General features: G+C 40.9%; 4 protein-coding genes and 1 pseudogene across 19 annotated transcripts; 2 read left to right on the top strand and 3 right to left on the bottom strand.

Moving 5' to 3' along the window:
• Positions 1 to 15,931: 15,931 nt before the first annotated feature.
• SPATA7 (spermatogenesis associated 7) lies at positions 15,932 to 45,502 on the top strand. 3 transcript variants are annotated; one of them, XM_008148401.3, is made up of 12 exons: positions 15,932 to 16,080; positions 20,227 to 20,301; positions 23,332 to 23,427; positions 26,280 to 26,327; positions 28,692 to 28,825; positions 36,276 to 36,742; positions 37,841 to 37,907; positions 38,982 to 39,097; positions 39,582 to 39,638; positions 40,824 to 40,901; positions 44,612 to 44,669; positions 44,895 to 45,502. In XM_008148401.3, exons 1-12 carry the CDS (start codon positions 16,062 to 16,064, stop codon positions 45,462 to 45,464), a joined length of 1,785 nt encoding a protein of 594 aa, XP_008146623.2. In that variant the 5' UTR covers positions 15,932 to 16,061; the 3' UTR covers positions 45,465 to 45,502. The 3 variants fall into 3 exon arrangements, with proteins under 3 accessions (XP_008146623.2, XP_008146625.2, XP_028011652.2); XM_008148403.3 differs by lacking the exon at positions 23,332 to 23,427 and having other exon boundaries at positions 15,933 to 16,080; XM_028155851.2 differs by lacking the exons at positions 20,227 to 20,301; positions 23,332 to 23,427 and having other exon boundaries at positions 15,934 to 16,080.
• An 8,339-nt stretch (positions 45,503 to 53,841) lies between these two features.
• PTPN21 (protein tyrosine phosphatase non-receptor type 21) lies at positions 53,842 to 121,613 on the bottom strand. The gene is made up of 19 exons (XM_054715845.1): positions 121,280 to 121,613; positions 116,427 to 116,819; positions 95,089 to 95,258; positions 91,479 to 91,576; positions 90,207 to 90,274; positions 89,356 to 89,426; positions 87,229 to 87,316; positions 86,516 to 86,604; positions 85,500 to 85,587; positions 84,750 to 84,829; positions 76,946 to 77,006; positions 76,234 to 76,318; positions 68,379 to 69,832; positions 63,282 to 63,419; positions 62,200 to 62,421; positions 59,105 to 59,233; positions 58,668 to 58,902; positions 57,868 to 58,028; positions 53,842 to 56,342 (listed from the first exon to the last, which is right to left on the bottom strand). The coding sequence occupies exons 2-19, from the start codon at positions 116,604 to 116,606 to the stop codon at positions 56,214 to 56,216; spliced, it is 3,546 nt and encodes a 1,181-aa protein (XP_054571820.1). The 5' UTR covers positions 116,607 to 116,819; positions 121,280 to 121,613; the 3' UTR covers positions 53,842 to 56,213.
• A 6,410-nt stretch (positions 121,614 to 128,023) lies between these two features.
• ZC3H14 (zinc finger CCCH-type containing 14) lies at positions 128,024 to 168,519 on the top strand. Of its 9 annotated transcripts, none has more exons than XM_028155862.2 (17): positions 128,024 to 128,190; positions 128,701 to 128,743; positions 133,723 to 133,837; positions 135,989 to 136,029; positions 136,483 to 136,678; positions 136,991 to 137,420; positions 137,953 to 138,113; positions 138,698 to 138,798; positions 140,733 to 140,888; positions 154,770 to 154,844; positions 160,533 to 160,659; positions 161,412 to 161,644; positions 165,285 to 165,405; positions 166,316 to 166,452; positions 166,741 to 166,832; positions 167,803 to 167,909; positions 168,393 to 168,519. In XM_028155862.2, the coding sequence occupies exons 1-17, from the start codon at positions 128,155 to 128,157 to the stop codon at positions 168,397 to 168,399; spliced, it is 2,178 nt and encodes a 725-aa protein (XP_028011663.2). In that variant the 5' UTR covers positions 128,024 to 128,154; the 3' UTR covers positions 168,400 to 168,519. The 9 variants fall into 9 exon arrangements, with proteins under 9 accessions (XP_028011663.2, XP_028011662.2, XP_008146627.2 ...); XM_028155861.2 differs by having other exon boundaries at positions 160,500 to 160,659; positions 166,744 to 166,832; XM_008148405.3 differs by having other exon boundaries at positions 160,500 to 160,659.
• Positions 168,520 to 171,748: 3,229 nt separating this feature from the next.
• EML5 (EMAP like 5) lies at positions 171,749 to 279,021 on the bottom strand. 6 transcript variants are annotated; one of them, XM_008148408.3, is made up of 44 exons: positions 278,825 to 279,021; positions 271,862 to 272,021; positions 265,307 to 265,405; positions 263,184 to 263,252; positions 259,532 to 259,717; positions 259,087 to 259,222; positions 258,160 to 258,361; positions 253,129 to 253,266; positions 251,555 to 251,811; positions 249,935 to 250,147; positions 246,099 to 246,266; positions 245,328 to 245,434; positions 244,729 to 244,847; positions 243,090 to 243,276; positions 241,284 to 241,389; positions 235,706 to 235,799; positions 235,041 to 235,141; positions 232,111 to 232,313; positions 231,371 to 231,482; positions 229,524 to 229,651; positions 225,213 to 225,354; positions 210,868 to 211,020; positions 209,605 to 209,736; positions 207,803 to 207,891; positions 205,216 to 205,392; positions 202,239 to 202,440; positions 201,443 to 201,569; positions 198,871 to 198,885; positions 197,924 to 197,932; positions 195,805 to 195,883; positions 194,953 to 195,082; positions 193,644 to 193,742; positions 189,642 to 189,662; positions 186,129 to 186,302; positions 185,114 to 185,322; positions 182,696 to 182,853; positions 180,270 to 180,384; positions 178,530 to 178,718; positions 178,229 to 178,401; positions 174,642 to 174,804; positions 174,248 to 174,351; positions 173,237 to 173,390; positions 172,624 to 172,724; positions 171,749 to 172,343 (listed from the first exon to the last, which is right to left on the bottom strand). In XM_008148408.3, exons 1-44 carry the CDS (start codon positions 279,019 to 279,021, stop codon positions 172,307 to 172,309), a joined length of 5,934 nt encoding a protein of 1,977 aa, XP_008146630.2. In that variant the 3' UTR covers positions 171,749 to 172,306. The 6 variants fall into 6 exon arrangements, with proteins under 6 accessions (XP_008146630.2, XP_054571819.1, XP_054571816.1 ...); XM_054715844.1 differs by lacking the exon at positions 189,642 to 189,662; XM_054715841.1 differs by lacking the exon at positions 197,924 to 197,932.
• Positions 240,508 to 241,031, bottom strand: LOC129149103 (selenoprotein K-like; annotated as a pseudogene).
• Positions 279,022 to 288,358: the final 9,337 nt, after the last annotated feature.

Below are 288,358 nucleotides of genomic sequence, written 5' to 3'. Positions count from 1 at the left end.
GGACCCATGCCAGGATGATCTTCACCAAAAAGGAGAAACTTGAGCATCACAACATCAAGCCCTTTATATGCAAGCCAAGATGCTGCTTCTTTGTAATCAAGAGACCGGTCAAGGTCAACAGTTGGTGGCTGCAAACCTGGACGCATGGTAGCATAGAGAGTGTTTAATCTTCTTGTTATCTGTGACAGTGGATTTTGTTGAAGCTTTCTGATTACATGGTAGAGAAGTGCTAATGCACCCTTGATGATCTTGTCAATTAAATCAGATGTTAGATCATAACCATCAGGACTCCATGGAAGGAGTTAGCCTTGAGTATTTCTTTTTCCACGGTCGTCATGTACATATGGATCAAAGGGCTGGCCTGGAATGCTGTAAAGCATAGGGAAGGATGCCAGAACAAACCCTGTTAGAATCAAGGTGTTTCCTCCCGTGGTAAACTGCCGAACGGCACCCATACTTCCTAGGGCTGCAACTGCCGCTCCGTGAGCATGCTCTTTAGGAGGTAGATAAACTGTCTTGTCATCAGGCCACCGATCTCTAAGCTGAGCTCCATTGTGTCCAGCACATTTTCTCAATGACTAGTGCTGCTGAACGGATCGTGGTCTTACGCTGGCAGCCCTAAGGAACATGAGGAATAGATAGCACATCTGTATTTAAAGTATATGTAGGGTATATTTAGCCTGTAATAGAGACACACTTGAAGAAGAGTTTTCCCTGAGATTAATTACTAGCTGGTGTTGGTGATACTTTGGGCTCCCAAACACCTCTAGGGGTGGGCTTTTGTTTCCAGGAAATGGCTGGTGTCTTAATATGACTTCTTATTTTGCCTGCTAAAATATAATTTATATTTGGGGACCTTTGACGTGGTTTCTCTCTCTGATGCCAATCTGTCTAGCTTATTTGGAGAGGGGTAAACCCGTTGGCACAATCCCATTGGGGCGGTAGAAGGACAATCTGCGAGGACCAGTGTAGTTCTCCCTGATCCCTGAATGCAGGAGAAGCCGCAGTTCAGAGTGACGGGTCTCCGTGGAACTTCTGAGTAGTTAGTGCTGTGATGGCAACATGGAAAGGTTTGTCCTTTGGAAGGAAAGTTGTTTCAGAAAACAAACAATTGATGGCATTTCAAGGGTGGAGATGTTTATTTGTGGAAAGATATTACCTAAATGTCAAAAATAATCAACAACCCCAAAACCTCCCCCCAAAATAAAAATAAAAAATATAAGCAGGACATGTCCTGCTCCCACATAGAGAAGGCTGTCCATTCAGTCAAGCGAGCTCCTACCAAAGACAGCTTGGGGCTTTTGAAGAACACCAGGCTAACGATGGAAGAAAAGCCACTGGTCAACACAGATCTGTGTTTCCTCATGCTTGCTTTGGGGCCCATGTTCAGTGGGGGTGCGTTAGCCTTTCAGTAAAGACTGTTTACTGTTGGTATCTGTTCTGATTGGTTGGTACCCGTATCGTAAACCTGTTGCTAAATATTTTGAACATCAGCTGCACCTAGCTTAGAAGAGAGTTGGGAAAGGAATAGCATTTTAACAGATGTGGATCCGTGAGGGGTGACACTCTCAGACGGGAACAATCCCAGTTCTGATAGCACTCAATGGGAGGAGGATAGGATGGTGAGGGAGGAATTGACCAGACCACCCAAACTTTGGGGGAGGGGAGACAGGGAATCCTCTCAAAATTTGAGCCTTTAAAAGCCCTTCTTAAATGGTCTGAAAACAGATTGACACATGTAACCCAGGGAACAAGAGTGGGGTGGAAGGCGGAGACAAGGCTAGGGTTCCAAAGCTCATTGGAACAGTGAGGCCCGGAGGGTGTCGGAGTGAACAGGATGAACAGGGTTGGAATATAGATGGTGTTGGGTCCAAGTTCCTCTGCCAGGGACTTGACCCCTTTGGACGCCGGGAATTGGAAGACCACACGAGGGCAGTGGGGAGGGGCGGGTCATGCTTTATTGCAAACAAAGCAGCCCACAACCACTGGTCAGTGGCACCTTATATGCTCGCTCAAACAAAAGAGGCCTCATGCCCATTAGTGACATTGGTGCTACATTCACATAGTTATATAAGGGTGTGCCTGCGCAGTATGTATAGCGCTACTGCTGAGTCATTGCCCTCACACATGTATGTGGCAAATGGGCTTTAAACACAGTAACACTACGGTGTTATTGCCCTGGCGCATGTGTATGGCAAATGGGCCTTTAATATCCAGGGTAGTCTGGTCAGGGCCCCCACAGATGGTTATCCCTTCTTGATCTCTAGTCAGCTGGCATGTGGAGCTGGCCACCCTCAGGGTGCTGCGTGATGGTGGGCAAGCACAGCTGTTTAGCTTCCTCTTTTCTTGCATTAATAGCAGGGAGCTGACCCAGACTGGAAAGTGTCCTGGGGGGAGCCCTGAGTGAGGCTCAGGTCTTCCCCCTCCTCCTACTCAACCACATCCTTCTCATGGTCTCCATTACTTTTCTGAGTGTTCAGAATGGACCCCAGTTGAGAAAAGGCCAGAGTTGCCTTATACTGTGGTTATGGTATGCATCCCCATCACGGACTGCCAAAAGCTTTGATGTGTAAGAAAATTCAAGCATGTGCAGTGCTTTGTTTTTCCTACCAGATTCACTATGCTACCCAGGGACAATTTAATATAACAATTTCATTGTTTCTGGAAACAATCTGTATTTTGCTTAAGATGAAGAATGTGGCTTTTTTTCTTGAGCATATTAGCTGTCTACTTCTCTTTTGGGGAGTGATATTAAGCTAGATTTTATTCCTTGATGTCATTCCAACACAAGGGGCAGGTGAGGCAGGCACAACCTGAGCCTGGAGAAGATGAACACTTTCCTCTCAATTGCAAGAGGGTAACTGAGAGTGGACATTATTCATAAAGTTCCATGGCTTTCTTGTCTGTATGGTTGCCTTAGATTCATTAATTCTGAGGATGTTCTTTGAGGCTAGAAGAAACATTTCATTCTAATGAGCTAACATATGTTACTGGTTGAGGATTTTCTATTTCTCGTATGAATGTATGTGATGTTTCAGTGCCTTACGGAAGTAAAGGCTTGAAGACTCATCCAAGTATCTAAAACACTCTTGAAAATTGGCTGGTGTTTCTTTGGGGGGAAGGATACCTATCCACTTGTGGAAGGATCAAAGCACATAAAGCTGGGGCCAAAGCACATAAGGCTGGGGCCAGACACATGACTGTGAGTGGAGGGAGGGTCAGTGTTAAGGATTTCTTGGCATTAGTCAAAGGAAGTCCAGTAGAGATGGGGAGATAAAACTGAAGCAGATTTTATTCACTCAGTCACCTCCTCTCATGACTTTTTATCCTGGTAGAGGTAGGCCTCGTTCCCAAAGAAGCGGAATCTGTGTGATGGCTTATGAGAAAAGAGTTTTTTCTCTACACTGGACTTTTAGTTAAAGCCTTGCATTTGAAAAGAATGGAGTCAAATAACTCCGCATTCATTCAGAACTTGCCAAAGAACAGGGTATTCCTTGAAATACCTGTACTCATCATCTAAGTTTTGCCTTATATATTGGAAGATTGGGGTTTATTGGGTGAATTATTTTGAAGGGAATTTGTGTGAGTCAAGGTAGTTATGGGTCTCCTTCTGGGGGAAAATAACAGAGGAGAAGAGGTTGTGCTGTGATTTTTGCTCCCATTCATTAGCTAAACTAAGAAGACCCAATAAAATAATTTCTCCCACCAGCAGTGTACTAGGGGTTTTTTTCCTCCACATTTTTTTTTCTTTTTTTTTTTTTTTTTCCTCCACATTTTTGTCGACACTTGTTGACTTATTGAAGGTAGCCATTCTGGCAGGTGTGAGGTGCTACCTCATTGTGGTTTTAATTTGCATCTCTCTGATGATTAGTGGTGTTGAGCATTTTTTTTTTTCATATGTCTCTTGGCCATTTGCATGTCTTCTTTAGAGAAGTGTCTAGTCAGGTCCTCTGCCCATTTTTTTTATTGGGTTGTTTGTTTTCCTTTTGTTGAGTTGTATGAATACTTTATATACTTTGGAAATTAACCCTTATTAGATGTAACGTTGGCAAATATGTTCTCCCATACAGTGGGTTCCCCTTTCAATTTGTTGCTAGGTTCTTTTCCTGTGCAGCCTCTATGGAAAACAATGTGGAGTTTCCTCAAAAAATTAAAATGGAACTGCCATTTGACCCAGTGATGCCACTTCTAGGAATATATCCTAAGAATCCTGAAGCACCAACCAGAAAAAAATATATGCACCCCTATGTTCATAGCAGCATTATTCACAATAGCTAAGATCTGGTAACAGTCCAAGGGCCTATCAGTAGATGAGTGGATTAAAAAAACTGTGATATATTTATACCATGGAATACTATGCAGCTGTAAAAAAAAAAAAGAAGGATCTCTTACCTTTTGAGACAGCGTGGAGTGACCTGGAGATTATTATGCTAAGCAAAATAAGCCAGTCAGAGAAAGACAAATATCACATGATCTCATTTATATGTGAAATCTAAGCCGCGACGGGGGGGGGGGGGGGGGGGGGGAATAAGCTGAAGAATGAAATAGAACCAGAAGCATGGAAACATGGAAGAGACTGATGAATCTCAGAAAGAAGGGGGCAGAGGGGGTGGGAAAAGATTTACCAAAGAACTTATATGCATATATGCATTGCCCATGGACACAGACAATAGGGTGGTGAAGGCCAGGAGCGGGGCAGGAACCAGATGGAGGGGAGCAATGTGGGGAGAAGAGGGGAAACATCTGTAATACTCTCAACAATAAAGATTAAAATAAGAACTTCTCATAGACTTTGGTGTTGTCTGCCACAAGGGGCGACCATAGCACATTTTTTCTGAATGCCAACTGGGATTCAGAAACACATTAGCTTGCCTATGAACACAGAGCTTTCTGGAGAGGTTGATTGATGTCCCCTGGAGAAATCTTAAAGGTGGGAGGTTGGCTGGGGCAGTATATAGTAAGAGGGAAAGAAGAGCAAGTTGGCTGAGCAGGCTGCTCTTGACCTGCTTTGAGGAGCAAGTATGTACCCTCAAGGCAACAGGCAAACATGTCAAAGAATCTGGGCTTGAGGTTTTTTTTGGAAGGATTCTGTCCAAGAATGTTATCTACTGAAAGTGAGGGTACCCCAGAGAGATGCTGCTAGGACAGGAGCTGGTGGAGCCTGGGTCCTAGGAGCTCAGGCAGAGAAGAATTGTTTGGGTTCGGAGATGATACTACAAGGAGGTCCCCTAGGTGGTCTTCAACACGCCCATAACTGCCACCCACCAAATGAAGCCAGTATTTATATGACAGAGGTACTTTAAGAGCCAAGAGAGCACAGCAAACAGCACCAAGTAAGTGAAAATTCCTTTGCTATTTCTCCACCTCATCCCCCTTGCATCTGGAGAACCCTGAGGTGGGCACTGGGGTTGGGGGAGTGAAGTGGGGTAGGAGGTATTGCAAGAAGAGGACAGAGAATGACACCTCTCAATACGCTGATTCCCAAACCTAGCATCGAGCCTGAGCCAGATGTATAAAGAAGTTTTAATTGCATGCAAGTTTAAAGTTTTGGTTGAGAATGGTCTGCCCTGGATTTTGAAATTCTTGAAGACGGGACTGTTTTTAATGGCCGACATTGACTTGAAAGTGGTGGAGTCTTTCTTCCCCAGGCATTGGTAGGAGAAAACAAAACCATTTCCTGATTATATCAAATCCAGTTAACCTCTGTACAAATCTGATAAAAATCTGCATTCCAAAATACCGACTCAGCTTGCTTACTTTACTTTCCTTAGCATCGGCTTCATTCTGCAGACCTACCAAGACCGTGGTAGTATCACCATCAGAGGAGAACACAAGTGGGATTCCTCGTTGCTAATGGGGTTCTTGGGGCACCACTGAAATGAGCACTTTCAGAAGCCCCTATGGGAGCATGAGATGTGGTAGAAGACTTTATTTGCGTGGAGTTACATTCCTCATGTCGTCAAGTTCCATGTCCCTTAAACCTTAAGTCCTGGAAAAGGTGCATCTGGGATTCCAGTAAAGCCAAAGCAAGCCAGTGTCCAGAGCTTCCGTTCCATGCTGCAGCCGGGTCCAGTCCAGCGTCCGGTTAATTAAAGTCTATTAGTCCATTGCGTAGCATCCAGATGGCCCTGGGTGTCCCCACAGGTGCCCCAAGAGGGCCGGGAGCCAAGAGAGCTCCATCTTCCTTTTTTTGAGAAGTTTAGATATTTGGACCCTTGCAGTGGTCATGCCTATTCTGGCCAATTACCTGTTCCCAGGTGTGATGGACAGACAGGAAAGCATTTTCCCATGTCACTCAGTCCTTATTGCCTTTGTCAAGTCCCTATTAGCAGGGAACAGACTTGAAGAGTGTTCAATTAGCAAGCTGAATAAATGGCATATCTATATTATCTGGTCTTCTCTTTACTCCTTTCCAGTTAAATAATAACCAGATTATAATAACAGCATCAGTTTCTGACACAAAATGTCTGTTTCTGCTCTGGATATGTAAGGGTAGACAAGCATTCACCTGAGGGGAACAGAGCAGAATGCTTTCCAAGGCAAGAGTATTGTAAGACCCATTTTACTCCAACTGGTCAAGGAGGTACCAGGTAGAACAATGGACTTCCTCACTCTGACGCTCAATTTTTACAAATGGTAATATCAACAATCCAGGCGTTTGAATGTGATTTAAGACCATGAGTAATTTTTTAAGAACAAAACATCAGTGAAATCACACTAAATCTGTCATCTTCCATACACACCTTGATACCATGGGTCCAAAAATAACTTCAAAGTTATTAGAAATTTGGCCTTTGTCAGAACACTAGGAAAAAACTACCTTTAAAAATACCCAGTTTTCACAGAACAAGGACTGAAAGCAACATTTATTGTATTTTAACTTTTTAAAAATGGGTTAGAAACTGAGGCTCAGAGAGGTGTATTCAAGGCCATGCAACCCAAGGATCCAATTTAAAAGACTTCATTCTATAATGTTTCCATTCTATCATAAGCCAGATCTGAGTGGATCCCTGTCTACCTAGTCCCTCTTTTTTCCCTATGGAAGGAGGAAAACCATTATCATAAGCAAGTGATTCCCAAACTTTAGTCTTTTCAATGCCACCTAGATGACATTTGCCATATTGCTACACCACCCACACTATTATTTTATGATTTTCCTTTCAATTTAGTCACTTTTAAAATTAAGCATTTTCAATTACAATTGGAAAAAACGGTAGTAAATGCCTTAAATAAGCACAACAAAGACAAAATAATGCCCTCAGATACTATGGCCTGGGCTTCAGTATTTGTTAGGAAGGAGATTAGCAAAAGGGAGAGGCACTAAAGCCAAACCAGTATCGAACTGGAGGCTTACTTTCTGATGTAATTGGGACTGAAAGAATTGCAAAGGGGAAAACTTTCTCATGGGGTAATTCGAAGCTATTTAATGCTGTGACTGGTCAATAACATGAAATGCCAAAACTTCAAACCAGAGGAAGGATATTCTGGAATATAAAGATACTGCCAATACATACTTGTCTCCAACATCAGACTAGCAGATTTTACAACTACTGAGAATTTATATTGGAAGGTGAAGTGTTCAAAGATAAGTCTTTCATGCTACAAATGTATCAGGGCTCTTGCAAGTAAAAGCAAATTTATTGGCTCATATAACTGGAAGATCCAGTTCAAAAACCAGAGCTGTATTTGGAGACTCAAATAACATCTTCCAGATGCCTCCTCTCTCTCTCTCTCTCTCTCTCTCTCTCTCTCTCTCTCTCTCTCTCCCCTCTCTCTCTCTCCCCCCGCCTCTCTTTCTTTGTGCATGTGCTTTCCACAGAAAGCAAGGTAGCTGTCAGCAGCCCAGAATTCCTATCTCCCAGCTTAGCAAACCCTAGCAGCTAAGACGCTGATAGGATGTGATGCTGACAATGGTCCCTGCACCCACCTTTGAATCAATCCCTATAGCCAGCTGACTGGACATGTTCTGGCCTGAGTCACATTCCCCACTCCTGTGATAAATGGAGGGGCAGGAGAAGCGAGAGGGGTGGGGAGTGGGAAGGAGGGAAGATTGAGACAATACCACCCAAAGGACAAAGGATGCAGTGCCTGCCCTACAGGAAGAGAAGGAAAGGATGCTGGGCCAACAAAACAAGTGTTCACAACAGATGCCCTCTCTGTGCCAGGCATCTTCAATTTGAAAATAACCTAAAAGGTCACTTACTAATAACATTTAAAAGTACAAAGAACAAATGTGTGTTGGACAACTACTATGTCCAGGGAAGCAGAGCCCATCAGTGCTTAGCCCTTGCCACCACCTTGCATGCCAATCCCAACTTCAATGTCAATATCTGCTCCTTATTGCCTAGAGCTTCCTCTGAACACGGAAGCTCCCTTTACCTGCCCATGGGGAAGTAAACACCCTCCCCAGCAGCCCTTACACAAGAACTGATGGTAGATGGGGGGTAAATCCCCCAGCGCCCCAACCTTGGGTAGGATCACCATGGGGTATCCTGCACTGTTTCCCAGAGTTCCCTGGAGGGATTGAGATCCTGTTGTCCATTTGCATGAGAGCACCCCTGGGTGGCTTTCTTTCCTTCTCTTTCTCACTTATGGACCCCCCTACTGGTATACACTGGGTTGATCTCCTAAATAAACTACTTGTGTGTGTGTTTTCTTAATGTTCTTCACATGTTTGTGAAGATGACAATATGAATCACATCATTAAAGGCATCTTTATTAAAAATAAATTTGTGAATACAAATAAAAGGAAAAGGAAAATATAAAAATACTAAACTACTGATAATGATCTAGAGAGTCTCATTTGAACCGATCATGAACAAAATGTAATTATGTGTCGAATCGTGTACAGTGAGATGCATGACACGATTGGGAAGATTATCCCTGAGTACCCAATACTGGAGTAGAAATTTGGTAGAGGTAGGTAGATCATGGTTTACAGAGTCTGCAGGATTTCTGCATAATCCAAGCATCAGACGAATCCTGAAAATAGAGACATCATTCATCAGTCCAGAAAGAAAGGCAGCCACCACAAACGCTGGTTGTCTAATGGGCGCAGAGATGAGGTAGTTTAGTTTTAGCCAGTGTGCAATTGGGAGTGTGTTTACTCTTGTGTCCCTGAGATATCTTGTCCTAATCCTATATAATAAAAGGGTAATATGCAAATTGTCCCCTCCACTGGGAGTTCAATGGGAATTCGAGCAGGGGGCCTGGCCCCTTGGCTGGCCCCACCCCCATCAGCCCCCCACATCCTGATGAGTGCAGGACCAACCAGTCAACCTCCGGCATCCCCGCCCCCTCCCCACCCCCTCATCCCCCCGACCCCCCCTGCCAGACCCCACCCATGCACAAATTCGTGCACCAGGCCTCTAGTAATAACATATTAACATTGCGAAGAGATGTTCACAGGTGTCATCGACACTGATACTGACCTCATAGCACTCTATTATTTGGCTGACCCTTGTCTCAAGTCCTTTCCCATCAAGGATTTTTATGCTTTTGATACAAGATGGAATAAACTGCACCGAGTCTATTGGCCCTAATGCGGCATTAAGAATGGAATGCATCATTCACAACAACTAGGTAATTAACCCTTTGCACTCGCTTGCATTTTTCTCGATTCCTTTATTCTACTCGGGATTTAATTTTTTAAATACTCCAGATTTTACAAAGCGCGGCAGTAGAATAAAAAACTGGAGCTTCTTTTCATAAAAACTTATTTATTTGGATTTTTTTATATTTCAAATTATTGATACATTCAAGGAGTAATTTTAATCTCGACATCTGAGTGCAAAAGGTTAATACCTTAATGCTCTTCCTAAACTACTTGTATTTGAACCCTTGTCCCAGGGTCTGCTTCTCGGGGAATCCCAATGATGGCAGCCAGGCACTGTGGTAAGCCATTTATTTGTCTTAACCTCCTACCATTCTCACAACAATCACGTGAAGTAGACACTAATATGCTATTTTACAAACAAAGAAATGCGATCCTTGGTCAAGGTCACATAGCTAGGAAACTGTAGCGCCAAGATTCAAAAGTAAACGGACGCCAACACGATTGACTTCTATGTTACCTGACACTTTATCGTATCCCTGTAGAGGTCTGGCTTCCAGTGATTCTGTTTTAAGCAGGTAAAAGCTAGAGAATCATTGAAGGGTTTGTAGGGAAACCAGAAGAGGTATGGTGGTGTCCTGCGGAACCAGAGGGGGAAAACTGAGCTGAATAGTCACAGGCCTTACACGTAGTCCGTGCTTATTAATACTGGGGGTAATAAGATGACAGTGTTTAGTTAACAGGAAGTTACGAATATTGTTCTTTTCATCCTTGAAAAAGAGAGGCTGCCCCACCCGAGGGATAGCTTTTCAGTGTAAAATGTTCCTAAACTCGATGGGAATGACAGTCTCCCTGGAATACAGTACAGTAACCATCTCCAGGGTAGGAGAAAAAAATGAGCTCAGCTGGGCTCTATTTCATTTTGGAAGAATAATATATGTTGGTCTTTTAGAAAAACCATATGACTTTAAAATACACATACTCGCCTTTATCTCGGACAGCGTGGAGTAAGGTTTTCTGAAGACAAAGGACTTGAGCAGTCCCATTTACCCTTGCCGCTGTGTATGTTCACGAGTGCACATGAAAAGGTGGTTCCATTATTTTAGGTAGCACATGCATAAAAGAGCACACACGCATCATGAGATGTCACTGGGATCGTTGTGTGGCTGCACAAGTCCCGATGTAGAGGCATGAGCACTGCACCGGAGTCAGAAAACTGACTTGTGTGGGCTAGTTATCTTCTCTGGGCTCCAGTTGTATCTCTCTCCTCCTCCCCTCTCTCAAGTCAATGTTTTTTTTAAAGGAAGAAAAAGAAACAGCTAATGCAGCCTAAATCTAAAGCTAAGTTTCCAACGGTGCTCTCCAAAACACTCTATTATTAGGTCAAACCAAATGATATTGTCGGTGGTATGTGACCACTTTGATCTTTAAAATAGCAATTTTGTGTCATTCAGCCTAATTGACTCATTTGCAGGCAGACATCCTAAAGGACAAAGAATAAAATGTGACTGGAGGAGAAATTGAATCCCTTAAAAAAGCTTGGAAGGGCATCAATAAAGGATGGTCTACATTGGTGGCTTAAAAAAAGCTGTTGGGTTTTTTTAAATTGATTTGAATATGGCAGTTTTTGAATCATGGATGCACTCACAAGAGCTTTATTACAACTTCCCAGAAATCCATTGTTAAAATTCCCAACTCTACTTTTTAAGGGAAAAGAACATTACCAGAACAGACTAACAGCTTAGTTATATGCTTGTTGTTTTGCTGTATTTTTAATAGTGAAGCCACTCGTAAATGGAAACGTTAGGTGGAGATTATCATCCCTGATGTTCTGTGGCGGCTGATTGGCAGTGAAAGACCAAGAAAATGCCTTTCTTCAGCTACAGGGACAGGTTACCTAGTAACCACTGAATGATTAAATTCTGTTTGCAGGGACTTGTTTTCTTAATTGGACAAAAAGATTGAAAGGACACAGCTGGGGAGAAACAGGAGTGATGGAGGACTAGGACAGTTCTTACTGGGCCTACTATCTGCGATTCCGGCAGCCTTCACTAAAGAGTCACAACATGAGTGAATCTTTTGTAACAAGAAGCCAGCTAAGCCCTAACCGGTTTGGCTGTGTGGATGGAGCGTCAGCCTGTGGACTGAGGGGTCCCGGGTTCGATTCCAGTCAAGGGCATGTACCTTGGTTGCGGGCACATCCCCAGTGGGGAGCGTGCAGGGAGCAGCTGATCGATGTTTCTCTCTCATCGATATTTCTAACTCTCTATCCGTCTCCCTTCCTTTCTGTAAAAAATCAATAAAAATATATTTAAAAGAAGAAGAAGCCAGCTAAGCTACCTACAGCATCACAATTTTGTGCTCTTTTCAACGGTAGGGAAAATGAAACTAAAATGTGGAATGGAGCATGTTAAAAAGTGCAGTGCAAACTCAGTGTGGTGTTAGAGTTCCGAGAATGATCATTTTCCATGGATTGTATTTGTGTTCAGATATCAGAGTTCTATTCCTTAAGAGAACTCAAAATGGTCATTTGCAGGTCAGTGTATCCTATTATCACTCTCTTTTTTCTGCCTGTACTTTTTGTCTATCCGTTAGGGACATACTGCTTTATAGGGAATTATGGACATTCCTGTTCTCTCCTGCTTTAACAACAAAATTAAGAAAAATCAACTTATAGGTTGACAATGATTTTTTTTTTTAATCCATGAAGGGCCTTTAGATAATTCAGTAATTTCTTCCTGTGCTACAAAAAAAAAAAAATGTATATGTCACCAACTATAATTGGAGAAGCTTTACCTTGGCGTGACTTTTCAAAGTGTTTCTCATTCTTTACATCCCTGGAGTAAGATGTGTAGGTTTATATTGCCTTGGCAGTCTCCCTCACAGGGATACAGCTTAAAACTTTCCTAAAGCCCCCTCTAGTGACAAACAGCAAATTAATCCATTACTTCATATCATACTAATACCTCCAAGCTCTAACGTTCCATGTCCTCAGTGATTAGATGAATCAATAGCTATAGTCTTTTTGACTGGAGAATAAGATAGTCAATAGCTTGACTTCTCAAGCATTCCTCAGGCAGTCATAAAACCTGAGGGATTTTGTTTTGACACTGAGTCACTACAAAGTGCACACACACTATTTGTTTCTCTTATTCTGCCCTAGTATGTAGTCCTTAAAAAATATTTCCTGGCCCTAACCTGTTTGGCTCAGTGGGTAGATCGTCGGCCTGCGGACTGAAGGGTTCCAGGTTCGATTCTGGTCAAGGGCACATACCTTGGTTGCAGGCACATCCCCAGCAGGGGGTGTGCAGGAGGCAGCTGATCGATGTTTCTCTCTCTCATTGATATTTCTAACTCTCTATCCCTCTCCCTTTCTTTCTGTAAAAAAATCAATAAAATATAAAAAAAATTTCCTGAATGTTCTTCGTTTTTGTCCTTCGGGGACTTTAAAGATTGGCTATGAATAGTTATTGCAACTGAGCACAAATATTAGGTTTTTTTGTTTTGTTTTGTTTTTTAATATATTTTATTTGATTTTTTACAGAGAGGAAGGGAGAGGGATAGAGAGCTAGAAACATCAATGAGAGAGAAACATCAACCAGCTGCCTCCTGCACACCCCCCACCGGGGATGTGCCCGCAACCAATGCACATGCCCTTGACTGGAATCGAACCTGGGACCCTTCAGTCCGCAGGCTGACGCTCTATCCACTGAGCCAAACCGGTTTCGGCACAAATATTAGTTTTGACCTTCCTGTCACTAAAACAAAAAGAGAAACCCAATAATAAAAGGACTCATGCCAACTTATAAGGAGAGTAAGAGGTTTTCCTTCTAAAATACAGATATCCAAATTTCTAGACATCAGTAACAAAAATATACCATTGGGATAATTTCTCAATGATGAGAAGTTCATATTTAAATATTCAACCAAAGGTCTTCAGGAACACTTCCCCTCCAAGACCACTGCGCTGGTGGCCATTCTCCCAATGGAGGGTGTTCCTGAGAGCTACCTACAATGAGCACATCTAGCGGCAGGCATCTGCCCATGGATTACCTCTTGGGAGTAGCAACCCGGAAGGAAGTTCTCTGTCTTGTTTATACACACAGAGTGGAGGCCAAGGACAAATTAAATTGCACTTAGAACCTGTTCACTGCTAACATTGGAGAGAGAGAAAATCCCAGGGTGCACTTCTTGAAATAATTGAAACAAAATACAAATAATGAAGTGATGACTTCAGTGGACGTCGGATACCAAGCAATATTGTCGTCAGAATCCTTTCCCATTTTGCTGTTCTCTCCCAACCATTTCCTATTTCAAAGAAAAATCTACTTTTCATCCCCAAAATCTACTTTCCAAAGGAGGAGCTGGCATCACCTTTGTGTGAATCAAGTCACTGTGTTGCCTCTCCCAGGGGTGTTTGCCCTTTAAGCTTTGGCTCTAACTTAACAAACGTTTGCTGAATGCCTATTATATGCAAGGTACTTTCCGGATGCTAGTAGTAGAATAAAAGGCTTTATGTTCTTTTTATATAAGTTGTTTTAAATTGATTTCAGAGAGAGGAAGGGAGAGGGAGAAAGAGAAACATCAATGATGAGAAGCATTGATTGGCTGCCTCCTGCACACTCCTCCCCCCCCCTCCCCCTCCTGGGGATTGAGCCTAAAACCTGGGCATGTGCCCTGACCTCCTGGTTCACAGGCCCATGCTCAACCACTGAGCCATACTGGCGAGGCAAGGCTTTATATGCTTAAGTAGGGATATCAAGCATTAGTGAGTAGGTAGGCAAAAGAGTTTGTTTAATTGAGAGAGAGAGAGAGAGAGAGATCAATTTGTTGTTCCCCCTATCCATGCACTCATTGGCTGATTCTTGTATGTGTCCTGACCAGGATGGAACCCGAAACCTTGGCGTATCAGGATGACACTCTTAACTGAGCTGCACCGCCAGGGCTGTGAGAGTTTTTGTTCTCTAAGAAATACTTTTCTGCCCCGGGACCACTTAGGCCCTTGTTGTTTGGGCCGCACACACACTTCCACCCTCCTGGGTTTTGAACCTACTTTTCTCCTTTCCCTAGAGTCTTCGAGAACCAGAACTTCAGGTGTCACTATAACAGGTTTTCTGGCTTACTCCCTTGTCATAGGGTCCTGACTTACTAGCTTATGCCTGAATCCCCTGATACTCCAGTTCTTCTGAGACAGAAGTCTTAGAAGAGAGAAAACCGTTATTTGTTGAGTAGCTTGCTTCATTTGCCAGGCACTGCATATATTAATGCTTGCAACTACGAAGTTGTATCTTTTACGCTTTAGAAAAGAGGCACCTGAGGCTCAAAAGGGTTTAGAAACTAATTCAAGGTGTAGTTGGCAAGTGGCAGAAAACTCACAAACTCGACATACCTGGCTCCAAAGACAGTACATTACCCATCGCAGCAGTGGTTCTCAACCGAGGTGGAGATGTGTGCAAATTCTGTCCCCCTCCTACCCACGAGACATTTTGCACCTGCACTGGCTGGACACATTTTTGTCACCACCAGGATGAAGTGGCTGGGTTGCTCCTGGAGAAGCCAGGGATGCTGTTGAACGTTCTACAGTGCGCAGGACAACCCTCCCCTCTCCCGGCCCCCAACAACAAAAAATTATGCATCCAGCCCCAAATGTCAATAGAGCAGCTGTGGTGTGGCGCTCCATTCCAGAATGCTCCCTGCCCTGTTCTGACCCTATTTCCAAGCAGGATTCAAGGGTAACTGCTTCAAAATTAAATTGTAAAAAGCCACGGATAGATCAACTCCTTGTTGATGTAGCAAATCTCTTCCATCATAAAGGAAAACAGATTGGAGCTTTAAGATAAAAAGGGCAAACTTGGGAGGGTGAGGGGGGAGGTGGAGAGCACAGTGAGCAGAAAGGAAATGCAGCCGGATTATCGTGGTTACGAACTAAGATGTACACATGCAGATGTTTTTTTCATCCCCAGGATTTTCACTAATCCAAACGTTCACGGGCTGCTTCGAAATGTAGTTCCTTGGAACTGGTTAAATGGAACCCTAACCTAAACCAACGTTTGCATTTAACTTTTTCCGGGACCCAGGGGGTCTTGGGCGCTGGATGAGACCTTCTCTCCCCGCTCTCACGCAGGGACGAGGCCTGCCCGGTGCTGGGGGCTCGGCCCCGGCCAGGAGGCCGCTCTGCGGGGGGACCCGCTGGACGGATGACTGCCAAGGGTCCCCACAACCACAGGCTGGCCGCCGCTCCACCCTCCCCGGCTCTCCTCCTCTCCCCGGGTCCCCCCCCCCCCGCCCCCGGGGGGTGGGGCTGCGGGAGCGCGCGTCCTGCGCCGTGACGTCATAATCCCGACGCCGTGGAACCGGCTCTTAGCAACCGGCCGCGCGACGGTCTCCCGCCAGCGCCGCCCGCCGCCGGCTCCTCCGCGACAGTCCTCTGCCGCCGGGGCTGGCTCAGCCGGGGACGGACCCAGGGGGGACCCCGCGCGTCTCCACGGCGGCTGAGGCGGATCTCAGCATGAATGGCAGCCGAAGAGGTAAAGGGCGCGTCTCGCGCTCCGGGCCTCGGGTCCGGGGTCCGCGTTCCAGGGTCCGGAGATCCGGGGCCCGCGTCGGGGCCGCGCTAGAGGAGAGGCCGCGCCCCCGGCGCTCTCCGCCCGTTCCCTGCTTGTCTTCCTTGTGGACCTGAGTGTTGCCCGGGACCCTGGAGTAGACCCTGCCCTTGGGCTTCGCCGGTCCGCCTTCTGGCTCGGAGCTTGTCGCCCTCAGTGCAGGAGGCTCGATGGCCCCTGTCTTTTGGGATCAGACCTCCCTGGGCCCCCGCCGCACCCCACAGAGGTGGCCCTCGGTTTCCTCGTCCCTGGTACCAGAGGTAGAACCCATGCCCTAGAGTTCTTGAGGATTACACGCCGGTAATACACATAAAGCCCCTGGCACGTTGTAAGTACTCAGTAAATACGAGCTCTTCCATTCTGTAACCAGCTCCCAGGAGTCGAGTAACCCGGGGTTCTCTAACTTTAAAGCGGATAGGAATCACCAGGAATCGGGTAAACATGCAGATTATGATTCAGCACGTCTGTTGGGGGGCGTAGGGAGCTGATATTTTGCTTTTCTGATAAGTTTTCAAATGATGCTGTGTTACTGGCTACAGTTTTAGTGGCAAAGAACTAATCCATAATTACTGTACATCTTGTCCTTGACTGAACACGCTCAGGGTCAAGTGGACCTCACCGTGGACCAGTTGGGGCCCTGTGACAGAATCTCCACCAATCGTCGGCCCAATCGAAATAATTTGCCTCTTCACTGTCTCTCTAACAAAGTAGCATTCTTTTTTTCAAACCCAATAAGGCAATCTCTAGACCCTTGCCTCCCCATTCCGTGTTCTTATCTATTTAAGAAAGTACCTTTAAACCAGGCTGCTAGATGGTTCGTGTAATGTCTTGCTTTGAATATGATTGTGCCTTTATTACATAGTCATTACTCGAAATAAGTGCTGTTCTGAATGTAGGGGATAACTCTCCATTAGCCCAAGTTCCAGAAATCACAAACCAACATGCTTTTCCCCCCCCCTTTTATTTTTCTTAAGTTTTATTTTATTTTTCCCATCACCATTTATCCCCTTGATGCCCTTTTCCACCGAGCCCCCCCACACACACACACCACCCCCATCACCCCTGCAGTCACCACATAGTTTTTGTGGTTTTCAGAAATTTTCTAACCTTAAGCTCTATTTCCAAGTTATCTCATTATTTGATCCACAAAAACATACTGTTAGGTATTATCCTCATTTCACGGTGAATAAACACTGGAGACTAGTAAACTAAGAGTTCATAATGGACACAGTAAGTGTCAGACCGGGCTTGGAATTCAGGTGGGGAATTGAAACCCTAGAGCCATTGTCCTTACTAACCATCTCATGCTAGTGTTACAGAATTTACCAGGCAACCGAAAAATATGCAGGAGTTCCCGGAGATACAGGAAAAATTCATCTATTTTCAGATGTTTCTCATGTACTAGTACAGTGACTCTGGTCAGTTCTCCAAATTCTGAGTAAGCCAATACGGAGGAAGCTTTGTCTTTATACCCTTTGGTTTTTTTGTCCCCCAAATAAGGATCAGACTTCGGGACCTCTCACGGGCTTTTCCGTGTGCTGGGATGGGGGCCATGAGACCACACCTAAAGGCCTGGCCTGACGCCAGCACTGATAACTCCCTCCGGGGGTTGTGTATGGTTCATGGTTTATGGTCTCTGTAAAATGGGAGTATTTAGGTAAACAGGTCTTGCAAGACCAGATAATTAAGGAAGGGGCAGTGACTAGACTATAGGCTCAGAGGAATGTGCATCAGGGATACAGAGTCAGGCTGCTAGCATACACACACCCCTCCCCCCCACCCCCCGCCAAATGTCTTATTTTCCTCATCACTAGAGGTGGGGGCATGGGAAAGGATATATGTAAAATTTAGAATATAATAGACTTAGTAAGTTCTCAGTATTTATTGAATTATTTTTTAAAATGTGTTCCTGTCAAAATGTAAAAAGCTTATATTTTTATAACTTACCCAATTTAATTAGCTTCATTTTTAGGATATTTTATAATATATATAGCAAACATTGTTATTGATTTTGAATTTTTAAAACAAATATAATATTCAACAACTATCTGGGGTAGTCCGTTCTCTTAGATCAGTGGTTGGCAAACTCATTAGTCAATAGAGCCAAATATCAACAGTACAACGATTGAAATTTCTTTTGAGCTGAAAACCGACTTCTGCGCATGGGCCATGAAGTTTCAATCGCACTGTACGTGCACGCCCACATGTGGTATTTTGTGGAAGAGCCACACTCAAGGGGCCAAAGAGCCGCATGTGGCTCGCGAGCTGCAGTTTGCTGACCACTGTCTTAGATCATAATTATTATTACTGATAAGAAACCATAAATAATTTTAGCCAAAGACAAAATACTTAATTTTACTTGAAAAGATTGCACTTTCTAAATTTCTTAGGTATCATTAAGATTACCTTTGGTGATTTCGGAGTGCAAAATATTAAGACACCACCTAAAGTAAAAAAAAAAAAAATCATTGTTGTTTTGTCATTTTCTTTTTGGTATCACGTTTTTTTGACGTTCTTTTGTAAGGCAAACTTTCTGTATGGTGATGTAGTAGAAAGAGTACCACCTACAAAACAGTATATCTTGTTGGCAATCTTTGTGTGCTATTTACTAGGTAATCTTCAGCAAATCACTTTCACTCCCTGGGCCTTAGGTATTTGTAAATGGTGGACTAGATCATCTATCAAGTCTTCTTTCCAGCTTCTCCAAGGGGGATTGGGGAGAAATGATTGAGGGTTACAAACTGCCATTCACTCTGTTATCAATGACTTAGGAAGGAGCGAAGAAAAAACAACCTATGAGGATAGATAACTGAAAGCAGCTTGATAAATAAAAATTATTTTTTAATCTGTTGGTCCAAAAGAGACATTTATCAGTGGCATCAGATCCCCAAGCTCCTGGCATTCCTGGAAATTCTGCCACAAGAAACACCTTCACCTTTCCTCACTAGAGTTCCTTCTGGCTGTCTTAGTGGTGTCACATTGTGGGGGAACTGGGCTGCTCGCACATACTGATGAATTTCATTACTCTAGCAAGACCTTTGACCTCATGGACAGGATTTTACTCCTAATCTACTTAGAGGGTGATGTTTTTTTCCTGGCATTAGGTTTGAGACTACTTTTTCATGCCCCTTTGTATCAGTCTGGGTCCAATCAGGAGATGGGAACCATAAAATGATTTAAACAAGGACGTTTAAAGCATTGTTAAACTAGCCCTAGCCCATGTGGCTCCGTTGGTTGAGCGTCGTCTTGTGTACTGAAGGGTTGCCAGGTTCAATTCCTGGGTATGTGGGTTGGATCCCCGGGTTGGGGCTCATATGGAAGGCAACCAATCACTGCTTCTCTCTCTCTCCCTCTCCTTCCACACTCTCTAAAATCAATTTTTAAAAATTTAAAAGAATTGTTAAACTATCATAAAAGAGTAACTATAAGGCATAAGAAATCTCTATATGGTATCCAAGAGCCAAGGGAGAGTGCTCAAGGAAGACAAATTTGGAAGCAGGACTTCTAAATAAAGACTGTTTAGAGAGGATCCAAGCAAGAGGAGGAGGGTGAGTTAGACTAGATGAACTTTAAGACATCCTTTAAACATTAAGTTCTGATTCTTTCTTACATATGTATTTACACATAGTAACATAATTTCTAATTTATTCAATTACTTTGTAAGAGGATTATTTCCTTTAAATTAATTGTAGGACAGACTATGATTAACTGAAAAAGTTTTATTATACCTCAAAGTCATTTAAAGCTCCAATAGGTCAGTAGTGTATAGGATGAAATCAGTATATATCAAATAACATAATAATTGATGTATTTATCATTTTACTCGGTGAAACTAAAGTCTCAAGATACAGCTGTTTTGAAAATAACTTATTTTCTTAAAAGAGAAAACTTTTGATCAATGGCTGCAGAATTTTTGTCTGATATATCATTTCTGGTTAGTAACATGATAGAATACAATTTTAAACAACTCTAGTATTACCAATAAGTTTATTATTTCTTAAATGTTCAATATTGTTTTCTTTATGAAAGTTGTGTTTTGTTTATCCTAATTCATGTTTTTTTGGTTAAAAGTCAGAGCAAGCTCTGTCCTTCCCAGATCTGTTCCACCGTGCCTATTTAAAGGACACTTGAGCACCAAAAGTAACGGTAAGTGAGGTAAATGGTGAAAGGTTATTTGGTAAAGATTGACTGTTTATTTGTAAATTATGACATGATGAAAAATTATGTAATCAATATTTGAACTTTATATTATTAATTATATATTTTAGGAACTCTTGAGGTTAACTTAGGAGTCCCTCATTTCAAACTAGTACTGAGCGCTGGAAGTGGACTTGGCTTCCCCCTTCTCCTTGCTGCAGCTCCAGCTCAGCTCTGCTCCTTGCTGGCAGACTGACTCCCTGCTCTGAGTTATGCCGGCCTTGATGAAAAGGTGCTTTTCAGGTTGTTATAGACACAAGCACTGAAAAGGAAAAGCTGTGCAGAAAAGATGCACTTCGCATCAGGAACAAGCCCAGGCTTCTTCATTCAAGTGGATTTCTAGGTCCTGTGAAAGGACAATATTTTAAAGCCTTTAAATTTTTAATGTAAACTTAAAATACATTTTAATAATTACAGTTTACAAGTTTTAAGTCTGGGTTATTATGCAAAATAATTTAAAAGGTGTTTTTTTTTTCTTTATTTACATGAAAAATCTTTGATACTCATTCCTCCAAATGTGAAGGGAAGATCACGTTTTCACTTATTTCTTTGTAACAAGCTATATATACACATAGGGCCAGAATAAAACTTTGAAAAATAATTTTAACTAAGAATTTAAAACTAGATTTAAAATATACTTACATAGAAGACCAGGATGAAGAATCCTGTATAATAAAAGCCTGATATGCTAAGTGTCTGATCATCCAGTCATACGTTCAAAAATCAAAGCGTAATATGCTAATGATATGCTAAGGCTGCTCAACTGCTCACTATGACATGCACTGACCACCAGGGGGCAGACACTCTGGTAGGTTAGCTTGCTGCTGGGGTTTGGCCCATCAGGACTGAGCAAGACAGACCAGACACACCCTAGAGCCCTGCCACAGTCCCACCCTGGCTGGCCAACCTCTTGCGTCCCTCTCCGGCCCTGAATGTGCACTGGTGGGGTCCCTTGGCCTGGCCTACACCCTCTCGCAATCTGGGCTGAGGATTGAATTTTGTGCACTGGGCCTCTAGTAATATATAGTAATATATAGTTTGCTAACTTTTTTTTATTGATTTTTTTTAGAGAAAGAGGAAGGGAGAGGGATAAAAAGATAGAAACATCAGTGAGAGAACATTGATCAGCTGCCTCCTGCATGCCCCCTACTGGAGATCAAGCCTGAGACCTGGGCATGTGTCCTGACAGGGAATCGAACCAGTGATCTCTTGGTTCATAGATCAATGCTCAACCCCTGAGTCACACCAGCCAGGCTGCTAAGTTTTTTTAAGGACTATATGTGCAGTTATATAGTAGCTGTAAATATGAGGCTGCCTTAGTTAACAGCTAAACTGCATCCTTTATCAAGCTGTGTGATCTTAAAGACCTTATAACTCTGTGGCCATGTCTATTAAATAGTGATAAGAATAAATGAGTTTGTACATGTAAAGAACAATGCATACATGGTACCTATTCAGTAAATGTTTATAGTAGTGGTAGGTAGTATCAAGCTCATCATTATTGTATATTCTTTTTTTAAAATATGTTTTTATTGAATTTTAGAGAGAGAGGAAGGGAAAGGAAAGAAGGAGAGAGAGAGAAAGAGAGAAACATTGATTGGCTGCCTTCTGCATGCCCCCCTACTGGGGATCCAGCTCGCAACCCAGGCATATTTCCTGACCGGGAATCAAACTGGTGACCTCTCGGTGCATGGGATGACGCTCAGCCAACTGAGCCACACTAGCCAGGGCTCGTATGTTCTTATACCATGTGTAGAATTTCCTTGCAAGGATGCATAAAAAATGTAAGAGTTTTCTTCTAGGATGGGAAGCAGAGGTCAGGAAAGTCACTTACTTTTCAATCTCTGCCACCGTTTTAGCTGTTGATTATGTTTTTTTAACCACATACACGTTTAACCACATACAGTTTTTTTAACCACAAAAACTGTTTATCATGTTTAAGAAAGTTATGCCTACATATACATTTGATATTTGTATATACATGCTAATTATTTTTAAGATTTTTTTAAACAGTTTAGATGACATCAAGAAGTTTAATATCACAAATTTCTATGTGATGTACTTGTCTTAGCTCTAATACTTCAAAAAAATGCATAAGCTGATTTGTAGATCTTATTAAAGTTAGAAGTTTGCCTCTTAGAATAGAATCTTTGCGTAGACTTTTGGAGTTTGGGCTTTGCTTGATTTCCCAGACTCCATGTAATCAAGTATAAAAAAAGTTTATTGTTAATTACAGTTGACATTCAATATTATTTTATATTAGTTTCATGTGTACAGCATAGTGGTTAGACAATTAGAAAATTAGGAAGTGAGCCCCCAGAATATTCTAGTACCCACTTGGCACTACGTAGTTATTACGATATTACTGACGATGTTCCCTAGGCTGTACTTTACATTCCTGTGCCATTTTTGCGACTACCAATTTGTACTTCTTAATCCCTTCACCTTTTCACCCACTCCCTCCTATCGGGCAATCCTCAGTTTGTTCTCTGTATCTGTGAATCTGTTTCTGTTTTGTTTATTCATTTATTTTGTTCTTACATTCCACATATACTGGTAAGTGAAGTTAAATGGCATTTGTCTTTCTCTTGCTTACTTATTTCACTTAACATAATACCTTTAGATCCATCCATGTTGTCACAAATGGTGAGATTTCATTCTTTTTTATGACCTAGTAATACTCCATTTTACTCATTATTTTATAATCAGTCAAGTGGCTATACATTTTGAGTTATATGCTAGAATTTCTTCTCAAAACTCTCCGGCTTGTAAAACTTATTCTTAGAAAGTTTGATAGCTCATCAGTTATCAGTGCAAGGTTAAGGCTTGCACATATTCAGCATCACAAAGTTATGTCAGTATCATCCTGGTTGAATTTCAGAGTATTTTATAAAAATGAGCTTAATAATCAGTAATTTGTTTATCTTGTGATGATTTTATATTAACTAAGTATATAATTAAATATGTTTTAATTTTTAGCTTTTTGCACTGACTCCTCCTCTCTCAGACTAAGTACTCTCCACATGGTCAAGAATCACATGGCTGTGCACTATAATAAAATCCTTTCAGCCAAAGGTAAAAATGTGCAAATGTGAACTTTCTGTACCCAATTTAAACCCTTGACTTCACTTCTAATTAGAGTATACTCATAGCAAAAATGAATACATTTCATATATATATGTATATATATGTGTGTATATATATGTGTATATATATCAGAATCTGTGTTTGGTATAGAGATATCAGCTACTGTCCATTTTTGTCAACTGAATTTGAAATCTATATAGTGCCTGTGTAATTTCCTTTTACCTGTGTTATTCCTAATATTATGGTTAGATATTGTTTTTAATATAATAAAATTAATAATTACTTTTTTGTTTTCAAATATACTAAAGAAGTTTCACAAAGAAGATGCTAATTAATCTCTTTTTCAGACAGCTTTTTGAGATATAACATACATCCAGAAAATACACTAATTTTAAGTGTACAGTTAAATATGTTGAATAATACATACATTGTATAGCTACCATCACAGTTATGCTGTTAAAACAGAAATTGACTAACTGCAGCTCACAGGCCAAATCCTTTTGCCACTGTTTTTTTGTGCAGCTTGTGAACTAAGAATGGCACTTGTATTTTTAAATGGTTGGAAAAAATAAAAATAATATTTTATAACATGGAAGTTATATGAAATTCAAATCTCATTGTCCATAAATAAATAAATCACATCCATTCTTTCACATTTTGTCTATTGTGGCTTTTACACTCACTGACAGGCAGCATTGACTAGTTGTGGCACAGACCATATCTCCCCGCAAAGCCTGAACATTTTCTATTTGACCCTTTACAGAAAAAGTTTGCTGATCCCTGATATAAAGCATCCCATCACCCCAAAAAGTTCCCCCGAGTCTTTTGCAAGCAGTCTCCTCCCTGCCATCCCTGGCAACCACTCATCTGCTTTCTAACTATAGTTTTGTCTTCTCCAGAATGTTATATAAATGGAATCATACAGTGTGTATTGTTACGAGTCTGACTTCTTTCACTTAGCTAACACTTGTGAGACTAATACATGTTCTTGTGTGTAACAGTATTCCTTTTTATTGCTAAGGTAGTAGTCCATATAATGAAATGTACCACAGTTTATTCATTTACCAGTTGGTGGACATTTGGATTATTTTGACTCCATTTGGCTATTAGGAATAAAGCTGCTATAAACATTCACATGTAATCTTTGAACATATGCTTCTGTTTCACTGGATAAATTAATTTACTAGGAGTGGAACTGTGGGGTAATAAGGTAATACATTTTAACTTTATAAGAAATGGCCAAACTGTTTTCCCAGAGGGACTAGACCATTTTACATTTCGATCACTCCCATATCCTCACCAGCATTTCCAATTGGCGACCCATTATTGACTATTCTAGTGTATATTAGGTAGGGCTTTAGTTTGTATTTCTCCAGTGCCTACTAATGTTGAACAACTTTTTCTTGTGCTTATTTTCCAACTGTATATCTTCTTTGGTGAAATATCTGTTCAAATCTTTTGCCCATTTTTAAAAATATGTTATTTGTCTTCTTAGTATTAAGTTGTGAGAGTTCTTTATATCTTAAACACAGGTCCTATATCAGATACATGTTTTGCAAATATTTTAGTCTATAACTTGTCTTTTCATTTTGTTTTTAAAATCTTTATTTGAAATAATTTTAGACTTACAGAAAAATTGCAAAAATAGTACGGAGTCACAGAAACTCTTCATCCAGCTTTCCCCATGTTAAAATCTTACATAATCATATTACAATTATTAAAACCAGGAAATTAATATTGATATAATAATATTAACTACAAACCTTATTTGAATTTCACCAGTTTTTCACTAAATGTATTTTTTAAATTTTAGTTCATATCTTATGACATTTATATTTTAAATGATTGAAAATCTAAAGAATATTTTGTGACGTGAAGTCAAGATCAGCTTTTCAGAGAGAAGAAAGGAGAGAGAGAGAGAGAGAGAGAGAGAAACAATTGGCTGCTTCCTGCATCCCCATTACTAAGGATCGAGCCTGCAACCCTGGGCATGTGCCCTGACTGGGAATCAAACTGGAGACTTCTTGGTGTATGGGTGGACACTCAACCACTGAGCCACACTGACTGGGCGCTTACGTTTTTTATATCCTGTTTAAGAAATCTTTGCCTAATCTTAAGTCACTAAGATTTTCTTATGTGTTTTCTTCTAGAAGTATAAGTTTTAGCTCCTACATTTAAGTTTGTGACCTATTTTGAGTTAATTTTCTTAGTATGATATAAGGATCAATTTTTTTTTTTTACCTATGAGTATCCAAATATAACTAGGACTGTTTGTTGAAGAGATCATTCTTTCTCTGTTGAATTACCTTAGCACTATTTGAAAGAGTTGACCATACAGAACTGGACTTATTCTTCAGTTCTGTATGTTTTACATGTGTGTCTTTATTACAATACCACACTGCCACATTTCTATAGCATTACAGTAAGTCTCGGGATCAGATAGTGTAGGTCCTGCAGTTGTGCTCTTTGTTCTTTCCAAACTTGTTATGGGTTCCAATTACAAGTATGTTACCAGTAAGTGCATGCTACAGGTGGATTAGGTCTGTGATGCTCTCTGTGTTTGTGTCCAGCCTTTCTTCGCTTTGTTTTGTTTTGAATAGTATATATTGCTATGCTTTTAAGTTCACTCATGTTTTCTTTTGTAGTATCTAGTGAGCTGTTAATCCCAGCCAGTGTACTTTTTTATCAAGGATATTATATTTGTTCATTTCTAAAAGTATCATAAAAGCCAAAATAAAAAACTACAAGTTCTGGAACTTTTTGTGATTTCCACACATGACATTTTGTTATCATTTGTAAATATTAAGAATATTATTAAATAACTGATTTCCTTCTTTCAGCTGTGGTAGACTGCTCAGCTCCACTCAGCATAGGTGCCTGCATCAAATGTAAGTAATTTTTGATAAATTGCCTTTAAAAAATGTATGGTAAACTACAAATAACGTAACTTACTATCTTTACCATTTTTAAGTCTATAGTTCAATGGCATTAAGTACAGTCATATTGTGGTACAACCATCGCCACTGTCAATTTTCCGTACTCCTTTTATCTGCAAAACTGAAGCTCCATACCTATTAAACAATAACTCTCCCCACAACCACCACTCTGTTTTCTGTCTTATGAACTTGCCTACTCTTAAGTATCTTGTGTAGGTGGAATCATCCAGTGTTTTTCCTTTTGTGACTGGCTTATTTCACTTAGCAAAATGCCCTCAAGGTTCATCCATGTTGTTAATTATGTCAGAATTTCCTTCATTTTTAAGATTGAATAATATTCCAGTGTATGCATAATACCATATTTTCTTTACACATTCAAGACACTTGGATTGTTTCCACCTTTTGTCTGTCATAAATAATCTTTTATGGATGTGAATGTACAAATATCTCTTTAGGACCCTGCTTTCATTTCTTTTGGGTGTATACCCAGAAGTGGAATTGCTGGGTCATATAGTAATTCTCTTTTTAAGTTTTTGAGAAACCACCATACCGTTGTCTATAGCAGTGCTATCATTTTACATTCCCACCAACAGTGTGCAAGGGTTGCAGTTTCTCACATCCTTCCAACACTTGTTCTTTTTCTGGGGTTCAGGATGGAGGTAAGGCTTTGGGAGTTGACAGTATAGAGTATATTTTAAAAATTGCTCCTCTTTTTTGTTTTTAGAATTCAGACTTAGCTAGTGCTTATTTATCCCCCAGCATTTTCTGCCCTCAGTTGAGGCAGGAGTTTTTCTCTGTTGCCATGTAAATAAAGAAAATTGTGGTGAGTAGAAGTGTGAAGATTGCAATCACCAAACTAAAGTATAACTAATAGTCATTATTACTTCTTGTGTTATAGAGTTGATGTTCATTATAGTCAGTATAACTTAGAAGCAGGTTTTATAGACATTTTGAGCCATCTCTTTTTTTTTAACTATGAAAATTCTTGGGTTTGTATTTTTTTTAAGATTTTTAAAATTGATTTTTTTAGAGAGAAAGGAAGGGAGAGAGAGAGAAACGTGGATGTGAGAGCAAAACATCCATCTGCTGCCTGTTGCAGGCCCCCCACTGGGGACCGAGCCCCCAAACTGGACATGCACCCTGACTGTGAATCAAACCCAAAACCTTCTGGTGCACAGAATGACGTTCCAACCAACTGCCCACCTGACCAGGGCAAATATGTTTACTTTAGCATTTACTAATTTTTCGTAATTATAATGGAAACTTAAAATATACATATAAATTACCTTAGTTTGTTATTTTAGCAAGTAAAACTTTTTATAAATTCTAATTCAAATTAGGGTGATTTAAAACTTAAAATTTTCTTGTCCATTAAAGTGAGATAGATTCCTATGAAGTATGTTAAATTTTTAATGTTATATGAAAATACAAGTTATTCTACTTCTATTCAACTCTGAAATTTGACTAGCTTGATTTTGCCATTTTCAGTCTGTACAATGACAAGTCTTTAATAATGACTTAGTACCTGACTTATGGCACACTAAAGTGTGAAACCATTTTTCTTGTTTTTTTTCAAATGAATAGCAATTAAGAGAAATAGAATTCAGATATCCTGATGAAAATGTTTTAAAATTTAATGTAATTTTAAAGTCATATAAAACTTAAAAAGTTTTAGCATAGCATTTATGGTATTGACAATATTTTATTTGGGGGAGAGCCTAATGGACTCATTCAGACTCTGCAGTTGATGATTACAGAGTCACGAATAACACAGTAGAGCATTTCTGACCTTCACATCTCTATGAATACCTGCAAGGAATTGCTTTCTTGACCTCTTGGGTTTGGCCAATTTGTTACAACTTGTTTGTGCTCTTTAACTTTTTTTCTTTTTATATTTTTTAGTTTATTTCAGAGAGGAAGGGAGAGGTATAGAGAGATAGAAACATCAATGATGAGAAAGAATCATTGATTGGCTGCCTCCTGCACACCCCCTACTGGGTATCGAGCCCACAACCTGTACATGTGCCCTGACTGGGAGTCAAACCATGACTTCCTGGTTCATAGGTTGATGCTTAACCACTGAGATATGCCGGCCAAGCTGTTTGTGCTCTTTAAATAATCCATTTAAAGTTTCTCTAAATTCAATATTTACTATCTTAACTTTTCTTTATATGGAAAAATATAGAGATTTTTCTTTACAGATCAGTTATGTAAACATTTAGCAAGGAAAAAAAATGTATGCTTTATTAGTCTTCCAAGACCAAAAAATTAAGTTTTCTATTTTCTGTATGTCAAAAGATTTGTTTTCCCCATCAGATGCAGATCAACAACGAAGAGAGAAACTCAAAAAGGAATTAGCACAATGTGAAAGGGAGTTGAAAGTAACCAAAACTACAGTGCAGGCCAATCCTAAAAATAATTCAAAGTCATTACTTAACACTCTACAAAAGGTAAGATGGCATTTTTTCACCTTTTACAAGTAGATATTTCTAAGCTATTTCATCAGTGGTACAACCTGACTTTTTGGTAACATGTTTCCTATGGGTCAGAAACAAACTTTTCCTGTAAAGAACCAAATAGTAAATATTTTAGGCTTTTCAGGCCACACAGTCTCTGTCACAACTATTTGTGGACTTTAACAAAGTCCTACTAAAATACAATAGAAATGATTAACTAAGTAAAAAGATTAATAAAACTGACAAATCTCTGATGAAAATACTTAAGATTGAAGGAAGAAATAAAATGGGGAAATAACACATATTCAAAAGAGAGTAAGATAATATTATGAATAAGTCTATGCCCAAAATTTGAAAATTTATATGACATGGACAACTTCATATATATATATGTGTGTGTGTGTGTGTGTGTGTGTGTGTGTGTGTGTGTATGTACACCTAGATATAGATATAGATATAGATACAGATATATAGATATATATATACTAGAGGTCTGGTGCACAGATTCGTGTACTAGTTGGTTCCCTCGGCCTGGTCTGCGGGGATCGGGCTGAAACCGGCTCTCCGACATCTTCCAAGGGGTCGCAGATTAGCAAGAGGACAGTTCTCAAGTGACACATCCCAGAATCGGGCTCCCTCCTCTCTGGTTCTGGGTGCGTCACCCGAGAACCGCAGCTGCTAAGTCACTGCAGCTCGGCAGCTCCTGCATTGAGTGTCTGCCCCCTGGTGGTCAGTGTGCATCATAGGTACTGGTCGGACGATCGCTTAGGCCAGTGATGGCGAACCTATGACACGCGTGTCAGCACTGACACGCGTAGCCATTTTTGATGACACGCGGCCGCTAAGGCAGCCGCATGCCGAGGATAAAACATTTGCTGCTCCTGAGGATGAAACATTTGCGAAATAATGTTTTTTCCTCAAAGTGACACACTACCTGAGTTATGCTCAGTTTTTTGGCGAAGTTTGACACACCAAGCTCAAAAGGTTGCCCATCACTGGCTTAGGCTTTTATTTTATTTTATTTTTTTATTTATTTTTTTTAAAATATATTTTATTAATTTTTCACAGAGAGGAAGGGAGAGGGGTAGAGAGCTAGAAACATCGATGAGAGAGAGACATCGACCAGCCGCCTCCTGCACACCCCCCACCGGGAGATGTGCCCACAACCAATGTACATGCCCTTGACCGGAATCGAACCTGGGACCCTCCAGTCCGCAGACCGACGCTCTATCCACCGAGCCAAACCGGTCTCGGCTGGCTTAGGCTTTTATATATAGACTAGAGGCCCGGTGCACGAAATTCGTGCACGGGGGGGCGGGTCCCTCAGCCCAGCCTGCACCCTCTCCAATCTGGGACCCCTCTAGGGATGTCCGACTGCCCCAGGATCGGGCCTAAACGGGCAGTCAGACATCCCTCTCACAATCCAGGACTGCTGGCTCCCAACCACTCACCTGCCTACCTTCCTGATTGCCCCTAACTGCTTCTGCCTGCCAGCCTGATCACCCCCTAACCACTCTCCTGCCAGCCTGATTGATATCTAACTGCTCCCCTGCCAGCTTGTTTGCCCCCAACTTCCCTCCTCTGCCAGCTTGGTCACCCCTAACTGCCCTCCCCTGCAGGCTTGATCACCCCCATCTGCCCTCCCTTGCAGGCCTGGTCCCTCCCAACTGCCCTCCCCTACTGGCCTGATCACCCACAACTACCCTCCCTTGCAGGCCTGGTCCCTCCCAACTGCCCTCCCCTGCTGGCCATCTTGTGGTGGCCATCTTGTGTCCACATGGGGGCAGGATCTTTGACCACATGGGGGCAGCCATCTTGTGTGTTGGAGTGATGGTTAATCTGCATATTACTCTTTTATTAGATAGGATAGAGGCCTGGTGCATGGGTGGGGGCCAGCTGGTTTGCCCTGAAGGATGTCCCGGATCAGGGTGGGGGTTCCCTTGGGGCGTGGGGCGGCCTGGGCCAGGGGCCTGTGGTGGTTTGCAGGCCAGCCACGCCCCCCAGCAACCCAAGTGGAGGCCCTGGTATCTGGAATTTATTTATCTTCTACAATTGAAACTTTGTAGCCTGGAGCGGAGCCGAGCCTTCTGCTCGCTCCATGGAGGCAGCCATTTCTGTTCGAATTTATTTACCTTCTATAATTGAAACTTTGTAGCCTGGAGTGAAGGCCTGGGCTGGCCAGGGCTGCAGAAGCTTGGCTTCCTCTATTGCCGGGGGCAACCCTGGGCTCCTGCTCTCTCCAGCTCCGTGGCAGCCGCCATTTCTGTTGTGATTTATTTAACTTCTATAATTGAAACTTTGTAGCCTTAAGTGAAGGCCTGGGCCGGCCAGGGTATGCAGAAAGCTTGGCTTCCTCCATTGCCGGGGAAACCCAAGCCTCTTTCCTGCTCTCTTTGTGGCTGCAGCCATCTTGGTTATTTGCATATTTGCTCCTGATTGGCTGGTGGGCATGGCTTGTGGGTGTACGGAGTGGTTAATTTGCATATTACTCTTTTATTAGATAGGATTCCCCTACAGTTTATGTATTGGGAAAAAAACGAGTTATTTGTCTTGACTTAAGGTTTTTGTGGACCATCTGGGCAATACACATTTAGGCTGCAAGTTTGTATGGGGGCAGCATATGATTACAGAGTCTCGAAGGCTAGTGTGCCCTTTTCACTCTGTTCCAGTGTTCAAGATGGGCAAATTTCTTTGCAAGTCACCTAGTTGAGGTGTGGCCATCTAGAGGATCCCAGAGTTATGAGCATGGTCTCCTAGATCATCCAGATCAGTTCCTGAGCTTTGTGTTTTGTCCCCCAACTCCCTTGAAGTGATAAAAACTATTGCCTGTTAATAAAAGCCAGTTTCACTGCTCTGCTTACTAGATAACATATGTCATATCTGACTCCAGCGCTTCCCACCCTACATAATAAAAGGGTAATATGTAAATTACCATCACTCTGCTACGCCCACGATTGGGCCAGCAGGAGGCGCAGGGGGCAGGACTCGGGGTGGCCGGGGTGGCCGATTGGGCCGGCGGGACGCTGAGCTCGCGTCGCAGCGTCTGCGCCATGGCTGTGCTGCGGCACAGAGGGGCCTCTGGGGCAGCGAGCCCACGTCCTGCTGCAGACCATCAAAAGCGGGGAGCGAAAGCGGGGGAGCTGGCTGTCTATCCGCTCTGGCACCAGCGGACAGACAGCTCCCCCGCGATCAAAAGCGGGGAGCTGTGTGTCTGCTCCAGCACCAGCAGACCCCCTGCCATCAAAAGCAGGGAGCAGGCTGCTAGCAGTGTCCGCGGAGCGTGCTAGGCTTTGCGGGGCAGTGGATATGGCCTGGATGGCAGGTTAGGCCTAGGGGACCCTACACATGCATGATTTAATCATGCACTGGGCCTCTAGTTGTATATATCAGTAAACGGGAACAACTAAGGACATTTGTGCCACAATAATGAATCCAATTGCTTTTCTTTGATGGGTATGGGAACCATAGATCAGTTTTTAGTTGGGATGTTATGTCATCATACTTTACAAAAACTACACTGGCAGGAGGGAAAGACAGACTAGTTATGAGACAGTTGCGATAATCTGGGGAAGAAATGATTAAGACCTGATCTAAGACAGCAGAAGGGAACACAAGGAAAATATTTAGAAAATACTTACAAAGGAGAATTCCCCAGGACTTGGTGCCTGATTCAATGATGTGAAGAGCAAGAGGCCAAAATTAAGGAGGTTCCCAGGCTTCTGGTGTGGGCAGCTGGGAAGATGGTGAAGGAATGATAACAAGACAAAGTGCACGTTTTCTTTGGAGAAGGGGATAACGTAGGGTTTGAGTTTGCTGGTTTGGACATGCTTCATTTGAGGTGCCTTTGGGACTTCTCATATAGTCAGAGAGTTGATATACGCATTTCTCTCAGACTGAAAATAAATTTGGGAGTCACCAGGGAAGCTATAATGCTTAAGAGTCCCCAGGGCTGTTGCATAGATAAAAGGGCCAGGAATAGAGTTGCTTCCTTCAGAATAAGTCTGCCAGACGCTGTGCTATAATTTGCCATCTGGGAATCTGTTCATCAATATTTGATTCACATGTGCATTTTCATTTTTAGTGATTGGACTTTTTAACTGACAATTTTAAATTATTTTTCCATTATCCAGCATTTTGATTACACTAATAAGAGGGTAATATGCTAATTAGGGTGGACGTCTTCCAGATGACCTTCCAACGTCCTTCCGGACAAAGCCACAGTGGCTGTGAGGGCCAAGACATGGCTGCGAAGGGCCCAGGCTCAGGCTGGCAGTGGCAGCAGCAGCGGGGTAATGGGGGCAGCGTGTCGGAATCCCTTTCACATCCCTCATGGTCCAGGGTTCCAGTTCAGAGTTCGAGTTCTGGAGAAGGGCCGCACACAAATGAATGGAGACTTGAAGAAATTCAATTTGGCGAAATGGGGGGCCAGGCGGTAGTCCACCTCTAGTGGGAGAACTACTGACTGCTCTGGCCCTGCCATCCCTTTTATTGAGGCTTTGGGGAAAAACATCTTAGGCAAGATAAACAGAAACTTACTTGGGACAAACAAAGGTGGAGGCTGCTTCAGCTAACAATGTAAACAACTAAAGGGTGAGTGGTTAGAGCAATTAAGGTTGTTGACCAGCCTTCCTGGCTTCCTGTCAACATCTCTCTTTTAGTGAAACTGATTTGTTTCCGGCAGCAGCGCCTTCCCCTGATCTGCCAGGTCACCTCCCGCAGAGGGAGGCCAGACTGCAGCTTAGGCTTGGGGCCAAGGCAGAGACAGTTAGGAGCGATCTGGCCGGCAGGGGGGGGCAAAGTAGGGGTAATTAGACAGGCAGGCAGAAGGGTTAGGGGCCATCAGGCGGGCAGGCAGAGGCAGTTAGGGGTGATCATGCAGGCAGGCAGAGAGGTTAGGGGCAATCAGGCAGGCAGATAGGCGAGTGGTTAGGAACCAGCAGTCCCAGATTGAGAGAGGGATGTCCGACTGCCAGTTTAGGCCCGATCCCTGTGGAGAGGGTGCAGGCGGGGCTGAGGGACCCCCGCTCCCGTAAACAAATTCCGTGCACCAGCCTCTAATAAATTAATAATTGTATTTTGAGCCCTGGCCAGTTTTTCTCAGTGGTTAGGGCATCAGCCCACAGACTGAATGGTCACATGTTCAATTACAGTCAAGAGCATGTACCTCGGTTGCAGGCTTGATCTCTGGCCCTGTTCGGGACACATGTAGGAGGCAACCAACTGATGTGTCTCTCTCACATCTATGTTTCTCTCTCTCTTTCTCCTCCTCCCTCCTTTCTACTTTCTCTAAAAATCAATGGGGGTGGGAGGGAGAATTCTCGGGTAAGGATTGGTTTTTTTTTTTATTGTATTTTGAGATAAGAATGGGTTTTGTTGAAAATAAAATATATAATTTAATCTGTAAATGTAAGATATTTTCTATTCATTTTTCTATTAGCCACTGTAACCCTATACATTTGCCTCCATAAAATATTTCATTTATGCTTCCATATGGGTATTTTTTTAAAAATATTTTTAGTGATTTTGAGAGAGAGAGAGAGAGAGAGAGAGAGAGAGAGAAACATCAATATGAGAGCAGAATATCAATTGGCTGCCTCCTGCACACCCCTACTAGGGACTGAGCCTGCAACCCGGGTACATGCCCCAACCGGGAATCAAACCAAGACCTCTTAGTGCATAGACCAATGCTCAACGAACAGCCACACCGGCTGGGTAAATGAGTCTTTAAAATAGATAATATGATATAATGGTGAAGCACATAGGCCTAGCCTGGGTTCAGATCTATGAGACCCTTGCCTGAGTTTCTTCTCCTATAAAATAGAGTTAATAACTGTATCACGACTCAGAAGTTGTTTTGACGATTGAGTTGTACATGTAAATCAGTTAGAACAGTACCTTACACATAGTAAACACTCTATACTTATTAGCAGCAGTGATAGAAGTTCTTATTATTCCTCTCTTATTCTACTCACTGGTAAGAACAGTACTTTGCACAAAGGAAGCACTGGCTTTTCCCATACTCCTCTTGTTTTTCACCCCAGGAGCTTATAGGACACACATAGCTGGCTAAATCCTAACCATTTTCACCTCAGCCCCATCCCTAACTCAGGTTCTGTAAAGGATACACAGGTGTCCATGACGTCTAGAATCATAGACGGAGCTTTAGCGGCATCTAGTCTGTAAAAGAATAAATATTATGTGTTTTTAGACTTTATAGATATCCCATAGAAATGGTTCTTCCAAGGATAAACCAAAAGTAAAATGGAGCAGTCAAAAATACCTTCCCTTTTATATATATATATATATTTATATATATATTGATTTCAGAGAGGAAGGAAGAGGGAGAGATAGATAGAAACATCAATGATGAGAGAGAATCATTGATTAGCTGCCTCTTGCACAACTCCCACTGGGGATCGAGCCCGGAACCCGGGCATGTGCCCTTGACCAGAATCGGACCTGGGACCCTTCAGTCCGCAGGCTGATGCTCTATCCACCAAGCCAAACTGGATAGGGCAATACCTTCCCTTTCAAAGCTTTCCCCACTCATGAGGAAAAGTTGAGAAAACATGTGAACTTTTTATGGAATAAGTAGTTCTTTTTTAAAATATATTTTTATTGATTTCAAGAGAGGAAGGGAGAGGGAGAGAGAGATAGAAACATCAATAATGAGAGAGACTCATTGATCAGTTGCCTCCTGCATGCCCCACACTGGGGATAGAACTTGCAACCCAGGCATATGCCCTGACAGGGAATCAAACTGTGACCTCCTAGTTCATAGGTCGACGCTCAACCACTGAGCCACACCAGCCAGATAGAATAAGTAGTTCTTAATGACATTTAAAATATCAGTCACTTAAATCAGGGCTCCATACATTGTGAGGAAAAGATTTTCATTCTTCAAAGCCTTAAAGTTGCAGAGCAACTGCTGGCACTGGAAATTGCCTTAGTGACCAGAGGGAAGGGAAGGGTGCCAACAACTGGTTGACAAGGGGGTTGGGGCTCACAATTGATTTGGGAACTTACAGATAAAACTGAGATCTCAGTACACAAGTCAAGATCGAAAATATGGGCATATGTTATTAATCATTTTTTAGCTTCAGAAAGAAAAATGATTGCTATTAACATATGTAGAATTATATTTTCATGTTAATCGTTAAAAAAAGAATAGAACTTCATATACAGTGCTAACATCTTTAGGGACATATAAGTTAATTTTATAAGCCCCTGAGGCAGCCATTTATGATGTTTATGAATTTGCAAATCTATAATAATAAAAGCATAATATGCTAAATAGACCAGACAGCTAAATGACCTTCCAGACAAAACTGGGGCTGCGAGGGCCAAGGCAAGCTGCTGCAGCTGCGAGGGCTGAACCCCTTGCATGAATTTTGTGCATCTGGCCTCTAGTGTAATTAATAACTACCAAACCCAATGTTCTTAGCCTGCAGAAGAACCACGAAATGAAGACAACATGTTAGTTGAAGTGAATGAATATTCGTCCTTTGCAAGGTCACCAGGGACTTCTTCAGAGAGACTGCACCTCAGTCTACCCAAATCCAGTGACAGCCTCACGGATGGTACTGAGAAGAACTTCGCTTCCTTCCTGTCCAGCATAGAGTGCACCACCTCCAGGCCCAGGAAAGCACACTCTGCAACCTCCTACAGCCGAAGGCCCAAGAGCACAAATTCCCACAGGTCTCAGTTAGTCGTTAAAAAAACATCCAGTGGGGACCTTTTGGATAAACATTCTAAACTCTTTTCTAATGGACATTTGCCATTCACTCCACGAACTTTGAAAACAGAAGCAAAATCTTTCCTGTCACAGTATCGGTATTATACACCTGCCAAAAGAAAAAAGGATTTTACAGATCAGCGGGTAGAAGCTGAAACCCAGACTGAATTAAGCAGGTATGGCACATCAGCAGCCACTAGTAAAAACTTTGGGATGTTGTGGAAACTAATATTTCTTCTTTTATATCATGTAGTTTATGTGCCTTCTGAATGGAATGTCATTATTGTGACTTTTCCTTTTACATGTATCACTTAGAGCTATCAGAGTAATTGTTGAAAAACCAGTAGCTGTTACATTTGTCAAACTTTATATACATGAATTTTACATATTTCAATTTTTTTGTTTTTGACATGATACTAGAACTTTTGTGTTTTAAAATGTTATACTTTCAGAGTTTTTAAAATATCTCATCAAACAGCATTTGTGCAAATACGTCTGTTGCTTTATGATAAAAATGACAAAACAGTGGGTCAAAGAAGGGGGAAAAACACCTACTCCTGTGCTCGCTTTCCTGAAAATATTCAGCCCCAGTCTGTGTAGCAGCAATGCCCCCGGTGTAAGTTAGACAATTGGAATCATTTCTGGAAGTTCAGTATACTTTGCCTCAATAATGTCTTCATATACAATAGTGCCTGGCACATAATGAATATTCAGTGAAAGTTTGCCAAGTGCTTGGAGAAACAAACAGATCTTGTAAAGTATTAAGTGTAAGCTGATTTTTTATTGTTTATCCTAGGTTATATAAACAAATATTTATCAGGTACTAGGTTTTAGTTATTTTAGAAAGTAAAAAGCAATTTGTGACTAATATTCTTTCCTCTGGATAAAATACAAGAAGTACAGTAATATCAGATGTGTCTGCATCCATTTCATCAAATAATTAAGGAATTGAATATATGACAGAATTTGTCAAGTGAGGAAGAAATGAGGAAAGTATGATTATATTTATGACAGCTTTTGAACATAAAAGTTCTCATTTCCCTAGTCCCACTCTGGCCAACTGGAATGTTGCTGCTATTCAGAAAAAGGAAAAGAAGTACAAGTAATCCAAACCACATCTATTTCCTGATTAAATAACTAGAAATAATACATTTTATAAGAACAGATGGATTTTCTCTCCCATGTTTGAGTTTATTTTTTCTAGACTATAAAGCTCATTATCTCACAGTCTTTGTATTTTGAAAGCTTAACCGTGTATTTTTTAAATATTACAGCTTTGAGTCTGATTTTGAGACAGTTGAGACTAAGGACTTCACAGAGTCAGAAGTGACCATAAAGCAGGTAACAGAAATGAGACCCCTGTGCTTCCCATTGGAGTTACAGCTCTCTAACCTAACAGACCGTGTGTAGCTATTTGGACATGAAGAGTGATCTCTTGGTGGTACTTCTTGCACACGATCTAGCCAGTGTACAGAAGGTTTGCCTCTTCATTCTCTGGGAATGGTCAGATGGAACCTGCCAATTTTGGAAATTGTGTTATTAGCATATCTTCTAGATGGTTGGCTGGCTGGCTGGCTGGATAGAAGAGTGGATGAATAAAATGCCTTAAATGTGGTTTTCAAAGATGGAAAGTACTGTACATAAATTTGCAGTGTAAAGATGAAATTTTAAGATGCAAGTAAATGGCTGGCAGAGTACGTGGCCCAAAGCAAGGATTCTATAAAAGTGAGCTGCCAGTAGTTTGTTAATATTATTGTTCATACAGCCATGGCCACTACTTCTTCTATGTGTTTGATAAGTTGGCATTGGTTTCTTGAATTTCTAAGTAAGGTATTTTTTCTCAAGTTTACCAAACCTTCATATTTGTATCATTTTCTCCATATGTTTATTTGTGGTGATTTCTTAACATCATTTAAAATGTCCCTCATTAAAATATAAGAAATAAGTTGTTTTATCTTACTTTATTTTATATATATGTATATTATATATATGTTTCTTATTGATTTCAGAGAGGAAGGGAGAGGGAGAGAGAGATAGAAACATCAGTGAAGAGAAAGAATCATCCATTGCCTGCCTCCTGCACACCCCACACTGGGGATTGAGCCCTCAACCCGGGCATGTGACCTAACCAGGAATCATACTGTCACATCCTGGTTCATAGGTCGATGCTCAACCACTGAGCAACACCAGCGGGGCTGTTTTATCTTACTTGAAATAAATTTAAGGAAAATGTCCTGATTGAATGGAAAATGTATTCTAAAACATCCTTTGTCATAATATATCTGTTGCTCTTCTACTGGATATCTCTACTCTCTTACCTCAGCTGTTTTTGAAATGTGCTGTTTGCTTTATTTGTGCTTTTACATTGTATTTTTCAAGCGAAATAAGGATATATTCTTGTCATTGCATCCCCAGGCATCTGGTTGTATGACCTATGGAACCAAAGAAAACATAACTCCTTCACCTTCCCAAGAGAAGGGCTTATTGTGGGACGAGGTTAAGGATGGCGTTCTGCAGTGCTCCCCAGCCAGGTAACAGCTTCAGGGGAAATCGGTCCAACTCTCTCCCCCTGTAATTAGAAGAATGGGTTAAAAAAAATCTGTCTTGGCTATTTACTTGGCCTTTCTGCCCCGTGGTGAACTCACTAGTGAGAAAAATAATACCTACCGAATATACCTGACAGGGTTTTTCTGAAGATTGGATTAGATCATGGATATGCAACTATTATTATTAATATATGGTATTATTGAACACTTACTATATGCCCACCAGTGTTTTTTTAATCCTCACCCAAGGACATGTTTTTTATTGATTTTTAGAGAGAGAGAAAACAAAACATTGGTTGGTTGCCTCCTATATGAGCCCTGACCAGGGACCCAACCCACAACCTAGATATGTGCCCTGACCGAGAATCAAACCCAAAACCTTTTGGTGTACAGGATGACGCTCTGACCAAGTGAACCACCCGGCCAAGGCGCCAACCATTGTTCAAATATTTTAATTTTCTCTTTTCAGGGCATTATGTCAGTATTCCGTGCAGCCTCCTCCTTCAAGGAGAAAAATCTACTCAGAGTAAGATCTTTCTCATCTTTTCATTTTGCTTAGTGGAAATCAAGAATTAAGAATCATACAAACCATTATTCAGTAAGTTAGGATTGAACACTAATTTGTCTCACAGAAAGCTTTGGGGTTCAACTGTCTAACACGTCTCTTTAAGAAAATGACCAAAATTTTCTGAAATAATTATCAATTACTTCATCTTTATTTCTAGTGGAAATTTGTCCCTAAGTTAATAGTACCTATTTTTTATAATTAGTAACCATAATTCTTATATATTTTTGTAAGTAAAAATAATAGTTTCTGAAAAATTCAGACTTTAGAAGCTCAGGTCAACTTTCCTGGAGGTTTCCAGCCTCAAAACACAATGCTCTCCGAGGAGCAGGAGATGAAGTCCCTGCGTCTCGGGATGACTGTGCTCTTTCTCTTCCTGCCAGTGCCTGCAGAGCTCAGCCTCTGCTGCTGGACAGGGTCTGGAGCCCAAGGACATGGAAAACCCCATCAGGAACACGTGCCACCAAGGGTGACATTTGGTTGCCCTCACCCTTGACCATTGGTTGGCCTCTGCCTTGTTCTGTTTAATCCCTGCTTTCTCTCTCTTCTCTTCTCTTCTCTTCTCTTCTCTTCTCTTCTCTTCTCTTCTCTTCTCTTCTCTTCTCTTCTCTTCTCTCTTCTCTCTCTCTCTCTCTCCTCTCTCTCTCTCTCTCTCTCTTCTCTTCTCTCTCTTCTCTCTCTCTCTCTCTCTCTTTCTTTCTTTTTTGTTTTGTTTTTTGGTAATCCTCACCTTGAGGATATTTTTTCCATTGATTTTTAGAGAGTGGAAGGGAGGTGAGGAGACAGAAACATCGATGTGAGAGAGAGACATCGATTGATTGCCTCCCACAACTCTTCAGTCCTGGGGCCAACACTCAACCACTGAGCCAAACCAGCTAGGGCTCCCTGCTTGTTGTTTATTGCTGGATGTATGTCTCAGACATCTATGAAATTTTACTCTTATCAGGGAATATTTTCTCCAGTATTTATCCTTGCATAATTTCAGAAAGTTGACATGTTTGTTTTATAATATTCCTCTTTAATAATATGAGCCAGAAGTATATTTCTAATAAGTAGTAGAGATTTTTAATTAAGTATTTATATTTCCTATAGTTTTAGAGTGAGTAATGAATAATTTTTATGCTTTATATTGCTTTGCCTTCGCAGTGAAGAAGAACTGTTGTATCTGAGTTTCATTGAAGATGTAACAGATGAAATTTTGAAACTTGGTTTATTTTCAAACAGGTTAGATTTTTTCTTTTTTTAGTAATACATGGTAGTTGAGTACTTTAAATACTCTTCATTTGGTATTAGTTTTTTAAGTTATTTTCACCTATTAGGAAATGAAAAATTATATTGCTTTCTTAGGGGACCATATTCTTATAGCTGATAGCAAATTGTAAAGAATGATTTAATTCACGCTATAGGTGGACTCACAGTTCGGAGGAGTTATAGAAAAAAATAGAGATCTTATTCCTTTAAAAACCATTATGTTTCTTGGCTATAAAATAAAATTTTTGCTATTTATTAGCAAAGATCCATAATCCAATTTTGCTACTTGAAATTATGATGAGAATCAAAAGTAAATATTTTGGTTACATCTGCTACTAATAAAGTGAGAAATAATTAAAAGCTAGGTTTGCATACTATAAATGAAATGGCAAATTTGCAGATTAGTTCTTACATGTTGAATAAAACTGTGTGGTCCTGAATCAGCCAGTGGTTCTCAACCTTTTTAATGCCACGACCCTTTAATACTGTTCCTCATCCGGGTGAGGCCACACGCCCCTGGGTCCGGGTGAGGCCACGCTCCTCTGGCTCCGGGTGAAGCCGGATCCCGGGTCCGGGTGAGGCCGTGTGCCCCTGGATCCGGGTGAGGCTGGGTCCCGGGCCCGGGTGAGGCCACGCGCCCCTGGGTCCGGGTGAGGCCATGCGCCCCTGGGTCTGGGTGAAGCTGGATCCCGGGTCCAGGTGAGGCCATGTGCCCCTGGATCTGGGTGAGGCTGGGTCCCGGGTTCGTGTGAGGCCGCGCGCACCTAGGTCCGGGTGAGGCCATGCGCCCCTGGGTCTGGGAGAGGCCACACACCCCTGGGTCCGGGGGAGGCCACGCGCCCCTGGGTCCGGGTGAAGCCGGATCCCGGGTTCAGGTGAGGCCGTGTGCCCCTGGATCCGGGTGAGGCTGGGTCCCGGGCCCGGGTGAGGTCACGCGCCCCCTGGGTCTGGGTGAGGCCACGTGCCCCTGAGTCCGGGTGAAGCCGTGCCCCTGGGTCCGGCCGAAACCAAACCAGAGGGTGTCGGACTTCTGTTACCACCATTTGTCCACCATCCAGAGCTAAGGGGTCAGTGCTGACATGTACACATAAGGAACTGGTGGACATTGAAATTGGGTCTCTAAAGAACTGTTGGTCCAGAAAGAAACTCACTACAGACTGATTCATTTGCCTGTCAGCATAACTATTATTGCTCGTCTCACATTCAGTTCTTATAAGTATATCTCTAGTGACACATGATCTCGCTCATCTAGGGGAAATGATGAACAACATAGACTGATGAACAAGAACAGAACCAGAAACAAGGAGGCATCGATCGGACTATCGGGCCTCAGAGGGAGGATAGGGGAGAGTGGTGGGAGGGGGGAGAGATCAACCAAAGGACTTGTGTGCATGCATACGAGCCTATCCAATGGCTAAGTTCAGCAGGGGGTTGGGGCATCCGTGGGGAGGGGTGTGGGATGGGAATGGGGGGATGAGGACAAATATGTGACACCTTAATCAAGAAATTTTAAAAAATAATAAAAATTAAAAATAAATAAATAAATAAAACAGCACGTGTTTAAATATTAAAAAAAAAAAAAATACTGTTCCTCATGTTGTGGTGACCCCCCCAACCATAAAATTACTTTCGTTGCTACTTCATAACTGTAATTTTGCTACTTTTATGAATCGTAATGTAAATATCTGTGTTTTCCGATGGTCTTAGGCGACCCACGGGTTGAGAACCGCTGCTGTAGAGCCTAAGACCATCGGAAAACACAGATATTTACATTACGATTCATTAACAGTAGCAAAATTACAGTTATGAAGTGGCAACGAAAATAATTTTATGGAAAAAAACCCCTGCCCGAAGCTAGGGGGAAGGCACCCCAGACTGTCTCTGAAACCGGTTCCGACTCCCAGCATCCCCGCACCAGCGCACCAGCGCTGGCCCACGGACGGAACCGAGGGACGGACAGGCAAAGGGGACGGGCGGTGCCGGGTTGGGGGGATCTTTGGACAGAAGGTCCGCCCTGGAGCCTGCAAACAGAGAGCGAAGATGGGCCTTTGGAGGCAGGATCTGGGCGCACCGGGCGGGGTTGGGAGGGGGTTGTCTCCAGGGCACGCGGCCTCGCCCCTGGAAATCGAAGCTGAGGAGGGAGATTGGAGCCTGCTCGCGGCCCCCACGGCTAAGGAAGGGGAACAGACACAGGCACTGGGGTGAAGGGTGTCTCCCCCATATCCATGTCCACCCAGGACCTCAGAGTGGGGACCTCATTTGGGCACAGGGTCTTTGCAGACGGGATCGGATTCAGGAGCTGAGACCAGGTTGTCCTGGGTCGGGGTCCTTATAGGAGACAGAAGAGCAGCCCTCGTCAGTGTGGCTCAGTGGATAGAGCCTGGGCCTGCGGACAGAAGGGTCCCGGGTTCGATTCCCTTCTAGGGCACATGCCTGGATTGCAGGGTTAATCCCCAGTGGGGGGCCTGCAGGAGGCAGCCGGTCCATGGTTCTGTCTCATCATGAATGTTTCTATCTCTCTCCCTTTCCCTTCCTCTCTGAAATCAATGAAAACCTATGTATAGCCGAAACCGGTTTGGCTCAGTGGATAGAGCGTCGGCCTGTGGACTCAAGGGTCCCGGGTTCGATTCCGGTCAAGGGCATGTTCCTTGGTTGCGGGCACATCCCCAGTAGGGGGTGTGCAAGAGGCAGCTGATTGATGTTTCTCTCTCATCCATGTTTCTAACTCTCTATCCCTCTCTCTCCCTCTCTGTAAAAAATCAATAAAATATATTTTAAAAAAATAAAATAAAAAAAAATAATAATTTTATGGTTGGAGGTCACCACAACATGAGGAGCTGTATTAAAGGGTCACGGCATTAGAAAGGTTGAGAACCACTGGAAACAGTGGTTACTTGTGTAAAATTCATGGGACATTGAGACAAACTTTGTTATGTAGCATAAGAGCCCATTACGTACACCACATGCACAGAAAATTGCCTAGGAGGAAATAATATTCCAAAACATAAACGCCATTGTAAAATGTAGAGTATAGATTTCTTGGGTTTTTTAAAAAATTATTAAATTATTTATAACTACTGACTATAAAGTTGGCTCATAACTTCATTGTAATAACAAATGGTAACAAAGGAAATGAGTCGTGTAATTATTATTATGTTCCTAGCACTTAGTGGTGCTTAGTAAATGATAAACTTTTAGGTTATTATATGGATTTACCATCAGTGGAATTTTTTTCAAGTATACTGTAGAAAGCATTTTAAAATACCTCACAAAAGAATTTTCTTTAGGGTTTGGTTTATGGGGGTAGTGTGTATGTGAGAAAGAGAAGGGAGGCTTATGGTGTTTGCGTATGTGTATGAGAGGAAAACAGAGCTTTTTAGTGGGGGGGGGGTGAAAGAGAGAGAGGAAGAATTTTTGGACCTCATTTAAAATATTTTATTCACAGAAATGTAAGTAGCATGCAGTCTTTCTGAATCATTGGCATCCATTACCTTGACTTAAATGCATGGAGGGAACCGAACTAGCTTTCAGGGTGGAGAACTTGACAGAACAGGGTAGTGTGGAAAGAAAAAGAGCCATCTAAAAAATGTGTACAATCATTAGTAGTTTAGTTATTGCATTGCTGCTTTACATTCAGTTGATTTCCTGATTGAGATATTAACATTCTTATTTCTCTTTTGTAGTTCTTTAGAACGACTGTTTGAGCGACATATAAGACAAAATAAACACCATTTGGAAGAGGTTTGTTTCCTTAGAACTCCATTATAGAAAGAATTTTAAAGTGTTTCTATACCCTCAGAGAATGCCTTAAAAGCAAGTGCTTTTTTCCCTTGTACTTTGTATACATTTGGGGTGGGTGGAAAGAGAAGTATTGGTCCTGCAGAAATTAGCAGCACTGCAGACAAAAGCAATTCAATTTAACTAGCTTAATTAGTGTCCTTATTCTTGCCTTTTTCTTAATCCAAGGGGAAAATGCGCCACCTGCTGCATATCCTAAAGGTGAATTTAGGCTGTATATCCAAGGAAAGCTCGGTGAAGCAAGATGACTTTGATTTGTTGGATTTACTTGATTTTGAAAAGGCTGAGAATTCAACACAAAATGAACAAGAGGTCACAATTCAACAGGAGCGTCAGGAATACCGACAAGCTTTGGATATGTTGCTGTCTGAGCCAAAGGATGAGAATGAGATATTCTCACCAAATGATTTTTTCCTACCAGTCTATAAATTCAAGAATTCAGAAGGGGTTATAATTGAACAGGTGAACGAGGAAACAAATCTTAGACCTTCAAGTCGGGATGAAAAAAATCCAAATGTTCCTGACAGCTCAGTAGACCAAGAGACCTCTGTGACAATCATTGAAGGTGACAGTGACACTGAAAAGGCTGAGACTCCAAGTGAGCTGTACCGTCCCCGCTCAGCCCTGTCCCCGTCTGTCCAGCTTTGCAAGGTCACGGGTGACAGCGATCGGGACCTGGAGGAGCCAGCTCTGCAAATCATGGCACTGAGCATTGAGGACAGCCCTGCGGATGTTTGATCTTCGTTAATAAATGTCCCAAATGGCCAGTAATTCAATATTCCTTTTCCTCTTTTTTTCCTTTTATATATTAAGATTTTTTGTATTTTCTATGATGTATAATAAATTACCATAAATTTAGCAGCTTAAAACAAAACACATGTATTCTTTACCCGAGTTTCTGTGGATCAAGAATCTGAACACAGCTTGGCTGGGTCCTGCGCTCTGGGTGTCACAAGGCTGCACCCCAGCTGTGAGTCCGGGAAGAACCTGATTCCAAACTTTTTTCAGGTTGTTGGCCTAATTCCTTTCCTTGCAACAACAGATCTGAAAAACTTTGATTTCTTGCTGACCATTGGCCATCGGCTGCCCTCAGCTCTCAGAAGCTGCCCACCGTTCCCTGCTGCGCTGCCCTCCACAGGCAGTTCACAGCATGGCTTTCCAGCATCTCTGACATAAGAAGCAAGCCACAGCCCCCACCTACTCTTACTATAGAAGGATGTGGATGCGGAGGTAGGAATCATTGGGGTCACCTTAGGATCTGTCGGCCACAATTTCTAAAGTTGTTTTTCAGAACGTAATTTATCCGGACATAAGAGGTTTTGTAGGCAATGGGAAATGGTTTATGATCTGGCACGGATCCTGAAACATTAAGCCTGGCCTACAGTATCGTCCTTTTTTTATTTTTTATTTTTCGCAACTGTAATATCTAAAGCCTCAAGTCCTTTCTAGTTGCCAGTGAGCTAGAGCAGTCTGTCACTGCCTGGAAAATCATCCCTTCTTGTGAGGGCAGGTTTGCTGTCAGACACCCTCCCCTTATCATTGTAGCTCATGAACGGGATCCTTAATGCTGTGTCTCAGGAGACTCCTCTCTAGTTATGTCTTTCAACCACTTACAATAATGTAATTGACTGAGTGCCTAGGCACTGGCAGATAAAAAGATGGAACAGAATAATGACCCAAATGTCCTAGAAACTTAGCAATGGCCTCCAAGTATCCCATTCTTTAACTTGGTCTTTTTATGACCCTTTGCCCACACAAGCATTTCCCAAAAGGTGGTGCATACCACTGGACATATTAGAGTCGATTCTGGTGATACATGGATGACGGGTCCGTCTTGGGAAGCTGACCATCTCCACTGTGTTCAGGACTCAGGCTCAGGGACAAACTGCAAATTACAATATGATGGGGCTGTGCACTCAACCCTCTACTCCAACATCTGTGCCCCAGTCACCCTGCTACAGGCCTTCCTCGGTCCCCACCGATCCCCAGGTCTTACGTCTGGAATTCTTCCCCTTAGCCCTCTATGGAACCCCTCCCCATCTTGCAATCCTCTTAAACCTCCTAAAATATCCCCAACCCTATTCTTGGCTCCCAGCCTGAGTGTCCCTGTCAATCATTCTTCACCCCTCTATTCACTACTTGGACTTCATCCTTCTCTCAGACCACAGGCTCCTTCTACAGTCCCAGCCTCATCCTTTGACAAACCCCTCACCGCATTAGCCATTAACTAACTCCCACTCACTGCCTTGGCTCACAGTTCCTCCCGTGGCTGGAGCTGCCACCCTGTGTAAGACATTCCCAGAAACCATCTTCCTGCTTCCCTATCTTTGTTTGGGCCCAGCCCCAGACCTCTGCTGCCCTGCTTTGACATGTCCACCTTCTTTGGCCTCTAACTCTGGGCACAGCTTTTTATCTGTGGGACCGTGGCCCTTCCTGACTTTTGTAGCTGTTAGGGTATTTTTTGTTGTTGTTGTTCTCAAGTTTTCTCTTAAAAAAATAAGTTCAGAAAAGATGAGTTGGTTGAAAGAAATACCTAAAGTGGCTCTTGGATATAGCAAAGCTGTGTAAAGGTAGAAAGTGATTGGTAAGTTTGAGAAACACTGGATTAAACTCTTCAAACAGCATCTTTAAAAAAAAATTATTGATTTCAGAAAGGAGAGAGAGAGAGAGAGAGAGAAACATCAAGGATGTGAGAGAATCATTGATCGGCTGCCTCCTGCACACCCCACACTGGGGATCCAGCCTGCAACTTGGGCATGTGCCCTGATTGGGAATCGAACTGTGACCTCCTGGTTTGTAGGTCGACACTCAACCACTGAGCCACGCCAGCTGGACTTTAAGCAGCATCTTAATTTATATTTCTCCCTCTACTTCACCCACAGCCCATTTCAACTCTGATTTGTAGAGGCCTGATGAGTGAGCCTTGCAAGCCAATTCACCTGGGTTTGATTGACTCTTATGAGCTGTGACCTTAATAAGCTGGGTGCTTCCCGATTGGTTGAAGGGGAGTAATTACAGAGCCTTCATCACAGGGCTGCAACAATCAAAAATCAGTTGTATGAGAATTAAGTACAGGCTGCTGCTATTATTATAAAGCAGACCATGCCAAACCCATCTTTAAAAATAAACCTTTAGGGTTTCCTCTTGCTAAAAAGATAAAGTACAGGGCCTTTGCTTTTTTTTACGTCGTGTTTTCCTTCCCAGCATACCTGTTGCCATCCTCTCCCAGGCATCCTGAGTGTCTGTCACATCTAATTGTTCGACCCCTAAACATGCAGAGGGCCTCTCTCCAAGCCTTTGTATTTCCTGTCTGCTCAGAATATCATTTCCCCTCTGCTGCTCTTGTTTTTTTTAATAGGTGCTTTATTTTTCAATTACACTTTGCATTCAATATTGTGTATTAGTTTCAGGTGTGTAGCATAATGTTTAAACAATCATATACTTGACAAAGTGTTCCCCCTGATATTTCCAGTGCCCACCTGGCCCCATATATGGTTATTACAACATTATTGACTCTATTCCTTATGCTGTACTTTATACCCACGTGACTGTATTGTAACTACCAATCTGTATTTCTCAGTCTCTTCACCTTTCACCCAGTCCTTCAACACCCCCTCATTCACTCACATTTAAATGATGTAAAATATAAATTAGCATCTTCCTGAGAAGCCTTATATTTAAAAGCCACTTTTTTTTTCCAGTAAAGCTAATCAGAAAAAGATCCAACTTTGATGGGGCAAGATGACAACCTGCCAAGTATGGTTGCCTGGGCTCGGTTTAAGAGTGTGGACTAGGTGATGCCAAGATTTAGTTAATTTTTAGGGTCTTTTGAAATTAAAATGGAAATAATTTGCATCCAGAAGTAGAAACGCCTCTCCACCTTTCCCCTCATGTGCTAGTATTGTCCTGGAAAGCAGTCTGCCACATTGATTCACACTTCACATTCACCTCCTTCTTCCAAGATCTTAAAACCAGCAGAGTTTACCGTCAAGATTTTCCTGAGAGGAAGTATACAGTTTTATTGCTGCTGTAACATTATCACAAACATAGAGGCTTGGGGAAAAAGAAGTTTGTTTCCTTACCGTTCTAGAAGTCGGAAATCCCCAAATCAAGATGTTGCCAGGGCTGCTTGGAGGCTCTAGGGGAGAATCTTCCGTGCCTTGTCCAGCTTCTAGGGGCTGCCTGCATCCCTCACTGTGGCCCCTCCCTCTATTTTCAAGGCCAGCTGTGTAGCATCTTCAGCTCTCTCACCTCTGCTTCCATCATCACATCTCATCTCACTGGTCCTTACAGAGATCCTTGTGATGACAGTGGGCCCACCTGGATAATCCAGGACGATCTCCCCACCTCAAGAACCTTAATCACACCTGCAAAGTCCCTTTTGCCATGTAAGGTAACACTCCCAACCTCAGGGACATGGGCATCTTTGGAGGCCCATTATCTAGCCTACCGCAACTGTAAATATCATTAACCTAATAAAAATTCCCTAAATAAACTTTAGTGCCCCAAAATTATAGCTTGGCTATGTAATGAACCCCAATTTAAGATCTATAGTGAACATCAACTGTTATTAATTACTAAAGGAGTGGTTCTCACACTTTAATGTACCAGAATCACCTGGAAAACTTGTTCAGGTAGATTGCGGGGCCCATCCCATAGTTTCTGATTCAGAATTCCCAGATCAGGGATGGGCCTCAAAAATTTGCATTTCTAACAAGTTTCCAGCTGCTGTTGCTGGGTGAGAAACAACCCCACCAAAACACAAAGTGGACTTTACAGATAGTAATAAGTTCCCCTAAAGAATGGTAGTAAGGAGCTCAGGCGACCTATTGGGAAGTTGATGCATGGAAGTGCATAATTTATTCTTCAAATATATTCATTGTTCCACAAAGTCCTTCGTGAAGCTGGCTATTTTGGTACAATGCATTCTACTCTTAAGTGATTAATTTCTGTGGAGATGTGTGATGACAGATTGGCAACTAATTAAACATCTATTATTAGCACATTATTTAAAAAAAAAAACAATGGGGAATTAGTAATTATATATATGCCTCTTTGCAATAAGATCTAGAATGAAAAAAAAGAGGCAAATTAGCTTTAATTGCACTATTATATTCACACAAATCATATCTTGCTTCAATATTTATTTTATGGCAAAATAGACTATTATATATATTTTTCACATATATTCAGTTGTTTAAACTCATTTGCCCATTAAATAAATGTACACACGTTTACAAACCAATGACAGTTTAGAAGAATTAAGCTCAGATTATAAAGTTTTACATTATCACCAGACAGTACACCACATAAAATTGCTTTTTGAACTATAAAATAATACAACAATTTATAGAACCATTTCAAAAAGGTGGAATTTTCAGTGCATTGCTTGAATTACAGGGCGACATTCTAAGAAAATGTACTCAGATAAATTTTCTCCAAATTTTGGGTTTCTTAAAGGCCCATTAAGTCATATTAACCTCTGTTTGAATTTTTATTTAAGTAGACTTGCTAGTATCTAAATGTTTATTTTTAAATTATGCTTTGCTAAATTTACTGTGGGTTGGGGCTGGATCGCTTCAGCTACTAACAACTCAGAAACATACAACAAATTTCTGGTTTGTTACAGAGTAATTCTTCATTTGAACTAAACAGCATCAATTATATTCAGAATATCTCCCTCTAGTGCATGATAAAAATCTAAATGTTTTATATTTTGATATAAAAATTACATGAGAATACAGTATAAAGGAAAAATCTATTTCAGTGGCCCAATAACTATCAATCTTTTGAGTAAGGTTTGACTGTGTATCCAAGTTTCTTAAAAGTCTTAATATATTAACAAATATTTTCCCTCATTTTCAGTGTGTTAGAATGTGAGTATACTGATAATTATATAATAGCTCAATTCTACAAGAAATTAAGTTGCTTACTTTCAATATAGAACTAAAAAAATATAATATGGAGAGGGTCTAACTGACATTAACAGAAATTTTTCAAAAACGTTAAGAAACATACCTATACAATAACTACTTCAATTTCTCTATTGTGCCATAAAACCAAACTATGCAAACACACCCATTAGAAGTCTACCAGTCTAAAAGTTGTTACAAATTATCTTATTTTTTCCTTTCACCTTTTTGTTTAACTCATGTGGATTTAAGAGTTTTGTATTATTTTTCATCTTGTGTTTATTAAATCTGGTCTGGAAGTATGTTTTCTCTTCTGGAGAACATTCGCTTTTTTTTTCAGGCTCTTTGTTGGACTGAACCATTATGGAACTGGTATTACTCCAGTAAAACTACAAAACCATCAGATCCTTTCAGGAGACTTACCTCTATGATTATATTACTACATTTCAATAACTATCACTGTAAAATAAGTAACCCAAGATCTGTCTCATTCAATGGTCCAATCATTTAAGTGATTTCTAATAAACTTCTAGGATAAAAAGTCTGGACAGTCTCTTAGCATTTATGACAGCAGCGTGACCTGCAATGTTTGCACTCTTAGGAAAAATGAGTGACCGAGCTTCCATTCCCCACTTATTTGTTCACTTTTTCTCAGCTGATACATGAGCAAATAGAAATGGAAAGCCAGTTATCATTAACTCTGTATTAGTTTCATCAACAACCTACCCCAAAAATTGAACACTGGCAGACTCATGTTAGGACTAACCCCGGTAATCCAACCCTCTGAATTTCTCTGGTAGTATAGACCTGTTCATAAAGGTGAGGACTGTAGTGTTATTTTTTTTTCCTCCAAACTTTTAAAGTGTGAATTTAAAATACACATAGACGCTTAAAATGTCAATAGTGACCACTGGAATAAAGTTCTGGTCTTTCTACACAGTTTAAAACCACCTATCAGTCCAGTTAAAATTGCATATTTATTGCAGATTTCATGCATGGCTATAGCATATTACATATAATCCAATATTACATCAGATTCAGAGCCAATGGGTCTTAGAGATTTCAAATGGCTTTTATCTGGCACACCACAAAGTTATTTAACAAAAATTAAAGGATAATGATCATAAAATTCACCTAATAAGTAATTGTCAAAAACTTGGAACCGTATGCCACCCATACTGTTCTACTGTCAGTTCAAACACAATTATTCCTTTTTTATCATTTATTTGTACTTATTTATAATATGAAAACATAATTTAAAATCAGTATGTATATGGTTATTCTTTCCTAACCTATCAACATATTGGAGACAATTTAGATTTACTCTAGTTTTTTTTAAAACTAAGTATTTTAATTTCTCAAATATATTGAGGTGACTCAAACATCTTTGGAAATAAGATGTGCAGCCAGACCCTAATTTACATACACGTGACCTGGATTTGCCCTTTACATGGGAATACTGCCTTGGAACTGCTGCTTCCTCAGCTGGGTGCTGTACCGTAAGCTTCCTCCTTGGTCCATCTCTACTTCCAATTTCATGCTAGTGGCAATCCAAAGACTATGTGAGTGGAAACAGGAAAGGTAGGGCCTGCATTGCCAATTCATCCACCTTCACCCCTGCCCCACCTCACAGCCAGTCACCTGGTGGCATCCCTGCTCGCCTCATCTTATGTCCCATTCTGTTCCTTACCCTTCATGCGCCACTCAAGGTTCTGAACAAACAATGGGATATTCACTTATGAGTATCTTAGGTCCCTCATGAGACATTGATCAGTCTGCCTTGGATTGCTTGCTGAGGCTCAGTCCCACTACCAAGCAGACACAGAGAACCCTTTCTCTGTTTTCACCACCAGGGAGCAGCAGGAGGAAACTGCTGTATATTTTCCTCGGAGTACCGATTGTGGCCACGGGATTCTGTCCCACTGCTTCCCATTCAGAGCCCCTGTAGTTAAAATTCGCTTAGAGAGGACAAACCAAGAAAGTTAACACTCACTTCGAGTATTGTTCATACGGGGAAATATTACTACATCTCAGTAATTCAACATACATCTGAACTTCGAGAGCATAATCTTTATTTGGGAACTGCCTGAGGTGATGTACAGAAAATGACGCCACTTCAGCAATCCAAGGACCTCTTCGCAAGTTCTCTAAAATTCTCTCTCTATCCACCCTCCCCAAACACACACCAACTTTAAACAACCGGACTTTCTGATCTTGCCTCATTTTTCTCCCATTGTAGACACGAGGGTAAATAGAACACTTATCTCTAGGAATTTGAAAAACTCGTGTTCTTTTGAGGAACATTTTCCCAGGCAAATTCCTAATGTACCATTTCTTCTATTTTCAAAATGTACTCCTCAGCTCAAAGAAGAGCCCCCTCCAATTTGGATTTTTTAAAAATAAACTTTAAACTGGGAAGAGATCATTTTAGCTTGTTCCACATGAAATCTTGATGGAAGCAAATCCCCTAAATTTATAGCCAGAGTTCCTTTTGAAAAACACCTTCTAGTCTGATTTTTAAAATGATTTACAGTAAACACTAAGTCTTATTTCCATCTGTTCATGCAAATCTCCATTAAATCTGCGCTTACACTGCAGCTGACCTCCAGCTTTAGATTTTAATACGTATAAAGTTTTTTATATAATATATATTTAAATTTTCTTAAAATTACAAACATTAACACATGAACCCATTTGAAATGACTTTTCTCCCAATGATGAAAGCTTGGCCATGCCGTCATCTCTCTGTCCTACAACCCGACACAGTCCTCCGTGTTTCTGCCCAGACCCTGCTCCTTCTGGAAGATTCTACAGAAGCACAGGTACAGCTTCTGTTTTAATCCTACCAAAAGGTTTGAAAGGCTAAATCCTAGGGCTTTCTGACTGCTTCACAGTAGATGTTCCAGAAAAAAAGTAATGATAATGACTGCAATGAACATTCCAAGTGATATTCTAACCAGGAAAAGTGATGCCAGATGCCAAAACGGACCACTGAGAAGCACTCATTTGTAACCTACTTTTGTAGAAATGTACACTTTGGTAATTTTGATTTGAAATTAACAATATCAAAAAACTAAAAGACATGAAGCTACTGAAGCAATGCCTACTTTTGGCAGACAATAACACCCTCAATTCAGACGGGGTAAGCTATGAAACCTCCATGTTTTAGAGTTCGCTCTTGAAAATCACATTGTATCAGAGTCTATAATTTAGATTTATTTTTATTCAGAAATACTTTCATATTCACTAATTATAATGAAAAATTTAAAAATTCAAAAGGGACAAAAGGTTACATGGTCTTAGAAGCTATGTCAAACATGCAACATCGTAAGCGTGACATTCAAACTGCAATTCGGCCCTCATACTTCCTTATACTCAAATTATGACAACAGGAACACAAACATACCATATATTACTCTTCAGATTTTGTCTTACGTTATGTTCTTGTCAGTGGGACACATCAAAATGTTTCAACCTGACAGAAAAAAGAATTTTTTAAAAACCTACCATGGAAGAAAAAACATCATCAGAAATATTCCTGTCTTTTACATAGTGTGGAGATGGGAAATATCACCATAAAAAAAGGTTTCATCCATTCTTCTGCAGAGCTCATTCTGAATGTTTACACTTAGGTCTACTGCTCTTTAAACAGGACTCTCAAAAATAATGTCAGATTTAACATTAATATTTTCTTCCTACGTGACAAATGTGCTCACTTCCAATATTCCTTTTCACTAACATCTTCGGAATTTTCCTCTCACATGGCTGCTTTCTGGGTAACTCGGAGTTAGGCCGGTCCATGCTGTATGAAGGAAACCTGTCCCACAGCTGATAATACATCCTCAGCGGTCACAACAGTAAGTTAAACTGCTTTAGGAGTTAACACGGGGACTGGAAACGCCCCGAGGATATTGAAATCTGGGGGAACAGCCCCGGATTGAACAACGTGGAAACTGTGTTTTGGAGAAGCAGCCTCGGAAGGAAGAACGGGATGGCTTCTCCGCTAAACGTACCAATGAGTCCTAACCTAAACCCCCCCTGTGACCGGCCGCCCCAGCCTGGGCCAAAGGTGACACTCTCCCCTCCCCCTCGCCAGCCTTGTTCTGCCCACTGCGGTGGGAGAGGGGCAACTAAGAGGCTAAAATTGCCCTCAGGGGTGAAGTCAGGGGATAGGGAAGCTAAATCTCAAGCACCCCTTGAACACCGAGTGACCTCTGCTAGCCCAAGTTTGGGCTGTGGTCGTGGGAGATGAGGTAAAACTATCACTAACTCTTCTTTCAACCAAAAGAAAAGGAGGCTTCTTTAAGGCTCCTCTCCATGGTAACATTACTTGGTTGTATTTGTTAAAAAAGAATAGAGGTTAGGGTGGAAGAACTCCGAGGGAGCCCAAGTGATCTCTGACACCGACAGGCCTGGAGTTTCCTGGGGACACCCATCTCTGGGGGGTCAGCCCCACACTCCCAGGCTCCCCCGTCTCCACCCCAGCACCTCTGTCTGAGGAGAGATAATACTGCGTTTTTGTAAAAACAAAGGCATCTTGCATTTGCCATCCTGCGCTGACACTACACGTCCTCGTGTCCCAGGCACCCTACATGCTCTTACTCCTGACCTCTTCCAAAGCTCCTTCGGAACAACGTGCCCTGCCCGTGTTAGCGTTTCATCGGTAAAGCAGCACACGTATTCTCTAACCCAGGTTTATTGTTTTAAACCAAGAAAAAGAGCTTAAACCCAACCTGCACAATTTCACTTCATCTTCAACCAACAAAATCAAACTCATTTAGGTTTATGAATAATACTGAAAAAAAAAAAAAAGTGAATCTGATTATTCTCTTCCATTTTAAAATGATGTGCCTTCATTCACAGCTTTCCCTTAACTGATTCGTTTCCGTACCTTAATGAGTCAAACTCTGATTTGGAAAATATAGAAGGTAAAAAATATATGCATTTTTAGGATAAAAAATGTTTCTGAATATAATAATGCTTTCTACATATTTCAAAATAACACTTGTAGATCCTTCTTGTAGTTTGGATTTGGTAACTAAACTGTTAAGTACCCAAGGTTTTTTTTAAAAAATATCAAAAGATAATAACATGGTTTTAAATACAAAGTTACAAAGGAACCACTCATATTTGTGGATTATCTCCATGGAAAAAGTTCAGTTTCTCAACAAGAAAACCCCAAAATATTTTAGTAATGAAATAAAATTCCATTAGCAAAAACTTGTTTAAGATAGAAATCTATGCCTGTTAATGATTGCCAGAGTTGCCCAGCATAGCTTCAGTAAAATATAGAATTGTCTAGAAAACACAGTCTCCAAAAAATGTGTGCAAGTGCTGCAAATCGGACAGGCCGGGGCAGGGCCACTTCCTGGGCACCAAGGCCTCCATCGCTGGCATCGTCCCAGGTGGTCCCCCGCAGCCTTCACGCTCCCTCGGTGCCGGCACCCACACCGCCCTTACTTCCCAGGGAGCCTTCTGCGTGGACGAGTGGCGAGGGGTAAAGGTGAGTCAGGCCGGCCCTCTTCTGACCGTAAACGCTTCACCTGGGCGGGTCCCCTTCGGCAGCTGCGGGAGCTTATATGAGCCTGGAGCTTTTCAGGAACTGGATGAGGACTCTGTACACGAACGTGTACTGGATCAGGGTCTGCACCAGCATCATTCTCTGCTGCCTCAGCTTGTCCAGCACCCGTGGGATGTCGAGCACCTAGATTGAGAGATGCAGCGGTGAGGGGAAGGCACTCCCCCAGAGAGAGAAGGGGGCCGGGAGAGTTGGGGTCCTAGCACAAACCTGGTTAGGAGATGGTCAACCTCCTAACTCGTCTACCTGGGCATCTTCTACCAAAATAACACACAAATAAACAAGAGAACCCAAGGACCATTCGGCTCTCTAAGAAGCACACCATGGCGGTCGGCAAGAATAAATGCCCTATGGAAGGCGGCAACAAGGGGGGCCAAGGAGAAAGGGGTTGATCCGTTTTCTACGGAAGATGGGTGTGAAAGCACCAGCCTTGTTCAATATGGGAAATACTGGTAAAAACTAGTCACAAGAACTCAAGGAACCAAAATCACATCGGATGGCCTCAAGGGTCGTGTTGTTGAAGCGGACAACAGAATCATGAAGCTGCACTTCGAACATCCAAGCTAATTCCCGAGGATGTGCAGGGCAAACCCTGTCTAATTCCCATGGCATGGATCTTACATGGAGACAAAATGTGCTGCCGGTCAAACCATGGCAGACCATGGCTGAAGCTCGTATTTTGTCAAGACTACCGACTGTTATCTGCTTCGTCCATTCTGTGTTGTTTTTACTAAAAAAAAATGCAACAATCAGATTCGGACGACCTCTTACTCTCAGCAGCAACAGGTCCGCCAAATCCGGAAGGTGATGGAAATCATGACCCGAGAGGTGCAGACAGATGACAGGAAGAAGTGGTCCATAAACTGATTCCATTGGAAAAGACACAGAAAAGCTGGCCAATCTACTCATCTGCTCCCCGATGTCTGTGTTAGAAAAGTCAACATGCAAGAAGCCCACGCCCGATCTGCGAGAACTCAGGGAGCTGCGCGGGGAAGGCCGCAGCTCTGGAAGAGCGACTGGAGCTCGGACAGGTGCTCAAGGAGCACGAGCTGATGCATGAGCGCCCCCAGGCCAAGGATCCCACTTGTGCCCAGCCCAGCGTGACTCAGGTTGAGCATCGACCTATGAACCAGGAGGTCACAGTTTGATTCCCGGGAGGCAGCTGATGGATGATTCTTTCTCATCACTTTTTTTTTCTTATATTTTTCATTGATTTTAGAGAGGAAAAGAAAGGGAGAGAGAGAGAGAATCATCGATCGGCTGCCTCCTGCATGCCCCCTACTGAGGATCAAGCCTACAACCCAGGCATGTGCCCTTGACCGGAATCGAACCCGGGACCCTTCAGTCCGCAGGCCACTGATGCTCTATCCACTGAGCCAAACCAGCTAGGGCTCTCTCATCATTGATGTTTCTATCTCTCTCTCCCTCTCCCTTTCTCTCTGAAATCAATAAAAATATTTTTTAAATAAATCAATCAATAAAAATAAAATTCAGACTTTTATCTGTGACAAATAAAAACAATTCCTGCTTGTGGGGAAAAACACACACCAAGAAACCTCGTTCCGAAAGAGCTGTTAGATGACGAGGTCCCTCTTCCCGGACTTGCACCGAGCCCACCTCTCCCCACGCCCAAAAGAAAGGAAATGAGCACCTCGTTGTGCTCCAGGCAGGCGATCATGATCTCGGACAAAATGACGACGCCGGTCCTCCCCACCCCCGCACTGCAGTGGACCAGCAGCGGGGGGCTGGGGCCTTTCGGTTCACTCGTACTGTTGGTGTGGCGCCGGACAGACTGGATCTCCTCAAGGTATGCTGTGAAGTATCAATGAGAGAGAAAAACACCAGGGTTTAAGGCACGTCACATCGACAGTCTGCAGATCATCTCCGCCGACGGGGAGGACTCCGGACAACCAGCACAGGGCGCCAGTTAGCGGGCACAACCACTGACGGACAGGGCGGTCTTGGTGAGCTCGGACTCCGCCTGGCCTCCCGTTTGCTCACCCACAAAACCAAAGGGAGGAAAAACGCCCCGAGACTCATTCACCGCATTTCACTCACCACCACGTTATACGTAAAAAACTTCTTTTGGCCGATGGCGTGGCTCAGTGGTTGAGGTCATGGTTCAATTCCCAGGCAGGGCATATGCCCAGCATGCGGGCTCGAGCCCCAGTGGGGGACATGCAGGAGGCAGCCAATCACTGATGCTCTCTCATCACTGATATTTCTATCTCTCTCCCCCTCTCCCTTCCTCTCTGAAATCAATAAACGTAAACAAAATAAATAATAAAAACTTGTGCCATGCCTCCCCTAAACACTTAAAATCTTTATTTTAAAACAAGCCCAGAGTTAATACGAGACGACATAAGGAAATATTTCGGGAACATAAGCCTTCCTCTCCGTGGCTGATGTAAGAGCCCCAGCAGGGGCGGTGCTGGGAGCGGGGACACTCACATAGAAACCCCTTGAGGTCCTCGGGGCAGCCGTGCTCCGGCCAGTCCGTGTACTGCAGGTGCCAGACGGTCCTCTCCTGCCCCGTGAGCAGGTGCTTCATCTTCAGGCCGGTGGTGGCGTAGCAGCCCGAGTCTGTGCGGAACCGGGTGGTGATCTTGAACCTTCCGTAGGTGACGGTGTTGTGCCGGGAACCAAGGCGTGGCCAGTACCTGAAGCTCTTCTCCCTTCCGCCCTCCTGTTAGAGACGCACGCACGGACAGTCAAAACACCACGCAAGGCCCAGCAATACAAGCCCTTTTACACACAGACAGCACGCCGAGACGCAGAATCGCTCTCCCAACCTGCCCCTCTCTCTCTGAGCGTCAGGATCCCCACAGGATCGACAATAACGTCTCATCTGAGACGGAGAAAACCGATGGAGAGGAATGAGCACTCACCTCTTCCGCTGTCACCATCGCTATAATGGCAATTCCCTGTTCCCACACCATCTGCCAGAAGTCCTGACAGGTGTTCTGCAGCGGGCCCTGCGTGGCAATATAGTCCCATTCGATTCCACTGACAGAGACCTGAGACGAGGAGAGGTTAAAAAATGAATGTGTGTGTGTCACGTATGTACACAGGCATGGATATACATTTGTTTGTGGTAATACTAAAAAGTGAACTAAATTATTCAGAATAAAGAAAGGCTTTCATCTTATTCTTTTTCCTTGTTAGTTCAATTTCCACTACTGACATCTTTATAAACTTACTATGAGTTCACGTAATATCTATGCGACCCGGGGCAATTTGCTGAACCTCTCTGAATCTTAGTTCTCAAGTTAAAATAAAAATATTGCCTGCCACCCAGCTGGTGTGGCTCAGTGGTTGAGCATCGACCTATAAACCAGGAGATGATTCAATTCCTGGTCAGGGCACATGCCTGGGTTGCAGGCCCGATACCCCGTAGGGAGCATACAGGAGGCAGTTGATCAATGCTTCTCTTCATCATTGATGTTTCTACCTCTCTCTCCCTCTCTCTTCCTCTCTGACATCAATAAAAATATATTAAAAATATATATGTATATGTACATGCATATGTATTGCCTGCCCTTGTAGGGTTGTTGTCAGAACTGAGTGAAGGGGACTCTTTCCCCCTCCCCACGTAGGAGTCTGTACTTGTTCTTCAATAAATTTCCACCTTTACTATATATTAAAAAAAAAAAAAAGGCACTGAGTCCATGCACACACATGGTGCCTTGAACGTGATGGTGCTCAAAGAGTAGTTGTTATTGCCGCTGCTGCTATGGCTCTTCTCGTAAAAGTAATTATCAGCATCCCAGTACCCCAGCTTTCAAACACAATTTCCCCTCATGAAGAACTAAACACACTGAGAAAAGTATTCGCAACTAAGCCCAAGCCCGAGTTAAATGTCCGATTTCTGGGGGAAAATACTCTTCCTGCTTAAGGAAGACTCGCCTCTGACCTTCTGAGCCAAATCACCCTCCATCATGACACTAAGCTATGTATGCCCTCCCGGAGAAAGGTCTAAATAATAATCACTGTGGTCGGGATCTGGAGTCAGGAGACCCGGGTTAAATCTCAGCGGCACTGATTCTTAGAGACCACTCAGCGTAAAACCCTGTGCCAAGCACTGATCCGCCCACGCTCTCGCTAAGGCCACCCGTCCCCACTCATCGAGCGCCCACTCAGGGGCAGGCACTTTGGGCAAGGGGGTTTGTGGGGGGGCCACAGTTACACAGTGAACAAGAACTAATGAGGAAGAGTCTGCTGGGGAACCTCGGGGGAAGGTGCCAGCATTTCTTTATCCAGGTAAGTACCACGAGGTCCCACACGGGAGAGTCTGTCCCGTAATTCGGAGCTCAGCCTTTTCCCCCTCTTCCTCAGGGTGCCTTTGGAGAGTCTGAAATGTCACTATAGAACTACGACATCATTCCGCTCTTATCCACCCCAACAGGAGAGGCTGGGTGAGTTATTCCAAAGAAAGGCTCGCTTCTTTTTTTTTCTTTTTCTTTTTTTAACATATTTTATTGATTTTTACAGAGAGGAAGGGAGAGGGATAGAAACATTGATGAGAGAGAAACATCGATCAGCTGCCTCCTGCACACCCGCTACTGGGAATGTGCCCGAAACCAAGGTACATGCCTTGACCGGAATCGAACCTGGGACCCTTCAGTCTGCAGGCCGACACTCTATCCACTGAGCCAAACCGGTTAGGGCAAGGCTTGCTTCTTAAGCAGACTGTGCCCACATATTAAGAAGCACATGCGCAGATCCCCAACCAAGGGTGTGCCGCTCACAGGCAGACCGCCAGGTCGCTGGAAAGCTGCACATGGGGAACTGGTCTCCCCAAATGTCACTTGCAAACTAAACAGAAGGTGGGAGGAAGGAAACAGCACCTGACCACAGATCCTGACTCATTCACGCACTGAGAGGAAGTCTCTCCCTCCCGCAAAGGGGGCTTACCCTCGCTGGCAGGAACGAGGGTGCGAGTGACACGGAGAAGACAGAGCAGCTGGCTCTCCTCACTCCCTCCTGTGAACCATCACTGTTTCCATTTTAATGGGTGCAACGGGCTACCCCAGTTAAATGACATTTTACTATTTCCAGGGAAAAGGTGGCACTGCCTCTTCAAAGAACAAAACAGTGTTTAAGAGTGATTACGGGGAGTGTGCAAAGAGAGCAGACGGCACCACTGCAGGTAAAAGCTTTGGTGAAAACACTAAAACACCCGGACGCTTTTGTTACATAAAAATGCACGTAGGTTGGTCATGAGGAAAGACCAGGTCCAGCTTATAGATTCTCTCAGGAGCAGCTGATGAAGTCTTCAGATTTAGAAAGACCAAGTTCTGAAGTTGGGCAAGTCAGCGCTTCGAGTCCCGATTACACTGCTGGGGGCAGAGGGTTTCAGCGCGTGGCCAGAGCGAAGGTGACTCTGTGGATAAACACTTTCTACCCAGCCTGGGTGCCTGGATTTCCCAGTTTACCGCATAACACAGTTCTCCCAATGCAGTGGTCGGCAAACTCATTCGTCAACAGAGGCAAATATCAACAGTACAACGACTGAAATTTCTCTTGAGAGCCAAATTTCTTAAACTTCTTCTAACACCACTTCTTCAAAATAGACTCGCCCAGGCCGTGGTATTTTGTGGAAGAGCCACACTCAAGGGGCCAAAGAGCCGCATGTGGCTCGCGAGCCACAGTTTGCCGACCACGGCCCCAATGGATCAAAACCAGGGTGTTTTCTCAGGGAAGGTAGGGGAGGGTGGGGGTAAGGGGGAGAGATCAACCAAAGGACTTATGTGCATGCATATAAGCCTAATCAATGGACACAGACAACAGGGGGGTGGGGGCATGAATGGGAGGTGGGGGGTAATGGGGGAATAAGGACACATATGTAATACCTTAATCAATAAAGAAATTTAAAAAAAAAACAACAGGGTGTTTTCAGAATACAAGCGTGAATGTCATTCTAAGTCCTGTACTTGAACTCGGAGCCTCGCGTCTTGGTCATCACTGTAAATGCTCCTCTCACCTTAATGTGGGATGCGTTGATGTACCCGGTGTTGTTCTCTTTCGTTGGGACCAACTCCACTCTGGCATCGTCATAGGGAAGCACGTCCTGGAATCGGTTTCTTTCTGCATTTTCGGGGAGTCGTGCCGTTGAGCACTCCCCATCGACTAGCCGTTTTTTCAGGATTCTTTCATATTCTGTGAACACCATCCCCTGTTCCAACCGTTGTTCCAGAATTTTACACTGTCAACAGAATGCGGGGGGCGACAAGAATAAAGTCACAGGCACAGCTATGCGTCGGCTGTACAGCTGCTTCAAGTCTAGCATTACCTACTAGTGAAAATTCTAGGTGAAACCAGAGCTAAATTTTTACCAAGCCATTACAATAGCAAACGCAATAATCTTATTGGTGAGAAATAAAGGCAAAAACGTTCCGCTTAAAGGTGAAAAACTGGCCTAAAGCAATTTGCTGGATTCATTTTCCCTAATTTATGGTCAGTTTTGTGATCCCTATGACACAGGAAAGTCCCCGTGGAAGTCAGTAAATCCTAGAGTAGGAACATTGATTCCAATATCAATGAACGCATGCTTCAATCTTATAATGTATAATCATATGAAAAACTACAAACAGCGGTAAATGCTGGAAACCATCTCCAGGACCCAGTGGTAAGCACATTAATTTTTGCTTAGCGTGCTTCATTCTGTCGTGGTCGCCAAGGAAGTTTTGAAAGCTTCCGTAATCCTTTACCATGGAGATCATTTTCAGTGAAATAAAAGCAACATCTGCCTTCTTCCCTGTGTGTTCTCATAGGCATTTGCAGATCTCCTCTCTAACCTTAAAGCCATCAAAAACCAAGACTACCACAGATGGCTGGAAGAAGGTAAAGAACAACATGCAGAAAAGAAAAAGAGAAACAAACATTCTAGCCTGAACTTAAGACATTAGCTATAAATTTGCCCCAAGTTTGAGGTCCAGATCACAAATTCCTTAACACTCACTTATGATCACTGAGTGGGTTAGAAAATGCTCGGGGATCTCAGGAAGCAGACATGCAGCACTTGACCATCCAGCCCGGGGAGGGGACCAGCCCGCCTGTACGTACCCTCTCATCATTGGTGGCTCTGGCTGACATGTCCTTCCCCTCGTCGGGCAGAGGCAGGCGAGACAGCGAGAGTCCATTCAGGGCAGCCAGTTTGAGAGGACCCATTTTTTTTGCATCTACTCGGCTCTTTTTCATTCCCTATAAAAATATTTATATGTATATATGAAATATACACAAGCACAGTCCCTTTGAAGAGAAACTGGGCTGAAGACTGGCAGCAAACAGGAGAAATTGCGCTCCCTCACACACGCGCGCACACACTGGTTTAACAATATTAGGAGGGTGACATTCCTTTCAAGGCCAAAGCCCTGATAAGTCGCCCAGATAGGAGGTTTTGAAATGCAGCCGGTTTCGGGGTTCTGTTGTAATGAAAGGTGAGGCTCCCAGCAGTCAGCATTCCTGCGCAGAACTCCCCAATTTCAACTCGGCACACCAAAAAATCAGCTGCTGTCCATAAGAATGGTTTTAAATACAACCACCTGATTGCAATAAGCTTTGATGTGTGTGTGTTTTTTTAAATATAAATTAGTTCTTTTGCCCTGGCCGGTTTGGCTCAGTGGATAGAGCATAGGCCTGCAGACTCAAGGGTCCCGGGTTCGATTCCGGTCAGGGGCATGTACCTTGGTTGCGGGCACATACCCAGTGGGGAGTGTGCAGGAGGCAGCTGATCGATGTTTCTCTCTCATCGATGTTTCTAACTCTCTATCCCTCTCTTTTCCTCTCTGTAAAAAAAATCAATAAAATTTATTTAAAATAAATAAATAAATAAAATAAAATATAAATTAGTTCTTTAAATCATTCTGGAAGAAAAATGTAACGTTTGCTGTGGTAGCTTGCTGTTCTGTCCTGCGTTATGTTTCAGACTTGTGTGACCTGAGTTGGATCGCCACACCTCTCAGAACCGCCACGTTTTTAAACCAGGAAAATCAAACAGGGCTGAAATCTTCATTCACGACACCAGAAAGATCAGATGTAAGAGAAGCACATCATCATATCCTACTGATGTGGCTCAGTGGTTGAGCATCAACCCACACACGAAGAGGTCACCTCCCGGTCGGGGCACGTGCCCAGGGTTGCGAGCTCGATCCCCAGTAGGGGCCGTGCAGGAGGCAGCCCATCGATGTTGATGTTTCGCTCTCATTGATGTTTCTCTCTCTCCCTCTCCCTTCCTCTCTCCAAAATCAATAAAAACATATTTATTTTAAAAAAGAGAGAGAGAGAGTGCATCAACAGAAGCTCTCTCCTGAGATCAGGTGTTCCTAACCTTACTGTTAAAGTGAGTGACTGTCTCTAAGGCAAATGAGCCTAAGAATGCTGTTTCCTTAGCTATTCTACACCCCTTGGAAGTCATAATTATCCTAACAGCAGTAGCCCCAATTTTTAAAAAATGGTTTTCTCAGTTCTGTCTCATGAATGAAACCAGCCTGGGAAGTAGGGAGGAGGAGGGAGACGGGAACAGAGGGAGAGAGGGAGACTAAAAGGTCCCTGAACAGGTGAAAATTTCATGATTCTAACGTGTGCAAAACACAGTGGTAGGCTGATACATGTTCAACAACTGGCTCTCGGGTGGGGGAAAGTTCTGATTTGTCAAGTTTGCCAATTTCCATGGTGCAAATACTCCCACCATGGCCTATTCAAACTGTCAATGTAACATCCACTGAATCACAAGAGTCCTGAAGATTTAACGGTCAGTTCTCACCGGCCAGGATGGGGTGGGTCAAGATGCCCTGGCTGGGATCAGCTGGAGGAAGCTGATTGGCTGTCAGGCCAGTGCTAAGGCCAGTGTTTGAAGAAAGGGGCATAGAGTCAAAAGCTCTACCCAGGGCCGGCGTGGCTCCACGGTTGAGTGCCGACCTATGAACCAGGAAGTCAAATACCCCTTACTTAGCCCTGAGAGCACAAGCACGCGTTGCTTTAAACACCTGCAAGTGATTTCTTACGAGAGAACCACCACACAACACTAAGATTGTACAATGAAAAGAAAATGCATGAGCACTCAAACCAGTCCACCTTTTCAGATAGCGATCAAGTCCCTGAGGTGGAGATGGGTGGAGAGTTCTAAAGTGATCCTGCTTGTCTGCAATTTACATCACTGTTTTTAATCCTAAACCTCTATAACCTCAATTCACATTGGTCTGTGAGGTGAGTTTCTTGGTTGTCACAGTTAAATGATACAATGGCAACAGGGCTGAGCTATTCAATTCTTGGGAAGCTGGTAAGTTAAATGTATGGTGCCACATCACGGTAACATGTTAAATCTGAGCACTGCCTGGGTGTCAGGAGCTCACTTTATCCCCCCAACAACTCTCTGGGCTCATCTTCCTTGACGAAAGAGAAAACTGAGTCAGAGAGATTAAAAAGCTTGCCCAAGGTCACACAGCTGCCTCTTTAATAGAGAAATAGTAATCGGTGTCAAAACAATAAATAGTACCTTTCAATAAAATCAGTTATGCTGCATATAGAATTCAGAAGCAATTTTCATGCCTATCCTTACGGAGAACTTCATGCCACAGCAGGCAGAGCAGAGATGACTGCCCCTGTGTGACAGACAGGGAAGCTGAGGTTCTGGTACATGAGGGTCCAGCCCACTGACCAGAGAACTAATAAAAAAATAAAAAGGCAGGCTCTACCCAGGGCCGGTGTGGCTCAGTGGTTGAGTGCTGACCTATGAACCAGGAAGTCATGGTTTGATTCCCAGTCAGGGCACATGCCCAGGTTGCAGGTTAGATCCCCAGTGTGGGGCGTGCAAGAGGCAGCCGATGAATGATTCTCTCTCATCATTGATGTTTCTATCTCTCTCTCCCTCTCTGAAATCAATAAAAATATACTTTAAAAAAAAAAGGCAGGGTCCAGACTCAGATCAGGGTCCCCACTATCTGGTCCTGTACCTGTCCCCTGGCCCCAGCTCCCAGGCACGTTTTTCAAGTAAAGAGAATCCCTTATGGGAAAAGAAGGGGAGCAAAAGCACAAGCCAATCACATAGTCTTATTAAATTAATCCTGTAGGTCTTAAAAGTCAGTGAGAGAGAAAATCTGTGTTTTTAGGGAACCAAATTGGTCAAAATACTCAGATTTAACAGGACTTGCTAGGCCCACTCAAATCGCACAGTGACAAGAGGCCTGACTACGGGACCACACTCAAAACAAGTATTGTCTGGGGAAAAGACTCGGGTCACATGAAAATGCTGGACAGGTCTTGATGTACTTAGGGGAGAGTAGTAACTATGAAAGGGGCTGTGCAGCTGGCTCAGGGGTTCCAGCAGGGTCGCTGTGGAATCACATCCACCCCCTGCCCCACCCTGAGCCACCGATTATGAGCCCACACCTTCAGCCAGCCTGAGGCAGGGGCCTGACGGCACAGGTAGGGAAGTAAGAATGTGCCCTCCCCCAAAATTAAACTTAAATTACTCAAACCCAAAATTCATTAAAAGAAAACAGTTAAATCCACAGCACTATTATAAGTAGTTTTAATTTACGGGTACTTATCTATTTCATAAGCACAATAACATTGTGGGAATTTTTTCCTATTTATGAAGATGCTTACAGCATCTCAGAGGATCTAAAATACAAGGCCGGAACCACACTTGCGATGGGCCCATGTCTGAGTTTGCCATCTGGTAGAGCTGAGGAATCCTAGCTGCCAGGACATGGGGAGCAAAGTGAGACAGAATGGACAGGTCAGGGCATGGCTTCTGGCTGAGGCCCAGGCAATGAGGAGCGGAAGCCTGAGCAATGCAGTGAGACGTCTCCGAGTGGACACCCTGGCAGGCCAAGGCCACACAGGCCTGGCCAAAGCGTGGGGACTCAAAGTTAGAAGGTTTCGGTGGAAAGGCAGAGAACAGCGAGGCTTAGATAAGCAATTATTACTTAACAAAACATTATATACAGTATAACTCGCCGGAGAACAGTGTAGCAGATAAGAGAACACGTTGCAGAGATAAATACCAGTTTAAAATTCCAGTTGGTCCCTCACTCGCTCTGCGACCTTGGAAAGCTACTGAATATCTGAGTCTGCTTCCTCACCCGCAGGAACAATGGGCCTGTTGTAGACTGGACGCGGTAAAGCGCACGGTAGATGCTACGGAAAAGGCAGCTCGAGATGATGCTACGCTCTTTTATATTTTCCTTCCAATGGGTAAGACGTGCTTAACCAGGTCATGGTTACTTATTATCCTGACTATTTTACTAGTAACCCTGCATTTTCTACAAAGGACCTTCCTTGAGTTCTCAGGTCATCTTTCTTTCAAAGAGACCTGGAGCTTTCCTGACCAAGGGCCACCTTCCCAACCCCAGGTTCACGCTGCAGCCCTCAGGGATCACGGCCAACATCGGAAGCTGCACCCACACGTCCAGCACAGGACGCGATAGGAACAGTCCTGGGTGCGGACGCTGCTCTCAGACATCCCAGGAGAAACCAGCGAGCGGAACTAACGCGGCCCTGGCTGCCGCGCCAGCACGGGGGCTGCTAGCAGGCGGCGGACAAAGCAACCTGGGCTCAGGTCACGAAACCTCAGCTCCCTTTCCGTTCACACTGCACGGCTGAAACGTTTCATTCATTCTTTCTACTCCATCCCACAGAGCTCCCAACGTTTACATTTAATCTAACGATCTCCAAAAACCCACTAACAGCCGAAACCGGTTTGGCTCAGTGGATGGAGCGTCGGCCTGCGGACTCAAGGGTCCCAGGTTCGATTCCGGTCAGGGGCATGTGCCTTGGTTGCTGGCACGTCCCCAGTGGGGGGTGTGCAGGAGGCAGCTGATCGATGTTTCTCTCTCGTCGATGTTTCTGGCTCTCTATCCCTCTCTCTTCCTCTCTGTGAAAAATCAATAAAATATATTAAAAAAAAAAACCCACTAACATTTCATCGACCTCTATCACTTCCATAGATAATCGAACTCAACTGTGTTCCAAATAAGTCAAAGACACAGTAAAGGGCAGAAGAGGGATAAAAAAAATGTTAGAAGAAAAAGAGCTGGAAACATCAAAAGTGCTGAGCCAGAGACGAGACCCCGGAGCGCAGAAGGTGCTGAGAAGCCTCAGGCTGAAGGGCGCCGGGCGGGTGGGTGGCCGCGGCTCCCCTGCACACCCAACACTTACCCCTAGCGGCGGGAGCCCTTCCACAACGTTCTTCTTTCCCGAGAGGAGGTCGGACACCGGCCTCTTCTTCAGAGAATCCCTCCTGGCCCGGTACTTCCCCGACGTGGTGAGGTCGGACTCGGACATGGAGGGCGTCAGCAGCCCGTCCCTCCGGGGCCGCTGGGCCTCTGCCGGCACGTGCACGGGGCTGCCCTCCCTGGCCCTCCTCTCGGCCTCGGGGACATGGGCCTTGGGCTCGTGGATGTGCAGAGGGGAGGCCGCGGCGCAGGAGCAGCCCGCTGGCGTCGGCTCTTGGGAGTAACTGCCCCGGGACTCCCGTGCGCGTGGGGCGAGCACAGCCCGTGCCTTGCCGTCCTCCTCCAGCTCCTCCTCCTCCTCCTCCTCCTCCTCGCTGCTGTGTATCAGCATGGTGGCCTCGGACAGGGACTTGTTGTGACCATATCTCAGGCCTTCCTGCTCGGCCGTCTCTCCCCGCCTCGTCCTGTCGGGGAAGACATTTGGCTGGGAGCCCCCCGCGGAGCCGGCCCGCGGGGCCACGTCTGCGGCCGAGGCCGACATGGTCCTGTCCTTGAGCCTCATGCCTTCGAAGCCGTGCGTCAGCCCCGCCAGCTCGAGGCTGTTCCTCTTGTGCAGGTGCGCGTGGCGCGCGGCGGTGAGGGGCTCGCTGACCTCCTGCAGGGAGTGGGCCACGGGCAGGCTGTCCTCCTGGAAGGTCTGCACCGAGTGGTGGACGCGCCGGGTGATGAGGTCGGGGTTGCTGCTGCTGATGTACAGGTGGCGGGACAGGTCGGGGGTGCTGTTGGCGGGCCGCGGGTGCGGGTACGGGTACGGTGGGGGCGGGCGGTACACCTGAGTCCGCATGATGTTGGGGGCCGGGTAGTCCTGGGCCTGCAGCTGCACGTTGGTCAGCTCGGGCACGCTGACGGCGCCCACCACGGGCCGCCGCTCGGCGGCGTAGGGGTGCGGGGACTGGCTGTGGAAGCTGTAACTCAGGCTGAACGGGTAGTGGGCGGACTGCGGGGACGGGAAGGGGGCGTGCTCCCGGATCTCGGGCTGGCTGTAGACCAGCGCGTCGGGCCTGCTGTAGGCGAACGAGTGGCCGATGTTGAGGTTTCTCAGCGAGTGGCTCTGCCGCTCCGCGTGCGCCATCCCTCGGTTGAGCTGCTTCATCACCGTCTCGTAGTCGGGGGTCGGGCGGTAGGACGGGGGAATCAGCGCGCTGTGCCGGTGGGACGGGACGTAGTCGGGCCGCATGACGTCGCTCCCGGTGATGCTGGGGTTGGAGGACATGGGTGAGGGCTGCGGGTAGGGCTGCGGGTTGTTTAAGGAGCTGGTGCTGTGTGCGCTGTAGACACTGCCGTTCCGGATGCGGCCGTTGAGGTCGATCTGGGCTCGATCCAGGCTGGTCTGAGAGTGACAGTAGTATCCATTCTGGTTGGTGACAAAGAGGTTATCTGGGGGGAAATAGTAAAAGATAGTTTAAAATGAGGTTTTTTAAAAAATGTACTAGATTGGACTAATTACTCTAGACAAGTACTGAGAGAGGTCTTGAATGTTGATGATGTAGTTTATGGAAATGGTACTGAAGTGACCTGGCTTCCCCCACACACGCTGAGTGACCCTGGGTGGGTCATTTCCTCGTCTATAGGATGGGATGGCTCTGCCAACTCCGAAGATGAAGTTCAGGACGTGGCACACAATAAAGATGAGGCAAATCTAAGTCCAATATTAAGAGTACAATTGCGAGAAACCAAGATGGTGGCATAGGTAAACACCTAAACTGCTGCCTTGCACAATAATTTCAAAACTACAACTAAAAGACAAAACGGACATCATCCAGAACCACAGGAAGGCTGGCTGAGTGGAAATTCTACAACTAGAAGGAAAGAGAAAAGCACACTGAGACTCAGAGGAGCTGCAGAAGGCAGAGGTACGGAGGCGTGTGCGTGCGCGAGAGGGCTGGCAACTGAGTATGCGGCTGGCTTTCTCAACTGAGAGGGAGACAAAAGCTCCCGAATGCTCTGAACTCCAGTTCCGGGCAAGACACTGGGGACCCAGACTCATTCGGGGAGAAACTGGACTGTCTGGCAGCGGGCGGAACTCAAGGGCGGCTTTCTCTCAGAGGTGCTTGCAGTGATTACCGAGGGACACTGAGACACAGGGGCCTTTTAGAGCAGGGCTGACGGGAAGCCATTGCTGTCTGCTCCACCCCGAGACTCCGCCCCATCCAAGCTGAGCACAGAGGCTTTTGCAAGGCTTGTCTCATAAGGGTGTCTCCAGAACAGAAGTTCTCCCAGTGTAGACACAGCTGGTCATCACAGCCAATTGGCCTGGAGGTCAATTCCTCCCAGTGATACCAACAACAATCAAGGCTTAACTACAACAAGACTGTGCACACAGCCCACAAAGGGGTGCTCCAAGAGTGTCCACCTCAGGTAACTGGGGAGGCTGAGCCATTGGGCCCTATAGGACACCTAGCACACAAAGCCACTCTATCAACACAGGGAAGCAGCCAAAATGCAGAGACAAAGAAACAGGTCACAAATGAAAGAAATGGAGGAAAGCAAACAACTGGATATAGAGTTCAAAACCATGATTATAAGGTTTTTCAAGAATTTTCTAGAAAAGGCCGATAAATTTAGCAAGACCTCGAGGATATGAAAAAGGACCAACTAGAAATTAAGCATACACTGACTGAAATAAAAAATAATATACAGCGACCCAACAGCAGACTAGAGGATCGCAAGAATCAAGTCAAAGATTTGAAATACAAAGAGTACAATTGCAACACAACACATTGTCTTTTTCTGAAAGTCAAAAACACGTTTGACTGGAGTGATGAAACAGCCCTTCTGGAGCCCCGGAAGCTGCAGGCTGGGCACCGGGGGCGCAGGGCCCTGGCTCTGCCTCCCCCTGGTGGGCAGGCCCTGCTGATCGGAGCTGGTTCAGGCACCAGCTGCCCACAAGTGCACCCTTACGTGGCGCTGCAGCTTGTTTGTGTAGGTGCTTCCAGATGAAAAAAAAAAAGGGCAACATCTGGGCAGAATCTGAGCTTCTCCAGGTCCAACAGTGTCAGCAGTAGCCACGCCTCACCAGGGGGCCGGAGCCGAGAACAGCCGTGCTGAGAGAGCCACGCCTGCGCCGGCGCCAGCCCCCACACTTCCGCAGCCGTGAGCCACACTCAGAACCGGGGCTCCCTCTCATTGCACGAACCTGCCGGGGCTGGGAAGAGGCATGCTTCCTGCAGCCCATCTGTGGTTCACCTGAAACACTACGAGATGGTCTCCCACCCTCAGGAAGAGCAGCCGTCCAGGCCCTCGGGGAGCAGCCTGTGAAAAGCTGAGACTCTGTGATTCTAAAGCCCCACGACCGTGTAAGTAGCACCTGATCATAAAGTGAATGCACCACGGGCTGACGTCTGGACTTGGATCTGGTGGCACACAGCCACGAAGGGACAGGACTCAAATGCATCCCCGTGTGCTCACTGCTGAGGCACGGTGCTTCTTGCCCCTGGCTCTTCCCGTACCTGGACGCACACAGGCTCTGAGTCAGGAACCCCCAACCCACCTTTGCTCCCTGCAGGACAGCCCAGGCCCTCACTGCGGCCTGTCTGGACCAGCACAACCGCTGCCGATGCGGAGCTGGTTCAAGCACCAACTGTCTGCTCTCCCAGCCTCCAGCTCCTCTGTGCACCCCACAGACCACCCATTTGTGAGCCCATCGGCGTAAAACACCGTGCTGAGATCTTACAGGGGAAATGACTGGAACCCCGTCAAATAAAAAGGTCTGGGTTGATGGGGACAGAGAAGGGAAGATCAAGAACCGCCTCATAGAAGTGATGGCATTGGAGGGGCCTTGAGGGTCAGGAGGATGGGGCAGGCATGCCCAGCTTTCATTAGCAGCCGGTCTGCCGCCAAGTGCCCGCGGGATCACGCCTCCTCCCCTCTGGAGGTCGGGCACCACCGTGGGACTAGTAATGGTCATGGGAACGGGAGCAGAGGCCCACAGCCCGTTTCCACGCTCCCTTCCCTGCCATTCTGACCAGCAACATTGCAGAGGGAAGCAGGGGCCTCCTGCCCGTGCACGGAGGTCAGGTAACTGAGCAAGAAGTGGCTTCTCCTGAGTAAGCCACAGAGGGTTTGGAACTGTGTTTTCCCACAGCACAGCACAGCCTACCGGACTGGACAAGAGGCCTGTGGGCAAGAGGGTGCGTGCAGGTGCGTGGGACAAGGGCATTCTGGGTGACAGAGCAGCAGAGACTCCCCACCCTGGAGGCCATGCTCAGCGAGGCTGAGCATCAGGCAGCCAGAGAGGAGTGAAAGGACAGCAGAAATAAGGCTGGAAAAGCAGTGAGGGAGGAGCGCGGAGTGCTGAGCCCAGGCCGGGGATGGTCACCAGGGAGCCGCGATGAGCCTGGGAGGTGGACACGGAAGGTGTCAGCTCCTGTGACACAGCAGCTCATGAGAGGTTTAAACAGGAGAAACTGACCTGGTCAGTCACAGAGGGACAGGGAGAAGGGAGATGTTATATGAAGTTCGAGGCCGTATAATCCCATAGATTTGTAACTGACTGGCTGCTGAGGGCAAAAACGAAAAAGAAGATGAGAAAAATTACATGCAGTTTGGAATCCAAGGAACCAGGGGAGTGACTTCATCATGAGGATGAAGGAACGTGGGGAAAGGGACAGGCCGGTCAAGTGAAGAGATCAGATTGAACATTTCAATCAATGCTCAGCAAGGTGGAATAGCTGGTGAGATTTACTGAGTGCTCATCACAGCCTGGCGCTGCCCCAAGGGCTGTGCACGCCGCACGCAGCCCCCTGAACCGCACGACCACCTAGCAGACCTGGAAGCGTGGGCTGAGCACCTGAGTGAGGAAGGGGTGGGAAGTGCAGACCTGACACTCGTCCTTGGTGAAATCTGGATGGTGGCGGAGCCTGCACGAGGTGGGGAGGGAAGCAGGCATAAGAGCCGTGAGCAACACTGTCCGTGCAGGAGGAGGAGGGAGAACCCACACACTGAGATTTGCAAGGCGGAGAGCAGGCTGGACTCTGATGGTAAGGAGGGTGTGCGGGTGCCGGGGACCCAGGAGAGGGCAGCTTGAACAGAAGAGCAAAGGCAGGAGGAATGAACGGGGGACCAACCAGGGGCAGCACACAGATGTCCCTCTCAGCAGAAGGGGGTGAAAGAGGAAAAAGAGGAAAAACACCACGCTGCAGTTGGAAGAGAGAGGAGACAAAAGATAGTACGATGTGTGTAGACCCAGGGGAAGAAACGAGGCGGAAGGAAACACCAGCAATGGGAAGAGAGAGCCTTCTCCCAGGAGTAGGAGGGCTGGGGTCGGAAACCAGACCAGGGCAGGGTGCAAGGCGGAGAGGACAGTGATGATGGAAAGCACCTGAGTCCACACCCCAGCACTGCCCCCCTGCTGCCCACCTCGCGGCACAGAAATTCCCATCTTCACCACAGGCCCGGCACAAACCACACAGTCCACCCACAGTCCCTTCCGGCATCATTCCTACCGGTTCCCTGGGTGAGCCCACTGGACCACTCTCCTCCAAACACCCTTCTCCTCATTCTGCACCACAGCATTCAGTCCCCCAAAACCAGCAGCAGGATCCCAGTCAGGCACCCACCCCCTCTCTACCTGCTGAAACCCACCCACCCATCGTCTGAGGCCCGAAATCCCTTCTCAATCTCCCCAACATGAGGAGACTCATCCTTCCACTGAACGGAAGGAATTGCTTGCTCTCGCTCATCGAAACAATCATGTTCTCTTTGTATTTAAGTTATTTGTGTACTTATCCTACCCCCGACTATTAGATTCTAAGCTTCCTAAGGTGTGGAATGACTTCTCTGCATAAAGCTCCTTGGCCTCAAGTAGGTCCTTGTAAACAAAGGAGAGAGCAGATATTAAATGAACACTGAGATTCAGCTTTGGAAGCATTTAAAAAAATTTTTTTTTTTCAGAGAGGAAGGGAGACGGAGAGAGAGAGAGAAACATCAATGATGAGAGAGAATCATTGATCGGCTGCCTCCTGCATGCCCCCTAATGGTGATCAAGCCCACAACCAGGGCATGTGCCCTGACCAGGAATAGAACCGTGACTTCCTGGTTCACAGGTCAATGTTCAACGATTGAACACCACCAGCCAGGCTAGAAGCACTCTCTTAAATACAGCTCCCTATACTAATCAAGTGAAAAGTAAAAATACATTTTAAAAATAAAATGGCTAAACCTCTATAGTAGGAAGGGCTCAGGCAGGGGAAAGACAGAATGAGCCTGGGATGTCTTGTGCCAGAAAGCCGGGAAGCACTGAAAGCTAACGGCGGGAATAACAGGACACACGGGAACCAGCTGGAAGAAGAGCCAATGGGACAAATTAGGGATCGTGTGAGCATCCAAATGTCATACATATGACCCAGCAATTCCTCTTCTGGGTATTCACCAAAGAAACATGAAAACACGAATTCATAAAGATATACCTGCACCCGTATGCTCACTGCAGCACTGTTTACAATAGCCAAGGCATGGAAACAACCTCAGTGTCCACTGATGGATGAACGGATAAAGATGTGATGCCTATAAATACAGGAATACTACTCAGCCATAAAAAGGATGAAACACTGCCTTTTGTGGCAACATGAATGAATCCTGAGGGTATTATGTTAAGTGAAGTAAGACATACAGAAAAAGACAAAACTGTATGATTTCACTCATCTGTGGAATATAAAACAAAAAAGTAACAAATGAACTAAAAAAAACAAAAACAAGAGACAGACAACAGAATGGTGGTTACCAGAGGGGATGTGGGGTGGGGAGGGCAAAGTAGGTAAAATGGGTCAAATATATGGCAACATAAGGAAACTAGACTTTGGGTGGTAGGCACGCATTTGATTATACAGATGTCAAATTATAATGTTATACACCTGAAACTTACATAATATTAAACAATGTTACCTCGATAAATTTAATTATTTAAAAAACTTAATACAGTAGTCCCCCCATATCTGTGGTTTTGCTTTCCGCAGCTGCATTTACCCATGGCCAACCATGGCCTGAAAATATTAAATGAAAAATTCCAGATCTTTTGAGAAAGAGAGAGAGCACATTCACATAACTTTTATTAGAGTATATTATTACTATACTCTAACTGTAAAATGAACTATTGTTGTCCTGTTTTTTATTAGTTATTGTTAATCTCTTACAGTGCCTAATTTATAAGTTAAATTGTACCCTTGGTATGTATGTTTAAGAAAAAGCACAGTACCACCCTACCTAGCTGGTTTGGCTCAGTGGATAGAGCGTTGGCCTGCAGACTGAAGGGTCCCAGATTCAATTCCAGTCAAGAGCACATGCCCAGGCTACAGGCTCGATTTCCAATGAGGGGCGTGCAGGAGGCAGCCAATCAATGATTCTCTCTAATCATTGATGTTTTCTACCTCTCTCTCCCTCTCCCTCTCCCTTACTCTGTGAAATCAATAAAAACATATAAAAAAATAAAAAGACTAGATCAATAGTCTCTGAAATATACCAAATTAACACTATTTAAAAAAAAAAGAAAAAGCATAGTACATATAAGGTTCAGTACTATCCCCGGTTTCAGGCATCCACTGGGGGTCCGGGAACGTATGCCCGCGGATAAGGGGGAATAATGTACTGCATATTTTCTACACATGTCCAAGAAACAGAATATAATGGCGGCCTATCCTATGAATCTAGCATGGCTACAATCATCACACTAATTTTGCATGTCACTTCAGTCAAAAATTATACTGGCTTCAAGGTTTCCAAATCTCATGATGTATTCAAATTGTAATCATGCGGCCAGGCCCCCGAGAGCCAGCGCCCCTTACCTTGAGAAGAAGTGTAGGGTTCTGTGTAATGTCCATTGTAATGCAGCGGGGGTGGGGCGGGCATCACATAGGGCTGCGGCTTAGGCTGAAAAATGGGAAGTTGGAGGCGGGGTCAGAACACACTGCCTAGGTAACATGCAAAGGCGTTGTCTGCTGGCTTCTTCCTCTCCACTAAAACACTCCCAAAGGAGGCACAAACATGCATGAAAAGCGAACATAAAAATCCGTAGCTCTTATCTGCCACTCTCACTGCTTCCCCGAGTGGCGATGCCAAGCCCCGTGCACTGAGGGCAGACATCACACAGCACAAGAAAACGTGCTGCGTCCGAAAAGTTCAGGGCAAGGAGGGATAGGCAAAAATGTCCTGAATCCTCATGTAAACATACGAATGTAAGAAGCTTATAGGGAGTATATTTCATTTTAGTAGGCAATATGGTCCAGTACTTTAAATATCTACAAACTCCTGATTACTCTTGGCTCATAGTCAAAATTTTAAACATTAGATTCGACCTGGTATTTCAATGTATAATCTAATAAATGTTATATCAATACTGGGCTTACCCTATGGAGGAAAACATCACCATTTCTTTGGTCAAAAAACAATAGAATATCGACACACTTTTGTGTTCACACTAAAAATCAGCACTGCCATAAGCCTGAAGATGACATCACTAAGGGAAACGCAGCCAGCGTGGCTGTCCTTCTTTCTTACCAGAGACATCCTTGAAGAAGACCTCCTCCTAATCAGGTTCACGGTGACGGTCGGCGTTTGCCTGTAAAATAAGGCGTGTCCTTAGAAGAGCATACATACCTTCTCTCTCTCGCTCGTTCTCTCATACATACACGCCATCTTCCTAATTCTACCAGAACAAATGAATAAGACGGTAACATAATAAAGGTTCCCATGCAAAAGACAAAGTAATCCAATCTCAAATCTGAGACAAGGAAGGAGGGGCCCTGTCCCTGGCGTGGCCTCGGCCCTGTCCCGCTGCCCAGGCCCCTCTGACCACGCCAGGGGCTGAGCCTCCTCCCGCAGCATCCGCTGCCTGGACTACCAGAGGGGCCGACAGGGGGAACCTTCCCTGGTCCATCCAGGAAAAGCAGACGGGGAAGGAGGTGAGGCCAGGCCCCCCACAAACTCACCCCAGAGGCAGCAAGACAGTGCAAACGCATCGCTCCGTGGGCCTGGCTCAGCACTGACCACCCCACTAACACACCTGAGGGGTGGCCTCCGGCTGCCAGTCCCAAAGCCGGAAGCACCTGCCTTTAGTTCAAGTCTGTTAACCACATACTCCAAACATAATGAAGAGATAAGCTTGTAACTTTGGTAACTTAAGAATCTGTATTTCTTCTAAGGAATTAAGTTAGGGAAAGCCAAACAGTAAGAAAATTGTTTTAGTGGGCCTGTGGCAAACCCATTTATTTACCTTTCTTTCAAGAAACTTCTCTCTGGTTTTAAATGTACTTTTTAAAAAGCAATGAGAATGGGTGGAGGTGGGAGAGGGCATAGAAGGGATAAATGGTGATGGGAAAAATTAAATGTTTTTAAAAAGCAATGAGAATATTAAGAAGGGCCAAAGAACATTTACCAGATAATCTGAGAGTTTAAACTAGTCACGACAAGCCCCATCTCTGAATAAAATTAGAAACAAGAAACAGAAAAACCCACTTGTAATTCTATAGTCTTTAAACAGAGGCAAGCATTTTTTGTTTTTTTTGTGTGGTCAGTTTTGTCGAAAGTAAGATCTAGGAACCTAAGCACTAAGGATTCTTGGCTTTGTTGATGACTTACATAATTTTGTCAAAGCACTTAAAAAAAAAACCTTTCGCCCTCTGTTCCCGGCTCGTGAGCTTGCGTGACACGTAATTACTGATTCCAGAAATACGCTGTGACCTTTGGTTGCACTGCTCCAAGGACTAATGACTGCAAATCCACAGCACAAAGTGAACACTCAGGCCCCATGACACCGAGCCTCGGGTCTCCCAGTCCACATTCCTAGCGCTCTAACAACGAACATCACATTCAAACCCTGTCCATTAGCTTAACACCAGACGACTACAATCGCTTTAACTAGATGACTCTTTTTAAATTAAACGCTTTAATAATTTCTTTCATTATCTTTGGAATGTAATAACCTTGTTGGTGAACAGATGTCTCTTTCCCAAGGACGCTCCGTTCTGCCAGCATTTATGTTACTCAACAACACAGTGGACGCGACTTCCGTTAGACGACAAAAATACCACACATGCCGGTAGAGAAGGAGGCCTCCTTGGTGAAGCTGGTAAGAAGGCTGTGTCTAGGCTTTGTTTTTTTATTTTTTAATAGTCCTTAACGGCGTGTTCGTATATTCCTAAAACCTGTGTCCAGAATTTGAAGACACTGCACTTTGAGGCCTTGAAATTCACTCTGCCTTTGCTCATTCTCCAAGGTCAGGGGTAGGTTTAGGCAAACTGGTCTTCTGAAGTTTCTATTTAGCCCAGAGACTCACTGAAGTGGACTGAACTTTAAAAGCACTACAAATGTGAAACGGAGACTTGGGAGGAAAGGATTGCTGACAGAATCCTCCAAAGACATGTCCAGAGTTGCCCAGCCTGCAGCAAACGTCAACCGCAGCGTGTCAAACACAAAACCCCAGGATCAGAGCCTAGGACGCAGGCAGCAGCTCCCCCACGCGCTGTCTATGCTGCACCCTGGCCGGCAGCACCCAGCATGCGGGCGCCACTGCCCGCTGCACACACACAAGCGAGGACCTCTTCCTCCGGCCACACTGTTGGGCGGAGCCAGCCCGCCCTCGTTCTAATTTTCTAACCTCCCCTTTCCTCCTGCCGGCGTCCTTGTCCATGCAGTTTACTGCGGGACCAGCTACCCCGCACTCAGCACACGACAGAAAGTGGGGGAACTGCTGGCTGTGTTTTCCAGACTTTGGGGGCCGTTCACAATGCTGATGGGTGCTGCTGACATGAGACCGGGGAAGAACTCAGGAAGAAAATCACCGGAAGGCGTGCGCTGGGGAAGACAAAACAAGAAAAGGCTGCCAGCCCCGAGGAGAATAAATGGCAGGACTTGTTGAAACAGGGCTGAAGACTCACCCCATGGAGCCCACACCAAACACCGTGCGGGAGGAGGGCTGTTACCCTGACTTCACAGATGAAGAAACTGATACTTAGATTAAGTCAGTTACTGCTGGTCACGTGGAAATAAGTAGCAGAACCGGCATTTGAACAGGCAGGTCTGTCGGCTTCCTGGGCACAGGCTCCTGAAAATTGATTATACGCCTAGAACCTCCCCCCGCTCCCCTCCCACACACACCACCACACACACACACACACACGCACAACCCCACCTGCTTTGTAAGGCCCGTGGGGGGCAGGAGCACACGCCATGGTACCGTGGTGCCTGGCTCACAGGAAGCCCTCAATGTTTGCTGAACCAAAGACACAGTGAGTGAGGAGGGAAGTGATGCTCACTGCTAAGCACGGGCAGCTGAGCTGTACTTCTAAGAGTTGTCTGAATTTTGCTTTGTCAGCTTCTTTTTTATAGATTTATGGCTAATGCAGAGGAATGAGATTTTTTTAAAAATATATTTTTATTGATTTCAGAGAGGAAGGGAGAGGTAGAGAAAGAAACATCAATGATGAGAGAGACTCATTGACTGACTGCCTCCTGCACGCCCCCTACTGGGGATCGAGCCCACAACCCGGGCATGTGCCCTGACTGGGAATCGAACCATGACCTCAGGAAAAGCCTGGGGGAGAAAAGGAATCCTGAGAGGCCAATTCTAGGCCCGCTGCAGTCTCATTAAATGCTCACCACGCTTGAGTTGACCCAGTTGGACCGTGAGAACAAGTCTACCAATACTTTAGTCTAGGTTTAGAGCCTTAGAAGACATGGCCATAAAATTAAAGTTATTTTCCATTTTATTACCTACCAAAAAGCTAAGCATTGATTTACTTCATCTGGGGAACAAGTGCTCACAATGAAACATACTCGTTTTCCACAGAGCGACGCGGATATCAACCGTCATGAATAATTACATAGGACTACCTCATGCAAATGGACTTCCACGATCTACTGGATGTACAGAGATTGGAAACAAAATGTGGCACCAGCTAATACGGATGCCTGCGGGAAAGGGATTATATTGGTGGCTTATTCAAAACCATTGATTCTTCATTATTTTCCAGAAAAAGAATAAACTGAAGTAATGATGGGTCAGTAATACAGATATCTTCAATGTATGAAAAGCTTTATCCTTGTGAAAAGGCTGTGGACCAGAAGGCTGCATATCTACTCCCGGAATCTCAGACACACTTCTGCATAAAAATAATGTCACACGTGGCTGGGTAGATGGGCCAGTCCGGAGGAGCCCCAAATGCAACTATCCTGGACTAGCAGCACCCCCAAATCTAGCAGCAGGAGAACATTTCCATCCACAAATGCACCCCAAAGTCCCAGCCAGGCAGCAAGCAGAGGCTCCCACATCCACAGGGAAGCAGGGGTGCTCCTCCCCGCCAGCTGGTGCTTTCGGAAAGCCCATCACCAGACCAGCAGGAGGACTCGGCTAAAAGCACGCATGCAGGGATGCAGGGATGCAGGGAGGGGGGGGACGGGGACCTAAGTGCTAATCGTCAGGTGGTTCTGCACGTTTGCTCCTGACGGAGGTTTTCTTCACACCCAGGTCCCTGTAAAACACAAGCACTCCCGCAGCCTTTCCTCTTCCTTCCTGGCCCTTTTTTTTTTTTTTTCCAATTGACAATCAGTAGTAAAAGGAAAGCAACAAGGAGCGAAAAGGCTCTTCTCCCCACGGATCCATCACTGTGTCATCCAGGCTCCCACCAGGTGCGAAGCCTGAACACGAGGCCCCCTGCCAGGCTCCAGGGCACGAAGATGGATGGGAGGAGCCTGCCCGCAGGGAGCACCAGCGGACACGGCAGACAAATCGCATCACAACGCAGACGCGGACCCTCCAACAGTCTGCACAGGGGCTGACAGCGCAAGCTCAGCCTCGCTGCTCCCCGTTAGCAGGGGAACAACACTTCTCTAAGTCTCCATGCCGTCGCCCACAAAAGGGCAATAATAACTACCAAACAGGCGACTGTTAAGATGAAAGGAGATAAAAGCTCTCAGCATAATGCTCGATATGGAGAAAGCAGTTGCTGCATCAGAATTATTGTTATGAAAGTGATAGGACAAAACGGGACTTGGAGAGTGAAACCGAGGACTGACTAACAGAATGCATGGTGGTCTGAAGGCGGCTGCATGTAAACCAGATCTTGAAGAATGACTGGGTCTGCGAGAGAAGAGGAGGACGGAGCGAGGCCTGGGGCTGCGAGAAGCATCTGCATTGGAAGGACTGAGGGCTCCAGAACCGGGATCAAGGGTGAGTGGGGCAGGGGAACCTGGGGGAGGAACACTGGAATCTACACGTAATCCCATAGCTGAGGAAGAGTGGAGAGGAACAGGCTCAGATTTGGTCCTGGGCTGTAACTCTGAGAGCAGTGCTACGTCTTTTGCTCATCCAACCAGAACCCTGGCTGGAGCCAGGTGCGATGGGGCCGGTGAGGCCAGGAGGGATGGGGCAGGTGAGACCAGGAGGGATGGGGCAGGTGAGGCCAGGAGGGATGGGGCAGGTGAGACCAGGAGGGATGGGGCAGGTGAGGCCAGGTGCAATGAGGCCGGTGAGGCCAGAAGGGATGGGGCAGGTGAGACCAGGAGGGATGGGGCAGGTGAGACCAGGAGGGATGGGGCAGGTGAGACCAGGAGGGATGGAGCAGGTGAGGCCAGGAGGGATGGGGCAGGTGAGGCCAGGAGGGATGGGGCAGGTGAGGTCAGGAGGGAGGCGGCTGCACTAGGCCAAAGGAGGGATGGAGTGAAACTAGGTCGCAGTTTAGCTGTCACTTGGCTAGGATGCCTTTCCTAACTGGAGGCTTCTGGGTTAGGTACCCTTCTCCTAGGGCAGTGGTCGGCAAACTCATTAGTCAACAGAGCCAACGATTGAAATTTATCAACAGTACAACGATTGAAATTTCTTTTGAGAGCCAAATTTTTTAAACTTAAACTTCTTCTAACGCCACTTCTTCAAAATAGACTCGCCCAGGCCATGGTATTTTGTGGAAGAGCCACACTCAAAGGGCCAAAGAGCCGCATGTGGCTTGAGAGCCGCAGTTTGCTGACCAAGGTCCTAGGGTACCATACACACCCCAAATCAGAGCTCCTTACAATTGTTTCTATAGACTCATTCAACAAACTCATCAAGGCCTGCCGTGGGCCAGGCCCTTGTTCAGCGCTGAGAATACAGGGGTTAACAAGACAGGGAGAGTGTCGGCCATGAGCACGGCTGGGAGCTGACCTGCTGGGAGGAGACACAGACAGTAAACAAGTAAACAAACAAACATAGATATTCAAGTGGTGCTAATTGCACGGGGATAGAGAGGGACAGGTTGTAGGGGGAAGGGACACGGGTGGGAGGGGACAGCCTGGCTGAGGAGGGCCCCCTCTGATCAACGATGACATGTGAGGACATGGGAGAAGAAGGGGCAAGTAGAGCGTCCCCAGGGGTGTAACATGTTCACAGACCAGAAAGCTTCCTAGTGTGGCTGGGACAGGGGAAGCGAGGGGGAGGGTGAAGGAAACAAGGCTGGAACCAGGCAAAGGCCCGATGACACGAGCTTGTACTTTTAAGTGATGGAATGAAGGCCAGTGTAGGGTGTTCAGAAGAGTGATGGGACCTGACTCACGTTAAGGTCATTCTGGCTGGTCAGGAGAGAAGCGATAGGCAGGGCGGGCACAGAAAGGGAGTCTGGAGGCCACCGCCGTATTCCAGGTGGGAGACCGGCAGCTGGCACTTCGGTTGTTAGCAGAGGAGGTGGTAACAATGTCAGATTTCAGGTACATTTTCAAGGCAGAGTAGGCAGAGCTTGCTGATGAATTGGATGTGGATGAGAGAGAAACAGGAATCAGGTAGGTTTGGGGCCGGTGAATTTGGGGTTGCCATCTGCCAACATGGGGAAGAGGGAAAAGCAGGCCTGGGGGCAGGAAGCAGAAGAGCAAATCAAGAGTTTGGTTTTAGCCCTCACCGGTTTGGCTCAGCGGATAGAGTGTCAGCCTGCAGACTGAATGGTCCTAGGTTCGATTCCGGTCAAGGGCATGTACCTTGGTTGTGGGCACATCCCCAGTAGGTGTGCAGGAGGCAGCTGATCAATGTTTCTACCTATCTATCCCTCTCCCTTCCTCTCTGTAAAAAATCAATAAAATATATATTTTTTTAATTAGAGAGTTTGGTTTCAGACATATCAAATGTGAGATGCCTCTTAGGTAGCAAGTGGAGATGTCAGCGAGGCGGTGGGATGTGTGAATCAGGTGCTCGGGGAGAAGACGGAGCTGGATGGGAAACCAGACGCACTTTCAGCCTAAAGATGCTGTTTGTAAGCCCGAGGCAAGGTGAAGCCCCTAGGAAACGAGCGGACGGAGATGAGGTCTGAGGATCAAACCTCAAAGGTGAGTGAGAAGAAACAGCCTAGAAAGAGGAGAAGCAGGAGAGGTGGGGTCCTGGCAGCCAGGGAAGAGCAGGTGCAGGAAGGAAGGGTGGTCAGAGGGCAAGCGCTGCTGAAGGGTCAAGTGAACGCGCAGAAATGACGACTGGATGAGGGTCACTGTCACTGGGACAGGCAGAGTCAACGGTGCGGCAGCTTCGTGGAAACAGGCTGGACGGAAGGAGAGAAAGCAGGTGCGCACAACTCTTTTGAAGAAACTTGCTATAGCCCTAGCCGGTTTGGCTCAGTGGATAGAGCGTCGGCCTGTGGACTGAAGGGTCCCAGGTTCAATTCCAGTCAAGGGCACATGCCTGGGTTGTGGGCTCAATCCCCATAGGGGGGGTGCAGGAGGCAGCCAAACAATGATTCTCTCTCATCATTGAAGTTTCCATCTCACTCTCCCTCTCCTTTCCTCTCTGAAATCAATAAAATATATATATTAAAAAAAAAAAAAAACAGAAAGAAATTTGCTATAAAGGAGAGCAGAGACACGACGCCATGGCTAGGGAGCGTGTGGCATAAAGGAAAAGTGTTGTAAGATGTGAAATATTACATCATGTTTATATGCTGCTCCCAGTAGGGGGCAGTGCATGTAGGTTAAAAAAACTGCGTTAAGAAGAAGGGCCATAAATTCTTCACATGGCTTGAAAGCAATAATCCTTATTTACACAAAGTGCTGATTTAAAAAAATGAAAGATATTCACTTTCTTTTATCATTCAAAAATTAGAATGATTCTAGTAAATGGTTAAAAGAAATCTTAGAGGCATATCTGTAGTTGTAAGAAGTTGGTCCAAAGCAAAATAAATTTTAAAAATTTGAGAAATATCATTTTAACATGCAAAAGCCAAGAGTTTATCATAAAAACGCCATTTGAAATATCATATTTCATAAAACTGGCTCTTCTAGATGATACAATACAACTCAAGATGAAAATGTCTAAACTTATTCTTTTCTCCAATTTCCATGAGCAGGATATACTTACAGGCTGCACTGATTTAGTCTGTAAAATTTGTGCCTCGCCACACAGAGTCTCCACATGTATTTTGCTGTTTCCATGTCTTCCTAGTAAGTAAAATATGCATAAAAGAAATGAAAGCACATTTACAACGTGATACAGAGTTTATCTGGGGACAAGGCGTAATTATGTCAAGTCACTTTTAACACACTGGGACTCTTTCATTTTCCAATACTGTGTCTTCACAGGAATGCTATAATTAGGATTTAAATTACAAAGACAAAAAAATCTATTCGAACAGTGTGATTCTTATATTAAACAGCTTCAAAAATTATGAAAATATAAACTTTCATCTTGACAAATAGGTAACTCAGAGACGTTTTTAAACAAAACATTTGACTCAGTGACTCAATACTGCCATGTGTCAAGGGAGCAAAAGCAAATAACTGTGAAATAATCTTTCTACAGAGCCATTCACTTAATGGAAATTGAGATACCGGTGCTTACTTTCTCCCCTATTTAGTTGCTTACATTTAGTAGTTATCTAAGGATTCATTCAACAATATTTACTGAGCAATTGCTTTTTATAATATTTACTGAGCAAGTGCACTATTATGACAAAACTACCATTATGTAAAATGTTATAGAATTTTATAAAACTGTAAAATATTATCATTTTAATGCCACCCACCCCCACCCCCGCAAACACACACACAGAAACGCTAACGTGTTAACTTTCAGGAAAAACATTCCATGCTCTTCCTACCGCCCACTCACCGTTTGAAACTGGATGGTCTCCTCTTTACTTGCCAGCTCTAAGGCAAAGAAGGACTTATTGTGGGACATGTTAGCAATATCGTGCCACCTAGAGAACAACAAACAGAGAACGGCGATGTGAGTGCTCATGCGCACACCAGGAGGTGGAACGTGTGATTCCCATGTTTGAGCTTGATACATAAATCAATATTTGATCATCTTGGAAATAAAACAGTTGTTTTAATCCTCTAGCATGCATTTTCTAATTGAAGTGATAACACAGAGCCGCAAAAAAGTAAGTGCATGTATACTAAACAAGGCCAAAGAATGCTTGAAAATGTAAAATCTATTTATCCCCATTTGTCAGACGAGTTAGATCGAAGATCCCTACATTAGCTGGTTGCCAATGACCCCTTCCTTCATTCGACAAACATCTTACCAAGATGTGCGAAAGGGTATGCGTTATGACAAGGTCAGAAACTAGGTTAGGTCCCAGGGACACCAAGGTCAGTGAGGCCCAGTGCTTCCCTAGAGAGGCCCACACCTGGGTTGCAGGTTCGCTTCCCGTTCCGCGTGCGGGAAGCAACCAGTAGATGTGTCTCTCTCACATCGATGTTTCTTTCTCTCTCTCTCCTCCCTCCACTCCCTCCCTCCCTTTCACTCTCTCTGAAATGCAATGGAAAAAATATCCTCAGGTGAGGATTAACAAAAAAGAAAGAAAGAGCCCTAGAAATCAGAGCTCATATGAAATTACACATCAAAAGAACGCCTCCATGTGGGAAGCAAAGGGGCGCATTTTTAAGTATGTCCTAAGTCGACCCCCATCACAAGCACTATTTTCTGCACATCTGGTTTTGAAGAAAGCAGCTTACAGAAAGAAGCCAGCAGTGAGGTGGTATTCTTTCCTAGGAAGAGCGTATTTCCATTTCCTAATGAGACCTTGGGGGATACTTATGAGCAATATAACTAACATCGGAACTAAAACGTGGCACCAACAGGAGCCACAGAAACTGCATGGAAAGAGGTAAGAAAAATACCGAAATATCACGGGAGGCCTTCCGTTCTTGTGCTTCACAAAGATGCCCTCCAGGCAGGCTCCGATGGAAATGTCGCTGCCTTGGCTATCCTGAAAGGAGAAAGACACACTCAGGCGGCAGGTGCACGGCAGCCACAACTGCACCCCGTCCCCTGAACCTGCTTCCCAGGCGTGAAATGCGCGGAAGACTCACAGGATAACTATTCTGAAGGGGGAAAGTCTGAAAGTTACGAATGTGTCGTCTTGTAAGCATGTGTGAATATAAGAAGAGCCTAACCAGTTTGGCTCGGTGGATGGAGCGTCGGCCTGCGGACTGAAGGGTCCCAGGTTCAATTCCGGTCAAAGGCATGTACCTTGGTTGTGGGCACATCCCCAGTCGGGGGTGTGCAGGAGGCAGCTGATCGATGTTTCTCTCTCATCGATGTTTCTAACTCTCTATCCCTCTCCCTTCCTCTCTGTAAAAAATCAATTTTTTTAAAAAAAGAGAGAGAGATGGACCCCTTAAGGAACTCCCTCAAGAGCATTCGGAGAACAAACTGCAAATCAGGAATATGTTCGCTGCGTCACTTTGGCCACAAGGACCTCCCCTTTGAAATGTCCAGAACTTTGCACGACATCGGCCTTTGCACAGCAGGGCGCCCTGGGCTTCCCCACGATCCTCCGGGAACCGCTGAGACCCATTTTGGAGAGCCCCGGCCTCCGTGTCCCGCTGACCTTCGCAGGGTAGCTCTCTTCTCCGTAGCCTTCCATCCTCTCCACCTCCTGCATGTACAGCATTTCCGCCTCAGGAGCTGCGAGCCCTCTGCAACCCAAAGATGTCAGTGAGATTAGCCACAAAACTACAAACAAACAAACACACAAAACCACAAAGCTTTTCTAAAACACTACACAGGAGTTTGGCCTAAAACATGATCAACATTGCAAGTGTCTAAGCATCAGCCATCGGTTATATCAACCCAACATTTACTGAAAATTGACTACATGCAAAGCACGGTGCTGCACACTGAGGTTAGTTAGGGAAGATCCTCTCCCTGCGCTGTAGACAGGCGAGGGGGACGCAGGCAATAAGACAGCCCCTGGAACATCTTTGGGAAAGGCTAGGATTCTTTCTAAACCACTGAGTAACTGCTTACTATCCAAACTATCAGGTGATACTAAGCATCACGTGCTCAATGCCAAGTGATCCAAGTGTGGAAATAAGAGTTAGGAGGATGGAAATCCTTTTTAGCTCTGGTGACACAATTAATTACAAGGATGGGTAGGTAGGAAGGTGGCGTGGACAGAGAAAGTGCTCAGCTGCATGGAAACTTGCCTCTCCAGCCTCACCTCTGCTGCTCCCCCTCACCCACAGGGCACCCCACACCTCAGCCATCCCAAACTCTGCCTTTCTTTGAATACACCACGTTCCCTCCGGCCTCTGGGCCTTTGCACACACTAATCCCTCTTCCTAGTATACCTGTCACTCACCTGTGCACCCATCCCTCAAGGCTTGGCCTATGTATCCATCACTCCTTCTCTGTCACCTGCTGTGATCCCCGAGTCTAGGTCAGACATCCCAGCTCTACGCAAACCCACCGCGTTCTGTGCACATTTCCCACTGCTCCCGTATTCCGTTCTGACTATTCTAACTGCCTCCTCAGTGGGTTGTCCTGCCCACCCCTTAGACTGCAAGGCAGGGAACGCATCCTCTGATGGCAGGGGACTGTTCAACTTATCTCCGTGCCACTACATCTTTAAGCAGATGCACAAATGAATGAATGAATGAATGAATGAATGAATGAATGAAAGGAACAAAAGACAAGGCGATGTAAGCCTGAGGGATTAATTATGCTGGGGAGGGGGGGGAGAACATGGTTCATTTGGGACAGCAGAAGGTAAAGCTGGAAAGGCAGGATTTAATCAATTCATAGGAGGCCTTTAATCCCAGGGGCAATGAACTCAGGCTAGTGAAGAGCAAGGACAAATTCATGAGCATCTGACAAAGGGCGTGTGGGGAGGGGGAATAAGAGAGAGGAAAGTGATGTTTTAGGAAGATTAATCCTTTGTGAGCGATTGTATGGATTTCAGTGAGGAGAGACTAAAGGCAAAAGGTTATGTTTAATGGGAGGGGATGAACAATAGGTTATAATTAGACAGACCTGGGTCCAAATCCCACCTCTACCACATGTAACTTTGGGCAAGTTATTTAGTCTTTCTGAGCTTGGCTTCCCCAATCTGTAAGGAGATAATAACATTTACTTAAAGAGCGGTTATAAGAATGTAATGATCTATCACATACTTGGAACTGTGTATTTGCTTTAGAATGGAGACCTAGCATTCTCCAGCTGAGGGTTTTTCTTACAGCAACGCGTACAGATTCACAATCAAAGAAAGTCATTGTCTACCCAGGACGGTAGGTCGGCGCAATAAGCACCGTAGCTCTCAGCACAGCTTCCCCGGAGGACAGAGATACAGCTTCCAAAGGTGCAGAGGAGGAGAAAACCCTGTGCCTGCCGCATCGCATAGGAAAAGAAGTCTCTCCGGCCTTGAACTGACCTACACAGGACTCGGTTAGCACCAAAGCCTTTCATACTCGGGGTGGAGGATGGGCACCCTCTCTACGTTCTCAGGCTCCTCACGGGGGCAACATGGATAATAGATGAGGTAACATGGTAAGTGCTTGGACCAGCACTCGGCACAGAGTGAGTGCTCTGAAAATGCGGGGACGCTCAGAAGGGGGAGTGGTTTGCAGCAGCAGCAGCAGCAGCGTTAAGTGCCGAATTTCACTGGGTCGATGCACATTTCAAGTTCAAACAGGCACTGGTTCCATACGATTGCCGTGTCTTACTCTCTCAGCGTTACCTGTATTTCTGATGCAGTAAGGCCACCTTTTGGGTTGCTTCTTCCAATACCTTTTCATCTTGTAACCACCCCTGAAGAAAACACACGGCAGTTAAGTATGTACACAAGTCACCCCAATTTCCCAGGAAGATTAGCTGCTGCTGACGCTACCCAGCTCTCGTCACCATCAGGCAGAAGCAGGACTGGTAGGAATGCGGGGGAGCTTGGCTCCAGCGCGTCATCATGGTCTGCCTAAGGAATTTAGTGGCTTCTGCTCAGGGGCCAAACACTCGCCCTGCCTTTTCCATTCAACCTCAGAGGAAGTTCCCACTGGGTCACGTCAGGGTGGTAACATCCACGGCCAGTTGCTATCCCGGCCCTGGGACACCTGTGCACTCCCGCTGGCAGTGCAGACGACGCTCGGAAGAGCATCCCTCCCTGGGTTGCTCCACTGCAGTTTTCCTGCGAAGGCGACCAGTAACAGAGCAGAAGGCAGTGTCCTCCCATCATCTACTTTTTAAGCTGCTGCTGAGAAGCCACATTTATTTCGACATAATTTTGGGAGGTTTCAAGCCTTCGGTTGAAAGCAAAACCTCTGTGTGGCTCCTCAGAAGCGAGAAACGAATCCCTCTCTTTAGACTCAACATCCAAACATAAAACAGATGTTTCTGGCGACGGCCCGGTGACTGCAGACCCTCCCGTTCCCGTGGCTTTCCCACAACCAAGAAAGGTGTTACAGGAAAAATACTTGTATTTTTGTTCATCAGAGGGAACTGATTTTTTAACACTATTCCTGGACTTCATTTCAGGGAGTATTAAAGGCATGGAAATAAACTGTTTCTACAAAGGCCCAATGTCAAAAGGAGTCTTACCACAGGAAATAAGGCAAATTTCTGAAGGAAGTCCTGGGATTCATACTGATCAAAGTCACCAAAATCAGCTATATAAAATGACAAATATTCACATGTCAGTTATGTTTAATTTGCATAGCAACACATGCTCAACTATACTCGATATGTCGTATGTAGATGGTGTGCTTTTGATTCAGAAGTCAAATCTGCATTACAGCTATAAAGTGTATATTTTAAAAATATCGTTCTTAAAGCATTAGTTAGGTGGACTCATGTGTCTTGACTTGGAAAATGCCTATTAATAAAGTGAAAAATAAATTACAAACTGTATGTAATGTGATCTCATCTTTATAATTAAAAAACAAAACTGGCCTATAATCATCTGGGCTTACTCATGCACAGAAAAATGTCAGGAAGAAACCAAAGTGTTCATAGTAGTGATTATACCTCTCAAGAATGGAATCAGATCATCTGAATATGTTACAGCAAGATGTATTGGTTTAGAAAATTTTAGCTGTTAAAAATAAATCATAGTTTGGCAAAAAGTTTATGAAAATCCAGCTCTTAAAGCCAAAGATGACATGTAGGAAGATTCAAAGGACCTTGAAAAGGAATGTGGTTCCACGTGTCAGACAATTGTTTGTCTAGAAATAATAAGGTCTCCACGTCTGCTAATATCTGAAGAATTTTATTAATAATTCTTCTGACTAAATTTCAATTCCCAAGATTAAATGCCAGTTATCATATGAAACAATGGCCCATCAGAAGGTATATACTGTATATCCGTGTACATGCATATCAATTGGGCACAGGAAAAATGACAGAATTAAGCAATCCAAAAAACTACCCGTGAAATGCAAACTTGACCTGTTATGACTGACGATGCTCTGTAATCCAGGAACACTGTTTAGGAAACCAAACAAGTGACGTATGCGTAAGGTAGAAGTGGTCATAACCTCATCCACCTCCCTGTTTGGCTGATCTTTCTTCCTAAAATATTAGCTGGCAGCAAATCAAGAGGAATACATAGCATGCAAATGCTCTGTGTGTGTATTTTTTTCCTCTGTTTCTCTGTTGACATATGAGAACATGTTTATCCTTCCAGAAGTCTCCTTTCATTAGAGAACCCACATTCATTCTTCCCACAGGGAAGCCCCTTCGGTAACAGAGTAACATTTCACCAACATACTTACACTACTATAGAAAGCCCGTTACTTTAAGAAGTCATTGCTGTTTTCGTTATAACAGTTTTAATCTGACAGGTCAGGTACAGTATCAGTTGTCATCATTTACCTTGAACAGCCAAGCCTGCTAGTTGAATTGCTTGTTCTAATGTACACGGAATGTTTCCTTCCAAGATATCTTTCTTCAGCTGCAGATAATACTGATACCTACAAAAAAAAAAAAAAGTCAATTTTAAAAAGTTAACACCAACATTAGCTCCAATTGAGACAATGCATTTTACCATAATTTATTAGAGGAGCATAAACTAGTCAACTAAAACCTTAACCCGGATGGTTTCAAAGAAAGACAAGAGCATCCTGGACCGTACGTGTACACACACACACACACACACACACACACACACACACACAATGTAATCAATTTATTGAGTTACTTCTCCTTAACTGCAGTTATTTCGAAGCCGTAACCATGTAGAAGACAACTGGTCATCTATCTTATGCCCCATTGGACAGTCCCTACATACTAGTATTGTCCTTGTTAGCTGGAGAGAGACACCATCGGCAATCTTTACTTTAAACACTCTGACTAGTACCTTGGTGACACAAGACTTTGCTTACTCTGGCGGAAGTTCCCGAGCCCTGGAAAATAAACCCAGAAGAAAACGGTTCCTGATATTTCAGACCAGGTTTATATTGAAACTTTTTTTGGATGAAATCCCTAAGAGCATAGCTGCTAAATGCTTTCTTAATATTCTTGTAAAATGAGTTTACTTATTATTACACTTTCAATATTCGGGGCACTGGTTACCAGCGCAAGCTTCAGTGTGTGTGTGTGTGTGTGTGTGTGTGTGTGTGTGTGTGTGTGCAGACCTAGGCTGCATTCCAGCTCTCCGATCTAGCATTCTGCAGGAATCTGAGCAAGTCATAATCTACGAGTTAAATTGTCACTGGCCAAATGGGAATGCTATCATCCCTTCACAAGGTTGAACGTATTCAAGGAATAGAATTTAAAGCTTTTAGCACAGTACTAGAACACAGCTGGCACTCAAGAAACCGTAACTATTAAGATTGTTATCAGTAATCCATCTACTTTAAGCCAGTCACCAACAGTATGTTATCACTTCTCCATTTTGGTAAAGCTCTACAGTGCAGATTTGTTCTGCCTCCCGTTGATTTACCCTCTTTAACCGGTGATTACTAGGACCTACTCTGCATCATGCACTGTTCGAGATGCTGGGGACCTGATGTGAAATGAAGATCCACTCTCTGCCAACACGGTCTAGAGAAGTAATGCCTTGGTAAAATGTAGCATGCAAACCTGAATTCAAAACTGTCTAAACCAAGCCATGAAAAAGACTGCACATGTTAATTCTAAAGCAAGCATTCCATAAACTTGCCCAAAAGCCAAATATGCTGATCAAATAAAAATATTACCTAAAGCCTTATCAACTTGTCAACTTTCCAATATAAAGTATTTTTACACAAAAATATTACATTAAATAATTATAATAGATCAGGTGCCTCATCTTGCACAACAGAAATTTTAAATAATATGCAGTGAGGTAGTCTTCACCTGTTTTTCTTAGGTTAGTAATAGAAGGCTAATGTACAGACATTTTAAGTTTATATATTTAAGTTTTATTATAGAAATTTTAAAAGATATACAGACAATAAGTACAAAAACTCCCATAGCCTTCCCATGCAGCCTCACCAGTCGCCAACTTTATGCCTGCCATGTCTCCTCTATGCTCTCCCCTCTCTGACCCTGAGTGTTTTATAGCAAATCCCAGATGTATCATAGCAAATACTTCAGTATATATCCCTAAAAGGTCAGCTTAAACACACACACACTTTTAACATACCCAACAAAATAAATGACTAATAATGCCTTAACACTAGCCAATAGCCAGTCCATGTACAATTTTTGTGATTCCGTCAACAGTCTTTTCACAGTTGTTGTTTTTTAAATCAGGATCCCAACAAAGTCCACAGATTACATTTGATTATTTCTAAATTTCTCTTAATTTTAGAAAAAAAAATGCCTCCTCTTTATTTTCATGTTACTTATAGACAAAATGATGTGATTGATTGCGTAGCATTTTCCACATTCTCGGTTTGCCTGACTGTACTCTCATGGGGACATGTGATATGTTCATCTCTTCTCCTGTGAGCTAACTGCTAGATGTAGAGAGCAGTGCTGTCTAACAGAACGTTCTTCGGTGGTGAAAATGGTATATATCTGTGCTGTCCCAGAGGGTAGCCATTAGCCACACTTAAAATGTGGCGAGAGCCCTAACCGGTTTGGCTCAGTGGATAGAGCGTCTGCCTGTGGACTGAAAGGTCCCAGGTTCGATTCCTGCCAAGGGCATGTACCTTGGTTGCGGGCACATCCCCAGAAGGAGGTGTGCAGGAGGCAGCTGATGGACGTTTCTCTCTCATCGTTGTTTCTAACTCTCTATCTCTTCCCCTTCCTCTCTGTAAGAAATCAATAAAATATATATATATTTATTTTTTTTTTTAATGTGGCGAGTGTGGCTGAGGAACTGGGAAAGGCCCCTTAAAGCAGCATGACTTGCTGAGAGGAGAGCCAGGTTTACGCTTCTGCTCCCTGGAATGTGAATGCAACAGCTCGGTGGTCTCCAGGATCCTTTGGCTCCGAGGTTACGTAGTGAATGGGAAGAACACCAACACGCTGAGGATGGTGGGACAGTGAGAGACAGAGCATCGGTCCTTGCAGACTTGGTGGAGCTGTCCTAGAAGCTCTGCAGGGCCGACCTCTGGACTTCTTCCACGGGAGAAGGCAAAGGTATTAAGGGCTTTTGTTATATATAGCCATATTTAATCCTTACTGCTGCAACTTACTAGTATCTATCGGGTTCTGCTACACCCAATTAATGTGTAATCATACTGGTTGAATCTACAGGACCTGTTCTCTCTCAGCCCTTCCCACAGCTAATGCCTTTGTTCAGGTCCACATTCTACACTAATGCCCAGATTATGGCGTCTACATTACCAACTGGTCTCCTGCCTACAGTCTTGCCACCTCTAATCTACCTTCTATGATGGGTGACCTTTGTAATATACAAATGTCATCATTTCCATTCTGTTAAAATGAAAAAATGTCCTCATTGTACCATGATTTTATGACTAAAATACTCCTATTTTTTTAAACATGTTTTTATTGCTTTAGAAAGAGGGAGAGCGGAGAGGGGAAGGAAGAAGGAGAGGGGGAGGGGGAAGGGCACATATTAGCCAACATTTTTGGACCTTCAACACCTCCCGCCTCTCCCTCTCCCCCTCCCACGTCTCTACCCCACACAGCCACTGGAGTCAAAGAATTGTGAGAACCCTGCTGTACACTTTCTTGAAGAAGGAACACAGATTCTGTGACTAATTTTTTCCCCTCCCTCCTTTCATTGTTAGAAAGGTCGGAAACAAATCAACAAACACACTAAAAGTGACATCACTACGAGAAGAGTTCACAGCCAGGGTAACAATGTTTTCCCCTTAATCACTCCTTTGTGCCTAGTGAAGCCATAACTCATGCAAAGGCAGTAAGGCATTCTGACACACCGCATACCAGAACCTCCACGTAACACTGTGGCTGAAAATGTGGGGCGGGAGGGCAAAGGTCAGCCTGATCTCCTGACTGCAACCTTCCTTTCACTTTTCCAATCACACAGGATCCTTTCCTGAAAAACAGAGCATGGACTCCTCACCTGGTGACCTCCTGCTGCAGCTGGGACACGGAAGGCACATAGAACACCACTCCGAAGGAGACGGTGGGCTCCAAGGCGTATTTATCCAGCTGCTTCTTCAGCGGCTTTTCCAAATCCACCCACCGGCGCTGGTTCTGCTTGTTGTAGTACCAGAGGCTGAAGTACGTGATCTGGAAAGAGGGAAGGTCACTGAAGGAGGCAGAAATGTACCACAGGGTCTCTATACTTTAACTGCTCTAACCCATGACCTGGGACCAAGTGACAGCAATCTCCTAGTGTTTCACTTCTCAGAAAGGGACAAGAGCAAAACCTGAAGGGGGGGAAAAAAAAAAAGAGTCAGGACCTACCTATAGCTAGGTACTTGTATTCAGGGGAAAAAGGTGAGAAGTCAATTACTCTTGCAGACTATTGCTTCAACCCTGCACTAAAAAAGTGCCTTCCTGGCCTAGACAGCAGAAGGTAGTGGGTGCTATGAAGTTTTACATACAGTTTTTAACCAAAATCCATATGCTAAAAAATATAGAAATACTAAATTTATTATAATTAATATTTTATAATAAACATAACTGGGGCTCTACCTAGTAAAATTCTTTATATATACATACATACATATATATATATACACACATACATACATATATATATATATATATTTTTTTTTTTTTTTTTTTTTTAGTTCAGAGAGAGGAAGGGAAAGGAAGAGAGAGATAGGAACATCGATACCCGGGCTTGTGCCCTGACTGGGAATCAAACTGACAACCTTGTAGTGCATGGGAGGATGCTCAACCAACTAAGCCACACACCGGCTAGGCTACCTTGTAGAATTCTGAAGAGACAACGCTCATCCAACCTTTCGCTACTCTCCCATTTGGCTTCTATAAATAAATAAGTCTCTGTAGATATTCTAAATTCTAATAATACTAATGCAATTGCATAACTGCAACTCCTCTTTGCCTCCAGAAGTTTATTAGATACAAACTTAAAGCAACTGTAGGCCATGGAGGTTCTCTCTCTCTCTCTCTCTTCTCTCTCTCTCTCTCTCTCTCTCACACACACACACACACACACACACACACACACACGAAAAGTTATACCTAAAGCAGTAAAATAACTTGTAATTTTAAGTTATTTAAGTTACCCACAGGTGTTTTTTTTTTAATGCCCAGACATTTAGATCTCACTTGCTGTGTAAGGAAACTGTTCAGGTAAATCAATACTAGCCCTGGGCATGGTCAACCTGAAAGGGCATTAATGCACTTAAGCGTTGAAAGGACAGCCTCTGGCCACTGCTAATATTTACCTCTTCCCAATCAATTTACGGTCAAGGTCATTACAAAACTCGCTCCTTGTCCTAGGCTCTACAGAAACACTACCGAATAGAGCCTTCTACGATGAGGAAAATATTCTCTGCCTGCACTCTCCAATGCAGCAGCCACTAGCCACATGTGGCTGCTGAGCGCTGGGAATGTGGCTCGTGCAGCTGAGGAACTGAATTTTTTAATGCTATTTAATTTTTTATGCAAAAGGTACTTTATTAAATTTTATTTTTCAAGAGCATTTAAGAAACCCCACATCTAACATCAAACTCAACAGTGAAAAACTGAAGCCTTTTCCCCTAAGATCAGGAACAAGACAAGTATGCTTATGTTCACCACTGTACCGAGAATTCTCTCCAGGTAAGAAAATGAAATAAAGGCATCCAAACTGGGAAGAAGTAAAACTATCTCTATACACTGGAGACATGATCCTGTATTATTAAATATATATATATTATATATCACCCTGGCCTGTGTGGCTCAGTTGGTGGTAGCCAGTTCGATTCCTGGGTAGGGCAGGTGCCTGGATTGGAGGTTCAATACAGGAGGCAGCCGATCGATGTTTCCCTCTCTCCATCTGCCTTCTCTTTCTCTAAAAAAAAAAAAACACACCAATAAAAACATATTTTTTTTAAATCCCAAAGATGCCCTCACCAAAACAATACTACCAGAGCTAATAAATTCAGCAAAATTGCAGGGTATAAGATCTCCAAGTAAAGATCAGTATAGATTCTATACAGCAGGGATGAAAAATTCAAAAAGAAAATGAAGTATAAACATCTAGAAATAAATTTAACCATAGAGGTGAAAAGGCTTCTGTACTGAACAATATAAAACAATGCTGAAAGAAATTAAATTGAAAGACATACCATGTAAATGGATTGAACATTTAATACTGCTAAGATGGCAAGACTCTCCAAAGTGATCTACAGATTCAAATGCAATCCCTATCAAAATGCCCAACAGCCATTTTCACAGAAATGGGAAAGCCAATTCTCAAATGCATATGAAATAGCCCAAACAATATTAAAAAAAGAACAAAGTTGGAGGACTCACACTTTCTGATTTGAAAACTGACTACAAAGCTACCTGAATCAGAACAGTAAGGTATTGGTATAAGAAGAGACTTATTACAGAATGGAGTCCAGAAATGAAGCCACACATCTATGGTCAACTGATTTTCGACAAGAGTGCCAAGACCCTTCAGTGGAGAAAGAACAGTCTCTTCAACAAGCAGTCTAGATTTAAACAGTGGTCAGCAAACTCATTAGTCAATAGAGCCAAATAGCAACAGTACAACGATGGAAATTTCTTTTGAGAGCCAAATTTTTTAAACTTAAACTTCTTCTAACGCCACTTCTTCAAAATAGACTCGCCCAGGCCGTGGTATTTTGTGGAAGAGCCACACTCGAGGGGCCAAAGAGCCGCATGTGGCTCGCGAGCCGCAGTTTGCCGACCTCGGGTCTAGGAAAACTAAAGTCAGGCCCCTACACTTCTCACCATGTATTAAAAGTAACTCAAACTGGTTCAACAACCTAAATATAAGAACTATAAACTCTTTAGCAGGAAACATAGAGGTAAATCTTCATGACTTGAAAATAGATTCTTAGATAAAGACACAAAAAGCTTGAGCAACAAAGGAAAAAACAGATACATTTCACTTCATCAAAATTAAAAACTATGTGCATCAAAGGACCAAATCAAGAAAGTAAAAAAGGCAAACTATATAGAATGGGAGAAGATATCTGCAAATCACATATCTAGTATCTAGAATATATAAAAAAAACTTTTAAACAACAACAAAAAGACAACTCAATTTTAAAAAGGGCAAAGGACTTGAATAGATATTTTCCCAAAGAACATATACAAATGGCCAAGCGCATATGAAACAAGCTTCCCATCATTAGTCATTAGGCAAATATAACTCAGAACCACAGTGAGGTACTGGATGTGAAGAAACTGAAATCTTTATACATTGCCAGTGGGAATGTAAAATAGTTCAGCCACAATGGAAAATAGTTTGGTGGTTCCTCAAAAGTTAAACATATTAATCATCATATGAACCAGCAATTCCACTCCTAGATATATAACCAAAAGAACTGAAAACAGGAACTCAAATACATGTACAAGCATGCTCATAGAAGGACTATTTGCAATAGCCAGCAGATGGAAACAACTTAAATGTCTATCAGTCGAAGAAAGGATCAATAGATTTTGGAATATACAAAGAATGGGACATTATTCAGCCATAAAAAAGCAGCACTGATACATACTACAGTATGGATGATTTGCAAAAACATTATACTAAGAGAAAGAAGCCAGATACAAAAGGTCACATATTGTATGATTCCATTTAAACAAAATATTCAGAATAGATAAATCCTGAGCAACAGAAACAGAAAGTAGACTGAAGGTTTGAGGGGGCGGGGGTGTGGAAGAAAGGAAAGTAATTGATTAACGGGTACAGGGTTTCCATTCAGGGTAACGAAATGTTTTGAAACTAGATAGAGGAGGTATTGTGAATGTACTAAATCACTACATGGTTTATTTTTTAAATGGTTAATTTTTTATGTGAATTTCATCTCAAAAAAGATTTTTTTAAAGAACAGAAACACTGCCCTGGCTGATTTGGCTCAGTGGATAGAGCATCAGCCTGCGGATTAAAGGGTCCCGGGTTTGATTCCAGTCAAGGGCACATGCCCAGGTTGCAGGCTCGATCCCTGGTGGGGGGCCTGAGGGAGGCAGCCGATCAATGATTCTCTCTCATCATTGATGTTTGTATGTCTCTCCCTCTCCCTTCCTCTCTGAAATCAAGAAAATACCTTAAAAAAAAAAAAGAACAGAAACACTAAAACAAAACAAAACAAAAAAAAAAAAACACTAACAACTAAAATAAAGTACAGACTTTTTAAAATTTTTAAATACGTCAAATTCAGTGCATTTGAAACAGTCTAAGGAAAAAAATGAGCCAGAAATAGATGAGGCTAGCCATGAGTTAATTGGATTTTTCTGCTTCCTCATATCTATACTTAGGTCTTCCTTTATTTAAAGTTAAGATATACCAGGAACTTTTTTTTTTTCCATACAAAAACCTGAGTACAGACAGGCCCACTATGTGCCTTAAATGTTGGCTCTTCCCAGTCATTACTTGGTCTAGGATAGTTTCCCAGAATCATGTGTCTTCTCTTCCTTGAATCCGAATCTCCTGGGCTATGCATGTCCTGTAGAGTTTATGGGCTTGGTTTTAGCTGTAGTTAAAATGTTCCCAGGAAACAGCCTGTAATTACTGGCTTTCAGGTGATGCCTCCCATCACTCCTTTACTCCCCAGGACCTTTCCTAGTAAGAATCCACGGGGCTTCCCTTGCCCCACAGCCCTGTCTGCTCTCACTGATGACCAAAGCAAGCTGACTAGGCCTGTGGGGAATCTCACTCCAAGAGAAGCCTCTAAATCACTGAATCTCCCAGCATCCTCGGAATCTTCCAGCATCCTTCTCCATTATCACTCAACAGGTGTTTGTGAAATTTCTTCACGGTGGGATACTTTTCTTTCCTATTTTGTTCTAAACAAACATATCAGTAGTCTTCCTAAAGTTGCTCAAGGATTTCTTCATAAGCTGTTTAAAATTTTACTAGCTACTCTCCTAAAATTGTATGGATAATTGTGCCTGCTGTGTAAACAACAGTAAAAACAAAAGTGATGCGGTTAAAAAAGTTGGCTTCTTTACAGGCACGATAAATAGGGTTTAAATGAACCCACATATTTACTCAGGGAACAAAGTGATTCGGTAACTAAGCTTTTTTGTTCAGAAGAAAACATAGCTACAACAAATTTTGGGGCTCAGGTCGAAGAATGTGTCCCAAATCACAGTCGTCTAAAGACACACCATTGTTATAAGCAGGTCCAAACCCTGCCAGAATGTGAACCCTTTCCTAAGCCCCAAGTCCTTTCTTGTCTAATTATTTTAAGAGCCTTGTTAGTTGTACTATTTTTAAGGCAGAGCAGAAGGACACACAAATTAGCGGGAGGGTTTTTTAAGCCACTGATGCACTGAGTTTGATACAGGTTAATCCCACATAAAATGGCAACTATAATTTTATCCTGATGCTTTTCTTAGACGAGGCAGAAGTCAGCAGACGTTTCATCAGGAGCGAGATGAGAGGAGATAGCACCCGATAAAGCCTTTCCCAGGCAGAGATCATCTAACAAGGGTGGTTAACAAGTATTAACCTAATTCAAGCCCAGCTCTTAGCTCTACACTGAGGCTGCCATAAATAATGGAGCATTGTACTTCTTCCTTTCAACAGTGAGTATGGTGGTCACACTGCCTCAAAGCAGACAACATATTGTCCTTTTCTGTTTAATTTTAATCCACTTTCTTGTGTCCTTGGCCAGGCAGTGAAGGTGATTAATATGCAATATCACTATACCCTAGCACATATGAGGACTCAGAAATATAACAATCAAAAGTGTATCTTCATCTTCTAATTACACTGAAACTTTTATTAAACTGAAGCCCAAGTAACTGATGGCCTCAAATAACCAGATTTTGTTGCTGTTGTAACATTTCACTTCCAGGAAAAAGAGTCCAATAACAAGCCAACTTCAGGGATTTATTTTTAAAAAGTCCAAGGCACGAATTGGGATCATTATCTACCTAGATGACTGCTCATATCGTCTCTATTTATTATCTTGAACAGTAAGATGCTATGAAGAATCCAATGATCCCAAAACACAGTGCGAACGTCCTTCAAAAAATATATATTGTACTTCCTAAGAAAAATGGACTTAGAAAAATTCATCTATTCATTCAATGAATACTGATTGAACACCTACTATGTGTCAAACCCTTATAGGGACACAACACTGAGGAAAACAACACAACCCATGTCACTTACATTCCAGTAGGGAAAGAAAGACAAGCAAAATATATGGGAGGTCAGATACCACTAAGTGCTACACAGAAATATATTCAATTATAAAGTTAAAATGATATTGACATGTTTTTAAAGACTAAGCTAGGATTAAATGCAAAATGTTATTACATACATTTTACTGCCCCAAAAATGATAGAAATAACTGAGATGTTCCTGCACAGTTTCCATACAAAGGCTGACATGCTCCATCTTGTACCAACCACATAAAAGGTCAATTTGTTTAGGACCCACATACCTGAGGGTAAGCCAAGCCTCCCATGCTTTAATTATTTTAGCTGTCTAGTTTGTTATACTACAGGGCCATTTCTTATATCCCATTCCAACAGAATCAGACAGATTTCTCTTTGTTCAGATCTCTAAACTTGGGCCTCTTCAGGTTTGCTTATTAGCTTAATTCACAAATGTCAATGTTTTAGATCATTCATCACTGTTCCCTTTTTATTGATAAGAGAGTGAAGAGAGAGATAACCTCAGTCTAATTTGGCCCATACTCCAGTTTTAAAATTTCAATTAATTCACAGGAAAAATCTGTTTCATGTTTTCCTGAATTCAAGTCTTAGTTACGTATTCTTTTTATCTTGGTTTATCATAGGTATTGAGCAGTGTGAGCAGTATGCTTAGAAGTGGTAACTACACAATGTAAAAATGAAAAGAAGAGCTGAAATGAGTATATTTAGTAATAGCTGCTTATTTTTCTGACATTCACTTTTGTCAGGTCAAAATTACAGCTGTTTCATGTGACTCAGAAAGTGGTAACCATGAAGGACCACAAAGAGATAAAGGGAATTAGAAAGAGGATAAATCCATTTTAAATGAATATGGGCCTTAATTCATTTTAAGAAAGAATCTAGTCAAAGTTAATTTCTATCGCCTGAAAGAATATTACCCAACATATTTTCCATTGCCCTAAAAAAAAAAAAAAATACAGTCACTTCACTGTTCTTAAATTAGTATTGCCATGAAAGATCTCAAGGTTACAAAATCAAGTAAATTATTTTTGTGGTTAAAATACTAAACAGATACACATGAAGAAACTCCTAGATTTCTGTTACTAAAAGCTATGCTGTTTTCTTCATTAATCAACACTTGCAGATCATGGTTTCATCGTACATGAAGTAACACTTCTCTCCACATATTTACAAAGTGGTTTTTCAGTTACAGTAAACACTTCTTCCATGTACACAAATGTTCCAAGAAAACAGTAAAATTATTTCCTTTTTTAATACAAAAAGGCTATTATCCCCTTTTTTATTGACGATATAAAGTCCCATTTAACAAAGGGCACACTTACAGCTTTAATGAATTTCCTTTTAAACTATGTTCTCACTGACGAATAAGTCATGGATGGTACATAACTCAGAAATATACACTCAATATTTTTTAATTGTTTAGGTACCATAATACCAGTCACATTTTATTCCAAGAGGTGCTATTTAAAAAAAAATACATAAGACTAGCTATTTTCATTATATTTAAAAGTAGAATAGTTGAACTGACCATAAATATGTATTGCTATTAAGGATAATATGAGTTACCCACTATTCATTATCCTATAGCCAACCATCCTATATTCAAGGAATATCATAATAAAAGTCATACTGGGAGGAGTGGGGGAGAAGAGGCAGACAATAAAGGTTATATGATAGAATCATGACCTGCAAAAGAGGAATTAAAAATGGGACAATGTATAGTCGCCTGGTCCCCATGCCAGGAATTCCCAGGTGGCAGCATGGAAACTCTTTGGTGTGAACTGCTGTAACAGGTGGGAATACACCCGTGGGCACAGCAGCTGAATCCCAGTGACCCAGCTCATCAGGAGCGGCAGCAAGAATCACAATGGGCTCGCTAGTTCTCCCAGGTTTCCTTGTTTGGATGCACGTTGAGGCCCTAGAAGCCCCCAAGTCCATCCGACAGCAGTGCAACCAGACACTGCTTTGGAAAATCTCTCGGAAGGGAACTCTCCTGGGGTGTATTTCATCAGCCCGATGCTTCGACTCCACCAGGGAACAAGCTTACAAAAGGCTTCCTACCAACCAGCTCTGCCCCCGGCACGTCAGGCATTCATTCCCAACCTCGTCTTGCTGGCTAATCACGATTCATGTCCCTTCTCAGAAATGGTTCTGATGTGGTCACCGTGGAGGGCCATAAAGAGATAAAGGTGCTGAAACCGGTTTGGCTCAGTGGATAGAGCGTCGGCCTGCGGACTCAAGGGTCCTGGGTTCGATTCCGGTCAGGGGCATGTACCTTGGTTGCGGGCACATCCCCAGTAGGGGGTGTGCAGGAGGCGGCTGATCGATGTTTCTCTCTCATCGATGTTTCTAACTCTCTATCCCTCTCTCTTCCTCTCTGTAAAAAATCAATAAAATATATCAAAAAAAAAAAAAAAAGAGAGAGAGATAAAGGGACTTAGAAAGAGGATTTGGGTATAAATGAATATGAGTCTTAATTCATTTTAAGAAAGAATCTAGTCTTAGCCTGATGTGACTTTAAAAGCATACTATAAGCAAGATAATAAACTGAACCAATTAAAATAAATGACAACAGATATCTCAAGGGTACTTAAAACAATCTCCATCAGCTTTGGGAGGCTGCAATGTGCCAGGCTGTGCTTAAGGCCCCAGCTCCATGGCAGAACACCCGTCACTTGCCCCAGGCTACATGTCAGGAAGAAAGATGCCCATCAAGGAGCCAGAGCTACTCCTCCAGTTGTGATTCCTGCCATGTAAACCATGAGCAAGTGACTTAACACCTCTGCGTCTCAGTCTACCCATCTGTAAAATAGAGAAGAATATAATAGTGCCTCCCTCACAGGAACCTTGAGGATCAAAATAAGTGAAAACATTTAAAGCACTTGGAAGAGTGTCTCATACATGGTAAGTACTCAAGTAATATTAGCTCTCACTATCATAGTTTTCAAATCCCCTTAACCAGTATAAAGTTTCATATTCCATCTTCTTTCATATAGGAACTTCTACACCTAAATACTTCCTTTATGAACAGGGTTTTGTCTTTGGTAACTTTTCCTTTTAAAATAAATTATTAGAAAATACCAACACTTGGATTGTTGGTTGTTGCTTTTTTAAGGAAAATGGCAAAGGCTCGAAGGAAAAGTAGTGTGCTGTTGAGGTAAAGTGCCAAACCTGGAGCTGGAGGACCTGCATCCTGGTTGGGGGCTGTCACTGACTACGTGCACAGCCAGGCAGAGGGCGCGCAGTCGTGTACAGTGAAGTCTATGTTTCAATAGTGGGCGACAGATGTTCTACGTATAATAATATATAATTTTAGATATAGTCTTTATTATTAAACATGCTTCATTTCTTCCTGTTATCGTGCTGTAACACAGAATCTATAAGTGTTCTTTTCATTAAGTAACCATTCAAACATAAATTTGACTTCAAATTAGGTGCCAGTAATAAAAATACAGACAAGTCAAATATGCGCTTGTCTAAATATTATGTGTAAGTGCAAAATATGGGTGGATGGGGGTATTCTCTAGATAATTCATACCAAACTCTGGGACAAAGAGAGAGGATGTTACAGTGAATATCTTAATTCTCAGTGGTGTAACTGATTTAATTGGCTAACAATAATAACACCACGGAAGGAGACGAGACTTCGGGGTGGTATACAAATGTTGTATTATAAAGTTGTATACCTGAAATTTACATAATGTTATTAACCAATGTTATCCCAATAAATGTAATAAAAAATTTTAATAATAACACTGTCACTTTTCTTCAATCCATTTTTTCTCAGTAAATTATTCTAACTAAAGAACAAATGTACATGATGTAAAAGAAAAGGGAAATAGCTAAAGAAAATTAACTTTGCGCACACACACACACAAACAAAAACACAACAACAACAAAAAACCAGAAAAACAAAACACAGAGCTGACAGTTAACAAGTGTCTTTGGTGTGGACACTGCCCCTTTGGTCCACTCCATCACCGAGATGGAGGGAGGAGGAAGGAGTCGATCACACTCAGGGTTAAATTAAACATCTAGCAAAGCATCTAGTCCAGCGCTTGGCATACGGTCAGTACCCAATAATTAGCTATCATTCTGACTACCACATGTAACCATCCTACCTAATAAAATGGTAATATGTAAATTACCATCACTCCGCTACGCCCATGATTGGGCCAGTGGGAGGTGCAGGGGGCGGGACTTGGGGTGGCCGGGGTAGCTGATTGTGGAGTGGGCGCAAGCTCAGCGTCTGCGCCATGGCTGTGCTGTGGCACAGAAGGGGCCTCTGGGGCAGCGAGCTCACTTCCCACCGTGGACCATCAAAAGCGGCGGAGCTGGGTGCCTGTATGCTCCGGCACCAGGCCTTTCGGAAGCCTCCGCCCAGCCGGAGGCTTCCGAAAGGCCTGGTGCACCAGCGGACAGGCACCCAGCTCCACCGCAATCGAAAGCAAAAGTGTGTAGGGGACCCTACACACGCATGATTCAATCATGCACTGGGCCTCTAGTATCACAAATGAAAGAAACAAAATCCATGGTTTCCTTGGTCACACAGGTAGTGCAGGGATTTGAATCCAAGTTCATCTGGCACCCAAACTCTACCTTGCTGCCTACAAAACCCCGCTTTGTCAATCAGTTAAATTCAATCTGCTGACAATTCACTTGACATTAAAAGTAATTTGTCAAGCCAAAGTCTGATCCATCTAAACAATTATAACAGCACTGAGCAAAGACAAGTTATTTTATATTCACAAATAAAATGAGTTGCTGCCACCAAGCACGAAGTTACATGTATATTTTCTTACCCCGCTCAGTTTAAGCTTGCTCAAAATGCACAATTACTGAGTCCTATTCATAAATCTAAATACTGCACACCTTTTAGCAAGCTTACACAAAGTACCACAAACCCTCAATAGAAAAGTTATTTCCACTACATGCTGCTACTACTCATATATAAAATCTGTGACATGCATAGTTTCTTCTAGTGAAATTAGCATTTTAAGCTAATCCTTAAAATTTTTAAATTGACTCTAGATATCCTACCAGTTTATTAAATGCTAAATCTAAGTGGCATTTACTTATGAACAAACTGCTTAGAAAATCAAATGGGAATATATTTGCTAAACCAGCTGTTCTGTATCAGTTTGATATGATTTCAAATCCACTTGCTTATGACGAAAGCTGAAGTTGTTTTTAAGAGCGAAGTTGTTTTGATCTAAGAATGAAGTTGTTTTTATAAGTAAAGTTGTTTTGATATACGAGTGAGGTGCCCTGGCCATGGGTTGTGGGTTCAATCGCCGGTCAGGGCACATACAAGAACCAACCAATAAATGTATAAATAAGTGGAGCAACAAATCAATGCTTCTCTCTCTCTCTCTCTCTCTCTCTCTCTCTCTCTCTCTCTCTCTCAAATCAATGTAAAAAATTTTTTAAAGAAAGTGAGGTGAGCTGTGAGGATGCCATATCTCACTTGTATGGTTGATAAGCTCTCAGCAGCTCAGCTGCTGAGGGACTCCACTGGGGCTTATCGATAGAATATATGAAGAAACAACTATGGCAGGAGACATTTAGATGATAAATACCCAGACTTTGTGAGGGCTGTTTGAGAATGTTTGGTCTGGGCAAGGCTACCCTTTGCTGATCTAAATAGCTCTCCAAAGACCTTTGGGGGTATTAACTCCTGCCCTGGCAAAGGTGCCTCCTACCAGCAGTGGCAAAAGCTGTTCAGGGGCCCACGAAGAAGAGCATCATGCCGGTCAAACCCACGCCTTCGTTCCCCAGCAACGTGCTCTGGCAACAACAAGTTTTTACTGCTGTGCTGGCAACTGCGCATCAGCTCTCAGTGGGCCAAGCTGAGTGCCAACTTGTAAAAGGTGCACCTCAACTAAATTCAAACTTTATTCCTTTCACCCCCCCTTACCTTGAACAATAGTGTCATTAATCTATCACTGCTTTGGAGTATGTTATGGTATTTTTTTTAAATATATATATACATTTTTATTGATTTCAGAGAGGAAGGGAGAGGGAGAGAGTGATAGAAACATCAATGATGAGAGAATCGTTGATTGGCTGCCTCCTGCACACCCCACACTGGGGGGGTCGAGGCCAAAACCCAAGCGTATGTCTTGACCCGGAATCAAACCATGACCTCCTGGTTCATAGGTCGATGCTAAACAACTGAGCCATGCCAGGCGGGCTACGGTATTTCTTTATCGACTTATTAAGAGGCATCATCCCACATGCTACTAGCCTGTGACATTCCCACAGTGAACCTGTGTTAAATAAATTGCTGACAAAGACAAACTCAGTATTGGAGCATAATTTTGCGCGCACACACACACACACACACCAAAACTAGACACCAGCATATTATGAAGACAGTAATATGAGCAAAGGCCTTGTTCATAGGAAAGAAAGTGTCATGTTATAAGGTAGGTGTGTATCTGACAAGAAGAATGAAGCATAAGTCTCAAAAACTGGCCTGGAATTTGGTTAATGCATAAGGGAAGCATGAGTCATCCATTCATTCACTGAAGAATTATCACACACCTACTGCTTGACCTCTTGGTGGGCACAAAGGTGCTATCTGGTAGGGAAGACAGACATGGATCTACCGCCAGAACTGCAATGAAGGAACCCCACTCATAGCCTCCTCCCTTTCCTCCTTGAAAGGAGTTTTGTTTTGTTTTTCCATTAAATAGTAAGTTGTCCCAGGGAGGAAAGGAATAACCCAAATGGCCTTTCCTGAGATCTGAAGATGAAGGCCATTCAAAAAGAGCATTTGAGCCTGGCCAGCATAGCTAAGTGGTTGAGCATCAACCTTCAAACCAGGAGGTCGTGATTCGATTCCCGGTCAGGGCACATGCCAGGGTTGCTGGCTCGATCCCCAATGTGGTGCATGCAAGAGGCAGCCCATCATTGATGTTTCTATCTCTCTCTCTCTCCCTTCCTCTCTGAAATCAATAAAAATATATTTTTTAAAAACAACACAAACGAACAAAAAGGGCATTTGTGGGAGAAGGGGGTGAGGAGTATACTTCCGAGGCAAGTTATTTTCTTAAAATTATGAAGGTCTTGAATTATTCACAAAGATTCTATCCTATCCGCACTTTCACTCTGGAGAAAGATTAGGGAAGAATCTGTTAAATCAAAAAAAGGGGGAAAACCGCTTCATCCAAGAGGCTTCTAGGCCCCCAGTCATTCCATATTTACTTCACAGGAAATATGAGCTCACAGATGGACTGAGAGAGGGGGCATCCATGAACCACCTGACACTATGTGCAAACTTCTCCATTTTCATCACATTCTCCAAGGGGTCCATGACCCCTCTAACTTTAACAAAGTTCAAGCAGAAGTCTTACAGGTATACACTCAAATTCTGGTTCTTTTGCTCATTAGCTATAAGACCACCCAGATTAGTGGAACAAATTACCCAGTTTTTCAGGGCTTCGTTTTCTTCATTTTAAAATAGAAAAGATAAGGCCTAACTCATTGTGCGGATTAAACCAGATAAGGCATGTTAAGCTTCCAGCATAATAATGTCCATCCACCCAGAAGAAGGATAGCAGAAAGCTATTAAAGCTTCTACTATTATAAGGAATGAAATCTGAAACACACAAAGTACAACGACAGAACTTAGAGCCCCCCAAACGCCATCAGTTCCCCACATCTGCCATTTTGTAACTGAACTTACAAACCTCCCCACAGGAGCAGACCACACTTAATTCCATGTGATCATGGGACTACATTATCATGACAGATGGTTGGTGAGAGAGACTCAAGGAATAATAAGAGAATAACATCTCAGACTGTTAGCCTCTACATTTACTAGAAAGGTGGATTTTTTTAAAAAAGGAATGAGGTGAAGGTTGAATAATACTCCATTTCTGTAAGTAAACACATTTCCAAATTAATTCTGTATTAACTTGTGTGATAATATATTATTTATTCTAAAGTGCATACTATCTCCATATCCGTATGTATAATCCCTCTACTTATTTCTATGGCTGGTTCATAATTATCTGGACCCAATGAAAAAAGTAACAGATAATCTAAAAATCAGGAAAAATCCTTGCTCACTTATAATCATCTTTGGACTTTGAAAAGCTTTCTTTAGCTGATAGGGCAGGGGTGGGGAACCTTCTTCCTGCCAAGGGTCACTTGGATATTTATAATATCATCCATGGGCCATACCAAATTACCAACTTAAAAATTAGCCTGCTAGACTTGGTCAAATATTTCATTAACTCACCCCTCCTGCCTTGGCAGGGCCAGGCCAAGTGATTGCTCAGGCCTTATACGGCCCGCAGGCTGGATGTTCCCCACCCTGATCTAAGGGGAGAGATCAATTTAAGATTTATATTTGCTTCATATGGCTCAATAGATCTAACGAAAAATATGTACTGACCCATGCCTATTTGTCGGTCTTATCGGTTTCATAACATACATAGCTGATTTAATAACTACCAGCCCAAAAGTTCAAAAAGTCTGCAGGTGATTACACTTTTACCTTACACATATTTCAGCTATTTTTAGAGCCCAAATGAAAACAGCTAGTACAGAAGGAAATGCGCTTGAAATTCTTGAGCTCTACTCAGGTAACAGTCAAGATAAGGTCAGTGGATATTTGGAATACCTGAGACACTAATTTAAAATAAAACACTCTGGAGGCCAAGAGCACTTTCTAAAGTTGCACTTGAGAGGAATGGCTTGCATTATATGCTTGGTTCCTCTCCCTTCCAACAACTCCCTTAGCCAAAAATGTTCCCAGCGGCCAGGAAATACTATGAGACGCATTTGTTCAAAGTCCAGCCAAATGGACACTCCCTCCATACAGCAATCTTATCTTAGGGGGTTGTTAAAACTAGATCATTTTCTAAGTGTTTCAAAAAAAAAAAAAAAAATCCCCAAAGTGAAAAATAAAAGGCTAAAGAAAAAGGTGCTTTTCAAGTTGTATTCAAAACTTTGTAGTAAATGTTCAACTTTCTCTAGGAGATAAAATCATGTAGTAAAATAAAGCTGACTAAACTGAATTGCTGTCCATGCTTATCAATCTAAATTTTAAAAAAAAAGACTCTTAGTTTAAAAATAAGTAGACATTTATTCAGCAACTATGTACTGTAAGCACAAGGCACTATTCCAGACAGTGGTGACAGAACAGTCCTACTCTGAGGAAGCTTATGTTCTAACAGGAAAAAACAAAACAAAACAAAAAACCTGATTTATGTGTGATGCACTTCAAATACAATTGAGAAAACATTTTCTGAAGACCTGTGATAAACCACAACAGAGTAACCAAATATCAAAGCCTATCATTACAATTTTAAAATGAGAGGCCATAGTAAGAACGTCTAAATGTTGCCAGACTTTTCCCCTTATTCAACAAAATACTTTGGAGGTCATTTTAGGAATGATTGAGTATTGATCTCAACCTCAAAAATGTAGTTATGTATATATGCCATATAAGTAGACAACAATGAGGAAACTTACCCTCTACAGACACAAAACTCAGAAATAGCTGAAAGAAAATGCCCTCTAAGATTTAAGTTCTAAAACTAACACATAAAAATCATAGCAAAAAATTATGAAAAAGTTGTCTTTAAAAAGGCTTTCAGGGTTTTATAACTTTCCTGTTTCCTAACCAGAAACTTAAAAACTCCAACGGCATGTAAATCCTAGCTGAATAAGGACTTTAAGACCCAGAAAGGCTCCTGTAAATAAGAGACTGCAATGAATCTAATTAAAGCGTGATAAAAATGTGATTATTAAACATAAGATTTTTAAAGAATTCTTGAGAAATACACACATTAAAGAAAAAATATATAAATCTTAATCCACCCTGTGCATGAATTTTGTGCACCGGGCCACTAGAAAGAAGTGGGGGGAAAATCTTAATCCAAAATTTCCTTCAACCTTTTTTTTTAATCCTAGTAGTTAAGTGAGGGCAAGAGGGAAGAAATAGGCCAGGCATCCTCAAACTACAGCCCATGGGCCACATGCGGGTGTTTTTGCCGTTTTGTTTTTTTACTTCAAAATAAGATATGTGCAGTGTGCATAGGAATTTGTTCCTAGTTTTTTTAAAACTATAGTCCAGCCCTCCAACGGTCTGAGGGACAGTGAACTGGCCCCCTGTTTAAAAAGTTTGAGGACCCCTGAAATAGGCTAACAGAGAAGTAAAAACCTACCGAAGCTCTAGTTGTTCAGGGCAATGAGGCAGTGAGAGTGTACAAATTAATTTCAGTTGGCATGAAACAGAGGCTCAAATATGACTGCTAAATTACAGCGGTCTACTGAAAAGTTAGCCCTTTAGTAATGTAAGAAGTGTGATTACCAACGACCGCTCTACTTGTTTGCACTATAAGAACATTTTATAAACCAGCTTGTGTTCTCTTCGTAAATGGAAGAAACAAAGACATGCACAAAAGGAAAGAGTTCATTAGAAGCAGAGTGGGTCAGCCACCACCACATGGAAATGGGAGTCACAAATAATAACAGTAATGAGGAGTAACACTTACTCAGACTTCCCTAAATACCAGGTCCTCTGCTAAACGTCTTACATTTGACATTGAATCTTCACAAGGACCATCAAGCAGATACTGTTATTCTCAATGTAGAAATAACAAACAGTGGACTTGGGAAATTACGTAATTTCACACAACTTATCAGTGGCAGCACTGGGGTCCAAACCCAGTGCTTTGGATTCTGCTGGCAAAGGTGTTCATCGCCCTGTTAGGCAGTCTTCTCAAGAGGCAAACAGAGCCAGTGCCCACCTTCAGCCCTGCCCAGAAGAACCACCCAGACTCAGAGGAACTGGTCTGGTGCGGGAGGCAGTCCGTGATGAAGATATGTAAGCTTTTCAGGGCAACCTCCATTCTCTCATTTCTTGCTCACCAAGCTGCTCTGGCTCCCAAGTGGCCTGCCTACAGGAAGATAGTGGCACACTTCCTCAGGGGCCCCTGGTGGTTCCACAGCTGGGCGTTCATTACTGAACCTGCATCCTGGTTATACACCCTTCTCAGTGAGCTGGGGTGACACCGGTCTCCCGCCCTGAGACATTCGGCTTTTAAGTCTGACCACTTCACTCTAGAATGTGCCGATTCCCATGGGAGTGGCTGGGCCCAGATGAAGTGTTTCCCCCTTTTCCCCCACTTCCCCGTCTCACCACCTCCATCAAACCACTATAATTTACAGTTTCAATACTGGAGGCAAGATGTCCTAATTCGCTTAAATTCTATAAAGCCTTTCACAGCTTCTCTTGAAAGTGTTATGAAACTCTGAATGATAGGCAGAGAATTCCAACAGCTCTGAGAGGCTGTTGCTATAATAAACAGCAATATTTTCCTATGAGGATGATTGTTTTCCCCTTTTTAAAAGTCACTTTCCCTAGCTCAACTATGGTGAATTTAGAAAACAGTTAACAACCCTAAGTCAACTAAATTGAATATAAGTATATCAACCTTTGTTAGGTTCTTAATGTATTATAAAATACCTCAGACAAAAAAAAAAAAAAAAAAAAAAAAAAGACCAAAAAGCAAACATCATATACCCACACATCCAGCTTAAGAAATAAAATACTATTGCCCTAGCCGGTTTTGCTCAGTGGATAGAGCGTCGGCCTGCAGACTGAGGGGTCACGGGTTCGATTCCGGTCAAGGGCATGTGCCTTGGTTGCAGGCACATCCCCAGTGGGGGGCGTGCAGGAGGCGGCTGATCAATGTTTCTCTCTCATCGATGTTTCTAGCTCTCTATCCCTCTCCCTTCCTCTCTGTAAAAAAATCAATAAAATAAAAAATAAAAAAAAAAGAAATAAAATACTATCAATATAGTTGAAGCCCCTGGATACAGCGTTATAACGGTATTATTGTGGAGCCCTTGTGTCATAATAGTGAAATGGTATGCAATTAGGCAAGACAAGGAAAGAATTATTTCTCCCCCAATTTAACTGTGGGCGGTAGCGAAGTTTATCAGCCAAATCTATATACTACGATGATTCTGAGTTTGCTTGATGGGTGAATAGTGCGAGACAACAACATACCAATATCACTTGGTATGAATCTTACTAATGATGTATGGACACAAACTCAGAACAGGTGTTGCTGAACCAGGTTATTTCCGAGCAGTCACTCAGTACAATTAGGCCTGGGGCTTGAGCCATCTGTTCACTGAAACTCGGTAAGGAAAAAATTTGCTCTACAAACTGAGTTCCGAACCACGGCTGCCATGAAGTGTTGGGAATGGTCGGACAGCCTGTGCAGGGGCAAGACATTTTCCAGGGATCCCATCGGTTCCCTCTCAAAGCATTCCACACCCTTCTGTTAAAAAAAAAAAAAAAAAAAAATCATTAAATTCCCACAGCTGTATGAAGTTGCTTGTTCCTGAGTCTGATCACCTTAAACAAGGGATAGCAAGCTCCCTGGACTTCTCGGCTAACAGAATGAAAGCAAGGCCTGTGGGTTCAGCTCAACCTGTATTTACTGACACATTCCATGCCTGGTACTCTGGGCACAAAAATAAGTTAACCACAGTTCCTCAAGACGTTCACTCTGTAGGGGTTGTAGGCAGATCTGGGGCATGAGGAAGAATTACAGAAAAAAGAAACCAAAGTGGAGAAAAAATGGGTGAAGGAAGCAAAAAACGATGGAATAAATGCAAGTAAACAGGAGCGGTCGCTGAGGCCAACTCTTCTGGTTTACTCTCTCCTCCTAGGACTGCTCCATCTCCACTTCCTTCCGAGGCTCCCCTCCTCTATTCAACCCTGAGGGTCTGCTGCATCTTGTTTCCTCCCGGACAGCCTCCCACCTTCTCACAGCTCTGATTCATTAACTGATCTCGGCTGATTATTCCAAAATCTCTTCTCTCCAGCCTGGATCTCACCTGCGCTCCAGACCCACAATTGCCTCTGCCTGCTCAACATCTCAATTGGCATCTCAACGTCAATCCTTTCAGATCTGAGCTCACCACACCTCTCCTTTCCCCCTCAAACCTTCTCTCCCTTTTATGTTTCTTCTCTCAGTTATAGCTCCCACCATTTACTGGAAACCTAAGTATCAACCTAGACCTTCCCCAACACTCCGGAGGCAGGTCCTGAATATTTCAATTCCACCCACTATGTCCATCCCATCCAAATCCAAGGGACCACCATCTGTACCCCAACTACTCCTTTCTAATGATTCCTCAGAGGGCCCACTCTTCGAAAAAACCATCATCCCACACCCCTGTTTAAAAACCCTTCACTAACTTCCCTATTACTTTCAGGATAAGCCCAAACCCTTTAACAAAAACCCCTGTATTATAGGGCCCCTCCCTCTCCCCACTCTCCTCTCCCCACTTCAGGTTCCAGGTAGATCTCCTGCTTCCTGTCTTTGGCCCTGTCCAGTTCCTTTGTTGGAATAGTCTTTCTCAACCCCTGACAGGACCACCCTGCCCCATTCTTCAGGTGCCAGTTCAGACATCCCTTGCCCTGGGAAACTCTCCCTTTACTGCCGAACCCTATTGTCTATAGCACCCTCCAATTCCCCTATCATAGCATGGACCTGGACTGTTTTCTTACTGGTATCAACACTAGGGTAAGCTCCTCAACCAAAGGACTTGTATGCATGCATATAAGCACAACCAATGGACACAAGATACTGGGGGAGTGGGATGAGGACATGCGATAGGGGGTAGGGGAGGCTGGGGTAAGGTCAATGGCGGGGGGGAAGGAGATATATGTACTACTATATGTAATACTTTAAACAATAAAAAAAATCAATAAAAAAAAAACCACTAGGGTAAGCTCCTAATATATATGTGCTTGGCATTTAAGTCTTTTTTTTAAATATATTTTATTGATTTTTTTATAGATAGGAAGGGAGAGGGATAGAAAGCCAGAAACATCGATCAGCTGCCTCCTGCACACCTCCCACCGGGGATGTGCCCGCAACCAATGTACGCGCCCCTGACCGGAATCGAACCCGGGACCCCTCAGTCCGCAGGCCGACGCTCTACCCACTGAGCCAAACCAGTTTCGGCGACATTTAAGGCTTCAATACTGAATCATCAAATGATTGGATGGTCACCAGACGCACAGTTTATCTATTGCTGACTATGAAGTACAGCATCAGTGGGATTTCCAGTTAGGAAGATAGACGTTTATCTGGAATAACCAGTTTCTCCATCTTTCTCTTATCCTAATACCAGGTGGCCAAAGGGTGGAAGGATCCTAGGTTTAATTAGAGCCCTTTTCATCAAAGGCCTTACATAGCATTTTAAATTGAAGCCACTAGGTGGATACTTGAGGACTCTACAATTTCCTATTGCCTAGATGAGGGGGTTTCCAGGGCAAACCTCCCTATGGTTACTATAGCAGACTAGTGATTAGAGCTTGGCCTTACGAAGCACAGCAAATCACACAACCCCTCTGAGGATAACCCTTGTGATCCCCATGGTTCAGATGAGGAAACCGGGGCCCAGAGAGGTCACAGAGCTTGCCCAAGGTTAAACAACCAGAATTCAAACTCAAGCAATAATCTTGGCCTGGCCCGGGGAAAACAATGAATGTTGAATGAATGAAGTCAGTACACTTATAGATCAAGATGACCCCCATCTGGGATTATATTAGGAAAAAGAAACTTGATCATCCAAAATGCATTCATATTTGATTTTTAATTACATATGGGGGAACATATAAACATTTTTAAAAACTCAGGCACTGTAGCCCTGGCCAGTTTGGCTCAGTGGATAGAGCATTGGTCTGCGGACTAAAGGGTCCCGGGTTTGATTCTGGTCGGGGGCACATGCATGGGTTGCGGGCTCGGTCCAACGTGCAGGAGGCAGCCAATCAATGGTTCCCTCTCATCATCGATGTTTCCATCTCTCTCTTTCTCTTCCTTCCTCTCTGAAATCAATAAAAATATTTAAAATAATTAAAAAAAAAACCTCAGGCACTGTGCATTCTCTTTTCTCTCTTACCCCCAAGGGAAGACCTCTTGTTCTGTATCTACTCGGTCCTCGTGGGACTGTGGGCTTGCAGACTAATTCAGGTATCATGGCCAGGGACATGCTTTTGAGAACGCACAGCCAGCATCCATTCAAGTGGCTGGGAAGTAAGGAGAGAAGCCAGCAGGCTCGTTTGTGGCTTACCTCCCGCAGCTCCAGCCTTTGGGCCACAGCCTCCAGGCTCTCCTGACCAGTGCTCTCCACAGACAGCGTGAACTCCACAAACTCATTATTGAGCAGCTGGATCCGGGCGACCAGGCAGCTCTTGCTGGACACCGTGTAGCGCCGGGTGCGTTTTAGTTTCAATCCGAATGGCAGTGGCATCTTCTCTCTTCAAGAGTGGAGGGGTCAAGAGGGAAAAGCACGGCCACCAAGGCAGTGGTGGTGCCCGAGGAGGAGGGCGATCTCTCCTCTCCTCTCCTGCCCTCCTGCCGGGAGGGTGCGCACAGTCACCGGCTGCTCACCCAGCAGCTGCTGCCGCCATTAAAACGCAACGGAGTCTCCGCAGGCCAGGCGAAGGGGGCATCCACGCCAGCGCTGAGGAAAGGAACGCACTGGTTACACGGGCAATGGCAACTCTGGACTTGGCTTTTTAAAAATCAACATCAATAAAGCTATATGCAAAGAATAAGCTTCCTCTCTCCTTTGGAAAAGGAAGGCGTTAGCAGGGTTGGGGAGGCAGTGGGGGGAGCTGACATCAGAGCTGTGTCAGCGCCTGGGTCAGACTCCACCCCTCACTCACTCCTGCAAAGAGTGACAACCACCTGCGGCTGCTTCAGGATTAAATGAGATAGTTGGCTGGCAGTACTATCAACCCAAATGGAGTAGCTAGCATTAGTGGTTCCGTTTCTATTTTAGATAAGGTGTGTGTGTGTGTGTGTGTGTGTGTGTGTGTGTGTGTTTTCACAGTTAACTCTTTTTGGCTCCCCAATACTCCACACATGAGGGTCTTTTTAGTCTTTAGGTGAGTTAACTACAAAACACCTCCAAAAGAGCTACGCCCAAGCCTCAGTCCCCAAAGGCAAATGAACCCTGAACCCAAATGAGAGGAATAATCCCCTTTAACCTGGGGCAGCTGTCAGTTCAAAGGAGGTGAAGCGCTTAAGCATTTGGAGAAGCCTTTCTGGTTTCTACGTCGTGACGTCACCACGTTGATTGCTTTGTAAACAAATCATAAAAGACCCTACACTCGCTTGTTATCAGGTCACCACGCGGGGCCTGCACGTGGCCCCGGCTGCTCTGCGGAGCCCGGCCCAGAGGAGGCGGGCGAGGACTTCAATGCCATCTGGCTTCACGAGGAGCGGACCGGGTTCGGCCGGCCCACGTGGCTAAGAACACGGCGGAGCGCCCAGGCTCCGGCTCCTCCCGGGAAAGCGGGCGGCGTTGCCATGCCAACGCGCAGCCTCGGCGGCCCCGGAACCCTCCGCCCGGGGCAGCGTTTTCCGGACGGACGCGCTAGAGCGGGGCCGGGCCGGCGGCTCCCGGAGGGAACTTTTAAAGGACCCAGCTCGAGCCGCCACAGGTGCTGGGAACGTTTGAGTCCCGGTTTGGAGCCTCGAGACTCCAAAATACGCGACTTCAAACAACGTTTGTAATCACACCTGTGGATGGTAACGCACGGGCTGAAGCAAACTGGGCGTGAGCGGCAAGCGCGGACTCTTACATTAGCTGGATGTCCTTCCCCCTCGAGGAGTGGACAGAATCCCGGGATAGTGCCCACCCTCCGCTTTCGTCTGGGCAGAGGAAGGTGAATCGTTCAGCAAGGCTCGGGGGGTGGCTGGTGGCCCAGAACTTGGGTCCGGAACCGCGCGGAGGGGCGGGGTGCGCCCCCAGCCTCCTCTCAGCAGGCAGACACGGAACCCAGGCCTCGCAGCTTCACCCCAGGATGGAAAGAGCTGGGGTCGGGCCCAGACGCCTCATTCCGCTCTCCTGACGGCGTCCCAGCCCCAGAGGTGATGGGCCCTCAGCACGGGGGATGGCGCCGAGCTTTGCCAGCCAACATTTTGTAATTCCATTCCGCAAAAGTGCACTGCGCCTCTGGGTCCCAGGCAGTGCGGTGGGCATCGGGAGACGTCGAAGACGAAGCCTAAGCCGTCGCTGTCCTTAAGGAGATTAAAAGCATCTATATTTACCTACAGGGATGGACCTCTGATAAGGACCCAATCTGTGCGGCTTTTTGTTTGTGTTGCTTGTGTTTTGGTTTTTGGATTCTGGTTATTTTCAGAGAGCCAAAAAAAAGAAAGAAAAGTTTAAAACAAGGACTAGATAGAGGAGGAAGGCCAGAGGGGGAAAAAACAGGAACTACCTAGAGCACTGTATTAACAGCATTTCCTGAGTGACTTTTGTAGGTAAAAGCACCATACTTCTATAGGTAAGGAGGGAAGTAGAAAATAAATATTATAAAAATATCTGATCTCGCCCTGGCCAGGCAGCTTAGTTAGGGTGGCATCCTGATACACCCATGTGCCAGTGTGATCCTCCATCAGGGCACATACAAGAAGCAATCAATGAATAAGTGGAACAACAAACTGATGTTTCGCTCTCTCTCTCTTTCCTCTCTAAAATCAATAAATAAAAATTAAAAAATAAGAAGATATGCCCTAGCCGGTTTGGCTCAGTGGATAGAGCGTCGGCCTGCGGACTGAAGGGTCCCAGGTTCGATTCAGGTCAAGAGCATGTGCCTTGGTTGCAGGCACATCCCCGGTGGGGGGGGGGGGGGGGGGGTGCAGGAGGCAGCTGATGGATGTTTCTCTCTCACCGATGTTTCTAACTCTCTATCCCTCTCCCTTCCTCTCTGTAAAAAATCAATAAATATATTTTAAAAAAAGAACAAGAAGATATGCTTCTCCACCTGCAGTTTGTAATGCTCTTTGTTATGTCAAGGTATAAACTAAATAGTTCAGGCAAAATGTAAAAAAATCAAGAATGAGAACCTTGCTCTACCCCCTGGACAGAGCATACGCCTGGAACTGAAGGGTCCCAGGTTTGATTCTGGTCAAGGGCACATGCAGGCGATCCCCAGGAGGGGGCGTGCAGGAGGCAGCTGATCAATGTTTCTCTCATCATTGATGTTTCTCTCTCTCCCTTCCTCTCTGAAATCAATAAAAATACTTTTTTTTAAAAAAAGGAAAGACATGAGAACCTTAATACTTTTAAACTGGAAAATTTCCTGATGAGTCAGTAGTGTTTGTATAAATTTTAAAAGATTGTATATACCTAACATATACTAAATACCCTTTCATGAGATGAGGTAATGTATTTCAGCTTAATACACAAATGATGGTAACTGAAGAAGGATTAAGTAGTGTACAGGCAGGACAAGATATTGCATATATGCAGAGGAAAGATGAATATTTTTATTAAGGGTGTTCAAATATGGTAGTCAGTCTCTTCATTACAAAGTAGAGCTATACATTGAAGGCAATAGATAGGACACAATGTAATTATTAACTTATGCTCTGATTAAGCAAATGCAGAGTCAAACTTTGCCACTATCCCTGAGATTTGAAATACTTTACAGCATCAGGGATAAAGAAAAGGCAATGTGTTCTCTTTTTTTATTTTGGTAGATGTTAATGTAATCTTAAAAGTTGAGGGGGTGTGTATCAGGTGCATTTCCCACTCCTCCCCCCAAGATCTAACCATAAGATAGCTTGCTTTTTGCTCATATATATAAAACCTGTTAAAATGTTTTGCTTAACCACAAATTTATTAATTTACACATTTTTTAACTTCCATTTATGTACAATATTTGCTACCAAATGATGTCATAGAGTTATAAATGAGTAGAGGAGTAGAAATTTAGGATGCTTTTTGGAGAGTCTCAGGTGTAAAATAATATGTAATAATTTGAAAGGTAGTTGGGTCTGGAGTTATAAATTACCTAACTACTAAAGTTAACAATTCATAATTAGCTTTTGAAGGAAAAAAACTACAAAACCATTCTGTTATATAACAAGAAAACAAATATATATTCTGCTCAAGTTTTCAAAAGACAGAGATATTTGTAAATTCATTTTAATGTTTTCTCTTCACATCCCCTCTCAAACTTTCTCAAATGCACTTTAACTCTGAATCCTGTACTTTCCTGCCTTGCTGATAAGGTCCCCACCATATATATGTTACCAATGATGCTTTAAAATAATCACTAAAAGAAAGTACACGATGGGGGGGGGGGGGGGCTAATGGTAAGATATGTACACATATAATACCTTAATAAAAAAATTGGAAAAAAAAGAAAGTACACGATATTTTTAGAGTAATATCTATAGCATTCAAACTTGTTTCTCATGGGCCAACCATTTACACGTAGATACACGAGACTAAAATGCCCTAGAAACAGAACAAACAACTATTTTCAGAGTAAAATTGCTGTCATATCCGACACTTTAAAAAAAAAAAAAACTGTCGGCAACTATTAGGCATACAGCGGTTGTCACTTGGAGCACACCGAGTATTTTGAATGTTTGAGAGCATACGCTATTCTTATAAGGCTTTCTCAGCAAAAATGAAAATAAGACGAGCATGCCAACAACTTCCAATCAGGATGTGCAGAAATCACAAGTCGGAATTTGCAGACCCAAGAATTCTCTTTTCCAGAGTAAACACTCCTGACTCCAAAAGCAAAACCAGCCCTCGCCACACCGTCCTCCCCTGCTCCCCTTCGCCGCCAAGCGATCGGGTAAGTTCCGCACTTCAGACTCCGAGGGGCACCGACATGCCTAAGGCTGAACCCCCTGCTCCAGGATCGGGCCGCCACAATCTGGGGAGGAGTTCAGAACAGACCTGCGAGCCCCTCTGGCAATGACGCCAGGAGATCCCCGAGAACCTGGGGAAGGAAGACTTTTCTCTTTGTTACGCTCCTGCCAGCCGTCCGCAGCCGGGACCCGTCCTCCGGGGCTGCCCGGCGCGCTCCGGGGTCCCCGCTGGCGGACACACCCCACCGATCCGCCGCCGCGCCCGCCCTCCGCCCGCCGGCCGGGGCCCCGCGCCCTCACCTGCTCCGGCTCCCGCATCCTTGGGGCCGCGCGCCCCGCTCAGCGGCCCGCCTCCCGGGGCCCCGCCGCGCGGCCGCCGCAGCCGCGCCCGCACCGCGGCGCGCTCATGGGGCTCGCGAGCCTCACTTCCTGTCTCCCCAAACTCGGCCCGCGGACCATTCCCGGGGGCCAGTCCCGCGGCGGCCGAGGCCAGGGGAGCCGCCTGGAGGGGGGGGGGACCCGCCGGCGAGGAGCGGCGCACAAAGAAAGCGCGCGGGGCCGGGGAGGCAGGGAGACCGACCGACGGGCTCGGGACGCGCGGCCGGAGCAGCAGGCAGCGCCGCGGAGCGGCGGGGGCCGGCGGCCCTCCCCCTGGGCCGGGCGGATCCGGGGAGGCGGCGGCGGCCGTGACCTCAGAGAGTTGGAATGCGGGCGGCGGGGCGCGGGGGAGGCGCGGACAGCTGCGCCCGGCCGCCGGGGAGGGGGCGCGCCGCTGCTTTTTTTAATCATATGACCACTTATTTTAGGAGTTTCCAAATAAAGCAGGGCTTTTAATACAAATGAGGGGAAGGGGGATATTAGTTCTGTTCCAGGTATAGGGTCTTATTCCAGGGTGGTGATTAGGTGGTCTGTAAAAGGCCATTGTTGCTAGAGTTTTTCGATTGCTCTTGTGCATTTCTGAAAACCATTTGAACGCTCTGTTTCGTCCATCCAAGGATGTATCCCATAAATAAGGAAAAACACGAGTCCTGAGTGGGAAAGTCCTCTCTCTCATAAAGGGTTGATACGACCCAAATAACCTGTGAGCCTCAACAAGAATTAAAAAGCTGTATGCATATGCAAGACAAAGTTAGAGCTATTAAGGATGCAGACTCCAGGGTCAAAGTGTCCAGGTTCAAATCCCCGCACCAACACGGGTTAGATGGTGTGACTTCGTGCGGTCTCTTTCATAAGGTGGGAATAAAATGACCACTATCCAGGAACTTGTGTAAAGTATAAATTAAGTGTTTCATTTAGTTCTAGACCCTACTAGCCAATGTGTATTATTACAGAGTATTATTACAGGAATTAGTAGCCAAGGAATAAAACTGTGACCCTTACACCATCACAGTGGGGTGTTTGATATTTACTTGGCATGTGGTTTGAATGTTTGGAGCAGAGAAGCTTTTATGTACATTTTAACTTACATTTGCTTTTTCTAAAAGACTGCAGTTTCTGGATAGCTTTTTTATGTTACATCTCTTTTCAATCTCATTTTCTTCTTCAACAATTAACAGACACTTAATTGAGTACCTGCTATATATATGTTATGGCCCCTGCACACAAAGGACTTGTGGTCTGGCGGGTGAGAAAACGCATACACACCACACATACCCAGTACAAGCAAGGCGAGCGCCATCGTACAGGGATGAGTGCCATGGAGAACAAAGCCTGGGCAAGATGCAGGTTGGGCCACGGAGCTAAAGGCATCTAAGATTCCATGTGTTTCTAATGGAAAAAAAATAAATCACTTCTGTTTATAATTGATATTTCAACCGGACACTATAAGGGAGTCAATTTGTGTGTGAAGGAAAAAAAAAAAAAAAAAGACGTGAAAATTAGTCACTTTTCTGATCTCCCAAGCTAGAAAATTTGAAATTCTGTGTGATGCTGGCCTGTCATTCAGACCTAATAGTTCCTCCTTCCAAATATCTCACGAATTTTCTTTCCTCTCTGTTCCTCATCGCCTCATCGTCCCCTCCCCCATACTAATCCAAACCCTCATCATTTGACATCCGGATTACCAAGGGTGGTCTCCTTGCTTCTGGTTTCTCAGCTCTCTCTTGTTTCCGTGCTAATACCAGGCTTACCTCTCTCTCTTGAGACAATCCTCCCTCTCCGCCCCCCCCCCCCCCCCCAGGCTAATTCAGCTTTTCTGCCTGCCCTTTAGGGCCTTTCTAACCCGGTCTCAGCCTCTCAAACCATCCTTATTTCTCTTCCTAGTGCCCCCATCAAACTTTCTCCTGACCCGGAGCACCTGCTGCCCCCTTCCACAAGCCCTCTGCTTCTCGCCAAGCCTCAATTCAAGGCTCTCTGCTTCCATGACAACTATCTAGCCGCCTCATTCCGCAGTGATGGCCACACTTGGCAAGAACTTTAAAAAAAACTTTCCTGAAGGCTTGTTTTATAACTGCTAAAATTCCTGGGACACTGCTGGGCAGAGAGGAGGCACTAAATAAAAACGTGTTAATTGAATCGGGAAGAAAATGAAAGAATTTTAAAAATAGAAAATGATCATAAAACCCAAGGATGTTAGATAACTGAGTTGAACTTCCTCCCTCATAATCCGCAAGTGTTGTTCGCTGACCGAGCACTTAAGCTCTGTTTTCCCTCAACCATGTTCATGGGACAGTAACAGCCCCATGAGAAGCCACTTGAACAACCCCTTCCAAGTGTTACACACGGAATTATTATTGGCTTATGATTATGAAGGAAATGAAGTAATTTATATGGTTCAGCCCTGAAGGTACAAAAGGATGTAAGTGGAAAGTCTTCCCACCCGGCCTGCTAGACACCTCCCTCTCCTCCTGGGGGTAACCAGGGTTACCCTAATCCCATGTATCCATCTAGAGAGATTCGGTAAATAAGTAAGCAATTGCATATCTGTATCTTTTCTCCTCTTGCTACCTGGAAAGTGGCATATTATAGCCCTAACTGGTTTGGCTCAGTGGATAGAGTGTTGGCCTGCAGACTCAAGGGTCCCAGGTTCGATTCCGGCCAAGGGCATGTACCTTGGTTGCGGGCACATCCCCAGTGTGGGGTGTGCAGGAGGCAGCTGATTGATGTTTCTCTCTCATCAGTGTTTCTAACTCTCTCTCCCTCTCCCTTCCTCTCTGTAAAAAAAATCAATAAAATATAATTTAAAAAAAAGTGGCATATTATAAATACTTTTTCTTCTGAAGGCAATTCTTGTTAAAATACATAAATTAAAATTTACAAAAGAAAGTTCTGTACTGAAAAGATGCTCCATTACACGGAAGGAAATTGTGATTTTCGTGGTGCAGTGACTACAATTTTGGTGGAGTTAAGAAATTAATCTGCTTTGACAGCTTGGTGAGTATCCACTGTAGCTCCCTATGTAAGTTACCATCCTCTGCAAGAATCTAAATTGAGTGACTGTCCGGCCCTATAGAGATAATGATGCCTGGGTGCAGGGAGCAGTGGGAGCCAGAGCCAGAAAGGTGAAATCTCCTCACCAGGTGTGAACCCTCACCAGGTGCTCTGCCTACCACACGCAACCCCTCCTCAGGTACAGTACAGCACTTTTTCAGCTGCAAAAGAGTGAGAATTTAGAGGCCAAATTCCCCCCAGACAACAGAGGAATAATGGTGTTGGCAATATACTTACTCAAATGGACATGAAAATGGAGAAAAGTCTTCAGACTCAGTAGCATAAGTGACTGCTATGAGTGTAATTCCCAGCACTTAGGGTTTCTCATCCAAGGGCAGACATGCCATGTGATACCCACTATTGGAAAGACTTGCCCAGCCCTAGCCGGTTTGACTCAGTGGATAGAGTGTCGACCTGTGAACTGAAAGGTCCCAGGTTCGATCCCAGTCAATTCCTGGGTTGTGAGCTCGATCTCCAGTGGGGGGCTTGCAGGAGGCAGCCAGTCAATGATCATCTCTCATCATTGATGTTTTTATCTCTCTCTTTCTTCCTCTCTGAAATCAATAATAATTTATTTTTTTTTAAAGAAAGACTTGTCCATTCACCCCATATTTATTGGAATACAGATGCTGCAAAGAGAAAGGCAAATCAGATACATAGCCTGGTCCTCAAAGACTCACCATGGGAGAAACAGGTGAATCTCTAACTCTAGCCGAGTTACTAGTATATTCACTAGTGGGTATATATTCTACGTGGAGTGGAAACGCCTGGCTTAACACCGAGATCAGCTTCTAGCTGAGTCTGGAAGGACAAATACAAGTTCCCTAAGCATCCAAAGAAAATAAGAGAAAAGCATTCCAGGCTGAAGGAGCCACGCCCAACGCATACTTCCAGAGGATGTGCAACCTCCAGCGGGAATGCTGCCTGAGAGGAGGCTGGAGGTGCCAGGGGCCCGTGTTAGAGGACACAGGCTCCACGGAGCGGGGATTAGCACTCAGACCTCCATGTCTTCAGAACCTATGCTCTTTCTTTTCAGTCATTTCTCTTGGAAGACAGCCCGGAGCTCTCCTAGACGGCACTGTGGTTTGTTGCAATCTAGTCTTCACTCTATCCCCTGAGCAAACTATGTCATTCCTCCTGAACCCGAGCGCCCTTCCATGTTGGAAAATAATTCTCATGGGTCAGCTTAGTCTTTTTCTGGCCGAAGACCCCTTTAATGGTTTCTCTCAGGACACCATCATGATCATCTTCCTCTTGATGAGATACAGCTGTGAAGCTGCAGCTTCCGAAGACGCCCGGGACCACCAGCTGCTCCTCTGTGATCCAGACACGTAACTCCTGAGATCTAAATAGGTGAGTTCTTTAGCAGCCTGCAAGTCCCTTTCCCAATAGTTTTAAATGGACTGTATCCAAAGCTAACGCTTTCTTGAATACACTTTAATACAAATTCCCCCATTCCAAATACATTTTATTCTTTATTATTTTTATTTTTTTATAAATATATGTCTTTATCGATATCAGAGAGGAAGGGAGAGAGAGAAACATCAATGATGAGAGAGAATCGTGGATCAGCTGCCTCCTGCATGCCCCCCCACTGGGGATCGAGCCCGCAACCTGGGCATGTGACCTGATCAGGAATGGAACGGAGACCTCCTGGTTCATAGGTCAATGCTCAATCACTGAGCCACGCCGGCCAGGCTACATTTTATTTTTTAAATTTATCTTTATTGTTGAAGGTATTACAGATGTCTCCCTTTTTTTTCCCCATTGACCCCCTCCTCCTCGCACCTGCCCCTCCCAGGCCTTCACCACACTATTGTCTGTGTCCTGGCTATGCATATATGCATATAAATTCCCAAATTAATCTCTCCCCCTCCCCCCCAGCCTTCCCTCTGAGAGTCTTCTAATCCATGCTTCTATGTCTCTGGATCTATTTTGTTTATCAGTTTATTTTGAATACATTTTAATGAAAATCTCTATTATTTTAACACGTTCTTTCAATATTATCTAAATATTGGTTAAGAATTTTGTACCTAGGCATGGAAAAACATGTGTTTTTTGGTTCTTAGTTCTGAAATGGTGCATAAATAAATAGAAACAATGTACCTGTCTTTTTTAAAAATTGATTTTAGAGAGAGAGAAAAGGAAAGGGATAGAAACATCAATGAGAGAGAAACATTGATTGGTTGCAGGCATGTGTGGAGTAGAACTGGTGACCTCTTGGTTCATGGGTCAACACTCAGCCTCTGAGCAACACCGGCTGGGCTGTACCGTCTTTGGATTGTGTCATGAATGTAGTCTTGCTCATCTTTGTGCTCGGGCTTCTAGCACAGTATCTGGCTCAGGGCAGGCATTTAATTTTTAATCAACAAACGTAGTGCTGCTATGAGTCAAGCACAGTTTGAAATGTTTCCAAAATATTAACATTTCATCCTTATAATAACCCCAATGAAGGAGAAACTGGTGTCGTACTTATGTCATAGGTGAATAAACTGAGGCACAGAGAAATAGACAACATGCCTCAGGCCTCACAGGGAGCAGGGGAGCTGGGATCCAACCTAGACAGCCTGGCTCTGGTGTCCCTGTTCTCAGTCACTCTGCTCCACTGCCTCTCATCAATGTTGAATGAAGACATGATCACTGAATTTATCCATAATTTAGTCATCAATTTCTTTTATCCTACAATATTCAATAAATGCTTACTATGTGTTTAGTATTCTGAAAGACACTTTGGAGAAATACAGACCTACAAGGAATTTATAATTTTGTTAGAACACACCCACAAATAAAATAAACATTACAGAGTATATTTTGTCCTAGTAGCAGCTCCCAAATAGATGTTAAAGGAATTCAGAAGGGGAAAAAAAAGGTATATGAGATGAAGGGCCACATGGCAGACAGACCCTAGGTGGCCTCAGGATTTCTACTCCTGCTGTTCACACCCTGTATAATCAATCTCCTCCCTTGAGGGTGGGCAGCACCTGTGACTTGGTAGTAGCTACCCTCTACCCCACTCAGGGTAGTTGTGGAGTCAAACACAGGACTATGTTTCATGTCCTAGCCCTGTTGCACTGCATATTCCATTTTCCCTCCAAGTGTAATTATAATGCAACCGCTAGGAGGCAGTAGAAAACCAGGACTCAAGAGTTTAGATATCTATTGGGGGACCACTTTGTAAACCATATGATCGTTTAACCACTATTCTGTATACCTGATACTAATACAAAATAATGTTGACTGTAAACTGAAATTGAAAAAAAAATGTTTTAAAGTTTAAATATCTAAACCAATATCATACTACCAGTAAGTGAAGGCTGGACTCGAATACGGATATCCCATCAAAGCCAGAGATTTTCTCGCTGCATATTTAACTCATACGTATTTTCCAGAGGAGAGTAAAATTAATAACTAGGGGCGAGAACAGGGACGAACGACCAGCCAAGCTCTGCAGGTGCCTAAAGAGGAAGAGAATCCCAGGCCATGCGCAAGCCCCTGCTCTCCCTGCCTCCAGCAGAGGGCGCCAGAGCGCAGGTTCGGTGGGCCCAGGTGTGCGCAGGCGCATACGCAGGCGCAGGCGCGCTCCACCCGGCTCGCTCCGGGCGCTGGGACGGTGTGGGCGGGTCACGCAGACCGCGCAGCCCGAAGCGGCGGTGGCTGTGGCCCGGGGGCTGCGTGCTGGAGCCGGCTCCGGGCTCTGGCTAAGCGAAGCGCCACGCCGTGCTGAGCTCGCCGCCCGCCGCGGAGCCATGGAGATTGGCACCGAGATCAGCCGCAAGATCCGGGTGAGGCCCGCGGGGGGCGGCGGGGGCGGGAAGCCGGGCCTCGGCGGGCGCGCGGTTGTCAGGAGTAACGGGGTGGTGGGCCCGGCCTGGACGCCGCGGCCTGGTCGCCGGCTGGCGGCGCCTCCTGGGGCCTGGGGGCTGACTCGGCCTCGGGCGCGCGGCGGCGGGCAGACGTGCCGCGGCTGAAAAAGTAGCTGCGGGGAAGCGGAAGGAGGCGGAGGTGGCCGGTGCGAGCCGTGCTCCGCCGCACTGGGAGCCTCTCTCGGGTGGTTGCTGGAGGGATCGCGGGGAAGGGGGAGGGGACGGAGAAGGGGGTCGGAAGAACGTGGGAGGCGGCCACGACAGGGGGTCGGGGGGATGGGTCGGGGGCCCCGGCGCCTCCCGCCTCCCCGGGCGCCCAGGAGGGCTGGCGGTGCGTGCACCCGCACCGTTGCGTCTGCGTTGCAAGTCGCTTTTCCTAGGGCCGCCGTTCTCACGTACGTTTGTCTTTTTTTTCCTCCCCCTTCTCAGAGTGCCATTAAGGGGAAATTGCAAGAATTAGGAGCTTATGTTGGTAAGTTACGTTGCTTTTGTTAGCCTAATGCAATTTAGAATTTGCAGCTAATTGAGTTGTAGTGAGTGCATTTTCCCCAGCGTACTTTTTTGACTTTGAAGAAACCCTTTTCTGCTATCAAAATCTGACAATCCCTGGTTACTTCTTTTCCTTACCGTTTTATTTTTAATGGAAAGCTCTATATACAACCTTGTGTGTGTGTGTGTGTGTGTGTGTGTGTTTACCCTCTTCTGTGGTGTTTTGAAATTGTTTAGCTTCCTCTGTTGAGGCATTGTCGTGTTTTTATTGTTTTTCCTATTTTGTTTGCTTTTCTTGATCTTAATTTTTCACAATTATTTTGCATTTGGGATGCTTGATGCTTTCTGGCATTTGCCTCTGCCATGGTTCAGTGACTTTTATTTTCAGGTCTCTCATTATTGTTGTTGTTGTTTTTTTCTGTTCCTCTCGCTTTTACCTCCTAGCAGTAATGTATCCTCTTCGTTCTTTTGTGATTTTTATAATTTGAGCATTTACTTTGGGCCAGGCACTGTGCTTAACCTCTATGTATATGCATTAGGTCATGGTAATCCTCAGGAGGACACTGGAAGGTAAGTGGTAATATCCCCAACTGTACAAGCAAGGAAATTGAGGCTTTGAGTGCTTACTTGAGCAAGATTGAGATTTGTTGCCTCCTATACAAATAATAGCTATCACTTATGAAAGTGGTTCTCAAGGTGTGGAAGACTCCAAGGGTGTCTGAAGTCAAAATTGTTTTTATGTTAATACTGACATTTGGCTTGTGCAAAAGCAATAGTGGGTAAAACTTCCGATACTTGACCCCAAATCAAGAAATCAAGGTCTCACACCAAACTTTAGGGGAAAGCATCATATTCTTTACTTGAAATTCTCTACTTGCAATTTTTTAAAAAGCCCTTTTCACTTAAGAATGTAATTGATGAAGCAGTAAAAAATATATTTTTTAAGTCCTGGCCCTTGATTACATTATTTAATATGCAGTGAGGAAGAAGGAAATACTTATATGCTTATAAAGTTCTGTACAAACATATAAAGTATTTCTGGCGTACACTGAAGCATGATGGGTTGTCTTTTAAGAAAAAGGATTTGTGTAATTGAGTTGAGAACTGAACTAGCCACCTTTTTCATGGAACATCATTTTTAAATTATAAGGACTGACAAGCTAGTTACATACACTTGAGTAGTTGCCAGACATTTTCTTGAAAGTGAGCAGAGGAAAAGAACTGATGGATTTTGCTGCCAATGACAAAACAAAAGTTGGTTTGGGGGGGCGGGGCAGGGCATGCTGGAGGCAGCGGATTGATGTTCTCTCTCCTCATTGATGTTTCTATCTTTTTGTCCCTCTTCCTCTGAAAATCAGTAAAAATATTTTTTTTTAAAAAAGGCTAGGATGGATTAATGTATTTTCATGTAACAATACAAAAAAAAGGTTATTGATACAGTTTTTGTTTCCATATTGCTACTAACACTTAAGAAACTATCACTTGTTGAATTTTGGTGTAGTATCACAAAATAATCACATTATCTGCAAAGGCTATTAAAATACCTGTTTTTCAAACTACACATGTGAAAGACCAAATTTTCTTCACATTCTTCAATTATAACAGCATATTACAACAGGTGAAATGCAGAAACAGAAATTAGAATCCAGCTGTCTTTTAAACCATATGTTAGAGTAATAAAAATATAACTTATTTTATATTTTTGTACTAATTTTTAAAAATAAAAATATCTGTTAATGTAAGTGGATTTATTGTTGGAGGATTGCTAATTTACTACATGCTGGGCACATTTCATAAATTACCTGTTGTTGGGACTTTAACAGATAAAAAAATGAGGCTTAAAGGTTAAAGATGAAGCTGAACCGGGATTTATTTATTTATTTTATTCATTCATCAATTGATGGATGCCAGTTATATGCCAGGAACATGTTTTGGGTTAAAAAGAATACCACAAAAAATGTACATTGAGAACTTTTTTAAAAATTAAATTTATTGATTGTTGAGAGAGAGGGAGAGGGAGGAAGAGAGAGAAAGAAATATTGACCCATTGTTGTACTCACCTATGCATTCCTTGGTAGTTCTTGTATGTGCCCTGTGATCAAACCTGAAAGCTTGGTGTATTGGATGAGCTCTAACCAACTAGCTCCCCAGCTACCCATCCAGGGACAGAACTTTCTTAATTCTAGTATATGAAAACATAGGCATGTTAATTCAGTCTTATTGGTGATTCCTATCATTTATGAAAAGTCTCAAACCAAGAATTTTGAGCCTATTAAAAACCTCACACGCTTGGGCAAAGTTCAGTATGAAATGTAATTGTAAAAATACCATATATTTTATTTATAGCTTTCAAAATGTAATAATAATAAAAGTATAATATGCTAATTAGACCGGACAGCTGAACGACCTTCCGGATGTCCTTCCGGATGAAGCCGCAGCGCCGGGGGCCAAGTCAGAGGCCATTAGGGGCGATGAGGCAGGCAGGCAGGCAGAGTAGTTAGGGGCAATGAGGCAGGCAGGTGAGCAGTTAAAGGCGATGAGGTCGACAGGCAAGTGGTTAGGGGCCAGTGGTCCTGGATTGCGTGAGGGATGTCCGACTGCTGGCTTAGGCCCAATTCCACAGTGGGATTGGGCCTAAACCTGCAGTCAGACATCCCCCGAGGGGACCCCTATTGAGAGAGGCTATAGGCCGGGCTGAAGCTGCGCCCTCCGCCCTGCCCCCCCTTGCACAAATTTCATGCACCGGGCCTCTAGTGTATGTATATAGCTCCATTTCTTTTAAACATGCTGGAATGGGATGGCAGGTAGTATTACTCCTTTCACAAATAAAGAAATGCTCTACTACAACTCCACTGAAATAAATCTGACTTGGCAATTAACATAATACAGCTTCTCAATTTGTTTCTGCTTGACGGGAAGTTTCTTTGAGGGTAGAGACTTCATATTTGTTTTGTCTCAGTGGCCTACCGAGAACCTGATTTTTTCATAAGTGTTGATGAAGTGGGTAAACTGTTCACCATGAGATTCTATTTGAGATAAAAGTGCATTATTTGTTTACAATTAGCTACCAAATTGTTTGTGCATCATTACCCTTCTGAAATGGGTGACTTTAGAATCCCTTTCTTTTTGCTAGAGAAAGTTCTTGAAACCTCTTAGGTTATTAAAACTATCTAATAAACATTTGACAGAATAGTCATAGGGATGTCACACACAGCTTAGGGAATATAGTCAATATTATGATAACTATGGTGTCAGATGGGTACTAAATTTATTGGAGTGATCACTTGTAAGTTACATAAATGTCTAATCATGAGGTTGTAAATGGGCAATTACCATTTAAAAATAAAAAGTTCTTTAAAAAAATAAACATTTGACTACCTATTTTCAAGACATTGTGCAGGATACAAAGGTGAACAGCCCTTTTGGTTAAGAACGATAAGGTCTCCTTTGTTTAAAATGGAGCACTTCAGTGAGATCACCACTATAATTTAGAACAGTATTTCATTCACATTTTAAAGATATAAGCTTACAGAAACATTCAGCATTTTTAGTTTTTTATTCAGTATGTAGATTTCAAATGAACTTGTGAAATTCTGTAAAAATATGAACATTAAATTTTCATTAGATTCTTACTTTCCATTTGTATCTAAGAAAATATAAATTTCTAATAGTTATGTTGAGATATAGTTGCTATACATTAAACTGAGCATATGTACAGTTGGGTAAGTCGTAGCCTATGTGCACCATAATCAAGCGAATGAGCATATCCATCACTCCCAAAAGTTCTTGGGGCAGCTCTGTATCCCTCCCTCCACATTTCCCTGCTCACACCCGGTACTCTCCCAGGCAACTATTGATTACATTTCTATAAAACTTTAGAAAATGTAATGTCATATTGTGACAGGAAGCAGTCTACTCGTTTTCATCACCGACATGAGGGAGAGAAACAAACTGCCAAAGCATTCCAGTTTCTTTACCTTGCCTGGGTTACCAGTGGCAGCACATAGTAGGTACACTTCGTATAAATAAGCTACCAGGGTTATTTACTAAAATTTTGAGGAAGCAGTGGGGCCTTTCGTTACTCTACAAAGAAAATAACAAGTGGCTGGCTACTTGTCCTTGTATCTCCTCAGATGTATGATTCCAACAAACCTGATTTCGCTCCATTTGTAGATTGGGCTTTCTCAATATAGTTGTGCTTTTCTTGAACTGGATTTTTTATATTTCTCCTTTTAACAAATGTCTGATAGTACTTCTGAAAGGAACTTTTCTGCCTACATAGAAATATTATGACTATTTAAGGTATATTAAATACTTTTTTTTTTTTTTTGGTTGGGATTAGAGTTCCTGATGAATGACTTGCTTCCATACCTTCTCATTATGGTGGTTTTTGTTTTTGTTGATTTTGGTTCTTGATCTCACCCTCATAATCACTGTGTAGGAGGGTATTAGTATAAAACAATGAGTTGAAATTATTTAATCTTAAGATGGAATTTTAAAATGATACAGGGTTTTTTGGTGGTTTTAGTTTATTTGATGTTGCTGCATGGTTGTTACCCTGAGTAATTGAAACCTGACTTTACGAAGGATAAAGGTGTTCTCTTGAGAAATGAGTGTCATTTTGAAACAGACACTAAACAAAACTCAGTTTGGTGGATGTCCATATGCTTTCTGGAAACTTCTCTGAAATTAGCATTTTTAGAACGATGATGGGTATGTGTGTACTCTCAAGTTTGTAATTTAAAATACCTACTTTTGTAAGTATTCATTATTCCAAATCCCATCCTTCTAGTAATTGAAATACCTATAGAATGAAGAGAAAAAAAGCTATACCTTTTTTAAACATAATTCCTGTAGAGCTGAAATATTAAATCTTAGAGCTACATCTATGTTTTCAAGCACGTCAACTTTAAATAGAGGGAAACATTAAAAAAGTTTTTATATACTTTTCCTTTTAAATAGATGAAGAACTTCCTGATTACATTATGGTGATGGTGGCCAACAAGAAAAGTCAGGACCAAATGACAGAGGACCTGTCCCTGTTTCTAGGGAACAACACAATTCGATTCACCGTATGGTATGTTTCTGAATATTTACCCCTTAGACCAAAGTTTGGCACAAGTCAGAGTAGGTGTTCTCTCTGAAAAGAGGCTCCTGACAGGAGAGTCCGATTCAGCGTGGAGAGGCAGGTTGTGAGAACTGAGCATAGCCTCTGGAGCCAGACTGCCAAGGTGGAATCCTGATCTGCCTCTTGCCTCGGTTTCTCCATTTGTAAAATGTGAATAGTAAATCCCCTTTATAGGGCCCTTGTGAGAGCGTTAAGTGAGCTAACACATGTAATGTGCTCACACTGTAGTTACTGTTTTTCTCTTGTAAATGTCTACATCTTATCATTTTCATCTAGCCTAAACCAGCTGCAGGTGTTCTTTTGGACTGGGTTTGACTTCCTAAATTGCTTTCTCTGAGTTAATTCTGAGGGGGCAAGGATTTTGACAGAATTTCAAATTAATTTTTTAAAAGTTGAGAACTTTTTGGAATTTTAAGATAGGCAACTTGGTGTTCAAATATAAGTCAATATTATAATCTTCAATGTCCTTTTTCAAACCACATAGGCCTTTAGTTAAAACTACTTACTAGAAGCATAAGATTAAAATTAAGAAGTCAGGTTCTGGTACCAGGTTTGAGGTAGACACAGTGATGATGGGGATGAGAATAGAGCAGGAAGTACTCATAGGGCTCCTCACACTGGAGACCACCAGTTACAGCACAAGTGGGTGATGGAGCAGAAAGTGAGTGAGCAGACTGGCCTGCTTAATTTGAAAGGCAAGAGACTGGGACAGGAAATAGGAGGCACTAAGGAGGAATATGAAGAAGCTGGTTAACTTTCTGCCTTTAAACCAAAAGTTTGTCTTGAAGGTGATTTTGCCCCAGCAGGTAAATGAATGCTTTACAACTCTTTTGAAACTTTCTTGAAATTCCACACAGAATTCTCTAGTTTGTATTACAGTTTTGAAGAACATGGAGTACAGTGGTTGATTCTCAAATGTTTTGGTACATAGTGTATGTGACCTAACCCACTTGTTTACAGTTTGTCCCCAAAATGTACCCTCCCTATCTCCCAAAAAAGATCAAGATGTTTTGCCTGGGGAAATTACCATTATTGTGAGTGGTTTATTTAAAGTCTTCAGCAGTCCATGTACTTGTTTCATGTACATTTTTATGACCTGACTTCTGGTTTAACCTTTGGATCACTTTAGTTTTGAGTCCCTCTAAAATTAATATAGGAGATTGACCTAGTGGATTATTTCTCAGATAACTTGATGGAATGTGTTAGACAAATTTCTTACATAAACATACTGCTAATTGAATTTGAATTTAAAATCAAATTAATTCAACTTTTCCACCTTGCCATAAGTTCAGTTCTTTAACATGTACTGACACAAGTGATAATGTCTATCATTTGGCACTTTGCTTTCCTAAGTTAAATGGTTCATTGACAACGGTCCCAAGTTATCCTTTGGAGACCTGCTGTAGTTGTGTCCTAGGCAACAGTGGCATAAGACTGGGTTCTGGGTGAAACATACTGAGCTATTTCTGGTGTTTCAGGAGGCATGGCCTCTTGGAAGGATTGTAAGGCAAATTTGCCTTGTACATAACTACTAAAATAAAATAGGTAATATTATAAGCAAGGTTATGGTCTGTGCTTGTTTACAGCATTCGTTTTGTAAATAACAGATACAGTGAAATGTGATAATATATTTTGAGATTAAGTTTTCTTACCTCAGAATTAAGTTTTTCCCCAAAAACCATATGAGTAGATAAAAATAATTTAAATAATGCCTAAACAATTGTAATAGTAAGCTGTAATACATGTGTGTGATATTTTATCTTTTACCGTCAGTTACATTGCATCTTTAGTCCTTAGGAAACAAAATGCATCCTTTTAGATAAGACTTTGTGCTCAGGTCATATTCTGGCACTTATTTTTGCAGAGGTTGGATGTTTAAAATAGTGATGAAAAAAATGATTTTTAATTGGCTCTTGTAGTATTCATGTAAAGCCTTTTTAAAATGTGAAACTTAATACCATTTATCCATTAAATACCATTTAGTATCATTTATCAATATTTATCTGAAGATTGATTCCATAATGTCATCAAATTTAGAGTGGCAGTTGAAATCTTTCTTGATTAAAGGAAACTTAATTTTTTTTTGTTTTTTTCTTTTAGGCTTCATGGTGTATTAGATAAACTTCGTTCTGTTACAACAGGTAAGATTCATAAAAATGGGCTTTTTTGGGGGATTTGCTATAGCATATGATTGCTTTCTTTCTAAAGCCATTTAAACTGCTTTGAGGAAAGAACACATAAATTTGGAAACAGTTCATTTGAACATTTTTAGGAAGCACATATTGTTACGAATTTAAGAGCAATACATTTAATATAATTCAAAGATAATTTAAATAAGGGTAGGGAACTATGCAGTTTATCCTAAGGAAGTAATTATAGAAGTGTGCAACAGTTCAGTTTCAAGGACATTTAAATATTTTATAATTGAAAATTAGTTAAAAGTTCAGTAATAGTAAATTACAATATTACTATGTATGGAATAATCTTGAGCCATTAAAAATGTTATGAACATGTATAACTTTTAAATTGGTGATGAACAAGGGGAAGGATCAGAGTAATAAAATAGTATAAAAGGATTATGTTTTTCTTTCCAGACCCCTCTAGTCTAAAGTCTTCTGATACCAACATATTCGATAGTAACGTGCCTTCCAACAAGAGCAGCTTCAGTAGGGGCGATGAGAGAAGGCACGAAGCTGCAGTGCCACCCCTTGCAGTTTCTAGCACCAGACCTGAGAAAAGAGATTCCAGAGTTTCTTCAAGTTCACAGGAGCAGAAAGCCACTAATGTCAGGTAAGAGTTCTGTGTAGACCACCTGTGGACAGATGGGGGTATATGTGACATTTACATTAGTTTCCGTATCTTTGAATTGCTCCTTTCAGAAAATTTTGGAAATAGTGAGGTAGGTGGTCATGAGCAATTTTTTAAATGAAGAGTGGATGAGACCAAAGTATGATTATCTGAAATATAGTAAATCAAAGTTTAAAACAAAAAAGCCATTTCAAAGTAGTTTTTAATGGACCACATTACAATTTAAATATTCTTTGACTATTTGATCATATTCCTCTAAATTGGTTGTAATATGTTTGAGTGTGTGTTTAATAGGCAGAGTTATGATGATGGAGCTGCAACCCGATTAATGTCAACAGTGAAACCTCTGAGGGAGCCAGCACCCTCTGAAGATGTGATTGATATTAAGCCGGAACCAGATGACCTCATTGATGAAGACCTCAATTTTGTGCAGGAGAATCCCTTATCTCAGAAAAAACCCACAGTGACACTCACATACGGTTCTTCTCGCCCTTCTATTGAAATTTATCGACCACCTGCAAGTCGAACTGCAGATGGTGGTGTTCATTTAAACAGGTTGCAATTTCAACAGCAGCAAAACAGTATTCATGCTGCCAAGCAACTCGATGTACAGAACAGCCGGGTATATGAAACAGGACGTTTGTGTGAACCAGAAGTGCTTAACAGCTTAGAAGAGACTTACAGTCCTTTCTTCAGAAACAACGCAGAAAAAATGAGTATTGAGGTTTGTGTGTACTTGCGAATCTTGCCTTGTTAGGCTGAAAATTGGCAGTTCTTTATACTAAATAGTATGTGAAATAACTAAATACATATTGCAAGTTTATTTTAAGCTGATTTCTGTATGCTCAGCATATTATACCAATCAGATTTTCTTCTCCATGACTGACTTCTACAGGTGTATATTACACCTCGTTTACTCTCTTGGGATGCCAACATGTGAGATAGTTTTAACAATAACTTATAATTTTGGTGGGATTTTAGGTCAATTTTAGATTTTCATGGCATTTACTGGTAAAGAAGTAACTATTTTGTTAGTTTTCCAACAGCGCTATTTGCTGCTGCTTATAAATGAGTGTAAAGCACTAGTTGTTTTTGTTAAAGGTTGGCTATTAGAGGGGTAATATTCATATTTTTATAAGAAACCAGGAAATAGCCCATGAATTATTAATATGATTGGCTTTTTCTTAAAAAGAAAAAATTCTTTGTTAGAACTTTATTTTCTGAGACTAGGTAAGCATGAATTTATCTGTTTACAGGAAGAAAACTTTCGAAAGAGAAAGTTGCCTGTGGTAAGCTCAGTTGTTAAAGTAAAAAAGTTTAATCACGATGGAGAAGAGGAGGAGGAAGATGATGATTGTGGGTCCCGTACAGGAAGCATCTCCAGCAGTGTGTCAGTGCCTGCAAAGCCCGAACGGAGGTACCTGAATATGACTGTAACTTAATCTTGAATTGCTTGGCGGCGCCTTCTGTGTTTCTTGAAGAGGATAGCCTAAAAATAAAAATTTAATAGCATATAAGACTTTTCTATTGGTTTTTGAATAAACCATATTAATGAAAGGAAAACTGCTTAAAATTGGAGAAATTGCTGAGAATATTAAAAACTAATATGGGTGGGAAAGTTTATTAGATTCATTATTTTAAATAGTTACAAGGTTTCAGTCTAGTTGGCATTTTCTAAAAACTACAGCTAGTTCAAAACCTAAGAGAAGGTCCTGGGCCGGTGGATCGTCCTGTACACTAAAAAGGTTATGGCTTTGATTACTAGTCAGGGCACATATCTAGGTTGTGGGTTCGATCCCCAGTTAGGGTGCATGTGGGAGGCAACAGATTGATCTTTCTCTCCCCCTCCCTTTAACCCTTCCTCCCTCTCTCTCTAAAATCAGTAAAAACATATCCTCAGGTAAGGTTGTAAAAAAAACACTTAAGGCTGTAGTAAAGGCATAATGGCTAGCACATAAAGAATTCAAATCTATAATTAAAATGTTTTGTTAACTTTTTTAGACCCTCACTTCCTCCTTCTAAACAAGCTAATAAGAATCTAATTTTGAAGGCAATATCTGAAGCTCAAGAATCTGTAACAAAAACAACTAACTATTCTACAGGTAATTTAAATGAATTATGTTTTCATTAAGTGAGATTTCTATAATTCTTGAGTAAGCTAGAAATGATGATCACCAAGTTGTGGTGAAATAAAGAACCCTACCCAATGTCAAGACCAAGGTGTGTGGTTCAGAAGAATGGTTTAAAAAGGAGATTAGGCCAGTTTGAGAAACTTTCCCAATTGTCAGTGGAATTTATTTCTTTGAGCAACTGTCATGTCTTTTACTCCCTCTTTCCAGTGTGTGTGAAATAGATAATATAAATTATTACATGTTTTAAAGCAAAGGAGATGAGGCAGCTATAATCTGATCATACAAAAAAAAGCTCATTCTGAAATGCAAACCATATCATGGATGTCATGTCATTAAATTCTGTACTCTGTGTCCCATATGCTAGAGCTGGGTGTGAAATTTCATTAATAAGTTGTAATGATTACTCACTTTAAATTTTATTTTATTTTTGCTGCCTATTTGATGATTGTTCTTTTAGAGCTGTTCTGCTTTTTCATATTTCTTTTTGCTACCCCTTCCTAGAGTGAAGGAAACTATAAGCTTACTTTTGATCCTGATAGTCATCTGTCTCCCTGCTTCTCCTCTTTTAACCTCTAAACATGAAATTGAACAGGTTTTCGCATATAGGATAAGGATTCTCAGGCAAACTGAACAATTCTTTAATTTACATTCCCATTTTGTTACAATATTGTTTAAAGTGATGATAAGTGTAGAGAATTTTACTCATTTGTGAACTTGAAATTTTTTGCTTTTATAATAGTTGGATATTGCCCAAGTTTTGTTTTGTTTTTCTTGAGAAATAGCATTGAAATTCTTTTTTTTTTTAAATTCTTTATTTACTTAGTTTATCTAAATTACAATTGGAGGTGGTTAATGGGATCATGAAGTAGAACCTAAATTGCATTTGGTTAAAATGAATATATATGTGCTTCAATGTATATATGGCATGTGGTTTAAAATGTATAGATGCTGTTTATACATATAGAGCACATAGAGTTATTGTAAGTCAGATTATCTTATCCCTTGAGAATATTGTAAGAAAAAAATGAGGTGATATCTATGAACTGTTTAAAGCTCCTCATGTTCTAAAATAAAGGAGCATTTATGTTTAATACTAGAGGCCTGGTGCACGAATTTCATGCACGGTGGTGGTGGGGGGAGGGGCGGTGTTCCCCCTCAGCCCAGCCTGTACCTTCTCCAATCTGGGACCCCTTGGGGGATCGGGCCTAAACCGGCAGTCAGACATCCCTCTCACAATCCTGGACTGCTGGCTCCTAATCGCTTACCTGCCTGCCTGGTCACCCCTAACTGCCCCCCACCCTCCCACTGGCCTGATTGCCCCTCACTGCCTCTGTGTACCGGCCTGATTGCCCCTAACTGCCCCCTGCTGCCAGCCAGGTCTTCCCCCACTGCCCTCTCCCTGCCCGCCTGGTTGCTCCTAACTGCCCCCCACCCCCCGCCTGCCTGGTCACTACTGCTTCCCCTGCTGGTCTGGTCGCCCCCAACTGCCCCCCTTTGCTGGCCTGGTCGCCCCTCACTACCCCCCCACCCTGCTGGTCTAGTGGCCCCTCACTGCTCTCCTGCTGGCCTAATCGCCCCCAACTGCCCCTGCCTCCCCCCTCCCCCCGCCAGCCTGGTCGCCCCCAACTGCCTCACCCCCCGCCGGCCTGGTCACCCCATGCAGCCTGTTGTTCAGTCGTTTGGTCATCCCTCACTAACCCCACTGCCGACCTGGTCGTCCCACACAGCCTGCTTGTTCAGTGTTTGGTCGTCCCTCATTAACCCCCCTGCTGGCCTGGTCATAGGCAGTCATCTTGTAAGAGTGTGAGGGTCAATTTGCATATTACCTCTTTATATAGGATGATGGTTGAGTTTGATGTATTACTACATTTGCATTTCCATCTTTTTTGCTTTTTATATAAAAGTCTCGCAGAAACAGACGCTTCCAGTTGCTCCCAGAACTCGAACTTCTCAAGAAGAATTGCTGGCAGAAATGGTCCAGGGGCAAAGCAGGACCTCTAGAATAAGTCCCCCCATTAAAGAAGATGAAGCAAAAGGAGATAATATAGAAAAAGGTCAAGGTAATAATTTAAATGATATTTCATCCTCTATTACACTTTTTTCATGAGCCATTAAATATTTTCCAGTGAGTGTTTATGAAATGTTATATTATGAGAAAAGTGCTCACTAGCCCAAAAATAGAATAAGAAGGGACCATGAGGAATCTATATTTACATATTTCAGAGTTTTAAAAACCTTTTTATCAGGGAAATTTTTAATGTTCTCAAAGAGGAAAGAATAGTGCAATGAATTTCCATGAATTCAGTCATCCAGCTTATTTATTATCAATATTTTGCTGGTCTTTAGAATGTGCCAGTTTAAAGATACATAGATATCTACAGTAAAGCTTTCCTTCTTTTTGTTAATTCTACTCCTGTTCTCTTGAATTTGAAATCTTATCTTTAAATCTCCCTTTTCTGAGCATCCTCCCTCTCTGTGACCTGCTAGATGCCTTATGTCTTAGTGGCCCTACTTGATCCCCTTGTGCCTGACAAACCACAGTTAGCTTTGAGCTGATCTTTCTGCTCTCAGCTCCCGTCCCCGACTCCTGCACACTCTCATCTAAAGTATGACTTATGTGACTTCTTTGTCAGAGCATTTAGAGTGTGTGAGTCCCCCACACATACCTCCCAGGGCATGGCCCAGGACTGATGCCATCAACTTGGTCTTTCAACAGCTTCCTTGTCTGGCCCCTAATTCTGCCCAGCACTTCCCTCGCTGCTTTCCACTGTTCCTCCCGTCCCCATTAGGAAATATTCTAGTTTCTTCTTTTTCTCTTCTATGATTTGAATTTTAAAATCCCACCAAAACTATAGGCTCATCATGTTGTTGCTAATTTATACTTTGCTAAGACTGGAATATGTTTATTATTCCTCTTCAACTATATCCTTTAAATAGTTCCGGGTTCATCTCAGGTTTTCTTATTTCATGAAGCTTTATGAGTTTATCCTATATTTGTTTCTTCTCTCTTTTAAAAAAATCTTTGATTGTATTGTATAATTTTCTATGTCAAGGTTATTTGCAGTTCCAATAAATGATGGATCTGAGCACAGGAAAACCCCAAGCCAGCCAGTAGGAGTAACTGGGAAGTGTGAGTTGGCCAGTTTGTGAAGAGCAACTGAGTTTGAGCTTCAGTAGAAATAGAAATGGCAGTAGATTGAATGAAGCCCATGATTTCATGATGATTTTTAAAAAATATATGTATTTTATTGATATTTTTACAGAGAGGAAGGGAGAGGGATAGATAGTTAGAAACATCAATGAGAGAGAAACATCGATCAGCTGCCTCCTGCACAACCCCTACTGAGGATGTGCCCGCAACCAAGGTACATGCCCTTGATCGGAATTGAACCTGGGACCCTTGAGTCCACAGGCTGATGCTCTATCTACTGAGCCAAACCAGTCAGGACTCATGATGATATTTTTAACTTTTTTTTACGATGATGATTTTAAAAAGTAGACCCTTAATTAGTCAATTTCTGGAAAAGAATAGATTATAAACCAAATAAATAGTTGAGCATTTTTACTGTCTTTCCTTTAAGAATGGTGCCACTGGGTAACAAAGTGGTATAGGAGTTAGCACATATTTTTGTAAATAAAGTTTTCTTGGAACCACCATGCTTATTCATTTATGTATTGTCTCTGGCTGCTTTTGTTTTATAACCATAGAGTTGAATAGTTGCAACAGACCATGTAACCCACATAACCCAAAATAGAAGAAGTTTGCTAACCCTTCTTATAGATGATGGAAGCATCTTATGAAATCATTCTAGCTAATAAAGTGAAAACCAGCCATTTTGTACCTCCTGATGAATAAAATTCTACCTTAGTCTTGCCAGAGTGATCAAGTCTCTGATAACAGCGGTCAGCTTGAAGGAAGTACAGAGGCCAAAGAAGCATGTTGGCTGAGCTACCCCATGTGTGTACAGCAGGCAAAGTACAGTTTCTGGGAGTTACATAGGTCAGAAAGCCAAGAATTCTAGATTAAAAGACTTAAAAGACAAATTAAAATAAAGGTGGCAAAGTTAAGCTCTAGTGTCTAGGGCTTGTGTGATAAAACCACAAAGAAACGGTATTACTATGAAAGGCAATAGTGATTACTTTTGGAGAGGACTTACTAGGATGGAGCTTGTGAGGGGGCTTCTCGGGTGGCTGACATAGCTACTTCCTTGGACTAGATGACGGTTGTAAGGATGTTTTTGCCTTATGAAAATTCATTGAGCTGTTACTTGTTTTGTGTGCTTTTCTATATCATTGTTTTGTTTTAAAATGAGACAATAGAAGTGATATCAAGGACCTCTACTGATGGAGGACTATTACTACTCTTACTGGATTCATTTGTTCACAAGTACAAAGTGACACTCTGCAAAAAGCCATTATTAGTCAGTGTGCTTACTCATTGTTTTACAGGTTTTTCTGTGACAGGTTTCTTTTTTGTGTTTTTTTAATGTAAGTATAAATTATTCATAGTGTTCTCTCATTTCTCAAGCCTCTGTGTTTTTACTAGCCTACCCTAGAACCTCACAATATTTGTGTGTTTGTTCTTATTTTTAATATATTCAATTTTAAAATGAATTTTTCATAGTCTCTGTCTTTTCAAATGTATACATTTAAGCTATAAGTTTCTCTTGATCTGATGATTTCACTGCATATCACATATTTTGATACAAAATGTTTTCATTATTCTAAGCATCTTTAATTCCCACTTAGGTCTTCATTTCTGATCCATGGATTATTTGGAAGTGTTACTAATTTACAGTGCATGGAGATTTTGTTTTTGTCTTTTAATTTTTTTTTCTTTTTATAAAACTGACTTTATTGCTTTGTAGTCAGGTAATGTGACATGTATTTTTGAAAATTAAGACTTAAGACAATTTTGTACATATTCCATGTGCATTTTAGAAGAAAGTGGACTCTAATTGTTGGCTTGAGAATTTAGCATTTAGTAGATAAAGCTCTACATGTTAAGATGTTCGTCTTGATCTTGCTGCATCCTTGGTCTGCTTGACTCATCGGTAATTGAGAGGTCTTGAGGTTGCCCATCAGGATGACAAGTTTATCGTAATTTCTCTATACTTCTGTGACTTTTAAACTAGGTGCATGCATATTTAAAATTGTTACATCTTCTTGATGAGTCGAACCTTTTATCTTTATAAACTTTTATACCAAATGATGCTTTTATCTGATATTAATATTGCCAATTAGTATTTTCCTCATCTCTCTGTTTTTCATGTCTGTTTTCAATCTTTTCTATCTTTATGCTTTGGGCATATTTATCTCTTAAATGTCATAAAGCTAGATTATTATTTTTTAATTGTTTCTGAGTTTGTCCTGTATTGGAGAGTTTAAATGATTCACATTTATTATTATTATTATTATTATTATTATTATCATTTTAATAGAATCTATGTTTTTAATTCTAATCAAAAGAAAACTTGTTTGATCCATCTTTTAAGGGTGCTTGAAATATACAGGGGTGGCACCAAAACTGGTTTGGCTCAGTGGATAGAGCGTCGGCCTGCGGATTAAAGGGTCCCAGGTTCGATTCCGGTCAAGGGCATGTACCTTGGTTGCGGGCACATCCCCAGTAGGGAGTGTGCAAGAGGCAGCTGATCGATGTTTCTCTCTCATCGATGTTTCTAACTCTCTATCCCTCTCTCTTCCTCTCTGTAAAAAATCAATAAAATATATTTAAAAAAATATATGTAGAGGGGTGGGAAAAGTAGGTTTACAGTTGTATGTGAAACACTTTATTCTTGTACTATTATTAACTACTTTATTAATTATTTTAAAAGAATTTTTATAAGAATTTATTTGAGCCACATAAATCTACAACATGCTGGAGATCAAGATCTCAAGTGCTCTGTAATTGTTACTATTATCAACCTACTTTTGTAGCTCACCCCTGTTTATACTAATAAAGACAAGTAACATTCTGCTTTTATTTTTTAAAATATATTTTTATTGATTTCAGAAAGGAAGGGAAAGGAAGAGAGAGATAGAAACATCAATGATAAGAGAGAATCATCAATCGGCCGCCTCCTGCATGCCCCACACTGGGGACTGAGCCCACAACCTGGACATGTGCCCTGATCGGGAATTGAACTGTGATCTCCTGGTTCATAGGTTGATGCTCAACCACTGAGCCATGCATCTGGGCTCTGTTTTTACTTTATTAGCGTTTACATCATGCTGAATTAACTCCTAGGCCATAAGGTTTCATTTCTCCAGTTTTTTCTCGGATATCATTTTCTTCTGTGCAACCTCCTCTTCTGGTTTAGGAACGGTCTGTTTTCATTAAGGATCCACCTCCATGTGTGGATTAATCTGCCCATGAGCTTTGTAGTTCTACACCATATCTTGGGAGTTGGTGTAGAACCTACAAAGGTGCTCAGTGACCAGAGAATCTACATCTAAACCTTTAAGTTCAGCATTACTGTGCATTTTTAAGCATGTGCAGCAAAAATTCACTCTTTTTGGGCAACTGATCCTGTGTCTAGCCCCACTGTTAGGCTTGGGTACACCCTACCAGCTCCACCATTGTAACAACAGAATGGCACACATTGCTTCTGTAAAGTGACATCCTTCAGATATATGGTGGCTTTTCGGCTATGCATACTCTTGATGGGTTTTATGAGTGTTCTTAAAGTGAACATGAAGATTTGAACCTCTTGATTTGCAAGCAGCTTTTGTGAGATTTTTCTGGTCAAGTGAATAGTGAGCAATTTTCAGAGGTCACTTCAGGCTGCTTTCATTAGAATTACTGATGTAGTTGGACTAGTTTCTGTCATTTTATTTGTATTTGCTTGCTTTTGTTTTTCCTCCTCTTTTGCCTTCATTCATTAATTACTATTGTTGTTGATTATCCATTTCTACTCCCCCCCACTAATTTAAACTTAAACATTCCATTTCTGCTCTTTTAGTGGTGACCACTGAAATTTTATCAAGCAAGTTTAATTGAATATTCTAAAAGTTAATATTCTGACCCCATTCTCAAATAATAAACGAACTTTAGGATACCTTAGCACTAGTCTTTACCCTCCTGACTTATGTTATGTTTGGTCTTTTTAAAAATGCATAAATTGAGCACCATTATCTTATTTTACCCAGGCAATGTTTGCTTAGATATACCGATGTTTATCATTTTTAATTTTCATATCTCTTGAATGTTATTTGGGGATCATTATTTTCTAATATTTTGCAGTATTTTTGAATTATATTCTCTGGAAGTTTCTTTAGAACAGGTCTATTGGTGGTAAATTTCCCAAGAGCCTGTTTACCTATAAACATTTTTTAAAAATTATATTTATGTATTTATTTAAATTGATTTCAGAATGGAAGAGAAGAAAGGGAGAAAGAGCTAGAAACATCATTGATGAGAGAGAATCATTGATTGGCTGCCTCCTGCATACCCCCACACTGGGGATTGAGCCTGCAACCCAGGCATGTGCCCTGACCAGGAATCGAACCTGGGACCCTTCAGTCTGCAGGCCGAGGCTCGATGCACTGAGCCAAACTGGGTAGAGCTATAAACATTTTTTTTTTCTCCTTGTTCTTGGGCAGTAGTTTTGCTGGATACCCATATCTAGGTTAACAATAGTCATTTGCTCTTAGCACCTTGTATATCTAATTCCATTGTCTTCTGGCTTCCGTTGTTGTTGAGTGGACTTCTGTTATTCTAATTGTCTGTTGTTCCTTTGTAGGTGATCTGTTCTTTCTCTGGCTGCTTTCAAGATCTCTTTGTCTTTGATGTTCTACAGTTTCACTATGATGTGTCTAGGCCTGGATTTCCTTTTATTTTTCCTACTAGGTATATGTTGTATAAAAATATTTAAAATATTTCACATTATCAAATATATGTTCACCGCAGAAAATTTGGTAAAACAAAACAAATCATTGTAATACCTGCTGATAAATTAGAAAATAATCAAATAGTATAGAGAAATTTAAAATAAAAAAACATTTCTGCCTTGGCTGGTGTTGCTCAGGCGTGGAGTGTTGGATCTCTGGTTTGATTCTCAGTCAGGGGCATGTATCTGGGTTGCAGATTTGTTCCCCGGCCCCAGTTGGGGTGCATGTGAAAGGCAATTAGTTGATGTGTCTCTCACATCTCTGTTTCTCTCTCTCTCTCTCTCTCTCTCTCTCTCTCTCTCTCTCTCCCCCCCCCCTCTCCTTCTCCCTCTCCCTCTACCCCCTCTTTCTCTTTCCTCCTCCCTCCCTCCTTCCCACTCTCTCTAAAAAATGTATATATATATATATCAAAGAAAAAAATATCCTTGGATGAGGATTAACAACAAAAAAAAGCAACATTTCTTTTTTATTCTTCTCCGCACTGATCCTCCCTATGGCCACTGCTTTTGAATGATTGTTTTATGACTCTAATTTTCTTCATGTTTGTAATAATTGGCTTATACCAGTACCTTAATTCACCAAGTGTAAGATGGTATCTTTTGATTTCTTTCGTATATCAGGATCTAACTCACTTTTTCCTCTCTAAGCCCATTCGGTAAAATCACTATTCTTGGTTATTTACTGGTTACTTTTGTAATGTTAAGAAGTACAGCTAAATAGCCCTGACAGGTTTGGTTCAGTGGATAGAGCGTCGGCCTGCAGACTGAAGGGTCCCAGGTTCGATTCCGGTCAAGAGCATGTACCTTGGTTGCAGGCACATCCCCAGTAGGGGTTGTGCAGGAGGCAGCTGATCGATGTTTCTAGCTCTCTATCCCTCTCCCTTCCTCTCTGTAAAACATCAATTAAAAAAAAAAAAAAAAAAAGAAGTACAGCTAAATATATTTTGTCTGATTAACTATATTTCAGCATGTTTTGACTCCCCAATTTCAGTACATTTTGACTCCCAAGACATAAGAATATTTATGTTCTTTAATTCTTAGATACTTTTTCTCCCATCTTTTATTTATTTATTTATTTAATATTTTATTGAATTTTTACAGAGAGGAAGGGAGAGGGATAGAGAGTTAGAAACATCGATGAGAGAGAAACATTCATTGTTCAGCTGCCTCCTGCACACCCGAGACTGGGGATGTGCCCGCAACCAAGGTACATGCCCTTGACCGGAATCGAACCTGGGACCCTTCAGTCCACAGGCCAACGCTCTATTCACTCAGCCAAACCGGTCAGGGTCTCCCATCTTTTATATTCGGTCATCTCATGATTGCATTTACATTTTTTTTCTGTTTCCTAGGTAACACTACCATTCTTTTTAGATTGCTCTAAAAATTGAGACCCAATAAGCATTTATGTTATTAATACTATATAAATATTACTCATTACAGGGCCAAATTAAAATTTTATTTACAGTTCTTTGTTTAGAGGTTCCCTAGAGTTGCTTATTTTCCCCCTTTTTGTAGTTTTTTTGTTTACCTTCGTTCTTTTTTATCCCCTTTTTGCATTGCCTGCCTGTATTATAGCTTAAAGATCTGGCATTTTATACCATTAAACTTTGGGTTCTCCTTTTTTCTTAGGTACCTTCCTACTAAAGCAACTGTTCTCTTTTGCTCATCTGGTTGCTCTCTAGGTCTGCCTCAAGGATATCATACCCGGATATATTTTCCTCGTTTGCTCTGCATTTCCTGGGTCCCACTTAGTCTTCTCAGTATATTCTACTTTGTCACTACATCATGAAGAAACTTAAAAAGTATGGGAGATAAATTTCCTGAGTGCTTAGAAATCTAAAGTGTTTAAAGGAGCATGTCTGCCCTAACCGGTTTGGCTCAGTGGATAGAGCGTCGGCCTGCGGACTGAAGGGTCCCAGGTTCGATTCCGGTCAAGGGCATGTACCTGGGTTGCAGGCACATCCCCAGTAGGGGGTGTGCAGGAGGCAGCTGATCGATATTTCTCTCTCATCAGTGTTTCTGGCTCTCTATCCCTCTCCCTTCCTCTCTGTAAAGAATCAATAAAATATATATTTAAAAAAAAAAAACAAAATAAAGGAGCATGTCTGAGATAGTGTTTCCTCTCCTTGAAATATGTTCTTTCAGACGTCCACATAGTTTGTTCAAAAGTCATCTCTGGCCCTAGCTGGTTTGGCTCAGTGGATAGAGTGTTGGCCTGCGGACTGAAGGGTCCCAGGTTACATTCCAGCCAAGGGCACATGCCCTGGTTGCGGGCTCGATCCCCAGTAGGGGGTGTGCAGGAGGCAGCCAATCAATGATTCTCTTATCATTGATGTTTCTATCTCTCTCTCCCTCTCCCTTTCTCTCTGAAATCAATAAAGAAATGTATTAAAAAAAAAAGTCATCTCTGTGAGGCCTTCCCCAGCCCCACATCCCCTAACTCACCTTTCTAAGCTATACGTTTCTCCATAATACTTATTGCCACTTACATATTTTATATTTTCATAGTTTAGATATTTTTACCCAGACTTAGGATTTTAAATATGTATCATCAACTCTGTTATATATATATTTTTTTATTTGTAGTTATTGATTTTATAGAGAGTTGGTAGGGGTAGAAACATACATAAGCTTTGTTGTTCCACTAATGTATACATTCATTGGTTGCTTCTTGTATGTGCCTTGACTGGAGATTGAACCCACAACCTTGGTGTATCTTGGGGTGATGCTCTAACTAACTGAGGTACCTGGCCAGGGCTAAACTATGCTATATATATGTATTTAAATATATATTTATTTCATAGAGAGGAAGGGAGGGAGAGAGAGAGAGAGAGAGAGAGAGAGAGAGAGAGAGAGACATCAGTGATGAGAGAATCATTGATTGGCTGCTTTCTGCACTCCTCCTACTGGGTATTGAGCCTGACACCCAGGCATGTGCCCTGAGCGGGAATCAATCCAACCGTGACCTCTTGGTTCATAGGTCAACTCTTAACCACTGAGTCACATTAGCCAGGCTTAACAAATATTTTCTCCCTTCTCAACCAGACTATAAGCTCTTTGACTAGGGATTTGTGTTGGTTGTTCGTGTCTTTTACTGAGTACCCAGAACAGTGCATGGCATATATAAGAGCTCAGGAAATATTTATGTCACTCCTGCCTTGCATCTCACTTGCAATTTTCCCAGGGTCTCGTTTGGCTTTTCTGCTCTGCCTCATAGCCAGTATTTATCTGTATATTTTCTATTTTCCAGAAGTGGTTGAAATCTCATCTGCTATGATCTCCTCTCTAAGCCCATCTTTAAATCGGTGATCTCTGTATTTTTGACCATACAATTTTTTATATACTAAAATAATTTCTCAGTGCTTACACTCAATATATGTATTTTATTTACATTTACACCTGCTATTATTAGTATGTATGTTAAACATGTAAAAAACAGAACTCTGAGAAGGATAGAGATAATAAATATTTCTACTGTGATAGAATTTCTGGTACTTTCTTCCTACATTTTATTGGATAATCTTAGAAACCCAGTTTGGAATCCATTGCTGTATGTTGAAGACTTGTGCCCTTTAAGTTCCTTCCTTCCTTTCCGTGGACTCTCCAGAAGAGAGGCTATAATCGCATATACTTAATCTATCCTGTTGGACTGGAAGCACTTAGTCTTAGTGAAAGAGGAGGTTTATATTAAGAGAAAACAAGGGAAATCCCCCCTGTGCTCTGCCCACTGTCTTCCTCAGAGGTAAGCACTGCACCCAGACTAGTTTGGTGTGCTATCTGTAGTCTTCATGGCTTTTTAAAAATGTATATACATGTTCACTTTTCTGTATAAAGTAGAATTACATGTATATTTGTATGCATGCACATATATGTATATAAAATAGGAATTATACCATGTGAATTTCTCTGACATTTTATTCCACTTGATGTATCAAGAAGAGAAGTATAAGATAGTGACCGTGACTGACTAGATGGACTCAGGAGCCTGATTGCTTAGGTGTTAATCCAGGCTCTGCCACTTACTAGCTGACATTAACCTTTCAAGGTTCCAGTTTCCTTAAAATATGTAAACTTCCTCTGCTGGTAGATATTTACATTAGAATCTATAGAAGGATCTTTGCTTATTTTGCATTCTAAAGTTGGTCTAGGCACAATGGGTGACAACAAGAATCTTCAAATGGGCTTTTTTTTTTTAGCTACCTTGTTTCCTTGTGACTCCTCTCTGCTTTTCTCATTGAAGTATGTTTGCTACCTCCAGTGAACCACCTGGTTTGCAGGTGGCACATGGCTCTTCCTAATGTGTGCTATAGGTGTCATCCATAAGCTCGTGCTCTTAAAAAATTCTATGTGAATCCAAAGCCTTGTAAATTTTGAAAATTATTTTCTATCCAAAGATTTTGAAGAATTAGGTTAATTTACAGATACAATAGAGAAATGAATAAAGGTTATTATATAAACTTAAACATTTTTTCTTTATTCTGTTATTGTGAACAATATCTATTTAGCTGAGAAACCAAAGGCTACAATTATTTATAAGAATTACTCTTTTGCCCAGCCTATGTGGCTCAGTGCTTGAGTGTCGACCTATGAACCAGGAGGTCAGGGTTTGAGTCCCTGTCAAGGCACGTGCCATGGTTGTGGGCTCCATCCCCAGTAGGGGTCGTGCAGGAGGCAGCCAATCAATGACTCATTCATCATTGATGTTTCTCTCTCTCTCTCTCTCTCTCTCTCTCTCCTCCCTTCCTCTCTGAAATCAATAAAAATATATTAAAAACAATTATTCTTTTGGAGAGGCACTGGGTAGTTGTGTTCACCATCTTGCATCTTCATATTTTAAATTGGTGATACTCGCAAATTGACCTATAAATTTAACTCAATGTTTTAAAATTCCTGCTTGTTTTTTTTGCAGAAATTGGCAAACTGTTCCTAAAATTGATATGGAGATGAAAAGGACCTAAATAGCCAAAACTATTGAAAAATAATAAAGTTGAAGGACTTATATTTCCCAATTTCAAACTTGCTACAGACTTATAGTAATTAAAACTGGTACTCTCATAAGGTATAATAAAGACCAATGGAATAAAATTGAGAATCCAGAAATGGACCAATACATTTATGATCAGTTGGTTTTCAACAAGTATATCAAGACAATTCAATGGGGGAAAGAATAATCTTTTTCAACAGATGGTGTTGGACAGCTGGATATCTACATGCAAAAGAATGATGTTGGGTCCTTGACTACTACATATGTAAATTTTAACTCAAAATGGATCAAAGACCTAAATATAAGAGCTTAAAATTATAGAACTCTTGGGAGAAAATATAGGTGTAAATTTATAAGCAAGCTTGGTTTAGGCAGGCAATGGTTTCTTAGATATGGCACCAAAAGTCAAAGAAATTAGATCAATTGGATTTGATCAAAGTTTAAAATTTTTGTGTTTCAAGAAAATGAAAAGACAACCCACAGAATGGAAGAAAACCACGTATCTAATAATGTTTTAGCATCAAACCAAGGCAAAGTCTTCATTTCCCCTGTCTTTAAATTTCTACCATTTCATATCAGTGCATTGAATTCCATTATCACCACATATTTTTAGAGAGATTTGTGTGTGATCATGAGTCCAATAACCAACCCTGCCCTCTGCTTACAAAGGAAATGCTAGATACTGTCCTTTACCATTTTTAAGGGAAGAAACTGAACATACTAGATTAAACACTAAATAATCTGAAGCTTAAAAACTATTATTTAATAGATGTCAGGACAAAATTATACTTAATTCACAGTATATCCCAATATAAAGTACTTAATGTTGTCATATTGTTTAATTTACATCCCAAACCTTCAGTGCTCCTTGTCATGAGGTTAGTAATAGAAAAATTCTTTGTGTGTCACATGTCTGTTTTCGGCCAATCAGAAACCAGATTCTCTTGTATGTAATAATAGGGCTTATTGTTTGGAGAGGAGCTATAAGTAGGACTTTTGAGTTTTGACTACAGAAATATACAATCCTGTCTTTTTAGTTACAGGTTTAAAATGTTATTCATTCTTAATGCTTCTTAAAGTAAAAGTCTTAATTACTATTACTTTTGATGAAACAATTTAATGGGCTTCAAAGGAAAATATTTTAAAAATAGGAGGGAGAGAGAATTTTATGAAAATGTCTTCAAGGTTTTCTTCACCATCTTTACCGATTTTCGTCTCACCTGAGCCAATTGACTTAGGTTCTGTAACAAGTTCCTCTTGTTCACTGAATGAGCTAGACAATATTTCCCATCTTTTAAGGAAAATATCAACTGATATCAATGAAATTAAAGAAATGAAAACAGCAATGTTGACAGCGGAAGCAAATCTTTTTGATTTAAAAGTTAGAGTGTCACAGAATGAAGCAAAAATTTCATCTTTGGAGGTTAAAATGAATGAATATTCAACATCAACAGCTGAATGCGACAGAGAGTTTAAAGGTCTTCAAGAGGAAGTAGATTTTGAGTCACAGTCAAGGACTACTGATGTAAAAATAATTGGCTTCCTTAGCAACATTGAGAAAGGTAAATTCTTAGTGTGATAGCTTTTAGGTACCCATGGCGCTCTATATTTTCCTGTAACCTGACTAGTTCTCATACAGAGGCAGCATGTCACAAAGAGCTTGAAAGTTTTCATGGACCTTTAATGACAAAATTGGACCCTGCATGATTTAACTTAGAAGTCTAGAACTTAACCAGAATTCCGTCCTCTCTAGTGAAGTTCTCTGAAATGATGTGTTGAAAAGATAGGTGAGCAAAGAGAGATGAAGCAAAAGTTGAAATGTGAGAAAACGGTCCCTTTTTTTGTATCTGTCTTGGGAATTTCTTTTTAAAAGTAAGACCTGTTGTATTTTAATTAGAAGAGCATTTTTTCCTGTAACCTAATCCGTGTCAGTTTCTCAGGAATGCTAGCTTGACCAAATGACATCTGTCTTTCATTTTCAGGTCAGCTCCTTGGTATTTACTGTATTTTTACCATGATAATTTTGGAAGGAATTAACTTTTATTTTGGCACACCACTACAGAGTAATGTAACTTATATTAAAAAAAAAAAAAAGCTGATACAATTTTGAATTGAGCATAGCTTTTACAATTTAAAAACCCTTTTAATGAAAATGGTAGTTGGCAGTTGCATGTTTTCGCTGAGTGAGCAAAGGCTATCCTTGTGAAGCTGCCAGTAGTAGATACACTAAAAGTTAGCATGCAGGCACCTAATATTTCAGTGTGTGGAACCCTGTCAATCACATCCCTATCAATCAGGTTGTACTGTGTGATGCTTTTGTCTCAAGTCTGCAAGCGAGTGAGTACCTAACATATGCTATGCATTGGACAGGGAGGCTTGGAGGAAGAAGTGTGACAGAGTGCTTACCCTGCAATTGAAGATAGAGACAATCAGTGCCGTGTGTGTTTTGCAGGGTAACTATGAAGAAATACGAGCCTCTTTCTAGCTGAGCATCTGGGAAATCCAAGTGGTTATTTTCATGCTTTGGTAGGACCTGGACAGTAGAGCTGAGTGTTCAGTGTTCCCTTTATATCCATTAAGCCCATAGTCAGCCTTTTGGGACTCTCTAACCAGAAAACTCTGGAGTGTTTTGTTTTGTAATTCCAGGAGTGGGTGGAGTGAGTCATAATGGTGAGAGCCCAGGTGATGGAGGGAGATGCCTCTTATGTTGACCTTGCAGTTGGCAGTCGCCTGTCTCTCATGGCGCAAGCTGTGGGTCCTTGCAGCACCCCCTTTGGCTTTTCTACCTTTTCACCTTTATCTCCAGGCTTTCTCTCCAGTCCAGGAACACCAGCCTCCAGAGGGAGAACCAGGAATGTTGTACATTGCTATTTTTGGTTTAATCCTGAGGACAGGTTTTTGTCTTACAGACCTTTGGTTTAGTAATATTAGTAAATTGTATTATTTAAACTTTTATTTTTAAGACTTTGAAGAACCCAGAAAGATTATTTGGGGCTTAATTTCTGGGACATAAACATGCTGGTATTGTGTTTAAGCTTAGTTAAGTTTTAAAATTTATATTCTAGGAACTCAGCAGAGGCCATTACTGTCCCGGCTGCAAATTGATCCAGTCATGGCAGAAACTCTGCAGATCAGTCCAGGTTGGTAATCGTGTTAAGTTTTCAGTGTAATTGAGCATTTTTTAGTTGCTATTTCCATTCCTTACACTTCATTTAATGTGCCTTGTATCTCTTAGATCCTGCCCTAAGATGCTATATTTAGGTCTGTGAAAATATTTTAGGGGCAGGTGACAAGATGTGCATTTTCTTTATGTTATATGTGTTTGTATTTTTCACCTCATTCAAAACCTTTCTTCCATTGCTGCCATTTTACCTAGGACCTTGGAATTTGTTGGCTGCTCACTACCCTGCTCTGGAGATGACTAGAGTCCCTACCCTACTCTCCTCTCTGCCCAACTTTTGCCATTGCCCTGAGCTGCTGTAGTTTCCCTGCCTGTTGAACCTGGTCCTCAGTTTTACTTCACTTTAGAATCTCATTGCCAGGGACACACCTAGGACTTGTGGTGGTTAGAGCCACTGGAACTTAAGTCTCTCCCACCCAGCACACACCATGGCTACTTCAGGACTGGGGCTAGGGCCTTATTTATCTGTTGCCAGTACCCTTGCTAGATGCATATGGAATCCCTAATGTCTGCTGAATAAATGATGGGAGCCATTGGACACCTGCAAACTTAAATTCACAAATCTTATTTTCTCTACTTCATTCTGTTTCCCCCAAGCCTGTTCTTCATTGGAAGGTCTGGTGTCTTGACCCTCTGCTTCTCTGCCCCTAACCAAATTTTATTCCCCATGATCGGGACTCCACAGTCACCACCTGTATTACCTGACCTTGCCATGGCCTTTTGTGCTTGTCTTCTCTGAGGGTTACCTTCCACCCACATGCCAGCTCCTAACCTGTTGATGAGCAGCAGTCTGTTAATCACCACACATGTCACTTCAGTTTCTGCCTGTCTTATGGCTTCTCCCTTCTACCTATGAAAGGGGTTAGAAATTCTCCAGTCTTGATTTTGCCCACTCATCTAACATTCCATCCTGCTTTCTACATAAGGGCATTTTCCTTCAAATGTTTGGCAGCTGAAGTCTGTGTATGTAATACCTGTTAATCAATCCTCGCAGATTCGTTTTGTTTCCTTGAGTTTTTATATTTATCCATGGTGCCCATACAGTTTGAATCATCAAGTAGTTCTAGTAGGCTCATGACTATATCCTTTGCTTACCTCCTATAATTTCTTAAATTGATTTTAGAGAGGGAAGTGGTGGGGCGGAGGGTGGGGGGAGTGGAGAGAGAAACATTGATGAGAAAGAGACATCGGTCGGTTGCTTCTCATACACATCCGGGCCAGGGATTGAACCCTAAACCTAGGTATGTGCCCTGACCGGGAATCAAACCCATGACCTTCCGGTGCATGGGACAACGCTCCAACCAATGCCACACCAGCCAGGGCTCTACAATTTTTTTATTTTATTTCTGAGAGTAATTTTATTTGTGCATCTTCCTCCACCCTCCCCCCCTTTTTTTTTAACATACTGGTTTTGTTTCATGTATGCAGTACTTCCTCTTATTTCTCTGAGGATATTGAGGGTAGTTTCTGACTTTTTTTTTGGTCTTTTCTCCAAGTTTGTTTTGATCACTGTCTTTTGTGAAAGAGGTTTTCCTCATATGTCTGCAGGCCCTTGGTAGTCTTAGATTTAAGAGTGGGCACTTAGGAAGCTGTTGGTGCTCTGGGTTCATTAGCTGGGGTGTGTGCTTTGGACCTCACATAGGAACACAGATCTGCAGTGGAGTATGATGTGTCTTGCTATCTAGTTTGGGGCACCCTGATGTCAGGGGTTTTTTAGTCCTTTCCTGTAGGCTGGTCAGCTTCTCTAAAGAAAGACCTTTCAAGTAATGGACTGGCTGGGAGCCAAGTGGGGGAGGGAACTAGGGAAGGCACCTCAGCATAAATTACTACAGAATGTTCACCTTAACAAGCCCCTCCCTGCTTTCTGAATGGTGCTTCTTTCAACCTGGCTGGCATCCGTTGGTGCAGAGACCCCTCTGCTTTTAGCTCAAGAATCTAAAGTGTTATTTTCTCCAAGGGAGAAACTGGTCAGAGGTTATCAGGAAAGCTGCTTTTTAACAGTTTTAATAGTATGCATTTAGTTCATGTTGTAGCACCTTTCTGTCGGAGACCAGGGTGCTTCATCCATAGGCGTGTCCCATGGTGACCAGTGAGAAAGTAGACCTCCAATTATTCCAGATGTCTTTAGTATAGAGGTAGGGGAATAGAAACGAGAATTTAGGAAGAACAAACTGTGCTTGAAATGGACACTGGAGCACACGTCTGTTCTGCCCACCCCTGGAAGTCCCAAGGTCCCCTATTTCTCAGCCACTGGAGAGTCTTGGGATCCATGCTGGTTGGCTTCATTATTGGCTTCAGACTCAGCTTTTGAAGATCTACTAAGTTGGGTTTTCACTTCCAAAGTGTGGTTGTATCTTCTTTCACAATCATTTTCTTTGTGGGTTTTTTAAAAAAATTAACCCTTTATTGATATTTTAATGGGGTTTCTGGAGGAAACAAAATGCCTAGGTCAGACGCCTGTGTTCTTCACCCAGATGTCACTATTCCATCTGTCTGATTCCCCTTGACCTAGGCTGCTCACATTAGTCCTGCAGAGGCGACGAGTGGCTGTGTGGGTGCAGAGCTCCTTGCGACACTTGACTTCTATTTTCTTCCATCTCTGATCCTTTGGCTCCCAGGACTTTCCTGTCCTCCTACTGATTCCTTTTCATTCTCCTTTACCAACTCCTTTCCTCCTCTACTGCCCTTTAAAATGTTACCTTTACCCTGTATCCTGCCCTCAGTGTTTTCATCTCCTATATTCTCCCAAGATGCTTTGCCTCAGAAAAGTGCAGGGTGGTGAGAAGGAATGCTGCCGCCCTCGGACTAACTTCTGGACTCTGCCTTTGCTGGTGTGAGGCCTCGGATCACCTGTGGTCTTGGATCACCTGTGGTCTCTATGACATGCAGATCAGTGAGAAGACAGCAGCACTCAGTGTGTACACTTTATTAAACATTCTTATTTCTTTTTTTTTAAAATATATTTTATTGATTTTTTTACAGAGAGGAAGAGAGAGGGATAGAGAGTTAGAAACATCGATGAGAGAAACATCAATCAGCTGCCTCTTGCACACCCCCTACTGGGGATGTGCCCGCAACCAAGGTACATGCCCTTGACCGGAATCGAACCTGGGACCCTTGAGTCCACAGGCCGACGCTCCATCCACTGAGCCAAACCAGTTTCGGCAAACATTCTTATTTCACCTTCACTTTTGACTCTCTTATTGTCTCCCTACCCCCAGTGGTCAGATCTGAATTTTCAACTTCTTCCTGAACATGTGAGAGACCCACAACACTTCAAACTAAATAAATCTAAAACTGAGATTTATCTTTACCCTCTTTTACTTTTTATTAATTTTATTAACAGTTATCAGGGCAACATTGGTTAATAAAATTATCCAGGATAGGGCAAAAGTAGGTTTACTGTTGTGAGTATCCAAAACACAGTGTTTATTTTTGTACTATTATTTTTAAAAATATATTTTTATTGATTTCAGAGAGGAAGGAAGAGGGAGAGAGAGAAAACATCAATGATGAGAGAGAATCATTGATTGGATGCCTCCTGCACACTCCCTACTGGGGATTGAGCCTGCAACCCCAGGCATGTGCCCCTGACCGGAATCAAACCCAGGACCCTTCAGTCCATAGGCTGATGCTCTAGCCACTGAACCAAACAGCTAGGGCATTTTTAATTGTATAATTTTCCATACGAACACCTGTAAACCTCCTTTTGCCCCACCCTTTGGAGGTTTCAAATGTGCAGTTGTATAATACGTCATCTGTATATTGCATTGTGTGCCCATCACCCCAAGTCAAATCCTCCTTCCATCACCATTTATCCCCACCTTATCCTCTTCTACCTCTCCCCGCCCTCCTTTCCTTCTGGTAACCACTATGCTTTTGTCTGTGTCTAGAGTTTTTGTGTCTTGTTGGTTGGTTTCAGTTTTATATCCCACATATGCGTGAAATCATGGTGGTTGACTTTTTCCATTTGACTTATTTCACTTAGCATGATACTCATGTTGCAAGTGGCAGTATTTTATCTGTTCTATGTCTGAGTAGTAGTTTTCCAATATATATATGTATTCATCTTCTTTATCCAGTCATCTATGGAAGAACCCTCTGGTTGTTTCCATGTCTTGGCCACCTGCCTTTTCCCCCTTTTAAATCGGCTCTTTCTCCTGTCCTCTATTTCCTGCATCAAGTTCCTCTTCCTCCCGCTCTCATTCATACACCTGTCTTTACCAGTCTCTGCTGCACTGGCAGGGACGACAGGCATGCCTCCTACTTGGGATCGTAGGTGAAAATATACCTGCTGTGAGCTGCTGGTGCTGAGGGGAGGGTGTTAGACTAGGAAAAGGGGTGAGAACCTTTTAACTTGGAGCCTCAGCATCTCTCCTGGGCAACAGCCTCATAACTGAGATCTAGGACTTCAGTCCATCTTACCACTGTTCCTTTTTTTCTGAAAACCAGTGTAAACATGTGACCTCCCTACTTAGAAACCTCTCTGGGTTACTACTTCTGGACCAGAATTTAAACTCCTTTATGCCTCAGCCTTCCTTGCCACTCATTTGCTTAGCCCACCACACACAGCCCTTCAGCATACCACATTTCTCACTGCCTCAAATCCCTGTGCTCCTAGTGAGGAAAGCCCTGCCTTTCTCCATGCGGTATCCTCTCCTCAGCACTTTCCCTCCTAGTGTATTCCTGCTCCTTCCTTTAGTACCTGTTGCACTTGTTCCTCCTCTGTAAGCCTTTCTTCTCCCAGTTGGAGGAGGTTCTGGACTCTTCCAACCTGCTTATACCCCTTTTAGGTCACTGTTTAGGGCATACGGTTCTGAAATTTTTTTGCGTGTACCTAGCCCAGTATTCTCAGCAGTTCAGTTTTTTCAGGGAACGAACATGAACGAATAGTCCGAATTTTGGTCTCTGTTATTTGCCTGTTAACTGTGGAGCTCATTAACTCGAGTCAGTTGACTGCATATTGATAGGTCAGCCATCTCCACTCAGGGCTTGGTGTATTTTATAAAGTGTTGGGCCTAAGATGGTGTTGCCGATAATGTGAGCTCTACTTATTTGCATTGAAGGTCATTGTGTTCCTTGCTGTATTTTTTAAAATGTCTGTTCATCTTAAAATCCTCTCTCAAAGTGGTCTTTACAACCAGGCAGAAATTATGACAGCTGAATTCTTATCATCAGGATGTGTTCATTTCTCTAAGTGATACTGTGCAAAATGAACAAAACAGATTTTAGAAAGCTTATTACACGGTCTTTGTATCATAATTCTAGGGAACATTAGGTCTCTTTATTCTCCATGTTTTTAGAAAGTATTGTATTTTAAAGTAAGTTCATATTGTTAATATCCCATTAGATGCCTCATGTAAGAACCTTTCCATACTGTAGGTAAGGAGTGTTCTAGAATCCCTTGGTTATATGCTGGAAGAGGGAAAGAATGCTTCTTTGGAAAGATGTTTGGCACAGAATTGCAGCCCTATTCTTGAGTAGAACCATTGTGATTTTCCTTTAAAATAATTACAAATATATATTAAAAACTTGACATTCTTCTCACGTGTGTGATGTTGGGAATGAAGGTATATTCAAAAGTAAACATTTGTGGCCAATTTTTTTGGCTCAGATTACTATGACATGGAATCCCTGGTCTATGCAGACACAAGATCATTTATTCTGAAGAAGCCAAAGCTGTCTGAGGAAATAGTAGTGGCATCAAACCAAGATTCGGGGATGAAGACCGCAGATACCCTTCGGGTACTTTCAGGACACCTTATGCAGACACGGTAGATGGTTTCTTTTTTTTGTGTAGCTAATTTGTGTTCATTAGATGGGCAGTGCAGGAAAACCGTCAGTTTACACCTCCCTCCACCCCATCCTGGCGCTCAGTGTAGAGTGCTTTTATTGACTCAGTAGTTAGGCCATGTATATAGTAAGCCAAATTCAGGTTTCAAATATTCCAGTTCATCTTTCTTGTTCAGAAATCCATTATCCTACAAAATAAGTCAGCGTATGATTTAATGTTAATAAGATTCTTTTCTTTATGTGCATCCAGGAAATGAGATTTTAAAAGGCCAGGTGATCAAAATCAGGAAACCCCTCCAGAGTTAGCCAGTTGGGTTGGGATGATCCTTCCCTTAGAAAATTAACTAAATGTTCTAAGAAACATACTGATAATAAAATTAGCGTAAATGTAGACTGCTGGCTATTGTGCTGTGGGCATGGATGCTGACTTCTCAGTTTATTTCCATGTAACCCTATGAGAATCAGGTGGACGGTGGGGGTTAGGGTTGAGGAGAAATTGGCTTTAGCCCCGGGGTCGCTGGTGATGCTGCCACAGTGATGGGCCGCAGCCAGTGTGTGGTAGCAGGAATCCACTGAGGCTGTACCTGCAAGTTCTTTTAAAGTATTTTTTTTTTTAACTGAAGAAACCACAGAGCAAGTAAGGGAGTGATAGTTCTGCTAAAGAGCACGTTAGGAGGCTCAGCTTTATGTGTTCGTTTCCCTAATTCTATGGTATTTTCTATCTATCTGGCAGAGATCTTGTACAACCAGATAAACCTGCAAGTCCCAAGTTTATAGTGACGCTGGATGGTGTTCCCAGCCCCCCAGGATACATGTCAGATCAAGAGGAGGACATGTGCTTTGAAGGAATGAAACCTGTAAACCAAACTGCAGCCTCAAACCAGGGACTCAGAGGTCTCCTCCACCCACAGCAGTTGCAGTTGATGAGCAGGCAGCTTGATGACCCCAATGGTAGCTTTGCACACGGTGTGTTGAGAGCTCAGCCTTTCCCTCTTAGGGTGCTGGTATTGAGAAGGAAATCTTTGACATGAATCGCTGTCTTGAGTGCATACTGGTTGGAGGCCTTGCTTTTGTTTATTCTTTAGTAGTGGCCTTTATTTTTTCCAGACAAAACAACCAGTTAAGTTTGAGACTCTCTCTCTTGTGAATGTTGGCTGTTATTTCAGTGCTAACATGGTTTTCAGCCATGGAAGCCAAAAAATACCTCTTATTATGCATGTCAGAGAATGACCGTCATTCTTAATTTCTGTTTACCTTTTTCTGAAAAAGAAACTGTACTGGCTACTTTCCTCTTTTACCAGCATTAGTCTCTCTTATAATTAATTAACTTGATAGAAAAATGAATTTGAATTTTGATGCTATTTCTCCTTCAGTGAAATTCTCTTGAGTGAAGTTTCTCACCTAGCTGTCAAAATAGTTCTTGGACATTAAGAAAAGTCCTTACGTCTAAATTAATATTTAAGCAGAGTATTTAGAAGTCAGATCAACTCATTTGAGATAGTGACATGCTTTTAGGGAGATGAGCCTTTCCTATGGCTTTTCTCTGGATACCAGTGGCAGGTACAGCTACTGATCATATTCACTCAGAATAGAGAATAACCATGCTCCTCATACCTCCTCACATTCCTAGAAACACTTACTTTGACAGGGGAGGCAATTACTACATTTTTAAAAAATATGTTTTTAATGATTTTAGAGAGAGGGAGGGAGAGAAAGAGAGACAAACTTCGATGAGAGAGAAACATCAATAGGCTGTCCCCTGCACGGCTTCCACTGGGGTTCGAACCCGCAACCCGGGCATGTGCCCTGACTTGGAATTGAACCCCCGACCTCTTGGTGCATGGGTTGAGATTCAACCATTGAACCATACCAGCTGGCCAATTACTGAATCTTAATGAACAGTATCAAAGAAAAAAAACAACGGGTTTTGAAATTTTTCTAGAGTAAAATTTTTTTTGCAGATATATGGAAATGTATTAAATTCTTTTTTAGTAGCTAAAAATATAATAGTCCTTAGGGGGAGATATGAGTAAGTGAAGAGATATCGCTATTATCGTGAACTGAATGAGGCAGTAATATAGGTTATGGTTTTGATTGGTGGCAGAAGTTGAAAACAAACCTATTGAAAGGAGGAACGGTTTTAAAATGGAAACAAAGATGGTGAGAACTACAAGTTGGGCACTGCACATTTCTTGACCTTGTATATTTTGTCTAAAGTAAGAGAAAATTCTGGTGCTTTTACTACTTTGGTTTTCAGTTTGGCAGCTTAATTTTTTATATGTTAGGGTCTAGTTTCATTTAAATGTAGATGTCTGCTGGGCTTTATTGGTATATATGTCATTGGTGACACATATACCAGTGGCTATTATGGGGGCAGCCGTGATGCGTGGTGAGCCTCCTTCACCATCGCTTTGATCTGGGACTCAGTATATTACACTGCTGCTCAGGAGGAAACGTTGTAGTAGAACATAGAGGCCAGAGACTCCTGAATAGCATCACAAAGAGGCTGCGGTCTCTCGTGCTCTCCCACTCTGGGCAGGAAATTTGAAACTTTGTAATTGCTTTTGGTGGCTTTTGTCCGGTGTTTCCAGGATGCTAACAACAGCAGCGGCCGTTTGAAGTCACCCCCACTGGCCATGATATAGCAGTACAGATTATATAGCTTGTAGCAAAAAGTGAATCTGCCTCTTAAAATGTAAACAGGAAAAGTTTTAATAGCTTATGAAGTAAATGTTAGGGAAAACCAGAGTCATGGCCTTCGTATATATGGTTTAACATTTCTATCGAAGATACAGTTCCCTTGTGCAATATTTAACCTCTTTAATATGCTTGTGAGTTGCCACTTCTTCCACTTTCCAGCAGCCTGCTATGGGTATTCTGTTAACTTCTCTCATTTGGCCTGGGTTGCCACACACATACCATAGTCTAAAGCAGTGATGGCGAACCTATGACACGGGTGTCAGCACTGACACACGTAGCCATTTCTGATGACACGCGGCCGCTGAGGCGGCCGCATGCCGAGGATGAAACATTTGCTGCTCCTGAGGATGAAACATTTGCGAAATAATGTTTTTTCCTCAAAGTGACACACTACCCGAGTTATGCTCAGTTTTTTGGCGAAGTTTGACACACCAAGCTCAAAAGGTTGCCCATCACTGGTCTAAAGAATGTTCTTTAGGAGGAAGGTCAGACAGACACATCTCTGCAGGGGTGACACAGAAGTCATTTAAATTTGGAGAAAATCCTCTGGCCCTACCAGGTTTTATTTAAAACTAAGAATACTTTTTATCCTGGAGATAAATAATGACTTACTAAGTAGCCTGGAAAGTTTATATATCAGGCACAGTCATAATAGGGTTGATGATCTTCCTAACGGCTTCAGGACTGGATCTGTGTGCCTTGTTATCCTGTAATAAAGACTGAAGTTGGGTCACTGTATTGTTAGGTTTTGATTGATTACCTGTTTTGCATTCTTGTTTTTATTTAATCATAAACTAAGGAAGACATTATTTCCTCTGTGTAAATGAGGAACCTGATATTCAGAGATGTTAGATAGCACTGCCCAGTGTCTGCCTCCTCCACTAGTAAGTTACAGAGCCAAATTTGAACAGCTCTGTAAGAGATGTAGTTCAAGTGATACCTGCTTTCACATCCATGAATATGAACAATAATAGGTAATACCCATGGTGCTATTGGGAGCGGGGGTTGGATGTGTTGGACCAGAAGTTGGTAGCTTATGATAGCTACCAGGTGTAACTTCATTTGGTTTATTCTGTTTTAAATTTGAATTAGTTGCCAGCATTTAAAATTTTAATGTCATGTATAAAGGTTTTTGGCTTACAGAATCAGGAGACAGTCTGGCAACATGGTCCCACTTTCTGAAATCACAATAATTGACATTGTAATTGGACAGAACCTGGTGCGTGGTATGGCAGTGCATGTGCCATCTGATGGTGTGGGCGCTGGTCTCAGTTTGCTCTTCCCCACCTGTTTGATCCACGAGGAGACTGACTGCCATGGTGATCTTAACATCCAGCCAGGCATACTCTTGTTAGGTGATCTGCTGGGCCGCTGTAGATAATGACAGTTGTGACCCATTTTAGGCAAAAGTTTTTTCCTCACTTGGAAGACATTGCCGAATTTATCACCTGGACTTAGAAAAGTGGGCATACCTTAGTGAGTCGGAACACTTTTGTATTGGGACCACTGGTGAACTTGCCTGAGTGAGAATTCGTTCACATTTTTTATCAACTTGTGTTTTCAGTCTGCATTTCATTTTATTGGCTCTCTACTTGACATTCTTCCCTCTTTTATATTTGATCACTCTGAAGTATTTTTGAGAATTGGAGTTTTTTGTGAGAACTTTGGCCCTAGTTGCAGCATCACTGTTCACTTTACTTCCGCAATGCCAACTAGTCTACTTCCTGGATTGTTTGCAGGATTCTTTTACAGTGTTGGTCAGATTACTTGGACTCATTTATTTCATATGAATATGGACATAGGAAGATACGATTTTAAGACTGGGTTTTGAGGGAAATTTATTAAAAGTGCCATGTACTGCATTGATCATAATTAATGTATACTTTTAATTCCTCTCCCTTTGTAGCTGAGATGAGTGAACTGAGTGTGGCACAGAAGCCAGAAAAACTTTTGGAGCGCTGCAAGTACTGGCCTGCCTGCAAAAACGGGGATGAATGTGCTTACCACCACCCGATTTCACCTTGCAAGTGAGTAGCAGCAAACCAGTTCTGGTCCTCAGGTTAATTTCTATTATCTGATCACGTATTTAGCTTTTTTTTTTTTTATGGCCAAGTTTGAGTTTTGTAGCTAAATTCATTGACACTTACCATGGCCCTGCACTGAACAGCATATATGTGTGTGTGTGTGTGTGTGTGTGTTTGAGGAATGGGGAGATGGGAGGTGGCTTCTTTGTGCCTCAGACCTATGAGATAACGAAATTCTGGGTTTTCTTCTAGTTTCTGTACATTTAAGGAGGTGGGTATGTAATAACTATCCCAGTTTGTATGCATTGTGTTCATCTATACATACACAAATGTTAAGGCATTGAGGAAAAACTATATAATAGGTAATGAGAAAATATTTTGGACTTGGGTATAATTTTTCCTTACCAGCTGGCTGGTTAAATGGAATGAACTTTGAGAGATGGCTTTTACATTTTGTTTTTGTTCTATAGGTAGAATCCATGTTGTAATTTCAGGAGATTTTGATATGAGAATAATATGGATGGATAAATAGGGAGATCGTGTGGGACAGGTATTCTTTTTGGGAGCACAATCCCTTGTACAAATATTATGCTCACTATAGTGTTTACTTCATAAAATATATAAACATAGACTTTAATAATTAAGTGGTGTGATTTTCTTTATCACCAAAAACTCTTTTACCCTTCATATGACTTGGCTGGAGTTGAAAAACTTATTATCCCAGGCTTTGGAATAGTTGTGTCCTGTTTTGATATATGGCCTCACTTGAAAATGGAGTTTCCTTCTCTTGTTACTTTTTGTTTCTGAAAACAAGTAGTGATGGAATATGAGTATAAGGAGCCCCTCTACAAAAAAACTAAGGCATTTAGAAGATTAAGTATGAATAATATGCTTTTTTGTTGTTGTTTTATAGGGCTTTCCCCAATTGTAAATTTGCTGAAAAATGTTTGTTCGTCCATCCAAATTGTAAATATGATGCAAAATGTACTAAGCCAGATTGTCCCTTCACTCATATGAGTAGAAGAATTCCAATACTGCCTCCAAAACCAGGTTAGTGACTTTGTGCACTACTACTTTTGGGTACAAAACAAAATAAAAATGACATTTTGTGAAAGGAATAGTTTCAAAATTGTAGCAGAATCAATTAATGTAATGAATCTTCAAAGAGGAAGTGTATGCATACTATAGTATTCTTACGTACTTTCATCTTCACTAATTAATATATATGAATCATCATTCATATTTTAATTTTAAAATGATTCCCATAAAAACATCAGAATGCATTAAAAATTATTTTGCCAAATAAATTTGATCAATGTTTGTTCTTATTTTTGTCAGCAGTTATAACAGCAACACCATCTTCTAGTAGTCAGCTCTGCCGTTACTTCCCTGCTTGTAAGAAAATGGAATGTCCCTTCTATCATCCAAAAGTAAGAACTTTTTTTTTCTTTATTAAGGTATTACATATGTGTCCTTATCCCCCCATTGTCCCCCCCACCCCCCCCCCCACTCATGCTCTCACCCCCCTATTGTTTAGGCTTATGTGCATGCATACAAGTCCTTTGGCTTATCTCTCCCTTTACCCCCACCTATTTTCCCAAAACTGAATTTAGTGATAACTTTTCAGTTGAGAGACCTGGAAAATCACTAGCAAATTGAGGTTGCGTTTCTCCCCCACCTCCTTTAACTTATTTTTTGTTAGAGTTAAGTTGAAGGTCTTTAAGATCTTTAAGTTATTCCTTAGTGTCATTCAGCCCGTTTGTCTCATTGGCCAAGTGGTGTGGCACTACTGAATGTCAGTCTTCTAAGCTCTCAGGAGGGTAAAGCTCACCTTTCCTAGTTAGTTTCTATTCTTTGCTGCCGTTCTTCACTGCTCCTAAGCATGTCAGTGGTTTTTTCGTTCCCTAATGCCAGAACTGAGATTAGTAAGTAGTCCAGCTTACTGCCATCCAGACTTGTTCTGTTGCTTTTGTCTGTGTACTAAAGACTGGTTGGTTGTGTCCTCAGCTGTTTAATTGCTCAGAGTAGTGATCGCCTCTCTGAAATAGCAGCCTGAAGACCATACCGAAGGCCTTCACTTCCCTCAGCTGCAGTTGGGCATAGCTGAGGGTGCTCAGTGAAGAACGTTAGGGTGTTAGGCAGGGCGATTGTTACATTGATTAGAAGTAGTTGATTATATGCTAAGGTTCTTTTTGAAATTTGGTGCTGTTATTCTGTGACTAGGATTGTGTGTGTATGTGGGGGGGGGGGTTCATTTTTCAAGGTTTCAGTAGTAATAAAATTAATGTTACAGACCATATCTCTTGCCCCATTGTTAGGGTGAGCTTGTTAGTGTCACTCTAATTGCCGTTTTTGTTTGTATTAGCTTTGCATGTGTTCAAACTGTTCTTATCTCCTTAGCACTGTAGATTTAACACTCAGTGTACAAGACCTGACTGCACGTTTTATCATCCCACCATTACTGTGCCGCCACGACATGCCTTGAAATGGATTCGGCCTCAAACCAGGTAAAGATGAAAGTTAGTTTTCCTAATGTCTTTTCAAATACTTTTCTAATACGTAGTTTCTTAAATTTATAAGCACACAAATGTGGAATAAATGATCGCTGCCTTTTCTCTGATGTTTAATTTATATGGGTTCTTTGGAAGCCAATTTTGTTTTATCCAGCAATTGCTTATTTCCCTGGATCATGTCCAGATAAGGTTTCTTTTATAACTTCATCTGCACATACACTAAGGCCTTCAGGAGTTACACTGCTTACAAATCTCATAGCAGTTTTCTTAGACATTAGTAATTAGGGGGGAAAAGTTCAGAACATTTTAGTGTGGCCTATAAATTCATGTTATCTTTTATGTACCTTTTAAAATCTGATATTTGCATCATAATCTGTAGAACAAATATTGTCTGAAGATACTCAACTTCTTAATTAAGGTATGTTGTATATAGGGATGCAAAGCAGTTAATTAAAAAATTTTTTTGGTTTTATTCAGTGAATAACACCCAGTCCTACCTGGCAGAAGATCATGAAGTTTGAAAGTTTCCATCTACTGATGAAAAAGATTCTGTAGAACTTGTCAAATCTTTGAAACTTGGAATATATTGCTTTCATAATATGAAGTTATTGCCTATCTGAAGTACCTAATTTTTCAAGTTTGTAAGTTTATTAAGTGGTTTTAACATTTGTTGTTTTTTGTTGTTTGCCTTGTTTTCACTATGGAAAGACAGTTTAAGGAAAAACTGAATTCTATTAAAACACCTGGCGTGTTTGTACACTGCTGTTTCGACTATCAGCATGTACAACATGGTGATATTGTCAGTACGGATAATACAGTTTGGGGCTACATGTTGCTGTGAGTGTCTGTGTGTGTGTGCGAGCGTGTGTATACAGAGAAATATAGTGAGGGGAACATCCTTATTCCAAAAGTTGGATTGCTACTTTCATTTTTTCCAGGGATCATATAATGTTCATGATCCACTAAAAAGAGTGGCTGAAAGTGTTGAGGTAGTTTAAATAGCCCATCCTACTTTTTAATTTTAAGTGATTAAGTTTGGCTTCTTAGGTTGTGTGCTGGTTTGGTAAATGGTTCCCAAATAGCTAGTCTTTGCCTTCTGGGTAAGGATGAGGGAGGTGGGCATGTAGAATGAAAACAGCTAGAATGCCAACAGCAAAAAGAAAAAGAACAATTACTTAAAATGTTTTCATTTACTGTTAACATATACTTTTAAAATAAATATTTTCGAGAACTACATTATCACAAAATTATACAAAAGTTTTTATAAGTATATATACATAGGTATCAGAGAACAGACTTAAAATTCACAAGATTATATAGCTATACATATACATTCTCCCATTCTGAAAAACATTCTCAGAAATAACTCCAGAAAATATAGTTACTGAAGATAATTTTTTAAATGTAAAAATTAGATTTCAATAGTATATTTTAAATGGCAGACTATATAATTACAGAGATCAGATGGATAAGTTGCAAAGTAGGACTAAACTTTTTGACTACTGAATTAAAATACAGAGTTATGTGTTTGTGGTTTTTAAAATTGTTAAGGCAAGAAGTGTCAAAAACTTTAGAATTAAACGGATCACTGATTTTAAAGACTTGATGTACAGTTTTTTAAAAAGTAAAGCTAAAAGTTGGTTAGAAAATGAATTAATGCAGAAGGGATAATAAAGACTCAAACATTCTGACGACCAAATTAAAAAAGTTCAGTGACTTCTTCAATCACATCCCCAAGAGAGAAAGAAACCACACGTGTCAACTCATGTTTAAGGGCCTGAAACCAGCAGTCTGTTGTTTTGTGGCCACTGCTTTTCCATTGGTGAGAAGAAAGATAACCATTATTAACCATTTTGTAAGTTGCACTTTGCTGTGCTGATTCCAAAGTAAAGACAAAGCACAGGAGAGCACAGTGTCGCCAGTGAGGCGTGAATTAAGTGACCATTCCTCTTCTAAAAAGCGGGCTCCATTGAATTTAAGGCATATGTTCATTCCAGTGTTAGTACTTGAGATGCTGTTCACATCTCTGTAGAAGAAATTTGTTTTAAATTGTACTTCCAGAAATTTAAACAGATATTTAGTATCATCGTTTATAAATGTTTTGTAGTTGCAGTGTCATAATTCCACTATGAAAGACATAAGTCCGAAACAAGGGCTGGAGTGGTTTAGTTCAGCCATTTTACAAGGAAATAACATGCTAAGATTGGATTGTTTCTTGCTACTTAATAGACATTGCCTGGAAACATATTTAAGAGTTTAATCTTAGCTTTCAGTAGCTATGGTTTATGGGAGAGCTAAGGTGGATTCTAAAACATTTGTTGGGTAACTTGGTCCAAAATGAACCATCATCATCCAAAAGGATCACAAAAAATGGAAGGGAACGGGTGTGGCTCACGGTAAGCAGTGCGTGGCACAGGGTGCAGTGTGCTTTGGCATGCATTTATATACAGAAACGGCTAAAGGTGCCAGGAGAAGTCTCAGCTTACAAATGCAGGTGCACAGTCAGGTACTGCACACACATAACTCTCTGGGTTAAAATAAATTAACAGCAGAATCTCCATGGTCTGTGGTGGTTATTCACCTTCCCTTAGTTTGATGGCAGGTGGAAGCAAAAGAGCAAGGTACTTGTGGGATGACTCCTTAAATTCAGCATGACCTTCAGTCATGAACTGACAACGGTGATTAAGGTTGGCTTATCAAGTTGGCCACTTGGAAGAAAGAAAATGCAATGGAAGCAATTTTATCCTACTTGCTTAAGGTGAGTAGAGTTTCTATCTGTATTGTGATGGAAATAAAATTTCTCTTTAGCCAAAAACCTGCCAACGTGACTGCCAAAAGTCTCAAAAATGGAGGGAGAGAGGGGTTCAGGGGATTTTTCCCCCCTTTAATTTGTTGACTGCTCCTTTATAATATACATGAATAGAAATGTAATATTAGTGTATTCTAAAATTTGCCTTTATTTAGGAGACTATATTGATGTAAATAATGAAAGAATATGATCTTACGTTTCAAGTTTCTTAAACACCTTTAATCAGTCCTTTCCGACACAGCTATTCCAAGCTTTAAAACCAACCAGCTTTAATCACTTGTTAGGCTTTCTTGTGATGTAATTTGACCATTTCTGTTCTTAGTATTTACAAAGCGTTGGACATACAAAACTAAGATTTCCAGACACCTGAAGGGGCCTATTATGCTACAAAGATAACACATTAAAATAAAAATTCATAGGACCAATAGAGCATCATAATCTTCACACTTAGAAAAATATATTTTGAAATATCAGTCTACATAATTTCCAATCTTCAGGAAACTACAGATAGGCTAAACAGCAAATTCCTGAATGGCAAATACTGATCTTTGGCAGCATTTAAAGTGAATAGGAATAAAGATCTAAGAGTTCAGCCCCAACCCACCAAAAAGAAATAGACAAGTTTGAAAAGTGAACTTGTATTCATTCCTTTTGGAAGTTGGCTATGGGTGGCATACATCTAAACAGGTTTTCCAATTAAAAAAATAAAAGGCTGTAAAAATATTTTTTCAAGAATTAACTAAATTGTATAACTTCGTAAATGTGAATTTAACTCTTTAGTTTACATGTTTCTATTGGAGTATATCTTTAAATATTCAGTATGCTCTCCCACTTAAATACTATTGCTATCTAAAACTTTAAAAAACAGTGCACAGTTGGAAATGATTGTTCATCATACTACTTTTTCATTAATGAGTGTATAATTTTAACTTTTCAAAGATAGAAATAACTTCTGAATGTAAAGATGGACAGCTCAAAAATGAAAATGTAGCAATCATATACTAATAACTTTGGATTTGTCCCTGTACTACAAATGCCAGGAGAACACTATCATTTATAAAAAGGGCTTTTCTTGATGCTGCAGTAGTAGTATGGCCTCCGGGAAAGCTTGTGTGTGTCTCCTCAGGGAAAATAAGGTTTGCCTTCTAAAAACATCCTTTAGGGTGATGGTGTGTTTCCTTTCCTTACAGAAACTTAAGGATATATTTCATTAAACTGTGAACCACAAACTTTCTAAAAGGAAAGCATTTTGTTAAAGGATGATGAAAATAATCCGAGTTGGGTTTTTAAGGTTTTGGTTTGCCTTTTCAGCAGGTCTGCCAAATTTGCACACTCCCCCAAATGGGGGTTGGCTCTCACTATTAAGTATTTATTTCATCCTTCCTTGAAATGTAATTATCTGGCAGTGTATGGATTACAGTTATTCAGTGCATATAATAAATATTTTTAACTTATCCATCTTATATTTTGATGATTCTGGGCATATATCCCTGTTGCATTCTTAAATTAGCACCACTTCTCCCTCTTCTGTAATTCTGGTTTCTCAAGGCTGTTTTTTCAGTCTTCCCAGCATCCACGTCTTTCAGTGAGGCGTGTGTACACACTTCCAGACAAACAAACTGCAACCAGAGGAAACCTGCAGTGAGTTCATTATATTTCTAGGTTTTCAGAACAGTTAAGTTTTTCAATTGAGCTTTCAAACCATACATGTATAAAATGTTTCCTCATTAACTCCTTTTATTCTGTATTTATACATAGTGCGTGACTCCAAGGAGTCATCTGCTTTTGCAACCTTCGCATGCTGACAGTTAAGTGAGTCCACAAACTGCAGCTGTGGAAGTGATACTAAATCTCTAACTAGCAAAGAGAGTCTGCTCTTGGGCTGAAAAAGTTACCAACCTGCAGTCATCACCTCCAGCACTAATCACGTGTCGATCACCACTGGTAAATCGAATATTTGTCACATGGGGTGAATGACCTAAGAACCTTTTATGCTTTGCCTGAAAAAACAAACAAAAAACTAAGCTCAAGGTGTGTGATGCACACAAAAGTCAAAGGTTGCTACAAGGAACCATAACTTCCCATCACCGGGGCTGTGAAAGGGAAGCAGTTAGGACCATAGCCAGTGATCAAGTGCCTTTCAGATTAGTAATGGGTTAGCACTTAACACAAACCACGTGATCTGGGCAGGCAGATGTCTCCAGTTACTCTGAAATTTCTCCTCTGAGGAAAAGCATTTGAAACTTGGTAAAGGTTTGATAAAAGACTAATCACAGCTTTTTATTAGAATAATTTGTAAAGATGGGTGTTACTACAGGGCAAGGGGTATAATTTCTAATAGTTATTATTTCAGAGTAAGGGATTTAGGAAGTTTGGAAAAAAAATTTAAGAACACAAAATATTTCCAGAGCAGGACACAACACAATTTAGCTATTATGTGGGGAAATGTACTAATTATCAGACATCTAATTGAGAATATAATTACATAAAATGCTAAACCCCAAACACTTACAAATTTTTCAGGGCATGGGAAGTCGAATAACTTAACCATGCCAAAGTCATCTCCTGTCACAAGGCTGATTCCTGAATGGGACACACAGGCACAGGTGACATCTGCTTTCTCAGCATGCCTGGACCAGATTCCCATAACTTCACTTCCTAGAATGCTAGAGGGAAGGCAGAAGATAAATCCACCGTAGCACACACAGATAGGTTGACCATACTGAAAAAGTTCCTTGGTAATTAAGCTCTAAGTACCTAATGTGTTTTTTAAAATACAGGAAGCAAATTGTAAGTTACCAGGAGTCCTGAGTTTTACCTGGGATGTTAATCCTCCTCCCGCCTTAAGAAAATTTAAAAATTTTAAGATTTATCCATTAAATCTTTTAAAAATTAATACTTAATACTGTATGAGAGCTGGCTTTATAAAATAAAAAGTGATGCTTATTCTATAGGAATTTGACAGCAGTTTTCATTTACATTGACTAAGAAGATGGATGCTTATGGTTACCTGTTACACAGCCAGTGAGTTTGAACAAATTTATCGTTTCATTTCTAACAGCTGCAAGATAGCATTCCTTTTCGATAGAGAAATAATACAATTGCCTAACACAGTGGTCAGCAAACTCATTAGTCAACAAAGCCAAATATCAACAGTACAATGATTGAAATTTCTTTTGAGAGCCACATTTTTTAAACTTAAACTTCTTCTAACGCCACTTCTTCAAAATAGACTCGCCCAGGCCGTGGTATTTTGTGGAAGAGCCACACTCAAGGGGCCAAAGAGCCGCATGTGGCTCGCGAACCACGGTTTGCCGACCACTGGCCTAACAGAACACAATATATTTGTCTGTTAAACCTATGATGTTAAAGGAACTATCAGGGCATCTTTAAAGTATTAACTTTGATTTCCTTTCTTTAAAAGAACTGGTAAGTCATGGAAACTGATAAAGCCTGGAAATACAGGCAACCAAAAGCGGTCCCAGGATGAGCAGCGCTTCTCAATGACTGTAGGAATGCTTACCTAGTCCATGTAGCCCAAGTAATTCTGTCAATGGCAGCCTGGTCCGTAAGATGTCTTCCCGAAGGCACTTCATAGACATGCCGTTTATAGCAACCAGTGGACACCTTTCATATATTAAAATGGAACAAGAATTCCATTATGTGAGGCAAAATCCAGAAGTTTACAGCATACTAGCAGAGTGCTATTTGATTTACATTTCTAACATTACTAAGAACGTAAAAGATGACTACAAAATCTTGTACAAAGAAGTGGAGGGAAGGACTGAGGAACAGGGTAGTAAAAAATGTAGAGTGAGTAGGAAATGCAAGAATTTGGAAGCACTGGAACTCAGGCATTTTAATGCATCAACTAACGAAATGTAGAAATGTACACGTGTCCAGTACTGATACGGCACCTGGAGGTATCTGCTGTCTGCAGAGAAGTCCATTTGGATGACGAAGCTGGGGATGTCTTTGCAGTAGCTGGTTCTGTTAAGGGTGGGGCCCAATGATAGGTCATAAAAATCCACTGAGTTCTCACTAGAACCCACTGCCAGAAACCGGCAATCTGGACTAAATCTGAATAGATAACAAAACATGTAAAAGATGCATTAAGTGACATGGAATAGTATAAAGATGTACGACTTTTCTTTTTAGCTCTCAAGAATGTGTACATATGATATGGCCTCAAACAGATATACCTAATAGGAACAAATGATTATGTATCCTGAGATATTTGTGTTACATGAAACAAAAAGCTTTATATTTTACTTTGATTTTAAATTGTTTCTGAACTTTTATTTCCTAATTCCTTTAAAAATATTTGTTTTTAAAAAACCACTAACAATTACGTAATTACCAAGTTACATAATTCACCTAAGGTAGTCAGGATTCTTTCATCTGGAAACATCGTGTCTTAGCAGTAAAGAACACAAACCAGCTTAATTCACGCAGGTTATTAGAAGAAGGGACATTACTTGAGACTTGGATGATGGTTTTTAATCTTTATTGCTCAGATTATTACAATTGTTCCTCTTTTTTCTCCCATAGCTCCCCTCCACCTAGTTCCCACCCCACCCTCTGCCCTTACCCCCCCACTGTCCTCATCCATAGATGTACGATTTTTGTCCAGTCTCTTCCCGCACTCCCCACACCCTTTTCTCCCTGAGAATTGTCAGTCCACTCCCTTTCTATGCCCCTGATTCTATTATATTCACCAGTTTATTCTGTTCATCAGATTTTTTTATTCACTTGATTTTTAGATTCACTTGTTGATAAATATGTATTTGTTGTTCATAATTATTATCTTTACCTTTTTCTTCTTCCTCTTCTTAAAGAATACCTTTCAGCATTTCATATAATAATGGTTTGGTGGTGATGAACTCCTTTAGCTTTTTTTTATCTGTGAAGCTCTTTATCTGCCCTTCAATTCTGAATGATAGCTTTGCTGGGTAATCTTGGTTGTAGGTTCTTGCTATTCATCACTCTGAATGTTTCTTGCCATTCCCGTCTGGCCTGCATAGTTTCTGTTGAGAAATCAGCTGACAGTCATATGGGTGCTCCCTTGTAGGTACTAACTGTTTTTCTCTTGCTGCTTTTAAGATTCTCTCTTTGTCTTTTGCTCTTGGCATTTTAATTATGATGTGTCTTGGTGTGGTCCTCTTTGGATTCCTTTTGTTTGGGGTTCTGTGCGCTTCCTGAACTTATAAGTCTATTTCTTTCACCAGGTGGGGGAAGTTTTCAGTCATTATTTCTTCAAATAGGTTTTTAGTATCTTGCTCTCTCTCTTCTTCTGGCACCCCCATAATTCTGATGTTGGTAAGCTTGAAGTTGTCCCAGAGGCTCCTTACACTATCTTCATATTTTTGGATTCTTTTTTCTTTTCCAGTTGAGTGTTTTTTGCTTCTTTGTATTTCAAATCTTTGACTTGATTCTTGCGTTCCTCTAGTCTGCTGTTAGATCTCTGTATAATATTTTTTATTTCTGTCAGTGTATGCTTAATTTCTAGTTGGTCCTTTTTCATATCCTCGAGGGTCTATCAGCCTTTTCTAGAAAATTCTTAAAAAACCTTATAACCTTGGTTTTGAACTCTATATCCAGTCGTGTGCTTTCCTCCATTTCTTTCATTTGTGATGTTTGTCTCCACATTTTGGCTGCTTCCCTGAGGATAGAGTGGCTTTGTGTGCTAGGTGTCCTATAGGGCCCAGTGGCTCAGCCTCCCCAGTTACCCGAGTTGGACACTCTTGGTGCACCCCTTTGTGGGCTGTGTGCACAGTCTTGTTGTAGTTAAGCCTTGATTGTTGTTGGTATCACTGGGAGGAATTGACCTCCAGGCCAATTGGCTGTGATGATCAGCTGTGTCTACGCTGGGAGAACTTGTGTGCTGAAGACACCCTTATGAGACAAAACTTGCAAAAGCCTCTGTGCTCAGCTTGGATGGGGCGGAGTCTCAGGGCGGAGCAGACAGCATTGGTTTCCTGTCAGCCCTGCCCTAATAGGCCCCTGTGTCTCAGTGTCCCATGGTAATCGCTGCAAGCACCTCTGAGAGAGCATCTCTCGAGTTCTGCCTGCTGCCAGACAGTCCAGTTTCTCTCCGACTGAGTCTGGGTCCCCAGAGTGTTGCCCGGAACTGGAGTTCAGCGCAGTCAGGAGCTTATGTCTCCCTCCCGCTTGAGAGCCAGCTGCGCACTCAGTTGCCAGCCCTCTCCACGTGCACGTCTCAGTACCTCTGCCTCCTGCAGCTCCTGTGAGTCTCAGTGTGCTTTTCTCTTTCCTTCTAGTTGTAGAATTTCCACTCAGCCAGCCTTCCTGTGGTTCTGGATGATGTCCGTTTTGTCTTTTAGTTGTAGTTTTGAAATTGTTGTGCGAGGCAGCAGTTTAGGTGTTTCCCTTGCCACCATCTTGGTTTCTCCTTGGATGATGTTATTTTAAAAGACAAAAGTGCTATCTGCCTAGTGATCATGGGAAACTCTATTCAGTATTGTGAAAACTTGCTGAGCTCAGTACCTTAGGGAAGCCATTACTGTTTTACGTTTTGAAGTTCTGAGGAAGTTGCATTTGTAAAGGTGTTTCAGTGGTGGAGAAAGGGGGAGATTCTGACCTGTATTATTATCTGTCTAGATCACATAGAAGTGCTCAGTAAATGGTAGCCACTTAAAATAAGCTTAAGCACTGAAAAATAAAAGTTCAAGAGAATCTGAAATTCGCATTCTGGGGCATAGCAGATATGTAGTAAGTATTACGTGAATGAACTATATATTCTATTGATATTAAGAAAAGTAAGAGATGGTTGGATTATTACTTCAGTTTTCCAGGCTGACAACTTTTGAAGGGCAGGGGAAAGATCACTTTGGCAGGAGGAACTTATGGGCATCTAACATTCGTTGAGTACTTGCTATTACAAGGCATCTATCTAAAAAAGAGGGAGTATGCTAATTGACTGTCATGCCCTCACAAAGATGGCAGCACCCACAGCCAATGAGGAAATATGCTAATTGACTGTCACATCCTCAAAGATGGTGGTGCCCATTCCCCTCAGCTCCTCTGGGGTGGCAGGCGCGTGGCACGGCCTGGCCTGCTCTAAGGCAGGTCTGGCCGCTCCGTGTGCCTGCCTCTGGAGTCCCCCAGTCCTCTCAGCGCCCCCAGCCGCTGAGGGCTGGCCTGAGGTGCAGGCAAGCCTCGGATGGAGGCTGCCCAGCTGCCCAGGGCCACCGAGGCTCAGGTAACCAGGGCCTGCTGAGGCTTGCGCTGCTGGCAGTGAGTGGCAGCAGTAGAGGTGTGATGGGGGCATCGCCTTCCCCTGATTGCCGAGTTGCCTTCCGCCCCTGAAGGCTCCCGGACTGTGAGAATTTTCATGCACTGGGCCTCTAGTAAGCCTATAAACAGCAATATTTCAGCATACAATTTATGATGTGATAAAATGCTATGGGCACTAAGAACCTTTTTTCAAATGCAAACTGGGTCATTTAAAAGTATACTAGAAATACTGTATTTGTTGACAAACCTGATATCATGGATTGCACATCGTCTGTCTCTCTTCTTTCCCCATATTTTTAGAGAGCTCACCAGTAAAATAATAAATTCTCCGTTTTTCATTCCAATAGCCACCATGTCCCCTTCAGGGCTGTAACACACAGTACGAGCAGCATGTCCCAAATTCACTTTGTTTAACATCTTCTGCATAAGAACCAAGAGGCAAAGAGTACTATATTAAGTAGAGTACTTACAGAAAAAACCAATATCTTCCCAAAACTCAACACAATTCTGAGAAATTAAAACATCTTTTAAAAAATGTTTGCACCTACTTTATCAGCAATGTCCCAGAGTCTCACTGTCCCATCTTCGGCAGCAGAGAGGAAAAAATCCCTGGAAGGATGTGTCGCTAGTCCCCATATGGGTCCGTCCACATGACCATTAACTAAAATATTACATGCTGCATTTTTCTCTCCAACTTCAATTATTTCAGCATTCCTTGTCCCAACTAATATCTTGCCCTGAAATACAAGTAGGACCAATAATATTCAATGTAACACTACAGTTCTTTTTTAATAAGAATGCCCTGTTGACCTATGTGCTACTATGATTTATAATAAATACAGATTTGGTCTTCGTCCCATTTCTGGCACTAAGCTCCTAAAACCCTTGCAATGTATTAAGTGGTGAGAGCCTTAAAGGTGTCTTTTGGTATGTTAATGAGGTGCCATTTGGATTCCACTTAAGGTTGGAGACTGGTTGCCAGAGACCCAACCATGTGATGAGGGTTGTAACTTTCAGTTCCATCTCACCATCCACCTGGGGAGGGTGGAAGGGCTGAAAGTTAAATCAGTTACCAATGGCTAAGGGGTTAATCAGTCCTGACTGATGAAGCCTCCATGGAAATCCAAGGAGGGAGGGAGCTGGTGATCAGGTGGAGGTGAGGGGAGGGTGGCCGCTGGGGAGCTGCAGCTCCCCCGCCTGTGCCATATACCTTGCCCTGTGTAGTTCTTCATCTGGCTGAGCAGGAGTTACGTCCTTTTACAGTAAACCCGTGACCTAGTAAGATATCTTGTAGATCTGTGAGCTGCTCTAGCAAATTAACCAAACCTAGGGGTGGGAACCCCCAATCTATAGCCAGTTGGTCGGAAGCACAGGTAACCACCTGGACTTAAGACTGTCGTCTAAAGGGGGTGGGACAGTTTCCTAGGAGACCCCTCACCTGTAGGATCTGATGCTATCTCTGGGTAGGCAGTGTCAGAATGGAGTTGAATTTTCAGACACCCTGTTGGTGTTGGGAGAATTGTTTGGGGGTTATGTGGGCTTCCCCCACCCTATCCTGTTAGAATTGGGTCCAGAACCAAAACAACCTACTTTCAGAGAACGTGCTTTGCACTAACCTCGCCTATGTGGTTTTCTATGACTAGAGGCCCATTTGCAAGAGCACTGGGCTGGGTGGCATGTCGGAGTCCGTGCTAAAAATGTAACCTTTTCTCTAAAATAATACACCTGGCTTCTCCAATCATCAGGTTTGGCTCTGATGACACTTTAGTCTGAAAATCTCCAAAGAGGTGTAAGTGCATTGAGATACAGGAAGAAAGTTTGGATTTTAATGAGAAATAAGTATGAATAAAAGCTTAACTAATATTTAATATACAGACTGACAGTAATACATGAAGATGATTTATAAATACACTTTTTACAAGTACATGCATGGTCAAAACTTTGTACAGAAATGTGTGTTTTTAAGAAAATGAAACAGCAGCACTAGTCAAAATTAGTAACTGAAAAGGAAATTCAGTTCCATCTACCACAGTTGAATGAGCAGGTTCAAGAAAGCATGGAGGACTGAATACAGCCTGAGGTGGGCGCTTCCACCTGAGCCCTACACGGTGCAGGCTGCGCGTGTGCCAGCGGCAGCGCTGGTGCTGCTAAGAAAGCAGGGACCCCACAGAACAAAGCTGACAAGCAAACCCGGCTAAGGGTTACTCATCGCCTTGCAGAGGGTGAGAGTCACAGGGATAATGTTCTCTACTCCCCGCTGCCCCACAATGGCTCAGGGAACAGCTTACTCTGCCTCTGCACACGGAGCGGACGCAATCTGTGATTTGTCCCGTCTCCAGCCGGAAGGCACGGCATCGCCTCAGTTCCTGATCCCACAGTTTGACGGCCCCTCCTTCTTTTGACCTAATAGCCACCCAAGAAACGAAAAAAGCATTTATTATTGGCTATTACAAATAATGTTTACTAAAACAAGTATTAAATTATAAGCAGGATACTAATAAGGCCCTGATATTTATAGTTTACTTAGATATTCTTCTAAACTTTCTATGGCAATTTTAAGATATACTGTATCTCAAACATTCAGTTTAAGCAAATCTTATTTTATGAAAATTCATTTTTCTGACATGAGCATAATTTTATCTAGTGCCCTCCCCAAACACATATCCTTCATAATACTTTTTGATTAAGAAAATGTAGAAAGTGATTTAATGTTAAGAGGACAAAGGAAATGTGTGGCTAGAGCAGTGGTCGGCAAACACATTAGTCAACAGAGCGGCAAACCACAGCTCGAGAGCTGCATGTGGCTCGCGAGCCGTGGTTTGCCGACCACTGGGCTAGAGGAAAGGATTCCAGCTGCCATGTTATGGGATATAGTTTAAGGGCCAAAAGAGAAGCACATTTTTTCCTACATTATTATTCAAATATCCTACTGAAAATAAAACCTGAAAAAATACATCTTTTATCTAATAAGCTTTTTATATATATGTACACACACACACACACACACACACACACTTAATATATTCAGGCAATTGTATTCTCACTTGTTTGGATTGAGAGGCATCAGTGAAACGTTCTGTGTTAGCTTTGGCATTTGAACAGTTCATCCTATTACCTTAGTTATAAAACCATTCCTAAGATCAAAACAATATCTACTGAAACCGTTTACAGGCTAATGAGTAGGGGGGTGTGCAAGACTAGACAATTAATAGAAACACAGTACCAGAGTAACATAAGATGAAATCTAGCCCATTTACCGTTTTTCTGTTGGAAGGGCTGAAACGTGTACTGCTTTATTTTCTGCTGGATGAACTCGTCTTGGGGAGAAACATGTTCTTGTACCATAACACAGTCTTCCTTTATGAGAAAGGCAAAGCAGCTGCATTTGTGTGTAACTGGTGTGTGTGGGCTCTTTCAATCCTATACTGAAAATGTACTTAGTTCTTGGTCACATTGTATGTTGCACTTTAACATGCATATGAATATGTTGGTAGGAAATCAATGACAAGTATCTGGTTTCCACTGGATACCTCTCTCCAGACTTAAATTCTGAAGTCTTGTATTTAACAGTTTTACCTAACAAGTTTGCCTCAATCAAGAGCAAACGAGGCGGAGTTTGTTTCTAGCATCCTCTCACCCTTTCTAATGCAGCAATGTGCGTTCTACCCTCGGCATCCAGTCTCAACAAAAGCAAGCAGTCAAGATGCATCCCGGGTTCAATGACAAAGATTCCCCCATGAGTCGCCTGTTTCTCAGCTTATACAAGCATATAGACGTCAATAAAATCGTCTTTGCTCTGGTCAGTGTTCTCAGTGGTTAGAGCGCAGGCCCTCATACCGAAGTTAGATTCCCAGTCAAGGGCATATACCTGGGTTGCAGGTTCGACCAGGGTGCATACAGGAGGCAACCAATTGATGTCTCCCTCACATTGATGTTTCTCTCTCTCCCCTTCCATCACTCCTCCTCTCTTTCTTCCCTTCCACCCTCTTTAAAAATAAATGGGAAAAATATCTTTGGGTGAGGATTAACAAAAAAAGAAAATAATCTTTTATTGATTTTAGAGATGGGGGAGGGAGCCAGGGAGAGGGAGAAAAGGAGGGAGAGGGACATTGATTTGTTGTTCCACTGATTTATGCATTCATTAGTTGATTTGTGTATGTGCCCTGACCAGAGATAGAACCTGCAACCTTGATGTATTGGAACAATGCTCTAACCAACTGAAATACCTGCCCAGGGTCAAGAAAAAAATCTTAACTTGCAGAATTACACCCTATCCATACCTCAGAAAAATTATCACCCAAAGTTGTTGGAGATTAATTTATCTACAATGCAAAAAAAGCCATTTAAAACCAGAATTAAAGCCATGGCAGGTATGGCTCAGTTGGTTGAGCATCGTCCCATGCATGGATAGGTTGCTGGTTTGATTCTCAGGGCACGTGCCGGGGTTGCAGCCTCAATCCCCGGTGGGGGACATGCGCAGGAAGCAGCCAATCGATGTCTCTCTCATCGATGTTTCTATCTCTCTCTATCCCTCTCCCTTCCTCTGTCTCTAAAATCAATAAATAAACTTTTTTTTTTAGAAGGCAGTAAAATGAGAAGCATATGATGAGGAAGGTAAGAGAGGATAACCTTAGAACTAACTAGAATAACTAACCAAACCTCAGGTAGGTCACAATGCATAGTCAGGAAGGCGGTGAAGAAAAAAAGGACTCACGGCCTTTCCTTGCCCCCAGTCACAATAAGGCCATCTCGCAGGGTGGTGTACATGGCAAACACAGGCCCGTTGTGGGCTCTGGCCACGACTCTACACAGTATGTGATCTTTCCACACGCAGACATCTCCACTGATGGTACCTGTAAACGTCAAGTTATTCTGAAAAGGAGTGGGGAAGATACACTCATCAAAAGTTCAAGTGGAGTTCAAACAGATGCAATTCTTATGTACACGTGAGCCTGCCTCACCGTGGCTACCGCGAGCAGGGCTGGTGGGAGGACATGGGCTCTGCAGCCAGGGAACCTGACCTGCAGCTGCGCGTTGTCAGCGCTTTCTGTTCCAGTGCTGTTGCTTACTAGCTGGAATGACCTTGGACCAGACTTTTAACCTCTATGAGTATCAGCTTTTTCATGTGTATAATGAGGGAAACCATCTCTAAGGTCTCTTCCAATTACAAATACTACAATTCGAGTTCATATCGTCCCTTCGGAATGCTCCCTTGTAGCTGCCCAAGAAATAATTTAAAGGTCACTAGTAACTGAGAGTGAAAAAAAGAGTAAAAATAGGAAGTGAAAATAACTCTTTTATTACGTTTGTTATCTTGTCATAGAAAGGAAAACTACCATCTACAGCAAATTTGTAGTTTTTATAACTCACGATGTTAAAAATGAAATTAACACTTGCCATTTCTTAAAATCAAGGTAGCCAAAGTTAATGCATTTCTGCAATCAATCCAAAATAAGATAAATTTGATAAGATACCAAAAGCTTATATGTGCTTTAGGTCACTTTGAGAACTGCAATCCCGATATAGTTGATTATGTGGAAACTGGAAAATTGAAATCCTGCATCACGTGCTATTTTCATCCCATTTTAGCTTTACTTTTAGAACAACTTGTATACGATCATTCACCCAAAACAATATGGAAAGAATCAATAGAAAAATAAGACTGAATGATAATAGAAACAAATGGAGATTTTTCTTTCATCTTCCTGAGAATACTAGTTTGTATGTTTAATTTCCCTGTCACTGTGAATTCCTCAGCTTATATACTTATAGCTTGTATTTGAATAACAATGCCATCTGTCATCTAGGAGCAGCATTAATTCATGCCTTATGTGCAATCAGAATGTAAGTGCTCTAAGTGTGAAAACCAGTATCTTATTTCTCTGGCTGTTTTCATAGCCTAGCAGAGCTTCACAGGCTTAAACTGAAGAAAACTCACCTTGTTATGTAACAAAACATTCTCACTGATTGCACTGTTGCTTCAAACGTAAAAGTATGGCTAATATTTTGGTCTTCAAGTTTATTTTGTATTGGGAATAGGCAATTAACTACCTAAGGAATTTTGTATGTGAAGAAGGTTAATCTACATGGGCAAATTAAACGCCAGGAGCATTTGAATGTGTGGGTTTTCCTTCTGGAAAGGAATTACTGGTCTTATATTAAGACTTCCCAAAAGATTTAACTGGTTTGACATGGCACTGTCAACATTTTTAATGGTCTTTTTCTCAAAAACACGAGTGTGCTTAAAGGTTCTAAAATTGTAATTTTCTTCAAGGATTACATACCCACATAAATACTTTAGTAAGGAAACCCAGTTAGTTTTTAATGCACTAGGAATGGGTATTAAAGAGATGTTAATTGTAAAACACAGTCCCAGATGGGATGGGAGGGGGGCAGTAAGTGGCTCTTTTGAACACTTTCTATTAAGTTTAAGAGCAGTTGTGCTCTGGCCAGTGTATCACAATGGTTAGAGCATTTACCCAAGCACCAAAGGGTAGCAGGTTCACTCCCGCTCCTGGTTGGATTTCAAGTAGGAGGTGAGCAGGAGGCAACCAGCCGATGTGTCTCTCTCACATCAATATTTCTCTCTCCCTGCCTCCCTCCTTTCCACTCTCTGAAAAGCAATGGAAAAAATATCATGTGAGGACTGACAAGCAAAAAAAGACCAGTGTGCTCGTCCCCTGAATGAGAGCCACTGGCCCAGAGCACTTCCAACTAGGTAAGAAGCAGAGAGTTAAGATGATGGAAAGCAGAGGAAATCCTAAACCCAAGTACTACCTTTTAAACACTGGAAAATTACATTTCTTGATATATATCTCTTTCATTCTGACAAATTTTTAGGGCCTAGGAGATTTAGGATGACAATTACAAGATTAAGAAGGCTTTTGAGAATGGCAATGGCCCAGGGATTCAAAAGTTTCATTATAGTTCTTCCTCATTAACTTTCTCACGCTCTGATTTCTGGGAGTATCAGATTCTTAAAGATGAAATATATGCATGACCGGGACATAGGTAATTGGATTCCAGTGCCATATAAACAGCATTAATGTGATTTATCTAAGGCAAGAAAATTCAAAGTAGTCCAGTTTAGGTAATTCAAAGTACACTACCACACGCATTTTAAGAGACATACTGCACCAAATGCAACAGCAAGCATGGTCTGCATCCGGGCATCTGCGAGTGAGCTCAGCAGCCCTTTTTTGCTAAGAAGAGCCCTTCCTGCCAGCGTCCAGAACTTCACGTGTTTTACTCCCACAGAGACAAACTGGGAATCCGAGTCCGGTCGGAATTCTGCCACAAAGATACGTTGGTTGTGACCAGCTTTGCTGGCAATTTTGGCACCTGATAAGAAAAGATACGACAAAATCATGTAGGTTAATGTAAGAACTAAGCTAATTTTTATAGAATCAAACAGTTACTCAAAGTATGTAGTTCAAAAAGCAAATGATTATTTAAAAAAGTGAGAGGGCGTGTCCCTCCCACTGCTACCTAGCAACCACATGAAATACAAATACCTATTTTTGCAAGTGATGTGTGTACAAGGAGCTTCATTATCATTTAAGGAGCATTTTATTTAGTTTTGGCTTATAAAATTCATTACAACTGGATTGTTCTTCCTTCCCATGAGCATCCCCCCACTGCCTTGCAACTTCAGCTGTAGAACTGCTGTCATCATTTAAGGGGCATTTTAGGTTTTAGAAACCATATCTTATTTTTTTCTATGTAGCTCCATGAATTTAACTTTTTCTAGTAGCTATGTATCTGAGGAGTTTTGTCTGGATGTTAAATAAAATGATCCTATTGACCTTCCATTATCACTTACAATATAGTTCACTTCCATTCTTGATTAAGAACCTCCTAGCCAAACAAAAATCAGCAAAATGCTTATATACATAATTTCTTACTGAAAGAAAAGAGCAGCAAACCATTTATAATATTAACTTTATTAGTTTATGTTTTGTGAGCTTACAATTTCGCTGGGCTTTTTAAGAGGGATGTACCTACAATAACACAAGCTGTGTGCTGTGTATTGTCCAGGCTATCGTGTATAATGGTTTCAATCATCAAGTTAAGGCAAACACTAAATAGAGAATTCATGTTACCATAGTATTCTTATTTTTAAAAACCACAAAGGAAAAGAATCCTACCTTCCTGCCATCTCCAAATGGTAACAGTATGTTCTGGGTCTAGTCCCACAGACAGCAAGAGTTTGCCAGTAGCACTGAAGCTGACTGAACACACGCCCTTCGAATGGTAGCATCTTAGTATAGCTAACGTCTGCTTGTTCACTGCATCCCAGATGTGAACTGAAGGAGCTGTAGCTAAATACAGATAAAATCCAAAAGCTGTAACACACCTCTTACAAATGTTTCCATTTCTAAAGCGGAAGCATACTCATCTCTGAAACCTGGAAAAATAAGTACCAAGGAGAGACTACATACTTAATTTAAAAATGCATAACTAAGACTAAATTAGAAAAAAGGAAGATAAAGGAAATGGGGGAAATACAGAATACTTCTTCAGTCTACTAGTATAGTCCAAATTGCACTTTTGACAAAGTAGCATTTGGATAAGCAAATTAGGTAATCACAACTTTAAACAACTCCTCAAAAATAATACATGAACATTAAATCTTTACATAATTACGTGGAGAAATATATAAACATTACACAATTAAAGACCAGGGTATATTCAATACTTAGATTATCTCAAGGAGAGATTGAAAAGCAAACACAAATTGAGAAAAGCAACATATAGAAAACTACTGGAAAATATGTCAAAAGAAATTTTTAACTGGATATTGGGTAAAATGCTAACTCCATATCACTTTATAAGACAGTTTTTTTTTTTTTTAAAAAAAAACCAACAGGATTTTATGGAAGAAATCTTTTTTTTTAAGTTACTTTTGTTGTTATTCATCTTGCAGAGCCCATTTCTGCTGCTTAGAAAAAATTTCCCAGCTCTCTCTTTTCTAAGTTAAAAAAATCACAGCTTTGTATTATTGTCCTTTTTTCATGAACTGTACCCTTAAAAAATGGGTAAGTTAATTCAGCAGCTGATTCAGTCTCAGAACTCTTAGTAAAATAATCAAAATACTAACGTGCATTTGCTTTAAATTATAAATCTACTACAAATACTGTGTTGCAAAAATAGAGAAATAATAAGACAAGCTGCTTTAAAACCATTTGGTGCAGAAAAACTTTGGTCTCTAAAGAAAATATTCTGATCAATTTAGACTCTATGGTATACCATCTACAATTTATGTTATACAGTGATAAATTAAATCTGATAGTTCCTCAAACAAAGTAATTACAATATATTAAACCAGGGATTTAAATGTTATTAACATTAAAAGTAGGGACTACTCAAAGATTTATGCAACTTTCTCTTAAAGTTATCCTTTATTTAGTTTTTAAACTTTTTCAATTACAGTAACAAGTTTTATGTAAAAAATCATAACTACATGAAAATAGATACAAAGGTTTACCCTATAATAAAATAAGGTATCTATGTGTGAAAAACTGTCAATAATTTAAGTATTGGACTAAAATGTTCCTCATTCAATAAAATTCAAAGGATATGGGGACTGTAAACTTAATAAGCCATGTTAGGTGGTTCAAATTTAAACTGTAAATACATACTGGTGGATCACTCTGATTTTTTGCTAGTGATAAATATTACATGGGTCATAATGTAAAAACATTTTAATATGTTTACAAAAAGCACCTCTGGGCAACTCATATACTATATTTGCTTAAATGTGATGAGATAGATAATGGATTTTCAAGAAACATCACTTATTTTTGTCTCCAAATTTAATATGCCAAAAATTACACAGTTCAATTTATCTAAAATTTAAATAGCAAATAATCTTAGATAAATTGGATTACTGAGCTTTTTAAACATTTATAAAAAATTACATGAGATGGTAAGAAACTTATAGCAGAATTTATATTTTAAAACATATATAATAAGTATGACTATGTTATGGGACTGCTCCACATTTAGATTGTTCTAAAGTTATTGATGTAACAGTAGTTAAAATTTAAATTACTGGAAATTCTCAAGGCCTAACTTACAAAGGAAGTATTAAATTGTGTTTATTAAGTATATTTTATTTTCTCCTATATAGCTGTCCCTCAGTTTCCCTGGGGGATTGGTACCAAAATCCAGGGGTGTTCAAGTCCCTTATGTAAAATGGTATATAGTATTTGCATATAACCTGTATTTGCCTATACTAGTTGTGGTCGGCAAACTGCGGCTCGCGACCACTACTAGTATAGGCAAATACAGGTTATATGCAAATACTATATACCATGCCGACCACTGGCCTATAGGCTATGGCAGTGTTCACTTCATTTGCACGGATCCAGCACAGTGCTCAGCATGTGGCAAATTCAAATTTTGTTTTTTGGAATTTGGGGGAGCTTCTCCTTCTGGGTGTTTTTAATCTGCCATTGGTGGCCCATGGATATGGAGGGCCAACTGTAATTTCAGAATGGCCATTCACTCTGCTGCCATAACACAGATGCTACTCCTGCTCTCTACTTCCTGTATGCCACCAGCTATGAGTGCCTATCATGGACCAGGCATGTTACCAGGAATATCTCATGCTTTCTAACCCCTACTTCTAGACAGGTATGCTTTCCCACGAACTCAGGCTCAGAGAGGTGAAGTGCTCTGCCTGAGTCACACAGCTCAGGGCAGGCAGAGCCAGCAGGTGTGCTGTCGTCAGCCCCAGGCTCTGGTCTGATCTGTCCATCACATCAAGCTGCCTCTGGAAAAGCAATCCCACCGACTTTTCATGACCATCCTTGACTCTTAGTCTCCAGTATAGAGATGCCATTAGGGTCTCCTTAAATTACAGTCAAGTCACAGAACCGTGCTTTCTGCCAGAGGAGGGGAGGGCAGGGAAAGAGTTACAAATCAAACTGCTAATTCTTACTATATCATGTAAACTGAAAGCTGAGTTGGAAAGCCTAGTTATTATATAGGGTGTCCCAAAAAAAATGTAGACACACACTTTGAATAATTATAAAGGCAGTGTTTATTAAAATACATTTCATTTTCAAAATTGAGCTATCAGTTATTAAAGTGTGTATACATTTTTTGGGGGGACACTGTGTATATCTAAAAACAATGAACACATTTTTTATTTAATAGCTTTTTAGATTCACAAGCACATGGTCAAAATTAATAAAAAGTTTTTCTTAAATATTTAAATGATCTGTTGATCTAGCATGTGCAATAATTGTGATAGTATATAAAAATAAAATTTTAAAAATTTTATTTTCAGGCAATAAAATTTACTGATTCATATTTAAGATTAAGTGTTAAACCCTCTACTTTTAACAGCTACATGAGATTGGCAAGTTAATACCTATTTATTAAAAATTCTTGTGATGACTAAATAGGTTACATGTATAGTGCTTACAACAGTGCTGGGCACACTAAAAAGGTCAAAATATAGTATTACTTTTTAAAAAATAATTATTGTTACTATTATTACAGATTGGGCTCAATATCATGACATTAAAAGGATGTATTCTTCATTTTTAAAACATCCAAAATAGGTTTAAGTATCTCATTACTCTATAAAAATATGGACTATCATTACTAAACAATATAACTAAAACAAAAAAGTGATTAATTTTCCTTACGTGACATGTCTGCTGAATCACCTAAAATGGAAAAGGAGAAGAAAAATAATTATCCATTAATAACATAAATACTAAAAGTAAAATTTGAAAAACTCAATTATAAAATAGTGATTTTTATATAATTTAAATAATCAAGTGTCATACAAAATTAATTTTATGTGAAACTGAGTAAACTGTAAGTGAAGCCAATAATTTTAATACTTTATTCTCTTTGTATTTCATAAGTTAAATAAAATTTTAACAACTTTGAAAATAATAGTATGATTTAAATTGATATGATCCTCATTTTGTTTTACAAAATGAACTGTTAATAGGCCCTTTAAGGTTAGAATGCATCTCTACTTGAAGGCGAGAATTAGATCTAAACCTGAGAGAAACGATGGCAAAAGTTACCATATAACTCAAGGCCATAAATTAACCATGCTCTTTTTTTTTTTTTTAACTAAAAATTTTCTGTATGAGTAAAAGGTTACCGATACAGAAAACAAGAAAGCCAGGGCTCGTTATGTTTGTGGTAGAAATACCTATTACCCAACATTTTAGAAGCAGCAGTTTTTAGCAATGAAGGAGTAAAAACTTAGGAATCCTTTCAAGGCAGATGATGGCTTGGGGAGAGCCTTATATCCCTGTGAAATAATGATTTCAAGGATGAATTATAATGAAGGCCCAGGGTGTGCTGACATGGAATGTGAGAGAAAAGAGAAAATCGTAGCTGACTGCTGAGCAGCTGCATAGGAAACACACTGTTAGTTGTGAACTGCTCTGACGAGAACCAAATGGGGAGAGGACTGGCACCGCGCCCCAGGAAGGATGGCTGAGAAACCCGGGACCTCTGTTTGGAAGTCGGGCTTGGCCCTGAATATCTGCAGGACCTGGGACAAGAGCACAAATAAAGACCTAGACATCACAGGCCTAAATATTTTCAATTTATCAATCAAGATACAATTATTAAGTGAAATGTTTTATCTGCCTATCTTGACAAGTACCCCCCTATAATGACTTGGAAGGCCTGGTTCAATAGGCCTGGTTCAATTTTAGAACTCCTTAGAATTTGGGCAGCATGAGACAGCCTTAGCCTATCCCTTTCTCTTCCCATCCCAGCTTTACCCCCCACCACAGGAGTATGGAAGCTCATGTGTAGTCATCCAGCCTGCACGTCAAAGCCCCTTCACCACCTCCCAATGCCCGCTGCCCCTTGGGCATCCTCACGAGGGCTCTTCTTGGTTGTGCAATCTACAACTGGGAGCTTGCACTTGGAGAAGAGGCTGAGACAGGCCCACAAGCAGGTTTAGGACCATTTGATAGAGAATTCTGGGTTTTCAGATATCATAGTCCATGGAAAGCAATCCCACTGCTCTCATTTTACTCTGACTTATGGAATGTAGTTGAAGGAAGTGAGCCCGCTTAGAGGCTAGATTGGACTAGATTAGACTCGGAGATTATGACAGTTCTCTCCAAATAGTGGATGATACTATCATGGGAAATTGGCTGTTCTAGTCCTAGTTGGTTTGGCTCAGTGGATAGAGCGTTGGCCTGCAGACTGAAGGGTCCCAGGTTCGATTCCAGTCAAGGGCACGTGCTCGGGTTGCAGGCTCGATCCCCAGTAGGGGGCATGCAGGAGGCAGCAAATCAATGATTCTCTCTCATCATTGATGTTTCTATCTCTCTCTCCCTTCCTCTTTGAAATCAATAAAAATATTAAAAAAAAATTAGCTGTTCTAGGTGCCTCAAGAAGGAGGACCAATGAGCTGCAATTAAAGAGACAGATCTGTGTTGTGTATAAAGAAGCACTTTATAACAGAGCTTCCCAAGGAGAGGTTATACTATTTTGTTAAGCATTAAGTAATGATGGGGTTCAAGCATATGTAGGAAGACCCTTCATCAGAGATGTTACAGAGGACATTCAAACTTATCTAATGATAGACTAGATAAAATGATATTATTTGTCCCTGGGATTCCAAGATTCCAGTCAAGAAAAAAAGAAAAGCTTGAATGTAATAGGGTAAAATATGACAAAAGCAAAGTATTTTGATTCTTCTATGATCTATATGATTTCCAACAGAGAGAACCATAAACATTATAGGCAGTGTTCTGTGCTTTGCGGGTGCTAAAAAAAGCTTGGCAGGCAAAGTAACTACTGATTCAGTTCTCTTTAGGTTTAGAAGAAAAGAAGTCCCTCACTCTTTGGTCTCTCTGGAATCTATCTTGCACTTAACTAGTCATCAGCACAGAACTTTTGTTACGGGTTTTGTGGGAGGGTACAAGTGGGGGGCAAGCTCAGGCTACTCTGCACTGCCTGGACTTAGAAGGAGAGGGGAGGCAGTAACTAGTCATTCCACATTCCCTAGAGTGTTGCCTTTTAAAGAGTATAAATGTCAAGACATTGTGATGTATATCTGAAGCTAACATAGTGTTATATGTCAATTATTTGTCAATTTTTAAAAAGGATAAGAAGTGGATGAGAGTCAAATTTTGTGGAAGATTAACTTGTGATCACATTTCTTAATCAAAAGAGAAAACTAGAACACTAATATATTAAAGTTGCTTAACAGAGGGAGAGAAGAGGAAAGAAAAAGAGAAGGAGCAACGTTGGAAAATGAAAGAAACATGCCTTCCAGAATTTTATTCACAGAATGTAAATTCCATTTTTTAAATTGTGTACAGTTTTCTTTTGTAAGCTTCTTGTATCCCCAGAACCTAGAACAATACCTTGAACATGATATGTGCTCAATAAACTTGTTGAATAAATAAATCTGCTCAATCAAAACTAACTGAGCAATAAAAAAGTAAGTATATGCCAAGAGGCACTGAACTAGGTTCTTTAGTGACCAAAATGGCAATAACATGGCCTCTCATTCCTCAGGCAGAGTAAAAACAAAATTGTTTCAAAACACTTAACAGAAAAAGGGGTTAGCCTATCTATATTATAAAAACCCAGCGGCCCTAACACCGTAATGACCAAAGACCGGTGTGGGTGGGCGGGGCGCACGTGGGTGGGTGGGGCCGCGCAATTTCACGCACTGGGCTTGTAGTGTATTTATATTCAAAGATGAGAATATTTTGTATATAACAGGTGAAATATTAGTCTACTTTCTTTACAAAAGTAGAAAATTTTACAGAAAGAATATAAGGGTCTTTGTGGCATCACTGTAGAACTAAGCAACCCAGAAAGTAAGTATTTAACTGATCAATTTAGTACCTGTACGAAGATATTAAAGGCATAAGTCATCTTAAGAAGAAAGACACTTGGAACACCTGGAAAGCTGGCTTAGCAACTGCGGCCCACTGAGACCCAACAAACTCAGGGTTCCAATCATTTCTAAAAACTATACCAGGTTGTGAAGATCTGACTGACAGAATCTATTATGCAGAATTCATAGTGATCACTGATTGATTGGTAGATATGTCTTAACTAGACCTGCTATCCTCTCATCATTTTGCTGGTAGGGTTACCGCCTTTGTATAAGTTTATAGTTCCACCGATTTAAAGACAGCAGTATAGGTGATGATTTAGAAACAGCTGGCAAATTAGATCAATTCCAAGGAGAGAGAGAGGCAGCGGGATTTGCTAGCACAGAGCAGTCGTGGCTTCTCTTCTCTCTAGCTAATAACCCTGCTGTAGCAGAGGCTCTGTCCCCTCAGCTAGTTATCCCATGGCTCCCCTTAGTTACCGTGTCTTCCTCAAATTCTTCCTTTCTGCTCTACATGCTATTAAATTAAACCTTTTTGCTGATCTGAAATTTCTGCTAAAGGACTAAATCCAACTATTTCAATCAACATAAAATAGCTTATTCTTAATTTTGAACTGTTTGAATCAACTCAGATAACGGAAGTGAAAGGAAGATACCTGGAAATAAATAATATGGTCAAACTGGGTGTGTGCTTTATGTGCAAATAATTTTTGAAAAATAAACAAGATATTTTAATTTTTTCCTTAGGATACTAAATTAATTTGAGTAAGACAATCACTTAAAATTGTTTCTTTTAAAATATAAAACATACCTACTTGTCCAGTTGCTACTATGTTGACGAATTTGGGGTGCTGATTTACAGTGAGGCACAGAATATCATCATTATGTTCCTGATAAAAACTCTGAATCCCTATAAAAAATAATTTGAAAATTAAATTTTAAAACTTTAAAGTATAACAGCCAACTGCACTTAGCCACAGCAATAAACTGCTTTGTTTAACTTACTTGCTTCTTGAACACATATTTTTGAGCACTTAATATGTGCACATCATCATGAATATGGAAAAATGACCCAGAAACCTTTAAAGGGATAGAGCCCTGAAAGGCATAAACCAATGTGATATAGGCTGAAGACACAAGTGCCACAGAGTCAAAGATCAAACGCTGTGGGGATTCACAGCAGAGAAGTCTTCTGATCCTGGCACGTGGCACTGCTGGACTGACCTGGAGGATTCGGTAAATGTGAGGGTGGGTGGGAAGGGCATTCCAGGTAGAAGAATACTTGAAGCAAAGGTACAAAGGCAGGAAAGTATTGAGTAAGCACACAATGGACTCACTTAGCTGAAGTGTAGGGTCATAAAAAGAAAAGAGAAATATGGCTGAAGGCAAATTGGAACTAGAATCATAGAGGAATTTGAATGCCATTCTATTAAATTTCATATTCTATAATCGGCGGGGAGGTACTTAAGAATTTTACTTATTTATTTTACTTAGAGAGAGGGGGGGGGGAGAGAAATACACCAATGGAAGTTAAATATTGGCTTTCCAAAGCCTCAGTATGAATACCACCCACCTCATCCCCACCCCAGCAATCAAGCTCACCCAGAATGCTACTTTCAATCACTATTAGAGACAACTATCCAAATCAGGCGTCCTCAAACTACGGCCCGCGGGCCACATGCGGGTGTTTTTGCCGTTTTGTTTTTTTACTTCAAAATAAGATATGTGCAGTGTGCATAGGAATTTGTTCATAGTTTTTTTTAAACTATAGTCCAGCCCTCCAATGGTCTGAGGGACAGTGAACTGGCCCCCTGTTTAAAAAGTTTGAGGACCCCTGATCCAAACCATCAATAGAATAAAGTTACAATGGTTTCAACATACAGTAAACCTTCGCTCAGAGACCTTGTGCACTTGGCATATGAAACCCTTTGCTGCTCCTACACTCTATTAAGACTGTAAATTTGGTTACTTGAAATATTAGTAGGAAGTTCTACAGTATGACGTATATTCTGGGCTCAGGCATTTTAATTATTTAAAGTTTTAACAAAGAATTTTAAGATGCTAAATTTAAAAATCTTGAATTTAAGAGAAAGGAGGGATGAGGAATCAGGGTTTCCTACCTGTAGCAACGTTGTGCAGAATTCCAATGGATGCAGTATGATAAATTATATCATCACCATCATTTAAATAGTGAACATTATTCCTACAGTCTCTGCCTCGATAGCCAAAAACAAGCTCCAACATGAGGTCCTATAACAATGATAAAACCATAATATGATTCCTCATGTCTAAATATTCACCATTTTTTTTATTGTGTACAGTATTGGTACCTTCAGACAAAATAAAGGATGCATTTCTGATGTTTTACAAACTGCAAACACAAAATTAAAGTAGACATACTTCTTTATGTAACCTGTTTTGGACAGCTAAAACACACATTCTATTTTTTCCACATAAAGTCGTAAAAACGAAAAGGAAAGTAAGATTCTAAGAATTTCAGTTCTTAAAGATTTTATGGGTTAAACATTGAGATATTTCTGTCCAAAAGAAGAATATTCCGATTTGTGTTAATTAGTCAAAATAATAGTTACTATAACTCAGTAGAAATTAGGTCCCAGGGGTGCACTTTTGAGCATGGGAACAGTACAGCGACACTGGTGCACAGGGCAGTGCACCCCCGACGACTCGTGCTCTCAGTGACCGGGGGCCCCGTGGGGCAGTGAGTACAATCGCCCTCCCACAGTTCTGATGCCTTATTTTTGACCCAACGTAGCACAGTTTGCTTGTTGCTGCTGATACGGGGATTATGAAATGCCTAGGATGTCAATCTAAAGCTCAGCCTTGACATTTAAGCAATCCATTTTTACAACCGAACAAAAATGATTATTCAGTATGCTTATTTTCATTAAAACTAAGATTTGGGTATTTTACAAACAGAAAACAGAATGAAGTAGTGAATGAGTTTTCCTCACCTCTATGGGTCTCTTTTTCTTGCCAACATTGTTGGTCTGGAGTTTCTCTGGCTGTGGCGGGGCCCTGCTCACGGGGGGCCTGAAACAGGGAAATGGGGATGAGGAAAGGCAGTTATGGGCACCTTCATGGAGAGAAATGTCTAACACGCCTTCCAGAGAGAAAGGTCTAGCATGCCTTCATAAAAACAAGCCCCATCTGTGTGCTCACTAGACTGTGCCTCTCTATCTTGGTATCTTCTAAAACACGAAGGTAATCGACCTTTTATTCATTTTACTTTTAATTTCTTTAGTGCATGCTTCATAATGTAAATACTATACAGCAGACTGCTTATAAAAATATATAAATGTTAGTTTTACATATTCAAAGCCTGGATTACTGCTCTAAAGTATCTACCACAGTATTTGATACCCGGTACGTATTCAATAGATTCTTCGTGAACTGAATTTTGAAAATATTTCTATGAATTTTCTATTGCCAACAGAAATCACGTCTGAGTTCGAATTTGTGCTCTTACCTGCCACTCTGTGCCTACCTTCTCTCCCTCTTGCAGTCCCTAGCATGGCCGTGGCATCCCATCAGTCCAGCAGGACACGTTATCGTTACGAAGCATGTAAATCATACCACACTCTATAAAGGTGACGGCTGTTACTACTGCCTCCCACTCCTCCTCTTCTCTTATCCTCACTGTTTACTAAAGTCTAATCAACTTCACCTACACAGCAGCTCTTCTCGGTTTCCACAGCTAGTTCAGGATTATTCGTAGTGTCCCATTAGGTGTATAGAGTTCACATTTGATTCACTTAAATGTAAAGGCTCTTTCCTAAAATTCTTTTTAAAATAAAATTTAAAAACTCCACATCATTTAGTTTTAACTGATATAATCATTATTAAAATTTTTAATAACCTAAATTAATCTAAATTAATCATGTATCAACTCCCCCCTCCAAATTTTAAGCTAATATTAATTTTTAAAAAAATGTTATTGATTTAGAGAGAGGGGAAGGGACAGGGATAGAGAGATAGAAACACTGATCCACTGCCTCCTGCATGCCCCCTATTGGGGATTGGGCCCACAACCAGGCATGTGCCCTGACTGGAAATCAAACCTGTGACCTCTTGGTTCATGGTTTGACACTCAACCACTGAGCCACTCGGCTGGGCTAATATTTAATTTTTAACAACAAAATCAGGAAATGATACAAATTAACTTTCCTCTGAAAAATTCCAATATTTATAAATAAGTCCATAAAAATAAAGACATAACACTTGTATTTTCAAAATCATTTTCAAGTTATTTATCCATAAAAAGTAAATGAAGTGTTATGACTAGAACATCTATAATAATAAAAGCATAATATGCTAATAAGACCCGAAAGCCGTGGCAGGCGGGGGCCAAGGCAGAGGCGGCCAGCAGGGGCCGCTGCAGGCGGCAGGGGCCGAGCCCCTTGCACGAATTTCGTGCATCAGGCCTCTAGTGTAATATAAAAGAGTGTGCATTTTCATGGTCAACAGCTTATGTAGAAGTACATAACCTTGACTGGCTGGTGGCATAAAAATTAAATGCACTTACGAAACTATATAAAGAGCTTTTCAAATTATCACAACAATTTTGGTTTCAAACCTTTTTCATATAATTTAAAAATATATGTAATTAACAAATATAACTGAAATGTATAATGTCTAACTCAAAATATTTGTGCTAGGATCATTTCACAGAAGGACAGCAGCCTTGGTTGGTTCTGCTTCCCAGTCATTTTGTTGAACCTGATTTGATGTTACCATATGAGAGCTGTAATTTTTATCTATATAATCCCATGTACAGTTAAGTGTACTTTAAACTCTGTAAAAATAATTCATATAAGATATATTATTGCTTAAAATTACACAGCTTGTAATATTATACAAGTTAAATGGATAATGTTTCAGAGAAGTAGTTACTTATGTGTGAATCCAATAATTAAGATGCTGTTCATTTCAGAAATACTCATTTCAAAGGAAAAAACAAAAACCGATTAGAAGTAAAGAACACCAAGTAACATAGCTCATTAATGGGAAACATAAAAGAAGATAAAAATACAAAATTAGGCCTTATAAGACATAGCAAAGAAAGAGGATTACCTGGAACCTCTTTTTAGCAGCAGATAAAAAGGGGAAAAGATTACAACACAGATTTAATTTAAAACACTAGTAAAATATTTCCTGTAATAAAATATTTTTTACAAATTTAATGCAGGTAAGCTATACTGTATATTTTAAAGGCCTGTTTTTATTTATTACTGCATATTAGAAAAGACTTAAGTTACTCCATTAATGGCAGGGAAATAAGAAAGGTGAAGGAGAAAAATAAATGAGAATTCAACATGTTCTGTTATAAATGTTAAAACTTGCAAAAAACAGATAATTCCTGCTGTCTGCAAATTAAGGAGTGCCCAATATTTGAATTTCCTTACAATCTTATTTCAAAAATCATTTTTTCATCCTTATCTTCCAGCATTTTCCTAATGGTACCTTTTTAAAAAAAACTTCCAAAGTAGCCTTTACCACAAATGGTTCTGCATCAGAAACGGTTTGGAGACATTTTCATCTCAGTACAAGCAGCTACAGAAGTCCCCCAGAGTCCTTGCACACCATTTTATCAAACATACAAATACATTCACTGCCCTATGTTAATGTTTTAAAATTCATGGAGACATTAAATATGCATGAAATGACCTTTATAGGTTTATAAACTGAAACTTTTTCCACTGATAAAAATGTATGGTTAACTGATTGTTTTTATCAGTCTCTGAAACTTAAGGGAAAATGGAAACTATCTTGAGTATAGGAGTCTATGAAAAGTCATTTTAAAACCAATGATAATAATCAAGACTCGCATAACAACACCCACATATTGTATTTATAAAATGCAACTGTTTTGTAGGATTTGTCCTGTTTCATTTTCTGATTCTTTCTTGACAAATGTAGTTCAATGTTTTATAGGGGAAAAATATACCTTAAGTAACTATAAAGACAAAAACAGAAGAGTCAATTTTTGAGTAAAGTATTTTCTTTAATAAAATACTGACCTTACTATCCCCTGCCTTTAAAAGGAGCAAAAGGAAAAAAAGGAGGAGACATATGAAAACTGATCATGAATAAAATGTACCAGTTTAGTAAGCAGAGAAAAGACAAATATCAAAAATTTCACTGATAATAAATTACTTAAATACATAAGATTTGTTTCACAAATATTTAGATAAAAAGAATAACAAAATTATTCAAGTCATTTAGGTAAAATACCCCACAAAGTATCAAGCAATTATAGTAGTTATCAAATAGTCATCAGAAACATTTTCCTTTTAAGTGAATAAGGTATTTGACAAGCATTTGTTTTAACTGTCTATCAAGTGTCTTATTTCACATTTGACAATAATGTATTTTATTTAAAATATGAAAATAGTTACTTATACAGACTATATTCTCTCCTCACAAATATATTCAAAGTTGGTAAAAAGAAATATCTCTTCATTTTTATTTCCTTTGATTCTTTTATTTCATGAAAATGAAGACTCCTAACTATGAGTCACATTACTGGCTTCTTCTGCCTCAACATTTTCAGAAGAATTTAGTAGAGCTGAATTATGATTTGAGAACAAGGTGTGAAATAATTTCAAAATAATTTTTAAAACATCAGCTGTAAAAAATACAAGCTAACAGCAAAGATTATAATCATGACTGTCAAATACTCTCCATGAGCAGTAAGATATTTTCACCTGTCAGAACTTGGGTCACTTCAGCAATGAGGAAGAAAATTAAAGTGTTTTACCATAAAAGATAGCCTACATATTAAAATTAGGTCACTCTGACATACTAAATTTATCTGATAAATATTTTTCTTTAAAAATAAATATAATAAACGAAATTATGGAAATGTCAAGTTCCTTTTCCCTTATGAAACACTTTTCATGCTTCATGACCTGGATGATATACTTTCCTTTAAGTAATATTAAGCACTATATTGCAAATATTCTAATTAGGAACATCCACATTTGCATATTTAAATGTATTACTTTAATTAATTAATATATAGGTAGTGTTCATTACTTTGTGAATATTTAATTTCATAGTGTTTCAGTATTAACCAAGGTACTCCTCAGGTTACTTTGTATTTCATTCCATGGGAGGCATGTCATTGGTAAAGACCTACTATCTAAATTCTTTCATTTAAACCATAAATTAGAAGTCATTTTACCTCTGAGGAAACTGAGGTTCAGAGGGGACAAACAATTTTACAAGATTCACATTTATCATTTTCACAACTGGTAAATGATAAAATGAGTATTTTAACCCATTGTCTGAATTCAAACCCCATGCCATTTGCCTCCTACCCAGTTGCTTCAACCTTGAATCCTGTGCAAGTATTCAGATTATGGTTTGGCCAACTTTTTTGAAACATATCTCTAACTTCATACTTTGCCTCTTTATACGTGATGACAATGCTGATGATCAGCCATATGGTGACTCCTCACTGTTATTATCTGAGGTATACCATCATCAACAGGGGCACGTGGAACAGCTGTGGAGGCATCACCACCTCAACATTCCACCCACAACTTCCTGGGAACTTTGGGGTGAATGTCTAGTTCTGCCCTCTTCTCCATCACCATCATGCATCCCACCCTTCCGACGTCATCCTTTCCCCGATTCTTAAACCCATAGGTGTAAACGCCAATCCCTCTGCCAGTGCTTTCTTCTGATATTTCTACGAGCTGAGCTCCAATGTTCTTCAGCACTACCCTCACCAACTATACATTCACTTGAATCTTCCACAAATTCTGTTCATTGTGAATGCATTCCCTGTCTTTAACTCCCCCGTCAAATACTCTTACTAACTTCTCATGATGAAGTTTTCCTCATCGCAGCTTCTACAGAAGAGGTCACCGTTTTCACCTCCCACTCCCTCTTTGCTCTTCACTGCTATTTCTGGACAATGTTTCCTTTATCATTTCTTAAAACCTCGTTGCTTCTGCAATCCATGTGATTCACTGATCCATATGCCTCTTTATTGTTTCCTATCTTCCCTAATGATCAGGTTCACAATTTCTCTCTTGATCTGTCACCTAGCTTAGAGACTTTACTAAAAAGTTATCTCCTCATAAAATTATTGTGTACATGTCCTTATTTTTGATTTGCTGATTCTAGACAAAGACCAGTAATTCCCATTAGAGACAAGCTATACTTTAACTTCCCTTTTTGAAAAGTTTCTGAAATAAATCTATCCTTGATTAAAGGCACATGGCTCAAAGGGCCTTTTCAAAATTTAGTATCTCTGCTCATGTGCTTCCTAAAAAGTACATAGTATTAGGTTAGATTTTTATTATCTCCCCAACCCCATCACATACATTTATAAAAGTTAGCAAATAACATTCTTCAATTATATAGACTATATATAGCATCATTCCTTAAACCGATTTCTAAAAAGTGTCACCACCAAAAAGTATATAAGGAAAAACATGGTTTTCTAAGAGGTCCTGGGTACCGTATAATAAAGAGTACCACTGTTATTTAGTTTTTGCAAAAATACATTCAGTTAAAGAATAAATTCAATTATTAGTAGCAGTATCGTTTTCTTCATCTAGTTTTAAACTTGACTGTTACCTCTCATCCATTGAGGGTTCTTTTTGTTGCAAATGAGGCTTGATTCCAAACATTGGACGAATATTTGTTGATAAGGCTCTGATGGTGTAACTGATTTCATTCTCCCTTGTAACATCACTGTCGTAGCCTACCATAAGATATAAGAATTATTCATTAACTGATAACTGAAGAGGCCAAGTATGTGATCCTATTATTTGGATACAACAATGTTCAATGATATGAAATAAGTTTAAAAAAGTATATTATTACAACCAAATTATAAAATAATATACAGCCAGTAAAAGTGATGTAGAAGAATATTGAATGATATGTAACAATGTTTCAAAGTATTACTAAGTGATAATAGCAGGCTACAAAAATGATTTTTGTTAAAAACATCCTATGTATATAAATGCCTTATTACTAGATCCCAAATTATTAACAGAAGTTGCCTCTGAGTGGTTAAATTATGGATGCTGTGCTTATTATTTACTGTAAAAGGTATTTTCTATAATGACCTGGTATTACCAGCATATTAGGAATTATTTTAAAACATGAGGTTAGATACTATAAATTTTTAAGCAGTTCTTATTTAAGTATGATTACCTTACATTTGTAGATAAAGAATATCTAAGTCATCAATACATGACAGTCTGTTCTTCTTGAGTCACACACCAATTTTGGTGTTAAATAGACCAAATAGACTAAAGTCACAATTATTCAAACATCAGTATTACGTGTTTCAGCGTCTGAAGCTTAAACCAGCTGTATTATTTTTTCTATGTTCTAGTTAAAATAAGACTGTAAACCAACACACCCCCATCTTCTTCCGAGCCTGTATCAGATTCTTCACTATCACAAGGCCTTTTTTCTCGAGAGCCCTCCATTTCGTTTGTCCAAACCATTAAGGACATATCCGCGCCTCCTAAGGTCACCAGCGTGCTGTCATCACAAGTCCAGCGCACATTTGTGACCTGTGTACTATGAGCCACATACCTCTTAAACTTCCCACATTTTCCCTAAAGATAAAAAAAAAAAAAGCCAAAAGTCATTCTGAGAAATATCATTACTTGAAATCTTTCAGTTAAAATTTTGAATTTCTTTCTTAATATATGACTAGGAATTAGTCATTATAAATACAACATATACAAATCAGAAAATACTGAAATTCACTAGCATAAAAAATAACAGTTCTCAAGCTGGTGAGGGCAGGGTACACCTAGTAGTTCCACACCTTGCTAGTACCGGGGACATAGCTTTTTTAGAAATCAACTTGGTACTGTGCATTAAAAGCATAAAAACGTTCTGACCTTTCATTTACCAATCCCTCTTCTGGAGATCTATGCTAAAAAACACCGCATGTGCAACAATTATTTACCACAGCATTTACTTCTAGTAGTGAAAAACTTTAAATACCTTAAATGTTCCTAAGGGTAATACTACAGTGTATACCTATGGAATAATACATATCTATTAAAAACAATGGCTATGAGACATACTGTTGAAAATAGAAACAATGATTTAGAAATCAGAATATAAATATCTATGTACAGAGTGGCCATTTTAACAAAAGTAATTATCAAGCATTTTGGTATAAACCCATGTAAATATCTTTTATCTTCATTCATTCATTGTCTGTAAGCACCATACATGGGAATGTATTTTTTTTTAAATATCAAGAAAAATACAAGTTCTAGAGAACAGCAGCATTACGAGTTACAGAAGTACACTTCAGAATAATGTATCATAAGCAGGTTTCAGATGGACATCATTTCAAGGATGTTAATGTAAGAAATGTTTTAAATATACAAAACACAATGCCAGCTAAATCAGTAAATCTTCTGGGAATGAAAGTTAATAAAAGGAGGATGCGCCAACAAAACACTGCAAGAAGGTAGTTTGCCTAAGATTTTGTGGTTCTTGCTGCAATAGGTGAAGAAGGAATCTGTACAGCAATATCCCAGGACCTCTTCCTAGGCATTTATAACATCTAAAATGCTGGAAGTGAAGTTTCTGACTAATAATGTTTTATTGGAACACATTCTTATCCTATATAATAAAAGCCTAATATGCTAAGTGTCCAGTGGTCTGTTCAACCACTCAAAGCATAATATGCTAATGATATGCTAAGGCTGCTCAACCGTTTGCTATGATGTGCACTGACCACCGGGGGGCAGACGCTCCAACCGGTAGGTTAGCTTGCTGCTGAAGTTTGGCTGATCAGGATTGAGGAAGACGGGCTGGACACACCCAGGAGCCCTCCCATGATCCCTCCCCAGCTGGCCAACCTCCCACGTCTCTCCCCGGCCTTGATCGTGCACCAATGGGGTCCCTCGGTCTGGCCTGCACCCTCTAGCAATCCGGGACCCCTCAGAGGATGTCAGAGAGCTGGTTTCAGCCCGATCCTGCAGGCCAGGCCGAGGGACCCCACTGGTGTACAAATTCGTGCACCGGACCTCTAGTCAACTATAAAGTCCTACCACTTCAGTGTATAAAGTAGATACAATACTTTCTTGGGCACCTGAGCTCTCTATGAGAATTTTTAAACTTGCATTTTCACTTCAATGATTATCTAAAAGTAATATGAGGCCTGGCGGTGTGGCTCAGTGGTTGAGCATCGGCCTATGAACCAGGAGGTCACGATTTGATTCCCAGTCAGGGCACATGCCCAGGTTGCAGTCTCCATTCCCAGTAGGGGAGCATCAGGAGGCAGCCAATCAATGATTCTCTCTCATCTTTGATGTTTCTATCCCTTTCTCCCTTCCTCTCTCTGAAATCAATAAAAGCACATTTAAAATAAAATAAAATAATATGACCAATTAAGACTGTTATGAACCAAATATCATATATGGTTTCAGTGCACTGTTTCAAATATATGTTTAAGCCCATGTTGGTGCCAAATTATATATCTGAATTTGTGACCATTAAGAATAAATGCATCTAGCCTTGATACATGAATTTTACTTTTGTAATAATGTTTCCCAGTAGTTTGAATAGAGGAAAGCAATAAGAGAATTGAGTCATCACACACTAGCATAGACATGTAGTACAGTACTCCAAATAATTTGTACACTTTGGTTTTAGCAAAATAACATCATTCATCATATTAAATCAATGTTGTTTATTTTCATTTTGTATGTATTCATAGTATTTTTATTTAATTGATCAAAACATTAAATTTTAACCCTTTGCACTCACTTGCTTTTTTCTCGATTCCTTTATTCTAATGCTAACCGTGTCGAGTCACACTCGACATCCGAGTGCAAAAGGTTAAAGGTATAAATATAAACTTGTTATTTACTGCTAATGGTATATATTTAATCAAAAGAATACTAAAATTACTTAAGTTACTATTAGGGTAAAAGGGATATTTCCTTTAGAAGGAATATTTACATTACTCAATGTTGAGAAACACTGTACAACATAATATATAACTTAAGACATGGAATCACAAATTATAGTACTTCTAGATAAAGCCATAAAGGTGACGTTAAGACTAGGGAACATAAGGCAGTTACAACTGGCTGCTAATATTTCCCTCCCATTTTCTCCTTCCTTTCCTCTTTCCTTCCTTTCTTTCTTCTGCTTCCTTCTTCCCTCCCTCCCTCAAAAGAATAAAAAAAGAATAGGGAACATAATTCTGAACCTTTCATATTACAACTTATATTACCTATGTAATATTGCTATTTCACTGTTGTAATGAAATAGCATTTCACAACTATGACATGCTATGAAAAGACATTACATTTACGTTATAATTGTAATCATTAGGACAGTTAAAGAAAAGTACATACTTTAGCGGGATATCTAAATAACTTCACAAATCCCAAATCATCCCCAGTGGCTAGAACCATTTTGTCATGGGTGAGGCAAGAGGCAGTTACATCTGTGACTTCTCCAATTACTGGCCAAATTCCCTCACAGCACAAACCAAGCACACTTGTCCATGATGCCCAACCAATTTTTTCTACCTAAAAAGGAAAAAAAATATATTGTAAGTTTGAAATATCTAAACCTAAAAGTTAACAACTAAATATGAATATTTTTCTTTGTAACTGTATGCCATAAGTAAAATAAAAAATGTAATAAAAATTATTAGTTGTCTTGGTTTTGTAGCCTCCCAAACTCTCTAGTTCCTGCAGAAAAAAAAAATTTTAAATTTATCTTTATTGTTGAAAGTATTACAGATGTCCTTTTTTTCCCAATTGACCCCTTCTAGCCTGTTCCCACCCCCGTCCCCAGGACTTCACCACATTATTATCTGTGTGCATGGGTTATGCATATATGCATGTAAGTTCTTTGGTTAATCTCTTCCCACCCATTCACTTTGAGATTCATCAGTCTTTCCATGTTTCTATGTCTCTGGATCTATTTTATTCATCAATTTATTTAGTTCTTTAGATTCCACATGAGTGAGGTCATGTGATACTTGTCTTTCTCTGACTGGCTTATTTCGCCTAGCATGATACTCTCCAGGAACCTCCATGCTATCTGCATAATATTCCATGGGTAAATATACCACAGCTTCTTTATCCACTCATCTACTAAAATTTTAACATGACATTATTAAAGATGTACTCATAGATACACTGTGTGTTCTAGTGATGAGCATACAGTGATAAGGAATAAGTTTATTTCTGTTCTTTAAATAATCAAGAAAGTTATTCTTACCTTTCACATCTAAATTTCTACTAATCTCTCTCTCTATATATATATATACATATATACACATATATATATACATATATATACGTATATATGTATATATATATATATATATGTATATATAGATATATATATAAAATAAATAAAGAGGTAATATGCAAATTAGCTGGGATGCCAAAACAGTCACGACCAGCTCAGGAGGAGGCTGCATGCGCAGCAGGGTGGAGCAGGGCCCGCAGAGAGCTGGGAGCAGGCCTGCTCACAGAGAGCAGGCAGACCCACCTGCAGAGAACGGGGAGCAGGGTGGGCCTGCCTGCTTGCCAGGGCACGCTGGCAGTCCTGCCTCTGCGCATGAGCTGCAGAGGAAACATCTTTTCTTACAGCTCATTGGCTAAGCTCCCTGTACACCTCCACTTGCAGTGTTCTTGGTAACTTGCGTAATGAGAATCCAAGAAGGTGATCTAGGGTTTTTCCACCTCACTCCTAGAGGAAAAAATGAAGGTCCACTGCTGGAGGGGCTAAGAAATGTCATATCCTGCCCTAGCCAGTTTTGCTCAGTGGATAGAACCTCAGCCTGCCGACCGCAGGGTCCAGGTTTGATTTTGGTCAAGGGCATGTACCTAGGGTGCAGGCTCCTCCCTAGCCAGGGCCCAGGTCAGGGTTTATGCAGGAGGCAACCAATCAAAGTGTCCCTCTCACAATGATGTTTCTCTCTGTCTTTCCCTCTCTCTTGCACGCTCTCTAAAAATCAATGGAAATATATCCTCAGGTGAGGAAAAAAAAGAAAGAAAGAAAGAAAGAAAGAAAGAAAGAAAGAAAGAAAGAAAGAAAGAAAGAAAGAAAGAAAGAAAGAAAGAAAGAAATGTCATTTCCTATGAAAGAGACATCTTGAAAATTCCTAAAGAATGTTGTCATTTTTTCATGGTGAAGGGACTGGAGTCCCTATTGATGAAAACACCTTGGTGGCTGCTGCGGCCAGCAGTAGCAGCAGCAGCAGGGTGAGGGGGGCAGCGCCTTCCCCTGATCAGCCCGGTCGCCTCCTGCAGAGGGAGACCCAACTGCAGCACGGGGAACAGGTCTAAGTCATTAGTAGGACATCCCCTGAGGGCTCCCGGATTGCAGAGGGTGTAGGTCAGGCTGAGGGACACCCCCGCCCTGTGCATGAATTTCGTGCACCGGGCCTCTAGTACATTATAAGCATGTTTTCCAATTAATCACTGTTGGAAATTATGAACTTTTATTTACAGTCCCTTCCGTATTAAGCCACTTTCATGTTAAATTTGTTTAACCTCTCTTCCTCAGCCATGTCATGTCAAAAACTTTTGCTAACGTTGTCAGGCACAAAACTGAACACAATGTTTTCCTTTCTTTAAGCAGGAATTTGCCAATAAGCATTTTAAGCATATGGGTTCCAAAAGATTTGGCCCCCATGCAGTACTCTAATATAGGATGTCATGTCATCTACTTGCAAAGGCATGCTTCCTGTGCTTTAAGGAAGTCATTGGAGCATAGCTGGACGTACAAGATGCTTTCTTACTACAGCATCTCTTCCTTTACCCATCAATGTAGTCTGACCCCGTAAAATAAACTCAGAAAAAGAATATCCATCATTTGAATAACCTGAGAACAGGCTTCATGTGTAACTAAATGAGAGTGGGCATCAGCTCTGTAACCATGTTTAGTTGTATTGACTTACAAATTCTACTGTCTTCCTACCTCCATCCTGGGGATGGTTTGTCTTTTCCCTCTGGGAGCTTCAAAGAATAACTGTTCTTTAGCACCAGTGTTAACCTGTAAGAGCTTTCCTTAAGAAGAAGGCAAAAATATATATACATACATAGTCATATATTTAGAATTTTATATTTTTATAATTTTATAATCTTAAAATAGAGACCATTACAAACATAGCATGAAAACTTGATATTATAAAGAAAAGTTTAATAAAATTCACTTTTACTATATAAAAATATGAACCTTATATATTAAAAGGAAGAATACTAGTTGATAAAAAATTATAAAAGTCTATGATAATAAATAATTTAGAGATGCAAACTAAAACAAGAAATATCATTTTTCACCTAACCATGCCAAATATTAAGCCAGATTTAACAATTCCAATTGCTGCCATGGCTATGAAACCTGATTTTGGGCACATAATCTGATACAGTTGTTCTAGAAGTTAGTTAGACATTTGAATAAATTTTTCAAATGTGAAAAAATTACATATACAAATATAAAATACAAACACATATACATTTAGTATTATGTTTAACTTTTATGGGAAAAATTAAGCTTAAACACAAAATCCGTTTTCCTCTGCAGTCAACATATATTAAGAGCATTTGATTTTGTTACTTTCTATATAATTAAGTTCGTAAGTGGTTTCATTTTTGTGTATGTCTACACATAAAAACTATTTCTGTTATCATGTGTTTTTTAAAAAACCCCACCTGGAAACTAATTTTGGAGCTTTTAAAATTTTGTTCAATAGTACTTGAAAAAAGCTGATTTACAATACTAGATTTATAGAGATGAATACATGAAACAAAAATCCTTAAAAATGGCCCTGGCCAGGTAGGTCAGTTGGTTAGAAAGTCATCTAGATACATCTAGTTATAGGTTCAATCTCCGGTCAGGGCATGTACAAGAAGCAATCAATGAATGCAAAAATAAGCAGACCAACAAAATCAATGTCTCTCTTTCTCTCTCCCTTCCTCATTTTCTCTAAAATCAGTTTTTAAAAATCCTTAAAAATGGAGCATTTAAAATATTTAGCATTTATCCAAACTTATTAAACACTGTCATATACCATGCATTCTGCTAAAACACAAAGATATTAATTAAATTGTGTATGTTATGCAATTATGACTATAATTTTTAGAGAATGTAAAACGATGGGGAAATCAAACGATGGGGAAATCACTTTAAAATTCTCACTAACATACCTATTTTCCAAATTTTCAGTTACTATTTACTTCAAACTTTTTTTTTTTAAATATTTTATTGATTTTTTTACAGAGAGGAAAGGAGAGGGACAGAGAGCCAGAAACATCGATGATAGAGAAACATCGACCAGCTGCCTCCTGCACACCCCCTACCGGGGATATGCCCGCAACCAATGTACATGCCCTTGACTGGGATCGAACCTGGGACCCTTCAGTCCGCAGACCAACGCTCTATCCACTGAGCCAAACCAGTTTCGGCTACTTCAAACTTTTTTGACAAAAACCAGGACAAATGATTAATATTATTTTGGATAATACTTAAATTATTTTACAAATTAAAGAGTTTACACTTACTGGACTATCATTTGAATTATACTAGGAGAAATACTGAAAAGTCTAAACTCATGGTATTCATCTTCAGATGTAAAATAAAGCAATGGAAAATAATTTTGAGAATATTTTCTTTTCACAATGCTTTTGAGCTCATCTGTTGAATCACTTTTTGTTTCTCTAAATTAGCAATACTAAATCAAACGAAACTTTTATAAAATAGTAAGTTATTTAAATTCTTACCTCTAATGTCCCAGTCAATATGGGTGATATAACTCGTAGCGCCTTTGCATATTCCCACTCTTTTACTGCTCATTACATTGTATATATCCACAAAGCTGTCATGGGATGCTACTGCAAGATATTTCCCAGAACCTGTAATTGTACAACTAGAGTTAATTGTGTTAATATTTTCTGGGAGAAACTCAGTTGTTTTGTAAGTTATAACAAGCTATGTGTGTCAAATGGTAGAAGGTAACATATTTTTAAAATATGTTCTAATTAACATGAAGTAAGTTTTGAAGTGTAGTAAAGTAGTTAAGGAGAAAGCAAATGTCAAAAATTATATACAATATAATTTTGGTACACTAAGTATTTAACCAAAAAACAACAACAACAAAAAACACAACCTTATAAATTTAAGAAAAAAATAGAAGTAAACTAACATAGGTAAATTTTGCCTTAACATTAGTAATTCCTACATTACAGTAGGTTTTCTTTTTTTTTTTAATATATATATATTTTATTGATTTTTTATAGAGAGGAAGGGAGAGAGATAGTCAGAAACATTGATGTGAGAGAAACATCAATCAGCTGCCTCCTGTACAGATGTGCCCGCAACCAAGGTACATGCCCTTGACCAGAATCGAACCTGGGACCTTTCAGTCCGCAGGCCGACGCTCTATCCACTGAGCCAAACCAGTTTCGGCTACAGTAGGTTTTCTTATTAATAGTATATAGAAATTGATGAAACAAAAATATAATTTCAAAAGCATTAAGATTAAAGTGAAGATAGTCCCTCCAATCCTTTTATGTTACAAATGAAGAAACTGAAACTCAGAGCAGTGCCTGGGCCCAAGTCACACAGAAAATTTAGTGACTGGTTTGGCACTAAAGGTATTTTGCCACTGTTCTCATACAAGGCTTTTACCTCTCACCATACTGCCTCTTCTAGTGAAAAAAAAAAAAAAAAGTGAAATAGATAAAATAACAGTTAATAGCCCTGGCCAGTGTGGCTCAATTGGTTGAGCGTGGTCCCATGCACCAAGAGGTAACTGGCTCAATTCCCGGTCAGGCACATGCTGGAGTTGTGGGCTCAATCCCCAATAAGAGGCATGCAGGAGGCAGTCGATCAATGTTTCTCTTTCTCCCTATCCCTTCCTCTCTCTCTAAAAAATTAATAAAAGCATATTTTAAAATAACAGCTAATAAAAATCAGGCATTGATTTATTTACGCCATTGCCAGACCCAAGTTAATAATCAAAAGTGATTTCAATGGAATCTTACCTGGAGAGAATCGGATATCTGAAATAATATCTTTTCTGTGGTGAAAAGATACAAGATCCTCGAGAGTATCTGCATTTGCCATTAAGAAACTTCCGTCACAGAGACCTACAGCTAAAGCTTTACCATCAGGAGAAAAACAGCAGCATCGTCCACCTAAAAGAGGAAGAAGCATACGTCAGGTGACTTTCTTTTATTAAAAAAAAGTATGTATTTCAAGAGCCTTTAATTTCAAAGAGGATTCCTATACTTATTACAGCCTCAAATCAACATTAAAAAGGAATCAAGAGATCCAGGTAATAAAGTCTTCTATGGAAATCAATGGTATGGAATTTTAAGCAATAATTAATACAAACCATTCATTCCCTCTTCTGAAAGTAACAAAATCAAGTACTGAGACTCACCTTAAAAGAAATTAAATTGTTGAACAAGAGTGAGAGTTTTCAACTAATATAAAAAGTCAATGACATATGTGGAAAATTTTTTGGGGGGTGGGTGGTTACCTTTGTAGTTTCTATCCAACAAATCAGAAATTAAAGATATAGCCGAAACCGGTTTGGCTCAGTGGATAGAGCGTCGGCCTGCGGACTGAAGGGTCCCAGGTTCGATTCTGGTCAAGGGCATGTACCTTGGTTGCAGGCACATCCCCAGTAGGGGGTGTGCAAGAGGCAGCTGGTCGATGTTTCTCTCTCATCGATGTTTCTAACTCTCTATCTCTCTCCCTTCCTCACTGTAATAAATCAATAAAAATATATATTTTAAAAAAAAGAAATTAAAGATATGAAGCCACCTTTATAAAAATGCTTTCAAATTTTAAAAAATCTGAAAATACGCAATTATTAGTTTAAGCTAGCAATATCTATCTATACATGTTTCAAAACCACACATGAAGAAATAATAATGTTAATATTATTTTATTTTTTTGAAAATAAGGGTTAGTGCTGCATTGGCAGCCACATAAAAATGAGCTTTCCCAATAGTAGGGGAAGCAGCAGGCACATTAAAATTCCTAAGACTGGTACCTTGTGCAAAATTTGGAAAGGAAGGGATTGGGGTACAGCGGTTATAGAATGAAAAGTTACGGAATGAATTAGGATCAAGTAGTTATTTAATTATGAAGCATATAATGAAGAAATCTAGGCCATGGTTTTTGAGATTTAAGAGTCAAGAGATGACAACATGGAGCAGGGTGGCAGCAAAAGAGGTGATGAGAAATGGCAGGATTTGGATATTTTGAAGATAAAGCTGGCAAGACTTGGACGATGGACTAAGAGAAAAAGACCAAAGTCAAGGAAGGCTATGTTTTTGTTTGAATGGTGATTCCATTTACTGAGATGGGGAAAAATTAGGAAAGGTAGAAATTTTGGTTTTTACCCACTAAGTTAAGGATGCCTATGAACAACTCAAGTGAAGACATGACAGAGCCAGTTCTTCTCTGGAGCTCCAGGGAGAAGAGGCTGAGAGATAAATATGGGAAGCAGTATCATACAGATAGCAGCTACAGCCAAGAAACTGGATACCAACTTATTCATTTACTAGAAGCCTGGTGCATGAAATTCGTGCACAAGCAGTATCATACAGATAGCAGCTACAGCCAAGAAACTGGATACCAACTTATTCATTTACTAGAAGCCTGGTGCATGAAATTTGTGCACTTGAGGGGGGTTCCCTCAGCCCTTGGAGGATATCTGACTGATAGCTTAGGCCCGCTCCCATTGGGAGCGGGCCTAAGTTAGCAATCGGACATCCTTAGCACTGCCATGGAGGCAGCAGAGGCTCCCGCTACCACCCCTGTGCTAGCCAGTCGTGGGCCCAGCTCAGGGCTTCTGTGGGAGTGAGCTGACCACCAGGGGGCAGCTCCTGCATTGAGCATCTGCCCCCTGGTGGTCAGTGTGCATCATAGCAACCAGTCATTCTGCTGTTTGGTCGATCTGCATATTAGCCTTTTATTATATTGGATTGCCACTCAGCTCCAAATCCACCCCTTTTTCCTGGTATGTGATACTGGAGCTGGACCCTGTAGACATTTTTCCTTTGCCAGCTGCCTTGATTTTGGCCAGTAGGAGGTGCTGAAGGGCCCCTTACAAGGCAAAAGCAGAAGGAAGGAACTTTTCTGGGGTGCTTATGGGGGAGTTTCTCTGACACCACAGCAGATCAGCCCTCTGGCAAGTTTCTTTTCCACGGGCAGGTTGTAGTTCCTGTGATACCCATACCCTCTCCAAAAAGATCTGAATCTCAGCCTGGGGAAAGAGGGAAAGGGTCCATCCTCTGACTTCATTCCTTGTCTTGTCCACTAGCCCTGTGGTGGTAGCTGCTTTCTGTAGTTGCTACTTCTACACCCCTTAAGAATCCTTTTTTCCAAACCCTTTTATTAGTTAACACTTCATATTAAATTTTCCCTGTTCAAATTCCTGGGGTATCAGTCAAGAAACTATTTCCTGTTTCTTGACTGATATAGAATTGGTACTGACGTGGTCATAGGAGACAGACCATTAAAGAGAGGACTTCTGGTATTGGTTTGGTCATATCTTTGCATTTGAGCACAGTGCTAAATCTTTGCCAATGAGAAATGGGATGCTTAGTAATACAAAGTATGCACTGGCATAACAATTAGTTAAGTTACATCCTGCGATTGATTATGATACGCATCTACTGAAATAAGTGCCCCAGGAGACCGAAAGGCCATTGTCCTTGACCATTACAAAAAGAACGATGACCACAAAGATTGTATTGTGCAACTGAGTGCATGGACATTGACAGAAAGAAGTAGTAAGCTCAGGTCTCAAAATTCTCAGCACGAGTTATGGTCTGAATAAAGAGAGAGCTTCCAGGCAAATCTTTAAAAAAATCTCTGACAGGGCTGATATTGCTGAAAATTAAACACAAAGTTTAATTGTGTTGGTTTAAAATTTACAACTTAAAAATCAAAGCCTCACCAAGTTTCTTATGTGAAAGTTAGGGCATTGATTGGGAAGAAAGGGAACGCTGAAACTTGGAATGCGATCATCGGGCTGAAATCTGACAAAACGGAGAATCCTGAACGTACATTCTGAGTCTCACTGGCCAGTGCAGAGACTGCTTGTTCTCCTGTCTACGAGAGGAGTGACTTTCTGAGGCAGAAGCCGTGGCAAGGAGATGCTTAGGGTCTGAAGAACCATCATAGCCACTCATTCCTCTGCTGTCACTAGTCCCCCAGCTTGGATCTCATCCCAGCATGCTCTAGGGCAGAGGTTGGAAAACGTTTTGATAAAGGACCAGATACCAAATATTTTCAGTTTTGTGGGTCATATAGTCTCTGTCACAACTACTCCGCTCTGTATTGTAGTGCAAAAGTAGACTTAGATAATACATAAAGGAATGGGCATGATTTTGCTTCAATAACATTTATTTACAAAATCATGGGCTAGGTTTCATCCATGGGCTAACACCTGTTACAAAGGAAGGACTCCCACAAGCTTAGGGAGATAAGAATGTTAAAATAGATTTTTCATATGCAACCTGCACACCCACCCATGACCTACACCCTCCAAAAAAGTCTAGAAAATAGCCCCTTCACGAAGGCATTGAGAACTACATTGAGAGAGGGCAGCATCTGCATCCTTGATGAGCTCTGTGACTGTCCTCCTGCATGGGTCAGGAATGGGAGGTGTCTCCATTGACATGGGTTCCCTGTTTCAACCAGCATAACCTGGAGAGGCAGAGGCAAGAAGCACCACAACCACCAAATACGGCGTGTGTTCTTTTTAGCAAAAAGGCAGCAGGGATGTAGTGATAATCAGAATGTGGTGGCCTGTGGGGATTTCTGTTGGTGGCTAATTTATCACAGTGTCTCCAGAAATGAAACAGATGAGGAGACTACTAGATTAGTGATTGGTCTATATAATAGAAAGAACTCCATACTGGGTGACTAAAAAACCTGACTTAAATCACCACTTAAATACCACAATGGAGAGTTGCAGATTCTCAACCACTTTTCAGACCTGAGCCAATTTATACTCAGAGCCCCTTGATTAAAGGGAAGGCCAGGCCCATTAAGGAAGAACTCAGCATCTTTGCCACAGTATATGAAGTACATTTTCTTCCAAGCATCCGTGGCCACTTATTAGGATGACTGTGACTGAGAAAAAGAAAACAAAACCAAGCTTTCAGGAATTACCAGACACAAGCTCTGAACTGACATTAATTCTTCAGACTACAAAGTACTGCTGTTGTACACCAGCAAAAGTGGGCCTATGGTGAGCACGTGGTAGGTGAAGATTTAGTCCAGTTTTGAATCAGTGCACTCAGGTGGTCTGTGGACCTCACCCAATTCCTGAATTGGAATAGATATACTTGGCAACCGGTAGGGTCCTCTACACTGACTCTGTGTGCCATGGGGTGAGGTCATTACAACAGGAAGAACTAAGTGAAAACCCTGGAAATTCCTCTCTCTACCAAGACAAGAAACCAAAGCAAAACTGCAAGCCTGACAACTGCAAACATAAGTGACACCACCTCCGACCTGCAACACCAGGAGTGAGAATACCTGTCACGTCATCATCATGACTTGCCTGCTTGGTCTGGGCTCAAATCAGGTGGATTTTAAGGTTACAACTATGGATAATACGTTTATTCAGTAGTGACTCTAATTGAAGTTACTCTTCCAGATGCATTCTTCTAGATCTTTCCTAGAGCAAATTAGCGACAGCCCCTAGCATTTTGCATGTAGCCATCGCCCTGGTTAGTGCTTTTTTCTCCATATCAATTTGTAAGGACAACCACAAGCGGTTTGCTTTTACCTGGCTGGTATCTGTGTACACCTTCAAAGCCTTGCCTCAGGGCTATTTCAACTCTCCTGTTCTTTGCCATAATATAGTCCACAGAGATCCTGATCGTCTCGACATTCCACAAAACATCTCAATGGTCCACTACATTGATGACATTATGTTGAATGGATCTGGGGAGCAGGAAGCAACAAGTACTTTAGATGCCTTAGTAAGACATAAGCAAATCAAGAGCATGGCAGATAATCCCACAAAAATTCAGGGACCTGCCACCTCAGTGAAGTTTCCGGGGACCCAATGATCTGGGCTATGTCAAGATATTCTTTCCACAGTGAAAGTCAAGTGGCGGCACCCCACATCACCCACCACAAACAAAAGGAGCAAAATGCTTGGTAGGCCTTTTTGGTAGCAACATCAACCACATCCGAATGAGCTGTTTCTACCATCTATCAAGTCACCTATAAGGCTTCCAGCGTCCAGGGGGGGCAGGCAAGCTGATTTCTCACTGGGCCTTATGACCCAGCAGATCCAGTGATGCTCAGTGTGTCTGTGGTAAACAGGGGTGCTGCACAGAGCCTCTGGAAGGCCACCAAGGAGAATCACATTGCAGAGCTCAGATGTGAGAGAAAATCCATGGCCTCTTTTATAAATAAGTATTTTCCTTTTGAGAATCTGCTCCCGGTTTGCTATAGAACTGGTGAGAGAGTAAATGCCTAACTATGGGATATAGGTGACTGTGTGTCCAGAGCCTTCCTATCATTTCCTGAAAGTCTGTGACCAACCTAACCACAACTGGGTGTGCACAGCAGCAATCCATCAGGTGGAAATGGAGTATAAAAGACCAGGCTTGGCCAGACCTGGAAATTACAAGTAATTTGCATGAACAGGTGCACCAGAATCCTTCAACAATAATTCTCACTGCAATGCCTCCTCTCTCTCTGTCTATACCTCTGGCCTCATAGGCATTCCTTCTGATCAGTTGGCTGAGGAAGAAAAAAAACGTAGGCAGGTTTACAGATGCTTCTACACAGTATGTTCGTACCCATCTGAAAGAACTGCAACCCCACGCAGGGGTGACCCTGAAGGACGCTCTGCCCAGACAACAGCTTCTGGCCTGGGTGGTGTTTCTCTAAGCAGTGATCCTGCCATTCAGCCCTGGCCTGTGCCCTCCAGCAAGCTTTCCTTCCCCAGTGAGCACGCGCACTGTCCCACCGAGGCCTGCCGCCTCCAGCGAACTTGCTCACCACTGGCAGACCGTGTTCTGATGGCAGCCACAGCTTTTCCAAACTAGGTCTGAATCTCCATCAAGTTCTTTCTTCGTTCCCTCTCCGCAGCTTACTAGGGCTAGTGTCTGCCTTCTATTGTGGCTGCTTTCATAGCTTTTTCAGTAGGTAACCACATTTTACTAATTAACTGTTCTTTTTATTAAACTTTCCCAGTTTAAATGACTAGCATGGTCTGTGTTCTGACTGAACAATGACTGATGAAATACCTGAAGTGGGAGTGTACACATGGGAAAAGGAAGGCCAGGGAGAGAACCCCAGAAGCAGTCCTGCATGTAGAGAGCGGGAAGAAGAGGCAGGACCATCAGAGGAAACAAAGAAAGAAGGCAGTCAAGTAGAAGGGGGAACCTGAGCCAAGTGAGGAAAGCATTTCAGAAGAGAAGGAATAATCAATTAGTCAAAATGGAGCTGTAGGTGGTTAAGATGAGGACTGAGAGCTGACCAAGAGATTGGCAGCAGGCTCATGGACCAACAGAGATAAAAGCCTAACTGCAGCGGTTAGTGACGGGAGCATCAGCTACTGTGCTCTGAGGAGCTCTGCCACAACGGAGAGCGGTGGTGCCTCCAAGCATCAGAGATGCACATTTTTCTCAACCCTGTTCAGCTGGGCGGGGGCAGAACAGAGCAGGTGGAAAGGTGAGTTTAAGTAAAGATTAATATAACAAGAATCCTTCAAAACTAAAAACAAAAACTCCCCAGGGATCAAAAATAAAAAGGGGGCAGAAAAGGAAAGCAATAGAATAAGGTCACATATTCCCAAGGGCAGAAGAGATTAGTCTTGCCTCAGGGCCTCCTGAGTAAAACTGGAATTTTTGAGGAGCTATATATTCACTAGAGGCCCTGTGCACAAAATTCATGCACTTGGGGTGTCCCTCAGCCTGGCCTGTGCCCTCTCGCAGTCCGGGAGCCCTCAAGGGATGTCCAACTGACAGCCAAGGGGAGTGGGCCTAAGCTGTCAGTCAGACATTCTTAGCGCTGCTGCGGAGGTGGGAGAGGCTCCCACCACCGCTGCTGCGCTCACCAGCCATGAGTCCAGCTTCTGGCTGAGAGGCCCTCCCTCTGTGGGAGTGCACTGACCACCAGGGGGCAGCTCCTGCATTGAGTGTCTGCCCCCTGGTGGTCAATGTGCATCAGAGCGACCTGTCCTTCCCCGGTTTGGTCGATTTGCATATTAGCCTTTTATTACATAGGATTGTATTCATATAATACTGGTTTCCAAATGTGATGTTAATTTTAAGTTCCAAAATACCAGTAGTAAAAATGTAATGCCATTATTTCCAAATTTAAAAATATTCTGCTATCTGAATCATTAGCATCTTGAGACATCTGGAGTTATATACTGCATTAAGTTTTTTTTATTCAACATGGGTTATATAAAGTATGGTTCTTTACCAGGTGTACCAGTTAATAATGCGGATTTTGTGATCAAAGATAACACTATAATTTCAAGAGAAACATCAAAAGTGCTTTATTCAAGTAATGTCCATCGCTAGCTACACATTTCCCCCACTTTTCAGGTAATTTGCGGATACTGTCCCAATAGAACTTTTCTTGTTTTGAGGCAAACCATTCAGAGACCCAGTTTTCCACTTTGCGTATTTTAAAGTGCTGCTCAGAAAGTGCGTGTGCCATCGATTGGAACAAGTGGTAATCTGAGGGAGCAGGGTCTGGTGAATATGGCAGGTGGATTAATACTTCCCAGGCAAGATCTTTTAACGTGTCTTTTTTATTTATTTATTCATTTATTTATTTGTTTAAATTTCTTTATTGATTAAGGTTTTAACATGTCTTTAACTGGTTTTGAAGTGTGTGATGGTGCGTTATTGTGAAGCAAAATTACTTTGCCGTGTCTTCTGGCCCATTCTGGTCGTTTTATGAGGCCCACTCTTGGTCATTTTATGATCAAAGTGTGGTTCAAATTGATTATTTGTTGTCGGTAGCGATCAGTATTAATAGTTTCACCTGGTTTTAAAAGCTCATAATACACCACATCTTCCTGATCCCACCAAACACAGAGCATTGTCTTCTTTCCGAAGCGATTTGGCCTTGCAGTCGATGTTGATGGTTGACCTGGATCAACCCATGATTTTGTGCGTTTGGGATTCTCAAAATAAATCCACTTTTCATCACCAGTCACAATTCGATGCAAAAACGACTTTCTTTTGTGCCGTTGAAGCAATATTTTACTGATGACTTTTCGTTTTTCCATTTGTCTTTCGTTCAGTTGATGTGGCACCCATTTTCCTCCCTTTAAAATCTTTCCTGTTGCTTGTAAATGATTGGAAATTGTTTGCTGAGCAACATTTCATCTTTCTGCAAGTTGTTTTTGAATTTGACACCCATGTTCATCCAATAATGCTTGTAATTATTGGTCTTCAAACTTTTTTTGGTTGACCTGGACGCTCTTTGTCTTTCAAATCAAAATCATCACTTTTAAAGTGTTGAAACCAGAGTTCACAAGTATCTTGAGATGAAGCATGTTCACCATAAGATTCCCGAAGTATACGATAACTTTCAGCAACACTTTTCTTCAAAATAAAGCAATGAATTAAAACTTGCTGCAGCATTTTTCTTCAAAATAAAGCAATGAATTAAAACTCCATGCTCTTTTTTTGGCACGAAATTTGACATTTTTAAGCATGAAAATATCTATGATGTTAACACCTTCAGAAAATTTGACATATGAAGTTTTGAAGCTTGCTGTCTATACAATAAAACAGCATATCAAATCTCATATACATCAACATATGTGTAACTCCATCTATTGAAAAAAATTCGCCACCTGGTAGTTTCTTACTTCTCTCAAGTTTTATAGAGAAAAGTCAACTAAGCAAAGTTTCGGCTGAGAATAATTCTTACTCTAGTCCAATGACTTTTTAAGTGGAACACTGGTTTCCTAGGGATGCCATACAAAACTACCACAAACTGAGCGGCTTAAAACAACACAAGTCTATTCTCTCACAGTTCTGGAGGCTAGAACGGGGTACCCCAGCCAAGGTGCTGGCAGGGCCACGGCCCCTCTGAAAGCTCTAGGAAAGATCCTTTCTTGCCTCTTCCTAGCTTCTGGAGTTTGCCGACAATCATTGGTGCCCTCTGGCTTACACTAGTAGATGCCTCACACTTCAGTTTCTGCCTGTCACTGCATCGCATTCTTCTTGTGTGTCTGTGTCCCTATGTCTTCATGTAGCCCTCTTACAAGGACACAGTCACTGGATTGAGAGTCCATGCTAATCCAGTATCACCTCCTCTTACTCTGACTACATCTGCAAAGACTCTATTTCCAAATAAGGTCACATTCACAGGCACTGGGGGTTGGGACTCCCACATATCTTTTGGGGAACACAATTCAACCCATATCAGACATAGTAATAATGAATTAGTTTCCTTCCATAAATCACATATCTAAAGACAACGAGGATTGGAAATGCTTTCTTTGAAACAAACATAGCTTGCTATCAACAAATGGACTATATACCTGTAGTCCCTATTAAAAAAAAGTTATTAAAAAATGTCCTCCTCAAAGCTATCACACAAGAGATCATGTTATACGAAGATGAAAGAGGAAATTTAGAACTGGGTTAACTTGATTATTTATGTTTACAAATTTTGTATTTAAATACACTATTTAGTTTCACCAATTTTTACTTTCATAACTTTTCTTTTGATTTGTAAATGCCCTAAGAAATAAAATACAAATACTTAATAACATAAATTATTTTGTGTCAAAAAATATCCTCCAGATACCTGTATTTTCATTTTGCTCCAGAAATACAATCCCATCTCAAGGGAAGAATAGACTTAAAAAAATGTGCCTGGCAGCAAAGAAAGACATAGATGTGTCTACCCTGGCCTGGGTGCTAGAGGAGTTGAAAAATCATACTTGAGAATTCACAAACAGGGGTGGCTTGTGTAGACTAGAGATTTGAAGCTATAATATTCACATGATCTAAGCCAGTGCTCGGCAAACAACGGCTCGCGAGCCACATGCGGCTCTTTGGCCCCTTGAGTGTGGCTCTTCCACAAAATACCACGGCCTGGGCGAGTCTATTTTGAAGAAGTAGAGTTAGAAGAAGTTTAAGTTTAAAAAATTTGGCTTTCAAAAGAAATTTCAATCGTTGTACTGTTGATATTTGGCTCTGTTGACTAATGAGTTTGCCGACCACTGATCTAAACAATTCCAATCAAAGAAATTAATTATTATTAGTTCTGGATGGTAGCAGCCCAGGCACGTGGTAGAAGAAAATGCAAAATCTCCAGAAGAACACACCTTCAATTCAGACCTCAGAGGATTCCCACAGGTAAAGAAAGCCAAACAAGCATGAACTTAAAATCCAATTTTTCAAGCACACAAGAAAATGGACTGCCAGGATGGGGTCAGCAGGAAAATAACCTCAAAGTAACAGAAAGAAAAACACAGCGTGGTCAGATCTGCAAGGCTGTCAAATAATTTAGATTTTTAAATACATGATTTTATTGATTTCAAAGAGAGGGAAGGAGAGGGAGAGAGAATCATCGATAGGCTGCCTCCTGCATGCCACCTAGTGGGGATCGAGCCCAAAACCTGGGCATGCGTCCTGACCTCCAGGATCATGGGTTCACATTCGAGCACTGAAGGAGACTGGCTGGACAAATAACTACATTTTAGATTTTTTATCTGATTAGATAAGATTAAAGGCATAAAGAAGAAATATAAAACATAAGTAAGAAATAATGTAAAAAATCTCAAATATGAAAATACACAGAAGTCCTAAAAATGAGAATGATCAGAATTAAATGCAGAATGGGTAGGTCAAACAGAAGGTGCTATAAAAAAGTTTTCAGAGCTAGAATACTAGTAAAGATCTTAAGAAAATTTCCAGAACACTACACAGAGAGCCAGAAAGAAAATATAAAATTAGCCAAGACATAATTGTGTAGAAGTAAAAAATAAAAAGTCTATTAAAAATGCAGGTTTGATTATAATTAACAGCTGAAGCCAGGGGATAAAAATTTCTAACAGGAACTTTCAAATACACCATTATTCATACACATGTAAAAGGTTGGCAAATATTTAGAAAGTATTTACAGACATCAAGAATATGGACATTATTCATGCTGCATATTCATACTTCTGCTTATTCTATAACTAGTTACTATAAAATTGAATTATTTGTTTGGCAAAATTCTCATAAGATAGTCTACATTAACTACAATGACTTTTTAAATAAAATGTTAAGCCTCAGGACCATAAATCCTATATATTCATTTATAAAAGAAAACTACATTTGTTTACTGAATGTTTGAAAGCAATAACTGTGTTTTATAATATTTAAACCAGTATAACTTCAGTAATTTTGTTAGAATTAACTCAACCAGTATAAAACCATACATATCCCTTTGCAGTTATAAAAATACACCTGATTTCCTCTTGAATCAATGATGACAAACACTTTTAAAACGTGGTTATAGAAGAATATGTAAAAACAAAAAAACAGAATCATGACTCTCCTCTGCAATCCTATATAATAAAAGCATAGTATGCAAATTGTCCCCTCAATCGGGAGTTCATCCGGAAGTTTGACCAGGGGGAGGGGCTGGCCGGGGTAAGGGAGGGAGTACCTGGCTGGCAGCTGATAGCCACTAGGGACACTACCAGTGCACAAATTTCATGCACTGGGCCTCTAGTCTAATATAAAGATCCAGTCCTAAAAGGAACCAGTACTTCTGGCAGACAATTCTTCAGGACTTATACAAGACATAAAATCACCGAGTTAGGAAGCATGCAAATCCTAAACAGAATATATTAAAATAAAATACATACATGCATGATTTTATTAAATTACAGAACTATAGAACAAAGTAAAAGAGATAGTAGAAACCAGAGGAATAATAACTCTCAACTAAGAACTCCAGAAGCGGTTAAATTAACATTTAAGAATGAAAGTAAAAAATCAAAACATGTTCAGACTGTAGCATACTAAGGGCAGGGTGGTGGCAATAGTCCACCCTGAGTGGCAATGCACTGCCTACTGTGAATTTAAAACAACAATAATAAAACTGAATAAAAAGTGTTTGCTTTTTAAGAATTGTGATGTCAATGATAAAATACCTCAGCTGCCAGAATAGACCACTCCCACCAGTCTGTTCTTACTATGCCACTGATTTGGACAAAGTAAGCTGAAGGAATTTCCAACAAATCTTTATTAAAGAACTCTAAGTCTGTATTTTAGGAAGAAAGAAAATAATACAAGAAAAAAGTCTGAGATATAAGAAGAAAAGGTGAACAAAGAAATGTATAAGCATAGATAACCTAAGTAAACTGCATAAAACAATAATATCTAATTGAAGTGGATTAAAAAAGCCAGAAATCCTAAAAAAAAAAAAAAAAGTAAAACTATCATATAATTCAGCAATTCCACTCCTGAGTATTTATCTGAAAAGAGCAAAAACACTAACTCAAAAATATATATGTCCTCCTCTATTCACTGCAGCATTATTTATAATAGTCAAGATATGAAAACCACCAAAGGGTCCACTGATGGGTGAATGGATAAAGAAAATGTATTTCTCTCTCTCTCTCTCTCTCTCTCTCTCTCTCTCTCTCTCTCTCTCTCTCTCTCTCACACTCACACACACACACACACACACGCACGCACGCGCACACACAATGAGCTATTATTTAAATAGCCATAAAAAAGAGTGAAATCTTTCCATTTACAACAACATGGATGAACCTTGAAGGCATTGTGCTACTAATACTAAAGTAAGTGAGACAGAGAAATCCAAATACCATATGATCTCCCTTATATGTGAAATCTACAACAAACAAACAACAAACCCAAAGCTCATAGATACAGAGAAATTGGGGGTGGGCAAACTGGGTGAAGGAAGTCAAAAGGTACAAACTTCCAGTTATAAAATAAGCCATGGGGTGTAATGTACAGCATGGTGACTACCGCTAATAACACTGTATTCCATATTTGAAAATTACTGAGAGAACAGACTTTAAACATTCTCAGCACAATAAAAAAAAATTTGTAACTCTGTATGGTGATGTATATGTTAACTAGATTTATTGTGATCATTTTACATTATATACAAATATCCAATCACTGTATATCCAAAACTAACATAATGCTATATGTCAATTATACTTCATTTAAAAAAAAGAAAAAGAAAATCTGATGGGTGTTAAAACCAAGTATGTTCCAAATTTGACTAACCAGGACTTCCTAGGGCCCTGTGAAGAAAATAGTATTTGGTAGCATGGTTTTTCTGTGTATACAGACGTGTGACTGTGGTTTTGGAATCCATTTTAACTTTTCACACTTATAATTCAAATACAGAACCACTGAAATATTTGGTAATTCTAATTCTTGCCAACAAACAAACAAACAAACCACCAGAGAATGAAAAGGCTGCACATCAATAACTTAAAAAAAAAGCAAGTACAGTGGCCGGAGTTCAAGTGTTCTAGAGATTGTGATTAGCTTCAGATTTTGTTAAGGATACATGTCAAATATTTAACAGTAACCCTAGACGAAGAGGATAGACTCTGTCACTTTTAAGTTAGTAGAAGGAAGTAAAAGTAAATTCAATGACTGAATTACAAATTCATGTTACATGTTACATAACTTCAGCAGGCCCTTAGCACAGCTAGATAGATCCTGCCCTTCATCTACTGATTCTATCACATTTCTCACAGTTTCCAACTTTTTCAACCAGCATTCCACCTACAATTATGCTCATGCTATAAGCGCTCTGTATACCCTCATCGGCCCTCAGCTGATAGAAACGGCCTTGCTCAGGAACTGAACCATCTGTCTCTCTACCCGGATAGGCCAGCCTCATTTGCCTCCTACAAATGTGCTCAGTTCTGTTTCACCCTAAAATATTCTGCCATCAACTCTGCTACTTTTTTTTTAATATATATTTTTTTATTGTTGGTAGTATTACAAATATGTCCCATTCCCCCCCTCTGCTACTCCTTTTTAAGTTAAGGCCTTCTTTCTTAGTTTTTAATTTTGAATTACACATACTCCACAGTCATAAAGGGTAGAAAGCCTAGCTTCTGTTTCTTCCTATATTCTTTCTTCCAACATGAACCAGCTGAAAACTGGCATGGGATAGGCATGAGCACAGTAGGTCCCATAAAGCAAAGACTTTATAAGATAATTAATTTTGTTTATACAGCATCATGAGCAAGTGGACAGAGAATGGATGTTTAGTCTTTTATAACATACTGGCCATTGCGTTCTTACGTTTGTGAGGGCTATAAAAATTGTGATAACTTACTCTATGTTCAAGTCTGAGAGCCTCTTACCCTTTTTCAGTTTCCGGACAGCCAGCATACAGTGGCTAGGGGAGAGATCCCATATTCTCAAGGTCTTGTCATCACTTACAGTAGCACAGATGGGCAGATAGGGATGTGTGGCCAAACCCCACACTTCTCCTTCCATGTGTCCCTGTATAGAAAACATAGGTAAGATAAATTTAACCTAAAGCTATGTGGATTTAGGAAACAACTAAAGACAACTTTGATAATATGTGATAAGGACAGAATAATGAATAATGAGTAAAAGTCTACTAAAACTTTTCTCTTTATCTTCAGAATACACTATAAAACACCTTTGTAACAACTCTATCTCCACAATTACAATACAACCAAGCTACTATGAAAAGTAGCTTAAAATCCTAAAACATTCTCTGGATGAAGGAAGTAGAAATTGGCTGCCCTCGAATGTCAACAAATGCCACGTAGGGGGTCAGCCTGCATGACAGAGTAAGGAGTTCCACAACCTCCTCACCAGTAAATGTGGTGAAAACAATAATAAAATTACACCACACATTTCAAGTCTCTGGAAATGGTTCCGAGGAAAAGCAACAAGTGAAGAAACATGTACTCAGACACTCTAAATGAACAGTGAGTGTCCGCAGTATTTGAACTGAGACCCACACCTCTTCTCCCTCTTCCTAACTCACTGATGTGGAAACTCCACAACAGACCGATGAAACCAAGTCCCCCTCCTATTCACCAGGTATCAGTTAGAGGGCATCTTCCCAGAAGGGGCAGGTGTCAGCATTTCCCATCCTGCCCCCAGTACCTGCTACTGATGCTAAAGTCTTGGTAGGTGCTGCTGAGAGGTGGGATCGCCCCTCTTCGGCCCACCCTCATTCTGAAATGTTGCCCTACGCCGGCTGCAGTGCCCCTGAGCATACTGAGACCTCAGTGTCAACCCAGTAAGACCTGAAGCTACTGCTCCCCCCTCCCCCCCTCCCCCCCCCCCCACACCAAGAACTCAGAATCTAAAGGAAAGAGCACTCCATTGTCCTGGCCCTCAACTTCAGAGCCTTGGATAGAGGTTTTGACTGGGGTGAGAAGAAAGCCATAAAAGAACTTCTAATCTCTTCTCAAAGGAACCGAGTTCATTTAGTGCCAATGTGGAAAAGTTCTGGCCTAGAGGTGGTCTCAAAAACGATGGAGGCAGCAGGTGGGGATGAAATGTAACTGGCAGACTCCAGGGACATAAAGACTAAACCGAAAGTCAGCTAGCTTGTCCAAGAGAAGCAGGGAAAACTCAGGGATAGCTGGGAGGAGACTGCTTAAAAAGTAAGAAAATAAACAACAACAACAAAAATCCCATGCTAACCTAGGGAACTGTTCCTTTTAATAAGCCTGAATTTAATTGGTTTAGTCTGTGGGGCAATTTATGTTCCAGGGAAATGTTGAAAACAATAGAGCTTTAATGGCTGGTGGTGGTCAGGGAAAGAGGCCACCAGAGGAAAGAACACTCCCCCAATCATTGTATGAAGCCGATATTACCCTAATACCAATACCAGACAGACACTACAAGAAAACTACAGGCCAATATCCCGTATGAAATACTGGCAAACTAATTTCATTATAGAATTATACACCACAACCAAATGGAATTCATACCAGGAATGCAATGTTGGTTTAAAATCTGAAAACCAATTAATGCAATACATCATTATCAATAAAATAAAAAGCCAAAACCACATGATAATTTCAATTGATAGAGAAAAAGCATTTGACAAATACTTTGGAGGAAAACATGAGACAAACTTGGAAGAAAAGAATAATTCCTCAACCTGACAAGGGGCATCTACGAAAAATCCACAGTTAACACTGGAGTTAATGGTGTAAGATTGGAGGCTTCCTCCCTACAATTAGGAACACGACAAGGATGTCTGCTCTCATGACTTCTATTCAACATTGTGCAGAGAGTCCAGTCAACTAATTAGGCATGAAAAAGAAATAAGCATCCAAATTAAAAAGGGGGAAGTAAAACGATCTCTATTTGCAGATGACACAATCTTGTGTACAGAAAATCCTAAAAAATCCACTAAAAAACTACTAGAACTAATAAATAAGTCACTTTAATAAAATAATTATGGGACTTGTACACTGAAAATTATAAAACACTGTTGAAAAAAGTTAAAGATCTAAGTAAATGGAGAGATCCCATGTTCATGGATTACAGGACTTGATACTGTTAACAGGCATACTTCCCACACTGATCCACAGGATTCTGCTGCTACTAATACTGCTGTTCATGCTTTTTGGTATAGACATATGAATACTCCTGTCGTGTACATACATTGCTACACTTTTAATTACTACAGTTTTATATTATATTTATTTCTAGCATGAAGAGTTTCTCAAAAATTTCTTGGCCACTTTAAAATATCTTTTAAAGTCTCAGAATTTGTAAAAAATTTCATTAGGATTTAGATTATGATCATTTTGAATTTATAATTTATTCAGTTCTTTTATGTCTTTAGTGAAATTGTATACTTTTCTTAATACAGGCCTTGCATATTTTTACTGGTATTTATTCCTGATTATTTGTATAGTTTTCTTTATGAGTACCCTTTTTGTGTTATTTTCTAACTGGTTATTGCTAATATATAGAACTACTACATTGATTTTTATGTGCTGATTTTGCACATAAGTTCTTAATAAGTTCTACTAAATTTTCAGTTTATTCTCTTGAATAGTCAATGTATAGGGTTATAATATCTGCAAATATTGACAGTGTTGTTTCTAACATACCTTTTTTTATTTTGTTTTGTTTTACTAAACTGGCTAAAACCCAACACAGAGTTGAACAATAATGGCGAGAACTGGTATCCTTATCTTGTTCCTAATGCATAAGAATATATTTGAAAACTTAAACTCTACAATAAATATAAAAATATTAGAGAGTCATTTTATAATTATGAAATTATGTGTGGGTTGTGTGTTTTAGTAGTTCCATCTATAGATTCATCTGTGAAAGTGTAGTTATTATTTTCCAAGAAATCATAAACATGTTGAACACCATGATGCCATCATCTCTTTACTTCAATGGAATATTATGTGACTAAAATTAAAGTATAAGACATGAAAGTTTGACAGTTAATTTAATATAAAATATGTTATTTGTTTATAAATTCTCCTTGGTACACCAGGATAGTATATTAACATTGAAGTATGTGCAATATTCTCATCTATGTTTCCTCTTTGGTATCGTAACAGGAGTGAAGTGAGGGTTAGAGAAAAAAAAGTCTGTATTAAGAAAGAACATAATTATTTTTAAGGGTAAAAGGCAAACCCAAAATTTGTGTTACTATATAGAGTTGCATGAGGGCGATTTTTCATTTGGGTAAATAAGCGATTTTCAATCGGTGCGCAGCAAGGATTTTTAGAACATGCAATACCTGACTATTTAGTCAGTGACACTGACCTCTTTTCCCTTGGATTGTCAAATAATAATAAATAAAACAAAAACGACAACAGCCAACACAACAATAGTTATCCTGTGTGAATGAAACAAAATTATACTTTTTTTTGGTCAGATTGGCAAAAAATATATTTCTTGGTGTGCCACAGAATTTTAGTAATTAGTTTATGTGTGCCATGAGATGAAAAAGGTTGAAAATCGCTGGGGTAGAGTCTACTTCACTTAGTGTATTTTACGATGTCAATTTATTTCCCTCCCTACTTTTCAGAAAAAACGTAATACATATTGAAAATGTACATGTGAAAAATTAGTACAGCGTTCCCTGCTGTTTCATTTTACATTTATACCACATACATTTTGTTTTAATTTCTGGATTTAAAAAAATGTTTTTATTATTTTCAGAGAGAAGAAGGGAGAGAGATACATCAATGATGACAGAAAATAATCGGCTGCCTCCTGCACGCCCCCTACTGGGGATGGAGCCCTTAGAAATAAAATTAAATATGAAATAAATGCACTGGGTTAAATTAACTAAACTGTTTTTTCTTTCCATTGGCTTGTTTTACAGTAACAAATTACTTAAAATATTGGCTGTTATCCCCATGATATCATGCACATTTATTTACCGAAGCTATGCATTTAGCTATAATTAAATGTAAATTTTTTGATATATAGTAACATTAACAAATATTTCTCTAATTAATTTACCATCATTTTCACCACTATCAACTTTAGCTCTTGGGTATTGTATCAACTGTATATTAACTCTTTGCACTCGCTTGCTTTTTTCTCAATTCCTTTATTCTAATGCTAACCGTGTCGAGTCACACTCGACATCCGAGTGCAAAAGGTTAAGGGATAAAAAGCATATTAACATTTGAAATTACCTGAACCAGAAGTGTTATTGGGCCACTTTTATCCACTTCTAGTATTTCACCATTCTTTGTGCCAACTAAAATATGACCATGTCCCAACGATATGGCACGTATAGATGGGTTATCTTCCAAGAGAAGACCTGAAATGTTAAATGTAGATGTTACTCTAGGTATCAATCAGAATAATACAAGGATATATATATTGCCAAGGATGGTATTCTGACAATGAAAATCACATTACAAGGTTGCTTTCTCCTATATTTTAAGTATTCTAATAAATGCACTGCATTTTCCCCATTCAATTTACTAATCTCAAATGCAAGTACCACCTATATACTACAAATGTATGATTCTATATAATCCCAGATCCCCTACTATCATTCTGATAACTGTTTCTTTCCCCTTTATATCTTTACCTCTGTATCCACCTTCTGACCCTCTAAGAGCATGTATAATATTCTGGTTAGTAATTTTAATTCAACTCAATTTCAGATGAATTCATTTGTGTCTACTGTGTCCTAAGACAGGCTTCAGAAATATATTGGTAAACATGATAGAGCCAGCTCCTGCCCCCACAGGGCATATAATGAGAAAAGCAGACCCTATCTATATGAGAAGCATATTGAAAAAGGAGCATACAGTAAGGGAATCAACTCTTTTCTGGAAGGAGAATGGGGGAGAAAGGTATCATCCTAGAAGAAATAATGTTTGAGATTTGAAAAATGAATATTCGGCCATGTTAACTGGAGGAAGGAAAAGGGAGAAGGAAGGGCAAAGTCATGGCCAAAGTACAGAAGCTCCCCCCTCCATAGGGATATGTTCCAAGACCCCCAGTGGATGTCTGAAACTGCGGATAGTAGCACAGTAAGAGATTAGCAACAATAGCTAATAATAAAATAGAACAATTATAACAATACACTATAATAAGAGTTATGTGAATGTGGTCTCTCTCTCAAAATATCATATTGTACTGTACTCACCCTTCTTGTGATGATGTGAGATGATAAAATGCCTTATTAGTTAATGTTTGCCTTTTTACTTAAAGGAAGCACTTTATGGCTTCTTTCTGGCATGCCTCGCTTGCCCCATTACTACTTTTGTGCTTTGGGGCCATTATTAAGTAAAATAAAGGTTCCTTGAACACAAAAACTGATACCACAACAGTGGGTCTAATAGCCGAGGCGGTTAAGTGACTCAAGGGTGGAGAGCAAATACAGCATGGCTGCACTGGGCAGAGGGGAGATCCACATCCCAGGCAGGACTGCACAGAAGAGCACGGGATGTCTTCACGCTACTCAGAACAGCACCAATCTAAAACCCATGAACTGTTCATTTCTGGAATTTCCCATTTCGTATTTTGAGACCCATGTTCACCACAGGTAACTGCAACTGTAAAACTGTGGCTAAGGGGGACCACTGCACTAGCACACACCAGCAGAAAGGCCTGGAGGTCAGAGTGTGACCCGGTGGCTGAATGTGCTGAGAGGAAGGGTAAAGCGAAGGAGGGCCGGCAAGGCGGGACAGGCAGGGCGAATAAAACACCGAGGGGAGACAAAACAAACTCCTGATTGGTGGTAACTGTGATGTTCATGTGGCGGTTTTCTTTGGAAAATTAAAGATGTTAAAAATTAACACGAATAATCTTGTTTTTGGTTAATGTGCTACCCTGTATATTACAGAAAACAGTTTGAAAGGATAGCAGTGATTCCAGCATTCAGTTAAGTGGCTTCTCCCATTTAGCTCTGATGCCTGTCTAACAACGAAGGAAAAATTTATGGCATGTGCTCTACCTCAGTGACCACAGGTGTTAACGAGCCCTTACTCTTTTTCCCCACAAAGTAAATTAAATCTCAACTCACCTTTAGATCCTGGGGCCAAAGCAGCTCTTTTTATAGCATAGGTCTTGAGACATCTCTCAAAGCAGTCATCCCAAAGAGCGACGACACCATCTTTTCCTCCAGTAACAAATCCCTATAAAAGTAAAGGTTTCAGTTAATAAAAATCCAAATATTTCAAAATAATAAGCCTCTTTGCATTGAAAAATTCTAGAGGAAATCACATTTATAGGCAAAAGTTACTGCTTGTAATGACTGGAAATTAGTGTAAGAATCCACTGGTTGTTTTTAAACATCAATATGGAGCCTGCAAAAATATTTACAGTGGCACTATATATTCAACTTTTAGGACCGGCCTTTAAAAACACAGTTTGTAAGCTGGAACCGTAAGGTAGCTCTAACTACTTTCAGCAGGTCACATCTATTCTCCTGGAGGCTTCATAATCCTATCCTTCAAAAAGAAAGGTTAATATCAGGAGCTACCTTGTAGGGCATGGTGATAATCTATAACACACTTAAACAACTTTTGACCCATAGTAAGTGATTAATACATATTAAGTTAGACTTTTTTTTTAAACAGCAGACCTATTTCACTCTGGGTTCAGGCATTTGAAAGAGGAATAAAACAAGGTCAGGAAGACTAGCTCACAGATTATTTCTGAGTGGCTCAACTAAGCTGAATGCCACTGTCCCTTTACTTGTTAAAATGCTCTACACTGCAGGATCAAATTCTGTTGAACTTAAAGTATCTTTAGATGACTTACTTTTTCCAATGCATGCATACTGAACACTGGCCCATCATGTGCTTTAACTGTTTTTACAAGAAAGATGTCTCTCCAGATACACACATCTCCTGTGGATGTTCCAGTAAAAGCCATCTCCTCCGTCCATCCATATACCGCACACATCATTGTTTCATTTTTCCCCAGTGTGCCTATGTAGCCTTTTCTTCCAACCAATCCTCCCCCTGGGTCACAAAAAATATTATGAAAGTACCACTTTCAAGTACATAACGTAAGACAGTAAAATTTCTTCTGTTGTTGTTCACATAGAAAGGCATGTAACAAAAAGAAGAGTTAAAAAGAAAAATACGTTTTCTCAATGAGTGACTTAAGCAACACCTTGCCTGGCTGAGGCAGACATACTTAGGGCTGCCTTCCAGCCATAGCCTTTTTTTTTAAGCCCTCACCCGAGGATATGTTTATTGATTTTGAGAGAGAGGAAGAGAGAGAGAAACATCAATGTGAGAGAAACATCCATCAGTTGCCTCCCATATGCGCCTCGACTGAGGATCAAACCCACACCACAACCTCGGACATAAATCTCCAACTGAAAGGGTAAACAACTGTTCGGAGGTGTTTCAGTACATAGCTAAGAAGAGAAATTGATTAATAACTGGAGGGTAGAGCTGAAAGAGGGTTTTTGTTGAGCTACTTATTTAAGAGGGAGAAGTAACACCGCCTTAAATGCTGAAAGGAAGGACAGTAGAGGGAAAACTGATGATGTGGGAGAGAAAGGGAAGAAGAGCTTGGAGTGATGTCCTTGAGTGAGAGAAGGAATCTAGTGCACATGGGAGGGCTGGCCTTCACTAGAGCACAGACCATGCATCCAGAGCTGCCACTGCTTGATTTTGTAGGGTTCCCACTGGAGCAGCTTTGCACCGAGAGCTGCAGAGGCCACGCCTGTTCCCTTCTCTGCTCTCTGACTTTTGGCTGCCAGATAGCAGCTGCCCAGGGCTTGAGCTGGTCACCATCTACAGGACTTTGCTAATGGCAACTGCTGGGCACCTAACAGTGGAATCACAGTCTAGGAGCTGCCTTGACACTGGCCAGCTGCCCACGTTGAGAAGGCAGGCCTCTCCAGGAGGATCTATGTGTCACTGAGGCAGAGGGAGGCTGACATGGTCCCCACCCCAACCTGCCAGTCCCCTTCACCATAGCAGGCTGATCTTAGAGACAATGTCTCCAGTTAACGGCCACTGGGTGGGAACTGATAAGGCAGGGCAAGAGTTCTTTCTCTTGTTCTATAAATACCAATGTAATATGCTTGATTTGAGGTCTGGGAAGTCTAAAATATTTCCTCTCTGGACATTTAGAGAAAGAGTTTACCACCTCTGGTTTAGACAGTCATTAGTTCGGTTTTCTGATACACACAGTATAACAAGGTCATGTCACTGTTGCACTAGAAAAACTTTCAGTGGCTCCCTGCCTCACCAGCCATGGAGGAGAGTTCAACTTCCTTAGAGAAGAGATTAATAATTCTTAACGTGAATCCTCAAAGCCTACATCCAGAATAGGAGGTAAGAATCTCCCCTTAGCCTCAGGCTTAAGTAATCTTTAACTTAATTTACATAAAGCTATACATTAACCCTTTGCACTCGCTTGCTTTTTTCTCTATTCCTGCTACCGATGCTAACCGTGTCGAGTCACACTCGACATCCGAGTGCAAAAGGTTAAGAGGGTTAGACAGCACTTAGACTAATAAGTGATCATTTCCCATCTGGCTAGTACACTCTGTGGATCAGAACCCCAAAAGTGAGGATGGCTGAAAAGCACACCAAAGTCTTATCATTTATCCATTTATGATTCAGTTTCAGGTCTACTATATGTCTTCTTGAACTTAAGGAAAAAAGTTATTCAATTGTACATCTTTTCATTTTAAGGCTATTTACTTTCTTTAAGTCTCTTATTTCAAAAATAGTTATAGTTTTATTTCGATAGAAATAATACGCATTATGGGCTTGGTAATTGCAATTCCAAGTAACTAAGACACCCAAATTAAAAGTTTTGTTTAAATGTATAGGAATTAAAATTACAAATATGAAAATACTTCTTTTACTTTGAAAATTGTATACACTATGATCAGATGAGTTTGTGATGAAGTATTAAATCCCTGAAAACTGATTTGTGTTCTATGTGGTTTACAATTTGAAAGTTACTTGAACTTGGAAAATGTCTTCACGAAGCCTTTTCTTTCCTAATATATGTTTCACTTCTTCATATGTTTATATATTTTATCTGAAAGGTTTAAGAGTACTGAGACATTGATGTCAAATTGCTGGAATTTGTAAGTATACTAATCTATGTGGAAAAGAGACATTTTCATTTTAAAATGTGAATTCCACAGTTACTAACTTCCAGGTACAAATAACTAAAGTAATAAAACAGTCCATTTCTATGTCATTTTATAGCATATAAAGAATTTTTTAAAAATGTCTTTAACAGAAAAAAGGAGTTCGGACACCACTTAGTTAATTTTATAAGTTGAATCCTTTTGCAAATATGAATACTACATCAATGCAGCCAATAAATGATGATAAAATAAATCTATTTGTTTAAAATGTATCAAGGCAACTCTGAATCACTTTTTTAAAAATTAACTTTTTATTTTGAATATTATATTTTCATAAAAGATGCAAAGATAACACGGTGATCTCATATACAATACTTATTCAGTTTCCCCAAATGTTAACTTCTTACATTCCAATTGACTACTTATCAAAAACTAAGAAACCAACCTGTTTGCTATATTATCATCAACTGAACTCCAGACTACATTCAGATTTCACCTGTTTTTTCAATTCTCTTTTCTGTTCCAGGAGCCAATCTACAATATCACATTACACTTAACTAAATCACTTTGAAAAGCAGTAACTTCTTAAATTTCAAAGAAATAAAAAGAAGCACTTCCTTACCTGCTCTCCGCCAAAATTTCATGTGTTTAATTCCAGCTGTAATCAATTTATCAGGCACGTAGGGGTTCATCTTTACGACAAAAATCTTATCTTTACTTCCTCTGAAATAAATACCAAAATGTTTGAATTCTAAGCTAAATCTCTCCTGTGATAATCTGCCTAATCCATACCCCATATTGGTTCCCCCATTACTAAATGGTTGGCCCACATGACTCTCAGGTTTGGGCTATGTAATCATGCATTTATACCTAAATTATTTTATCATTATTTTAATTTACTATTAACTCTAATCAGCAGAATCTTAAAAGTTAGGAAGAGTTAAAATTTGAACTTCTTTTGCATGATACCTACTATTGTACTATGCATAGGGAATGCTATTTGTGGCATGAATGAATTAAAGATAATTTAAAAAAATATTTTGCTCTAGCTTAATATAGCCTTTCCAAATACAAAGTTGCTCTTAAACTATCTTTTATTTGGGCACTGTCTATATACATGGACATTAGTCTTTTTACTATGATTGCATTACTTACTCAATGATGAAAAAGATGGCAGTGATAGAAAAAGGTTACATGCTTCCTTGATTTCAAAACTATTTTAATTTTTAAAATTTTAAGCCCAAGTAATTTCAGTATTTTGCAATGTGATATCAACCTTTTCCCTACCTTGCTATTGAAAGTTTCTCGCCTTTCTTCCAGTCCCACAACACAACAGTGTGGCTCTCATCTATTCCAACTGAAGCCAAACGTTTCCCGTCCGCTATGACAATTAATCAGAGAGACACACTGACCATTAAATTCAGAAGATAAAAACCATCCAGTACATATAAAATCACAGCATCATATTTAAACTTTTATAAAATAATGTTAAATGATAGGTATACATACAGCTATAAAAAGAATCAGAATTTATTGACATTTTCTCTCATTTCATTTACCTTATCCCCCAGGATGAGATGGGGGAAAGGAAGATTAGAAAAGTGGGGAAAAAGATTTAAAAAATGAGAAGGAAAAACTAAGAAGAAAGGAAGAAAACATTCACTTCAACTAAATTCACCATAAGAACTCTATCCTATATAATAAAAGGGTAATATGCAAATTAACCCTAAAGGCGGAACGACCTGGAATGACCAGTCACTATGATGTGCACTGACCACCAGCGGGAAGACACTCAACGCAGGAGCTGCCCCCGGGGTGGTCAGTGCACTCCCACAGGGGGAACTCCGCTCAGCCACAAGCCTTACTGACGGCTGCAAGCGCAGAAGCGGTGGCAGGAGCCTCTCCTGCCTCCTTGGCAGCGCTAAGGATGTCTAACTGTGGCTTAGGCCCACTCCCTGTGGGCTCCTGGGCTGCCAGAGGGATGTGTGAGTGCCAGCTTAGGCCCGATCCCCCAGGAGCAGTCATAAGCTGGCAGGTGGACATCTCCCCTGAGGGGTCCCAGACTGCAAAAGGGCACAGGCCAGGCTGAGGGATTCCCTCCAAGTGCATGAATTTTCGTGCACCGGGCCTCTAGTTTATATATAAAAAGCCTAAGTGATCGTTACGACTGGATGACCAGATGACCGGCCGGTAGCTATGATGGGCACTAACCACCAGGGGGCAGACACTCAACTCAGGGGCTGCCCCCTGGTGGTCAGTGTGCTCCCACAGCCAACCTCCCGCGGCCAGCCAACCTCCCGTGGCCCCTCCCCCTGGCCGGCCCCGATTGGGACTGGGCAAGATGGCCCCGATCAGCTGGGAGGGACCCCACCTGTGCACAAATTCGTGCACCGGGCCTCTAGTTGTAATATAAAAACTCATAGTGATTATGAAAAGTTAATCAAATGAAAAAGATGTATTTACAATCACATACTGCCATTAATATGACTATTTTTAGTAAAGGCCAATTATGTTGTTACTATCATCAAGCAACAAGTAATAAATGTGTTAGACAAATGACTGAGGTAAATTAGTCAAGCTGACAGGTGTGCATGTGTTTATAAGTTATAAAGGCTCAAACTGCAATAAAATGTTTGCCACTCTGCCATACTTTAAAAAATATATATTTTTATTGAATTTTAGAGAGAGAGGAAGAGAGAGAGAAACATTGACAGGCTTCCTCCTACATGCTCCCTACCAGGGATTGAGCCCTCAACCCGGGCATGTGCCCTGACTGGGAATCTAGCTGGCAACCTTTAGGTGCACGGGATTATGCCCAACCAACTGAGCAACACTGGCCATGGCTCTGCCATGCTTTTGAAAACCCCAATCAGTTCATTATCACAACCAGTGGTATTTTTCGTTCACTTCCCTAGTTGGCCATTTATTCTCTTATTTATTGACTTTTAGCAGATCCCTGAATGTGTATATACTTTTTCCCCAAAAGTCTCCACTATGAATAATTCAATTATCACTTTAGTCAGAGCAGCAGAAAGTACAAATTGACTGTTTCTTAATATAAAATTCCCTATTAATGGTATCCCCATTTCCTGATCCACAGCCTAGCTTTCATTGTAGATCTGTTTTCATATTGTGAGCTATCTATAATTGTTAAACTTTTACATGTATTAACAGAGCTAACATGATCTGAAATTATTTAGATAAGACAGCTTGGAATTGTCACTTCACAGAAATGTTATAGAAGAAGTATTTCAGGTCTCACCTTTCTTTCTTAGCTTTCACCCTAAACATTTTCAAAGTTTACTCTGTGGCTATGACACTTGAGGTCAGTTTGCCCAAAGTGGGAGCTATATACTGCTAGTAGTAATTGAGATAATTTTATTTTTTTATTTTTTATTTTTTATTTTTTTGGAATAAATACAATGTGATTTATTTATAAATGAGAACAAATTAACAATGAACACTTTCAGAAATTGAAAAAGGACACAAACAGTACTAAATACATAGCCTTTTAATTTTCTTCAAATTCGGGTTTTTTTTTTTTTTTTTTTGTTTTTTTTTTTTTTAATTTCTTTATTGATTAAGGTGTCACATATTTGTCCTCATCCCCCCATTCCCATCCCACCCCTCTCCCCACGCATGCCCCAATCCCCTGTTGAACTTAACCGTTGGATAGGCTTATATGTATGCATACAGGTCCTTTGGTTGAACTCTCCCCCTCCCCCCCACCCTCCCCCTACCCTCCCCTATCCTCCCTCTGAGGCCCTATAGTCCGATCAATGCCTCCTTGATTCTGGTTCTGTTCTTGTTCCTCAGTCTATATTGTTCATCATTTCCTCTAGATGAATGAGATCAAATGTCACTAGATATATACTAATAAGAACTGAATGTGAGACGAGCAATAATATTTATGCTGACAGGCAAATGAATCAATCTGTAGCGAGCTTCCCCCTGGACCAACAGTTCTTTTGAGACCCAATTTCGATGTCCAGTAGTTCCTTATGTGTACATGTCAGCACTGACCCCTCAGCTCTGGATGGTGGACAAATGGTGGTAATGGAGGTCCGACTCCCTCTGGTTTGGTCTCGGCCGAACCCAGGGGCACGGCGTCACCTGGACTAAGGGGCACGTGGCCTCACCCATACCCAAGGGGCGCGTGGTCTCACCCGGGCCTGGGACCCAGCCTCACCCGGATGGATCCAGGGGCGCACGGCCTCACCCGGACCCAGGATCTGGCTTCACCCGTACCCAGGGACGCTTGGCCTCTCCCAGACCCAGGGGCACGTGGCCTCACCCGGGCTTAGTTGCACAAGGCCTCACCCGGATCCTGGGACACATGGTCTCACCCGGACCCAGGGATGCTTGGCCTCTCCCAGACCCAGGGCCACTTGGGCTCACCCGGGCCTAGGTGCACGAGGCCTCATCCGGATCCAGGGACACATGGTCTCACCCGGACCCAGGGACGCTTGGCCTCTCCCCGACCCAGGGCCACTTGGGCTCACCCGGGCCTAGGTGCACGAGGCCTCACCCGGATCCAGGGACACATGGTCTCACCCGGACCCAGGGATGCTTGGCCTCTCCCAGACCCAGGGCCACTTGGGCTCACCCGGGCCTAGGTGCACGAGGCCTCACCCGGATCCTGGGACACATGGTCTCACCCGGACCCAGGGATGCTTGGCCTCTCCCAGACCCAGGGCCACTTGGGCTCACCCGGGCCTAGGTGCACGAGGCCTCACCCGGATCCAGGGACACATGGTCTCACCCAGACCCAGGGACGCTTGGCCTCTCCCCGACCCAGGGCCACTTGGGCTCACCCGGGCCTAGGTGCACGAGGCTTCACCCAGATCCTGGGACACATGGTCTCACCCGGACCCAGGGACGCTTGGCCTCTCCCAGACCCAGGGCCACTTGGGCTCACCCGGGCCTAGGTGCACGAGGCCTCACCCGGATCCTGGGACACATGGTCTCACCCGGACCCAGGGACGCTTGGCCTCTCCCAGACCCAGGGGCACGTGGCCTCACCCGGGCCTAGGTGCCCAAGGCCTCACCCGGATCCAGGGACACATGGTCTCACCCGGACCCAGGGACGCTTGGCCTCTCCCAGACCCAGGGCCACTTGGGCTCACCCGGGCCTAGGTGCACGCGGCCTCACCCGGATTCAGGGACACATGGTCTCGCCTGGACCCAGGGGTGTGTGGGTTCTCCCAGACCCAGGGGCGCTTGGCCTCGCCCGGGCACGGGATCCAGCGTCATCCGGGTCCAGGGGCACTTGGCCTCACCCGGACCCGGAGTCCGGCCTCACCTGGACCCAGGGACATGTGGCCTCACCTAGACCCAGGGACGTGAGGCCTCACTTATACCCAGAGGCGTGTGACCACACCCGAGCCCAGAGGCGCGCAACCCCGCCTGCACCCGGGTCTCAGCGGGGCCCCGTCTTCCCAATCCCAATTCCTGCCGGTCAATCCCCCCTCAGCAATTCCCCTGGCCATCCTTCCGGAGCTCCAGTATGGCTGCTGCAGAACTCGTCGGGCGGCGGCTCGGCGAAGCTCCGGTGCACCCGGTGCATGGCGGTGGGCCAGTCTGGCGTTGCTGTGTCGGCCCTTGGGTCTGCATCGGTGGCCGGTCGCCGAGCATGCGCACCTGGCCGCTTCCGGGGCGTTGAGATTCTTGACGGACTCAGAGGTCAGCAAGCGCGGAGTCTCCCACCCCATGTCTCATAGGGGCTCGTCTGTCCGTGCTTGGCTGCCAGTGGAGCCGTCCCCTCAGCCGGAGACCGTCGGGGGAACTGCGCCGAGCACGTTCCAGGCCGCTGTTGTATCGCCTGAGCCATAGTTCTTTTGTGTCGCCTGAGCTGTAGTTCTTAAAGTGTGGTCTTTGGGTCACCGGCATCAGCATCATCCCACATCCCCCTCTTTTATTCTAGTTGTAGAGCATCTACTCAGCCAGCCCTATGGTGGTCTTGGATGGTGTCTGCTCTGCTCTCTTCAAATTCGGGTTTTAATTATATAAAGATGAGTAGTCAATTATGTAACCTAAAAATATTTACTTATTAAACTATATTAATACTTTCAATAAACTATACAAAAAGATAATGAGACAAACATGTGCATTTATAGAATTGCATGTCAGTCATGCCAGATCCCTGTGAGGGAATTCCCAACACGACCTCATTCGTCTGTGAGGACACAGAGTAATTCTTGTTTAGACATACACATTCATTTACTTGTCCAGCCTGGTCAGCCCTCCACTGCTTGATGGTTTCCTTCCGCTATGAATGTGCATGTCCAGTTGTCTGCTTCTTAGAGCAGACATTTACCTTCCTCATCCACCTGCCATTGGAGGAGGACTGGGGCCACGCAGGTGATTAATTCGACCCATTCTTCTGGGAGGGTTTCCTGGGGGCCCTCTTCCATCATCATATCTGGAATCAGATGAGTTTCCGTAGCCTCTTCCCTTTTTCACATCTTGCTGAAGCAGAGTTTTGAAAAACAAAACCACGAACTCAGCTATTCCCCAGAAGAAATCTGTTATCAAAGATAATCTCCATGGGGACTGACTCCTGCTGTCCAACACTTGTCCGTTCGCGATGTAAACCATCTTGATCCTCGAGCCCCTCCTCAGTAATTGAGATAATTTTAGACGTTACACAGACATTTTTAATAGAAACATATTTATGTTAATGGGTATCAGAAATTATAGTCCTTGAATTATAATTATACAATAGCCAGAAAACCCACACGAACTGGTCCTAATTGGTCAGGAAAAGAATGTGCACATTTGGCAAGTCTAGGAAACACTGATTTAGACTAAAATGCTATGTATTGTCTCTGCATTTTTATCATTCTTAGATAGTAAACAGCCTTACCTGAGAAATCAACCGCACAGACACCATATTGGTGGTAGCCCTTTAATATAGACAATGGTTTAATGGTCTCTGTATCCCATATGTGAACTGAGGGATCCCTACCTACCTACAAGAGAAAGAATTATAAAAGTTATTTTATACAAATAATTTATTTTCATATCTTTTTAAAAGGAAATGAAACATTTTATAGTCTTCTTTGTATTTATTATTGACATTTATCAAATGAAAAACATAAATTAGACTGTATATGTGACTATTTTTCTGATGTTTGTCGAAGAGCTAATGAGTGTTTCTATCAATATCCTAGAACAACTATATGTGACTCCTAAATCTTACCTTATGCTACCAATCCCCTCCCGCCTCCAAAGAAGTGCCTTTATTTATTTACCAAGCTTAGGAAAGGAAAAAAAACTCCAGAAAAAGGAAATTTCAAAACAGGTCTTCAGTGAGGGCCCAGGTGCAGTGAGTGGTGGGTCCAGCTGGAGTCTTGCCCTCACTGGTGGTCACTTCCCAGGTGAGAGGACAGGTCTCGCCCAGTCTCTCTACCCATCCCCTTTGGGCCCTAGCGACTGGCCTGAACGACTTCTCAACTCTCAGCCCTGCGTCAGCTTTCATCGTGCAGAATTTCATAATTGCCAAGAACTTCCTTTGGGGGGGACTTGCTCCATTTAGTCTGGAACTTCACCATCCGGGACCACAACGTAGAGGGTGTTGTTCATCTGGTTATACGTAAGGATGCAATCCTGGAGGTGAGAGATGGCCACATGCTAACCTCGATGGGCCAGGGCTTCAGTCTGTTGTCTATGAGGAGCCATATAGGATGATGCCAGTTGCCCAGCCCCCACCCATAATATATCCTAGGAAGTATATTTACACAGTGTTTAAAGCTGGACAGAATAAGGGCTTTACTACTTATTAGCTGAAAATTATTTCATTTCTTTAATCCTAAACTTATTTGTAAACTGGAGGAAGTGGTTTCACTCTCCTTGAGGTGAGAATAAAATAAATACACTTTAAGAAACGAGTAAAGTTCTGACATACAGTGAGAATCTATAAACATTACCCCTTTCCATTCTTCTCTGAGAATGTCTACATAGAGAGGTATCAGTTAAGACTTATCTTGGTGGTTTTTATTTCAATATTTTTGCTTTGTACTTCGATGAACCTGAATAGGTTCCTACCATGGTTGTAAAACAAAAGCATAATGATCCTGTCTGTCATAGAACATTCGTTAGATAACTTATTATAGTATTTTAGATAACCTAAATAAACCATATTTCTAGTCTTTATGTTTTCTGTAATTTTTACTCACAAATTTTTAAAAATTAATATTACCCTCACAGAAAGAAGCCAGAGCTCTTTAGTTCCAAATTCAAATTAAAATAACAATAACTAAAACTCTAAGGAAAACTGTAGGGAAAAAGTTAGGGTAAATTTTATTCGTAATATGAAAATAAAATCCCATTCTAAAGAATTCTTCACTGTTTTTTTGTTGTTATTAATCCCCACCTGAGGACTTGTTTTTTCATTGACTTCCAGAGAGAGTGGAAGGGAAGGGGAGAAACAGAGAGAAACATCGATGTGAGAGAGATACATCGACTGGTTGACCAGAATCAAGCCCGCAACCCTTCAGTCCACGGGCCAATGCTCTAACCACTGAACCAAACCGGCCAGGGTCAGAATTCTCTACTCTTTATTTCCTAGAATATAAAAGATAGATTTTTAAAAAGTAGACTTACCTAACTTTAAAGCCAAACAAAGGTCTAACCTATCTGACCTGTTATAACCGTTTCTCAAAGGACCCACCTGGCCTGTGGCCACATAGTCTTTCGAAGGATGGATAGCCAGGCAGAGAATGTCGTCATCATGACCCAGGTAAAAGCGCTGTGTGTTCTGTTGTCGATTATAAATGACACCCACTGCTGCCACATGGTACACAATTTCCCCAATTTGAGTATAAAACAGATTACTTCGACAGTCATAACCTCTGTAACTAAACATAGAAAACATATAATATGAACTGTGGCCTTTATCTGATAAATATGGACTATACAGAGGAGAAGTAGGTATACCTTTTGGGTCATTCAATTTCTAATTTTACAAGATACTAAGCCATTAAAACAAAATACAAAATCTTAGGTTACATAAACTTTTATGAACTGCTCTAATTATAAATAACTAAATCCAAGCTATAACATTGAATTTTAAAAACTCAAGGTGCAGGTAAATGTATATAGTACACTACTATTTGCATGTAAGTACAGTACTAAATTTGTATACTATAAAACAAAAATAGGTGCTTTTTATAAGTGAAAGGGTACAGAGAAGAATATATATTTGTATATTGTCTGTACATGCATAAATATTTCTGGAACTAAGTAACAGTGGTTAGTCTTGGTGCAGGGAAATGATGGCTGGAGAGCAGGGGGGGAGAGGAGTTTTAAAGTGTGCTCTTTTATACACATTGTTGAACTATGAGAAAATAATATATATTCCAAAAATAAATTTAATTAATTTTAAAATATTATACTCATCTGGAAAAAAGTAGTCGAATCTTCTTAAAATGGTTATAACAGTTCCATTTATAGCAACCTTTCTTTGCAGTTCAAAGAAAATCAATTCATAAACTATAACTGCATGGCAATACTGCCTATTAACATGGGAGAAAAAAACCTTTTGCTAAATAAATCCTTTTTGAAATTCTTGAAAGCCCTATCACTGGGTGAGGAGAAGTAAAAGAGTCGGATTGGAAAATCTGTTGTTCCAGGATGAGAGGTGAGACCTGTACTGCCAAATGTTTTAAGGCAGTGGTCAGCAAACTGCGGCTCGCAAGCCACATGCGGCTCTTTGGCCCCTTGAGTGTGGCTCTTCCACAAAACACCACGGCCTGGGCAAGTCTATTTTGAAGAAGTGGCATTAGAAGAAGTTTAAGTTTAAAAAATTTGGCTCTCAAAAGAAATTTCAATCGTTGTACTGTTGATATTTGGCTCTGTTGACTAATGAGTTTGCCGACCACTGTTCTAAGGTAACCCAGAAACTGTATTTTATTGAAATTAACATTTGAAGGCCAAAATGCTCAGGCCAATTGAATCCACAATATCATTCCAAATCAGACATAGCTAGAGGTGATGATACTCTCTTACATTTTACTACTCATTTGTTTAAAGACAAGTGATCCATTTCTATAAATACAAAGCTTTCATAAAACAAATTAATTTATTTAATATATACGTATACAGTGCTTATTATGTACCAGACAACATTCTAAGTCACAACTATTTAATTATTTACTCGTCATCTGAACACTATGAAGTAGACAGTGTTATTTCCATTTACAGATGGGGAAACAGAGGCACTGAGAGGTTGTGTGACTTGCTCAAAGCCACACAGCTAATAAATGTAAGCCCAAATGCAAACATAGAAATGGAAAACTGTTGTTTTATACCCATGAACAAAGTGTAATCGAATACTATTTCCTGGAGCCCGCTCTCTTCGTTTAGAAGTGCCACTTTTTTGTTTCTCTTTGTATTGTTCTTTAAGCTGAGGTAGATCTTCTTTGTAAACCTTCAAATAATGAAATGTTTTTAGAATATATATTAACAAAGGTTTTCACAGATTCCTAATGTAACTTTCAGACATTGTGTTTATTACTGATTACTGAAGTTTTAACAACTGTCTTAAATAGGAAGGTACTTTATGAAACTTACTTCCTTGGGAAGAACAAACTATATTTTCTATGTAACACTGACAAGTGCATATTTAATGTTCCATGATATTTTTGTATTTCTTAAGAGAATATTTTAAAGGGAATAAATAGAAGTATACTATGACAAGAAGCTACAGGCAAATAAAATACAGGCACACTTAATATACCAAGCACTTACTATACTATCAAAGAACACATCACAAAAGTTTAACTCCTAAAGAGGGAAAACAAGTGGCCACATATTTCTTGGAAAATTAAAAACCACAAAAGATAACAGATGAGTCATCAACAGGGAGTTAAGAGGAAAAAGAAACTAGACTTTTTCAGGGGAAACTTACCTGCCGACGGTAAGTGAGCTGTGTCTCCTGTTCAATTTCAGAATCCAGCTCTGGAACATCAGACAGATCTGAATCTGATTCATCACTATTAGAGTCGGCCAGACTTTCTGTAATTTTAAGAAATGAAACATTATTTGTTTAAGAAAGATCCATTTCAAAGCAGCACCGTAAAATTAATGATTAGAGCTGACTGTGCCAACAGACAAGCCATAAAACAGTCAGATGAAATTACCCATTCAAGTGACACAGATGTCAGCAAACTGTACTACAGGTTATCTTCCTCCTCCCCACTCACTGCAAACTCAATAGCTCCTTTAAGTACCCTCACTCTCCCCAATGACGGCTACATCAAACTTAAATGTCTGTGCAAATATAAGTAAATATAGTCTATAATTAACATGAAAATAATCTAATCTATAATTAGCTAGAAAATACTATGGTTAACAGATAAATTGACATTAAATAACCTTTCTTTAGAAAAAAAACTATATACAGAGCCTAGATACCCATCTCCCATAGAATACATTAAATGTCTGTTCTGCTAATGTAGCTGTCTCTTCATCTATCATTTCATAAATTAAAATGCAACCAAATCTACTTTGTATTCCAGGCTCTGTGAAATTTGACTTTAAACATATAGACTTGATATTCTAATTTAAAATTTCCAGTTATAAACTAAGGCTAGATTACATTTCAACAGTAAAATGTTATTTGGGGATTACTGAAGAGTTATTTGACAGAAACTGTTAGGCAGTGAGTATTGCTACTTACCTTGGGGTGCTATGTGAAGAGCATCTTTTAGTTTTCTTTCAGGAATAAATCTCCACTGAAAGACAGCGTGATCTGCTCCACCGATAGAAATAACCCACTGATGATCATGTGACCATCTGACATTAGTTACGTGAGCCGAGTGGCCAATATATTTTCTAAACTTGGCCCCTATAACAAAAATATACGTTTCAATTGATAAACAAATGCCAACACAAAAACACCACCTCAAAAAATAATTTCTATGCCTGAACCAATGCATCCTTCTTCCATTATCTTAATTATGATAAAAGGAAAATGTTAATTCAAAATTTGTGGGATGAACAAATGAATGAGTCTACATCAAGGGATGTAAATCTTTGTTCCACTGATTCACAATATAATTTAATAGGAACCACAGGGCTGGGAGGCATGATCTTACTGCTTTGAAAAAGCCTGCAAGCCACAAGATCAATTGATTTCATATTAACATATTTGAATGTTTTGGATTGAGGCCTTTGGTCTTAAGTGACATTCAAACAAGTCTACTCGACCCCCCACCACTCTCAGCCCCAGCAGCTACGGGCTCCTTTTAAAACTTCAGTCATCAACAAAATACTAGCAAACCTAATAAGCAACATATAAAAAGGATTACACAACATGACCAAATGGGATTTATGCCAGGAAAGCAATGGTTGATTCAACATACAAAAACTAATCAATGTAATATGCCACATTAATCAAAATAAAATATGCCCAGTGGCTGTCCCAACAACTCTCCTTTATAGTCATGTTTAAGTCTCTACATTTTGTATACTATCCTTCAATATAATTTGCCTGGTGTTTCTTCATGGATTCGATTCAGATGACATTTTTGGCATAGGCAATGTTGGGTCCTTTTGAATACATCACTTCAAGGGGCACCGTTCTATCACTAATGATGTCAGGTTGTATCATCTGGTTAAGGTGGTATGCACCAGACTCTGTCAATTGTAACAGAATTGTTTTACTTTGTGGTGAGCTTTTTAAAAATTTGTGTAATGGAAACCATTTCTGTGGATCTAAGTTTAGAATACATTCTCCATATCTTGCTTAAATAAACCTGATATTTAGTAACATATACACAATCCCGTTAAAGCACACTGGGTAGCCATAGCCGGTTTGGCCCAGTGGATAGAGCATCAGCCTGTGGACTGAAGGGTCCCTGATTCGATTCCAGTCAAGGGCACATGCCTGGGTTGCGGGCTCGATCCCCAGTAGAGGGCATGCAGAAGGCAGCCAATCAATGATTCTCTATCATCATTGATGTTTCTATTTCCCTCTCCCTCTCCCTTCCTCTCTGAAATAGGAAGGAAGGAAGGACGGACGGACGGACACTGGGTATATAAGGTTTGGCTTCATTCTGATAACATTTAAAAAGTTTTATGTTAAGTTACAGAAGGCCTGCATTACTTATGGATGCACTTTCACATGCATCTAGGAAGCGAACACCTCATAGGCAGGGATCAACAACATGGCATAGCTGGCAGCACCTGGAACTCACCACTTTAGAGGCACAACAGAAATAATCAGCCTAGGGCCTAGGCCTTGAGGAAAACTGGGCCCTTACGTCTGAATCAATGGCTGCTTATTTGAATAAAACTATTTCAGCTGTTCCCATAATCACCTTTTACTAAACTGCATTTTAACATTTGCCCAAAGCTTTTAACAACAACCAGATGAAAATTATTACTGCATCTGCTATAGATGGTAATGCTCTAGAACAGTGGTCGGCAAACTGCAGCTCGAGAGCCACATGCGGCTCTTTGGCCCCTTGAGTGTGGCTCTTCCACAAAATACCATGTGCGGGCGCGCACGTACAGTGCAATTGAAACTTTGTGGCCCATGCGCAGAAGTCGGTTTTCAGCTCTCAAAAGAAATTTCAATCGTCGTACTGTTGATATTTGGCTCTGCTGACTAATGAGTTTGCCGACCACTGATCTAGAAATACACTCACTGAACCTAATATAATACCCCATACAACAGGAGAGAGCTCTGTAAATTCAAACCTCTAAAGAAATTTTGCTTCCCCTGAGTAGCAAGTATGTTTTTTTAAAAATATAGCTAAAATTAATTTGGTTTCCAGGAAGCTCACATTTCATTTTGATGTTTGACTACTACTGTTTTCTTTATTTCTTTTTCACTGATGAGAGAAACATCGATTTGTTGTTCCACTTACTTATGCATTCATTGGTTCTTGTATGTGCCCTGACTGGGGAATCAAACCTCCAATCTTGGTTCATCAGGATGACGGCCCAACCAACTGAGCAACCCAGCCAGGGCCTACTGTTATTTTTTTATCTGGTTTTAATACTATGGTATTTGCTCTGGTATTTGCTAATATTTTATTCATGCAATTATTTTAGTACTTATGGGCCTGTTATAAGCTGACTCAAATACTTTATGGAACAAGGCATGAAATAAATGACAAATACAGAATTTCATTTATTCCCCAGGACTACGAAAAAAATGATTAATATCATCATTTTAGAAGATATCCAAGAAAAAGAGATGATATATAAAAATAACCCCTTAAATCTAAAGAGCAAAATAAACTAATGAAACAGGAACAGACTCATAGATACTGAGATCAGACTGATGGTTGACAGAGGGGGAGGGGGTTGAGGGACTGGGTAAAAAATGTGAACGGATTAAGTGCAAATTGGTAGTCACAAAACAGTCACAGGGATATAAAGTACAGCATAGGGAATATAGTCAATATTGCAATTACTATGTATGGTGCCAGGTGGGTACTTGAAGTATCGGGGGGACCACTTTGTAAAGTATATGATTATCTAACCACTATGCTGTCCACCTGAAACTAATACAAAACAATATTAAAATATTAAATATAAACTATAATTGAAAAATATTTTATTTTTTGTTAATGATCACCTGAGGATATTTTTTTCCATTGATTTTTAGAGAGTGGAAAGAAGGGAGGGAGGGAACAGAGAGAGGAAAGAGAGAGAGAAAGATCAATGTGAAAGAGAGACATCATTGGTTGCCTCCCACATGTGCCCCGACTCAGAATTGAACCTGCAACCCAGGCATGTGCCCTTGACCAGAAAATCGAATCTGTGACCCTGTGGAGCGTGGGCCACCACTCTTAACCACTGGCAATACCAGCAAGGGCTATAATGAAAAAAATGTTTAAATGACTCAATAAATGAATAAATCACTGCCTTCAAAGTAAAAAAAAAAAAAAGAAAAGAAAATAACCCCTATTTCCCCCCCCCCATGATTATAGAAAATAAACAAATGTCAAATAACATATATTAAGGATTTAAGGGAAAACACACTTGCATGTGAGACCAACCAACAAATGAATAGATTCCAAACTATGGCATGAACTTGTACAGTTCACTACTTCATTAGAATTCTTGAGAAAAAGACAAGAAAATGTCACCTAAAAGATATATGTTCAATGAGTTGCATAATTAAAGAAAATAAACCATAAGAAAAGAACATCAGTGTACAGTCTGACAATATGAAGCAATTCTGGAAGTGGGAAGAAAAATGGTTCTTTAAAAAGAAAGAGATAAAGTATTAGTCCATTCATAATACATGAATTCAAAAAATTTTTAATTTATTTTCTAATAATAATTTTCTAATAAAAACTTCATGTAAAAAAAGTAACATGACAATAATTTTTTAATTAGCAAAATAAAAAGTAGCTAATTTTGTCCATTTTAATGCAACTTCACCAAATTATCAATGCACATATTTTCAAAAATATAAACCCTCTATTTATCTCAAGACAAACGTTTTTGCAAGAACTTAAAAAGTCCTATAAAATAGTACTTTGAAAGAAAAATTACCTTTTCTTAAACAAGGATATCGAAATAATTTTACAATTCCATAGTCATCAGCTGTAACTAAAACTTGTCCAATATAGTTTCCATCTACTGAATTTATATCATTAATCTCTGAATACTTGGGCCAAATTCCATTTACTTCAAGGCCTGAAACACATGTCCATGAAGCCCAGTGAACACCTTTTGTTTCTTCTTTATTTGACACTTCTTTACCTCCTAAAAAGAAATCAGTCTTGAGTAAGTTATTTCATTTGATTTTTACTAAAGCATAAATTGTACTGATATCATGGTCAACTCAAAAATTTTTAATAGCTTCCCACCCTGGCTAGGTGGCTCACTTGGTTGGAGTACAGTCCTGTACACCAAAAGGTGGTCAGGACACATACCTAGGTTTCGGATTTGACCCCCGGTCAGGGGGCCTACAGGAGGCAACCAACTGATGTTTCTTGCTCACATTAATATTTCTCCCTTTTTCTCTCTCCCTTCCTCTCTCTGGAAAAAAAAAAAATCTCTTAAAAAAACCCCACATGTCCGTGGGTGAGGAATTAAAAAAAATTAAATAGCTTCCCACTCCAGTTAAAAATAGAACCCGTGAATAGATTGGTAAATATGGTAAGAAGAGGAGAGAATAAAATGCTAGAAATTTTTAAAAAGCCAAAAATTATACTGATTCAGAGACACACACAGATTTAACTGGATGTAGCTAGCAGGTTCACCATATGAAGAATAAAACTGAACCCTATTAAAGTCATGCTACAGATTAGTCACAACAGGGTAAGTTAGAAAAAAAAGTAAAAGTTCCAAGAAAGTGACAAATCAAGTATTCAAAAAGAAACCTAAGAAGGTACATGGTTGAGAAAAAGAGAGCTTTTGAAAAGGACTGGGAAGGAAAGACGAGTGGGAAGTAATACATTTACATTAGGTAACAGGACTTTAGGATTAATTCAATGTTCATTACATACAGATTGTTAGTAAACACTATTGAGATGCATTAATTTAATTATGTAGTTGTATCAAATAACTTATTGCAAAAGTGACTAATTCACTATCATACTAAATAAAGTACTAATAATATTTTGCTCCGTTTTAAATCTCTTTTTAAATCTTTGATGAAAACTTTTTCAAATTTAATTTGTTAGCTATATCATTAATATTGGCAACCCAATATTAATACCCCAACAACTTGTGGTTAGACATTTGTAGCAATTATATAGAAGTTCCACAATAAAAATTGCATATTTTACTTCCTAACACACACAAGGACTTTACCATATACTGGTACAGTACACATGTATGGAATTCAACATAAAGGTTCTAGATCAAGCATGTCAAACTCAAAGGCTAACATGGGCCAAATAAATGAGGCATGTGGCCCACGGGCCATGAGTTTGACATGCTTATTCTAGATCCTCTAAGCAAAAAAGCTTTAATTAAGAATCAAAAAAGACTTCAATTAATTAGGGAAGCCTTATGGAAAAGATCACAATGCCCAAAATATTAGCTCAGGAATTCACTGATTTCTTATAGTCAAATGTAACTTACCTCTGTTTCTAGTGAAATCCTAGAATAATTTATAGGCACTAAAAATCTATAATTTATAAATAATGTATTAGAAATTTTTACCTGGCATCCTATAAAAAAGTCTTTTACCGTTTCCATCATTAGTCTGTAAGTATCTACTGTCTGAGGACCAGTCCAGATGAGTGATGAAACTAAGTGATCCCACACACTCCCCCATTTTTTTGTAACGCTGAGCAACTCCATAAATATCAACTGAGCTGTCGTTGCATCCAACAGCAAGGTACGTTCCATCTGGTGAATATTTTAACTCATGAATTGCTTCCTTCCTATCTTTAATATGCACAACTTCTGTCATATCTCTGTAAAGAAAAAAACATTAAACCATATGAAAAAAGTCACTACAGAATTAGTTCAGTTTCCAAATGTGTGTAAAATGACTGTGAGGCTGTATCAAGTATTCATAAACAATAAAATAAATGTAAATGAGACAAGTAGTATTAAGGAATAATTATTTTGCTGAACAGAAACATGTAAGTACAATATAGTTGGAAACAGGTAAAAAATGCTAAATTTCATTTCCTGAATTACTTCAAGTAGTTTAGAGATTCAGATTAACTTTATGGAGCCATACGATAAAGGAAATAAAGTCGCAAAATTTTATGTTGAAAGAGGAGTCAGCATCTATACAAACTCAGAAGTACAAGAGAACAGGATGTGTCTGAAAACGTAAAAGATATTTTATATATGTTCAAAGGAAGAGATTGAGGTGGAAAGAAAAAGGCTGGAGAGATGGGCATTTCAGTCTATGTTAACTACGGATTATGAACTTCATCCTAAGGACAGTCCAAAGCTTTTATTGTACTTCAGAAAGAGGAGGGATGCAAACAAATGTGTTAGGCATCACTATAGCTGTAGAGTGAAGAAGGTTTTGAGGTAAGTAAAACAGGAGGTAAAGGGACCAGCTGAAATACCATTCCACCAAACCAGGGAGGCAAAAGGAAGAAAGGAATTAATGGCTTCTGGATTGGGCAACTGGGTGGATGGTCCTCACCAAGACAACAGTGTGGTGAATGCCAGAGGGGAGGTGGGGGAGGAAAGACGGGGATAAATGATGATGGACAGAGACGTGTACAGAGACGTGATGTGAAGTAGAATTGTGCACCTGAAGCCCATATAATTTTGTTGATCAGTGTCACCCCGATAAATTCAATAAAAAGATTTCATAAATACTTATCTATACCATATCTATAATTCAACACTAGATGTTAATTGCTTTAACAAATTCTTCAAAGTAGACCCAAACAAAGGAAAAACAGAAGGAATTTTTTTCAAACAACAAAATCATTCAGCCATTTTTAAAGGCTCAATGTCCATCCCACCCCCTTCAATGACAGAGGATCATTATTGAAAATCAATACTACCAAGGAATGAAAAGTCAGCACCCTAATTTATAGTTCAAATTTTAGCCATTAATCTATTAAGCATTCTTAACCCTCAAACCAAGGTTTCTGAGTTAACTTAATTTTCTGACAACGCATTTTATAAAAATATTTTTATATTTAATGAAACTAATACAGGAAATATATATTAATTACAAAGGAAATGGGTAAAACAATAAGTATTATATCTCACTTAGAAAATTACTATCTGTTTCTGTTTCTCCCCCAATACCATACCTTACTCTAAGTACAGTGAATGAGCCATCCTTCATTCCGAGGGCAAGATGGATTCCATCTACATTTACAGCTGCACAACGAATTGGTTCTTCCATATTACACCTTGCTATTAATGCGTGATCTACTAGGCTCCATATCCTGTAACATTTAATTAAAATATAAGAATAGTTAACTGGTGTATGCTTAAAAAATAATAAACTCTATGAAAACATTTTGGTTAAAATAATAATCTCATTTTAAGATAAATCTAGATTTTAACTGTATACTTCATGGAATTCTTATCCATGAAAACAGAAACACAGTTTATGCTTAAAATGACAAGAGTGGATAGAATCTTTTATTTTAAAACAATGTAATGACATTAATTTTTTAGATAGATGATTTCTACCCTGATCAAAGGGGAGATCTAGATATAATATAGTGGTACATGTCATATACTTTGTATATAGTCCTTCAAATTAAGACTATGCAAATTGAGAGTCTATTCCAGACTCTAATGTTAAAAATCTACAAGAAAAATGTAAAAAGAAAATACCCATTGTTTGAAAATTAAGAATTATACTTCCAAATAATCTAAAGGGCAAAGACAAAATCCTAATGAAAAGTAGTTATCCTTTTGAAGGGTATTGCAAATCTGTTTTATATAAAAACTTATGGGATACAGCTGACACAGTACTTAGGGGGAACGTAGCAGATATTATAAAAACAAAGGCAACAACTTAATGAACAGGCATCTACCCCAAAAGGTTAGCAAAAGATCAGTAAAACTAAGTAGATTCTTAAATGTTTTTCTAGCAGCATCTTTTTAAAAAAACTATTCTATGTGTTGCTGTCTTATAGGAAAAATGATTCTGTGTATTTTTATATATCCAGGAAAATTTGCTAAATTCCTTTTAATTCCAATAATTTCTCTGTATCTTCCTTTCAATTTTCTACATATACAATCATAATACCTACAATTGAGAGCTGTTTCTTCTCTTCCAACCCAAATATCTATATATCTCTCTATACATAAATACATAAATAGTATATCATACATATATATTTGGCCTTACTGTGCTGACAAAGATTTTTACTCTACAGCTGAATATAATGGTGAGAGTGGAAATCATTGTCTTCTTCCTGATTTCAAAGGAAAAATGTCAATGTTTTAATATTACTACTAGAGGCCCGGTGCACGAAATTCGTGCACGGAGGGGGGTTGTCCCTCAGCCCAGCCTGTACCCTCTCCAATCTGGGACCCCTCAAGGGATGTCCGACTGCCCGTTTAGGCCCGATCCCTGGGATCGGGCCTAAACGGGCAGTCGGACATCCCTCTCACAATCCAGGACTGCTGGCTCCCAACTGCTTGCCTGCCTGCCTTCCTGATTGCCCCTAACCGCTTCTGCCTGCCAGCCTGATCACCCCCTAACCACTCTGCTGCCAGACTGTTTGCCCCCAACTTCCCTCCTCTGCCAGCCTGGTTACCCCTAACTGCCCTCTCCTGCAGGGTTGATCACCTCCAACTTCCCTCCCTTGCAGGCCGGGTGCCTCCCAACTGCCCTCCCCTGTTGGCCATCTTGTGGTGGCCATCTTGTGTCCACATGGGGGCAGGATCTTTGACCACATGGGGGCAGCTATATTGTGTGTTGCAGTGATGATCAATCTGCATAGTACTCTTTTATTAGATAGGATAGAGGCCTGGTACAGGGGTGGGGCCAGCTGGTTTGCCCTGAAGGGTGTCCCTGATCAGGGTGGGGTTCCCTTGGGGCGTGGGGCGGCCTGAGCGAGGGGCCTGTGGTGGTTTGCAGGCAGGCCACGCCCCCTGGCAACGCAAGCGGAGGCCCTGGTATCTGGAATTTATTTTCCTTCTACAATTGAAACTTTGTAGCCTGGAGCGGAGCCAAGCCTGGGGCTCCCTCCGAGGCACGCAGCCATTTGTGTTGGGGTTATAATTGAAACTTTGTTGCCTTAAGCGGATGGGCCCGGCCAGGGTGTGCGGAAAGCTTTGCTTCTCCTGTTGCTGGTGGCAACCCTGGCCTGCTCTCAAGCTCCATTCTGCCACCATTTGTTTGAATTTGTTTACCTTCTATAATTGAAACTTTGTAGCTTGAGTGGAGGCTTAGGCCTGTAACGGCTGGCAGAAAGCTTGGCTTCCTCTGTTACCTAGGAAACCTTGCTCTCTGTGGCTGTAGCCATCTTGGTTTGGGTTAATTTGCATACTCACTCTGATTGGATGGTGGGCGTGGCTTGTGGGCGTGACTTGTGGGTGTGTTGGAGGTATGGTCAATTTGCATATTTGTCTATTATTAGATAGGATATGATAGAAATGTGATAATTACTGAAGACTTTCTATGTTCTACCACAGGGATCAGCAAACCAGAGCTGGTGGGCCAAAGGGGGCCACTGCCTGGTTTTGTACAGTCTGCAAACTAAGAAGTTTTCTTTACATGTTTAAATGGTTGAAAAAAATTAACAGAATAACATTTTGAGACATGAGAAAATCATATGAAATTCAAATCAAAATCAAATCTGTAAACCAAGTTTGATGGAAACAGCCACATTTGTTTGTTTACATATTGTCTATGGCTGCTTTTACACTACGGAGGCAGTGGTGAGTCACCCACCCAGAAAGAGACGGCAGACAGTGTGCGACATATCACTTTGCACGCTCCTTCAGCGCACTAAACTGGCACAGTTATAACTTGGTAGAATTTTGAGTGCCACCAGTATTATCATGTGGTGACAATTTATTATTTTTAATTTCTAGTACATACCCATCCATGTCAGAACAAGAAAAAAACACCACAGAAAAGTAAACTTCGAATACTGCATTTTTAAGGCACATTTTTAAAGCTAATTACAAATTATACTGTTACTGAATTAGTAAAGCAGTATGTTTATTTTGCAATGACACAATAGCTTTTTTAAAAGAATACAAATATGTGTTATTTTCAGACTAAGCACTCATCACAATATGTTCAACTCACAGGAAACCAATGGTCAGAAAACTTAAAAATGTAAAACAAAATATCTCATTGCAGCAGAATTTCTTTAAAATTAAAATGAGGTTTCCACAAAAGTAAGTTTCTGAGTGGCTCATTTGTTAGACAAGCAAAGAAAACTGTTTATTGGTAAAGGATTAACTAAATTATTTTGAATGGCAGCAGCTGAAGAAATGTGTCCAGAGAAAATAAAAGTAAGACTATTAGCTTTTTGGTGAGAACAGTTTGCTCAAGGAAATGATGAGAGTGTTGGGAACAACACCAACAATTAATTAAAAAACAAGGAAAATAATTTTGAGTGGTTGGTTTTCTTTGAATCTTGATAAATCCACAGATGTTATGGATACTACTCGGTTGTTTATTTGAGGTGTCAATGCCAAGTTTGCAATGATGAACAAATAGCTTCTATGAATAGTCTGTGTGGAACAACTGTAGGCTAGAATATTTTTAAAGGCATTAGTGAGAAAGCACTAATCTGACACCACATAAAGTGGAATGAAATGGTGGTAAAAATATGCATGGGGGAAATGCCTCAGACTAGTTTATAAAGCCTGTGAAAACAGCCAGATGTTTCTCCAGTAAAATGGGTTTGACTACAAAGAAGAATTGTAACTGGAACATGTTGTCTAATAGTGAACCACACACAAGTCCAGAGAAACAAAGGAGAGGAAACTCATTTATAAAGGAGAAGAAGTTGTGAGAACGCGTATAAAACAGAGTTCATCCTACCCTGGCACATGTGGCTCAGTTAGTTGGAGCAAATACTGGTACACCAAAAGGTCACGGGTTTGATTCCCGGTTAGGGCACATACCCAGGTTGTGGGTCCATCTGCCCACAGAAGGAAACAGATCAATGTTTCTCTCTCTCTCTCTCTCCCCCTCCTTCTCCTTTCCTCTCTCTCTGAAATCAATAAAAACATTTTAAAAAAAACCCACAAAATAAAAAAAAGTTCTTCCTGTTGTCCTTCATGACCATGGGGAGTGAGAGCTCCCCCTTCTGGCCTCCTGACTTCATTTTAAATGAGGTTTCTGTTTATTAATTCTTACAAAGCCTATGTATTCACTGTATTATTCTTTAGCAAGTATTCTGCAAAAAAATTTTTGAATTATTTCTTTGAACCAATAGTGATAACTATGAGCTTCATTTGCTCTTGTGGATTTAACCTCCATCAGGTCTGCATTTTTTTCAGTAACAGAAGTTAAAAATGCTAACTTGCACTACTAAACAGCAGCTTAATGGCTTAGCAGTGATAAATTTTTATTGTGATATTTTGATCTCAGAGCCAGGAATGAAATTTTTCTGAACCAGAACTGCTCTCAGTTACTATTATTAAACACTGAACGGCAGAGTTGGAAATTAGCTTTTGCTACAGATTTGATACTGTTTCTTAATGAATTCAATCTAAAATTATAAGGCAAAAGCAGCCCTTATATGTGCAGCCAGTACCGTGGTGAAGTTATCTGGACAACAATGTATTGTTGAATAAATTACAGTATATCCATGCATTGGAATATTACAGGATATTAAAAAGGTGGAGGTAGCTCTGTATATTTTGAAATGGAACAAACTCCAACTTAATAGGAAAAAACATCTTATAGTTAATTCTATTAATTTTTAAGTGCCTCTTAAGTATGTTCATTTGTTATATAACAAAAGTTGAAAAAATTTAAATGCATTTTTAAGACGTTTTTCTTATGTTTATCTAAGAACAAATTCCAGCCTATGCTATTATTTTATAACTAGAGGCCTGGTGCACAAATTCGTGCAAGGGTGGGGTCCCTCAGCCTGACCGGCAATCAGGGCTGATTGGGGTTGTCTGGCCCAGTCCCAATCGGGGCCATGGGGGCCGGCCGGCTTGGGGAAGGGACTGTGGGAGGTTGGCCAGCCATGGGAGGTTGGCTGTGGGAATGTACTGACAACCAGGGGGCAATTCCTGCATTGAGCATCTGCCCCCTGATGATCAGTGCACATCATAGCTACCAGCCGGTCATCCGGTCATCCAGTTGTAATGGTCGCTTAGGCTTTTATATATATAGATTGGCTTACCTGACTGAACGATCATCACTTCCAGTCACGGCCAAAGGTTTTGTAGGATGGATGGCAAGTGCCCAGAGTTCACCCTCACAATGCCCTTGCATAATTAGGAAGGGTTTCTTTCTTTCATGCACCACAATTTCAAAAATTTCACTGTCCTGTGTTCCAACTAGAATGTGGTCACCTCGCCAACAAACACTCCTCACAGACAAACCTAGTCAAAAGGGAATTGCATTTAAGAGCAATGCTGTAATAACAGAATTCCAATGGCGTAAACTGATATTAATTTTTATACCTTAGATGTAAGATAAAAGAAATCTGTAAGTCTCTGATCCATACATCTTTTTCAATTCTCTATATTGTTTTCTATGTGGAATGATATTTCTCTTTTTATTATTATTATTTTAATCCTCACCCGAGAATGAGGTTTAAAAAAATTTTTAATTAAAAAAGAAAAAGAGACTTCTACTTTTTCTGTATACTTCACAATTCTTTTGTAACCTTGGGAAAGCTAATGTCCCTCCCAGTTTTCTTATCTATACATTATGACCAACATAGAGGTGCTGTGTACAAAGTTTCCTCCAACCCTTGACACACTTTCTTTTCAACAGTTTATTTGCTAAAGTTACATCTAGCATTCTAATAGGAAAATAGCTTCAAGATCCAACGTTACCAAGTAAGTATCTATCACATCACCCTTCAGGTTCATTATAACAGTCATCAGACATGAAGGAATCTTTGTCATAACAGTAAACCTAGACTGGCTTTAGGCAAAATTTCTCTTCAACAGAAGAATTTCAATTAAACGTATACACTGTGAACAGGCAAATGTCTCATTATATTTATAAAACATACATTCATGTTTACGGAAAGAAACAGACAATCCTAGGTATATTTAGAATTTGTCTAGTAATGAGATACTATTTGGTTTGTTATTACCTTTGTAACCCTGGTCTGTTTCCCTGAGATCAATCACAGTAATTGGTTTAAAAGTTAAATCCCAAAGACGAATACAGCCATCTCTGCCACCAGTAGCAAAGCCTTCTTCACAAGCATTCATGCTAAAAATTCCTGCCTGGAAGAGGAAATAATTTAACATTTTACTTTTTAAGAAAACCTATAAAATCTATAAATAGATTATATATAGGAACTCAGTATCTGACCAAAGAGGTATTTAATGATATGCACATAACATAAAAGAAAATAAAGTTAAACCTTATACCCTATAAAAATTAATTACAGATAGGCATAAAATTGTGTTATAATATTTTCCAAGTAACTGGACTGATTAGAAAGTTTTCTATATTATGTAATCTTTTGTTCTAAGAAAAGAAGATAAGCAGTTAACATCAAAAAGTGTTTGGAAATATTTAAATGTACTTACAGTATGGGCTCCTTGTATTGTCCGTATAAGATTAATTCCTTTCCAAACATAGATATCCCCATTGAGTGCACCAGAATATGTTAACTCATCCCTTGCACAGGCCAGGCACAATATTGTTTGAAGGTCGCCAGTCTTACCAAAGACTCCTCGTTTTGGGGTCAGAGCATTTCCACATAAACTCCAGAACTGAAAGGTACAGGGTATAATGAGATTACCAAAGAATGCTTATAAAATAAAGTAAAACATTCCCAGTACTTTGATGCTACATTAGAGCAGCAGACTAGAAATTACCTAAGAATTTCCCTTATGATACAATAGCACTCAAGGTTCACATCCTCATCCTAGTGTTGTCAATAGCTAGTTATAGCAGATAAGTCACTGGTTTCAATCCTTATCTGTAAGAATAACAGGGGTGGAGGTTGGGGGGGGGTGAACTACATTACTTTTTAAATATGCTATGCTTCCCTTAGGTTTCTGAAGAGAAAACTACATGAAACTTAAGTTGAAAAGCTGGGAATGAGCTAGCAATGAAGATACTATATACTAATAGAAAAAAGGACCAAACCTAATGTTCAATCTGACAAAGACAGCAAAGACAGGGAAAAATAAAAGGATTAGTATGTTGCACCCATTGATCTTCTCAAAGCTTAAAAAATAAGAGAAATACATATTTGGAATGACTGGTTCATTCTTGGGAAAACACAGGGAAGTCAAACAGGTCAAACATAAATCTTCATGACCAGAGTTTTGTTCTTCTTTGTGAATTCAGGTAAATTTTAATAGTTTGCAGAGAGAAATAAAAAAACAAAATTGGGGCAAAGGCAGATACACACACACACACACACACACACACACACACACACACACACACACACACACTAGAGGCCCGGTGCACAAAATTTGTGCATGGGAGGGTGGTGGTGGTGGTGGTGGTGGTGGTGTGTGTGTGTCCCTCAGCCCGCCTGCATCCTCTCACAATTGGGACATCCCTCCCGCAATCCGGGACCGCTGGCTCCTAACTGCTCGCCTGCCTTCCTGCCTGATCGCCCCTACCCACTCTGCCTTCCTGCCTAATTGCCCCTACCCACTCTGCCTGCCTGCCTCATCGCCCCTACCCACTCTGCCTGCCTGCCTCATCGCCCCTAACCACTCTGCCTGCCTGCCTCATCGCCCCTAACTGCTCACCTGCCTGCCTCATCGCCCCTACCCACTCTGCCTGCCTGCCTCATCGCCCCTAACCACTCGCCTGCCTGATCGCCCTTAACCCCTCTGCCTGCCTGCCTGATTGCCCCTAACCGCTTGCCTGCCTACCTGATCACCCCTAACTGCATCTGCCTTGGTCCCCCGCTGCCACGGCTTCATCAGGAAGGACGTCCAGAATGACGTCCGGAAGGTCGTTTGGCTGTCTGGTCTAATTAGCATATTACGCTTTTATTATTACAGATATATAAAATAGCTGTGTATAAAGAAATTAGGTCCTAAGAATAAATTCAACTTTATAATAACTAAATTACTGGTTAAAATAATATAATTTGTTAATATTATAAACTTAAAAATCTTATCTGACCTTCAAGATCTTAAGACCTAAAGATCTTAATTTAAAACATGAAGCCTCAAAGAACTAAAAATTATGATGATGATCTACTCAAATAACTCATGAGTGTTTTAATCAAAGAAAGTTTATGATTTTTACATTTTGAAGTCCCATGATTTTGTGCATAAGGATAGCTGGTTTTCTTCCTTTCAGCAAGTCCCAATTTCAATCTATTATTTTCTTTTAGAATAGTGATTCTCAGCTGTGGCTGCACATTAGAATCACCTGGGGGAAATGATAAACCATAGTACATCTGGTCCCCCACTGAGATAAACTGAGACAGAACCTCTGGAGAGGGAAGCCCAGGCATCCAAATGATTCTGATGCTCAGTGAGAGTTAAGAACCTTCGTTCTAGAATCAGTGCTGTCCAAGACAACTTTCTATGATGATGAAAATGTGTCTGTATATATCGCTATCTCTCTATATGGTATATATAGATGAATCACTAGACACATGCGGCTCTTTTTATATATACATGCATCTAGAATCAATCCTTTATTCTTTTTGACACATGTGGCTCTTGAGCATACTGCCAGTGTGACTGAGAAATGACTATTACATTTTATTTAATTGTAATTAATTTAATTTAAATGGCTGTACTGGCCAGTGCAGTTCTAGATCATCTTTGGGATTTAGTTTCCTCTTATGTACTGCCTGCAGGGAGCTACAATGTTATTCACTGCCTCTACCAAATGTAAGGAAATACAGTAAAAAAACAACAACCATATAGTTTGTTTAATTTAACTGAGAAGATTTTTCAAATCTGAAAATGAAAAATTCAGCTTTATTTATAGTATAAAACAACAGTAAGGTCTCTATTAATTTGCCAACAATTTATTAAGGACTTTATATATATCAAGTACTGTGTCAAACTGATGTTCATAAAAGACGAACAAGACAAAATTTTCACCTTCATAGTGCTTATACTACATACTTTAAACCTAGCATAGAGCCTATTCATTATCATATCAGGACCCAGATTTGCAGCAGCAGCCAAAGATGCTCTCGAGAAAATGTGGATGCAAGGGAGAGTATCAGAAGAATGTGCACACAAAACCTTACTTACTAGGAGTTAGTTAACTGTTACAGGAACTGTTATATCAGATACTGGGAGAAAAGCAAGTATTTCCAATTTGCATCACGGATTTAAAAGTAATTATAAACCTAAGAGTGAATACTACCACTGACTATATGGGCTTCAAATCCTAAACTACAATTATGAAACAAAACTCAAAGCTTTCATATGCAAAGTAAACAGTGGCTTTCAAAGGCTGAAATCAAATAAGAGAACTCATAGAGAAGAAAAGGTAACACTGTCAGAAAGCTGACCATGTGCTAAGCACTACGACATATACACTGCCTTATTGAATCTCAACTCTGTGAGGGTGTAACAGCAGCCACAGTTTTAAGATGTGAAAAAAAGCTCAGAGGTTAATGACTCATCCCAGGTCAACAGCTAGTAGGTGGCAAAGCCAATTCTATCCATGATGCTTCTACCACAATGTTTTAACTTTGTGAATGAAAACTCAGTTTACTTGATTTTCTATTCTCACATTTTACTTTCTAAGTGAAACATGAAGCAACAAGATAAACAGTGCAAAACCTATTTCATTAGACTCTAAATTCCTTTATGGGAAGTGTTTTATTAATTCTCTATTCATATCTATGTCCCTCACATAGGTTCCTCACACAATAACTACACAATATTTGTTAGATTGAACATTAAAATATTAAAAATGTTGACATTTAAAAATAAGTACTGTCAGAATCCTAAAACTATCCTAAATTGTAAAAAGTGTGAAATGTACTCAGTGGCAGAGAATAAGTTAACATCCTAAATAATAAAAGGGTGATATGCAAATCAACCAAACGGTGGAACGATCAGAACACCCGTGGCCCTGAGGTTCCCCGCCCCTCCCTCCCCACCCCCCCCCGCCCCGGCCCCAGCCGGCCTCTCCAATGGCCCCCATCGGGGTGGGCTGGCTGGTACCCCACCAGTGCACAAATTTGTGCACCAGGCCTCTAGTGACTGTTATAAAATAAGACCCTTCTAGTACCTTGATATGTTTTACACCACAGCTGACAAGTTTATTTGGCTGGTACAAATCCCAAGAAATATCAAATATCTGTAAACAAATCAGATTTATGGTTAAAATACTTAATTTCAGAATCATTTAACAACGCTGTCCAAAAAACCAAATAACCCCCAAACTCTACCTATCATAAAGTCATATTCCTCAACAAATAATAATCAGAATAATAATAAAAATCTTATGAGAAATAAAGTAAGTACATAAATGATAAGGAACAAAAGCTATATCTTGCCCAGCCAGCGTGGCTATGAACCAGGTCACGGTTTGATTCCTGGTCAGGGCACATGACTGGGATGTGGGCTCAGTCCCCAGTATGGGACATGCAGGAGGCAGCTGATAATGATTTTTCTCTCATCGTTGATGTTTCTATCTCTCTCTTCCTCTCCCTTCCTCTCTGAAATCAATAGAAATGTATTTTTTTAAAAGATGAGCTGTTCTTTATTTTAAAAAACACAAAACTACTTCTTAGTTTCTATGAACTTGTGAAACAACTACATGAACTTATGAAGTAGTAGAATGAAAACAATTCTTTTTAATTCTTTTTTTAAAATATAGGCCCATAAATAACAAGAATGGTTCAATACAACTAGGGCATAGGTATTTCTACAAAAGAAAAATCTGAATGGAACACACACTTAACACATACAGCTGGAAAGGGAGAACATTTTTATAGCTTTCTATCATGCAGAACTACTTTCATAAAGAATCAAACATTTATTTCATAGTACAAATGCTATTTTTATTTTTATTGTTTATCGGTCAAACAAAATTAACTTATGCACTTAAATTTTGGAGACTCCCCAGGCTTTGTTCCTTTCTAAGATTCCATAAATTCTAAATACACACAAACCATTTTTGTTACAAAAGCAAATAAGGAACAAAAGCTATATCTTGCCCGGCCAGCGGGAACAAACCCCAGATGAAATAAAATATGCATTAGAAACATGTACTTTAATAATAAATAAAAGAAAAACTAATATTTGAAAAACAATTTCATAGCAGAAAAGAATTCTGCTGTCTGGTAGTCTTCACCGTATTTCTTTGACACCTGTCAGCATAATGATGTAAAATGCTCACTACCTCTAAAAATATACTAAGTGATAGCCTTCAGTGATAATGAAGAAAGAATACATCTTATAAGTTAATGGTTAACAACTCACCAAAAAACAGGTTACATGAAAAACATACTGATGCAACTTTAAAATACTAACCACAAAAATAGTTTTAAAAGTTCCAATGACAGTATCATTTTTTCATAGTAATCAGTCTATTTACTAAATCCAAAGTAGTAATGTGTGAAATGCTTTGTACTAAGTCAGAATACAAAATTGTTTAATAAGCTATACTTAACATTTTAATAATCTAAATTGTGTTTGTGTGTGTGTAACAGGCCCCTTTGAGAATCTGCTAAAAACCAAGGTGTTTTTTTTTCCAAAACGCAAATCACACAAATGTTTCTATACACTTTTACAGATTCATAGATTCCCCCGAAATAGAATCAATGACTATCCCTCCTGAGCTGGTTTAGGTAAAAATTTTATTACACACAAAAGACTCAGACATTTTGAAGAGTTTATGATAAAATTCTGGTGTGTGTTTATAAAAGTAGTATAATATTTAATTCAAAAGCTGACAACATATATTTTATGTTAATTTTAAACATCTTAGAATAATATATCTTTAACAAATTTCATAAATAAAAAATGTTAGGTCTCTAAAAACCCTAATTCTAATACATAATTTTAAATTGACACGAAATATCATTTTCACCTTAACTATGAAATATATGTAACAAATCAGTGGTAAACCAAACTAAACAGACTCTAGGCCTGAACCATTCAATTTTTAAATTGAGGTTTTAGTGTCATAAAATTCATAATTTTTGCTGAAGCAACTAGGTTAAAAGTTTTGTGCTAGCACTATACCTATTGAGTCTACAATACATATGCATTCTAATCACAATTGTACTTTAAATTTTTAATTAGATATGAACTATTGGTCAATAACAAAAGACAGAAACATAAAATCCCCTGACACCCTCTGGCCGTTTCCCAGTACCCATTAGAAACCAGAAAGGGAATACTTACTCTATCTGTGTGACCAGGAGCCATAGATAACATTTTTCCCCTTTTCCAATCCCAAACACAAACTGCATTTTTTGAATCGAGTCCAACTGAAACCAAGCGCTGAAATATTTCCAAGAAGTCCCGAAGGGAATATGCAGGCAAACGAATAAAAAAGGAACCAAATTATAAATGGCAAATTCTACTCGTGGGTATTATAAACATCAAAACAGTTATATTTTATAGACCTTATAGAGAAAGGCTGGATATATTTCATCTTGTTAATATTTGTACACATGTGTGATTCTTTACATCAAGAAACAGAAGAATGATTTCCATGTCTAACAGTAGGATTGCCAAAATACCCTAAGCATCTCTCCTGTCAAAAACTAAAAATGTTAGATAAAATGTAAAAACATCTTTTAAGTGCACTACTGAGCTGTCGAACATTAAGAAATCTGAGAGCAAAAACAAAGTTGTTTCCTATGGGAATCTTGAATAGTAAGAGCTCCTACATCCATCCACTTTAAAGGTGTTAGCTAAGTCCTGGTAAGCCCGATTTTGTTCTGTATGCTGAACAGGAATAGGAAATAAAGTTTAGGACATGCCTAAGGTAGGGATTTGATTTGCAAACCTCTAACTAAAGCAGCAAACTCCTCAGAGTAAGGGAAAACAAGAGACTATCCTATTTTAAGGAGGGGTGGCAATGCATGAAGGGAGAAAAACTACCCTGAAAATCTGTAGCCACAAGCAGCCTTCATATGGCTGTAAGGCCTAAATCCACATTAATCATAAATCCTTCGAGTGGAAATTTTCATTCGGAGTGGTCCTAAGGACTGCAGAATCTTCAAGCATTTTTCAACAATGTTGCATAGGCAGATATAAATCCTATGTGGAGGACTAAAACACCCACCCCTCAAAGTATTTGTAAAGATAGCAATCAATAAAATAAAAAATAAACCTGTTCCCAATAATCACAGACATAAGAGACATGAGTGAGAATCAGAAAGTCACGACAAACAGCAAAATCAGTCCTGCAAAACATCAGACATTGGATTTATCAGATTATATAAAATAAGTGTAAGACTTAAAAATATCTTCATATGAACAAAGAATAGGAGACTATAAAAAGTATCCAGGCAGATTTGAAGAAGCAAAGGGAATTTCTAGATATGAAAAAATAAATAAAATTCAAAACTCATTGGAAGAGTTAAATAGGCGATTAGAGGGAAGTAAAGAGAGAATTGAAAAGAGGAGACAGTGAGATGGAAAGTAGGAGAGAGGTTAAGAAACATGAAAGATGAACTTCTGGCCACGAATGAGTATCAGGGTCTGAACTTGATCCGCTGCTATAAACAACCCGAAAACTGTACAAAATACATGAAACAAATGTTTTCAGACATTCATAATAGGAAGTGAAGAGTTGTGAATCCTGAAAGGGGGGAAAACAAACAAGGTGAGTCGTGAAATTGCCCCAGCCTTTATCTAGAAGGCAATTCCCAGACTATAGCCCAGACAGGTGGAATACAAACAGAGCCCAGCAGTCTTGCTGATTTGAGAAGACAGCCTAGAGTTCAGAGAAGCCAAGATGGCTAGAATTTGCAGAACAGAGAAAGAGCTCCATAAAATCTATTTATAAGTCCCCTTGAGAACACCAATATTTCATGCACAGGGTAAAATCCTGAGGCCAAGCAAAGAACAAATTCTGAGGAAGAAAAAACAATTACTAAGAAGCTAGGCAAAAAAAATCCCAAAGATCACAAAGGGTCAGTCACTCAAGACTTATTTACACATATGCATGAAGAGCACCCAAATGGTAAATGCATAAATATGATTTTTCTTGTTTTTAATTTGCCTTTAAAACTAACTATTCTAGGCAAAAATAACAAGTTATTATGGGGTGTACAAAACATGTAGAAATAAAATGAATGAGAACAACAGTACAATAAACAGAAGGAAAGGAAACAGAGGACATTTTCCCCTACCCTTCCCAAATGCACATGATACTTCATTAAGATCACAAAATAAGCCTGAACAAATTTCTAAAAATGAAAATACCGAGTATGTTTTCTGTATTTTCAGAAACAGAAATCAGAACAAGCATGAAGGATCCTATGTCAGTGATGGCGAACCCATGACACGCGTGTCAGCACTGACGCGCATAGCCATTTCTGATGACATGCGGCCGCTGAGGTTTATTAAATACAATTATATATAACAATTATATATTTATGTTATTTAAACTATAAATATCGCGAAATAATGTTTTTTCCTCAAAGTGACACACTACCCGAGTTATGCTCATTTTTTTTTGGCGAAGTCTGACACACCAAGCTCAAAAGGTTGCCCATCACTGTCCTATGTGGTACTTTTATTATCTCCACTTAATAGGTAAGAAAACTAAGTTATTAGTTTCTGACAAGAACAGAAATCAGAACAGTATGAAGTTTATACAGAAAATCCTTCAAATATTTGTAAATTAACAATACATACACTTCTTAGTAAATGAAGGGTTAAAGAAGAAATCACAAGGACCGACCCACAACACATACTTTGAAAAGCACTGATTTAGAAGCGGGAGTTGCAAAGTACAATTCTCAGGCCAAACTCCACCTGCACCCTGGTTTTTGTAAATAAAGTTGGGACACAGCCACGCACACTCTTTTACCAGCTGTCTATGACTGCGTTCACACTACAGGGCAGAGCGGAGTCGTTGTCACTGAGACCACATGGCCCACAAAGCTTAAACTATTTACTATCTGACTTGTTACAGAAAGTTCACCAATCTCTGGTTTAGAGCATGGATTCTGGTAGCTGACTGCCTAGATTGGAACACCGGCCCCATCTCTCACTAACTGGATGACTTTGGACAGTTCTTAAGCCTCTCTGTACCTTAGTTTCCTTACCTATTAAGTGGGGATAATAAAAGTACCTTATAGGGTTAATATGACAATTAACATATGTACCCACAGGGTGAGACAGAAGTAAGTTTACAGTTGTAAGTATGTGAAACACAGTTTATTCTTGTATTATTATTTATTATTGTATTATTTTCCATATGAACAACTGTAAACCTACTTTTGCCCCACCCTGTATATAAAGGAGTTAAAAGAGTGCCTGGAATATAGTTAATGTTATATAAGTGTTTGCTATCATCATCATCATCAGTTTACCATAAGCATAATTAGCTTTAAGAACCTATTTCCTCTTCTTGTCCAAATGAGAAATGTCATCTAGCACCGTGTTAGAAACCGTTTCTGCAAAGTATAGTTACTATTTAAACCCCCAAATGGGTAGAATGAATGGTTCACGTAAAAAGACAAAGAATAGTCCTGGCTGGCCGGTGTTGCTCAGTGGATAGAGCATCAGCCCTTGCACCAAAGGGTTGCAGGTTCAATCCCTGGCCCTGGTTGGGGCACATTTAGGAGGCAACCAATAGATGTGTCTCACACACATTGATCTGTTTCTCTCTCTCTCTCTCTCTCTCTCCCTCCCCCCTTCTATTCTCTCTAAAAATCAATGAAAAAAAAAATCCTTAGGTGAATCTTTAATATTTGAAAACAAGAAGGTATCAACAAATATCTAGCTAAAACAAAGATATTCACCTCTTGCTACAGCAAACTATGTAGAAATTAAAATGTCACAAGACAACTATAAAGTGAATACCAGAGGGGCTCTGTCCTTTCTACCATTGCCTTTTCTCTCTGGCTCAGCTCATCACACACACAAAGCAAGCCACAACTGGCTAAAAGCTTTAAAACTCATGGAAGTTTTTAGTAAAAAGTTCTGGCATACTAAATACTCAAATAAGAAAAATATTCCCATAGCCACAGCTAGACGCATCCCATGTGTTCCTGCAATTGTGAAATACTTTCAAATAATGGGCAATTAAACTTAAAAGATCCTAGTGTGGGGATCCTTGTCATCTCAGGGTTCATTACATAAGATCTAACTGTTACAATGTTACAAAGTAAAAATCACTAATTTTGAAAAAGATACAGGACTTCAGGAAGTAAATATTGGTCAAATCATACAGAAAGCCATTAGATGTTAGGATCTGGAAGAGCAATACAAGACAATTTTTAAAAATGCAATAGGCACTTGAGATATGTTTAGATATCAGGAGGTTATTTGAAGGCCCTTGGGGGAAACAAACAACAGTGAAACCCCTAATATTTTTGTAAAAATGACCCTCATCATAATTATGTGCCCAAAGTCAGTGGTAAGCCAAAGCATTTTATTTTGTACCAGCATATAGTTCACAAATTAGGTTAAAAACATTAATCCTTTATTCTTGGTTCATTCTATAAATTAGCAAAGTTGTAACTATAACAGGTTTTATTAAATATGAGAAATGTGCTTTTATTATTTTAAATTATGATTACATTTTCAAGATAAATTCCTAAATTTCCCTTCCTCTTGCTCCTCCCCCATTAACAATAAAATTTTAGTCCCTGTTTGATGTGGCTTTATATAATTAGCCTTTTAAGGCCCTAATTATTCTCCATAAGGGAGACTTCAGGGTTGGCATAGATACTCCATTCAGAAGAACCTCTCTAGGAAAAGAACATCCAGCACTGCTACCAACAGGGAAACTCATTCATTGGATAAATCTTAATTGGTCATTTACAGTTTCAGTTATAGTAGAAAATGCAAACATTATACAGTATTTCCTAGTGGGTATCTCATAGTTTATAGATAAGAGTGGAGAGATATGTACTAAAATATATTTTTTAACTAAAGCGTTTTCTCATTAACATCATTTCAGATATTTTCTTCTTAACTTAATCTTTAACCGGAAGCAGTTCCTTACAGGATTTAACTGTACTTAAGATGGATAAATTCCGTTTGAAATACAAGTAAGCACCTCCGAAGTTCCTTTTTGGGAGGCAGTCGAGGATTGCGGTTAAAAACACGAGCTTTGGAGTGTGACTGACCTGGGTTCCAGCTCTGGTTCCATTTACTAGCTGTGTAACCTGGGGCAAGTTATTTAACCTCTCTAAGTCTCAGTTTCTTTATCTGTAAAATAGAGATAATAACGGTCTCTATTTCATAGGGTTGTGAGGATTAAATGAGATAATGTAGACAATGCCTTACACTTAGTATGTGCTCAATAACTTTTAGCTATTATGTTTTTTATAAGCTTAAATTTTAAGTAACATGTTCTCATGAATATCTGTGGTAATAAAATACATGTAACCAAGACATTTCTTTTAACTTGCTTAAAATAAGTGAAATTAAAGGTTTCAACTAAGAAAAGTGGTGGGCATAACTTCTCCTTACACATGTAAGAGAAATTCCTCAGCAATGCAATATATTACATTTAGAAAAGGCAATTTTAAAATTAAGAAGAAAATGTCTATATTTAAAGCATACAGACACACAGTTAAAACATCTTGCATTTCATAACACCTTTAGTAAATTATTTTTAAAAACAACTTTGTAGGTTTATTTCATAAAATATCATCTCCTGTAAAGTAGGTAAAGAGTATTATTCTCTTCCTTTTAAAAAATAAAATAAATTCTGATATGAGCACATTAAGGGAATTGAAAAATAATAAAAATGGCACACAAATTGAGGTTCTGTAACTGACGATCACTGCTACACTGTGATATTAAACCTAGAAGCACATTTTTCCCCAAATGAGAGGTTCCAGTTAAGTCTTTATAGATCTCTTAACAAACTCTTATCAGAAAGTCATATGTATCTATGCTACTCAAAGAAGCTATTCCTCAGAGTTATAAATAAAACATCTACTGGATATCATTTTCAAGGGAAGAGCTCACAATGTAATCTGTTCCTATTAAATCTAGACATATGAAATTAATTTTATGAATTAAAAAGCAGGTAACTAAAATTTTTTCTAAAGGTTAAAATAATTTTTAAACTCTAATTTTAACATAAAAATTTTAAAGACTATAAAAGTTTTGCACACCTGCAAAATCCAACTTTTTACCACTTCTTAAATATGTTTTAGGTAAAACAAGTTCCATGAAAACACCACCAAAAAGCTGTTGACTTGTTTAATTTTTTAAAAAGTCATTGTCTAGAAGTAAATAATAATTTGGGAACTGATTAGTAAAGTAAGTGAAATTTTAATTATATCCTTTGTTTTTAACTTTGATTTTTGTCTAAAAACAGTTCATATAGGAACTGCCTTGTTATTTTCAATAAAAAATGTAATTTTAATAGAAAACCTTATAATAACTAAAAATTAAAATGTATACAACTCTACTTAAACTTAATTTTCCTAAGATGTCTTCCATTTGTCTTATTAATATACACAACCTGGAAAAGAATTATGTGTAAAATTTTCTAGACCAACCAGGTAATATTCCACTGCATCAGAATCTCTTTAGCTTTCATGATAGTAATTAATTTAATTGAAAAGTTCTTGAGAAAATTAAAAAACCTCACTGTTCTCATCTATACCAACCACTCATCCTACCTATCCACTTCTACCCTTGAACAAATACTTTTCATCATGCTTTCCGGTTTAATATTCATAGATTTATAATAATTTCTTATAGTACACATTCTTAACACAGTTACAAAAAGAAGAAAAAATTATCACATACCTGGCCATCTAAGTCGAATGCTAAACAAGCTATACCATGTGTATGAACATCCTTCAGAACTGATATGGTCTGTACCGTGTATGAATCCCAAACACAGATATAAGGCTCTTTCCCAACTTGTCCTGTTGCTACCAATACTCGTTCAGGATGCAATGCAAGGCTGCAAAACAAACAAGTAGAAGACTTAAAATTGGTTATAGAGATTTTATAATATTTGGTATACATAACATATCAATGTGAAAATTAGACTTTACTTATCTATTTAAAATAATTAGATTTAAATAAATAACCTCTATAAAAATCCAGGCTAAGAGTTACTACTTCAATAATACATGTGATAAACAGTTAATGACAGACCTCCTAATCCCTGTGATATGATACAGTGTGTGTAAACTTCTCCAAAAACAGAATGTTCACAAGGATCAACTGAACCACAGCAACAAATCAGTAGCAACCCTACCACATTCCATTCTCTCCGTTGGTATGCATCTATTTTTAAGCCCTCTTTCCCATTTTACTCCTTTATTGGATAAAGTTAGACCATATCTTTAGTGCCAAAAATAGTATTAGTAGCACTCCTACAATAACATTAATATTAAAGTACAAATCACATTTTACAAAACAAAAAGTCACCCATAATTCATAGAAAATAATCTATGAATCTTTAAGTACAAGACAAAGACCTAACCATTGGTAATGATTTATATACATCTGCAGAAGACAGGGAATAAATATAAATTTCTCCTTGATAAATTTTTCTACAAGTAGATTTAGATGATGAGATTCACCTTTGAGAGGAAAAAATAAATGGCATCAGGGTGGAGGATGTATGAAAGAGGGAAAAGTTAGGAGGGTATTAAAACAGAATCAGCTGACTGGATATAGGGAGAAAGGAAAAGGAGACGGTCTATGATGACTCTAGGGTTTCTGGTTTGAACATCTGGATGGCTGGGGATGGTAGTCAACAAGTCAAAACATACTAAATGAATATTGAAAGAGAAGGTAAGTGGAAATAAAACTTAGTTCAACATATTGAAGTCAACCAACATATCATATTAATAAAGAACAACAAAACCCCATACATAGAAATAGATATAGAAAACACATTTGACAAAAATCCAACCCCTTTTATGATAAAAATACAACAACCTAAGAATTTTAGAAAGAGAACTTCCTAAATCTGATTAAACCCACTGCTAACATCTGGCAACCACCAAAATGTTCTCTGTATCCATGAGACTGTTTCTGTTCTACTTGTTCATTTATTTTGTTTTTTAGATTCAACTGTTGATCGATATGTGTTTATTGCCATTTTATTGTCCATATATTTTTTTAATCCGCACTTCATTAAAATAAAAAATTTCTGCTCTGTGAAAGACAATGTCAAGAGCATTAGAAGACAAACCACAGACTGGGACAAAATTTTACAAAAGACACATCTGATAAAGGACTGTTAAAACTCAACAATAATAAAGGACTATTAAAACTCAACAATTAAAACTCAAAATTAGGCCAAAGACCCTAATGGACACCTCACCAAAGAAGATATACAGATGGCAAATAAGTATATGAAAAGACACTCCACATCACGTCATCAGGGAAATACACTGCGAAACAATGAGATTCTACTACATTACCTATTTGAAGGGCCAAAATCTGAAACACTGACAACGCTAAATGCTGAGAAGAATGTGGATGGAACAACAGGAATGCAAAACATTGCTGGTTGAAATGCAAAATATGGACACTATGAAAGGCAAGAGGTTGAACCATCCACACCTTGGCAATGATGCAATCCAGAATTCTTACCTCACATCCAACCCATCTCTTTGCCTTATCCCTGTATTCCCCAGCCTCTGGATTAAAGTAAAATCATGTATTCTCACCCTGACTGTGAAGAACATGGTAGTCTTTAGAGTGAAATCTGAATTGACACCACCTACAATCACAACCTCTTGCTTGCCAATCCAGCTGTGACAAACTGCCTAACCCAGAAGGAAAAAAAATAAGTATTTTGTGGTGTAACGATGAATCAAGCCTGCCTATGGCCTCCAAAATAGCTAGATCCAGAGTGTGATGTCCATCTTCAGTCCCATACCCACCCCCTCATTCTAGCAGTCAATCAGCACCAAAGAATTGTTTAGTGTTGAGATGGATATGCATGCCAGAGTCATGAGGTGAGCACTATATTTTTTAACAATCGAATCCACCTTTAAGTTACATTGGCCCACAGAGGGTTATGCTGTCGCTACGATCCAGGAGCTCTTAAGGCTTTTGTACTCGTTCTTGCTGTCTTTAGCCAATAGGGTGATGCCACATGCCGCCCTATAAGTAGAATAGATACCACTGTAACCAAAGCAGCTTGTTTACCCTGGTTAGAGGTAATCCCTAACAAACCTATGTGTCTCAGAATATTGACCCATATTGAAGACAGGATGGAAGACACCTGCTGGCATAAAGAGAAGCTAGTCAGCTATTAGTGGCTGCTCCGTGCGTGGCTGGTGGCAGCACGTGGTCTCAAGTCCTACAAAACACAGTATCTCAGTTACCATGTCCTGACTGGACATAAACTTAGGGTGTTATTTCAACGGTCCATGAAAAAATACATCCACTTTAGAATTTCATAGGGTGGAAATGATCTGTCCTTCTCATAGGCACTTATATGCCCTATCAGATGTTAATGTGTTTGATATTTGGTCTATTTCTGACTGCAGATTCTGGCTCCAAAATGGAAACTTATTAATGGACAATCCTGGACTTTCCACGGTCCAAATCGCTCATCCAAACCCACTGCACCTGTTCCATAATACTGTTGAAATCATCACCTGAGCACTGGGCTACACTTTACTTGATACCATCCAGGATGCACGTATAATTTTGCCTGTTAAGTGAAACTTCCAGGTTCCCATTTGGTGAGCATTTTTCTGGATTGATGATGCAAGACATCTGTGTTTTAGTGTTTCCAGCCCCTGATGATACTGAGCACATCCAGCAAGAGAAAACCAGAGTTAAGATTGCTTTACTTGGTAATAAATTCCAAACCGGGATGTCCAGCAAGGGAGAACTTAAAGCAAGAGGCCCAAAATTTTAAAGTGGTTTCAACACTTAGCAGATTATCTACATTGTTATATAATGCATAACAGTAATGAATGAATTTGGCCCCGAGTTTTTTGAGGCTGACTTCCTAGCCCTCCAGCTAAACACAGGTTATTACTATATCTAGAGTAGTGGTTTTCAACCCTGGCTGCATATCAGACTCCCGTGTCTAATAATAAGCAAATTATACCTGAGACCCACCCTAAACAAATTAAATCAAATTTCCAGGGATGAGACTCAGCCATTGGTGGTTTTCTTATGTTTGAGTTATTTTAACTCTCCAAGCGACTCTAATATGCAGCCAGGGTTGAGAATCAGGAATCTAGAAGCAGTGGTTTTTCAAACTTTACAATACATCTTTATCACCTGGAGATGATTAACATGGATTAACTGCTGGGCCCCATATCCAGAGTTTCTGATTAGGCCTGGGGTGAACTCTGAGAATTTGTATTTCTAACAAGTTGCCAGGTGATGCCAATGTTGCTGGTTCGAGGGCCACACTTGGAAAACCACTGATCTAGATAGAGGGTGCTCGTCAAACTTCAAACTACAGTATGTTTACAATCAGCTGAGCGTGTTAAAATTCAGAATCTAATTCGGTAGGTTGGGTGGGATTGGAGATCTCCATATCTAAGATGCTCCCAAGTGATGCTGAGGCTACTGGTCTGAGGACCACACGTTTAAGAACACGGATCTACAACTGCCAGCAATGTGTCATTTTTTTAAAATAACCAAGTAAACTAGAAGCTGCGGGGACAGATCTTGAAGGCCAGTTTCGTCTTTTGGAAGACATCTTTCTGCTCCCCTTCCCCCTTCGCCTGATCACCTGAGCATACAGTCTCCTGGAGAGTCTTGTGATTACAATATGGGATGGGGCAAAAGTAGGTTTATGGCTGTGAGTATGCAAACACGAAGTTTATTCTTGTATTTTTATTAATTACTAGAGGCCCGATGCACAAAATTCATGCAAGGGGCTCGGCCCTTGCAGCCCCAGCTTCGTCCGGAAGGTCGTCCGGACGGTTGTTCTGCTGGTCGGTCTAATTAGCATATTAGCTCTTTATTATATAGGATTGTATTATTTTCCATATGAACAACTGTAACCCTACTTTTGCCCCCAACTTGTAAAAATAAGAAAAAGTGACCCTAAAATTCCTGTATTATTTCTGACAGTGAAACTAATTTCTGTATAAATCAGTATTGACATAAATACAATAAAGGATAAATTACTAGAGAAGTATAGAGATACATGGTAAAAAGAAGTAAAACAACAAGCAACATGGACAAAATGATGTCATATGGCACCATCATTTGCGATATTAGATGTAGTAAAATGACAGAAAAACTGGTAAGTAAATGATAAACTGGTTTTGGTTCATTCTTTACAAGCAATATAGCACTTACAGTTTCAGGACATGAAGAAAATAACCTGCTCATTCCGCTTAGCCCCAGACTAAGTCAGATTCGACCAGTAAGTTTTACCTAAATTTCAAGCAAATATGGAAACAAAATAGATGATAAAAAACAGTAAACTTTTTATTACTAAGGCTAACATATCAACAACACTGTTTTCCACTGTGCATCACATGTATGAATATTACATTTTTAGCTATGAAATAGTTGAAAATTATTTAAGTACTGTCTATATTTATATTTCAAACACTGAACTGAAAGAAAATGAAAAAGTCTGAACATTTGCCTGATCTATTTCACAAACAATAATGATCTGTCATTGTTCGAGATGAAATTTCCAGAGCCCTTCCACTGATTCCTAATCTATATTCTTAGTACTGTATTAAATTTGTGCCACCAATTTCAAGATGCAATATGACTCTGATTTTACTATCCCATTGCGATTTTTTCAGGAAACCTTTTTAGTGTTATAAATTGGGATAAATCTTTTTTAAGGATAAATCTTTTTTCTATATAAAAGTAACTTGCCATTTTGCAATATTGTGAGACAATTGGTTGTGCAACTACATCTATCGATAGATCTACCTACCTACCTACCTACCAATATGAAAGGAAAGTAAAAGCATTACCTTCCTTAGAGTTTACTGAAACACAATTATAAAAATTCAAGCAGTGTGACATATGACATAACTTCTACTTACTACTGGATGCACAAAAACATAGTGCCCCATCAAATAAATCATATCTAGATTTCAAAGACCCTCATACCACCCTGCTTTCAAATACCAAAGAGTACACACAATAGAGGTACACTCTGAGAAGACCTCAAAATCCTTCACACCTCCCTCACCTACTGAATTCAGCCTAATAAACTGAGTACCTGGAGGATGGCTGCTTCAACTAGACCAGTGGTCGGCAAACTCATTAGTCGACAGAGCCAAATATCAACAGTACAGCGATTGAAATTTCTTTTGAGAGCCAAACTTTTTAAACTTAAACTTCTTCTAATGCCACTTCTTCAAAATAGACTGGCCCAGGCCGTGGTATTTTGTGGAAGAGCCACACCTCAAGGGGCCAAAGAGCCGCATGTGGCTCACGAGCCACAGTTTGCTGACCATGGAACTAGGTAAAGTTATTACCTATCCCCTGTACTGGGGGTGACCTAACACATGGAAAAGAAAGAAACTGTCAAGGATCATGAAAAAGAGAACTGGCGTGAAGTCTACTCTTGGGATTAATAACAACAAACACACAAATGAACCCCAAAACAACCCCTCATTCCCTATTCCACAATCTCAATTTTTGCTCTCCGTACCTTTACTCCATCTTACCCTACTACCTTGTGCTTGTCCCAGACTCCTTTTCCCTCTTACAGATCATGGACGTGCACACAAAAGAAAAGAACTTTGCCGTTTATGGAATTTATGTTTCTTGCCTGTAAGACACCAAACCCAGATACTGGATTTGAAATGCCCGATTTAAATCCCGTGGGGTAACCAAATCCAATCATAGAGTTTCTATTAAATACCCAGAAGCAGCACACAAACACATTCTCAAAAGAGTTGACACGTCGTATGCTGTGCTTGAGGCAGTCATCAATGGCCTTAGCACAATTTCTGCAGCTTTCAACTTTGCCACAAAAGTTTCTGTTGAGACACCGACTGAAACTTACATTTCAAATACACCATTCACTAAAGAACTGTCAACAACTAATTCACCCAAAGGAGAATTAAAATGCAAAACAAACAAACAAAAAAAATGTAATGTAAGCCAAAAATACAAAAGTAAACTTATTTTTAGGGGTACTTTAAAGAAGAGAAAACAAGGGAATTGGGAAACGGAAGCTTCTTTCAGATGCAACCTACTCCCAAACTGCCTTTGGGGGTGCAAATGTCAATCTCGAAAGAACTGCCTGGAGGTCGCAGGGGGTTTCTTCTCTGCCTGCAGCTCACAGCAGCCGGGGAAACCTGAACTCGCTCCTGCGGCCCAGAGGTGAGCGCCCGCCGGGAGTCCACCGGGGCGCGCGCCCGGGACCAGCCTCCAGCTGGCGGTCCCGGGTTTCCATCCGTTCCCTATGAAGGACTTCCCACCGGCGCTTTAAGAATTCGTTGAATCAGAAATCTCGGGCGGGATGTAAAGGAGTCCATTGCTCCCTAACATAACCTTTTTGCAGTTTCATGAATGTGGGGGGAGGAGGATACCGAGCGCCGAGCGCCCGGTGACCCGCGGACTGGGTGTCACCGCCCCGCCCCGAGGGAGACCGGCGCCCGAGGATGGGGAGAGGCGTTTGCAGGAGAACGGGGTGGCCTCGGGGCGAGACGCCTGCGGGCTGTCTCCGCGGCGATGCTCCCGGCTGCACCCGGGAGGTCACCGCACCCGGGAGGTCGGCCAAGTGCAAACCCCGCCAAGGGCTCCCGGCGGGGACGGCGGCGCCCCCTCCCGCCCCCGCGCCGGTACCTGATGATGTCGTCGCTGTGGCCGCGGTAGAACTTCTGCCGGTGCTCCCGCGGGCTGTACACCACGCCGACGCCCGCCACGAAGTACACGATCTCCTTGGCCGCCGTGTAGAAGAGGTTGTTGCGGCACTGGTGGCCCCGGTAGCCGTACACCCACTCGAGCCGCAGGTGGCAGCTCGGGGCGCTCCGGGCCGCCATGTCGGGGCGCCCCCTCCGCCGCTCCAGCTCGGGCCCGCGGCGGCGGGAGGCGGCGGCGGCGGCGGCGGCCGGGCGAAGGGAGCCCCCCGGCTGGCGGCGGGGACTCGCCGCCGGCCGCGTCCTCTAAGCCGCGCGCGGCAGGTGCATGTCGCTGCTCCGGGCCGCCGCCGCCGCCGCCTCAGCCCACGGGCGGGAGGGCCACCCTCGCCTCGCGGAACATGCCGAGGGCCGTCCAGGGGGTGCCGCGCGCCCTTCCCCGCCTCGGCTCGCTGGTCTCAGCCCGCAGCGCCCCGGCGGAGACGCAGCCGAGCGAGGGCCGCCGCCCGCCTCCACGCCCCAGCCGCCGCCCGCGCTCCCGGCGCCCGGCCCGAGCCACCTGCGGCGTCCGCGCCCCGCCGCCGCCGCCGCCGCCTAGTCCCGCTGCCCCGCGGGCCCGCGCCGCGCGCCCCCGAGCCCAGAAGCCGGGCCTCGCGCGGCCCCGCCCCCCGCCGCCGCCGCCGCCGCGCGCTCGCCCCGCCCCTCCCAGCGGGGAGCCTGGGGAACGTCTGGGGGTCGCCGCTCCTGCGCCGTCGCGCTCACCCGGCGTCGGGACTCCCTCCCCGGCGGCGTGGCGAGCGACCCCGGAGCCCGGACCGTGTCCCGCCCGCGCACGGGGAGCTGAGCCCCCGCGGGGACGCCCAGGCCCCGGGGACCCTTGGCGACCCCGTCCCTGCCGCCGGGAGGACTCGCCCGGGAAGCGCCTGCCTGCATCGCAAGGCCCGGGTACCAGGCCAGGACTGCATTTGTGCCGGGAGAGGCAGCACCAGGATGCTAACCCCTTTTTTTTTTTTTTCCTTGTGTGTGTTGTGTGTGTGTGTGTGTTTCTTGCTGTTTCATACTGCTCACTCCACCAGACCTTGAGTGGGGATAAAACCTGACTTCCTAACTGTACATTTTCTCATTTGTGTAGGTGACCTCAAAGCTGAAGGAATTTAGGTCGTAAAATAACACGCCAGATCCGATTTGTTAACACATAGCAATGGTACCTGGATTTTTAAGTATTTCTGTTTTGAACACCAGTACTTGATACTTCTTGCATTTTAGTAATGGCTTGGATATTGTGATCCTGGAGGAACGCCCACGAACAAAAGTCCTGGCGGCAATGGATTCCTGGCTATGTCAGTTCCCCTGGTACTCAGTTTTCTAAGTGACCCCTTTCCCATGGAAATATGGCCAAGGTTAACCAATACCTGCAAAAAAAAAAAATAAAAAAATTTGAAATCCATCCTTTAAGAGGTTTTAAGTGCAGAATGATAGCCATGAGGTTTACAACAAGAAATATTAATAAAATACAAATATGAATCCTCCCGTGTCTAAAAAATCACTGTTTTTGGTTTCCCTGGGAAATACTAAAACTTGGAAATCTGACATAAGCTAGAAGGAACAATCCTTTCAAGTCAGTGACTGCTTATGCTCTGTCCATTGTTTGGAGCAGCATCAAAATGTTGCAGGTTTGATTCCCAGTCAGGTTCCAGGTTCCATCTCCATTGGGAGGCAACCAATGGATATTTATTTTACATATTTAATCTCTCTCTCTCTCTCTCTCTCTCTCTCTCTCTCTCTCTCTCTCTCATCAATAAAAATGCCCTCAGGTGAGAATTTTTTGAAAAGTGACTGCTTAAAGGTGATGATTCCTATATGGTACCCATACCTTGGAATGGATGTTACACAGCCTCTACTTCCTCAAAGATGCAAATTACCAATTGCAGAGGAGAAGGGCCATCTCAGAGGAAGGAATCTACATAAATGTCATGCAAAGCAAACTTAAAGAAATGAGCAGATTTGGCGAACTCTGCTAGGAAGGCTGAAAATAGAAATCCAATGCAGTGTAGTTCACCGTTAGCATCTAACAGGGTAGTGAGGAGGTATGATGCAGGAAAAAGTAATTGTATGAACTTCATAAAATTTCCAAGCTTTCAGACATCCTCAAGTTTATTATTTTTGCAATTCCCAGAGTGAGTAGCTATAAAACTCTTGTAATGAAGAGGGCCCTTGTCCTAATTTTCAGGAACAGCCAAGAATTAGAAGAGAGTACTGAGCAAGATTGGGGGAAATGTGCCCGCTCGGCAGCTTGTCTTCGGTTAGGGGTAACAAGAATCTTAGCAGAAAGGAATGAGGAATGTAGATTGGGTTTCTGGCACCTGCTGGAAAGAAAACAAACCCAGGCCCAACAAGTGGCTCTGAAGCCATAAGACCAGGGTGCACCTATGTTTGTTTTTTGTTTTTTTAATAAGAATGTTTGCTAACTCACTAATGAGTTCCTTGCAAGTCCCTGATGAGAAAAAGAAAAAGTTGTTGATTATTTAAATTTAAGCAGTGTACTTAGAAAAGATGACATATTTTGTTGCTATACATTTGTGGTACATTAATTTCTGGTTACATGTCATTTTTATGAGATGTAGGATGGTGAAGAATAAATACAATGAGTTGCGTTACAGGCGAGGAATCTCAACCACGGTCAGGGAACCCACATCTTTTATAATGGGCGGGAAGCTGGACCTGAGGGCCCTGAAGGGAGACATCTTCTTTATTATACTGGACCATGAGCAAACCTCCCTTTGATCCAGAAGAAGATGCTACCTTTATCCTCCAACATCCTAGAAAAGATAGGAACAAAGGCAGTCCGTGCCTCCACAAAGAAGACGTGCAGAAACAGGGAAGACCTGTGTAGCATTGTCTCCTAACAGAGATCCAACATGGCAGCGATTTATGTTCTTTTTTCTGGAGTAGACATGCTACCAAATTGTGATCAACATGTAAAATTCGTTTCTACAGCAACTGAGAATATTGAGTTGAGCAGGTAATGCAACATAATATTATCAAAGGCTAAGCTGGACGTTAGTTAAAACAAAGGACATATTTTATTCAGTAACTAGAGGCCTGGTGCACGAATTCATGCACCAGTGGGTCCCTCGGCCTGGCCTGCGGGTTCGGGCTAAAATTGGCTCTCCAACATCTCCCGAGGGGTCCCAGATTGCGAGAGGGCACAGGCCAGGCTGAAGGACCCCACCAGTGCATGATCGGGGCTGGGGATGGATGCGGGATGCTGGCCAGCTGGGGAGGAACCACGGGAGGGCTCCAGGGCAAGTCCAGCTCGTCTCGCTCAGTCCAAATAGGCTGGACCCCAGCAGCAAGCTAACCTACCAGTTGGAGCATCTTCCCCCTGGTGGTCAGTGCACATCATAGCGAGCGGTTGAGCAGCCTTAGCATATTATTAGCATATTACACTTTGATTGGTTGAACGACCGACTGGTCGACCGGACACTTAGCATATTAGGCTTTTATTATATAGGATACTATTTTGCAATAGGGAAGAGGGTCCAGAGTAAGCTGAACTCAACTTCCCTGAAACAAAGGGTTGGAGACCTTTTCAAGGCTGGGTGTGGGAAGGGAAAGGCACTGCTGGTGTTCAGGGGCATCAGTCCCTGTGACCAGGACACCTGTGTTTGTTCATTGGAACTTATCAGGAAAGAAATAAACTTCTATCTTTACCACAGGAGGCAGCGGTGCAAGTTGGAGCAAAGCAGCCACTGAAGTTAGACCCTTATCCTCCACTTAGCAATTATCATATTGAATCTTGGGAAATTATTTATGCAGATACAGGGAGAGAGAGTGAGAGAGTGTTTCAAAGAGACAGCTCTCAAGTCCTTGAAGAAACAGTTAGGGGCGGTAGATTTATACCTCAAAGGACAGAAAAAGGATTTATAATTAACTGCAAGCTTGCCAACATATCTGCTTTAAGAGGGAGTTCAGGGACCTAACACCTGGTTTTGGCTGGAACAAATAATAAATTGTCCTGCCCTTGTTGAGCTGATTCTCAGGCAGGCATTTTAAGGGGAGACTGGGGTCAGTCTAGGCCTTATTTATGCAGATACAGGGAGACTCTAGGGACATGGCCTTAAGCTGCTAGAACCATGCTAGTTTGGTCTCTTAGTGCGGTGGTTTGTATGGAGTTGCTATATACCAAGAGTTCTGCCATTCTCAGTATAGCAGTGGTACAACTAGTTACAAGCAAGAAGTAAAAAGCATACCTTGACATCAATCTCATGAAAGAAAACATGAGAAATTTTTGCTCAATGTGCTTTTAACAGAACACCTTCAGGACCATGAACAATTGTGCTCACACAGGGAGGTAACTGTGGATGCTGGCACAGATACTGAAAGACACTGTTATTAACTGTAGTAACGATTATCCTGTTATTATTGTCGACTTGTTTCAAGTTCTCAGGTTTCTAATGCCTTCCAGTCTACCACTAAAAATTCTACTATTCGAAAGCATGCCAGAGAAAGAAAAATAATTCCTAGACACAATCCTAATCATTCCCAAACATAAATTCAGCACCCACGTGTGAATCATTGGGCTTGGTACTATGGAGGAGTAATCAGGGAAAATGAACTCTCAGGCTGTGCTTTGAGGAATGTACGTTGGAAAAAGGAAAACAAGAAAAAGACCTAAGTATTTTTAAAAACAAATGAAAAAAATAAACAAGTGTATATATATAAATATATATACATATTTTAACCCAACTACCATACCTAAAAAAATGATAATAAATAGATTATAGAGTAAACATGATCTTATCAAAAAGAGACTGTATTGAATTCTACTGGTCACTGACACCTATTGCATTAAAAAAAATGGATGTAGGAAAGATAAGAAACAGAAGTAGATTTGTCATAGTTGTGCAAAAAAATAAACTTAAGTGAAAAGTATTTATGAAAAGATTAGTTTTAAGCTGATTTTGATGTAGGAGGACATTTCCTAGAGAAGCAAATATAGTCTAGTTGTATATAGTACAGTTCTCAAAAAAGGAGATATGACAATTGGAGATAAAAGAAGATAAAGCTAAGACATAAAGGACAGGACTGTAGTAAAATGTCATGTGTATTTTAAAGTCACAGACTTTACTGGGAAAGCATTTTAGCCAACAAATGAAACACTATCTCTAAGCAATATCTTTACATTTGTAATGTGAGATTCTTTCAGATATAGAAAGGCAATTGTATACTTTCCAACACAAGCTAAAGTATCAATTTGTTTTAGATTGGATCTTACCTTGGATACAATGGTTATTTTATTTTGATATGAAGTTTTTGTTTTCTTCCAACTTTTTATTTTAACTTCAAATAATTTTAGATGGACAGAAATGATAAAAATAATTCTTGTATATTTTAATTTTTATCCACATCCTTGATTCCCTGAATATTAACATTTATGACATTTCCTTTACAATTCTCTCCCTCCTTATGTGTGTAATATAAATATATGTATATATTTACATGCACACACACACACATATATATGCACGTATATGTTAATGCTTTAAGAGTAATTGTAGACATGATTCTCCCCTTTTCAGTGTGTATTTTCTGTTTAAAATTACACTATTTCACATAATTACAGAATAATTATCAAAATCATAAAATTACCATTGATACAATACCATTATTTAATCTACAGATTTTATTAAAATCTTGCCTTTTTCCAGTTAATATCCTTTATAGGAAAAATTTTTAAATCTGATCTAGAATTCTAGTCACATCTTGCATTTAGTTTCCATGTCTCTTTTAATCTGGAAATTTTCTGAATCGCTTTTATCTTCTATCATCTTGGTATTTTGAAGAATGCAGATCATTTATTTTGTAGGATATTTCTCAGTTGGCTTGTCTGATGTTTTTTCACTACTAGATTTAGATTATAATTTTGGGGGCAGTAATACCAAAAGCAATTTGGTGTTCATCTCAGTACATCATATCCAGAGGCAAATGTTATCTATTTGTAAGGTACTTCCTACCAGGTTTCTCTAAGTTACAATTAATTCAGTAGTATATTGTGGGGAATTAATCATAAATTTTAATATAAAATTTGATTCATAGCATTGTCAAATAAATTGATAATAATTTGAGTTTGGTACATATAAACTTTCAAGGCATGCTATTCATGAGGGGTGTTTGAGGGGTAAAAAGATGATAAATTAATGATTTAGAATATAATTTTTTTATCTCTGAATGATAAAAATGCATGTGACAATATCTTTAGTTTGCTCTTGATGTTCATTAAACTCTATAGAGAACTTTGTATGAATGGTTAGATAAAAATCTCCTCTTAGAGTAATTCACTTTGTTCAAAGGACAATCATCTAGTCTATTATATGAGGCATTGTGAACACAGGTACATTTTAAAGACATTTTTTCATGCAAATTAAATTTTTTTTAAAAAAGAAGAGTGACCCTTTTATTTATTTTATTTATTTCAGAGAGGGAGAGAGATAGAAACATCAATGATGAGAGAGAATCATTGATTGGCTGCCTCCTGAACACCCCCTACTGGGGATCAAGCCCACAACCCTGGCACGTGCCCTTGACTGGAATCGAATCCAGGACCCTTCAGTCCACAGGCCGATGCTCTATCCACTGAGCCAAACCAGCTAGGGCATGATCTTTTTTTAAGTTAACATTATAAAAATAATACATAAATATTTCTTATAAAAACTAAAGAAATGTTAGAAGTGTGTTTCTTTTCTAAAGGACAAAATTCCAAAAGTGAGATCACTGAGTCAAAGGGGTTTTGTGTTTTAAACTTCAGGTTACTTTCCAAAAACGTTGTCAGAATTCCCATTAAACCTGCAGTAGATGACAGGGTTGGTTTCTCCAGCACCGTTTTTATCTTTCTGATTTTTTCTAATCTGCCAAGGGAAAAAAAGCTATTACTTTAATTTTTATTTCTTCGATTAATAGGGAGACAGAGTAACTTCTTATATGTGTACATTTTGTCTATCACGTATTTTACAATATTTAGGTTATTATTCATTTGATTTATTCCTAGTTTCTTTTGCTTTACAGGAGTTTAAATTTTGTTATGTAGTCACATAAGTCAGTCTTTTCAATGATGATTTTGGGGTTTTTGTAACTATTTGGCAAAGATCAGTCCAAGATAATAATATAAAAAAACCCCACACTAAACTTTAGGCTTCTTAACTTTGGTTCTTTTACTGTTGCAATTTGTTCCAGGAGATCTTTATTTTTGTATACTGGTGAGGTTGACTCAATATTTTTTTCTCCAACAGAAAGCTAGCTGTCCCCTTCAATCTGTTGAAAAGGCTATCTTTTCCTCACTGTTTAGAAATACCATGTTCATCATATGCTAATTTATCACATATCCGCTGCCATTTCTGGCTTCTCTATTCCATTTATTCAGCAAACCTTTCTTTTGAGCACATATTATGTGCCTAGAATAGGCATTTGGGATGCCAGCAAAGTCTCTACTTTTGGTGCTTGCATTCTGGGGAAGAGGAGTTAGTGGTAGAGATAGAAGGTAATCTATGGTCCACACTTAGGAACTACGTCAAGTTGTCGTAGGTACTCTGAAGAAAAATGTGGTAGGGAAATGAGATGGGGGTGTTGTGTAAGAGGTCCTCTTTGGTGAAGTGACATTTCAGTAGGGACCGTGATGAAGTGAGAGAAGTCGCTGAGAGCAGCAGGTGGATATCTAGGGGAAGAGTGTGGCTGTCAGCAAACAGCAAGCACAAGATTGCCCTGCTAACCCAGTCAAGAACCAGCAAGGAGGCCAGTGCCCCCCAAGTGAAACAACCAAGTTAGACTAGGGGGTGAGATATGGTCAGAAAGGTAGCCAGGAGCTAGAATCTGTGGGACATTTAGGACTTAGTAAAAGCAGTTTGGATGGTGGTGTTAGAATATTCCAGAACTTATTTTTGTTTTTTTACAGAGCAGTACCCTAGCCAAATCAAAGATACTTTCTTATCCGGCCATGGTGGCTCAGTGGTTGAGCATCGACCTATGAACCAGGAGGTCACGGTTTGATTCCTAGTCAGGGCACATGCCCAGGTTGTAGGCTCGATCCCTGATCGTGCAGGAGGCAGCCGATCAATGATTCTCATCACTGATGTTTCCATCTCTCTCTCCCTCTCCCTCTCCCTTTCTCTCTGAAATCAATAAAAATAAATACTTTTAGAAAAGATACTGTCTTACTCGTTGCCTTCTTCTCATACATGTATATGTGTCCTTGTGGCAGGTCAGAGTAGAAGGCGAGAATGTATGAATGTAGTATATATTGCATTATAAAAATCAGTACTTTTATTTTGCATTTTAAATATGTACACCCAGATTCCTTATGCCATTTGATTTTGGTTTGATCAACATGTCATTGGTTTAGCTTAAAAAAGACTCTAGGTCTATTTTTTAAAAAAAGATTTTAAAAGAATCTGCATGACTCCTTCCCAATGAATAGGAAATAAGGCACTCTTTCATATCACTTTCAATTGCCTGCGGATAAGATGCAGCCAGAAGTGGTTATCACATAAATAAAATGTATACCAACAGAGTTCTAAGCTCACTTCAATTGTTGAAAATTAATTCATTTTCAGTCTTCAGAATCTGATTTTCAGAGTACAAGAAGCTTGATGGAGAAACAGCTGAATGTAATCAATCTCTCTTTATGGGCTTGGTTTCAATCTGTTTAGGCTGTCCTGTATAATATGAATCAGAGGGACTTGATAAATATTTCCAAGGACACTCTAGATGCCTCACCTTAGTGGGTGTGTAATTGCCTGTGAAATTCAGAATGAAACAAGCAAAGTTGGAACAAAAGGGAATGGTTAAGAATTGTATTTCTACTTTCTTAAGACCTTTGCCAAAGTAGCAGGTGGCAACTTCATTGGAGAGCCACAGGAGGAAAATGGGTCTTGGCAGATGGCCAGTGATTTGAGGTGAGTGTAATGCAGCCCATGGACATAAATTGAGGAGCATTTCATTTATTTTCAGGGGTGTCACTAGTTTTATAGTGCGTTTTGCTTTGGAGTTTGCTATAATAGCAGCATGCTATTAACAGAGTATTTCCCACCAGGCTAGGAAAAATTATTGTTCAACTATTTGAAGCCAGTAATATTGGATTGTGACTAACTTTGTGGCATAAAATAGTTTTTCTGTGAGTAAGGGCTCACATGAATTTGAAGACCTGAGAAAAATGTGAATATTTGTAAATAGAGTTATAGTAATTAAAATGTGTTATGCCTTCATAAATATTGACCTTCACATCAGTGGCCCTGAATACACAACCCAGAAACAGTATACCATCTATGCTAGAATTTAGCATGTAATGAAGGTAGCATTCCAAATGACTAAATCAGTTTCCAATAAATTGCAGAATACAAAATAAATATTAAAAAACACACAAGAGCTTCCTTACATGACAAATTTCCTAGAAAAACAATGATCACAATTGGCAAATAATAAAAATTTTGGCTCTGCTCTTCCATTAGCCAAACCTCTTATTCTGTTC

This window comes from Eptesicus fuscus, chromosome 5 (assembly GCF_027574615.1).
Source record: "Eptesicus fuscus isolate TK198812 chromosome 5, DD_ASM_mEF_20220401, whole genome shotgun sequence".
NCBI lineage: Eukaryota > Metazoa > Chordata > Mammalia > Chiroptera > Vespertilionidae > Eptesicus > Eptesicus fuscus.
The sequence above is the reverse complement of the archived record's forward strand: the minus strand, read 5'-3'. Positions and strand labels throughout refer to the sequence as shown.

What these genes read in the sequence shown, in the direction of transcription:
- ZC3H14 (XM_008148405.3), top strand. Translation starts at nt 128,155, where the DNA reads ATGGAGATTGGCACCGAGATCAGCCGCAAGATCCGG. An exon ending in ACAATTCGATTCACCGTATG is followed by an intron (nt 133,838 to 135,988) that starts GTATGTTTCTGA and finishes TTTTTCTTTTAG; the next exon opens with GCTTCATGGTGTATTAGATA. An exon ending in CCTGCAAAGCCCGAACGGAG is followed by an intron (nt 138,114 to 138,697) that starts GTACCTGAATAT and finishes TAACTTTTTTAG; the next exon opens with ACCCTCACTTCCTCCTTCTA.
- SPATA7 (XM_008148401.3), top strand. An exon ending in TAAAATCCTTTCAGCCAAAG is followed by an intron (nt 23,428 to 26,279) that starts GTAAAAATGTGC and finishes TCCTTCTTTCAG; the next exon opens with CTGTGGTAGACTGCTCAGCT. An exon ending in TACTTAACACTCTACAAAAG is followed by an intron (nt 28,826 to 36,275) that starts GTAAGATGGCAT and finishes CAATGTTCTTAG; the next exon opens with CCTGCAGAAGAACCACGAAA.
- EML5 (XM_054715842.1), bottom strand. Translation starts at nt 279,021, where the DNA reads ATGGCGGCCCGGAGCGCCCCGAGCTGCCACCTGCGGCTCGAGTGGGTG. An exon ending in CAATACAAGGAGCCCATACT is followed by an intron (nt 259,223 to 259,531) that starts GTAAGTACATTT and finishes TTCCTCTTCCAG; the next exon opens with GCAGGAATTTTTAGCATGAA. An exon ending in ACTATGTGGCCACAGGCCAG is followed by an intron (nt 241,390 to 243,089) that starts GTGGGTCCTTTG and finishes TTTCTCTTGTAG; the next exon opens with GTAGGTAGGGATCCCTCAGT.
- PTPN21 (XM_054715845.1), bottom strand. Translation starts at nt 116,606, where the DNA reads ATGCCACTGCCATTCGGATTGAAACTAAAACGCACCCGGCGCTACACG. An exon ending in AATTTGCCTTATTTCCTGTG is followed by an intron (nt 89,427 to 90,206) that starts GTAAGACTCCTT and finishes TGTTTTCTTCAG; the next exon opens with GGGTGGTTACAAGATGAAAA. An exon ending in AGACCATCCAGTTTCAAACG is followed by an intron (nt 84,830 to 85,499) that starts GTGAGTGGGCGG and finishes TTTACTTACTAG; the next exon opens with GAAGACATGGAAACAGCAAA.